This window comes from Antechinus flavipes, chromosome 4, assembly GCF_016432865.1.
Source record: "Antechinus flavipes isolate AdamAnt ecotype Samford, QLD, Australia chromosome 4, AdamAnt_v2, whole genome shotgun sequence".
Lineage (NCBI taxonomy): Eukaryota > Metazoa > Chordata > Mammalia > Dasyuromorphia > Dasyuridae > Antechinus > Antechinus flavipes.
In genome coordinates, this window is record NC_067401.1 from 337,737,857 (window position 1) to 337,981,649 (window position 243,793).

Genomic DNA, 243,793 nt, shown 5'->3' on the forward strand with positions numbered 1-243,793 from the left:
GATGATAGATTTATGTTTCTATTGTTTAATCCCAAAAAAATGAAACTTTTTATGTCACTTGTTCTAAATGCAATCATGTTTTATGTTTTCACTTGAATTATTTTGTTCCTATAGCATTAGAGCAGCTTCATAGGAAAGAATTGAAAGAGTTCTCTCCTCTCTTCTCTCTCTCTCTCTTTTTCTCTCCAGACACAGCTAACTAATCATCATTCTTCATCCCCGCCCCTTCACAGTACAATAAATTAAACCAATGCCTTCCTCAAATCTAGTTTTATAACAATTGAGAGAATCTCATATCTGATATCTTTAGTCAAAGATGGTGGGTAAAACATTCCCAAGTATCACAACTCTCAAAAAACAACTGGAATTCCTGTTCTAGATTCTGTACTAGTTGAATCTCACAACAGTAGAATTCTTGGGTTGCATCCAAATTTTTTATTTATTAAAGCTTTTTATTTTTCAATACATATGCATGGATAATTCTTCAACATTAACCCTTGCAAAACCTTGTGTTCCAATTCCTCCCCTTTCCCCCATTCCCTCCTCTAGATGGCAAGTAGTCTAATATATGTTAAACATGGTAAAAATGTATGTTAAATCCAATATTGCATCCAAATTTTCAGAACTGGCTGAATTAGTGTCTCTGACATAACTTTTGATCCAGAGCCGTCCTCAAACATTCTTTTTACAGGGGTAAGAAAGTGTCTTCAAAAGAATATCCTAACCACCTTAAAACCTATGGCAAGGAGGGAATCAAAAGCCTGTGGTTGTGATACTTACTCCTCTTTCTTGCTTTCCAAGCATATTGTCTAGATGTCTTGATGTCAACTGATCACTATGTGGTATGGCTTCTAAACTGCTGAATAAACAGATTCTAAGTCAAGTAAAAGAAAAGGGCAAAGACAGAGAGAGGAATAATTACATGGGAGCATTTTGAGTTGAAAACATTGCTCACCAGGAAAGACTTTAGAAAGGAAACTTTAAGCTCTTTCTCAATTTTCCCTTCAGAAATAACCTCATATAGGGCCAGTTACCAAAGCCATAACCAGAGATGTACTGAGTAAATGTTTAACTACCTGCTCTCAAAAAAATAGGCACGAGATACTTAAATTTAATTTATATTAACATTTCCTCCATTGCTTTTTTAAGTCTAGATAATCCACAAAATAAGAGATCAAGTTTTGATTGTAGAATTTGCCAATTTCTAGAGTATAAATGTTGATACTGAAATTTTTATAATTGTCCAGATATGAGCTGGCTCCAGTACACCACTGGCTATAACAAGGAACTTTTTGCTTAGAGCAAGAGGGCTTGAAAAGCACTATCAGCTGAAGTTAGGGAAAGAGGAGAAAAGCAGCTATCCCAGAACACCATAAGAGCAGACCATTCCATCAGGGTGAAAGAGTGTCATCTGGTAACTTTGTTTTAACTGATTATTCTTGATAACTAAGTGTTAAGATTAGCTATATATATCTATATCTATCTATATTTATATAGATATAGATATATAGATATATATATTCATACTGGCATACAAAAATATGATTTATATGTGGAATGGTATCCCTTAAGTAAAAAAGAGATGTTTTTTTTGATGGAAGAACTGATAAGATAATCATAGAATGTTACAGCTAGAAGGAAACTAGCCTAAAACTAGAAGCATTATCTAGCCCAGGGAGCAAATAGAAATATATCCCTATAGGTTACATATTGACTTAGAAAACCACAAATCAGCATTACTTATATTGTGTTGTATTTAAAAAAAAAAAACACTTCCCAATTACATTTTTATCTGATTCAGCCTGCTACAGAGTGTGGGGTCTGTGTATTGGATGTCCCTGATCTAGCCTATCCCCTTCATTCTTCAGATGAGGAAATCAGTGAGAATAATTTGTCCAAAGTCACAAAGGTGCATCAGCTCATTGAAAACTAAGATTCAGCTAAGAAGGTAAAAGGACTCCAAGTTGCATAGACTGTCAGATTCTTTTAGGCATAGTGGAGTGAGAGAGACTAGACCACCTTATCCAAATCCCTCTCATTTTGGAGGAAGACACAGAAGGCCAGAAATGGTGTTTGAGACAGAGTTTAAGCAAGAGTTTGAACTGCGGTCTCTTGACTTCCAATATAGTTTTCTTTTATATGAAATATTCTATGGTATAACCAAGATTCAGTGTGATTCAGTATGATCCAGTCCTTTCTGATCACTGATTTCTGACTTCATGACAATCAATTGAGGGATAAGACCCTCTTGGTCTTAGGCAGCTAAGTGGCAAAGTGGATAAGAGTGCTGAAACTGGAGTTAGGAAGACTTAAGTTAAGTGCTAGGTGTGTGACCTTAGGCTGAGTAAACCTCTTTCTGCCTTAGTTTCCTCATCTGTAAAATAATAAAATAAAAATAAACAAAATAGCACCTACCTCCCAATGTTGTTAGGATAAAATGAGATAGCAAAGTAATGTGAAGTGTAAATTGCCCCCTTTTCCCATCAACATAAGGTTCCCAATCTATAATCTCTCCCCAGTTATAAAATACTGCAAGAACTCACTCTCCCTCCACACTATCAACCTGGATTTCATTCCCGCCTTCTAGCTACTAATCTATAAAAGTTGAGAGAAGGAAAGAAAAGATTTCCAAAACTGGGGATTCAGAGGTTGGATCGCCCTTCTTCTCAAAGTAGACTGGGTTGCAGGCTATACTCTCTGGATCAAAGGGTCCTGTTCTCCTTAACTCTGCCTAAGCCCATGCTGTCAACTCCATCTATATCTTCTTCCTTAAAAATATACATGGGCTGTGCCCTCTAAATTCCCAAACCTTCAGACAAAGCTCCAATTTTCTCATCCTAGTTTTTATTTTAAATATGTACAACTGAAGCTATGATTGCATTGGCAACTCCCAATGAAAAAATTCTCTCTTATTATGGCAAATCAGCACCTGCATTACAAAATTGACGTTACCTAGAGAACTGGAAAGGAAAATGACTCACCAAGAATCAGAGTCCATAGATGTCAGAAGCTCATCTTGACTGTATCCAACAGCTCTATATTGCCTCTCACCGTAGTGATACAATAATACCAAGAAAAGAGACACTAATGGTAATTAATACATAAGTCACTAATGTAATTAAGACTGTTATATTCCAAAATATGCCCCTTAGATGGTGCAGTGATCAGGAAATACATGCTTGTCTTGGTTGTTGTGAACTGTATGACTGCGATGCCTAAAGTAAAATGGAGCCACATCTGGACCCTTAATGAATTCTAAATAAATCTTGCCTTTAAAAAAAAAAAATCTGAATGACAGCCCTCACTTCCTCTTTTAAAATCCTTTGTTTAAAATAGTCTTTTTTTTTCTTTTTGCCAAATTTCCCTATATAGCCAGCGACTCAACTGCTAATCTTTTTAAATCACAGCAAAGAACTTCCTCAACCCTCAGAGAAATGAAAGGCTTAGATATTTTTGAGTGGGATCCTGAACTCTGATCTGGAAATTTTCCATTATCAATCAATCAAATCTTAGAATTCCTTTTCTTGTTGTTGTTCAATTATGTCCAACTTTTGGGGGTTTTCTTGGCAAAGATACTAAAGTAATTTGCACTTTCTTTTTCAGCTAATTTGACAGATGAGGAAACTTAAGCAAACAGGGTTAAGTGACTTGACTGGGGTTACCTAGTTTTTAAGTATTTGAGATCAGATTTCAACTCAGGGAGTTGAGTCTTCCTTTGTTCTTTATCTACTTAACTACCTGCTGCTAATTCTATTAGCTTTTAAAAAGAATATTTACTTGAGAAGGCATAGCAAAAAGAGTTGTTGCAAAACATTCCTCCCTAAGACAGAGTGCACTCTCCACTTGTACACACAAAGTTCCATTAGAATATAAACTCCCTAAGAGCAGAAACAATCTGTATCCCTGTCATTTAACAAAGTAAGAGCTTAATAGATAACCAAAAAGTACTTATTAGGTGCCTAATAAATACTTGTTGACTGGTACACAAAAAGTGGACTGAGTGAGGCACAGACTCAGATCCTGGCCAGATCCTCTGGCAAGTTCTCAGTAGGTTCTCCTTCTAGGTGTTGCTTGCTGCGGTGCTTTAAGGATCAGCCCCTTCCTTGAATCCCCTAACTGGCTCTTCTCCCCAACAAGAGGGGTCATAAGCTCAGAAACCACCAGATATAACCATATCCTGCAACTGTCTTTTCCCATCTTCCTACAGAAGTGTCCTCTATTGTTGACTATAGTCTTTACTTCTGGTGACTTTGGCTACTAACTCCAAGTGTTTGTGAGATGGATCCTCTCACCATTTTGAAGTTTACAAGATTATCACTTGATTAATTAGATCTCTGGTTACTCGATTGCCCAAGATTAAAGAATAACTCCAGAGAAGATTTGGGATCCTTGTTGATGTTATTTGTTCTTCCTTCTGGAAGATGCTCATGACATCAGGGAAGTGACACCATGATAAGCAAGTGAGCTGGATTTAAGTGAGGGAGGGCTGTACAAAGGCACCCACCTCTCAGAGCTCTTTTTGGGGGTGCAAATGGAGCTTTGTATGAATATTTTGAATCCCAAGAAAAGGGGGTGAGCAAAAGTTATAAGTGATCAAAACATCAAGGAAAAGACAGTGAGCACGTCAGCTGCAATGCATTGGACAATGATGGTTGTGTTCAAGAAGAGATATAAGGAATATCATCCAAGAAATGGATAATTGAAAAACAAAAGAAGTGTTCTTCATGTAGGAGAGAAGGAGGGATGACAAAAAAATATATATCTAAAGACTTACTTTGTACCAATGAAGTAAAAACATCTAGAACAGTGTGTGTAACAAACCCCTTTGGCAGTCTGGTGAGGTCTATGGCTCTCTTCTCAGGAGGTTTTTAAATGTGCAAAATAAAATACATAGTGTTATAGAGAAAATCAATTATGTTACTATATAGTCAGAGGTGAACTAAAACCAGTTTTTGATTGTTTTGAGTATGAGTTTGAGCTTGAGTTAAGTATGAGTATAAGCAATTACATTTTGGAAATCAGATAATGCTATAAATCAAGACTTAGTTTATTGTTTTATTGATTTTCTAGACTTAAGATAGTGACTGAGAAAGTATTTATAATCCAAATTTAACTTTGAAGTATGCCCTATGTTTTCAGAAAGTCAGTTGTTAAACATTTCACAGCACACTCCTCTATACAATTATCAAAACAATAAAAGTACACAGAACAACCTAATCTAGATGAAGGCTGAGAACTTTATTGGATGAGAAGACGGGGTAGATTTCAATCTATATCCAGTGGAAGTTTTTGTCTTTCAAATCCCCAATATCTATTTCAGCAGAACAATAGCTTTGTGAAGGAACTATGAGGGTGAATGGTCTCTCCATTATGTACCCCATATTCATTTGGTCTTTCTCTTGAATGATTCCTATTCAAGTTTTTCCATGGATTCTCCACATCTATACAAAGAAGCCCTAGGCGGCTGACTTCTTTTGCTGAATTGTATTTTATTGCTAATTATAATTACAATTCACCATGGCTCTGTGTTTTAATTAGTGATGGATCCTTCCATTTCTCTCTTCCCACATATACAATGACTTAATTTCCAATTTTGTAGTTTGGTCTTTTAATTCATCATATTAATTCAGTTGTATGTAGTTGCATTTGTGGCTATAAACTTCAGAAGATATATCTTTTATTTTTCTTTTTTAATTGTAGCATTGTTTTACAAACTAAGAAATTTTTTCAAACAACAACCAAAAAAAAAAAAAAAAAAAAAAACACAACACAACAAAGAGATGCCTAGCATGGTGCTTTGCACATAGTAGGTGGAACATGCACACCAATGAGATGACAAATTCACTGAAATACTGAAGCTTCCCAGTAGCAAAAAGAGGTATTTTTATTATAACTTTTTATTTACAAGATATATGCATGGGTAATTTTTCAGCATTGATAACTGCAAAACCTTTAGTTCCAATTTTTCCCCTTCTTCCCCCCAACCCCTCCTCCAGATGGCAGATAGACCAATACATGTTAAATTATATGTTAAATACAATATATGTATATATATCCATATCCAGCAGTTATTTTGCTGCACAAGAAGAATCAGACTTTGAAATAATGTATAATTAACCTGTGAAGAAAATCAAAAATGCAGGCGGACAAAAATAGAGATTGGGAATGCTATGTAGTGGTTCACACTCATTTCCCAGAGTTCTTTCACTGGGTGTAGCTGGTTCTATTTATTACTGAACAATTGGAACTGATTTGGTTCATCTCATTGTTGAAGAGAGCTGTGTCCATCAGAACTGATCATCATATAGTATTGTTGCTGAAGTATATAATGACCTCCTGGTCCTGCTCATTTTATTCAGCATCAGTTTGTGTAATTTTCTCCAGGCCTTTCTGAAATCATCTGCTGGTCATTTCTTACAGAACAATAATATTCCATAACATACATACATCATAACTTATTCAGCCATTCTCCAACTGATGGGCATCCACTCAGTTTCCAGCTTCTGGACACTACAAAGAGACCTGCCCCAAACATTCTTGCACATACAGGTCCTTTTCTCTTCTTTATGATCTCTTTGGGATATAAGCCCAGTAGTAACACTGCTGGATCAAGGGTATGCACAATTTGATAACTCTGTGAGCATAGTTCTAAATTGCTCTCCAGAATGGCTGGATGTGTTCACAATTCCACCAACAATGTATCAGTGTCCCAGTTTTCCTACGTCCTCTCCAACATTCAGCATTATCTTTTTCTGTCATCCTAGCCAATCTGACAGGTGTGTAGTGGTATCTCAGAGTTGTCTTAATTTGCATTTCTCTGATTAATAATGACTTGGAGCATCTTTTCATGTGGCTAGAAATAGTTTCAATTTCTTCATCTGAAAATTGTCTGTTCATATCCTTTGACCATTTATCAATTGGAGAACAAAAAAGAGGTATTTGGAACCATTTCATTAACCTTAGAACTTTGTCCAAAGAGCTCAATTTTGTTACTAAGGACCATTATATAATAGAAACAGCATACAGTTTCAACATTTACTAGGCTAATCTTTTAGCCACCTGAAATCTCAATTATTCCATAGAGCTAGTTTTAAGATTTGCAAAGCATTTTAATAATATTTATTGATAGAAAACTTCTTGACTCAAAAAGAAAAAAATTAATGTCCAATACTTTATTCCATTAAAAAATTATCTTACCCTCACAAGAACCCTAGGAGGTAAGCACTATTACAATTATTACAATTTTATAGATGAGCTTAATTAATTCCAAGGTTTAGTGGAAGTTAAGGCTGTAGTCACACAGCTACAAATATCTGGGCTGGATTTCAATTCACATCATCCTGACTTCAGACCCTGCACTCTCTCTTCATCACCCCATAAGCTTCATATGTGAAATATACATAATAAAAACTTGACCTAACTCCTTTACAGGATCTTGAGAAGCAAAACTATTGTCTTCTTCAACTCCTCAGTTTGTTCAATGCGATTGGTTCAAGAAGAAACAGATACAATCAGGACTCCCATGAATCAGAAAGTTCCCTCATGTGGACAACTGGAGCCAATGTATGAAAAGTGTCCTTTGCCTGGAAAGTCCTGTATAGATGTATACTTTATTTGTTTGGTTGGTTTTTTGCAAAACAATAGGATTAAATGACTTGCCCAGCATTATACAATTAATAAGTGTCAAGTGGCTGAATATAGATTTGAACTCAGGTCCTTCCAATTTCAGAACAGGGTGCTCTATCCACTGCCTGTGTATGGCTATTGTCCAATCATGTGACAATTTATTTCTCTCTTCTAGTCAGCATAAATGCTCCAAATACATTGAGCTCCAGCAAGGACCTGTGACCTTGTTTTTATCTTGGAGGAGTTCCAAGTACTCCTGCTCTGTCCATCCAAGTCTATTTAACAAGGGTCCTGTTCTTAGCTTAAAATGGTTTATTTTTACATATCCACATAGGCAATTGTGGATTGCTCATACTACTGGAGAGAAGACATGACCTGGGCTAAGGGAACATAAATTTAAAATTAGAAGGGACTATTAGAAGCTGTTGAGATAAGGAAACTGAAATCCTAATATCAAAAGACTTGCTTAAGATCACACAGGTAGCAATCAGGATTTGAACTTTTATTCTTCAGTTCCAAAGCTAGGATGCCAATTATAAGAGTAATTAATATTTCACATTTACATCCCATTAAAATTTACAAAACACTTGTCTCACAACCTTTGTGGTAAGTAGAGAAGCACTAGAGATATTTTCTGATCTGCCTAGAGGTTCATTTATTTATTTGTTTGTTTGTTATTTTTTTTTTCCACACCATGGCATCTCTACCTTTTCCCCAGTGGAAGCTTCTCAAGCTTCTCAACTCAGAGTTTAGCTTTAACCTTATCTTGCATGGATCCAAGCATCCACTATGCTTCCAGGCCATTTTCATATCATGTATTTTCCTCCCATCCCCTTTCTAGTTCTCTCTTATGTGGTTTCCTCCTCCATAAGAATTTAAATTCTTTATGTGCAAAGACTTTCTTGCTTACTTTGTAAGTCTGTATCCTCAGCACTTACACTGACCAGGACAAACAAGAGATCGATAGATGCTTTCTCTATCATCTCTCTATATCCATTTACCTATTTATGTAAATATTATTTACACACAGTAGAATTAAGCTCCTTGAGGGCAGAGATTATTGTTGTTTTTTTATCATATGTTATGTTGTATGTATTATATGTACATGCATTATCTGTACATTCATATGTAATATGAATGTAATGAAATGTTATATTGTTATCAGAAATGAAAAAAGAAACTAATCCAGAGAAACTTGGGAAGACATAAGAAGTGATGCAGAATGATAGGAATTAAACTAAGAAAACAATCTATACAGTGGCTATAATATTGTAGAGAAACATAATTTTGAAAGACAGAAGAATGCTGATCGATGCAATGAGTAACTTCACCTCTAAGCAACCAAAACAAAGCATGTTACTCACCTGCTGGCAGAGAGGTGATAAGATGCAGAATAGGATATCCATTAAGACATGAGATGAAGAACTCTTGAACGTGGTTTTTATGTGATTTGTCTTACTTGACAAGTCTCTTGATTCCAGGAAAGGGATTTTTGGTTTTTAATTCTGAAGAGAGTTTTGGAGGAAACCGAGTTCAAGTAAGAATGATACAACATTTAAAAAAAAAAATCAATGACAACTACAGCAAAACCTGAGATTAGGAGTGGGACAAAACCAGCAGAATCACTGAAACCATCATGCTGAATGTATTCTATGCTTTAAAAAACAAAAAGCATCAAGATGTTCACAGCAGAGATTCCAAGTTTCACGGGAAATACTTTTGTTCTCAGTATTCAGAAATGCTCATGTTAATTGGTATATTATTTTTTTAAAACATAAAGAATCACTGCTTCCCTGAATAGGAATGGGGTCAGGAGTCAAACTATGTTAGTGAATGGTGAAAAGGAGTGTGTAAGGATGGCAGAGATGAAACATCATAGTAAAACATTTAAGTGCTAATCACTGTGCTGGGAATGCACATAGAAAAGTGAAAAAAATTGCTATCACTTTCTAAGTAATAGAAAATAAAAACATATGTACCAGAGTCCTATGAGGGCACAGAAAAATCCCAAATGTCTAGAAGACAAAATGATAAAGGAGCTAGCTTTGGCAAGATTAAAATCACCTTTTATTCTGAAGGGAAGAAAAGAATGGATGAAAATGAATGAGGGCATTGAGACATATAAAAGCATCAAGAACTCATGATGGCTGACCCCATCATCTCTGTCACTGATGGAGGGAATCCAGTATTCTAAGGTCTCAAAGAGGGAGGGAGATTTGGTACAGAGGTTAATATACAAAAAGACTTGTCTCTCTCCTGAGTCAGCAGCTTTACGCAAAATTGAAAAGTAAGCAATATTATTCTTTTCCCTAATTTTTCTCCCTTAATATGCTCCAGTGCTGCCACCTGGTGGGGAACATGATGGCTCACATCCACTGGGGGGGCATTCCGAGAAGGGATATTGGAACAATCCAGCTCATCAGTTCATGTAGAAGTGTATGATTAAGCTAAGTTCAGCAACAACAGTTCTTTGAGGTTAATATTCATCATGCAGCAGAGTGAAAAGGGCAATGAATTACCTTCCCAGGAGTATTTCACATGTTCGCCCTTCACAAGTTCTTCTCCCAACAAACAGACTTTCCTAGCTGTTCTCTAAATTTAGCATTCCAGCTGCCATCTCCACACAAGCTGTCTTCTGTACCCCAAGGTCCTTCTTGACCTGGACCCGAATGTCCAACTCTCCCCTTTGGGATTCATTTCTTCCTTCAAGGCTCACATCCTATCTTACCCCATCCCCTCATTATTAGTCTATAAATTGAACTTATTAAGCATTTATTAGGCACTATGTTCGGCTATTAGGGCTCTCTTTCCCCAAATAACTATATTATTTGCCTGTTTCCATATTCTATACCCCTAGGATATAATGTCTTTGAGGATAAGAACTGTTTTTCTGTCTCCCAATATGAAGGGAGTGCAAGTATTATCTCCATTTTATAGACAAAGAAAATGAGGTTCAGTGAGGTACTTTCAATTCAGTTTAAACATTGTTAAACAGTACAAAGCATTGTGTTTCTCTGTCTCTATATTCTGCCCCTAGTAGAATATAATGTCTTTGAGAATAAGAACATTTTTGTCTCCCAAACATGAAGGACAATGCTTTTGTCTTAAGTCATAATGGTTTTGTGAGGATTAATTGCAATTTGCCAATGATTTTCTAAACTTTGAAATCTTCAAGCTATTCTTGTCATCATAGAACTGGCATATTAGGTAATCACCCACCCTTTTACTTTTCTCCAACCCTGAATGTATAGAAAAAAAACATTTTTTAAAGATTCTCGCATATAAGAAGCTCCAAAGTTCTAGTCTGATATCTGTTCATATGTGGAAGGGAGTCCCAGTTTCCCAATGGCTATGCTAATAGAATTAAGTTCTGACAGGTCCTCCTCAATTAGAAAGAACTATGGGATAGTGATATCATCCCCAAACTAGCCTAATTAAAGTTAGAAAGCTCACCACTCTGTCATCTGCCTTGTCTCTCTAAACTGTGAGTTCCTCTGACAGTAGGGACTATCTTTAGCCTTTCTGTCCCCACCACTTAGCATATAATCTGGCACAAAGAAGGAGCTTAATAAATGCTTATTTATTCACTTGACCAAAAAACTGGGCCCTAAAATGATGACTTTTTTCTGACAATAGCAACTCACAAAATCAATCTACAAAGACATTTGGGTTGGCAATCAGAGTCTATTGCTACCCTCATAAACATCCATTCTTCCAATGACCTACAAGTGTTGAGTGAGTTGAGTTTCATGGGCTGAGTAAATTGGATGCCATGAGGGATCTTTGGCATTCAAGAATGTCACTGAACCTTTTTAATAATTATTGCTAGCATGAATAATAAAATTAATTACCCAGAAGAAAAAAAAATAACAGAGTTAACTAGATGGTCTCTGGGGTTCTTTCCAGCTCCAGATCTATGATGCCTTTGAGGAATGCAGAAGCTACAGCTAATATTACTACAAGAGGTTTCCCACAGAGTTGACATCATAGATCTTTTTTTCAAATATCAGTTTGTAAGAGCTTTGGGTTAGACTTTGTTTTCTAGGGCTAACCTGCAAAAATTAGAATGATTATATTTAATCTAAATTATTGCATGTATTTTCCCCCATTTTATTTTATTTTTCCCATTAACAAGCATTTTTTTTCTTCGATGGCTAGGCCATTAAAATGATCTTATAATCTCAGGTTACTGGGTTTAGGAAGGATCCACAATATTTGTAAGGTACAAGCCAAGCTGCAGAAATCACTACAACCATCAGTACAATATTCAATCTTTTGTTTTAAAGACTGACTTAGTACAGAATTATAGAATCCTACAGTTGAAAGGGATCTTAGAAATGATAAGATCATAACTCTGTTCCTGGAAGGGACCTCAGAGGCCATCTAATACCATCTCATTTTATATTTGGGCAACTTGAGTCCCAAGGTCATATGAGTAATAGCATAGATGAAGTTTGAATCCAAATCCCCTGACTCCAGAACTAGTGCTTTTTCCAATAGACCATAGTGCTTTAACCAGCTCAGACTATGAATCTTCTCTCCAGAACAGCTGATAATGATACCTAGTAAATACATGCATTGGTTCCATTTCACATCTGGCTACCCTTAGCTATATTGACAGACAAGGGAGCATAAGATAATTTGGATAAGGGGCAGCAGAGGGAATAATGAGAATTCCCAGAATGATCATTTTCTAGGAGCAAGAATAGTCTCTGTTGCAACAGCTGTGGTAAAAATGGCAGGGGCCAGCCAGCAATCCTCATTTGTGATTGGAAGCACATCATATAAGTCTTCTAAATTTCTGAAGCCCTTAGACATAAGCCAAGACAAACAACTAGAAATGAAAAATTGAGTCCAGCAACTGGTTGTTCAGCTTACACAATGGATATTGCTGGGGTGGGGAGGGGAGGGATGGGTTCCTCCATACTATTGTCTGAACTGAGTAACTGCCTCAGTTTTGGTATTGGATATTTCAACAGCCTACAGAAAAAAGACACAGAATCATAGATTTAAAGCCTGAGGGAGTGGGATCCAAATCACTCATTTTACAATTTAGGAAACTAAGGCCCAGAAAAGTTAAACGATCTGCCCAACATTACACAGAGATAGTAAATGGCAGAGCCAGGTTATAAAGCCCTTCAAAAGCAAAAGAGAATTTTTATTTGATCCTGGAAATAATAGGGAGCCATGGGAGTTTGAAGGGAAGAGTGTGAGATGGTCAGATCTGCACTTCTTCATGTGAGATAGGGGAAAAGAAGTAGACAGAAGAGAAAGATACCAATCAATGACAGATAAGAGAAAAGAACTCTCACTCTCAGCTAATGATCCTTTTTTTTTTCAGTCAAATATGGAACAAGGTCCTCTGGTTCCAGCTTCTCTGGACCTCAGTTTTCTCATCTATAAAATGGAAATAATAATATTTCACCAACCTCACATGGATATTATGAGGATCCAATGAGATAATGTATGCAGTGTTTTCTAAATTTTAAAACCTGTAAGGTATTTATCATCATTGTAGATCTGGTATGTATACTTCTTTTTCCATAACATTATACTTCTGGGCAGCTAGACAGCATAGTGGATAGAGTACCAGCCCTGAAGTCAGGAGGACCCGAGTTCAAATTGGCCTCAGACACTTAACACTTCCTGGCTATGTGATCCTGCGTGAGTCACTTAACTCCAGTTGCCTCAGCCAAAAAAAAAAAAAAAAAAATTTACATGTAATGGGGAAAAATAAAATATTAAATAAAAACATTATACTGCCTTGGACACATTCACATATTTGGAAAATAGATGTATGGAACATGCACTATATGGAAGGCAGTAGGTAAAAACCGTTCAGAAGGCTAGTTACCTCTACATGTTTCCTAAATTTAACGCTTACTTAAAATGCCTACTTAGCAAGATGCTAGATCCAAAAGCTCTTCATGGAGTCTCTTTATTAGTAAGGGAGATATAATACAGACAGCCAATAGAGAATGTGACATTAGAGGGCATTAGGAAGGTATAAAATAAAATGTTACACTCCATCTAAGGAGGTAGAGACTGCTGACCAGCCTGCAACTGGTTGTCGCTTCTATTTCAAAATGACCAGAAAAGGTAAGAACTACTCACTAAAGAGATACAAAAAGGCTTCCTAAAAGCCACTTTCCTTTGGAGGAAATCACCCAAGCTGAGCTTTGAAGGGAACTCAAAAAAGCCTTAGAGATGAAAGTTAGAAAGGGGCACATTCCAGGAATGAAGGATAGTCACCCGTGCATACGTATGAAAGTGGGAGATGAAATATAACATTCAGTAAACGGCAATTAGGTCAATTTGGTCAAAAGGGAGAGAAGACAAAGAGAAGAAATATAAAATGAGTCTAGAAACACAGGTTAGAGCTATACTGTCCTGGGCTTTGGATGCATAAGTGTGGAAGGAAAGGTAGGAGACTAAGAGGAAAGTAGCTAGATGAACGAGAAGAACCAAAGCAAGGTTGTAATGGTTGGTTAGTTGGTTATTTTGTTGGTGGTAGTAGCAATTTGTTATTTTGTGGTTCTCATTATTGTTTAAGATGGGAGAAATCAAAATGTATTTGTAAGTAGCTAAGGGAAAGTCAGAGAAGAAGAGTCTGCTATAGCAAGTTTCTGGAGAAGGTAAGAGGAGAAACAGACTTGAAAGTAGAAGGTAGCCTTAGGGAGAGGTAGGAATGTTTTTTTTTTCCCTATGCCCAGAGAAAAGGAGAAGGGAGAAAGAAGAAGAAATGAGAGCTGAATGTCTTTTGACCATATATGGAAAATTGAGTAAATAGGGAAAGACTGGGAATGGGGACCACATACAAAGAGAGGAGGAAGTAAGAAGAAAGAAGTATCAGAGGAGCAGGAGAGCCCAGCTGAGATTACAAGCCTTAACTTGATTGTGGGCAACTCTCTAGAAACCCTCAGAAGCCCAGGAATCAAGAGAGGAGAAACTGAGAGGATCTGAACAGGGTTACCAATGATGAGAATTAAGAATTGTGGAATACCATCAGGGAGGTGAGGAATTTTAGAGTAAGTAGTAAAACATTAAAATAACAAACTTTCTAGTCAAAAACAAATATAGAGATAGCAGATCTGGAGATTGCAAGATCAAATACAAAATTGCAGAGATAAGAAAATCCAAAATAAGAAACATTGATTGTAAAATGAGCCAAAGATTCCTGGGAGGCCAAGAAGTTATGATGAACCTCAGGGCTTAGCTCAGTGCCTGATATATAGCAAGAGCTTAATAAATGTTTATTGATTGATTGTTGGAGGAAAAATATTGAAGACTTCATTGTAGAGGAGGCATTAATGTTAGGGTTTAAAGGATAGACACAGATTCAACAGACAAATACCAAATATCCTCATGTTTAGATTTCCACCACCACCAAAATTGTAGAGCAAATATAGAGGAACAAAAAGGGGGGGAGAAAACTTTGTATAAATAAACAGATAGAAAGATAAATAAATGGATTAAAAATAAGTTTAAAAATTAAAAAATTAGTTTATAAAAAATTTTAAAAGGGATTTTGGTGACTGCATTAAAAAATTTTTTTACTAAAATTTCTCACTGAGCTCCTTCAAATATCATACCATTTCTGATAATGCAGTGTACTTTATCATTATTAGAATTTCAGATCAAAGTAAGAATTTATTGTTGTTCAATCATTTTCAGTTCTATCCCAATTCTTTGTGACCTCATTTGGGATTTATTTATTTATTTTTAAATTATAGTTTTTTTAAATTTTCAAAACATATGCATGGATAATTTTTCAACATTATTGCAAAACCTTGTTATCCAATCCCCCCCTTCTGCCACCCCCTCCCTTAGATGGCAAGTAATGCAATATATGTTAAACATGGTAAAAATATGTTAATCCAATATATGCATATATTTATATAATTATCTTGCTGTACAAGAAAAATCAAATCAAAAAGAAAAAAATGAGAAACAAAACAAAACAAAAATGCAAGCAAACAACAAAAAAAGTGAAAAAGCTGTGTTGTGATCCACACTCAGTCCCCATAGTCCTCTCTCTGGGTGTAGATGGCTGTCTTATCACAAGATCATTGGCACTGGCCTGAATCATCTCATTGTTGAAAAGAGCCATGTTTGTCAGAATTGATCATTGTATAGTCTTGCTGTTGCCATGTACAATAGTTCTGCTCATTTCACTTAGCATTAGTTCATGTAAATCTCTCCAGGCCTCTCTGAAATCATCTTGCTGGTCATTTCTTACAGCACAACAGTATTCCATAATATTCATATACCATAATTTATTCAGCCATTCTCCAACTGATGGGCATCCATTCAGTTTCCAGTTTTTTGCCACAACAGAGAGGGATTCCACAAACATTTTTGCACATGTGGATCCCTTTCCTTCTTTTAAGATCACTTCGGGATATAAACCCAGTAGAAATACCGCTAAGTCAAGAGATGTGCACAAAGTGATAGCCCTTTGGGCATAGTTCCAAACTGCTCTCCAGAATGGTTGGATCACTTCATAACTTCACCAACAATGTATTAGTGTCCCAGTTTTCCCACATCCCCTCCAACATTTGTCATTATCTTTTCCTGTCATCTTGGCCAATCTGAGAGATGTATAGTATCTTAATTTGCATTTCTGTGATCAATAGTGATTTGGAGCACCTTTTCATATGATTAGAAATGTTTTTAATTTCTTCATCTGAAAATTGTCTGTTCATATTCTTTGACCATTTATCAATTGGAGAATGGCTTGAATTCTTATAAATTTGAGTCAATTCTCTATATATTTTAGAAATGAGATCTTTATCAAAACCTTTCAACATAAAAATGTTTTCCCAATTTATTGCTTCCCTTCTAATCTTGTCTGCATTAGTTTTGTTTGTACAAAGCCTTTTTAATTTAATATAATCAAAATTATCTAATTTTTGTTCAATAATGAATTCCAGTTCTTCTTTGGCCAGAAATTCCTTCCTTCTCCACAAATCTGAAAAGTAAACTATCCTTTGTTCTTCTAACTTGCTTATAATATCACTATATCTAAATCATGAACCCATTTCTACCTTATCTTGGTATAGGGGTTAGGTATGGATCAATGCCTAGTTTCTGCCATACTAGTTTCCAATTTGACAAGTTTTTGTCAAATAGTAAGTTTTTATCCATTTGGGGTTTTTTTAAGCAAAGAAACTGAAGTAGCTTGTCATTCCTTTCTTCAACTTATTTTACAGATGAGGAAACTGAGGTAAACAGAATTTAGGTGACTGGTCACAAAGCTAATGTCTGAGACCAAATTTGAATTTAGATCTTCCTGAGTCTACACCCAACACTCTATCCATTGTGCCACCTAGTTAACCTTCTAATAATTAGAACTGCCCAAAAATGGAATGGGCTGCTTCATGAAGTAGTGAACCTTTTTTATTGGAAGTCTTTAGACAAAAGCCAAATGGCCATATGTTAGTGATATGGCACAAAGATGATAATCAATCATCCCATGGGAAGCATATGATCTACAACTCTCCTGAGTGAATCTGAACCAGATTAAAAGGTCAATGAGAAATATTTAACAAAATAAATACAAACACAACAAAACATAGGTAATGTTACATTTAAAACTAAGTCAATATAAAACCCTCAGGGATCCTTCTGAATGGATTAGTAGCATCTATTTCTATCTGAGAATGACTCCACTGATGAGAAGATATTGATGTATCAGTTAGTGAGTTGGAAAAAAAAAAGACCTCTGAGGAAAGTCACTGACAAATCCTAAGGGCCTGAGAAACTAATTGGATGAATAAAATTTTTATGTTAAGAAGTAACTGGCACATAAAACTAATAGTATATAATGTCATATATCCCAGAATCGGGATTAACATAGCACAGTGATAGGCTCAACAAATAGCAAGTAATAGAGCTAAAATAACTAAGGTTTAAAACCCGTGTCATGAAGTACTTAAACAAGACTAGTAAAAAAAATTGTTAATTGAATACTTATTGCTAATATAATTCAATTGATACTTGTATGGAATAGATTGCCTAGTAAGATGTTTAAGCAGTGGTTAAACGATTGTCTGTTAGGGAGGTCATGGAAGTGTTTCCTTCTAGAACAAAGGGGTTAGAGGAGATATTTTTTATATCTACTTATGTATATATAAACACATGAGTGACATTTATATTAGCACTTTAAAATTTCCAAGATATTTTACACATTTTCCTTTGATCTTCATAGTAGTAATCTCATATGATAGCTGCTATTATGCTATTATTTTACAAATAAGGAAACTGAGTCAGACTTGCTCTGGCTCGAATAATTTGTTATATATAGGCATTTGAAACCAGATTTTTCTAACTTCAAGTCTAGGCCTTTATCCATTGTGCTGTATCATCTCCCAGTTCTAGGACACTATGGCTTCATATACTATTAATTTTATGTGCCAGTTACTTCTTAACATAAATATTTTATTCAATCAATTAGATTCTTAGGCACTTTATATCTCAGAACCCTGGTTTTCTCTTTGGTAAAGGTCATGGGATTATTTGTTTCCAAAGACCCTTTTAACTCTAAATCCTATGACTTCAACAAGATTGAACACTAGACAGTTTTACTAATATCCACAACTACTCAAACCTCTCCAAAATAGAAATTATACACAAAAGATGTTCGATTTCAGCTATCTTCATGGTCTAGCAGGAATCTATAAGAAAGCTTAAAAAAATTATGAACTAATGCCTACTGTACTCAACACCCCACCATATACCATGCTATGAACAGCAAGATGGTACTAGCTGATCCAAGGTTCCAACACTTGGATGCAACACAACCTAAGTACTCAACATCCAAGCTTGAAACAAAATGCCATCCATCTTTTTTTTTTCCCAAAGCTATGGAGATTCTGGCTCTATGAATTTTTTTATGAAGAGTTCATTTGAACTATGACAGATTGCCAGTCCTAGAGTAGCAACACTTTGTGATGCAAAAGATCTCTGCAGGAGAAGAGAGGTACAGTAAAATAGTGCCCAACACATCCCACTCTCCTCAGAGCCTCAGAAAATTAAACTATAGAAATCAATCCTGTATCATTAGAATGGCAGATCTACCAGAACCAGGTCAGAAAACTGAAGGACAGAAGGAGCAGAACAGGATATTTTGTCAGGGGAAATTGGAGAGCACTCTCCTCCCTGAAGGAAAGAGTTCAGCATCCACCTAGACCCAGTTCTTTCCCTTCATAAGTCCTAGGCTGGTGAATTGTAATTTGTCCAATGTGGGAAAAGGCTGAAGGAAAACACTGAAAGGAAGTGAGTCAGGAAATAAGCAAAAGGGAAAACAAGAAGGAGAAAACTGAAATTACCAAACATCTTTGGAAGAGAACTTCAACACCTTAATAAGTAGACAAGCAAACACAACAGAAAGAATATAACCTCCAAACTTAATAAACAAATTTGGACATCTATGAATAAATACTGCAAAACAAAGAAAAAATGTTAAACACTTATTAGACCAAGGATTTTATGATATTTGAGAAGAACATGGAACCAGAACACATTGTTCCTGAGTGACTTAAGAAAAAAAAAAGGGGGGAATTATGAGAGCAGAATTTATGGCCTGCCCAATAAAAATAACAGGCAGAATAGAAAAACTAGTATCTGCAATGCAAGTTTCCTCAAAGAAACAAAGAAAAGAATAAAAGATTATTCAAATATATAGTAGTGAAGGACAATCTAAAAGAAAGTAAGTATAAATAATATTTATATTTATAGCATAAATATATATAGATAGATAGATAGCATATAGAAAATATGTTCTCTATTCAAGCAAAACATACTGATATTGAAGACAGGATGTGTAGCATGAGTATCATAGATTTCCCAGAAGAATATAATAAGATAAAAGACCTGAACACTATAATTCAAGAAATAACACAAGAGAACTACTTAGAAAATAAAATGCTATTTGAAAAAATTCATAGACCATCTACAGAAAAAACCCAAAGTTTAATTAATTAATTAATCATTGATTGATTGATAATCATTTAATAATGATTAAATTTATCAATTCATTTCAGAAAGTGAATTTTCTGTAATCAATCAGGAGAATGACCTTCAAATACAAAAGAAAGGAAATTAAAATCCCACAAGACTATTCTATACATACCAGAAAATACAGGAGGGAACAGACTATGTTCCAAAGAGCAAAAGATCTCAGGATGTCACCCAGGATGACCTCACCTGAAAATCTGAGTTTAACCATAAAGGAAATTCAATCACAAAAAAAAAAGTAATTTGAAACATTCCTAGAAAGAAAATTATACTTATGGAGATTGTTTGCGTCTCAGATACCATAAACAGCAGAAATTCAGAGTGAACAAATGTACTATTCAAGGAAAGCATAGAATGACAGAGAAACCAAGTAGTAATTTTTTTCTAAATGTATATAAGTATATAGGGGTAAGGCCAGAAATCAGGTGATGGCAAGAATGAAGAGGCAAGCCTGGAGCATTATGGACAAAACTGAGAAATACCCTGCCTACAGGGGAATTGATTTTTTTTTTTGTGAGATTACATTACAAATAGGAGGGTATATGAAAGAAGAAGAAGGGTACGAAGGAATAGAATGGCATATGTAATATGTCTGAGTCATATCAAGAGCTAACAATGAGCGGAAAGTGACCACTTTGGTCTCAGAAAGAGAAATTGTAGATGAATGGGTAAGGGGAAGATTTGAAAAGGAGGGGAAGGAGACAGACGTTGCTTTGGTGGAAGGAGGGGCTTCTGATGAAGAAAAGAGAGATGTGATGTGAAGAGAGATGGGGACTTTGTCCTAGGTGTGGTGGGGGAAAGAGGATGTGGATTTTGTGTTTGAAAAGATAATTCATCCTACTTTTGGCTCTGAAGAGGAGATTTATGAGCAAATGGGAGAAAGGAAGTAACCAAGAAAGTAGTAGATCAGTGGTGGGCTGTGTAAGCAGGAGGGAGGAAAGACTACTATGGGGCAGTGTCCACTTTGTCACATGTAGGAACTGGTTTTGTTCTGGGAATGAGGCAAAACCGGAGGTGAGGGATGGAATGGAGGGAGAATCGAAGAGACAACCTCTAAAGTTCTGATTCCCTGGCCAGAAATTAGAGACTAAATAATTATAGGATCCATGAACTAGAGAATGATGGTCTACAATAGAATTAAAGATAGATAATGAAGACAGTGAGAAATCTCTTAGGAAAGGGGAACAAAAAATGAAATTTAAAAACTGATGAACAGTAGTTTAAGAGGAGGAAAAGAAGAAACCTACATAACAAAGAGAAAAAGAAGGGAAGGATTACATTGTATAAAAGAAGAAAAGAAAAAGAAATTATCAAGCAAAACCCTAAAGGGAAAGAATAGCAAACAGGAAAGGGTTCGAGGATGAACTCCGAGGATGGAGAGAGGAAATCTAGTGGGAATAGGGCTGCCTTAAAAAAAGACTAAGGAACATACTACCATATAACAGAGGAGATGGGGAAATGATAAGGTGGGCTTTTGAAGTTTTTTTTTTTTGGTGAGGGGGCAATATTAGAGAGAAATGAAGAAAAATAGAAACCTAACTCAAATTAAAGAATCCAATAAAATGAATAGGTAACAGATTAGATAAGAAAACAAAATCCTACAATCTTTTGCTTATAAACAACAAAGGAAAAATAAAGATACACATACAATAAAATTGATGGGATGGAAAAAACCTTACTGTATAAAAAGTGAATCCAAAAAAGTAGGAGTTACAATCATGTTGAGAAAGTAAAATATATATATTCAAAAAAGTGCAAACAGATAAACAAGGAAACTACAATATATTGAAAGGAACCATAGACAACAAACTAATATCAGTAGTAAATAAACTTATATCCTCTAAATGTCTTAGCACCAAAATTCATTAAGGGAACATTAACTGAGTCACAAGAAGATAGATAGTAGTTTGATTTTGACAGGAGACTTCGTGATTTTTCTTAAGGTTCTGAATAGGTCTAACAGATAAAGCTAAACAAAAGGGAAAGTGTGGAACTAAACTGAACTAATTGCCAAAGAAATCATAGTTTAAAGACTTCTGGCATCTCCTAGATAGGACTGCCCAAGAATATACATATTCCTCACATATATAAAACTGTTACAAAAATTGTCCATTAATTAGAGTGCTAAGAAATAGCAAACAAATGGAAAAAGCCCAAAATTGTAAACCCATCCATTCCTGAACTCAAATCAAGAAAAATCATCATTGGTTCAGGAATCACAAACAGAAGACACAAACTCAAGTAGAGACTTGAAAATGAAATAAGTAATGAGTAGATCAAAGAAGATAATAATGAATCATACCAAAATTTCTGAGCTCAACTAAAGCAGTCCTGAGAAAATCATTTCCATTCAAATATACATTAACAAAATAAAAAAGAATTAATAAACTGAATACAATTTTTAAAAATTAGAAAGCCAAATAAACCTAAAATAAGTACCAAAAAGGAAATATCAAAAATTAGGAGAGAAATAGTAACTTAAAAACAAAAAACTCATAGAAATGATAAAGAAAACTAAAAGTTGGCTGTTTGAAAAGATTAATAAGATTGATAAACCTTTGTTTAATCTGGCTAAAAAGAAGAAGGCAGAAAAATCAATAAAATGGCAAATAACCAAGGGGGCATCACAACAAAACCAGAATAAAAAGAATAATCAAAAAATTATACATAATTATGTGCTACCAAATCTGAAAGCACAAAAGAAATAGAGGAATACTTTCAAAACTACAAAGTCTCAAACTATCAGAACACCAGATAAAGATTTTAAATAATCTGATATCAGAAAAGAAAGTAGATTTATCTTTAAAGGAACTATGAAAGAAAGAAAAAAACCTGGCCCTAATGGATTCAAAGAAAAATTCTGTCAACTTCTAAAGAACAATAGATGCCCATATTTTACAAAGTATTCTCAAAAACTGAGAAGGAAAAACAGACTACTTTATTAGACAAATATAGCCCTAATACCTAAAGCAGAGAACCATGGAAGGAAAACAACATCTAATATCATTAAAGAATATTGACTCAAAAATTTTAAACAAAATCCTGTCAAATTGATAATTTTGTGATTTGTCCAAGTCATTCATTATGACTATGTAGAATTTATACTAGGGATACAAGGATGATTCAACACTTTTAAAAATCAAATATTTAATCATATTAAAAACTAATAGTTTAAGCAAAAATTCAGGTTGAACAATAAACCCTCAAAAATCAACAGCATTTCTATATGATAAAACATAAGAAGCAAAAATAGAAAGGAAAATCCCATTCCAAATACCTATAGAATCCACAAAATAATATCTGGGAATCCATATATCAAAGCATACACAACTCTTATTTGGATTCAACTACCAAGGACTCCTTAAAGAAATAAACAACAATTGAAATAGTTGGAGTCATACTCAGTTCTCATGGCTACTGTGATAATATAATACAAATTACAACACTACCAAAGTTAAATTACATTTTTAAGGACATGACAAATTATCAAAGAGATATTTTAAAGAACTTAATAAAAATAACACAATTCATTTTTTTTCACAAAAAGGAAATATAAAGAAAAAATAGTGAAAAGAAATAGAAATGAAGGGAGAATATAGCATTTCCAGACATCAAGCTATATTATAAAGCAATAGTCATAAAAACCATATGGAACTGGTAAAAAAAAATCTTTTTTTGAGAAAGAGATCAATGGAATGACTGGAAAAAGGAGATTCAGAAATAATGAAACTTAATAATGTAATGTTTGATAAAGTAGAAAATATAAATTGTCCAGGAGGAAAAAACTTCTAATTTAGTTTTTTTTTTTTTTTTAAATGCTGGGAGAACTGAAAAGCAGTCTAGCAGAAACTAAGCATAGGCCAATATCTTATTAATAGTCTACAATCTATTCTAAATGGGTATGTAACCTTAATACTAAGGATCATACTATAAAAAAAAATTATTAGAAGAGAAATATATCATGACTATGGATAGGTGATAGGTTCTCTTTTTTCCCTCAATAGTATTTTATTTTTCCAAATATTTATATAGTTTTTAACATTCTTTTTTTATAAAATTTTGAGTTCCAAATTTTTTCTCCCTCCCTGCCTAACTTCTGCCCTCCTCAATACAAGCAATCTGATACAGCTTAAACATGTAAAATGCTTTTAAACATATTTCCATATTTGTACTGTTGTGCAAGAAAAAGAATCAGACCAAAACGGTGGAAAACCACAAGGAAAAAAAAGGTGAAATAAGTATCCTTTGATCCACAGTCTCCATAGTGTTCTCTCTGGATGAGGATGGCATTTGCCATCCCATATTTATTGGAATTGTTTTGGATCATCCCATTACTGAGAAGAGCTAAAATTGTCGTAGTTGATCATCACATAATCTTGCTTTTGCTGTGTACAGTGTTTTAGGAGATGTATTCTTAGCCAAACCAAAAAATAATAATAATAATAAAGAGAATTTTAAAACACAAAATATTTTACATATTTATTATGTAGTTTATTACATGAAACTGAAAAAGTTCTGCACAGACAAAATTAATGCACTTAGGATCAGGAAGAAAAAAAATTCTTTGAATCAAATTTCTCTGATAAGTGTTTGATATCCAAGAGGGTGTGTGTGGGTGTGTGGGTGTGTGTGTGTGTGTGTGTGTGTATAAAGGTATATGAGGTATATAAAATATATATCTCCAAGGTATATAAATTATACATACATAGATACATGTGTCTCTGTGTTTAAATATATAGATATAGCTAATCACCATTCCTCAATAGTTAAGTGACCAAAAAATGTAAACAAACAGTTCCCCCCAAAAAAATGGCAAAGTATTCACAATAGCATGAAAGAATGCTCAAATTCACTAATAATATAAATGCAAACCAAAAACCCTGAGGTTTCACTTCATAGCCTCCATATTGGAAAAGATGACCAAAAAATGGCAATACTTAATATTGAAAGGATTGTGAAACAATAATACACAATTGGTGGAGCTGTAAAATAGTATGATAATTTTGAAAAGCAATTTGTAATTATATTAAAAAGTGGCTATAATATTCATATTTTTGAACCAGGCATTCCTTTATTGTGTTTGTCCCAAAGATACCATTGATTTAGAGTCCCCACATATACCAAAATAACCATAGTAGCACTTTTAATGATAGTAAAAAAAAAAAAAAAAAAAAAAAGGAAACAAAGTAGACACCCATCAATTGGGTAATGATCAGAATTCATGTTAAATAAAGAAAATGGAAAACTACCATGCTATATGAAATGTTGTATGTGATGAATACAAAGGATGGAAAGAGCTACGTGAACTGACTCAAAGTGAACTAAGCAGAGTCAAGAAAACAATATAAATATAAATGGAAAAAGCAACTGCAGGCACAAACACAAATTAAAAGTGAATGTAACAAAATTATCAAGATCAAATAGGACTTAAATGAAGAGATATGAAAGCACATCTCTAATTCCCCTTTTCCTTGAGATAGGAAGTCCGTAAGTGTTACATCTGCACATATTTTTGGACTTTTTCAATATATTCAGTCTCACTCCACTCTCTATTGGCCTTTGTGGTTATTATTAAGTTATGTCCAATTTTTATGATCCTTTTGGGTGTTTTCTTGGCAAAATGCCAACAGATGAACCTGGACTCAGGAAGACTCATCACCATCAAATCTAGCCTTAGGTATTTACTAGCTGTGTGACTCTGGGTATGTTACTTAACCCTTTCTGAGTCATTCTCATTATCTATGAAATGAGCTGAAGAAGGAAATGGCAAACCATTCCAGTATCTTTGCCAAGAAAATCCCCAAAAGGGTCACAAAGAGTCAGGAACAACTGAAATCAACTAAACAACAAGACATGGTAAGAAATAAAGTGAGGAAGGTACCTATTTCAAGCATATAGTAGGGCTTATGAAAAAGGGTAAAGGAGGGAGAAAAAAGAGAGGAAAGTGGGAATTATCATTTATATATCACTGATTTACAATGTGCCACTAAATATTTTTTTTACAAATATCATCCCATTTGATCCTGATAACAATCTTGGTGGGGTAAGTATTATTATCATCTTCATTTTATAATTAAAGAAACCAAAAGTTAAGTGACTTGTTCAAGATCACACAGTTAACAATATCTAAGTCAAAATCTGAATTTAGGTCTTCTTGATTCCAAGTTCAATGCTCACGGCACCACTATCTGCCTCCACACATGCTCTCCAAGACATTCCCAATAGTTAATACTCTCTGCTGTCCCAAGCCAATTACTTTGCATATATTTAGTACTTTTTTATCAGTGCATTAAAAACTCATTTATGTGGGTCCCTACCCCAATCCTCACAAAGAAGAATGTAAGCCCCTTGGGTCCAGGGACAATTTTCATATTGCTTTGTATGGTTTCCTAATGCACAGCCCCTGACGCCTTTAGGTACCTAAGAAAAACTTAGGTAAATTTGGATTTGACAGGAAAGGGGAGAGAAGGAACAAAATATTGGCGTAGCCAAGAAGGGAAGGGGAAGATGGGGACTTAAATGCACTTCAGCTGGGAGGAGTCCCCAGGAAACAACCTCAGGAAGGTGACTTGCCAGTTGTTTTGCATAACAACTGAAAATCCAAGAAACAAAGGGAAGAAAGAGAAGCCTGAGGGAGGCTAAGGAGAGATCAGTTAAAAGCTGGTTTTGAGAGTTCTCCTTTTAACGGGTTTCTATTGCCCTCTGACACAGCTCTGGGATCAGGCAAGGTCAGTTCATAGTCAGAAGCTTCTACAATAGTGATGGTCATGTGAGTGGAAAAAAATATATAAATAAAAGAAAGGTAATAGTTGTAGAATCAGCTTTGTTTTTGTTCAGTCGTGTCCAGTTATGTCTGATTGTTGTGACCTGATTTGGGGTTTTCTTGGTAAAGATACAATGTGGTTTGCCTTTTTCTTCTCCAATTCATTTTATAAATGAGGAAAATAAGTCAAACAGAGTTAATTGGTTGGTCCGAGGTCACACAGCTAATAAGTGTCACAAACCCAAAGATAAAGATACTGAATAGTTGGTTATTTCCTTCTCCAGATCATTTTACAGATTAGGAAAATGAGTCAAATAGGGTTAAGTGGCTTTCCAGGGTCACACAGCTAGTAAGAGTCTGAGGCTGCATTTGAACTCAGACCTTCCTGATTTCAGGCTAGACACTCTAGCCACAGCGCCAAAATAGTTGCCCAGGAATCAACAAAATATAACAACTTTGGGAATAGGTGAATAAGAAAAGCTCAGGATCATTCCAAGGTCACAAGCCTGAGTAACTAGGATGCTCATTCCTCAGAATGGAAGTTTGATGGCGTATGAGGTGTTTTTTGAGGAGGGAATAGGGTTTATGAGTAGCGATGTCCAATTATTTTCAATTAAATATGCAAACAGGGTTCATTCTCAAAATGGTGTAATTTCAAAGGCCTAGATTATCACCTTGCTCCCAAAGTTCACTACTATGGCCCCATACCAGTTTTCCCTTAGAAGGAAAAAAGTTGAAGACAGAAGGGAAGTCATCTGAGTCACCCTTCTTCTTGTCTTCCACTCTTTCAGGAAGATTAAAAAAAAAAGTAAGGCAGCAGACTCTTTCAAGTGAGACTCTTTTTGTTGGGTCCTCAGGAAAGGAAGGTTCTAGTTCACTTGCAATCTTTCTCATAGGTTGAGGAGAGAAAATAAGACTTAAGAGTTAAGCAGAGCCATAAATCTACAATTAATGGGGATGAATAGCCTAGAAGAGGCGGAGTGACCTGTATGGAAGTAAGTTTTTAGTTGAAGAGAGAAAGCTTTAAAGAGAGACAAATATAGTCTCATGGTGCAGAGGGCAGGAAGCAAATTTCCCACCAGGAGATCCCAGCTCTGGGCTGGTACAGATTAAGTTCATATTCTGGGAGATTCTGAACCCAAAGCAAGAGGATTAGGTTCTTTAGGTCTCACTAGGAGCCCAAGGTAAGAATGTCTTAAAGCTTAAATTTGATTCTTGTCTAGAGTATTCTGAAAAGTTAATAAAGAGTGTATTCACAAAAAGTCATTGTTGGTATTTGTCACTCATTCTCAAAGAGAACCATGACATCACAGAGGTGATACTATGACATGGAAGTCAGTTGGATTTAAGTGAGGGAAGGCTGGGCAAGGGCACAGGCCCCACCTTCCCCTTCAGAGCCATCTGAGTCCAGTAGCAAGACACAGATCAGGACGACTGGAGATAGCCCTGGATGAAATAGGAGACTCTGGTCTTTTTGAGTGAATGTCTTCAACAACTCTCTAGAAAGCAACTCGATATTCAGAGTTAGGTGACAGGGGAGAAAACCTTGCCTGGACTCAGAAAGACCCAAATTCATATGTAGCAGACACTCTTTAGCTATGCGACCCTAGACAAGTCACTGAACCCTGTTTAGTTTCTTCATCTGTAAAATGAGCTGAAGAAGGAAATGGCAAACCATTCCAATATATGCTGCTCCATTTAATCAAACCATTTCTTTCACCATGATGTACCAGTGTGCAAACACTTTTTGGAATTGCTGAATAAGTATTTTACTTTCACCTTAGACCTGTGCTCTTAGAGCAATTCATTTTAAGTCCCCCTACCTTCTGATAATTCAGGGAATGGCTGGGATTCATCTAACAGTTATTATTTCTCCCAAGAAGTTATTTCCAAGATCATCACTCTATTAGGCAATCAGCACCCACTGCTAGGAGTTCCTGACCTCTTGTTCTTGAGGTTGCCACCAAGAATAGACATTCCCAATTTAGATTTTTATTTGGTTTTCTAGGTTCAGTAAAAGACATAGAAAACCAAAGAGGCAGCCAAAAGAATTATCCAGTCTCAGATTCTTCTAGCATGTTTGTTACATGCAGCACCATGGTCCAGTGAGAAGATGGAGGAAGGTAAAATGACTTTCTCAACTTCTATAGATTTATATTAAGGAGAAGTGAAATCTAGCAGTGATTGTAAATTTGGGGGCACCTGGAAGACAGCCCATGGGCAGCATGGCTGAATTCATGGAAATCAAGAAGCTAGTGATTAATCAATAAGATGAAAAACAATCAGGATTCCCCAAGAGCAACCAGAATCAGCAGGGAGACAAGACTGTCAAAGTAACAGCCTTGGAATAGAAGAAAGGTCAGATAAGTAATGGATCCTCACTTCAGTCCCATAATGCTGAAGAGTGTCTCCTTTCTCCTCCTCTCTATCTAGAAAACAACAACCAGATCCTATTTGCTCTCTATCCCCAGTGATGGTATATGGCAAATCTGATTGTCTTTTTATGAGTGTTTATCTTCCTTGTTGGCCATCTCTATGACTTGAGATCAGAGAGTATGTGAGAGACAGTCTTGAGGGGTTTTGTATTTTATAGGTTTTCTATTATACTAAGACACTGTGATTCTAACTGGGGAGTCAAAGCCCTTCCTGGAGGTGACAGAGTCACAGTTTAGTTTATTAATGATCTCACTCTCCCAGGCAGAATCCTAAACTTCCACCAGTGACTCACTTATATTTCTCCTAGAAGAATGAGCCATTACAGAATGGCTCATTTCCCAGGCTTGAAGTTTCTTTCAGAAGAAAAGGGAAAGTAATGAGAACACAGATCCTAGTGACCTGCAGCCACTATTTGTGGGTTCACTGTGTGAAGTGAGCTTTCATTGCCACAGTAGCCCATTGTCCTAGCTGCTAGGAGAGGAGAGAAGGAAAAAATACACAGATTTAAAAGAAAGGAAGAAAGAGTAAGAACAGAAGTCTCCCCTTTCAAAGTCTACTGCAAGTATTACTTCTTCCTCATAGTCTACCTTTCATAAGGACCACGGTCTCAAACAGGACCCCCAATTCATTATCCTCTTCAACATGTTATCTCAATAGGCTTTATATGGATCCACCAAAAGGGGCCAGGGCAAATGCTTAGCTCCACTGGAAGTACCCCATTCAGAGAAAACTGGGAGTCAGAATGGGAGAGTCCCCAGAGAGAAGAATATCCTCAGGCATAAGCACTAGAGTTATATTAAGAAGACTTATTACAATTCTTCTTTTCTGGGGAGTTTTTAGTTACTCATGTCAAAAGCGGTATTTAGGAACTTTAATTTTTGGTCTAGCTTCATTTGCTCTGCCCCTTCTCAGACACACAGCCTTCTGGGGACAGGGACTTGGACTGTACCAAGTATGTCCCTGGATGTGGAGTAATCTGTGCTGAGGACATAAGACACCATGGTAGGCTAGACTTTGAACTAGAAAAGAAACATGGTGGCAGTAGGGAACATCTCTTCTCATTCCTTGCTCTCCTACTCAGCAATAACTAATATAAAGGTCTAGTTCTTGGTGCAGGCAGCAAAGATGGATGGTCTGAAAATACCAGAGCCTAGGAGGTATAGACAGAGAAGAAAGCAGTTTGGGATAAATGACTAATAAAAACCAGCAATACTGGTTTTGCCCTTGCAGTAAGGAAGAGTGAAATATGGCATAGAGGGCAAACTTCAAACAGCATCACATCTTTATGAGTTAAATGGTTGAATGACTATGAAAAATCTCCCCACCCCATAGTGTGTGGAGGTGGGAGTTAATTAATTAAAAATAATTCCAGGTGGTGTTTCTCACATCTCAGAGAAAAAGGAAGAGAGAGGCTGATTTGAAATGCCCAGATAGAGCTGGGTAGCTTTGGCAAGTTATATGTTATGATACAAGTGGTTAATGATTCTTGACTTTATCTTGCATTTATTAATTTAGTCATCCTAATAAAAGCTGACATTTACATTACACTCTAAGGTTTACAAAGTATTTTGCAGACATGATCTCACTTAATCTTCTCCCAAATTCTATGCAGTGTTCTTATTATTCTCATGTTACAGATGAGGAAGCTGAGGGTCAGCGGCTTAATCATTGTCACACAACTAATAAGTGTAAGGGGAGACAAGATTTGAACCCAAGGTCTTCCTAACTTGAGTCCAGTACTCAATCCACTGTGCCATGCTGCTTCTCTTAATTAAACCATTTTTTTGCACTGCCATGTGATTGAGTGAGCATACTGGATTTAGAAAGAACAAGAAGGGCTTTGGGTAAGGGCTACAGCTGATGACTTAATAATTAATGACATACTGGTAACAAGAAAGGAAGGAAACATTTCTTAAACACCTACTATGTGCCAAGCATTGTGCTAAATACTTTATAAATATTATTTCATAATTCTCTTAATTTTTGCTGTTCTGTCATGTCTCCATAACCCCATTTGGAATTTTCTTAGCAAAGATATTAGAGTAGTTTGCCATTTCCTTCTCCAGCCCATCTTACAGATGAGGAAACTGAGGCAAACAGGGTTAAGTGACTTGCCAGGGATCACACATCTATTAAGTGCCTGAGGCCAGATTTGAACTCAAGATGTTCCTGACCAGCCCCAGCACTCTCCACAGAGCCACCTAGCTGCCCTACACTATTGATAATACTAGCATTTATATAGCACTTTAAGATTTGTTTGCAAACCACTTTACAAATATCGTCTCATTTGATTTTTACTTTGAGGGATATGCTATTATTATCCCCATTTTACAGGTGAGGCAGAGGCTAAGGGACTTGCCCAGAATCACACAGCAATATCCCAGCAGATGATTACATATGTCCCCATGAATCCCAGCCATCTGGGGAGAAAAAAAAAATCAGGAAATTGTGCTTTCAGACTGAGGTGATCAATATCAAGAGATCTTTCCCTTTCTATCTTCTCTTGGTGATCAATTAGTCAGTTAGCTCTCACCCAGTGGGATGCCCCAAAATAAATAAATGAGCAGATATGCAGATAAACAAATTAAGAGCTATTCCAGTTGAAAGCAAAATAATAATAATAGTTTTCAATTTGGCCATTGAATTAAGTTTTGGGATTGCTCAGGATATAGTTCCTGCCCAATCTAATTCAAGGGTTACCCACGGCAATCTTACTCTTGGATCTCATTTATCGTTTCTTCCTCATCCATGAAGAAGATTATGCTCTGGAAGATTCTTCTCCATCCTACTGTCTTAGAAACTGGAAAGGACTATGTAGAAGGGAGCCGAGCTCTAGCTTTGAATCACAGATGTTTATTTTGTGGTGTAATAATGAAGTCTTGGCTGCCGGCTCTGGGCCCCCAGCCAGTGACAAAGCTGTTTTTACAGCCCTTGGTGACACAACAATGCAGCACTCTAAACTTAGAACATCATCCTGGTGGCTGTATGGGCCAAGATAAATCACCATCCTGCTAAGTGCCCTAATCCGATTAATCTCACCAAACCATTACCCTTGCCAGGGCAGCCACCATCTTCCAAGAACTGCTCTGGGTGTGCCCTCTTGGCAGTGCCAGCTGATAGCCTGGACTTTTCCCAGCTCCGGGAATTCCCTCTGCTTTCTCCTCAGTAACCTGTTGCTCTCAAAGCAGCTCTCAATACATGTAGGCTAATTGAGTACAAAATGTCCCACATAATGCAATCATATCACAGCAGCTTTGAAATAGAATGCATGAGAGGAAAATAATTTCTGAACAATTAGAATTTATTCTCAAAGTACTTGTATAATGTTTTTAGCTTAATATTTACAGTTTTAATTTACCTTTAAGCAAGAGGCTGAATTAATACTAATATTGACACATCCTTGATCTTAAATTTGATTCATGACAGTGACTCTTTTAAAGTTTATATCCAATTTTAATGGCATTTTTATGGTTGTTTTTTTCAGACATTGCTACTTTATATACTCAAATCAATTATAGGCAAGCAATCATAAAACAGGTAATAGTACATTTTTAGATATGACCAATGAAAAAATTTCTTTTGCTTGACTATACATCTATTATAAGGGTTTTGTTTTTCTTTTCTTTTTTCCCCAATTGGAAGGGTAGGAGAGAAAATAAATGCCTGTTAATTGATTTTTTCTTTATCAATGTCATTAGGGGCAGCAAGGTGGCGCAGTGGATAGAGCACCAGTTCTGAAGTCAGGAGGACCTGAGTTCAAAATTGATCTCAGATATTTAACACTTCCTAGTTTTGTGACCCTGGGCAAGTCACATAACCCCAGTTGCCTCAGGGGGGAAAAAATGCCATTAGCCAAGAGCATATCCAGAAATGATAAAGCACCTCAAGCATTTCCCATAGGAGAATCAGTTAAAGGACTCAGAGCTGATTAGTCTGGAAAAGGGAAGATAGTGGGGATGGGAAAAATGAAACCTACTTTCATGTATTCGAGGATTGGAAGAGAGATTTTCCCCTTTGACCCCAGAGAACATGTCTAAGGAAAATGAAAGAATTGGCCCAGAAGGAAATGTAGACTTCACATAAGGAAAAAATTGCTAACAATTAGAGTTATCTATCCTCTGGAGATAGAAGTTTCCCTTGGAGGTCTTCAACTGCTAAAGTTGGATTGTATCTCTTAGGTCCATCCCACTTTTTCTTTCTTTGATTCTGTAACTTTTTTTTTCTTCTTAATTCATCAAATATTTCAGGACCAACTTTTTTAAGGCAGTGTGATAAAGTGAAAAATACAGTGATAGTAAGAGATACCAAGAACCTGAGTTCAAATCCCATTTTTTCAAGTTACTATTTGTGGCTCTCCCTTTGTGACACAACATCCCTGGCAACTCTTTCCACATCTGGCTGGATTTACACTTAGAATGCCCGCTCCTTTACTCACTGGTATGGGAAAGGAAAAATGTTCCTTCATCTCCTTTGACACTTCCAAACTCTCCTTCTATCACTACTCAGTGACCACATATTTTTGGAGGTTCATGCTATCTAAATCCAAACAACTCTGTTCCTAATGGTAACTATTTGATGACCCCAGGAAGTGTTCTCCTTCCTTCTTCAGTAAACTCAGTGTTCGGTTCACACTCGCTCCACCTCAGCTTCTGCCCTCCTATAAGGGACTCCAACATCCAACATATATAATAATGATGATCCTTAAATACCCTAACTTCCCAGTTCCTCAATCTATTCAATTCTCATGACCAATTTCTCCATTTCATCTCCTCTATACAGGGATGGTCATAAACTTCAACTTGCTATTACTCACTAGAGATGTTGTTTTTTTTTTTTTATGAACTCCAAAATTCCTTTATCTGATCATAATCTTGTCATTTCACCTTTCCCTGTGTTTTACCACTCTTAACTTGATTCTCCATCCTCACTGAACTTCAAACTCTCTACTCAGTTCTTTTCCAAATCATTACCCAATCTCTCCTTGGTGAATCAGCTGAATTCAATATTATTCTCTATACTCAATTCATCTGCCCCTTTGTTCTTTTTCATCAATCATATTTTGCCAAATTCCACTTTTGGATGATTGAACAAAGAAGCCAGCTCAAACCAGATCACAAGAGGTGATTGTTTAATGTTCAGTGTGAAATTTAATTCAGAAATCTCAAGGATATAAATCATGTCTTGGATGATAATCATTTTGTTGATTTCTAGACTTAAAGTGATGGGAAAATATTAATAATGCAAATTACCTTTTTTGAAAGGGAGAGAATTGCTGATTGGTTAGTTGTTGTCCTTCATTCTCAAAGAGGGCCAAAATGACATTACTGTTTTTTTTTTTTTTTGGATCATAACATAGTATTTTTTTATTTTTATTTAATAATTACTTTATATTGACAGAATCCATGCCAGGGTAATTTTTTTACAACATTATCCTTTGCACTCGTTTCTGTCGATTTTTCCCCTCCCTCCCTCCATCCCCTCCCCTAGATGGCAAGCAGTTTTATATATGTTAGATATGTTGCAGTGTATCCTAGATACAATATATGTTTGCAGAACCGAACAGTTCTCTTGTTGCATAGGGAGAATTGGATTCAGAAGGTATAAATAACCCGGGAAGAAAAACAAAAATTCAGATAGTTCACATTCGTTTCCCAATGTTCTTTCTTTGCGTGTAGCTGCTTCTGTCCATCATTTATCAATTGAAACTCAGTTAGGTCTCTTTGACATTACTATGTTAGAATCAAGTTAGTGTGCCTGACTATGGCTGATCAGACCTATACAAATTTGGAATGCTTTGCCATGAGTCAGGCACAAATAGTCTATATGAACATTTGGGGGTGGATTCTCTAACTTTGTACATCTCATATTTCTTCTGAGTTAATTCAATTCTGTTTTGTTCATAGAACTCAGTACTTTCTCTGATGAAGCAAACCACACTGGGTGATACCAATGTTTCTCATGTCATACAATCAATTACTAAACATTTAATAGCATATCTGGAGTGCTCCCACCATATGCTTCCTTTGTTCCCATTAACTGGAATGGGAGAGAAAAATAAATACAAAATTATGTGGCAATCGGACTCACTACAAAATCAAGTTTTCAATGGAGAAAAACAATCCTTTTCTATTTCTCTAACAACTCAGTATCTCACTCACCATAGCACTGGTCTAAATCATCTAGTCTCTGCTCATGTCTCCCAGGGGAGGAAAAAAGAAGGCAAAAACCAGTCAACAAGGAGATGTTAACATCTCTAGGATGTTAGCAGTTTTCTTGCTGACCTAATAAAAACTACTTCTATATTCTTGCCAAAAAGGTCCACAGGTCTGCCCCACTGCTTCCTTGATCACAATAGCCCCAGCTAATATTGTAGGACTATAGGAGATTAATTTTTGCCGGCCTAGTTCCACCAGTATGTTGAGTTACTATGACCTTTTCTACCCTCTCAGAAGAGAACTATTGCTTCATGCTTCACTAAAAAAATTAAGGGTATCAGTTTTAAATCTCCCTCTTCTCTCTTCTCTGATTCATATCACTCAGGCATCTTTCCCTATTGACTCCTTCATCTCTTTCGTAGAAATGATCTTCTTGAAGCAGTTAAATGGCTCAGTGACTACAGTGCCAACCCTGGAGTCAGGAGGACCTGAATTCAAATTTAGTCTTAGAAACATACTGTGTGACCCTGGGCAAGTCACCTAACCCCAATTACCTCCAAGGGGGGAAAAAGTGATCCCTCTCCATGCCAATGCTAAGCCCTCACCATATACCCTTGATCCCATTTCTGTCTATCTTCTCTAGCAGATTGCGCCCCATTACTATCTCCTCTCCCCCCATTTTAAATTTTTGTTTTCAGTCTCTATTTATTTTCTCCTTTCTTGCTGCCTACATATATTCTCATAATTCCTCACCCTTAAAAACCTTCTTATGAGCCAATTATTCCCTCTAGTGTAATCATTCAATTACTTTTATTACCCAACCAGGCTAAATTCCTTGAAAAAGCCATTTATTTATACTTCCATTTTTTCCCCTTTCTCACTAAATTCTGAACGTTCTTTAATCTGTTTCTGACTTCATCATTCAACCAAACCACTCTCTACAAAGTTACCATTGTTCATTTAATTGCCTAATTGAATGGCCAATCTGTATCTTTTTGCAGTACTGACCACACTGTCCTTCTAGATACTCTCTACGTTTTCATGGCTTGCTCTCTCCTGGCTCTCCTAACTAATGATTTACCCTTCTCAATCTCTTTTTGCTGGTCATATTAGGTCATGTCAACTAACCATGGGTGTATCTCAATGTTGGCTCCCTTCTTTATTCCCTTTATACTATTTCAGCTTTGTGATTTTTATCATGGTTTCCACTATCCTCTAAGCAGATGATTCCCAGATCTACATATCCAGCTCTATATATCAAGCTTCTGTCCTGAGCTCCAGCAGTCTAGAACCACCAGTTGCCTTAAATTAGATGTTCCGCTATGCCCAAAGGGCTATCAAAATGTGCATACCCTTTGATCCAGCAGTGTCTCTATTGGGTCTGTACCTCAAAGAGATCATAAAAAAGGGAAAAGGACTCACATGTACAAAAATGTTTGTGGCAGCCCTTTTTGTAGTGGCAAGAAACTGGAAACTGAGTGGATGTCCATCAATTGGAGAATGTCTGAATAAGTTATGGTATATGAATATTATTATGGAATATTATTGTTCTGTAAGAAGTGAGGAGCAGGATAATTTCAGAGAGGCCAAAAGACTTACATGAACTGATGCTAAGTGAAATGAGTAGAACTGGGAGATACAGCAACACAGCAACAAGAAGATTATGAGAAAATCAATTCTGATGGATGTGGCTCTTTTCAATAGAGAGGTGATTCAGGTCAGTTACAATTGATAATATATGGTGTAGGGTTTGTCACCAAATGATAATAGGCCCCAAATTTGGGGTTCAGTCACATGAAGCATTCACAATGATCATTCTCTTTGGAAAAGGTAGATTTATTTAGGGGAATAGATTATAGACAAAATGAAGGGATACGATAAACCTTGGAAAAGACAAGTTCAGTGGAATTCACAATTACCCAGTAGAAAGGGAGCACTCCACGACTTTGGGGCATATTCTTACCTGACAGGCTAAAATCTGAAAGGGACTTGGTACCCTAGAAGAGTTAGCTGTAATATGGAGGAGTTAGCTGTAAGGAGGAGAAGTGGGGAGATGCCACATGGCATAGGGGAAAGGAAAGGGGAAAGACATCATGAGATAGAGTGCCATGGCGGGCTGATCCAAAGGAAGGTGGAAGCAAAGTCATGGGCCACAAGTTGTTTTATAGGGAAAATTTAGCCTCAAGAACATGACTGGGATTCCTGACAGGACATGGCAAGTTGAGACTGCTTGAGACTCCTACAGAGGGTGAATCTCAGGAGTTTGGCATATCTTGAATTTCAGAATGGACCACCTCCCCAAAGGATCTAAACTGATCTCTATCAAAACCTTCTGCCTGCTTGCCTCAGGGAACAATTCTTTAGTTTTTCTTGGTCCAAAATAATATTCAGGGTCTCATCATAATGGTCTTGTGATGAAGAGAGCCATCTGCATTCAATGAAAGGACTGTGGGGACTGAGTATGGATCACAACATAATACTTTCACTTTTTTGTTGTTGTTTGCTTGCATTTCGTTTTCTTTCTCATTTTTCCCTTTTTGATCTGATTTTTCTTGTGCATGATAATTGTGAAAATGTGTATAGAAGATTGTACATATTTAACATATATTAGATTACTTGCTGTCTAGGGGAAGAGTGGAGAGGAAGGGAGGGAAAAAATCTGAAATACAAGGTTTTGCAAAGGTCAGTGATAAAAATTATCTATGCATTCTGTTTTCTCTCAATTTTTTTCCCTTCTTTTTCCGTTGAAAAATTATCCATGCATATGTTTTGAAAATAAAAAGCTTTATTTTAGAAAAATTAGATGTTCCATAGGCAAACTGAAACAAAGTGTCTAAAACAGAACTCAGTATCTTTCTCTCTAAATTGGCTTTCCCCCTTCCCAACTTTCCTCAGGTCACAAACATCTTCCCAAGTCACACAGGTTCACCATTTTGTGGTAAAACCAATTAGTACCAACCATCATTCCAATAATAACTACTTAGTAAATGTTTTTGTTGATTTGACTAATCTTTCATCCATTTATCTGCCAAATACATTTTACATTTCTTCTGAGCTAATTTAGTTCTGCTTTGCTCATAGATCACAGCATCTTCTTTCATCTACAGAGGAAACTCAGAGTATTTGGGGAATAGAGGGAAGCCACACATATCCTCAGATCCACTCAGACCTTAATAATTTGTTGAAAACAGTCTCCCCCAAAGAAACAGTTTGAGGAGGAATGCTGGTTGACAATCAGCCATTGATTGAAATTAAAAGGAACTTTCTAACCCCAAGTCAGACAGTAATTTGAAATACACACCTATCCAGTTAAGAGGAAAAAATAATTTCAAAGGGAAGACTATCTTCATGTTCTAAGTAGTGGGGTGAGAGGGATTGAATTACAAAAGAGCTTAGTGTCTGAGGCTAAAGACTCAAAAAATTGGAATCTCTCTCTTCTTATAAAAAACCTTTTTTTTTTTTGGTTGAACTAATGTGGGTGTGGGTGTAATGGCAATCATAAAAAAGGGATTGGTCGAGCCAACCCTTCCTCTTTTGGGAAAAGGTAACATTTTTGAGAATTGCTGGAGACAACAGCCAAAACAGGCAGGTAAGAGAAAATAGCAGAACTGTCCTGTGTCCTGTTCTGTCCAGTGGAAAGCCCTGAAGGTTCCAGTAGAGCACAACTTCAACAGAGCCCGTCAATAAACTCACCAGAAGATACTGATTTCTCTACAGTGTCTGACATTAGTTGCCCCTCTAATATATATAGTGGCCATGACAGTTTCCAGTACAAGTATCTCTCCATGTTACATGCCCTGGTTACATGTGTATCTTCTAGTGTAACATCACTATATGTGTTCCCTTATGGGTGGTATCTTCCAAATGTTTGCTAGATACATGATTCTTATGTCTCTATTTGCTCTTGTCAAATGTGTTCACTTTGTGTCCTCTATTCCCTACTTGTGTAGTTGTTTTTCAGTAGTGTCCTACTCTTTATGACCCCATTTAGGATTTTCTTGGCAAAGATACTAGAGTGGTTTTCCATTTCCTTCCCCAGTTCATTTTACAGATGAGGAAACTGAGGCAAACAGTGTTTGCCCTATTGCCTATATTACTTGCCTAAGGCTTCATAGCTACTAAATGTCTAGCTGTTCTATATGCCCCTGTGTATCATTCCTATGCATGTCCACTGCTTCCACACTTGTAGTTATGTATAGACCAGTATTTTCCAGGTATATAGGATGCTCTATTACTACTTTTCTTACTCTTTACCTTGAGTCTTTAATTTCTCCCTATCTACTGGCTCCATACTGACTTATTTTTAAAAATCAAGCTCCTCTCCCATCTCAAAAAAAAAAATCCCTTCATTTATTCTGCTAATCCCCTAAACCAGCCTCTGACACTCCTCTCCCTTTCATAGCCAAACTTTTGCAAAAAACTTATCTCCACTAGCTTCCTCTTATTCAGTTATCACCTGCAATCTATCCCATCTCATCATTTAACTGAAATTTCTCTCTTGATTTAGGATCTCTTGTCAACTTCAATAGCCTTTTCTCAGTCCTAATCTTTTTTAACTCCTCTATAGTATGTCACTATTGACTACCCCCTCTTCTTAAATATATAACTCTGTTCTTGTGAAAGAATGTTCCTATCTGGATTACTTGTGAACTGCTCCACGTTTGACTAAAAAATACTCTGACTGATTTCTGGGGATGATAAATGTTTAATTTGGGGGAGAATGTTAGAGAAAGATTTGATTCTTGACCTTGTCCTCCTTCCCTCAGTTCAGTTGAAGGAGTCAAAGGATGTAATCATAGATGATGACTTTTTAATCTGTTAACAAGATGAGTCAATTAGAGGAAGGCATTCATACTTCATAAAGGGATAACAGGGTGTTAATACCTTGCTAATATGTTAACACCTCATTATCTGTGATTATACCCTGTGACTACAACATATTTTGGTTCCTCTGTGGAACCAAATCCTTTATCCTCTCAACTCTCCACCAATTATATCAGCATGGCTGCTTGGTCACCTAAAGTTAAGGGGAAAATATACAAAGCAATAGGGGCTGGCAGAGACCTAAAGCCTAGACTTAGGCTTACTTAGGTGGCCTGTATTTGTTGGGGTAAAAGACAGAAAGAAAGAAATCTGCTTCCCTCCTCTCATCTCAAAGAAGAAACTCTCAGGCACCCCAAGAGAGAAGAGAGCTGAGTCATTCTTTGAAATTTGAATGAGTGGACATTTCAGTTCTCAGTAGATCCTATTCTGTTGTATTCATGAGAACAAGAGATTGCTGCAGCATTCCAAATCACCAAATCCTTTATAACTGAGTCAATACCTATGACCCAGAACTCTAAGATTAGGGACATTCCCTGTTTATACCAATTATACTTATATTAAGCCTGATCTTTCTATATCTTCTAAAATTGTTCATTTCTGGGACCAAGCCAGTCTAATCACCTTCCCCAAATTCCTCCTTTTACAAGTGAAGAATCAGAGAACCAGAGAAATTGGGATCATAACTGCATAATGAATTTAGTGGCAAAATTATTGGCTATGAGAGTCACGAGATCTCTTCCTCATAACATTCCCAAAATACATTTTGTCTGGAAAAATAAGCCTTTATTAACAAGAAAATTATGGCACAATAGGAATAAAATATAAATACATATATGTTTAATAGAAATTTGTTAATTTTCTGAAGGTAAGCTTTGGCTAATATGAAAAAAGCTGGGCTAAAAATGTTGTAGGGTAAGACCAGTTAGTTACCAATTCTCATCCATCCTCCCTTCATTCATTATCTGTCCTCTTTTATAACTCACATGAAAACCACTCTAGTTCAGATCCTCAAGATCTCTCACTCTATTACTGGGGTAACAGATTCCTCATGACCTTCTTTTCCCCGTCTCTCTCCTCCAATCTATCCTCCACACTGACACTGAAGGGATATTCCTCAAATACAGGTTTTATCAAACCATTCCTCTGCTCTAAAACCTATTACTTATTATCTCTTGGATTATAAACAAATTCATCTGTTTGAAATCTAAGGATTTTTTACAACCTGTGGCCAATCTTTCTTTCCAGATTTGTTAACAATTACTCCCATTCACATACCCTACATAGTCCCTCACAGACAACATCTTCTCCCCCAGACTCCCAGGATTTGGAATATACTTCCCCTTATTTTTACTAATAGTGATCTTCAATACTCAGGCTTAGGACTAACTTCTGTTTGAGGCTCTTCCTGATCTCCACTACCCACAACCCTGCTACAACAAGCTCACCTCTCCCTCTATCCCCAGCCCTAACCAATCACCTGGTTTTTATTTTGCATTTACTCATATATAAACATCATGCTTTCCCTGAAGGAGAATGTAAGCTCTCTGAGGTCAGGGATGGTTTAATTTTTGTCTCGGTGTGCCAAGTACCTATACATTGCTTTTCATAAAAGCAATGCTTGTTTTTTTATTGATCTTCAAGAGTCCTTTTCAGTTCTAGGGCTTGAGAGCTATTTTCCCAGGAGACTCACTTGGAAACAACTGATCTGTCAGTTTGCCAGTAAGTCTACTGGTTTCCAAATAGGCACATTTCCCATTATAAGCCTTGCACTATGTGTGAAACATACTTCATAGTTATAGCGTGTGTTTATTTAGTCCCTTAAAGGGATAGAAATTGTATCTTTCCACAGCTTCATAAAAAACATAATTTATTAAGGAACTCAGTAAAGTATAAATAGCCTATGCCCATCAATGCTTTTCTTTAGCCTTCTTTACTCAAAAAAAAGTAAGTACTGTGAAGAAGGACTGAGCTGAGCCTGCAGGCTGATAGGGAGTTAAGGATTTCTCTCTGGAATTCTTCAAAGGGTTCATAAGCCTGAGAAATAAAAGTAAAGTGCTCCCTGGCTAAGCAAGAGTGAATGCTATTTTCTTAAAAAGGATGAGAGAGAGCCCTCAGTGGGGTGTAAATCCCAAAGGGCAGCTACAACATGGCAAGGCCTTTGGGCGGAAGAAATAGGACAACCTTAATAGCAGTGGGACTCCTAAATCATTCTGCACAGTGCTGAGTAAACAAGGCAAGGGGAAAACATCTCTGAGCCTTGGGGAGAGCTGTGCCAACGTATTAAAGGTCAACAGAGTCATAAATCAACTGCATTTGCGCCCAACAGATTACGAGAAGTTATTTTAAAATGACTTGAGGGAAAAATGCCATAGAGGGGAACTTACTCAGAGCACACATGTGAACAGGGAAGTTTAGGTTTGTTCTTACCCTTTATCTGCCAAGGAAATGGGATGAATAGGAGGTTAAGGACTGAATCCCAGAAAGCTAATACAGCAGAGCTGCTCTTGCTTCCTGTTTTACTTTTAGTGTTATACAAGTGAATTGAATGCTGATGCAAAGTGGTTACAGCCAAGCAATAACAGCCTCAATCAGCTTCCAAGGTCTATGTAATAAACATAAAGACTTGCCTCTCAGGGTCAGAATTGGAGAAGAGTACACCTGGTAGAACAGCACCTAGCTTATCTCCAATAAAGCCTGAGGTTTGGACTCCGTTTTTTGACAGTAGAAACGTTACATCTTGGATTTTGGATGTCTAATTAGTTTGAGATCAATAGGTGTAAAGCCCTAGGACTGCCAAATAATGAATATTTGCAATAAGAATCCTGGTGAGAATTCTCAGGACTTCAGGTTTTCAATTAATAAACAATGAACATTATTTTCTTCTCTATTTTTTAATCATGTCTAAATCATTACCAGCCAATACTCATCGAGTATGTAGCACATGGAAAATGCTACAAAAGACAATTTTTTACCTCAAGAGCTTACATTTTGGGGGAGATAAAGGGCATCGATATATGGGAGGCTGCATAATGAGGATAGAGGAGTCTAGGTCTTGAACTCTAGCCAAGTACCACTATTACTTTGGGAAGAAAAATTACTTCCTTCTGACTGTTTTCTCATCCATAAAATGAAAGAAAGAGATTAAAATTATCTTTAAAGTCTTCTTAAACTCTAACATTAAGTATGGCTTATAAGGGGATGTGGGGAAAGTGGGACATTAATTCATTTTTGGTGGAGTTATGAAACAATCCAACCATTCTGGAGAACAATTTCGAACTATGTCCAAAGGGCTATAAAACTGTGCATATCCTTTGATCCAGCACTGCCACCACTGGATCTATATCCCAAGGAAATCATAAATGAGGGGAAAAGACCCACATGTGCAAAAATATTTATAGCAGCTCTTTTTGCTCATCACCCATAGTCATATATATGTATTCTTACTGAGGGGTCAGAGTCACACAGGATAAGATATGGATGGATTTCGATGTGCGTTGTTAGAGAAAGACCCACACTATAAGATGAAAGACAATTACAAGAAAAGAAGCATCCAATCTTTGGGGAATGCAATAGAAGCAAATTGATTAGAAGTTTGGCCACAGGTAGAAGGGGAAGGGAAAGGCTTGTCTGGGATTCATCACAGTAGGAGTTGGCAAGAAGTTAGTTTCTGGAAAGTAGACACTATGTTGAGGAGAATCTGAAGGTGATGGCCAGGAGAAGTTGATCTCTGCTATTAAAAGACCATAAGATTTGACCTGAAGACCACAGTCATCTCAGGGACAAAGTGAGATTATGAGACTACAGCTATCTCCACCCAAAGAAGTCAGTACCTCGGAACATGCTTTGTTCCACAAGAGTCAGGCTTACTGTGCTTTCTTATTTGTCCTACTTTATCAATGTTGGGGTTCCTTCCAATAGTGCAGACCAAATCCATCTATACCTTCTTATTCTTGTGGCTCTGACATGAACAAGAATCTGGTTATAATAATAAAACTAATTTTTTTTAAAGTTCTATAAAGACTAAAATGCTTTACTAAAATTTTCTCTTTTGATCCTTATAATATTACATTTTATTGGTATCCCTATTTTACAGATAAGGAAACTAAGACTCTGAAAAGCTAAGTAGGAAAGTTGACAAAAGGAATGAACTGCAGGGCTAAGGATTGAGCCATTATTACTTCCTCTTTTATTTACACTGTTATGAAGCTAAATTTAGTGCTGGCAAAAAGTGCCTTTGGCCAAGTGATAGATAATGCCTCCAATTAGTCTTAATGATGTATAACAGACATTAAGATTTGTCCCTCAGGACCAACCTGATGGAACATAGAATTTGAGCTCAGATCATCCTGACTCCAAAGTTAGTATTTTATCCACTATGCTAGACTGCCTCCTTCTTCTTAACCTCAACAATTAGTAGAGAGTTAATGAATAGATCAGTGAACTAGAGCCAGATTATAAAGAGCCTTAAGTAAAAGGCTTAAATTTGGGCTTAAACAAAGAAAGTTTGAAGTCTAGGCTAAGATAATGACCTGTTGGTACTCCCTGAGTATCCATGTGATAACAACAACCAATTAATACTAATCAAATCATGGAAGGTGGAAGAGACATTAGTGGTCATTTAGTCCTTTTCCCAGTTTATAGTTAAGGAAAGTGAGACTTGGAAACTTGAAGTAGCTTGCCCAGGGTCAAACTGCTACTAAACAGCAAAACTAAGACATTACTCTCAGTCCAGTATAATTTCCATTACATAACAAGGTTTCTTTGTAATGTAAGAACACAAATTAAAGTTTATGCTACTTACTTTCCAAACAGGTCATGTCTCTATTTGCCTATCCCAGGAACTGGTTCTGTGAAAAATAAATTTTAAGAGCTAAAACTGCTCATTTTAACCATATATATGTTATTTTAGGAAGCAGAATTTCATCCAGATAAAATCAAATTATTTTAACTTGTTCATTCTGATTAAGGAAACAGTCCATCCCCTGGTCCATCAGGAGAATTATAAAGAGATTCCTTTCCTATCCAAGTGGCCACAGTAGCTACCTAGGTGCCATCAGGGAACCCCATCCCACAATCGCAAGCCTTCCCAGATCATTTTGTAACTGCAGCAGAATCCCCTTTCAGAGGAGTCTATGTTCTATAACAATGAGTGGTAAGGAAGAACACTGTTTCTCTATTTTTATTTTGGATGCTTTAATGTGAACGGTGCAAGACAAGCAGGTATAAATGGGTTGTAAGAGAACAAAGCTTTCATTACATAATCTTTTTCCCAAAACTCATTCTTCTTCCAAACTTTTTTATGAATATCTAGAACACCATGAGTCCCACCTTCACAAACTTTCTGTCATTATCCCCTGCTCATCCTCCCTCACTCCATTTATTCAACCAGTTGTCACACTTTGTCTTTTCTACCCCTACAACATCTCCCTTTCTCCATTTACACAACCACACTCTAGTGTGTATCTCCTCTATCTAAACTTCTGCAATAACTTCCTCATAGACTCCTTGTCTCCTCTCTTGTTTTTCTCCAATTTGTCTTCTACACAATTGTCAAGTTAGTGATTTTCCTAAAATTCAGTAATATGTCACTTTCCTATTTAATAAAATTCAGTGGTTTCCCTGATGATTCTAAAAGCAGTTATCATTTCATTTTTCTCTTATCCTTTTAAAATGTTTGTCTTTATATAATAGGTATAATTATTAGTATAGTAGTACATCTATATAAAATTATAAATACATATTTGCATATGGAGCACATGTTTAAAATTTTTTTTACTGATAAGGATGCATGATCAAAAAAGTACAAACCAATTTACAAGAGACAAAAATTTGTTTTACATCTTCTGATCTTATAGATCTTCCTCCCATCAAAGGGATAGCTCAAGAGGCTGAATGGCTGTCCCCCTCCTTCTTTCCATCCCTTCTCCTCCCTGCCCAAGCAATTCCCTCTCAGGAACTTGCTTGAAGACTTCTAGATATTCGAATTCTCTATTCTAAATTGGCTTGCTGTTTTTATACAAGACCCACAGGGCACTTCCAAATACAATCAACCAAGCCAAACAGATTTCTTCTTACACCTAGTTGAAATATTTTGATTGAATCAAGATGTCCAGACAGACATATTTACTAGAGGATTAGCTAAATGGCATGAAATCTTAAGGGGAAACTACTTTAACAGACAAGTCAAAAGTAAAGAATTCTTACCCTCTGAGGACTGGAGGTGGAAGAGAAGGTAGTTTTGGGAAATGGATAATACAGCACCTGTTTCTTATTTTAATTTGTTGTCATAAGAGGCAGTATCATACTCAAATTGGAAGTGTTTGGTTTGGTAGGAAGACTTGGTTCAAATCATATATGTAGTCTATACTTATGAGGTATATGATTTCAGAGATAACTTTCCTCTTCTTCAGATCCTTTCTTTGTAAAATGAGTATAATGATATTTCCTATCTCACAGAGTTGTTGGATCATATGTGATAATATATGGTAAGCCTTTTACAAATTTTAAAGTATTAACTTTATAATTATTGTTGTTAACTTATTTTAAGTAAATATCATTTAATCTTACTATAACATCCTTAATTCTGGTTAGGTTAGAAAGCGTGAAAAACAGAAGCTGATGAGCAATGGTTTTGAAATATAGATCCAAGTAGGTTCTAGAAACCCAAATGTATCAGCAAGGAGTAATAATTATAATAGTAGCTAATATTTATATAGTGCCTTTTATATGTCAAGCACTGTGCTAAATGCTTTACAGCTATATCATTTGATCATTACAACCTACCTCTGGGAGGTTATCCCCATTTTACAGATGAGAGACCTGAGGCAAACAGAAATTAAGTGACTTTCTGGGGTCACACAGCTAGTGAATGTCCAAAGCTAAATTTGAAGTCGGGTTTTTCTGACTCTTGGCCCAGCATCTAGTCGCTACCTCACATTAGCTATGTCCCAGTATTATAAGGGAAGAGGGAGGACACCTAGATAACTATTGCTGTCTCATTTACTTACTTACCTTGCTTACCTACATCATTTACCTACATAATGTAAGATATAATCTTTTCTCAGGTGAGAAGATATATCAATGAAATCATTCAGAGGTATGAGCAAGGTGTAGACAAGACTTCATGGCTTGGTTAAATCTCTTTTCGACTTGGTTAATCTACTTGATCATACCTTTGGGGGCTTGTATAAAACCAAGAAGCTCAGAATCCAGGATTCAAACACCTAGAAACTTCTTTTGAGCCCCTAGGAAAGAACTGCTTGTGAATAGGAATGGGGAAGGACAATGTCTCAGCCTCCGTCTTCTCCCCATCTTGATGGGAACCTAAAGGACCAAAGGACTGGGACCTTTCATCAGATCCTAGCAGTATCTCCAGGACACAGTGCCTCTCAGTGCAGCAGGAATCAAGGATACGTGGATTCAGTGAGAAAAGATATATTAAAAATTCTACAAGGACTGTGCTGGAAATTCATGAGTATCCTATAAAAAGGGGAAAGAGTTTACAGTGAAGGGACTTCGAAGAGCTCTGAGTCACCCCTTTGCTATACACGTTCCCTCTAAACCTGAATCCACTTTGTATGGATCATCAAAGGATATGTTATAGACAAAGGCCGAGGTCTTCCCCAGCATCCCATTCCCAGTCATCCTGACCTAGGTCTTGCCATTGGATTCCAATGACCCTGGAGGAAAGAGTGAGATTCATGACTGCACAGTCCTGCCTCATTTAAGAGCAAATCACCCTTGTTATTCTGCTGGTCCTCTTCCAGAATAAAAGACCAACAACAATAATGAGGGCTTAATCAATGCTCTTTGATAGCCTTGCTAATTAACTAATAAATCACATGACACTGAGGTAAGGGTCAATTCCATTCATTGAAAAAATGATACTGCAAAACAAAACCCCAAATGGGATCACTGTGACTGAAAAACAATTGAACGACAATAACAATAGGAAAATGGTACTTTTTGCTGACCAGGGTCCTCTCTTTTCCTCACCACCCCTCCTCCCCCCCGCAAAAAAAAATCCCAAAACAACAAAGTCCTCCTCAAAAGAGACAGTTTCACTATTTCTAACACAAAGCAGCTGTGCAATAAGCAGGCCAGAAAGCTAAAAAGTCATGTAATGTGCACTGGATTTTAAATCAGAATATCAAATTCAAAGCCTGTTTCTGATCTATATTTACCTGTTATGATTAATTACCTATAGTCTGCAGCAGACTCCTATGGGCCACAGTTTTCTCCCATTTAAAATTAGGGGATTAGACTAGAATGCCTCTGAGGTCCCTCCCAACTCTAAATCTAAATCTAAATGGTAGGACCTAGCTTTGAGTTCTGACTCTGATTTACTACCTGTGTGAGCTTGCATGTGCCATTTGGTCTTGGTTTCCTAGCCTGTAAAATGGGGATGATCTCTGATTCTAGATTCTATAAATCTATGAATGGTTTCTTATTTAGTTCAAGAGGAAAAAAAAACAAACAAAATTAAATTTCCTTCACAGTATTTATCTCAGAAGAACAAATACACTCGTCCTGAAGTTGCCTAATTCTCTAATGGATTTATGAACTCAACATGTAGGTATTTCCTTCCACTATGATGCTGATCACAAACTCTTCATGCTTGCTTGCCCTATATGACTTTTGGCCTTATCTTCCTATAAATTCACCACAGGGGGACCACTCATCCTGCTGAGGGTCTTCCTAAATTTTCATAGTTTGATAATATTCCAGTAAAACACACAGGTTGGCTATCTACCTTCCACACAAGCAACCCCTCTTCTTTTTGACTCAAAAATATATTTGATAGCTTCCTTCACAGTACTTCTTCATAATGTCCTGTTTGTAATTTGTTGCAACTTGCAACCCACCATGCATCATTCCATTGCCCTTTGGAGGTAATCCTCAATTTCAGCTCTTTAAAAACCTTAGTGTCCCATAACTAGAGCATTGCCTGAAGAATGCTGGTATTAAAAAGATGAGCTTTTGTTCCAAAGAGAATCTTGGAATTATTTAAAGAACTTTGTCATTTCCCCAATGCAATCCAACTTGCTTCAGTTCTTCCTTAGTTTGGGGATTCAAATCATGGCATTATCTGTTTAGGATAAACATACTAAAAGATGAGTATTAGAGGTTGGGCATCCAATTATATCTCATAGTTCAAAGAATAGGCAGCCTTTGCTCATATGTTCCAGGACTTGATACAATCAGCAGGGTACCACCCACAAAAAAAGGAGCAGCTGAGGAACCTCACCATTTTTGGCAGGAATTCTTAAGAGGTTTGTTTCATGGACTTTTCTTGCAATCTGATAAATCCTATAGAGTTCTTCTCAGAAAAATGTTTTTAAATGAACAAAATAAATAAGATTGCAAAGAAAAAGTTATATTAAATAGTTATCCCTTTCACAGCGCTGAGGTTAGGGATGTAGTGTCCTTGTGATCTGGAAAATCCATGTAAAATTTTTTGGCATTCCCTTCAAACTAACATATATTTTATGCATTTTTGAGTTTCTAAACTTGTTCTGTGTCATCTGCTGGCCTTTACTTGTCTGCAGCTTTTGCAAAACTTCACCAGCATTTTCATTTAATTTTTTATGCTGACTTGCAGTTTATTAAAACTACACGGGGAAAAATCACAATGTGAAAGGGATAACTGTAAAGGTCTAATTTTTCCCATCCAAACTCATATGCCCCCTGACATCTATCCACAAGTCTCAGGATAAGAATCCCTGATCATATGGATCCCTTCTTTGGACTCAATGAGGAGCATCCTACCTTCCTGTTTAATAGTAATGGATCAGCAAGTTCTCTGTTGTTATAACTTTTAAGCAGTCTTGTATGATTTTGACATGTACATAAGGAAAGGAGGGCCTTTTGCTCTACTGAACTGATTTTTTTTACAGACAACATAAATACAATTTGTATATATGTCATATAAAATATACAATATAAAATACAAACAACCTTATATTCTCTTTCAGCCAGTTCCCAAATAACAATGTATACTGGATGTATGTCTACAAGTCAGATTTTTTTTTTATTTAGGTAGAATAGAAAGATGGGGGAGTCAATTCTGACTCAAACCAGACTCATAAAAATGATGTGCTTTTAAATACCAAGAGATCAGACTCAAAATTTTGCTAACAAGGTGATACAACATCACATCACAGTATTTTACAACTACTTATATTCACAGGATTCATAAAAGAGAAATAGATCTGGGAAACAGATTTTTTTGGAGTAAATACTGGACTGTTACCATGAACACCGGTCCCATAACAACAAATGCGAATGAACTGTCCTTTGTGCCTGCATATTACCCTAGAGCTAATCTCCTTAGGAAACTAGAACCTCCAAAGCTTCAAGTCTCAAGCAATGGGAAGGGAACTTACCTGTTGGTATGGATATACCCATCTTGTCAGGGCTGTGTCTTACCCAAGAAGCTTTGGACTGGATAGAACATCTGCTGAAAGCAAACTGTGGCCCCTACGAGGTTCCTTGGACGAAGGTGGTCCTTGCCTTGTGCTTATGGCCGCCTCTCCGGGCAGAAGTGGAGAATGCTGCTTTATTTTTTATGTGTGAGATCTGAGGTGGCCCTTTTTTTTCTCCCCAGTATAAAAGGTAATTGTAGGATGACAACAAAGAGTTCCAAAGGGCTTTATTCTAGAGCAGTTGCTTTAGTCTGATGTCCCTAACAGTTAGTGAGCAATCCTCTGGACCTCTGCTGTAAAATGGGGATTCATCTGCTTACTCATACTGTTTGGGTCTATTACAGGTGTGGGAAAGAACATAGAAGATGGGAAGAACTTTATACAGTACTCTAGCAAAAAGTGCTGTGAAAAATAAAAATCACTGGCTCTGATCTGATCTGAATGTGAAGCCAACTTTGAATAATATAGAAACATAGAAAGTCTGCAAATACAGGTTACCCTCCCACTGCACCAATCAATCAACCTCATATTTATTTAGAACAGATGTGCCTGGCACTATGCTAAGTTCAGGAGGGTCATGGAATCATGAAATCTTAAAGGCTACCCAATCCAATCTCCCCTCCCTCATTTTAGAGGCAAGGACACTGAAAGCCAGAGAGCTATGAAGTCATAGGGAAACAAAGTGAGTAACTGGCTAAAATGGAAAAAAGTGAAAGAACTTGGGATTTCACTCAGAGAGAAGGCTTAAAAGTCAGTCACCTGTTATAAGAAAATAACAAATAAAGTAGAATCTCAGTACAATTAAGATGCCATTTAATAAAAATAAGATTCCAGGGCAAGGAAAACATCTGGACCAACTCTTAATGTCTGTTGGAATGGGATTTGGCCTGTGTCAAATGGGTAGCAAAATCATTGTGGCCTGTGAATTCAATCATCCAATAGGTTGATGTAGTAGACAAAAAAGTAATGGTTACCCTTTGTACCGAATTTGAAGGTTTGTAAAGCACTTTAAACTTTTGATCACCTTTATTCTTCACAATAACCCCCGGGAGGTAGGTATTATCCCCATTATACAGATGAAAAGACTAAAGCTGAGAGAGATTAAATGACTTGCAGATTCACACAACCAGTTAAGGGTCTGAAGCCAAATTTGAACTCCGGTCTATGCAAAGTTTTATTTCACCTTTAGGTAAAGGGAGGTAGAATATCATTATCTCCTAATGATATGCTACTAAGGGTTAGAGTAAAAGAAAATGTTGCAAATGAGGAAGGGAATGACATTTCTGTCCCCTGCCCTGGCCAGATTTCATGTAGAAGGCTCTGTGTTCAGTGATGGGTGCCATATTTTAAGAAGAACATAAAAAAGGTGGAACTTGTCTGGAAAAAGGCAACCTGGATGATTAAAGTTTGAAAAGTCATGCCATAAGATTATAGGAATAAGGGAAAAGTCTTAGAGGGGGACATTGAGGCAGCATGGTTTAGTGGAGAGTGATGGTTCTGATGTCAGGTGCCTTGGATTGGAACTCTAGCACTTGCTGTTCTACAAATGTGAACTTGGGAAACTTTAACTGCTTTGTGCCACAGTTTCCTCATATGAAAAATGAGAAGGTGGGACTTGATAGACTCTAAAGTCCCTTCTAGCTCTGAACCTATGCTCTTATTCGATATCTGCCTTCATGTATTTAAGGGCTGTCATATGGAAGAGGGACTAGATCAAAGGTTCTTAATCTTTATTGTATCATGGACCCTTTTGACTGGCCAGTGAAGTATAGAAACATCCTCTCAAAACGATGTTTTTATTTAAATGCATAAAATTAAATAACGAAGATTGCAAAGGAAAACAATTGTATTTAAATAATTATCAAAAAAAAGTTAAGTTCACAGACCCCCAAGTAAAGAATCCTTGGATTAAATTTATTCTTTTTGGCCCTATGGGACCAAGAGAAGAGGGTAGAAATGATTTAAAAAAAAAAAAAAAAAGAAAGAAAACCCAACAACCACAAACTTCTTTACAAGAAAACCTATTCCAAATTTATTTCATTTCAAAGTGGAATGGGATGCTTTGAGAAATAGTGAGTTCCTTCCTCTTCCCCTCTACAATGGAAATCTTCAAGCAAAATCTGAATGCCTGTCTGTTGAGATTGCTTAATAGGAAATCCTGGGGGCAGCTGGGTGCACAGTAGAGTACCAGCCCTACAGTCACCCAAATGCAAATTCAGCCTCAGACAGTGACCCAAGGCACTTGACACTGATTGCCTCCTCCCCTCCCCCCAAAATAGTTTATCCCGTTTGGATTCTTGCTCAGGACCTTCCGGATTTTAGATTCTGTGACCGCCGTTCAGGAAACTGGCAAACGGGAACAGGAGGACTGCAAACTAAACAATGGGACGTCTTTCCTGGTCATCCCTGACCTGAGCTCCATGTGCAATGGGAACGCTTGGATGTCGCCCTGCCTAGAGCCAAGAGGCCCGGGCCTGTCATTACAATAGTTGCTTTCAGTGGGTTTGCAGTCTAGACTCCAGAATCGAAAGGATTCCAGGGATGTCACACGCAAAGGCTGTGACTTCTCACAGGTTTCCAGCTCACGGACAAAGCCGACGGTTTTTCTCAATGAGTAACATTAGACTGGTGATATCCACCAGGTCGGGAAACAAGGACATGACTCGGTCCACCTCAGCCTGGGGGAAGATGTTATAGAGGGCTGTCCGGACGCGGGCTCGCTCCGCACTGGCTGAGCCCAGGGCTGGGCATTTATATTCAGGGGAGTGTGGATAACTCTCCACTCTCCTAAAGGGCCGGTTCCTCCAGCTGGAGTCCCCCCTAAAAGAGGGAGCAGGTGGCGGTTTCTGAACTTGCTCTGTTCCCCAGGTCTCGGTGGTGTGGGTGGGATAGGGAAATGGGTCCCGAGTGGGAGGCTGGGGGCAGTGGACGGTCTGCTGTCGGGATTGCTGCAGATCTGCTGCCGATGGATGGTCACTAGGGACAAAAGTCCTCGGCAGGACCCGGTCCGGCCCCCTAGAAGCAGGACGATAAGCCCCTCTGCCTGTCAGGGGGCTGCCAGCATACGCAGTGGGCAGGGCCCCTTCCTGGAAACGGTGGCTGTGCCAGCAGCCGCAGTCCGCGCTGTGCTGAGGGGGCTGGAAGGGGTCGCGGCAGTCGGAATGACTGAGATTGCAGCCCGGGTATACGGTGTTCATCCCGCCCCGAATCCCCGCACTTCCGACGCCGCCGTGCGAGCCAGAACCGTAGGAATCCTCCCCAAACGCCAGTCTGGAGAGCTGGCTCTCCAGGAAGCGGATGTCTCCTGCTGGGGGGCCCCGCCGGCCCGGAGCACAGTCCTCCCAGCTCCGGGCCAGAGTTCCCCTGAGGCTCCTGTCCCCAGAAGGACCTCTCCCCTCCGTCCCACTGGAGCCCGGGCTGCTGTTACTAAAGCTACTGCAGCTGCTGACGCTGCCTGCGGGACTCCACAGGGCTTCCGGGCTCGGGCTGGGGGGAGGCAGGGAGGGAAGCGGCCCCGGCTTCCGCGGCTCCTCCTCGGAGCCCGGCAAGGCCCTGGTTTTGGCTCGAAGCTCATCCGCCACCGACAGCTGGATCTGGTGCAGTCTCTCCGGGTGGTAGAATTTGCACTTACTGCCGTAGGTACACTTCCTGCCTGCAAAGGGGAAGCACAAGAGTCAGCCCGCAAAAGGACAGTTGTAAGGTGCCTTCGGTTCTTTTACTGCTGCTCTGAGTTAGCCCCTTTCATTGCTTTTTCCCCTTGTTTGCTAATGCAGATCTTGAACCTTCCCACAGTGGGGCAAGTCCTGTGAACTGGGGCAGCAATTCCACTTCCCAAAGTCAGCCCAGCCCAGGGATGAGCCAATAATCACCGCGCTCTTCCCCTTGTACGCCACGGGCACTGTGGCTGTGACAGGGAGACCTGGACTTACTGGCAGTATGCGGGCGACGAGGCCTCCGAGGAGGAGGACTGTCTTAATGCACACCTGGACCAAAGAGACAGGTCCGTCAGTCATCCTGTTCTCGCTGCCTAAGGACTTGGGGTGGTCATAATCAAGTGAGTAAGGTGCCACGGAAAGGGCTATTTCCCCTGGGTCTGTGACCCCCAAAGACCTGACACACAGGGTCAAGCCTGATACTACAACCTGCCTACTGAAATTATCTTGTATTTAATTTGAATATATTTGATATATTCTTTTACAGGCACAAATTGCTTTCCCTACAGAATGTAAGCTCCTTGAGGGCAAAGAATATTTTTTATATTGTAATTTTTTTTCATCTTTGTATTCCTAGCATCTAGCATAGTGTCTGGCAACTGGAACTTTTCTTTAAATAGCATTTTATTTTTCCAGTTACATGTAAAGTAGTTTTCAATATTCATTTTTATAAGATTTTTGAATTCTAATTTTTTTTCTCCTTCCCTCCCTTGTCTACCCCCTTCCCCAAGACAGCAAGCAATCTAATAGAGGTTATACATGTACAATCATTTTAAACATAATTCCACATTAGTCATGTTGTGAAAGAAAAATCAGAACAAAAGGGAAAAACTACAGTAAAGAGAAAACAAACAAACAAACAAAAAAGGTCCAGATAGTATTCCTTGATATCCTTGTTTTCATAGTTCTCTCTTTGGGTGCAGATGTCATTTCCCAGCCCAAGTGTATTGGAATTGTTTTGATCACTATATTGTTGAGAAGAGCTAAGTACCATATTCATCATCACATAATCTTGCTGTTACTGTTCTGCTCACTTCACTCAGCTTCAGTTCATATAAGTCTTTTCCAGGCTTTTCTGAAATCAGCCTGCTCATCATTTCTTATTGAACAATAATTACATTCATAAACTCATAACTTTTCAGCTACTCCTTAATTAATGGGCATCCACTCTATTTTCAGTTTTTTGCCATCACAAAAAGAGCTGCTACAAACATTTTTATACATGTGGGTACTGACCCAATAGAGACACTGCTGGATCAAAGGGTATGCAGTTTTATAGGCTTTTGGACACAATTCCAAATTGCTCTCCAGAATGGCTAGATCAGTTCACAAGTCCACCCACAATGCATTAGTGTGGAACATTTCCCCCAATCACTTTCAGTCATGTCAAGGTCTTAATGACCCCTTTGGGAGGGTTTTCTGGGCAATGATACTGAAATGATTTGCTATATCCTTCTCCAACTCATTTTACATATGAGGAAATGGAGGCAAACCGGGTTAAGCGACTTGCTCAGGTTCACATAGCTAGTAAGTGTCTGAGACTGGATTTGAACCCCAGTTTTCCTTGCTAGGAGTGGAGCTCTATCAACTGTGTCCGGCCTAGCTCCCCTCAGGAACATAGAAGGTATCTAATACATGCTTGCTGACTTATTGACTGATTGAGTGGTAGTTGCTTCTGGGATATAATCTGAAGTTCAATGGAAAGGCCTCCCCTACAAACCCAATATGGTCAACATGGACCCTTCCTGGAAATGATCGCTCTGCAAGTAGCTACAGATACCAGAAATTCCCCCCATAATGAGTGCTAACCATTATCTTCTCCATGAAGCTTTCTTCACAAGTACCTATTTCTGAGGGACCCATTAAGACTCTGACACTTTTATAGGTAAAAGTTCATCAATATCTCTTTCCTCCATGACAAGAGACAACAAAAAGCAGTTGGGGAAAGATTGAGGGAGGAAAAGGAGAGGACAGTCTCAGTGCAAGATGATGAATAGGTAAAAGGAATACCAAAAGAAGAGCCTGGGAAGACAAACTTCATCCAAAATCTCATTTTTATTCATGAACTTCCTAGATACTTCACAAGCTCACTCAGCCCCCCCCCCAGTAGTCTCTGAACCAATCAGAGGGGGCAAGGGGCAAGACCTACCATAGGGGCAGTGCTGCCAGGAGGCCTGTGGAAGCTTTGGCTTTTTGCTAAGGAAGTTACTTAGAGTTGGTCCATGGCGGCCCAAAGGATCATCAGGAGGCATGAATCTGGAAAAAAAAAAGAGAGTGGTCATCCCCATAGAAACAGGGCTTATTCCTCGACAAAATTTTTCAAAGATTCTGAAGGACCACATTATTATTATTGAAAACAATCCCCATCTCTTTAGCCCTTTAAGGCTTTGTTTTTCTTTCCTTACAACAAACCTGTAAGGCAGGTATGTGTAAAGCATAGTATCAGGCACAATGGGGTAGACACAACTATGAACTGGTCTCAATCTCTGTTACTCTGTTGTGTTTGGACACAAATAACTATGATATATTTAATATAAATTGGATTACCTGCCATCTAGGGGAGGCAATGGGAGGAAGAAGGAGAAAATCTGGAACACAAGGTTTTGTAAGGATCACTATTAAAAAATTATCCATGCATATGTTTTGAAAATAAAAAAGCTTTAATTAAAACAACAACAAGAAGTAACTATGATATGGTGCAACAGGGAAGAAGAGTTCTAGGGAAAGAGGGAAGGGCTATAGAAAGACCAACAAGGGAAACATCACTTCCGGCTGGTGGAGGGAAAGAGGTGAGAAAATCAGGGAAAGCTTCATGGAAGAGGCAAAAGTGACTCTAGGCTCTGAAGGATAAGATAGAATGATGACAGGTAGAATAGGATGCAGAAGAACAATATAAGAGCACCAGCCCTGGAGAGAGGAGGACCTGAATTCAATCAGAATCTTAACACTTTCTAGCTGTATGACCCTGAATTTTCCCAATTGCCTTGCAAAAAAAAAGGGTGCAGGGAGAAAAATGAAAGAACATAAAGATCCAGAAATGGGAAAACAGATGGCCCATTTGGGAACCACTAATTAGTCTACTTTGGTGGAAGCATAAAGTGGAAGAAGGGATCATAAAAGGACAGGCTGGGACATAGAAGATGGGAATCTTGACCTAATTTTTGTGAAACAGTCTACAGTGGAACATCTACACTCATCAGAAAAACTGTGTCTAAGTCCAGTGCTAGCCATGTGATCATGGCCAAATCGCTACTTTTCTGAGCCTCATAGTTTACATTTTAGAAAATGAGGGGCTATTTTTGTGCTCTCTCTCTCTCACCGGTTGTGAGTTTTATGCATATTCCTGGAAGTATAATAGAACTGTGATCATTATTGTTGTGGTCTCTGTCGGACATCCCCAACCCTTCAGCACAGACAGAAGCAAACTAGGATAAATCCCTAAACAGCAGCCCTTGGGGAACCAGCTACCTTCCTTTTGCCACTTTTATTCATCTCAGACAAAGTGAGACTATGGGAAGAAGACATCTCCCTCACACCTCGAGTACTGAGGTCCCTAGGGGGGAGGTCCCTGCCTGCCATAGGGACAGATGTGGGTGTGTGGAGGGCCCTGGCCAGTAGGGTGACATATTGTCTCAGAAGGCGGGCGACAAGAGACCTTTCTAAAAGCAAATGAATTAGTGGTTTCAATAGACACCATCTGTGAGTAATGGAAAAAGTAAGTCAATTCTCCTCAGAGATTCTAAACCACATGAAAGCTCTGGGGCCTTGGTAATTCTGAGCTTGGGGCTAACAAAAGGTAGCTCCCCACCCAAAAGTCATTTGATTGGGTTATAGACTCATCAAATGTTAAAAACAGGAGGAGGGACCTTGAAAATCTAGTCTAAACTCCTTTTACAGATGACAGATGAGGAAACTGAGGTCCAACATTTAACTTGCCCAATTAGGAACAAGTCAGGCCCAGGACCCAGGTCTTTTGACTCTACCCAAGCATAATCTCCAAGGGCTTTGACAAGATTCACATTTCCAAACTCCTGTAATCAACCAAACACTGGGAGTTGGGTATTTTTTTTTTCTTATATTCCCTATAGTCCTGAGCACACAGCAGACACTCACATACTGACCCTGACTGAATCTCAGTTAATGAGTTGGAGGGGGGAGCAGAAAGGGGTGGCAGATGCAAGGAGGAACCTGAGGAAAGACCCAGAAACAGGAAAAATTCATGGCATATTTGGGGACCACTAAGTAAGAGATTTGGTTGAAATACAAAGTAGACAAAGGGGAAGACATGTCCACCATGACTGAATCTTCTGCCTGGAGGATGGCTTTACCTCCTCAATTTTTTTCAATCTGGTTTGAGCTTTTCATATTTACTGGCTCAGTAGCCCCTGATTTGAATGTTCACAGCTCATTTACACAACCAAATGGGGAAGTTGACTTCTCCCTCTCTGCACCCAGGCAATAACATATACTCTCAGCAATCACCTCTCAAAGGCAGAATGAATTACAACAGATGGGAACCTCTCCCTACTGTCCTGGTGAATGCAAATTTGTCCCCAGAGCACATTTCCTGTTTAGGAAAAGCTGAGTCAGGTGGGTTATGAATTCCAAATTAGTTTTTTAAAAACATAATACAGTTCAGATTGAAATTCCTCTCCAAGGAGTCCATGGGAACCAGTCTATAGATCATCCCAGGCCTGGAGGCCTATGTTGGACTCTAGTTGCTCAGGCTACCAACTGTACACAAAGCTTCTGGATGTTGAGCCCTAGCCAAGAATCTGGGAAGTGGCTTGCCACGGTTATTTTCAGTGACCAAAGGCTTTGCCTCCTGAACTCTCTTCTCTCCTGGGCCCTGGGGACGAGTGCCAAGAGCTTGCGAAGGCCGTGCCGAGGGCTCTGGGAGGCAGTTCCTTCTCGCCCAGGCAGGGAGGGCAGGCGGGCACCGCATCCTGGCAGCGAGGGAGATGACAGGTCCGGCACAGGGATCAGTTTTGTCAGACGGACTTGGACCCTCACCCAGATGCTGTCACCAGGCCAGAAGTCGTCATGGTTCGTTAGGCAACAGGGAGGATTTGCTGGCACGCGGAGCAGTGAGACGGGCCAGATCTCTCTGGGCTGAAACTGGGCAGTGGAAGCCTCTGGCTGCACACATGCGGACATGGAGAGAGCCCGAATCTGACTACCCCTGACAGCAACTGAATAGCTGCCCTCTGGCGAAGGGGGCGCCCAGGAGCAGGGGGGTAAGGAGAAGCGGGGAGAGCAGCCCGGTAGCTCCTTCCTCACTGACTCGGCCTCCCAGACTGTGCTTGCCCTGGCTTGTGGGAAGTAGCCCAACCCAAATAATGATGAGCCCTCTTCTCGCCACCCATGGGGAGAGCCTTCCCCTAAACCATAGATAAAATATTACAGGGTCAATGGCAGATAGATCCCTGAGGCACTCTCCCAGAGACCGCCAAGTTAACAATGACCCCGTTTATGACCATTCTTTGGGTTTGGTCATTTAATGAGCTCTGAATCTACCTAACTAGACTACCATTCAGGCCTCGTCTCTTAAACTGTGGGTCACGGCAATCCCATGTGGGTTCCCATAACTGAACTTGGGGGTCAGGAAATTAAGATTTGTCATCAGTAAATGTTTGAATTATATAGCTGTTTTATACACCTAGACATGTGGGGTCATGTAAAAATTTCTCAGAGAAAAATCATGAGCAAAAAAAGTTTTAAAAAGCCCCCATCTGGCCCTCATGTCTCCATCTTATCCTCAAGGACAACAAGAACGATTCTGTCAAATGCTTTACTGAAATCTAGGCTTTCTGGGAAATGGTTTTGAATTTGTTTCCAAATACTCCAGGATCACTGGAGAGCAGTTATACAGCATCTAGAGTGTTCTCCTAAACTCCTAATCCTAAGCATGAAATACAAGCCCAGGGTGGTGCAAAAGAAAGAGCTCTGCATTTGGTCTGAGAAGACCTGCCTCCAACCCGGCTGTAGCCACTACCTCACCATGTAACCCCTCTGCTCCTCTAGTTTCATGATATGTAAAATGGAGAGAATACTCCTTATCAGGTTGGAGAAGAAAGCACTTTGAATAGGCAACTGATGAATAATATGAAGCAACATGGAGTCACTGATAAAAAGCCAGGCTTGGAATTAGGAAGACATTCATTAGGGATGAAATCTAGCCTCTGCCTGTGGAACTTGGGACAAGAGGATCTAGGATGCTAAGTTGTAGAGTGGGGATAGATGCACATACACAGAGGGAGTTTTATCCCCCAAATTCCCAATACCTCTCTGAGGTCAGAGAGCCATTGCAAAAGGAGTAGCTCTCATTTCTCAAAATCCAGGCCATGCCTTCGAGTAGAAGTTCCTCATCTTATTTCATTTATTCATGTATTTATTTGTTAGTGTCATAGTTCCCTTCGGTGGTCTGATGACCTTTGCAAAATGACATTTTTAAATGCATACAACATATGCATTAAATATATAATAACATCATATTTAGTTAATTAAATAATATAACATTTGATATATAATATATTATATTTGTATGCAATATAATATAATATGACATATAGGATTATTACCAAAATAAAGTTATAGGGAAAAAATATTGGGGAGGCAAGCAGGATTAAGTGACTTGTCCAGGGTTTCACAGCTAGGAAGTGATCTGAGATCACATCAGAATTCAGGCCTTTTTGACTCTAGGCCCAGCACTCTATCCCCTCCTATGTGCCAGACTATGATAAGCACTTTGCAAATATTGTCTCATTTGATCCTTCCCAAGGCTGGGAAGTGGATGCTCTTGTTATCAGATTATTATGGATGAGGACATTGAGACCCCCAGGGAGTAAGTGTCCATGGCTGGATCTGACTTCAGGAACGAAGCCCCCCTCCCTGGGCTGCCCCACGCTGCTCACGTACTTGTCACTGACGAAGGAGAACATGAGCAGTCTCTGCTCAATGAACCACTTCCACTCTGGGTTCTCGCTCTGGAGGTCCCGATAGTTGTCATTGGACACGATGATGCCGTCCTTCTCATAGGCCACCTTCACAATGTAGCGGTCGTCGTAACAGACTACCCGCTTGCCATTGACCTTGCGGGATGGGGTGTACACCAGGACCGCCTGCTTTTCCAGCTCCTCTAGGATGTGCTGTTCTGCAAACGGAGGAAAAAATGGAACTCGAGACACTCCCCAGAAAAATATGTGCACTTTAAAATTCTACTTTTTCTCCGTAACTCATTCTCCCTGCAATTGCACCCCACCCCGATTCTTTAGCAATACCTGAGACAAACAAATCATTAGACACACAAACACTTAGAGATCGCCTTAAAAGTTCTTCAAAGCACTCTACCTATTCTAATTCATTTGATTCTCTCAATTACCCTAGGGAATACATACTACTACAATATTATGTCCCCATTTTACAGAGGAGAAAACTAAATTATCAGAAAGATTAAGTGATTGCCCAGGGTCACACTACTACTAAGTCCTGATTAATGAGAACAATGAACCCAGTGAAGTGCTCCCATTTATTTGCATTATTCTGTTATAATCTATATAATTAGGGCTATAATGATATGAATATATGATAATTCTATATTACTGTATATATAATATAATAATAAGCATAAATAAAATGATAATAAATGAAATAATATAATAAAATATATGTAATATCATATATAAATATGTAATTCTTTTTATAATTATACAAAAGTCATAATTACACAATTATATGAAATATACCATTAGTTTGCCCAATAGATATGTGTAATATGAATTTAAATGGGACCACAGGATATATAATATATTAATAAAATAAATATTTTTATATTTATAATATAATATATAATATAATAATATATATAATGTATTTATAATAAAATAAAATAAATAAATAAAAATATATAATTCTGGTTATAATTACATAATTATATTAAATATATAATTAGCTCAGCCCAATGATGTATAATATGAATTTAAGTGGGACTACAGGATATATTATAAGTAAAATGACATAATAAAATAACTTAATGAAATAATATCATAATAAAGTATATGTCATATAATATATAAATATATAATTCTGGTTATAAATATACAAAAGTCATAATTACATAATTATATGAAATATATGATTAGTTCAGCCCAATGATATATATAGTGTGGTTTTAAATGAGATCACAGGATTCATTATTCTTACATTATCAAAACCTGCCTGCAACCATCTAATGGGGTAAATAGAATTTACTATGGGATTGGCTCTTGGAAGAAATCTATTGGATTTATACTCATCTGCTTGGGAAGATTTAGAAACCACATAACATGGCATATGCTCCCTAACATTTGTGTAGCACCTGTCAGTTTTCAAAGCGCTGTTGAATATATTTTCTCATGTGATTGTCACCACAGGTAGGGCAGATATATTTTGCCTCTATTTCACATATGTTAAAAAACTAAGGCTGGCTTTTTGTACTGGTAAGGAATTAGAAATTGAGTGGATACCCATCAGTTGGGGAATGGCTAAATAAATTAAGGTATATGATTGTAATAGAATTTTATTGTTCTACAAGAAATGATGAGCAGGCCAATTTCAAAAACTCTAGGAAAGAAAAGCCTGAACTGATGCTGGCTGAAGGGAGCAGAGCCAAGAGAACATTGTACACAGTCACAAGATTATGTGATGATTAACTGTGATGGACTTGGCTCTTCTCAACAATGTGGTAATTCAAGGCAATTCCAAGAGACTAGGGATGGAAAATGCCCTTCATATCCAAAGAACTATGGAGACTGAATGTGGATCAAAGCATTGTACTACCTTTTTTTTTTTTTTTGTATGTTTGTTATGTTATTTTCTTTCTTATGGCTTTTTTCCCTTTTGGTCTTCTTTTTCTTGTATAACATGACAAATATGAAAATATGTTTAAAGAACTGCACATATTTAACCTATAACAGATTGTTTGTTGTCTTGAAGGGGGGAGGCAAGGGAGAGAGGGAGAAAAATCTGGAACACAAAATCTTACAAAAATGAATATTGAAAACTATCTTTACATATATTTGGAAAAATAAAATATTGTTGGGGGGGGGGAACTAAGCCTAGAGGAGGGTTCTTTGCCTAAAATCACGCAGCTAGAGAAGAAATAGAAATCTGTTTCTAGGTCTCTTGACTTCAAGTCTATCATTTCTTACATTACTCTTTTTCCTTGTGAAGTTATTGCAATAATTTCTATATGTGTATGCATGCACTACACCATAATGTATTGGATAGAGGATCATCTCTAGGAACATCAGATTCTAGTCCTATCTCTGACACTCTATAAGGCTATCATCAGCAGAGAGGGTTCCAACCTATACTGATAAAGAGTTTCTTCATATAGAAGCTCTATACACCAATGATATCACATCTAATTTCCTTCTCTCCCTTTTCTCTTATAATACAAATATACCTTGAGCTAAGAGGGATTAAACCAATATTCCAATGGCATCAGGAACTTCCTGATACACCTTCTCTACAGAGTATAGCTTTACAGAGTCAGTAAATAACGGGTACAGGGACATAGAATGCATCAAAGATGAAACTTGAACTCAGGTCTTCCTTGCCATGAAGGAAGGTCTCCCATTGTATCCAGGGCCATCTCCAGTCATCCTGATCTGTCTCTTGCTCCTGGACCCAGATGGCTCTGGAGGGGAAGGTGAAGCTGTGTCTTTGAACAACTTCCCTCACTTAAATCCAAGTCATAGCATTGCCTCCTGATATCATGGTTCTCTTCAAGAAGGGAAGGACAAACAGTTCTCTCTCTACTATTCCATGTGCCCCCCTCTTTCTTTCACTCTCTCTGCCCCTCTGTACATGTCTTTCTCCCTCTCTCTTTCTCCATATGTAATGCTGTATGAATGTGTATATGGGTGTGTGTATTTTAAATATATATATATGAATATACACACACATACACAAAGAGTATCATATATCCTAATGGGAGCTTCATCTCCCAAGGGAGTAGCTCTCCCTAAGTCACTATAAGAGATCAGAGAATTTAGCAGAAGAAAAAATGTAGAAAAAGCACAAAGAAAACTGAACTGGAAGACAAAGTTACCAACTGAATTGCTTCAACAAATGAAAGTACCCACCCACTCTTCCCTTTCTTCCCATAGGCCTCTGAATTTACCCACAGCTCCATTTCAAAAGAGCTCCTTTCCTGGCTGCCTGAAGCCAAAAGTCCAAAGTACAATATCTGATAAGATGGGGAAAAATCAGAACCTCAAAGTAGGAAAATGCATAGAACACGCTCAACCGTGAAGATCCCCTGCCTGATAGTCTGACAACTATATGGCCTCTGCTGGAGCCTTTCCAAGGACTTCATTGTCTTACAAGGCTCCCCATTAAACCAATCACCACAGGGGAGGCAGCCCTGGTCTGAGAGCCAGAAGACCTGGATCTAGTTCTGTCTTCATCCCTTAATTGTTTGACCTAAGAGAAGCCATATATAACCTTCCTCAACCTCAATTTTTTATATGTAAAACAGGAGTAAAAACACCTGCCCTGCCCTATGCCAGTTGCTGTGAATACCAAATGAAAAAGGATATGTGAAAGCTCTTTGAAAGTTCAAAAACATCATGCAAATGTAACATAATATTGCTAGCATTATCACCATTTTATTTTTTATTCAATGGTATTTTATTTTCCAATTGCATGTAAAGATGGTTTTCAACGTTGATTTTTGTAAGATTCTGAGTTCCAATTTTTTTCTCCATTTTTGCCTTTATTCTTCTCTGTCTCCAAGACCACAAACAATCTGTCATAAGTTATACATGTACAATAACTTGAAACATATTTCCATATTAGTCATATCATCATTATTAAGTTCTTTCTTGGGGGATGAACACTTCCTGCTTCCTTGTCACCTCCACCTGTTGGCTTTGGTTCCATCTTCTGAAACAACCCTGTTCCCTCTTCTATGTAACAGATCTTAAACTGTCTGAAGAAAAGGACTACATACTCCTAATCTTTCCTTCTTCAGAGAATAGCCTGCATTGCTCCTATGGTCACAAAACCCTTGAGCTATATTTATGTATAAATAGAATGTCTCTGCCCAGAGGCAGCTGTTCAGCTGTATAAACAATTAATAGGTTACTGGGATTAAAACCTTGAACTAACCATTTAATATCTCCCTAAATTCCTAATGTCTTGGCAAGGTCAGCGTGACCATAAGTTATACCATATTAATCTTAATTCTTTTCTTTGACAAATAGAACAGGGAAATGCTATAGACATTATATGGCTAGTTTTCAGCAAAGCATTTGACAGTCTCCCATGCAAATACTTTAAGTAGTTGGTATTAGCTGTGTTTCTCTAGACAAGTCACTTAACCCTATTTGCCTCAGTTTCCTCATCTGTAAAATAAGTTGTAGAAGGAAATGACAAACCAGTCTAGTGTCTCTGCCAAGAAAATCCCAAATACATATATTGTATTTAACTTATACTTCAACATATTTAACATGTATTGGTCAACCTGCCATCGGGGGGAGGGGATGGGGGAAGGAGGGGAAAAGTTGGAACAAAAGGTTTTGTAATTGTCAATGCTGAAAAAATACCCATGCATATATCTTATAAATAAAAAGCTATAATATAATTAAAAATAATAATAATAAAAGAAAATTCCAAATGCTATCATGAAGAGTATACTGCTGAAATGACTAAATGACAATAATATTCTCCTAATATGCCTAATTAGGTAGAATCAGAGCTGGCTAATTGATCAGACCCAAAAGATAATTATTAATGGGCATTTAGAGGTTTAATGGACACAGTACTGAGTCAGGAAGACTTGAGTTCAAGCTTATAAGCTATATGGCACTTAACTTCTGTCTGTTTCTTCAGTTGTAAACTGGGGTTGAATAACACCCATCTCCAGTGGTTGCTGTGAGCATATGATGATATTTGTAAAGCAAACCTTAAAGCACTATGTAAATGCTAGCTAATTTTTACTTTTCCAATAGAACTGAGCTCAATTTGGAAGGAGGTCCTTATGAAAATGCCTCAGACATTTTGGATCTATCTGCCTTTGACCCTGTGTCATTTTTGTCAGTGGCCTGAAAGAAGAAATGAAACAAATAAGAAAATATATTTATTTTACATATAAGCATGTATTTACATATGTTTGCTTTATATATTCTTTATACATAAGAAAGTATATTTGCCAAATTTGAAAATTATAAAAGCCAAGAGGAATAGCTTACATGATGTTTAGATATCTAGAAAGAACTTAGTAGACTACAATAAATATAATATAAGATATATATAAGAACCAAATATAAGAAGATAAAATTTGATGGGAAAGAAAAATTTTCACTTGGGTTAAAAAAAATTAACCGATACAAAATGGTTGAAATGTAATAAAATAATACTTCTGTTAAAAAAAAAAAAGATTTGGGGGTTTTAGTGGCCTACAAGTTCAATGAGTTAAAAGTATAGCAAGCCAGTCAAAAAGACTAAGTTAGGATCTCATGGATCCTAATAAGAAACAGGAAGCCATAAAAAGTGGCTGATAATTCCACTGTACAATTGTCTGATTAACATTTGGCATGTTTTATTCAGTTCTGGGCATCACATTTTAAGAAGACCTAGATAAGCTAGAATAAGGTCAGAAGAGGGCAATTGTGCTAGTGAAAGACTGGAAACCATATTTCCAGTTAACTAAGAATGGTTAAAAGAAGTGAGAATCTTCAATGTAGAAAAAAGCAGGCAGTTGAACCATGATACCTGCCATCAAACATTTGATAGAATAATACTTGGAAGAGGACCTAGACTTTCTCTTCTTGAAAACTAGGAACAAAAGAGTTTAGTTTCAGATAGAGATTTAATGCATGGTTAAGACTTCAGAATGATTAGAATTAACCTAAAGTGAACTGAGATGCCTCAGAATATGAGCTTCTTCCTTTAGAGAGTGAAGTAAAGGCTGGATGACTATTTGTCAGAGATGCTATAGGACATCGTCTGGATTAGATTGCTTCTAAGGCCATTTACAATCAGACATCTTGAACTGGATGTGCCATAGCATTCAAAATTGAATTCATCATTTCCCCCCAAACCCTCCCATTTTCCTAAATTCCCTAATTCTTGTATTTGTAAAGTTATTTTTGAGGGTACCCCAATTTTGAACCCTTGGTATCTCTCTCAAATCTTATTTTCTCACTCTCTGCATCTAAATCTGTTACCAAAACCTATAAATTTTACCTGCATAACATCTCGCTCTTTTTAAAGATTATTTATTTATTCTTAATTAAAGTGTTTTTTTAATTTACAAAACATATGCATGGACAATTTTTCAACATTGACCCTTGCAAAACCTTGTGTTCCAAATTTTCCCCTCCTTCTCCCCATCCCCTCCCCTAGATGGCAGGTCATTCAACATATGTTAAATATGTTAAAATATCCACAACATCTCTTGTATAACTCCTTAATCTCCTCTGACACCACCCTAATTGTAGGTGCTAATCACCATGCACAGACTATTATAATAGCCTCCCCATGCTAGCTCTTTCGCCTGTCAAATTGATTTTCCTAAAGCACATTACCTCCCTATTCAATGAACTCCAGTGGCACCTTATCAGTTCCGGAATCAATATAAAATCCTGTTTGATAATCAAAGTCCTTCACAACTTCCCTTGCCTCTCCAACTATCAGCCTTCTTAGACTTTACACCACTCCATATAGTTTACAGTCAATAACACTCATTGCCCTGCTGTTTCTTGAACACATTGCATCTCCAGTCTCTGGGCATTTTTATTCCCTATCTGAGACGCCTTCCCTTCTTTTCTGTACCTCTTGGCTTCCTTCAAGTTTTAGCTTAAATCTCATCTCCCATGGGAAGCCTTTACTGATCCCCTTAGTTTTATGCATTCTCTCTGTTGAAGATCTCCAATTTTTCCTGCATATAATTTTTTAAATAGCTTTTTATTTACAGGTTATATGCATGGGTAATTTTATAGCATTGACAATTGCCAAACCTTTGTTCCAATTTTTCTCCGCTTTCCCCTCACCCCCTCCCCAGATGGCAGGATGAATGTTATACATATTAAATATGTTAAAGTATAAATTAAATACAAAATAAGTATACATGTCCAAACTGTTATTTCTGCATATAAATTTGTATGAATTTGATTGTTTACATGTTAAATCCCCAAGAGAGAGATCCTTGAGATAAAAGAATGTCTTTTGTCTTTATTTCTTCAGTTTTTTATACAATTCTGGTGCTTAATGACTGCTTGTTTATTATTTAAACTTTGAGGTTCTATAATTATGTAATTATATTTCTCCATCTCTGCATTTTTTTCCTTCTGCAAAAGGTTGTGCTAGCTTTACTCTGAGTATTTTTTCACCTCTAATATTATCCTTCTATTTTCCTACAACAAAATATAGATTATATAGCAAGAGAGATGGAACAGTGACCTGATATTTTTTGTAGGCTGGAAAATTTACCTGCAAGGTATCAGCATGACTAGTTTTGAGGCCATTTTTGGTCCGTGGAAGATGGAGAAGCATCATTAGCAACATACCTGAAATAGGGGTATCAGATCTTGGTGGTTCCTTCCTCCAAGATGGCACAAAAACCTTGATGTAGTTGTGTCCTCTCTCCCTGAACCAGTCCACAGCCAATCGAATTCCCCGGCAGGAAAAGATTTCTTTATTTCCATGACTACAATTGGAAAATTTAAAAATAGAAAGGACTTTAGGATTAGCTTTTCCAGCTCCCTCATTTTACAGGAAAGGAAATCAGGCCTAGAGAGACATTAAATGACTTGTCTATGGTCCCATCTGTAGTAAGATTGAAACCCACCTCTTCAGAATCCAAATGCAGGGCTCTTTCTACTATATTATGTGTTGCAAACGTATAACCTCAGAATCTGAGAGTTGCTGTTTGGTTGAGCATCTCCAAGGAGGGAGTATCCAAAGCCTTCTCAGGTTGGCCTGTTCCAGTCTGGGACAACACAAATTTTTAGGGAAAAAAAATGAGGGCAGCTAGATGGCGAAGTGGATAGACCACCAGCCCTGAAATCAGGAGGACCTGAGTTCAAATCTGGCCTCAGATACATAACATTTCCTAGCTGTGTGACTCTGGGCAAGTCACTTAACCCCAATTGCTTCAGCAAAAAAAAAAAAAAAAAAAAAAACCCTGACATTCAACCCAAATCGGTCTTTTTGTAACTTAGCCTCTTATTCCTGGTTTTGTCCTCTAGGGACTATACAGAGCAAACCCATCCTTCCTCCCTACGCTGCCCTTCAAGTACTTGCAGACAACTGCGATGTCCCTCTTGAGCTCCCTGCAGATGAACCCACTTATTTCCTTTGGTTAATCCTCACAAGACGTGACTTTAAGGGCCTCTATCATCCTGGTCACCCTCCTCTGGACGCTGTCTTGTTTATCACTGTAACTATCACACTCAAAGCTAAACATCACCATGCTCCAGACGAGGGTCTTGGCTAGTCTGTATTTCTAGAAGCTGTGCTTATCCTGGGCAGCTAGGCGGTAAGATGTGTGAAGTGCAGAGATTGGAGTCAGGGAGGCTCCTCTTCCTGAGTTCAAGTCTGGCCTCCGACACTTCCTAGCTGTGTGACCCTGGGCAAAGGAAGGGCAAACCACCGCAGTATCTATCTCTGCCAAGAAAACCCCAAACAGGGTTACAGAGGGTCAGACACCACAAAGCGACTGCACAATAAAATGCCTGTCTTTATGATCCCAAGATCACATTAGTTATTTTAGCTGCCACATCACAATGCTGACTGGGGTCCACTAAATCCTCTAGATCTTTTTTCAAAACTTATCTCTGAGAAAGGATTGTCTTCTGACTTTCTTCATATCCCTAGCCTCAGTACAGGCCCGGCACATAGTATATATTTAACAAAATTTTATTGATTGATTGGCAAAAGAGTCTAGACAACGGTCTTCATTAGGATTAATCAGAAGGCCAAGTACATTAAGTAATTAAATGGGTATTTGAAATTTGTACATTATCTGTATATAATTGGTAGGTGCCTATGACCAGATAATTCAATCTATTCTTGGTCAGTGTTCAAGTTAAAATTTGACTCCTATTGCCATTAAAGTTCACGTTTCAGAGGCTTGAATCTGCCTTCTCAGGGAAGAGATAATTCCTTCTCACTCCCACTAGTGCCAGCATACTGGCTTGCATGGCTTGGCCCAGAGAAAAATGAGAGAGGATTTCAATAGAAGAGAAGCTGAAGAAAATCTTTCAGACCTCTCAAGAATCAATGCTGGCGCAGCTAGTTGGTGCAGTGGATAGAAACAGAAACTATATGTTATTTACCCCACAAGGAACATAGAAAAGACCTTGTTACCCAAACTGATAGTCAGGAGACCTTTTTCCTTGAGATCCCTTTCTTGGCCACATAAGAGGGATGTAGCTAGATGGCACAGTGGATAGAGCACCAGCCCTGAAGTCAGGAGGACCCGAGTTCAAATCTGGCCTCAGACACTTAACACTTCCTAGCTGTGTGACCCTGGGCAGGTCACTTAACTCCAATTGCCTCAAAATAAAAAATAAAAAAAATCAATGCTGATGGGGGAAGGGAGAAGGTATACAGCCTGTATGGTGTCAGAGGAAAGAGATAAATGGAACAAACTCACCTCTACTCAACCAGAAAGAGAAAATGCTTACTTGACTAATAAAAGTGAATAGTAGTGGAGGATTGAGTATCAAAGAACAATAACAATAAAAAAAACCTAGCCAGAGACACTGGCTCTTGACATGAAAGAACTTCCAAGAGCTAGAAGGACCTCAGGACAGCCTTTCCACACTCTAGAGTTGGTACCATTTATTAATGAGAAGGAACCGTAGTGAAAAAAGATCCCAAAGCAGGAAACTGCACCACAGCAAGATAAAGTAGTCAAGTCCTGCTGGAAACAGATCTCTCCCAGTGATATACACAGCAAACAACCTTCACTCTTCCATCAATAGAGGTACATGCAGCATGATACCATGTGGTACCTGCCTCTTATTTATTTTTTTTGAGGCAATTGGGGTTAAGTGACCTGCCCAGGGTCACACGGCTAGGAAGTGTTAAGTGTCTGAGAACAGATTTGAACTTAGGTCCTCCTGACTTCAAAGCTGGTGCTCCATCCACTGCGCCACTTAACTGCCCCCTATATAACTCTTATGTGGACAAGAAAGGGATCCAAGGGAAAAAGGTCTCCCAACTATCAGTTTGGGTACAAGGTCTTTTCTGTGTTCCTTGCAGGTAAATATATTCTATGTTTGATGCCTTTTGAGGGGTTGAAGATATTGCTGGGGGAACTGTCAGACCCTGATATTCTCCAGGTCTTTCTGCAAGCCAGAAAAATCTGAAGGCCTCCAGAATGACTCTAGACCCTGTGATCAGGAAAGATCTGCTGACGAGAATAGCACTTTATTCTTCTCTAGTATCCTATTCATCCACTAGCAGCAGTTTCGAGAAGCCTTTCAAAAGCAGTGAGCCAAAGTCCTGGTCCCTTTTCTTCTAGACTTCCAGAGAAGAGACATAATTGCCATAAGGTTATACAATTTATATAGGCAATGTATATAAGACTTTGTCTCTAGCAATCCCTTTCACTCCTTCGTATTTGCTTAAGATTGCAATTCCAATCTCTATCCCCTGATCCTCAGGAGATGACTTCAATCCCGACATTGCTCAGATTGGAGGAACTAATCCGAACCTGCTAACTTCTCTTCTTTCTCTCCCCTTTTCAATATTCTCACCTAACATCCCTTCCCTCCATTCTAAGAGGAAGAGCTGGCCTTCCTCTTTGCCAAAGAGAACCCTCCACTTACATTTTTGATCTTATCACCTTCCATCTCCTGGTGTCATTGTTCTACATTTTCAATAATAATGATAATCTTTCACATTTATATAATAAGAGCATTAAGAGTTTCACTTCTATCACTCTACTATCTCTTTTTCTGTCATTCTGACGATGAACATGCTAAGGTCTCCCTGATCCATCTGTCTATCCATCCTTCCTTTCTTTTTTTTTTTTTTTTCCTGAGGCAAGAGTTAAGTGACTTGCTTAGGATCACACAACTATAAAGTGTTAAGTGTCTGAGGCCAAATTTGAACTCAGGTCCTCCTGACATTAGGGCTGGTGCTCTATCCACTACCATTAGGCACCCCCTCCCCTTTTTGCTGAGGCAATTGGGATTAAATGACTTTTTTCAAATTTAGTTTTAATTGTTATCCTTGATTTTTTTTTACCCTAACTTCATTTCCCAATTTATATCTCTGCCAAACAATATGACAGAATAAAAAAAGAGAAAAAAACAGTTCAAAAAAGTAACCATGACATAAACTAAGTCCAACTTTGTGTGTATTTAATGTTCTATAACCATAGTCTCCCATCTCTGCAAAGGTTTCTGTTTATTTTTCAAGGTCTCTCTAGTTCTAAAAAACTCTTCATTTGCACACACAACTACCTCAAGCAATTATTCTTTCTAATTTCCCCTTCACTGCCAGCTTTTAAGAAAGAGTTGTTTATACTTACTACATTCATTTCCTTCTTCATTACTTAATTCCTTTGTAATCTCTGACTTCCATCTCTACTGCTTTAGTAAAACAGCTCTTTCCACGTCATAAATTACCACTAAATCCAAGGTCTTTATTATTTGTAATAATATTCCTTGACTTTTCCAAGACATTTCTTTTTTCTGGATAACTTGTGGTTCCTTGGCTTCCATGACTCACATGTCTCTGTTCCTCCTCTTGTTTCCTTTGTGGTTCTTTATCCTTTTCTCTGCCTCTTTACCATGAGGGTTTCTCAAGATTCTGTCATTAGCCTTCATCTCTCTCGACACTCTCTCTTGGAAACCTTATACCACTAATTGTTATCTCTATGTAGTAAGTGTGTGGAGAACAGATACATGAGAGAAAAAATCAGAAATACTGGAGGAAAAGATATAAACCCTTGAGGGGATCTCCAATGCCTGACACCTTACCTTTCACTTAATAGGTACTCAATAAATGTCTGTTGTGATTGATCATTGCTTCCATAATAACTCCAAAAAAAAGATGTCAACCAAATCTGAGACTTTCCTTCAGGGGTCTTAACGGGTACTATATGAATGGAATTTAAACTCTCACCCCAGAGTGATTCACTAAGTCACCTGACTTAGGGAAGAAACAAGAAAGTCTATTTATTATGCACAGGAAGAGCAAATAATCACTTATATTTTGGGAAGCACCTCACCATCATCCAGTCACCCTTGAAATCCTACCAAAAGTTCTCTAAAGAGCCACTGGACTGACCTGATCAAGAGTTACAATACAAACAAAGCCTTCCAAGTTAACTTCCAAGTTAGAAAGTGTCTGAGACCAGATTTGAACTCAGAAAGATAAGTCTTCCTGATTCCAAGCTCATTGCTCTATCCACTGGGCTACCTAGCTAGCTGCCCAGCTACCAGTCATTAATCCCTTATCAAAAATTAGTTTATCAAATCCTTTCCGACTAATTTTGGCCCTATTGGAGCAGATGAAAGAACAGGTTAAAGTGTTAGGGTGAGTTGATAGAAATATCCAGAGTGTGGGTCCCTACGCAGGAAGGGGGACCATAATTAGGGCAATCTCTATAGAACTTTGGGCAGCTAGGCAATATCTGGGGGTAGGGGAAAGGGAGAATGAGAAGGTGCCTACGATGAAGTTTCCCCTACTTTAAGTTCTGTGTATGACTGGCTCCAGTCACATTGTGTATTTGTATCATCTATTTGACAGACTTCAAAAACATTCAACGTATAACACCTGTCCCAAAAGTCCATGTAATGCTTGGGAGCTTTTCAAAGATACAGGTCTCCCGACTCCTCAGGTCCTCTTTGTTTTGACCCTCATAAAGTATTTAGCCAAATTAAGCTTCAAAAAACTGTTCATGCCCTGGAATCTCACTTATACCATTGTTTCTAATCAGTTTTTATATTGAGGAAATTTCACACAACTATAACACTGAAGTTGGATGCCCCATGCCCAAGAGCTCAAAATCATCTTGATGAGGTCCCGAGTAATTAGGTGGGACTGGCAGAGAAAGGCTGAAGTCCTGATAAGATTACTCCCTGAGGTAAGCAGGGAAGGGCACTGATGGGGGTCAGGTGAACCTTCTAGTCCTCCTCTGTGAAGATTGTGGGTAGCCCGGCTTTGCTGTGTGCACTCAGAAATCCAAGTTATATCAAACACCCGAGGTTAAATTTCCCATATAAACCAATCTGTGGCCCACGCCTTCTTTGCTGAATCTCTCTTGGGGTTATAGCCCACCGTGGCATTCTGCCCCATGATGTCCTTCTCCTCGCCCCTCCCTCACATCTCATCACCCCACCATGAATCATGATGTCTTTCTTCTTCTTATAAGTAACTAATTCTGTTAGGTGACAGAGCCTCTATGGATTAAGCCTACCAGTCAGTGGCTTACTCCCACCTCACGGCATATTAATGGATTCTTCCAAACTCCTTTTCTTGGTAAACTCTATTGCTCTCTATTTCATAAGTACCATTTCTGGTGTCTATTGCATTTCTTCATTCTGCCTGTAATCTCTTCTCACAAATAAACCTTCACAAATGAATTCTCCACATGACCAAACCCCAGCATTTGGTGCCTACATCAGTCACATTTCCAAAATATCATGGAGATAAGGAGCAGGTGATCCCTCAGTTTTTGGTGTCTACACCATCCACAACCATTTCACGTGGGGGAATCAGGGAGTGGGACAGTGGCAGGGACAACCAGGAGGTGTAACATCTGGGGGATCGGTAACAGCCTCATGTAGGAGATGTTACAACCTCAAGTGTCTCCAAAATATCATGGAGATGAGCTGGGAGAAAGACACAGGTGACTCCTCCATCTCATAAAAGCCAGAAAAATGGGTAAACACTAGTGGTCAAAAGTAACAAAACCAGGGTCCAGAAGACTACTTCTTGGAGATGTCTTTATTCCCAACCCATCAAAGTAACAAAGGATCATTAAACTAAAGCTACAAGAGACCTCAGAAGCACTTAGTCCAGCTCCTTCATTTTCTAGATGAGGAAGCTGAAGCTCAGAAAGGTTAAGAAATTTCCTGAAAGTTACACAGAAGGCAGAAGTAGGATTCAATTTTCTGACTCCCTTCAGAGGTGGTCCAGATTTTGCTATTAATAATGCTATTGAATGGGAGTTCTTAACTAATACTTTGGGGTGGCTCGGTTATTCCAAATAAACCTAATTCTGCTTGTCCTGCTGCAGTTACAGAAAATGGGGACTGGCACAGTCAAATGAAACTCTTGGGGGAGACTATAGGAGGATGTGAAATTATCATCTGTTTTCCCCCTACGCTAGACTTCAAATCACGCCTGCTGCAAATTTGCGTACTGAATGTAAAAAGAGCCACTTGCCTGAATTTGCCTACTCTGGAACAAGGAAATTGTACGCAACTATTAGCAAATGCTAAAAACCATTTGGATAAGATCTTATCAAATACCATAAGAAATACTCGAAAATACTTCAAGAAAAACCTCTTTTGTCCTTTCAGAGTCTGGGGGAAAGCCAGGCCCGTACAAGGTGACTACCTCATCTTCCTAAGTGCCCTCCCTGAGGACATATGATGACACATAAGTTGCCCACATTTGACATACGGCTGGGTATCCATGTACATACAGCACATATCCATCATTCATGGGTGGGTACTTCCTAACCCCCCCCCCACTATCCCCATGGCTGGCTGCTCAAGCAGATGACCCTTGCATCATATCTTACAAGCGTTCCAGCGTAGAACATCACATCTAGCTGAGAGCTCCCCCACACAATACAGATCCTCTCTGGTTGGGTGCCCACACACACAACACAACAACATCTGCCCAAGCACCCACACAGCCATGATACACATGACATACCTTGGGGGCCCATGAGCATGTGACACACAGACATCTCTTGATTTTCTCCGAACTGTATCATTAATTGGTGTGTGACATTATGCAAATAGAAATGACGTTCTCTGTTAGTTTAACATTTACAGATTGCCAACAATGCTGCTGTTCAGAATCTAGATTTCCCAGAACTTAAGAATCATTAAGGGAGCTTAGATATCCATCTGCCAAATCATAAACACTTCACAGTCAACTCTGGCTTCCTTTAAGTCCCTACTAAAATCCCATCTTCCACAGGAAGCCCTTCCCAACTCCTCTTAATTCTTTTTTTTTAAATTTTTTTATTATAGCTTTTTATTTACAAGATATATGTATGGATAATTTTTCAGCATTGACAACTGCAAAACCTTTTGTTCCAACTTTTCCCCTCCTTCCCCTCACCCTCTCCCCAAGATAGCAGGTTGACCAATACATGTTAAATATGTTAAAGTATAAATTAAATACAATATTAGTACACATGTCCAAATTTTGCAGTACAAAAAGAATCGGACTTTGAAATATTGTACAATTAGCCTGTGAAGGAAATCCAAAATGCAGATGGACAAAAATAGAGGGATTGGGAATTCTGTGTAGTGGTTCATAGTCATCTTCCAGAATTCTTTCCCTGAGTGTTGCTGGTTCAATTCATTACTGTTCTATTAGAGCTGATTTGTTTCATCTCATTGTTGAAGAGGGCCACATCCATCAAAATTGATCATCATATAGAATTCCAACTCCTCTTAATTCAATGCCTTCCCTCTCTTAGTTACTTCCTGTTTATTTTTTTGGGGGGAGTACATATCTGTTTATGTCATTACATATTATTTTATTGTCTTCCTCGTTAGATTGTGAGCTTAGGGAGGGAGAAAGAAAAATTCAGACCTCAAAATCTTATAAAGATAAGTGTTAAAAACTATCTTTACATATAATTAGAAAACAAATAAAATGCTATTAAGTTGAAGAAAAGCAGAACCAGGAGATCATAATATACCTCAACAATGATACTGTTTGAGGATGTATTCTGATGGAAGTGGATCTCTTCATTACAGAAAGCTTTAATTGATCAAGGATGGACAGAAGCAGCTACACCCAAAGAAAGAACACTGGGGAATGAATATAAACTGTTTGCATTTTTGTTTTTCTTCCTGGGTTATACCTTCTGAATCCAATTCTCCCTGTGCAACAAGAAAACTGTTCGGTTCTGCACACATATATTGTATCTAGGATATACTGTAACCTATTCAACATGTAAAGGACTGCTTGCCATCTGGGGGAGGGGGTGGAGGGAGGGAGGGGAAAAATCGGAACAGAAATGAATGCAAGGGATAATGCTGTAAAAAAATTACCCTGGCATGGGTTCTATCAATAAAAAGTTATTTTAAAAAGTTGAAGAAAAAACAATTTTGAAACAGAAAAAAAGTAGATTGTGAGCTCCTTGAAGAGAGGGATTCTCTCTTTGGCCTCTTTTTGTATCCACAGCACTTAGCACAATGTCTGGTACATAGCAGGCATTTAATAAATCTTTATTTATTAATAGACTAGTTAATAGAGTGATAGGAAACTCACTATGCCCTGAGTCAGCTCATTTCACTTTAAAAATCTCCAATTGTAGCAAGTCAACCAAACCTACCTCCTAAGGACAACAGGGCTCTGACCCCAGGTCTCATTTCTTCCCAAGAATATCTTGCTTTTGAAGGACATTAAGATACCTTTATTTACAAAAAGCAGAATGAGCCCTGTCCTGGAGGGTGCTGAAGAAGCCATAAGAATCACACTGGTTAGTGTGACAGCCAGAGAATTAAGACCTATAGGGAGCAGGTGAACACATGAGGGAGCTGGCAGTCCCCCTGGATGGAAGGCTCCCCATGGTGAGTCAGGAATTGCTTTCAAGATAATGGAAGGGCTGGGAGAAGCCCAGTGGGTCTTCTTCCCTATCTCCTAGTAAAGATCAGAGATGTGGGGATGACACATTGATTTCACTATTGCTCTGGGTGCAAAAACTACAGCTCTAGACCCAGCTTTTGTGACTATACACAGAAAAAAAGGAAAGTACAAACTGCCTCATACCCTTTGATCCAGCAGTGTTTTTACTGGGCTTATATAACCCAAAGGGATTTTTTTTTCTTTTTTTGCTGAGACAATTGGGGTTAAGTGACTTGCCCAGGGTCACACAGCTAGGAAGTATTAAGTGTCTGAGGCCACATTTGAACCAAAGAGATCTTAAAGGAGGGAAAGGGACCCACATGTGCAAAAATGTTTGTGGCAGCCCTGATTGTAAGGGCAAGAAACTGGAAACTGAGTGGATGCCCATCAATTGGAGAATGGCTGAATAAGTTATGGTATATGAATATTATGGTATATTACTGTTCTGTAAAAAATGACCAGCAGGATGAATGCAGAGAGGCTTGGAGAGACTTACATGAACTGATGCTAAGTGAAATGAGCAGTACACAGCAACAACAATATTATATGACAATCAATTCTGATAGACATGACTCTTTCCAAAAATGAGATGATTCAGGCCAATACCAATGATCTTGTGATGAAGAGAACCATCTACACCCAGAGAGAGGACTGTGGGGACTGAAGATGGATCACAACATTGCATTTTTACTCTTTTTGTTGTTGTTTGCTTGCATTTTATTTTCTTTTTCATTTTTTTTCCTTTTTGATCTGATTTTTCTTGTGCAGCAAGATTATTGTGTAAATATGTATACATATATTGGATTTAACATTATATATATGTTATATTTATATAAAAATATAATATTTTAACATGTTTCACATATTTTGGATTACTTGCTATCTAGAGGAGGGGGTGGGAGGAAGGAAGGGAAAATTTGGAACAAGATTTTGTAAGAGTCAATGTTGAAAAATTATCTGTGCACATTTTGAAAATAAAAAGCCTTAATTAAAAAAATAATAATTAAAAGAAAGAAAAAAGAAAAGTATAAAATGCAGGATCTCCATTAAATCCTTGTTTTCAAGCTTTCATCACTAGTACTGATAGTACAATAGAACTGATTTCTAAATAACAACAATGTATAAAAATTTAGGGCACATAGTTGTACTTAATATATCTCCTTTCAATTCTTGTGACAAATGAAAAATTGCTTTAAATAGTAAACATTTTTGCAATAAAATGGGGAACTTGTGTCTCCCAGTGAACAGAACTGAAATGTCTTAATCTATAGGAAAAAAGCTAATTTTGCCTTTAAATGCCATTTACAGATCATTTCTATCATACAATCTAAATTTCTAATGTTGAAATGTTTAAAAATTACAAAAGGACTTTATAATGATCTTTTGCTATTGTATCATCCCTGAAAAGAAATACAAACATCTTTTTTTGTTAAATTATAGAAATTGTTGAAAAAAGATTTTGTGTAATTGCTGACACAAAAATAATTCTACCATTAAGATCACTTCTTATGTCAAAGATCACTTAAGTCATATTCAGCTTTGGGCTCACCTTGTAAAATATAATCACACAATGTGAAGTGGACTCAGAGTCAAAAGACCCTCTTCTACTTATTAACTTATGTAATCCTACTATGGACAAGTCATATGAACTCTGTGAGTCTGTTTCCCCAACTATAAACCAAAGGGGCTGCACCTGATGAACTCTGAAGGCCCTTCCAGCAGTGATTCTATAATTTATCCCCTTCCAACTTTAAATCCTAAGAAACTTGAAGAGAAACTTTCTTAATCATTAACATTTTTAAATCACTAGAAAGATAAAAATCTGTCACGTATTTAGAGACTCACAAAAAAAGCCTGCAATCTTCCTAGGCAATCTAAGCTAAATTCTTCACGCTGTAGTTCTTTGTCTTTGGATATCAAAGAAGATTTTTACTCAAGAAAAAGATTTATTACAAACAATAAACCTAATAGTCTAGTGTTCAGTAAGCCCAAAGACCACAATTACTAGGGAAAAGACACACTATTTGACAAAAAGTTTTGGGAAAACTGATTGGTAATTAGTAGAAATTAAGTTTATACCAACATTTGATATCATATGCCAAATCAAACCCAAATGGTTATATGACCTTGACACAAATGGTCACATTATAAACAAATTAGAGAAACAGTGAAGAAATTCTATTTTAAATCTATAAATAGGAGAAGGGTCATGACTAAGCAAGGGACAAAGAAGGTCACAAAAGACAAAATTTCCATTTTATAAAGTTTAAAATTTTTTGTGTAAATGACACTAAAAAATTAGAAGAAAAATAATTCATTGTAGGGAAAGAAATCTTTGCTACTAGTTTCTCTACTAAAAGGTGTCATTTCCAAGATGTTTAAGGAATTGATCCAAATTGTAAGAAGTCAATCTTCACTTGATAAGAGCTCAAAGGATACAAATAGGAAGTTCCTAAAGGAAAGAAATTCAAGCTATCTATATCCATATTTTAAAAAAAGTTTCAACTCATTTCCAATCAGAAAAATGAAAATTAAAGCAAATGTGGTGTTCTATCTTGTCCTTATCAGAATGGCAAAGTTGACAAAAAAGCAAAATGACAAATATTGGAGAGGGTTGCATAAAAATTGGTGGAACTTTGAATTGGCACAGCCATTCTAGAAATCAATTTGGAACTATGCCCAAGAAATTACTAAGCTCTGTATGGCCTTGTCCCAACAATATCACTACTAGACCAATAACCAAAGAAATAAAAAAAAAAGTAAATAATTTTTATATGCATAAAAATACTGATAATAGTTTTTTTTTTCTCCATTGGCAAAGAACTGGGAGCTAAGGTGTCAATCAATTGGGGAATGGCTAAGTAAATTATGCCATGTGAATGTAATATAATATTATGGTGCTATAAATAATGAGGAAAGTTTATTTTAGAGAAACCTGGGAAGATCTCTATGAATTAATGCAGAGTGAAATGAACAAAACCTGGAGAAGAATTTATACCATAATATTAACACTATAAAAACGAATAGTTTTGAAAGATTTAAGAACCTTAACCAAATCAATAATCAGCCATGATTCTAAAGAATCATTGATGAAGAATGTTACCTACCTTGTAGCAAAGAGGTGATGGACCCATAGGCAGAATGAGACAGGAATCTTTGAACAGAGTCGTTGCGGATATTTGTTTTGTTTGATTATGCTTATTTGTTAAACACTTTTATATTTCTTTTCTTTCCAGGGAAAGGAAATAGAGGCACTTGAAAGTTGAAAAAATTTAATAAAAGAAAAATATTTGCTTTATTCTTTTTTATCTCTACTTAAGCCTTGCTTAAAAACCAGCACTGTGGCTTGGAGGCAAGTTGAGTGTTTACAATAGAAAGCAGGGGCTAGCAAACTGAAAATGATAATTAGCATTTATACAGCACTTGAAGATTTGTAAAGCACTTTACAAATATGATCTCATCTTATCCTCGCAACTACCTGGAAAGTAGGTACTATTATCAAAAAACTAAAGCAGATTTTCCCAGAATCAAAGTTTTGAACTCAGGTTTTCCTGACTCCAGATTCAGCTGGAGGGCACTCTGTAACTGCCACTAAAGATAGACCCATGTGTCTATCATCCACAAGGCAGCCAGACTAAGTATTGGGAAACTGGTCCCTGAGTGACGATCTTTTTGACCACAGCATTTTACAAACACCATCAGCAATTTATGTATGAAGTCATGGGTTTCTTTGTCAATAAATATCAACACTTACCTTTAAATTAATTACAGAACACACTGATCTCCTGACTTCTCTCCCCTACCCTTGCCTTCCAGGCAAATATGATAAATCCCCACTCCATAAAGAGGGAACAAGATGGAATATAAAAAACTTGTGATGATGGGAATTGAAGATGTTTTCCTACTTTGTTGTTTATTTAATACATTAAATTATATTGCTTTTCCTAAATCCTCATTACATGACCCATCACTTGTAATGAAGTCAATGTAGTATAGACAATAGAACACCAAAACTGGAGTTTCAGAAGAACTGAGTTCAAATCCTACTTACTGGATAGGAGACCTTTGGCAATAGACTTCCATTCCTCATTTATAAGGAGACAGAATTTGAACTCAATTAGACGGCCTTTAAGATCTATTCCAGTTTTAAGTTTAAATTCTGAACTTTCATTATACTTCTAAAACACAAATGTCTTCCTTTTCTTATGAAAACAACCAGATTGAAAATTTCGTTAGGTACAATGCAGAGTAACTCTAGACATAACTTTCTTGGTTTACATGGCTCATGGACAAATTATATTCTGAAAATGAGCCAACTCCTTCTTTAAGTACTCTGGGCAAACTAACTCTCATTTCTTTTAAGAGACTTTGGGCAGCAGCCTACACATGTCCAAAACACGCTGACGCTGCAGAGTGGTAAGCACAAGTCTATTAAAATCAATCTGTTAATACTGTAACTCTCCAGTAAAGAGGCTAAAACTGTCTTGTATGCAAAATATATACATATATGTGTGTGTGTGTGTGTGTGTGTATATATATATATATATATTCAGCTATATAGCTTCTCTTTAATAGAGAAGAGCATGGTAAAGCATCATGTGAAAAGCAAAGAAAAACAAGATATAGCTGATGTCTCAGAATACAATGCTTAATTATTGTTATCAGTTAACCTCTATCAAGAGTCATTTTTAACCTTCTGAGGAAGAATCGAGTTGTTTTGTAGTGTTTTCTTAAATGAGTAGCTTTTCCATAGATTGGAGGGTCCTGCCAGAAAAGGTCCTCAGTAAATGTTGATGACTAGCTGGTCTCTGGGACATATTTTTACCAGGGAGGGATTTTCTCCTACTCTTTGCATTTCATCCTGTAGCCTTAGAAATTGTGTTTTCCATCAATTAAATAGTAAAACTCGTGTGTGTGTGTGTGTGTGTGTGTGTGTGTGTGTGTGTGTGTGTGTGTGTAGAAAATGAAAACAAATTACTTCCAAGACTTGGTTCAAGTCCCTTTTCTAACATATACTGTATGACCTCAAGCAGGTCATTTAGCCTATAAGACCCAGGCAAGTCTCTAAGAGTTACAGAGAAGTTAAGGATCTCCATAAACAAAGCGAAATTTCCTCATTGGGGAGTTACTAATATGTATGAAATCATAGCTCTAGAACCAAAAAAAAGAAGAGGGTGGAGAAGAACAATGTATGTCCATTTCCCTATTTGGAAGAATGATAAGAGATCAAGTAAACACATAGACCAAGAGATCTTTGGGTTATAATACTTAGACTCATTAAAAAGACAGTACCTGGTCCAGAGAAAAACTTGCTTCAATAAAATCCAACTTAATTCACTAAGACTTTATTGAGTATAGCTCATCATAGGCAAACAAAAGAAGCATAAGACAAGAGTTCCTGCTATGGGAAGATCCAGCCCAGTTCATCCAGGAAACTTTAAAATGTGATTGAGTTATTGTATCCATTAAAGACTCCCACAGGTGACATATTAAAAAATTCGGTTAGACAGTGGTTCTTAGGAAAAAGACCTGGGGATTTTAGTAGATTCATTATGAGTCAAAGTGTGATGTTTCAGGCCAAAAAAAAAAAAAAAAAAAAACTAATGTGAAGATCTGAAGGTGTATTTAGAGATGTGTGGTATCTAGAACAAGGGATGTAATGGTTCAGCTGCAATCTGCCCTGATCAGTCACGTCTGGGACACTACATTCAGTTCTAGATAACATATTTTAGCAAGGTCACTGACAGCCTGAAAGACATCCAGAGGAAAGCAATCAGGATGCTGAGTACTCAAAACCATACCAAGTGAGGATTGGGTGAAGGAATTGGGGATTGTGGAACTGGGGACTGTTAGTCTCCCAAGATTTAGGTTGATTTCAAATATTTTAATAATTGTCTTGTCAAAAGGCATTAGATTTAATCTGCTTGGCACCGAAGGAAAGAACTAGGACCAATAGATAGAAATTACAGAAAAGAAGATATTACTTTAGGAAAAATTTCCTAACAATCAAGTTATCTGAAAATGGAATAGGTTGTCCTAATAGTGGATTCCCTATCACTGAAGATTTTCAAGTGGAAACTACTACTTGTCTGCAGTGTTGTAGAAAGGATACTTACTGGATGTAGGATCTGAGCTCGATGAGCTCCGAGATCCCCCTCATTCTCGAACTCTATGATTCTACAAAGAGATATGATGGTAAACAGGCAAACCCTCTCCAGACACTCTGATCATATCAAATAACACCATACTTCAATGTATGAATTCTAGCTATAATATCCATAATAGCATTATATAATATCTCTTGTTTTTTCCTTATAACAACCTTGGGAGGCAGGTGCTATTATCAGCCTCATTTTATAGATGAGTAAATGAGGCAGACAGGTTAATTGACTTGCCCATGATCACACAATTAGTAAACTTCTAAGGTGCTATATTTTTGCACTACGGGCAGAATGAGGACATTTAGTGGTATCATGGTGTTGATACTTTCAAACTGGGGACGATGTTATATGTAGTCATGTGCTCTAAAGGCTAAAAGACACTAATATGGCATGGGGGGGGGGGAAGACCTGAGTTTAAATTCTCCTCAGATACTGAGGCAAGTCATTTAACCTATCTACCATAATTTCCTCAACTGCAAGAAGGGAATAAAAATAACACTCATCTTCCAAGGTTGTGGTGAAGAGCAAATGAGATATTTGTAAAGTACTTTGGAAACCTTAAAGTGATCTTTAAATACTAGTTATTAACATTATTACCATTTCAGACCAGGAATATGAATGCAGTGACACATCTTCACTGAAATGACTAACCACCTCACACCTACCAAAGTGGACAATATGACCAAAAAGAAAAATGTTGGATGTTAGAGGGGATGTAGGAAAACTGGGACACTGATGTATTATTGGTGGGGTTGTTGTGAATTGACCCAATTATTCTGGAGAGCAATTTGAAACTATGCCCAAAGGGCTATAAAACTGTACATACTTTTTGATCCCAGAAATACCTCCATGAGGTCTATATTCTAAAGACATCAAAAAAAAAAAATGGAAAAGGGCTTATTTGTACAAAACTGTTTACAGCAGCTCTTATTTGTGGTGGCTAAGAAATATGCTCCATCAATTGGGAAATGGCTAAACAAGCTTAATATAGGATTGTAAAGGAATATTATTGTATTGTAAGAAATGACAAACAAGATAATTTCAAAAAACCTGGAAAGGTCATATGAACTAATGCATAGGGAAGTGAATAGAGCAGGAAAACGTTAAACATAGTAACAGTAATATTGTTCAATGAAGGAATGACTTAGCTCTTCTCATGTAAGACAATCCCAAAGGACTAATGATGAAATAAACTATCTGCCTCCAGAGAAAGAATTGATATTGATTGAATACAAACTAAAAGCATGCTATTTTCACTTTTATTTTTTTCTTATACATAAAATACAAAATTCATATGAAGGCAAAAAAATCAAAATTCCAAGGGAATAAAAAGGAGATAAAGACAGGGAAGTGGGAATAAAGGGGAGCTAAAGAAAGGTACCAGATTCCACACTATACTAAAAAGCAGTAATTCTCATAAGAATTTGGTACTGGTTAGAAAACAGTGACATCAATCAATGGACCAGATTCTATATACAATATACAGAAGCAAATGAACCTAGTAGCCCATTATTTGATAAACACAAAGTCTCCAGCTACTAGGATAATGGTTCATTATTTGATTTAAAAAAAATTGTTGGAAAAATTGGACAGTAGTAAGGAAGAAAATAGATTTAAACTAACACTCCCCTGCTTTATACCAGAATTAGTCCTAAATGGCTACATAGTCTTAAATATAAAAAGTGCCATGAAAACAAATTAGAGAAAACAGGTAGGGGAAAGTATCAGATCTATTGGATAGAAGAAAACTCATAACTAAAAAAAAAGGATAGAGAGGATCATAGAAGATAAAATGGATAACTTTGTACAAACAAATCAAATAATGCAAAGATTAAAAGAGAAGCAATTAATTAAGGAGAAAAAGTATTAAGTTTTTCTGATGATATAAAAAGAACTGATTTAAATTCGTAAGAACAAGAGCCATTTTTCAATTGATAAATGGTCTAAGGATATAAATGGGAAGTTTTCAAAAGAAGAATAATATATAATTGAATGATTTTGAAGGCTTGTATAAAGAATGAAATGGGTAGAATTGGAAAAACAATTTATCCAATAACAGTAAGGTGGAAAAAACACCCAACAACAGTAACACAAAATCATAAAAACAACTTTAAAAGCTATAAGAACTCTGATCAATACAATGACCTTCCATGATTCAAGAGTTCTAATTGACAAAGCATGCTATCTACCTTCTGACAGACAAGTGATATAGTCATTACATAGAATGAGACATATTTTCAAAAAGGAAATAAAAACAATTTGTTTTACTTGAATAAGTATTACAAGGAGTTTGTTTCCTTTTTGTTTTCCTAGTCAGATAGAGCATTAGAGGGAGAGAAGACAGATTTCTATTAACTCTTAAAAATTATTTTTTTAAAGTTTCTGAAAGGCAGAGATAGACAGAGTGCGCAGTGGAAAAGGTTTGGAGATAAAAGACGTGAGAGCAAACTTCAGTCTTACCACTCCTTTGTGCAACTGGGTCTTCCCCATAAGGCTGTTGGACTATACATAGCCTTTAAGATGATTCCACTTCTAAGTCTATGATCCTATGAATCCACTCCAAATATCTGAATCTTTAAGGACTTGGCCAGAAAACACAAAGCATTTCTCTAGTCCTTACTTCTTGATTTGGTTGACTGGGTCCACAAGCAACACTAATACACACTCAGGTTACATAGGGAAACTCGGAGAGGAAGTCAAATGGAGCTAGCCAAAGAGAGCCAACTTTACCTGCTTAATGATACATACAAGGGACATGAGAACGTCTGGTGTTACCAGGATATTTTGTCAAACTATTCTCGAGAAAGTGAGCCTAAATTAGAGATGTAAAGGGAAAAACTAAATCTGAATGGAAAGGAAGAGGAAAAGGTTTCCAGAAAGCAGGTGGACTAAACAGCATTTCCCTGCTACAAAGTGAGACAAATGCAAAGAACTGAAAATCAAAAAGGTGTACATCAAATAGGGAGTGGCTGAATATATTATGGTGTATGTATATAGTGGAATACTACTGTGCTATGAGAAATGACAAAAGAGGTAGTTTCAGAGAACATGGAAGGAATTATAGGAACTAAGGCAGAGTGAAGTGAAAGAACCAGGAAAACAATTTATACAAACATCACAATATTATAAAGACAAATGACTTTGAAAGACTTAGGATCTCTGATCAACATATTGACCAACAAAATCTCCAGACGACTTAAGATACAATGTGCAATAGAAAGGCAATGATAATAGAAAGGCAATAGCCTCAATATAGATTAATCCATATTTTTTAGATATGGCCAATGCCAGGATTTGCTTCACTTGACTACCATGTTCATAATAGGACTTTTGTTTTGGTTTTTGCTTTCTTGAGTGAGAAGGGAAGGAAAGAATATGAATCTGAAAACAGAATAAAATTTAATAAATAATAAATAATAATAAAAAACAGAATAAATTGATTTTCTTCTTTAAAAATTTTAAAGTGAGCCAAATGGAAAAGGAAATGTAGAGCCTAATATTTGTTCTGAAGCCAGAGAATCATTCCATTTCAGTAAAGTAGCAGCACCAATGAGCATGATCCTAAGCATCCTAATTTAGATGAAGTCATCCTAAATGGAAGATGGATTAGAAAAAGTAACCTTAACATTGTACATATCTGTCACTCAGCAAATAATTTATTAAACACATATTATGTTACAGGAACTGTACTAAGCACTGTAGAATAAGGTAAAGATTATCCCTGCCCTCAGGGAACTTACATTCTAATGAGAGAAAACATGGAAGTAAATAGTTATAGACAAGCTACATATGGAGTAGATGGAAGATAGCAGCTGGAGCTCCAGTAAAGCCTCCTGAACTGAGTTTTAAAGGAAGTCACAGATTCTAAACAGAGATGCATAGGAGGCAGCCAAGTGCAAAATATAGAGACATCGTAGCAAGTGGACCGATGTAGAAGAATCCCAGTTTGTAAAAGGGAGCCAAGAGGAAGAAGGCTGAAAAAGTAAGGACAGGTTTGGCTATGAAAAGCTTTAAATGCCAAAACCTAAACTAGACTCACCAGATTACTTAAATGTGTCAAACAGAAGGGTTAGTACTTTGGTTTGGTACTTATTTAAAAGTATAGCTATAAAGATCAATCAGTAAAACAGGTGAGATTTATATTTCAAGATAAACTTCAAATAGACTCACTTGGATATAAAAGGTGACATCATATCCAAATTAGAGGAACAAGGAATAAAATATCTTTTACAACTATAGATAGAAGAAATTTGCAACAAAAAAAGGGATGTGGACAAAGGTGTGCTGGAATCTGGACAAAGGTGGGCTGGAGTCAACACAAATTAGCAAATACTACAAATCAGGGATTGATCTTTGCAGCTAGTTATTCTGATAAAGAAAAAAAAAATACAACATCTATATGATTAATGTTAATTCACATTTACAAGATCAAGAGCCACTCTTCAATCAATAAGTGAACAAGAAGTTTTCAAAGGAAGACACCCAAGCTATCAACAAAGTCTCCCTTCTTCTATTTCTTAGCTATCCTAACTTGTTTCAAGACTCAACTTAAATACCATCAAAAGTAATAAGCTCAAAATGTCATAACATAAGAAATTAATGGAAATATTGGTATAAGTTAAAATTCCAGATCATAGAGCAATTTTGCAAAGTGACTTGTCTAGATCACTGCCAGAAGGAAAAGATATGCCCTCAAGGTAAATTCCAGAGGAAAGAGAGACAGAGAGAGACAAAGAGAAAGATCTACTTCATTGAGCTCTAAGCACCACATGATCTACTTGATCATTAGTTAAAAAAAAAAAAAAAAACAATTTAGAAGTCTATTGAAACAGATTATATATATATATATAATATGATGATCAAAACTATAACCAGAACCAGCCTAGGTAAAATATGTTAAAGGCATCCATTTCTGCTTTTATGTCCTTTTCTTCTCCTCAAATATCCTTGGTTGCCCAATTCAGTTCAATTCAATAAACATTTTTTTAAGAACTAGAAATACAGAGAGAATAATGATGTATTTCCTGACCTCAAGAAGGTTACTATCCAAAGTTCTAACCAGGGCCACTCTTCCCAGGCTATAGACAATTGCTTTTTACTCTCCCTTGTCAACCCTGAATCAATCCTATGACCTTTTCCAACAGTCCTTGGAAACTATCAGTTGAAAAACATTTGATAAATTAACTCATGATAAGGTGTTAATGATTGGTAAAAGCTAAATATGTTACCCCTCCCTAGCCTATTTGTATTTTAACCCGAGATGTTGCCTTGACTCAAAAGGAGTGGCTCTTATTACAGCCTTTCAAGGATGTTGAGGCAAAGGGGTTTTCCCAGCACACAGGTGACTGCTTGCTCCTGCTGTTTATGGCAGGCTCGGTCACTTCCCTAAGGCATGCAGAACAGGGAGCTCCCTGGTTGATTGTGGTAGGTCCAACGCCAATGATAGATGACAGTGGGACATCTAAATGTGAAAGTGGTGGCGATTTATTGCACAGGAACACGGAATCTCACTTATTATCATCCCCATTGTACAGAGAAGAAACTAAGGCTCCCAGTGATTTAATCATTTGCCCATGGCCATACAGTCTGTCAAAGAATCCAAACTCTGGTCTCTTGACCTCTCTGCCACTGGCCATTCAGCTGTATTTGAAGAGGGATCTCTAGAACTCATTGAGAGTACTGGGACACGTCCAATTTTTATTATATTTTCTGCTTGTCTTTCTGACTTCATGACTCCACCATTCAGTCAGTGTCTCACATCTGCAACCTGGAGTCCTATTGATTCTGTCCTCTCCTAGCTCATCAGCAGCCTGATGCCACAACTGAGTCCATCCCTGCAAAATCTTTTTTGCTTCTCCTCTGTTCCCTGAGGAATACCAGCTCAGATACCCGGGGACCAAATGATCCCATCAACGTTCCTACTGTCCCATGGTGTAGAGATGAAGAAGTGGTCAGACCATACCTAAGCTTAAAGTTTTAAAGCTTAAAAGGACCTTACAGGTCAGCTAAGTCCAATCTGCCATTTTATTCATGAGGACATTGGGATCCCAAGTGATAGGAAACTTCCCTGATGTTACACAGCTAGTTAGTAAGTGTCAGGGGTGGGATTTGAAGATAGATTCTCTTGATTCCAAACCCAACACTCTTTACTCTGTACTATGGTGATGAGAGGAGTGGAGTTTGTGTGCCTGGAGCAGAGACCCAGTGCCCCTTTTCTATTACTGTCCACTAGAGGAATAAAGCCCAAATAAAAATCTAACACATGCATCTTAAAATCATAAAATAAACACCTTTCTGCCAATGAAAGGAAAATTGTAAAAATATGCACTTGGAAAAAGTAAGATAAAGGTGTTATTCATTAACACTTCCACGTGTTAATACTCTAGGCAATGTCTAATTTATTTATTTCCAGTGCTGCTTCTGATTTTGACTTTATTTTTTCCATAAGAAGCTCAAGCAATAAAAATTAATCGTTAGGTTATTCGCTCAGACGATAGTTACTTTTTGCAAGAAAGGTAGAAGGGTGGATAGCAGAATGATTAAAGAGCTGGATTTAAGTTTTATTTTTGACATACATTGTCTGTGTCACCCTCACAATGACTCTGGGAAAATCACTTAATTTCTCAGGACCTCGAGTAGCTCTAAGGTTGTTCTGCATCCTTGGTGGGACTTCCATACCAGGAATCCTCTACCATGACAAAATCAGCGGCTATTTCAACCTCCTAACACCAAAGCACACACATCAGAAATGTGAAGCATGGGGAGCTAGGAACTATGACTTGATTCTGGGGCAGCTGGAACAGTTTGGTGACTCCGTGGTAACCTCATAGGGCAGATCAAATGAGATCATATCCACAAGGTGTACCTACTAGGAACATTTTTGTTGTTATTGTTAGACATATAGTAGGTACTTTTTTGTGCTATTGTTGTTAGGCAACTAGGTCAATGTAGCAGATAGAATATTGGACCTTGAGTGAGGAAAACCAGTTCAAATCCAGTCTCAGACAATGGCTGTGTGACCCTGTGCACCTCAGTTTCCTATCTGTAAAATGATCTGGAGAAGGAAATGGCCAACCACTCCGGTGTCTTCTCCAAGAAAACCCCAAATGGGGTCAAGCAGAGTCAGATGTGACTGAAAAATCAGTGGAAACAACAACAATCTCTCTGGGTCTGAATACATTTCTCTGCAAAATTAGATGACTTCTAAGGCTTTTTTTCTGGCCTCAAACTGAATACAATGACATGCAAAAGGGGTTCTACTCTCCTTCAATATTTTCCCAGCCCAAGGTAACCCTACTGAGTAAAAGGGGAAAAAAAGAGAACGAATAAATAAGCCAGACATGGATCTACAGTGGACTTGTCTGAACAAGAACTGTAAGAGACAAGTTTGTAGCTGAACTATTCTAAACTCTTGACCTCTCATTGACAAGTTAAAGTCAGTTCAGTGCAAACAATACAGCCCAGTCATATCAATAATCTATTAATAAATATGAAGTTTTTGATAAATATTGGTGAATTTGATTCTACCAGTGACTCAGCTTTCAAAAGGGAAGCATATCAACAGCTATGGTAAAGTTCTTTACTCCGGCTCTGACTCATTAAACTGAGTATCCCCTTGTTTGGACAAAGTGAATCCTATAAGTTACTGAGAAAACGCCTATAATTTACACTATATGGTGATAACTCCTGGAAATCAAGAAATATCTTGTTATTGCATTAGATGACTGAAAACTTTTTTTTAAACCCGTTTAGCTATATCTAAAATTAGGAAACTAGAATTAAATCTCACAGGGCTGACAAGTGAAACATTCCCAATAGAAGAGGCAGTGTGGAAAAGTGAGGTGGAAGTAAAGAAAGAGGACCTGCATTTAAACCCTGATTCTGCTATGGGCAACCTGTTTGCCACTGGATAAAGCAGTCCATTTTTCATGCCTCAGTTTCCTTATCTGTAAGATGAGAGCATTGACCTCTGAAATCATGTCCAAGTCTAGATTTATGGGTCTCTGATCCTTCCAGCTTAAAATGGATGTTTCTAAGATGCTTTAAAGAACATACACATACATATTTATGTATGTGTGTGTGTATAATATATAATTTTAATTAAGTCTTAAGACAAGCTTGTGAATGAAAAGTCTGACGTGGAGAGGTTTTGTAACTTGTCAAGCTAAATGGTGAGAGAACAAAAACCAGAACCCCAGATCTCCTGCACCCTAACTGTGCTTCCCCTACTACACCGTTCCACATCCTATGGGATGCCAGGCAATTGGGTAATAGAGTGAATGAGCTGGTACCTCATAGCCACGTTGCTGCCATCAATAACAATGGGTCTCAAATGATTGTCGGCGTCCTCCCCCTCATCCTCAGGATCCGCACCCAGAAGCCGAGTGGACAGGTCCGCAGTGCCACCGGAGCCCCGGGCAACGAGTTTTGGAGGGGGGTTCTCCCCATAGCTCTCCCCGGCCTGAGGGCGGCTGCCCATCTGGATCAGCTCCTGGAGGATGTCATTCACCAGTGCCCCCTGGCCGAGCTTTGCCAGCACTCTGACAACGTCCTCCCGGCTGTAGCCCAGCTTTCGGAAGAACTCCAGCTTCTCTGTGTGGGGCTCCATCGAAAGCACCCCGCCTGGCTGGGGGACAGGCGAGGCTCTGGCTCCCTGAGGAGTCAGCCCCTTCTGGCTCCTGGGCTTGGTCTTGGTCCTCACCACCAACATGCAGATGTATGAACTGAAAGAGAGGAAAAATCATCAGTCTTTTTTTTTTCCCAACCTGGCAGTGAAACTGTCAGTTTACTGAGGACAAATTATTTATACAGTTGCTCTTCTACACTTTATCTTTCAGGAAATCATGGTCCCTTTGGGGATTTTCAGTTGCTCGGTGTGGTTAGTGAGCCACAGATACCATCACCCTGCTTTTACTAGTGCAATCTCAAAATGTCAGCTCGGTACCCATGGGCAAACTTCATCAAACAAAGAGGAAAGAGTGAGGTAGGAAAATGAGGAAAGAAGTGGTTTTGGAGCATTGCTACAGATCACAAACCCATTGCAAAAGTCCTTCTTTTGGAAAAAAATATATTTTTTTAAATCTTAGAATTTTGGAAAGAAAAATCATTCCTATATGTTTTGCATAATTATACAAGTATAACCTATATCAGACTGTTTGCTGTCCTTAGGAAGGAAGGAGGTAAAGGAGGGAGTGAGAAAAAAATTGGAACTCAAAAATCTTTTTTTTAAATAGTTTTTTATTTTCAAAATACATGCAATAATAGTTTTCAGTATTCACCCTTACAAAAATGAATGTGGAAAATTATCTTTACCTGTGATTGGAAAAAAGGAATACTATTGAATTTTTTTTTTAATCTTCATAATTTGATGCAAAAAAAAGAAAAAAGAAAAATCATTCCAAAAATTTTTTTGGAAAAAAAATCAAAAACCTTTTGGAAAAATCTATATTCCTCTCTCCCCCTCACCCCTACATATACACACAGAGTCAGGTAAAATGTCCTTCCTGAAAAACTCGCCCTATCTACCTTCTACCATCCAGGTTTCATCATTCAATGCCATCAACCATGATCTCTGTCTTACAATTTAATTCTGGTTGACTTGAAGTTCTAAAACTCTGCAAAACAAACAAGACCAGTCCCTAGGAGATCTTGGGTTAGTTCTTTCTTAGAATAACATGGAAAATAAATTCTGAGCAGGAAGGGACTTGAGCAAACATCTAGTCCATCTTCCTTTGTCTTACAGATAAGCCAACTTAGATCTTGCAATGGGCTGTCTTTGCTCCGACCTCCCAGCCCCCTTTCCAATCCATGCTCTAACCAGGTATAAGTGGTATTCCCAAAGACCTGAGATTGATGTTCCCCTCCTCAAGATACTTCAGTCATTTTCTAGTGCCTCTACGATAAAGCACAGCCTGCACTGTTTGGCATTTAAAAACCCTTCACAATCTAATTCTAAGGTTCTATACACACTGTATTTCTGCCATCCTGGCTCACTTCCTACTTTCTGTATACCACAGTCCATCTCCTCCCTCCCTAACTTTGCAAAGACTTTCTCCAGTGCCTCCACTGTTTGGAATCCCTGACCACCTTCAAGATTCAGCTCAAATAGCACTTTCTACAAGAAGACTTTATCTCCTGGTTATTAGGGTTCTCTCTCAACCCTGAAATCATTTTGCATTTATTTTGAATTCAATTATCTGTATATATGTGTATGTGCTACTTCCTCCCTGCAGAATAGTCAGATTTTTTTTTATTATTATTATAGCTTTTTATTTACAAGATATATGCATGGGTAATTTTTCAGCATTGGCAATTGTAAATCCTTTTGTTAATGGCCAGACTTTTAAAAAATTGTTTGCATCCCAGGACTTTACATAGTACCTGACTTGTCCCAGGCAGGAAGGCAGTCAATGAACATGTATTAAAGAGCCTAACCTCTGTGGAACTGAAGCGACTTTTCTACGAACACTCAGGGAGTAGGTAGCTGGGCTGGGTTTCAGACCCAAGCCCTTTCATTCTGTGTCTGGAATTGTTAGCCTCCTAACACACTGCCTCTCCCTAGACAACCGAGCATTCAGAGGAACTCCAGAGGATTGTTGTGGACTCTGTCCGGCCCAACATAAAATGGGGAAAGCCCCAGGCTGATATGGTGGGGCTGGGGATTTTCTTAGTAAAGACACTGGAATGGGACTATGGCTCTAAAGACCCCTCTGGACCTCAGAACCATGTCCCTGAGCTGGCTACCTTTGTCCCTCCCCGTCCTTCCCGCTTTTAGCTTCTTTTTGGAGTGTGCCTTCTCCCATTGAAGGGCAGGGGCTTTCTTTTCGCCTCTATTTGCATCCTCAGCACTTTGGGCAGGGAGTAATCCTGCCAGTTTCCTTCCTCCCTTCTTTCCTAAAGTCCTGGCCAGTCAGACTCCAACCCCCTCATTTTGCAATTAAGAAAACTGAGGCTCAAAAAGGGTAACAGTCCCACAAAGAGAGCAAATAATGAATGCGGAGCTGGGACACCGACCCAGGACCCAAGACTCCAAGTCCTGGGCTCGTTCCAGAACGGGATCTGAACTCGGGTCTTCTTACTCTACAGCCAGTTTTGTTTCCATTACAGCACTAGGCGGCACAGGGCACTGGGCGTGGATTCAGGAAAATTTATCTTCATGAGTTCAAATTCAGTCTCAGATACCTACTAGCTGTGTGACTCCAGGCAAGTCCCTTTTTTTGTTTGCCTCAGTTTCCTTAACGGTAAAATGAGTCAGAGAAGGAAATGGCAAATCACCCCAGTATCTTTGCCAAGAAAGCACCAAATGGGATCACGAAAATTTGGATGTGAGAAATAATGCACTGCTCCTCTTCCCCATTTAGATTCCTCCTCCTAATGTTTACTATTCTTTACTATTCACTAAAATGCTCTCGCTGAGATAAAAATAACAATCATAAAGTTGGATACATTGAGGTCAGTAAAGGAGGCTATTTTTCCCTCAAGAAAATCTAAGAGTTTTGCAAACATTCAAACAAACCTATTTCCTAATTGCAGGTTAAAAATCTTGGGAAAAGTAGAGGTTCTCTGGATAGACTAAAAGAGAAATAGTGAAAATTTCTCAGACTCATTCACTTCCACATGTTGATTATGTTTTAAAAGGGAGAAAGGTATCATCCTGCCAATATAAATAAAGCAGCCAAAAACAAATGCAAGATGAGTTCTCCAAAATCACACATTTGTTAATAACAAACCAAAGAAAAGAACCAATATTTATTTCATCAAGGATAAAATTCTAAGACTCAAGAGTCATCATCATCAAGTACAGCTTAGTTGTCCTCCTAAACCTAAAGTGAATTCCATGTTCCAGCATCAAAAAAAAAAAAAAAAAAAAAAAAAAAAAAATCCTTCCAATAGGAGATAAATCGAAGGTTTTCTTTTTAAGGACTACATTTTCTTGTCAATAAACTGTACATTTAGTGATATAGTGCTATACATTCAAAATACTAGAGTATTTTGAGTTGTATATTAGTTATTAGAGTAATAGATTAGAATATTATAGTAAAAATACTTTTTGGCCTAAGATATTTAAAGATACACACACACACACACACACACACACACACACACACACATACATATTTGTATGTATATGTGTGTGTGTGTATATACACATAGACCTGGACCCATATATACATAAATATATATAATATATATTTTTGTTGTTCACTTGTTTCAGTCATGTCCTACTCCCTATTTGGGGTTTTCTCAGTAGAGATACTGGAGTGGTTTGCCATTTCCTCCTCCAGCTCATTTTATAAATGAATAAATAGAGGCAAACAAAGTTATGTGACTTGCTCAGGGTCATGCAGCTAGTATCTGAGGCCGGATTTGAACTTCCGGCTCCAGGACTGGTGTGCTCTATCCACTGTGCTACCTATAAGTATGTATGTACATATAATGTGTATGTGTGTACATACAGATATACGTACAGATCTGTGGTTTCATCAATGTAGGATAAAATTATCCCACTAGGGCAGCTGAATAATGTATATGTAACTTATATCTTACAGAGTTACCCAGGGACACTGAATTTAAGTGACCTGACTGGTGCACAATTTTATGCACCAGATGTCTCTCTCTCTTCTCTCTCTCTGTCTGTCTGTCTGTCTGTCTCTCTCTCTCTCTCTCTGTCTGTCTCTTTGTCTCTCTCTCTTCTCTCTCTGTGTCTGTCTGTCTGTCTGTCTCTCTCTCTGTCTGTCTCTCTGTCTGTCTCTCTTCTCTCTCTGTCTCTCTCTCTCTCTCTGTCTCTCTCTCTCTCTTTCTCTCTCTCTTCCTTTCTCTCTCTCTCTCTCTCTTTCTCTCTTCCTCTCTCTCTCTCTCTCTCTGTCTCTTTCTCTCTCTCTCTCTCTCTCTCTCTCTCTCTCTCTCTGTCTCTGTCTCCCTCTTCCTCTCTCTCTCTGTCTGTCTCTCTCTGTCTGTCTCTCTGTCTGTCTCTCTCTTTGTCTCTCTGTCTCTCTGTCTCTGTCTGTCTCTGTCTGTCTCTCTGTCTCTCTTTGTCTCTCTGTCTCTCTTGTCTCTCTGTCTCTTTCTATGTCTCTCTCTCTGTTTCTCTGTGTCTGTCTCTGTCTGTTTCTGTCTCTCTGTCTCTGAATGTCTGTCTGTGTGTCTGTCTGAGTCTCAATTAAAGAGGAGGGCTGTTTTAAGAGGCAAAGGAAACCAAATATTTCTAATAAAAGTAACCTATAAATACCATGAAGGCAGGAGTTGTCTCATTTAGTATTTATAATCAGAACCTAACAGTGACTAGCACATAGCAGATGTTTAATACGTGCTTGTTGACTGACTGAAATCTGCTACTTTAGAACTCTTTAAAATATTTTTTGGGATTTTAGAAATTCCTAAATGAAGGGAGATATTTCTGAAGAATGAAAAAAGTTTGTTCCCAAGAACTCCCAAATATCTACTTCCAATCCCACTCCCACCAGCTCTTGGGCTCCATGCTACATTTTGTTTAATAGCTTCCTTAAAAGCTACAGATTGGGACTTCAGCTCTATTTTGTCTAAGCAGTTTTTCCCCTCCTTAACCCTTCTTTCTTCCCATTTTTCAATCTTGAAAGAGTTAAACATTTCCCTGACGTTCTCTTCCTCTGCCCTGACTGGAAATGACAAGCAGTACTGCTGATTAATAATGCTTTGCAAAATCTGTACCTACTCCTTGCCAAAGCTTTGCAATACTTGTGAAATCTACAGCATCATAATTACCTTTCTGCAGCCTGTGAACCAAGGGGGCGATGGAAAGAGATGTAAATTGATCCCAAAAGCATTCAAAGACAAAGGAAACATAGGGATAAGAAGGATTTTCCACAGGAGGAACTACGTGAAATTCTCTTCAAAAAGTTTCCTTCTCCTGCTATAACTAGAATTGATTATATTCATTGAATGCCCCCAGTACAGGAGATCAGGCCTCAGAAATATTTTTGACCTTGAGTGTCACTGGCAGACCAAAGACCTGGTTAGGAAAGAAGAAAGGACAGAAGAAAATGTAAGGGGGAAAAAGATTGATAGGGAGAATGGGGAAAAGAAAATATAAAGAAATATAAAGAGATGAGGAGGGAGAGAAAGGTGGTGGTGGGAAATGATGTGAGGCAAAAGAAAGAGATTGCTCACCTCTATGGCTTACTGCATCGAGGCTACTCAGGAACAAAAATGGTGCTAGTACTGCCAGCAGAAGAAAACAAACTGACATTATTCCACTTAGTTCTATCTGTGGAACATTCTCCCCAATCCCTAAGAAGTGCAGAGTTACATCAATAATATCTTCAGAAGCATCTCGGTGGCACAGGTTGTTCCTGCCCAGCACTAGGTACAACAAAAGGAGCAAAGTTTCCCCCCATAAAAATACAGTTCTCACCATCCAGAGGTGGCTCTTCTGTGGCCACAGGCCAACTCAACTCAGTTCAATGGGCAATTATCAGGCAGCTGCTGTGTAGGAGGCACTCACTGCGCCTTGCTCAGCTTCTTGGACCATTAGCTGAACTCCAATCAGCATATCCTGTTAGGTCCATTCCCCAGTCTTCTAGAGAACTCTGATAAAATCCTTCTCACTATCAACTTTAAGTTCCTCAAGTGTTCACACATGAGGAAGAAAAGACTTATTTGACCTCCTGTTTCTAAACAGAGCTCTTACAACAAAAGAAAAAAATTCTGCCTTTGCCCAAAACCAACACTCTAACATATGATAGAATTCACCAGTTTACAGAGTGATTTACGAAAAACACAGAAGCCAAAGATTTCAAAGAATAGATCTTGAGGACATGTTCCTAATTTGCTTTGGCTTGATTTTTCACACTCTCCTAGATAGTTATGTCAATTGCCTCAAGCTTTAGTTATGGCAAAATCTGTACTCACCAGGATACTGATTTGTATTCATGTTCAAACGGAAGAAAGAAAAAGAGGGAACAGAATTTGTAAAAAATATACTAGTACCTACTTTTAGAGTCAGCCTCCTATCCTGAGTCACAGGGACCCACTAAAGTCATTATCTGCCTAATCCCCAGCTGGTTGACTACCACCAAGTAGCCAAATTGTTAACATCCTCTCACTCCTCAAATATTGTCTTTTCCCACTCTCCTGGAATCAGGTTCTAAAAACTCATTCTCATTTTTTAAACCCTTGTTTGTTTAGGAGGAATAACTTTGAGGAAGACACTAAACATTCCTAATTTGCATTTAATGAAGCTTACCCACAAACCAATCATTAAAAATAAGATGTTTTTAAGAAAAAGGAGCTTATATTCAAAAATATCCAGGGAATTGTACCATTCCTTATTGTACACAAGGAAAATAGCTTCTGAGATCACCGCCACATTCATTCATTCTCACAAACATTTACTGATAATCAACATAAGATCTTCCTTTGATTAACTTTTCCCCAGAAACCGCTACTTCAAATTAAGTATGATTTTACAAAAATGTGTGAGAATTTGGCCTGAAGAAATTTAAAGGCTGTTTAATTCTCCACTTGAGTCCATAATACAAAGACTGAAGCTATGAGAAATCAGATTGCTCAGACTAATTTTAAGGACACAAAAAGAAGAAAAATTTACATTCCTCTCTTCCCTTCATTTCATTGCCTTCCCCTTGGGGCCAGTTTCCCAGAAAAAGACTGATGCTTACCAACAGTGGCACCTGTTTCCTGCCTTGGCTTGTCGAATGTGAGCTTTGCCAGTGAACACCTGAGTCACCCAATGATGGAGCCAGTCTGAGCACGGACAGCCTCTGGAGGAAGTCAAAGCTGAATTCACAGGCTAGTGGAGTCAGCGGAGAGAGAGAAAAGCAAACAGACATGACATGACAACTGAGCTCCGAGGGCAGTTGTTAGCTATTCCATATCAGCACCTTACTTCCGTAACTGTTGGGCTTTTGAGTGAGCGCGTTTTGCTTTGAGTTTAAAAAAAAAAAAAAAAAGGATAGAAAGAAGACACACAGACTTATGCAAAAGGCTTGCTTAAAACTTTCACATGAGTCAGAGATTCAAAGTTCAATAACCACATGCAAAAACGACTGGCAAGAAAGTTTTAGACGGTGGGATATTTTACAAAATAGATTAAGGGCACAGTAAAGGGTGAGTCGGATGAGAAATTATTTTTAAATTCTGAGGATTTGGGTCTATTATTATTAAAAATAATAATAGTGAAGCCTTCTAATGCTTATTTTACATACGTTATCTCATCAGAGCCCCATGCTACTATTAGCCCCATTCTTCAGATAAGAAATTTGAGGCTCACAGAGATTAAGTCATTTGACTAGGCTCACACACTAGCAAATATCTCCGGTAGGATCTGAATCTCGGTCTTGGTGACCCCGAGTTCAGGACTCTCGACCACCGTATCACTGTATCTCTCTGGTGAGCAGAAAACCTCACTCGAGCTAAGGATCACACAGACTTGCACCAGAAGAGCCCTTGGGAGGTCCTCTGTGATTAAAAAATGAGGTTTTGAGAGTTTAATGTGATGTCCCCAAGATTACAATGCATCAGAGGGAGGACTGCAATTCAGGTTTTTCTAACAAAATCAGACTGCTAACTGGAATTCCATTCTTAGGGCTTGTGTTATTAAAGAAGGGTGGAAAATACTTTATGGTGGGGTAATTAGAGGGAAGACTGAAGTATACGGCAGGTGTATGAGAGATAAGGACGTGTATAAAAGCAAAGGACAAAAAAGAAGGAAAAGGCATCAGAGAATGGTCCCTCTCTGCTGCAGACTTTAGTTACAAAGCCAAAGCAAAATGGCATTTGGTCTCTCTCTGTCTCTGTCTCTCTCTGTGTGTATCTGTCTGTCTATCTGTCTCTCTCCTTTGTCTTTTTCTCTCTTTTTGTCTCTGTCACTCTCTCTCTCTCTCTCTCTTTGCCTGTCTATGACTGTGGGTGTATTCATATGTGTTTATGTGTATGTGTGTGTATCTGTCTGTCTCTGTCTTACTTTCAATAAAAAAACTTAAAGCATGGGTTCTTACATTTTTTGTGTGTATCATGGACTCCTGTGGCAATCTAGTGAAGTTTATAACCACTTCTCAGATAAATCTTAAATGTGTAAAGTTAAAATAGCAAGATTAGAAAGGAAAGCAATTGAAATAAAGATGTCTTTTTTTTTCCAAGTTCAAAAACTTTCTGAAATCTGTTAAGAATACGAGTCAGAAAGGAATATATTGCCCTTTAATTTCAGTATCCACATTATAATAGGTTTAATATCTTTGCAAAGAGCCAGATATCTAGCCTAGAGACAGGCACAAAAATAGAATAAATGGAAGGAAGTAAGGAGAGGGAAAAGGAAGGAAGGAAAGGAGAGATGAGGAAGAGAGGGAAGGAGGAGGAAGGAAAGGAAAGAAGAAGGATAAGGAGAGAGGGAGGATAGGAGGGAAGGAGAGAGGGAGGATAGGAGAGAGAGAAGGAGGGAAGAATGACAGAGAGGAGGGAGAGATACAGATACTATAATCTATTTCCTTGAATGCCCATCATCGGATTCAAAATAACTGCTCAATCTACCTATAAGTATAACAAGTCTTAATAGGTAGAAAAACCATCTTTGTGTTCCAGAAATGAGGCATGTTACTTAGTTACAAATATCTGGAAAAAGTTGTATTAATCAAATTCATATGAACAAAACCATTTATTGAAGGCTTCAAGGGAGCTAATTAATATCAAGAAGGCTATGAGGCATCTTCATATAAAATAAAGGTTTGGGTTAACTGCTACCCTGATTGGTTTATAGGTTTGGGTCTTTGTAAAACATGGGTGTTTTCTTAGTAGAGTTTGTTTGTTAATTCATTTCTTATGCTGAGCCTTTTGGGATCTGATTCAATACAAACTGCCTAAGTACTGCCCAGAAATTCTTCCAGTTGATTCTGAAGAGAGCCATCGATTATCACATTTATCGACCATTATCCATACTTCCACAAAGACTCTTAGGAAGAGGGAAAAAAGCAGCCTTAGATAATAAGAGAGCAGGAAAAAATGTCAGCTTTCAAGAATATGGCAACTAAATGACTCAATCTTATCACAAACAGAACTTACAAAAGTAGAGTAAAAAAGATCAGAGGAATGGGAAAACTTGGAAATGAAGGATAATTGAGCACAGCAAAAAAAAAAAAAATCCCTCAAGGAAAAAAATATTAAACTTAATTTAAAGCTTTCAGTATCTTGGTATTAACTACCTGAAAAAAATTTGATATCTTGAGACTAAATTTTAAAGTTATAAACCTATAAGACTTCTAAACAAAATGTTAGCGCAATAAGCAATCTTAGATACCCAGCCTCAGACATTTACTAGCTGTATGATCCATCTCAGCTACTAATTACCCTATAACTTTTAACAAGTCTCTTTATTTTTACAGGAAGTAAACTGTGTCTATGTAAATATATATGTAACTACATACAGACACATATATATACAGGTATATATTATCCTGAAATATAATATGTAAATATAATGTGTGAAATACTTTTTTAGCATTTCAGATTTAAAAAAAAGAAAATGACATATAATGATGACATAATAGCATTATTATATAATAATATAATTATAATGATTAGCTAAAATGAACTTCTTGGTTTTTGTTTATCCATGAAATCCTTCCTTCTCATCTCTCTTCTCCATCTGCACAACAAAGATGTGGCAAAGATTACAGATGTCTTTCTCTCTTTTAATTTGAAGCATCCTGTCTAATCATTCTGGCAAAGGTTTGAAAATGGAGAGATAGTTGGGGAAAAGGTAGAATGTTCTTCCTGAATCCTTGGACCCAGTGAAAATTATCAAATGTTTTTGTTATTGTTCAGTCACTTCAATTATGCCCAGTTCTTCACAACCCCATGGGGGTTTTCTTGACAAAGATATGGAATGTTTTGCCATTTTCTTCCCTAGCTCATTTTAGAGGGAGGAAACTAAAACCAGTAGAGTTAACTGACAGTTAAACAACAGCTAGGGTCCAAGTATGGATTTAAACTTAGAAAGATGAATCTTCCTGACTCCAGGCGCAGCACTCTGTACTGCTGCACCTAGCTTCCCTTACAAAGTGCTTACTATGTGCAAAGCACTATACTAAGTGTTGAGCAACGAACAAATAGAAGAGAAGCAATAACCCCTTTTCTCAAAGAGCTCACATTTGAATGGTGGGCACAGCACATATAGAAGGCTCCAGCTGCATTTCAGATGGAAAAGTCCATGGTCCTAAAAGTATGGTGGCAAATCAGGCAGCAATAAAGTTATCCCTTTCACATTGTGACTTTCCCTACTGAAGTTCTGATATACTGTGGGTCAGTGAAAGAAATTTTTTTTCAATTTTATTTTCTAATCACATGTAAAGAGAGTTTTCAACATTCATTTTTGTAAGATTTTGAGTTCCAATTTTTTTTTCTCCTTTCTTTACCTCCCTCCTCCCCAAGACAGCAAGCAATCTGACATAGGTTATACATTTATAAACATATTAAACACATTTCCATATTTGTTATGAAAGAAAAATCAGAAAAAAGGGGAAAACCATGAGAAAGAGAAAGCAAACCAAAAAACAAAAAAGATAAAAATACTATGTGTAATGTTCTTGGTGGGTTTCTAGGAGCAGCCTTTGTTTCAGTTCAGTAATCACCACGAGAACAGCCAGGTATTAAAGTCCAAATTCTTTATTATCTCCTTCCTGGGGCTGAACAGCTTTCTGGAGAGTCTTTCAGACCAGCCTTGGTCTTAGTGGGAGAAGTGCAGGAGGCCAGGCCAGCCACTAGGAGCCTGAATGAAGGTGAAATGAATTTCTGTCTCCTTGGCTCCAAGAGCTTCTACTGCACTTGTCCTCTGTGACTCTGAGTTTCTTCTTATATGCTCCACACTGAGTATAAACCAATCATTATATCACTAGGAAACCATTATTTGTTGTAAGATTAAATCAGTCACACTGAACCATGCTAAACTAGATAGCCATTGTCTCATCAATTCCACTTGGTACCATGTAAACATCCTTGTTTCAAGTTCAGAGTTCTGGTCCATAACATCTCCCGCTTTCTTTTGTTTTTAAAACATAAGGTGGTCATGACCTTCCTGACGTCTCAAGTAGGTGATCATGCTTTCCCTGACTCCTCAAAAAAAGAAGTGAAAACACCATTAAAGGAGGTAATCATGCCCTCCCTGATATCTCAGGAAGAGAGATGAAAACACCAAAGGAAATGGGGAATAAAATCAGATTAGTGGGTTTCTGAAGGGTCTCACTTGAAACAGGTACACATAAATCTATCAACGTGGGAGTTATTAACCATAATTACATAAATTACATAAGTACATAGAACATAACGCAGGCTAGTAGTGATGTGACAAATAATATGAATCAACATGAGGAATTATACATGTCCACAAGTCCTAGAAATAGTCCCAAACCAATCTATTCTCCATTACTTCATGTGCCAGGAATCCAATGTCTTACAAGTTTTGAAGTCCTGCATCAGTCTTATCATGTCTCAAAGAATTCAATGATTCCTGCTGGTTTTGAAATTCTGCAACAGTCTCATCAACAATTTTTCATCTCAGGGACTCCGATGATTCCTGCTGGTTTCAAAGTTCTGCAACAGTCTCATTAACGATTTTTCATCTCAGGGAATCCGATGATTCCTGCTGGTTTCAAAGTTCTGCAACAGTCTCATTAACGATTTTTCATCTCAGGGACTCCAATGATTCCTGCTGGTTTTGAAGTTCTGCAACAGTTTTATCAACAATTTTTCATCTCAGGGAATCCGATGATTCCTGCTGGTTTTAAAGTTCTCGTTGTCCAGCCATGGTCTTTCAGCATCAGATGTTTTTTAGGTCTTCTCCTTTGTTTCGAGGTTTTTCTCTTTTTTCTGTCTCTCTCCGATGGACAAGGAGAATATGGCTTGTCAGCACCCATCTGATTCCTTTTCCATTTGTAGAGATATAAGCAAGCCTTCTCCCCCAAGAAGTTAATCTATCTGGTCCCTTCTATTTACCACTTTCTAGATTTTTCCACATCACCTGGCGATTACATTAGAGCTGCTTGCACTGGACACTGTCCTTTTGTTGAGTTAAAAAAAACCTATATTCTATCCAATTGTAATCCCTTTCTTCCATCTGATTGCTTCTCTGCTGACTGATCATATCAGAATATTGAGCTTCTAAAGATTCTCTGGGTGTAAACTCAGCTGTCATGATGTTTTTTGTTTCAGGTTTTGGGGCTGGGCCCTGCCTCTCATTTCCCTGGGTCAAGCTACATTCTGAGGCCCAATGGAAACCTCAGTTGCATTTTGGACATAGGGTTTTGGATCTAATTCTCTCATTCTGTCCTCTCACTCTACCTCCATATCTACATCAAGCTTTCAGATGTCTAATTTTTCCACACTGAAAGTACTGACAAATTTCTCTGGGAGTCCTTTGCCAAGAGGGACCCTGTCTTCCCATGTTCATCACGGTCTGGGTATAATAAGCATTTGTGTCCACTGTGGCACAGCATCTTATGATCTCCTCTAAAAGAGCATCTTTGTCTAGTCCCCATATAATTCTTCTGCAAACCTCATTAGCATTTTCCTTAGCCAGTTGTCTTATCATAATTCTTGTAGCTGCATTTTCTCCAATGGTTCTTGTGACAGCTGTATGCAAACATCCCACAAAATCAGCAAAGTGTTCATTGGGACCTTGCTCTATTTTCATGAAGGCTTCCCCTCGATCTTTCCCTGGGAGGGAACCCCAAGCTTTTATAGCAGCAGTGGCAATTTGTTCATACACTCCGAAGAGGTAATTAATCTGTGCTGAATTCTCTGTATAATGACCTTCACCTGCTAGTTGGTCAAAGGCGATCTGTACATTAACTCCAGTTTGCTTATTGTATTGGACTTGAATCCTATATAATTCATGATACTCCGAAAGCTACAACAAGTTTTGTCCAGGTTCTAAACATGTCCTTGCTATAGATTTCCAGTCACTCCAGGTTAAGATTTCATAAGCCAAATTCTCTAGTAATATCTTAACAGCCCCATAAAGAGTGCAATCCTTTTTCAAATCCTAATTTTTTTTTCCAGATCAAAAGGAGTGTATCTTCTCCTTTGTTGACCTGAAGAATCAAATTCTTCAATCACAAGGTATGGATTTATTAAATCAGAAATATCCTGTCCTTTTTTTACTTTAACTATTGCCTTTTGTAATTTTGTCATAGGCTGCTTCTGTGATGCTGATTATGTCACTGCCCCTTCCCCTCCTCCTTCTCCCTCCACCCAGGAAGGGTTAATTGAGGGAGGTAGGTCAGGGGATGGGGAATGCCCTAATTGCTCCAGCTTCGAAGCACCACACTCCTTAATTTCATCAGCTTCATACTTAACTCCTTTCTTGTCTAATTCTTCATGCTTTTCACTTAGTTTGTTGGAATCTTCCCCTCCTGCCCTTTCTTCTTTTTCCTTATTCTATCATCAATTCTACTTAGAACCTTGTAAACATCCTTGTTTCAAGTTCAGAATTCTGGCCCATAACAAGTATGCTTCACTTCATATTCAGTCTCCATAGTTCTCTCTCTAGATGTAGATGACATTTTCCATCTCAACTCTATTGGAATTATCTTGAATTACTACATTGCTAAGAGTTAAGTCCATTACAGGTTATCATCACATAGTCTTGCTGTTACTGTGTACAATGTTTTTCTTGGTTCTGCTCACCTCACTCAGTATTAATTCATGCAAATCTTTCCAGGCTTTTCTGAAATCATCCTGCTCAACATTTCTTACGGAACGATAGTATACCATTACATTCCTATACTGTAACTTATTCAACCATTCCACAGGTGACAGCCACTCAATTTTTAGTTCTTTCCCACTACAAAGAGGTCCTACAAACATTTTTGTACATGTGGGTCCTTTTCCCCTCTTTTATGATCTCTTTAGAATACAGACCTAGTAGAAACACTGCTGGATCAAAAGGTATGCACAGACTGGTGGCCCTTTGGGCATAATCCAGATTGCTCTCCAGAATGGTTGGATTCATTTACAACTCCACCAACAATGTACCAGAGTCCCAGTTTTTCTACATCCCCTCCAATATCTTTCATTATAGCATAAGAAATTAAGTGGGAATTTTAGAAGAGTTTTGCAGAAGCCACAGATGACAGTGGCTCCTCCATCTTAATATTTAAATTCCTCTCCCTCAACCTATATGAGGACCAATATCTACCAGGATTTCCTCTTGATCCAGCAATAGGGATTTGTTTCTAGAACCTGATTAACCCCTGCTTCTTCCTGGCCTTCTAGTAGCACAAGAATTTTCATTTACTTGGAATTGGGAACATCTCCCTTTTAGTGACTGTCTGAAGACCAGGTCAGCTTCCACACCCTGCCTGTTGATTCAATGGTAGTATCTATAGAGTTAGAGATTCCTTATTACATATACTTGCTATGTTTGAGCAAAGTGGGCATCCTTTTGTTAACCATTCAATGACTAGGCCAATATCTCATTTTGTCTCAAAATGGAACTGGATTTGAGTCTGGGATCAGGCCCACCCCTAGCAGTTCTCACTTCCATAACTTCTCTTTCTTACAATTAACAAGTGTTTAAATGCACGTGGGAAGCTTTTATTTAATGGAATCCTGCCATGAATTGTTTTGTATTATTTTATGAGTGCAACTTATCATCATCTCTAATTTAACCAGTTCTGCTGGGCACATTGGGAATTATGGTAATGCCCTCAATTCATTACTGGACTGTTAGCTCTTTAAAGACAAGAGTCTCTTATCTTATAGATCCTTCCCACTACTCCATACTCCTTAACCTCTACCACTAACACAGCATTTCATCCATAAACATGGTTTGACAGTTTTTAAAAATTGCCCCTTACCAGATTATCTAATCTGGAAACCAAGAGCCCGGGCAATGGCAGTTCTCCCCAGGCCTTCGGGCCACCATCCTAGAAACCAGCCCTGTAAAGATGCTACCTGCAAACTGCTTCCTTCCTGACTAGCCACAGCATCGGAGACTCAAAAAGTAGCATTTTTGAAACCAGCGTGCTGGGCACTGCCCAATTGCGCAACATTAGAAACTGATTTAGCCTGCATCCTTAGAAATGACATTCAAGGGGCAGCTAGGTGGCGCAGTCATAGAGCACCAGCCCTGAAGTCAGGAGGACCAGAGTTCAAATCTGGCCTCAGACATTTAACACTTCCTGACTGTGTGACCCTGGGCAAGTCACTTAACCCCAATTACCTCAGCAAAAAAAGAAAAAAAAGAAAAGAAAGAAAGAAAAGAAAAACTAAAGAAAAAAGAAATAATACCTTAAAAAGAAGTGAGAGTTATTCCTTCCACATTGCGAGGGGTTAGGGGAATGATGGCCCTATAATCTAAGAAAGTCTGGGTAAAATTTTTGCCCCTCCCTTTGTAACAGGTCAGAAGTCTGAATTTTTTTCTTTTTCTTCTAGGGGGTGTTTATAATACCTTATTAAATTATTTTAATAATTTATTATTAACTTATTAATAATAAATTAAATTATTAAAATTTGGGTTAAGTATTTGAACTGAGCTGTGCCTTGAAAGGACTGAGGGATTCTAAGAAACAAAAGAATGAAGCAAAGGGATTCCTGATGCTCACAAAGAAAAGGAATGGAATATCATGCATAGGAAAACAGCTAAGCAGTCCATTGAATGAAATGGATGAAGGAAAATAATAGGAAATAAAACTGGGAAGGTAGGTGGGGAACCAGACTGTGAAGGGTCTGAAGGCAGAGGATTTGGTATTTTATGTTATAAGCAATAGGGAGTCATTGAAGACTGGGCAATGATATAATCATAGCTGTGAATTTAGATTAGCTATCTTCTCATTTTTAATTTATTTTTATATTATGAACTTTACAAATACCAAACAAATATGTATCATATACATAGATACAACAAAAAAAGGATTGTACATGAAACTTCAGACTTCTATTATCTACAACTTTCTTTTCTTTTATATATGTTCTTTTTATATATAATAACATATCTTTTATATATAATAAATTAAACCAGTAGCTTTCAAAGCTGTCCTATTTATCTGTCACACACATGTTCTCTAATAGATAAAAACCTTTTGCTAAAGTTCCTAATTCCCAAGCAACCTTTAATTCCAGGAAATATTACTGAGAAAACAAGATCAATTTTATTTGGGGAAGTTGATTGGTCTTTTATAATGCTTAGTAACAAGTAGAGTTTCATCAGCTCCTGAAGAAATGAAAATCGAATAAGCACTGAACAAAACTTCTGATCACTTCCCCAAGTATTTGGAAGGAAGATATAATCCACCATGGAGGTCCCTAGTTGAACATACAACCACATCAACTTTCTTTATTCACCACCACTAAATTCATTTGCCCTATAGCTACTCTTGTCTCACCAAAGATAAAGGCAGTTTGGGATAATGAAAAGAATAATAGATTTGTAGTCTCAGTCCCTCAGCTAAAATCCCAGCTCTGCCACTTACTAGTGGCATTTAATCAATCTGAGCCTCAATTCTTCTTCTGTAAAATGGGAATAATAATACCTACTTCTCAAAATTATTGCAAGGAAAGGGCTTTTTGCCAATTTAAAAATACTGTTTAAATACATTATCTGCACATGATAAAGCCTTTATTCACTGTCTGTATTGGCTGGTGAAGTGTTTATTCCTATACCCATTTATGAGGCCATCATCTGCACAAGATGGTAAGCTCCCAGAATAACAATAAACTCATAGATTGAGGACTCAGAGTTCTTAGAAAACATCTTTGTTCATAAATCCACAATTGAAAGGGAACTCGGAGGCCATCTGCTCCAAATGCTACACATTTGTCAGAGCTGACTGATAAATCTTTAATAGGGTCATAATAACACAATTATAAATTGTGACTGCATATATGGAGATAACTAGGAGGTTCAGTGGATATAGAGAGCCCTGGGCCTGAAGTCTGGAAAATTCAGCCTCCTGAGTTCAGATCTGACCTCAGACACTTACAAGCTGGTTAAGTCACATAACTCTGTTTGTCTCAGTTTCCGCATCTGTAAAATGAGCTAAAAAAGGAAATGGCAAACCAGTCTAGTCTCTCTGTCAAGAAAATCCCAAATAAGGTCACAAGAATCAGACACAGAAGAAATAGCTCGACAACATGAAAGTGTATTTTCCCAAAAAAGCAGAAAAGCACTACTGTGGCTTCTCATTCCATAAATTAGAAATCTGTTGTGGATAAATAACTAACATCTATGTGGATGTGGTTCTCATCAACAAGGAGATGATTCAGGCCAGTTCCAGTGGTCTTGTGATGAAGAGAGCCATCTATACCCAGAGAGAGAATAGTGGGGACTGAGGGTGGATCACAACATAGTATTTTCATGCTTTTTGTTATCGTTTGCTTGCATTTTGTTTTCTTTCTCATATTTTTTCATTTTTGATCTGATTGTTTTTGTGCAGCAAGATATTTCTGAGGAGGGCAGTTGGAAGGTGCAGTGGATAGAGCACTGGTCCTGGATCCAGGAGGACCTGAGTTCAAATGTAACCTCAGACACTTGGGCAAGCAAGTTGATGGGAATTACAGTAAAGTATATTTTTGGTTATTCCATCATTTTCAGTCATGTCAGACTTTCATGACCCCATCTGGAGTTTTCTTAGCAGAAATACTGGAGTGGTTTGCCATTTCCTTCTCCAGCCCAATTTACAGATAAGGAAACTGAGGCAGTTAAACGACTTAACTAGGTAGGATCACACAGCCAGTGAGCATCTGAGCCAGATTTGAACCCAGAAAGATGAGTCTTTTTGACGCCATGATCCATTGTGCTGCTCCATAGAATGAGGAGATAGTGCTTAATGACCTACAAAGTCCAAATCTCTCCCCTGATGCTCTGCAAGCATTTTTTCTCATACTAACAAAGTGTTATTATTTTTTATTCCGGCTTAGCAAGACCTCCCAGTCTCTGAACTTTACGAACCTATCACCTCCTTCCTATAGGAATCCCTCATCCCTGGATCTTCCACCTCAGACTTATCACAACATTCAGGGCCCCCTTGTCCTGCCCTGTCAATCCTTCCAGCACCTCCCTCCCTGAACCTCTCTGTCTTCCCATTTTGCTTCATTTCCTGGGTATTTCACTGATCAAGATAACCAACCTTTCTTCAGCCCCTAGTAAGAAATAATTATGAACAAAAGTAGGTCATTTTCCCCAGTCTTTCCCCTCTTCTCTGGTCTGTGCATTGGGTTGCAGGATCATAGTTCTAGAACTGGAAGGAACTTGGGGGGCCATCTGGCCCAATCTCTTCATTTGACAAATAGGGAAACTGAGGCTAGTGAGAGGTCAGTGACTTGAAAAAGATCCTAACAAGTGGTGTTAGTTGAAAAATGTTAACCCAGGTCCACAAACTGCAGAACCGACTCTCTTTCCACTCTAACACATTAAATAACTAGGTAACCAAGGATGGTTCAGTGGATAGAGAGTTAGGTCTGGAGTCCAGAAGACCTGACTTTAAGTCCAGCCTCAGACACTCTAGTTGTATGGTCCTGGGCAAGTCAATTGACCTGTCTGCCTAATTCCTAGAGAAGTAAATGTCAAATCACTGCAATAAGTTTGCCAAGAAAACCCAAGGGCCCCTAGGGCAGCAAAGAATAGCACATGAGTGAACAACTGCATAACAAGTATGAATGGGCTGCTGGAGTCAAATCCAGACTCAGACACTCACTAGCTGTGTGATCCTGGGCAAGTCATTTATTCTCCTAGCCCGTAAAATAGGTATATTTGTACACAGCAACAGTGAGACTATACAAAAATCAATTCTGATGGACATGGCTTTTCTCCACAGATTCAGGTCAATTCCAATGGTCTTGTGATGAAGAGAGCCATCTACACGCAGAGAGAGCACTGAGGAAACTGAGTGTAAATCACAACATAGCATTTTCACTTCTTTTGTTGCTGCTTGCTTGAATTTTATTTTTTTTCTCATTCTTTTTCCTTTTTGATCTGATTTTTATTGTGCAACAAGATAACTGTATAAATACGTATGCCTATATTGGATTTGCATGTATTTTTACCATGTTTAACATATATTGGATTACTTGCTATCTAGAGGAAAGGGGGGGGGGAAAGGGTGAGGGAAAAAGGTGGGGGGAATTGGAACACAAGGTTTTGCAAGGGTCTAATAGTGAAAAATTGCATGTTTTGAAAATAAAAAACTTCAATTAAAAAAGAAAAAGAAAAAACTAGGTATATTCCCAAGGTTATTGTGAGAATCAAATGAAATAATATAAATAAGGTTTTTAATGAACTTTGAAGTGCTACATTATTCACCTTTCAAAGAGGAGATGTTCCTGAGGGATATCAATCAACTTGGATTGGTTAACACAATGGGGGATGTGGGCTATATTAAAATGGAGGTCTCAGAGTGACTTGGTCACTCAAATTTTGATAAAGGGAACATCAATTTCCATATCATCTATCTTGATAATAAAAATCAAACCTCTCCCCTGATCTGTCTAAGCAAACACAATGAGCAGGAATACACCCATTAGTCCAAACTTAGAATTTCTTTTACTGTCTGATTAGATCTTGGCTTGGGTAAATCTTTAAAAGAGATTTCCCACACTGGTTGATTTCTGGATGAGCAAGTAGAAAAGGGGAAAAACCTTGGTCCTCACATAATAATTAGTTATTAAATATAAGAGAACTATTCATTTCTACCAGACATAACTAAGGCTCTTTACACTGAATGGCATTAGAGCTACTCACTGATGTTCAGAATGGTAGACTAGACATGATAGCAAATACAACGCGGCTGGGGGGTGAGGGGAAAAGTGGATGAAGGTCATTCACTTCCTAAATCCAGACTTTTTTCAGTCTAGTTCCTGAATTGATTTGCATGGTAACCAAGGGGATTAAAGAGATTGAAATGATTCTTCTCTACCCAGCTCTACTGAAGTGTTTGAAAATCTTTCTAAGTGAAAACTCTGGAATGAATTAAAAAGGGACCCTGGGATTCTGAGAATCTATAAAAATGGAATTTTAGACCAGAGTTTCCCTAGTTAGATGGCTAGAAAACAGCAAAAGATAATCTGGAGGGAGGAACACAGTCTAAAAGGAAGAACTGGAAAACATCTCCCCCAAGGGGAAAAAAAAGTGTTTTACAACTAAATTATTTTGACAGAATTTATAGGTTACAAGGAGGTGATCAGACTCACTTTTCCATATTTCCTACTATCTAGCAACAAATGCTTTCTTAATAAATGTTTTTAAGGCAATTTGAACTCAGGTCCTCCAGAATTTAAGGCTAGTGCTCTATCCACTGCACCATCTAGCTGCCAACATTGTTATAACAAATGGTTGCTTTTCCCTCTTTTTGTGTGTGAGGCAATTGGGGTTAAGTGACCTGCCCAGGGTCACACAGTTAGGAAGTGTTAAGTGTCTGAGATCAAATTTGAACTCAGTTCCTGACTTCAGGGCTGGTGCTGTATCCACTGTGCTACCTAGCTGCCCCAATAAGTGTTTTTGTAATAAGCTGGTAGTCTATACCAGAGAAATTAGGTAATTCACACTATATATTAAAAAAAAAAAAAAAAAAAGCCCCATTTCCCAATGGATAAGCAGCAAACGGATACAAACATACACAAAAGAATTGCAAACTACAAACTATCGTATGAAACAAGCAAATCATTAATAAGAAAAAGGAAAATCAAAATAATTTGGGGAAAATGACAAAGGATGGGAATGTTTAATGTTAAGAAGTTGTGGAAAGATGGACATATAAATGCAATATTGGTGAACTATGAAATCAGAACCATTCTGGAAAGAAGCTTAGAATTATGCTTTTAAAAAGGAACTATCTTATTCTTTGACCCAGATGTCCTACTGACAGGCATATACCCCACAAAGTAAAAGATAGAAAGAAAAGTCACCTACTCACCAAAATAACTGTAAGACACAAAATATCTCATCAAGAACTCCACTGACTCACTGATGAATGCAGGAAAGATTTATTTTCCATTCTTGTGAGAATGAGTGCCTAGGTGAGTAGACACACCTTTGAGATCCCAAAGGCAGCATTTTATTTCCTGTCCTGAAGCACAAGTCCCTCCCCTGATTCCTCATTAATTGGATGTTACAGAATCTCCACCCCTAACATTACCAGCCAGTCCTGGCTTCCCCAAAAGAGCTTCCATTCTAGAAGGAGGAAGGGTAACTGAGGAGAACTAAGGGAAGTGAACAAAAAATTATTTTCAACTCTCTGGCCATCACTCTCCATTACAAAAGTCGGTCCCTGCCCCAAGGAGCTTACCTTCTTTTGGGGGAAGGTAATCTCCATCCTTGATTATTCCTTGATGTCCTTGTGGGTTTCAGTTTTCTAATTTGTTTCATTTCTCCAATTTAATTTTCATAAATGGAAAAGAAATGTCCATCCATTTCTCAAAATTTCTCCCTTTTTAATAATTTGGTTTTCACACGCTTTTCTTTTTTTTCTATAGGCAAAAATTTTTTTTTGTTTTTTTATTGAAGTTTTTATTTTCAAAATATATGTAAGGATAATTTTTCAACACTGACCGTTACAAAACCTTGTGTTCCAATTTTTCCCCTCCTTCCCATCCCCCCATGACAAGTAATTCAATATATATTAAACATGGTAAAAAGATATGTAAATCAAATATAGGCATACATATTTATACAATTGTCTTACTGCATAAGAAAAATCTGATCAAAAGGGAAGAAAAATGAGAAAAAATAAAATTGAAGCAAACAAGAACAAAAAAGTGAAATGCTATGTTCTTTCACATTTTTTTCAAACCCCTCATATTTGGCTAATTTTTACATCACACTTCATAATAAAAGTCTATTAACCCCTGCACAGATCTCCTTACATTAATTTTTTAATTAATTCCTGAATTCTCTGTTAATTCTTCTATAGAGCTATACTAGTGTTGGTCCCCAGGTCAGTGTCTCAGAACTGATAAAAGAATTTGCAAACTCAGTTTGTCTCCAAGTTAAGGGCAAAGATTTCGCAACAACAGGTTAAACCTGGAGAATGACTGAATCAGTACATGAATGTTATGGAAGATTATTGTTCTTGAAACAATATATTGAACCGATCAGCAGGATGACTTCAGAGAGGCCCAGAGAGACTTACATGAACTGATGCTGAGTGAAGTGAGCAGGACCAGGAGATCGTTGAAAGCAGCAACAAGAAGATTTTATGATAATAAATTCTGATAGATGTGGCTCTCTTCAAAAATGAGACAATTCAGGCCAGTTCCAATGTTCTTGTGATGAAAAAAGCCATATACACTCAGAGACTGTGGGAACTGAATATGAACCACAACATAATATTTTCACTTTTTTTGTTGTTGTTTGCTTGAATTTTGTCTTCTTTCTTATTTTTTTTCTTTTTGATCTGATCTTTCTTGTACAGCAAGATAATTGTGGAAATATGTATATAAGAATTGCACATGTTTAATCTAGATTGTATTACTTGCTGTCTAAGAGAAGGGATGGGGAGGGTGGGAGGGGGAGAGAGAAAAAAATTAGAACACAAGGTTTTATAAGGGTAAATGTTGAAAATTATCCATGTATATATTCTGAAAGTAAAAAGCTTTAATTAAAAAAATAATGATAATTCCTTAGGCAAACAAGAAGGCTCTGATAATAGAGATCAGTTTAGTTCTGTGGTCCCACCCTCTAAAGATAATTTAGTCAGAAATCCAAGTTATGTCAAGACCCTGAAGCTAAATTTTCCGTAACAAACAACTTAAGGCCCTTAACTTTCCTGTTGCTTTCTTTTGGGTCAGCCATGGCACTTTATTTCATGGTGTCTTTCCCCTTCCCCTTCCCTCATGTCATGGTATCTCCCCTAACTCCACTATGTAACCTCACTTTTTCTCTTTACAACTAACTCTTTTAGGGTACTAAATGCCTTTCAGGATTTAGCTTGACAGCTAAGGGCATGCCCCAACTTCATGGGGTGCTCCCTTTCTACTGGGTAATTATGAGTTCCATTGGGGAACTTGTCTTTCATACTCTCTCCAACTCTATTTCATATTTTTCATTCCCTGCATCTATTGTATCCCTTTATTTTGTCTATAACCTATTCCCAAAAATAAATCAAGCTTTTCAAAAAATCTTTTTATTTATTTTTTTAAATTAAAGCTTTTTTTTTCAAAACATATGCATGAATTGTTTTTCAACATTGACCCTTGCAAAATTTTGTGTTACCCTTTTAGAGGGTTTAAAAATTCAAAAATAGTTTTTATTTCCAATATGGTAAATGTCTATAAATGTAATCCAGATAAACAAAAACGCTTTGGAGAGATCCTCAATAATTTTTAATAGAATAAAGATACTTAAAACTAAAGTTTGAGAACCACTGTGTTAAAATATAAGTTAAATCCAATATATGTATACATATTTATACAATTATCATGCTGCACAAGAAAAATCAGATCAAAATGAAAGAAAATAAGTAAGAAAACAAAATGTAAGCAAACAACAACGGAAAGAGTGAGAATGCTATGTTAGGGTTCACCCTCTGTTCCCATGGCTCACTCTCTGGGTGTAGATGGCTCTCTTCATCACTGAACAATTGGAACTGGTTGAAATCATCTCATTATTGAAAAGAGCCACTTCCATCAGAATTGATCATCATATAATATTGTTGTTGAAGTATATAATGATCTCCTAGTTCTACTTATTTCACTCAGCATCAGTTCATGTAGGCCCTTCCAGGCCTTTCTGAAATTATTCTGCTGGTCGTTTCTTACAGAACAATAATATTCCATCACATTCATATACTATAACTTATTCAACTATTCCCAGCTGATGGGCATCCACTCAGTTCCCAGTTTCTTGCTACTACAAAGAGGTCTGCTACAAACATTCTTGCACATGTGGGTCCCTTTCCTTCCTTTAAGATCTCTTTGGGATATAGGCCCATAGAAACATTTATGCATATGTTTTGAAAATAAAACACTATAATAAAAAAATAAGATATTCTCCTTCTTTTGCCTGTTGTACGATGGACTAGGAAAGGCCAATGTAGATTGGTCAGCAGCTTTTAAATATAAATTATTCAAAAGGAAACACTATACACACTATACAACACTATACAAATGTTATACAAACTAATAAAAGCAACTTTCTCATTAATATAACAAAATATTCCTTAAGTTACATCCTTCTAAGAAAACTTAAGTACACTAAAAATCCTCTTCTTTAAACCATAAGAAAGAGATTTTTGCTTCAGTTTCAATAGTCAATAAAAATATTCCATAGATAGTTGTATCAATTGTTTTTTTCCTTTTGTAAATGTTAACATACATCTAGCAACAGATAGATTACCAGGCCAAATACTCATTCACCTAATTATAAGATACATTGACTAGTCACATATACATAAAATATACTACTTATGGTCAGATTGAAAACAGCAAAATATTACATATTTGAACTGTGCTTATGGTTTCTATGGAGCAATTACTTTGACTGCAGAAATTCTATGGCTAGCAATCATACCTTATAGCCAATTCAGCAATCCATTTGAGTAACTTAATGGTATTTCAAATTTTGGATTACTACCTTAATTCAAATAATCATTCCCAAATTCAAAACTCAAAACCATAATAGTTATAATGACAAGATTTCATTTCAATTGCAAGTTTCACTAATCAGATTTTAAATCCTAAACTATCTATCCCATGTGTCTGTAGAATAAGAAAGCTAAAGATCATATTCATTCAACAATGAAACCATAATGTACTTAATAAATTAGATAATGTGCTGAATGGGTTTGAAATAACCACTTTCAGAGAAATTTGCAGTTAACCAGAAATCTAACAAACTTCTCTTAGAAGTTCCTTGCATTGCTAAGCAGAACCTTTGAGATTGCACTCACAAATGACTTCGTTTTAAAACAACCACAAACTTGAAAAATAAAAACAAATATTCAGTTATTAACTCCGTGTAAACATAAGCTATTCCTTTAAGCAACAGAAGCAATTAATGTTAAAATAATTTCATAGCTGGCAGGGGGTGGCAGAAGTTGGGGGGTGAGCTCCAGTGAGTGGGTTTGTTTTCTCACTTCTAAGGAGCAGTCACATCCAGTGAGGGAGGGGGTGGACTAAGCCTTCACCTTCCCAAACCAACAGATCATGCAAATAAATTTAATCCTAAATTTCAGATTAACTAACAAAAACCCCAATCAAAAACCTTCAGAAACCTAACAGGGGTCCTCAAACTACAGCCCTCCGGCCAGATGCGGCAGCTGAGGACATTTATCCCCCTCACCCAGGGCTATGAAGTTTCTTTATTTAAAGGCCCACAAAAAAGTTTTTGTTTTTACTATAGTCCCGCTCTCCAACAGTCTGAGGGACAGTAAACTGGCCCCCTATTTAAAAAGTTTGAGGACCCTTTCAAGATGAAGAGCCTGGAACTCTACCCCCAGAATCAAGCTTTTTCTAAACCAGGCAAGTTCATAAAGCAGGGGAACGGATCCCAGAGCAGGGGCCAAAGTTCACCTCCCCTGCCTGTGCAACCCCACCTCAGAGTTCCCAAGGCAGGAGGGAGAAGACATAGAGAGAGATCAGTTCAGCTCCATGGTCCCACCCTCTGGGGGGGAAATCCAGTCTGAAATCCAAGCCATGCAAGATAACTCTATAAATATGTATGCATATATTGGATTTAACATATATTTCTACCATGTTTAACATATATTGGACTATCTAGGGGAGGGGATGGGGGAAGGAGGGGAAATTGGAACACAAGATTTTGCAAGGGTTAATGTTGAAGAACTGTCCATGTATATGATTTGAAAAATAAAAAGCAAAATAGCTATGGCTCCTATTCCCCCCCTCCTAAATTTTGTACTCTTCTCTAAACCATGTGGCTGCTCATATAGAGAAGGGGGGGGGGAGAGACATTTTAAAGTGTAAAATGGATTTCCCTAGATTAGTTCCCTAGTTTAATTTAAAAAAAAAAGAAAGAAAGAAAGAAAGAAAGAAATCCAAGCCATGTCAAAATCCCAAGACCCACCCTCTGTTAGAGAAGCAGTCTCACCCCACCATACCCTGCCAGGAATCCTAGTCACGTCTCTGAGGTTAAATCCTCCTGATAAAATCTAGCCATGGCTGCCACCATCCCCCCTTAGTCAGCCTACCAAGGCACTTTGCCTAGTGGTGTCTTTCCCCTTCTCTTCCCCTTCTCCCCTGCCACATGGTATCTTCCCTAATTCTATTATGCTTTCCAACCTCATTCCTCCTCCTTAGAACCAGCTCTTGTAGGGGGCTAAGTCCTTTTCAAGATTTAGCCTGCCAGCTTAGGGCATGCCCCAACCTCATGGGGTATTTCCTTTCTCCTGGCAAATGGCAAATTGCACTAAATAACTTGCCCTTTCCATCATTAATAATTAAAAGCTCTTTCTATACTCTCCCACTTAATTTCATATTTACCAGTCCTGGTGTCTATTCTATCCCTTCATTTTGGGATCCTGAAACCACATTTTTTGGTACCAAACAAAACATCTTGCTCTTCTCCGTGCCCTCCAACATCTTCTCCCTCTCCCTCCCTCTCTCTCTCTCTCTCTCTCCCTCTCTCTCTCTCAAATGGCCCAAAATTCACACACTGTAGTCCTGGTCATTCCTAGGGCTCTATGGAGAGAAGCTTGAAAGCTTATGAAAATTTAGGTTTGCAAGTGCTTTCAAACTCTACAATGGTCACATTTTTTCCTTTGTAACTCAACCGACTACTCCTGGGATCTTGGGACAGTCCAGGATGGGGAAGCTGGAGTCAAGCCTCGAGGCCTTTGAGACCAACAGGATATGTCTCCTCGAGCTTCCCTACAGGGTACCTCAAACTCATATGTCGGTATCCTGGACAAGCCCCCGTTTGTAAGAAAAATATCTCACCAAGAACTCCACTACTCACTGATGAATGCAGGAAAGACTTATTTTCCATTCTTGCAAGAATGAGTGCCCAGGTGAGTAGACACGCCTTTGAGAATCCAAAAGCAGCATTTTATTTCTTATCCTGAAGCATAAATCCTTCCCGTTTTTCTATTAATTGGATGTTGCAGAAGTTACAAGACATGAATTACATTACATAGCCAGTCCTTGCTCCCAAAGGAGCTTCGATGAAGGGAAAAGGGTAACAAACTTATCATTACAAAATGCCCCCAAAGAGTTTACTTTCTTCTGGGGGAAGATACCCTCCACTCTTGATTATTCCTTGATGTCCTTGTGGGTTTCAGTTTTCTAATTTAAGTTCCATTTCTCCAACTTAATTTTCATAACAAACGTGGAAAACAAATGTCCATCCATTTTTCACATAATTTATAGCAGTCTTTTTGTGCCAGCAAAAATGTAGACGCAAAGTAGACAGTCATAGCAGGGGAATGGCTAACAAAAGTGTAGTCTACGAATATAACAAAATACTATTGCATCTTAAGAAATGATAAATATGAAGAATACAGTAATGCATAGGAAGACATGTGAATCAATGCAAAATGAAGTAACAGAACCAGGAAAATAATGGACTATATCAATGTAAATAGAAAGAGCAACAAAAGAAAACCAAAACTATAATTGTATGATTAAAGTAATCAAGTCTGCCCCTCTCCAAGAAAAGAGAAAATGTACTTCCCTCTCTTTTTGGAAGAATCTGGAAGCTATGGATATGGAACATTACATATACTATCAGATCGGTTAACATGTTGGCTAGTTTTGTTGAACTAGCTTTTTCTCCCCTATTTTTTTTTAAAGGCTTTGTTATAAGGCGTCTTTTAGAAAGATGGGAGAAAGATATCTATTTGGAAATTAAAGTAGCACAAAGCCAAAATATACAATTAAAAAAAAAAAAAGATAGCAGGGGCAGCTAGATGGCACAGGGGATAGAACACCAGCCCTGAAGTCAGGAGTTCAAATCCAGCCTCAGACACTTAATACTTCCTGGCTGTGTGACTCTGGGCAAGTCACTTAACCCCAATTGCCTCACGAAAAAAAAAGATAGATAACCTATATAAAAAACTCATTTATCCTAATGTTTCAATGCAGGATATATAAAGTTACAAACCCAAGTCTAGTGAAATATGAGACAAAAACTTACAGTAATTATAAACTCAGATTCTTAACATCTTTCTAAATAGAGAGGAAAATCTTTTTATGGTGCTATATATTTTTAATAAGAATATAAATATAAATATATATATATAATTTTATACTTGGGTTAAAAAATCAATTTCAGAAGTATAAGAAAAATTCTGGAGTTTTAGTGGATGAAAAACTTAATGAAGCCAAAAAAGCTAATGCAATCTTGGGCTATATTAAAAATAATACAGTATCAGGATTAGGATGAGGTCACATAAAGAATAATCTCTTCAGTTCTGAATGCTACATTTTTTGACGATACTGAAATCCTGAAGAACATGGATCTTTATAGTATGAAATCTTTATTCTTCAGCTCACAACTGAAGGCATTCCTACCCTAGTGCTTCAAACAATTACTTCTTGTGTTTCCAACTTAAAAGTCTAATTACTTCCCCCCAACAGAGGTTCTGAAATTGGTAGGCCATTTTTCACAGAAAGATCATGTCTATATCACAATTATTCTAATATCTGCCTTTCTTTGCTCCTTCCAGAAATAAATTCCTTCTTTACTCATCTTCATCAATTCTTTTGTCCATTACTTTTTTCAAGTTCAAAATTCACCACTTCTAAGGAGGTTGGATACATTAGATGCTTAAGAAAATGTTTGCCTCTTTCTAACCTAATCTTTCTTTAATTCCATACCCTTTAAATTATGCTGACACTATATTATCTGACACTTTTTTATTTGTAAATCAGGAGACATAAGTTCTATTCCTGACTGCCACTAAAACTAGATGTAAAATCTTGAGTAAGATTAAAAAAAGTTGTCCCTTCAGTTTGCTTATCTGTAAAATCAGAAAATTGGAATGGAAGTTTTCTTTAAAGAGGCTTCAAGCTTCTTTTCTCTCCTTAATTTTACTCTAATGTTTCTGGGGAAAGATCATATCTTTTCTTTAATTTTCTCACTTCAATAACACTCTGGATGGTGCTGTGCATACACTAATTGCTACTGAATGATGGGATAAATGAAAAGTCCCAACATTGCTGAGATAGAATAGGGTCTTTATTGAATTTACAATGAGACATTGTGCCTTTGTCAACTATTTACAACTTTCAGAGTAAAAAATTGGTAGAACTGGTGGTTTCAGAGAAACCTGGGGAGACTTTTATGAACTGATGCAAAGTAAAGAGAGCAAAACAAAGAGAACAATTTATATAATAAAACAACAATGTAAAGACAACTTCAAAGACTTAAGATGTCTGATCAACAAAACAGCCAATCATGATTTCAAAGAATTAATGATAAAGCATGCTGTACAAATCCTGATAGGAGCTTAAATGGATTCCAGATACAGAATGATGCATATATTTTTGGTTCCAGATGACATGAGAAATTGTTTTATTTGACTATGCTTATTTGTCATAAAGCTTTTATTTTTGCTTTTTTTGTTTTATTTCAAATTGGGAGAAAAGAAAACAAAAGCTTCTTAATTGAAAAATAAATTAATATTTAAGACAATATGCAAATTATAACTTGTATTTAAATTGTGTGTTAAGTTCTGCATAGCATTTTCCTTACAAGTATTGTCCTTATTTTATGAGTAGATAGAAGCTGAGATGACAAATAAGAGTTTGAATAATTCTCATTCTGGTCTCCTCTCTCCAGATCTCAGGGTCTCTTTGTGTCATAAGGAATAAGCTCTTTCTAAATTCTGGGGATCACAAAGCTAACAACTTTCTAGAAGTAATCTTGTTTCTAGTTTCTGGCCCATTTCCTTGATACTGAAAAAGCTAAAGAACACAAAGGGAGTTTTCTCCCTTTTTAGAAGCTGTAGAAACTTCTGTTCTCTTCCAAAAGCATCATCAAATGATCAAGTATAATAGACATCTCTTCTCAGAATTACACTGATGCAAGATAATTCCGATAGGTTTGGGATGGAAAATGCCATCTGCATCCAAAGAGAGAACTATGAAGACTGAATGCAGATTGAAGCATACTCTTTACACCTTTTTTTTTTTTTTTTTTTTTTGGTTTGCTTTTCTTTGTCATGGTTTTTCCCTTTTGCTCTGATTTTTCTTTCATAACATGACTAATATATGTTTAATATGTTTAAATTATCATATAAAATATGTTTAAACTTTCAGATTGCTTGCTGTCTTGATAAGGGAAGGAAGAGAAAGAAGAAAAAATTGGAACTCAAAATCTAATGAAAATGAATGTTGAAAACGATCTTAACATGTAATTGGAAAAATAAAATACTGTTGAGGAAAAAAAGCACTATCAGACTAATGGAAGTAAATTAGACATAAAATTCTTCCAAACTTCATTTTTATTTTTTTTAGATTTCTATCACAATGCTAAGGGATCTGTAGTTTTGGTGAGGGTAATGAGGGGAAGAAGGGGTTGAATGATGGTAATTTTCCTTAACACAGTCCCTAAGCAAAATTAATATCAGCAACAGAAAAACCTATGGTTGCATAAAGCAAGCTCTTGCTAACCCATATCTGTATCAGAAACAAGGGATTAGAGGCAAAACCATGTCATCTGTCAAATAAGAGCAATCCTCTCAAATAGGTTTTTGATCAGAAAAGTTGAGTCAGAGGCAGCTAATTGGAGCAGTGAAGATAATACTAGACCTAAATTCACCAAGACCCAAATTCATAATCCTGTTTCAGAAATTTTGTAGCTGTGTAATTCTGGATTTATCTAAGCCCCAGTTTCCACATTCGTAAAATAAGATAATAACACCTATCCCAAGATTGTTTTTGAAGACCAGATGAGATAACAATATGTTAAAAGTCTATACATTCTTTTATCAAAAGTTGAGATTCTTAGCTAAAAAGATAACATTTATCTATATCAACTAACTAGATAGTTCAGTGGATAGAACATAAGGCCTGAAGTGAGATCTGTTCTTTCTGAGTTCATTTTTTTAAATCCAATCTGGCCTTAGGCACTATTAGCTGTGTGATCCTGGACAAGTCACCTAACCCTGTTTGCCTCAGTTTCCTCCTCTGTAAAGTGAGCTGGAGAAGAAAATGGTAAACCACTCCAGTGCCTTTGCCAAGAAAACTCCAAATGGGTCATGGGAAGTTGGCCGTGACTGAATAAAAAATACCAATCCTAAGCTTCATTGATAATAAAAGCAACTCACTTTAATGAAGTTTTTCATAGGCATTTTATAAAATAGCCACATTAGTTATTTATTAGGGATTACTGAGAGCAGCTGTTTTGGAAGAAAACAAATTGTAAGAGAAATTAAGGGAATCCCCACATTCAAATGTTTAATAACAGGAAGGAGCAAATGTTTCTACTGTTTCCCATCAAAACAAAGTTTCATAGCAACATCAAAGAGAAGATAAAGACATTGAGGCTTTTGCTCTGAAGATTTAAATTTTAGTAATCAACTGTACACCTTTTGTGTTCAAGTTTTGTGACTCAAGTGTATAAACTAAACCTAAGGTTGGAACTTTCACAAAAAATTGCTTTCAAATTTTCATTCTTTTAAGCATGTCCTTCAGGAACTAAGAGCAGCTGGAGTAGTTAATCTAGTCCTGCAAAGGCATAGTTATTGATCTACTTAAAATGAAAGGTTTGTTCCTTACTTTTTTCAAAAAATACAACTGACTCAAGTTTTCAAAAATGCACCAACTTTAGTGGCAGGAGGAAAATTTGAAGGTAAAGGTGACTTTTAGTGACTAATTCTATTTTTCAAGCAAGAAAGGTCTGGGTGAGGTTTTTTGTTTATTTCAAATTCTGAATGGAAAATATTGCAATTCACACAAAGGCCCTTACCTACTTCCTGAAGTATTTGTGGGCAGTTGATGGTTAGGAGTTATATCGTCAGACTCGAGATATTGCCATTTGCTATATATGATGATGAAAACAGAGACTTGGAAAGAACTATTCACTTTCCCTTCTACCTTAGTCACCATGACCTACTCATAATCTGAAGCAAGACTGGACTGTACCCAAAAGCCTCTTTACATTAGAATTCAAGATCAATATCATTCCACGCCTATTTTGTTCTATACCATGCCTGTTCTATATTATTCAATGCTTATTTTTCCTAAGTATATATGCATTTGTTTCTGAATTTTAATAGCAGAATTTACGATAAAAAAAAACTTTTTAAAAAAAATTTGTATTTATCACCTGCCTAATTGAGAACAGCTACTCTTATTTAGAAAAAATAATGGAGAAGCTGGATAGAGCACCAGCCCTGAAGTAAGGAGGACTTGAGTTCAAATTTGGCCTCAGACACTTAACACTTCCTAACTGTGTGACCCTGGGTAAAGTCATTTAATCCCAATTGCCTCAGAAAAAAAAAAATGAATGAATGAATGAATGAATAATTCACTAGTCTCATAGAAGATGCAAAGTTGAAATGGAATGATTTCTTATCTTTGGAAGTGTTCCCCAGATGTTTCTATTTGCAGATAACATGTAGTTCAGATGCTCTACTATTTGAGATCAACATACCAAGCCACAAAGAAAAAATGGATAAAGAATATCTATTATTCAGATTATGGCATGCAATTTTGATGGGTAGCCCACTAAATTAGTCCAACTGTGCATACATCTTAATCTGATGCTGGATCTGAGCTGAGTACTAAGGGTTCCCCAGTCCTCTCTTCCACAGCCACACTCTATACCAATATCAGGATTCCTAGTTTAGTATCCTGCTCCTTTGTTTCCAGCTGAATCTGATCCCCCTCTGGAGAAAAAAGCATAAGAACCGGTGACCTAAACTAATTGAAGAAGTGGGAGGGAAGTTGATTGGGATCAAATAGGACAATTCTAACAATAGATTATTACTGTAGATTTCATTCTCTCTCATTCCTTGTCTTTTTCCTTTTGTAAAGGGAGAGGAAGGAGGGAGGGGATGGACAATGAGGACCCAGTATTAAGAGCATACACATGCTTACCCCTCCTGGTGGGTTATATAATCAATATTTACTCTTTCTCTCTCTCTCTCTCTCTCTCTCTCTCTCTGTGTGTGTGTGTGTGTGTGTCTGTCTGTCTCTGTCTTTCTCTCTATAATCTATATTCTCTACCCACTAACAATCCACCATATGGAACCAGTTCCCAGTCAAATGACAGTGATTATGCAATAAGGAAACTATGACAGACAAAAATAAAGAATCAGAGAGACAGAGAGAAGAGTATAGTTCATTATAATTGGTTTCCTTTACACTCTTGTTTAATTCATTTTATTTTACACCTTAAAAAACATTATTCTGGGAATCCATAGACTCACCCAACTGCCTAAAAGGACCATGATACCAAAAATTCTTGCAATAGAGTCTAAGCTAGAACCAAGCATGAATATAAAAATTCAATTTCTTGCTCTGTACTTTGGCAGTTTTCTTGTGAGGAGATAAAAGATCTATAAATGTCCAGATGGGAAAAGAGGCAATAGTTAAGCTCCATTACTTCCCCATCTGGCTGCTCTGTAACTATGAAGGAATGATACCCAAGTCTTTTTTTCTCTTGTGTTTATTTTTTCTTGAACTAAAATGAATGACTAGCTGGAGAGCTAACAGACTAGGTTGGACTTGTGAGTATGAGGAGGCATCAAAGGCCCAACATTGAGTTGTAAAAGTCTGCTGCTCACTCCAAGAAACAAGTCCGGTAAGAAGCCAGCTCCAAGGGGCTTCCTACTTGAGCCAGAGCAGCGGTGAATCCACCCAGCAGCCTAGAAAAACTCTCCTGCCACCAAGGGAGCAACTTGTCCACTGGCTGGGTCTTACCCCAGAGTGGACTGGGTGGGGGACTCCTTAAAGGGAGAAAAGGCTTCCCTTTGCTACATATTTACTTCATCTATTTTATTATCTTTGTACTTCAAATTTGAGCCCTTTCACAAGTGCAAAGGATAGGGGATGTCCTCAGTTTTTTTAAACATTGGTCATTCCAATGTTTAAATTGTTTAAATTTAAATTTTAAAGGAGGCAGCTCAATGGCATAATGGATAGAGTCAAATCCAACTTTTAGACACTTACTGGCTGAGTGATCTTGGGCAAGTCACTTAACCATTTTTACTGCAGTTTCCTCATCTGTAAAATGAACTGGAGAAGGAAATGATAAATCTCCAAGAAAATCCCAAATAGGGTCACAAAAAGTCAGACATGACAAAAATGACTAAACAATGTTTTCAATAAATAACTTTTAGAAAAAGTTGCTAACATAAATAAAAACCAGGGACTGAAGAAGGATCAAAAAATTTTGGGGAAGGCAATCATGTTCTCAAAAATAGCAAAAGTAAAAATATTCAAGTGGATTAATGATCTAACTGCTTTGGAAGTTGCCTATGATGATGCATGATAACCTACCCATGATACAGGAGTTCCACCTAATATGCTCGAGGATTTCCTCACTTCCTCCTGACATTTTAAGGGTACCTATAGAGTTGTCTAGCTTTCCACTACTTTTCATCTTTACTATAAAACCTGCCTTGCTTCTCTTCTTAAGATACAATCTTTTTTTTTTGGGGGGGGGAATTTTTTAATTAAAGCTTTTTAATTTCCAAAAAATATGCATGGATAATTTTTTAACATTAATCCTTGCAAAACCCTGTGTTCCAATTTTTCTTCCCCTTTCCCCCACCCCCTCCCCTAGGTAGCAAGTAATCCATGTTAAACATGTTAGAAATGTTAAATCCAATATATGCATACATATTTATAATTATTTTGCTGCCCAAGAAAAATCAAATCAAATGGAAAAAAATAAGAAAATAAAATGCAAGCAAACAGCAAAGAATGAAAATGCTATGTTGTGATCCACCCTCAGTTCCCACAGTCCTCTCTCTGGATGTAGATAGCTCTCTCCATCATAAGATCATTGGAACTGGCCTGAATTGTCTCATTGTTGAAAAAAAGCTATATGATTTGGGGTTTTCTTGGCAGAGATAATGGAATGTTTGTCATTTCCTTCTCTAGCTCATTTTACAGATGAGCAAACTGAGTCAAGCAGAGTTAAGTAATTTGTCCAGGTCATACATCTAGTGTGTCTGAAGTCCAATTAGAACTCAGGACTTCCTTACTCAAGGTCTGCCACTCCATCCACTGTGCCACCTAGTTCCCCTATTACTGTTGTTTCTGTGTGATATTCATTTTTCTTTGAAAACTGTAGCATTCCATGTTTCACTGAGATGGAGAATTATTGCTAGAATGCTGGTTAGAAGGATGGGCCCTTGTCTTCATGGGAAACTTGAAGTTTTTAAAGGAACATGGCAATTTCCCTAAGGCAATCCAGCCCTCTCTTCTCTTGTTCATCTCCAGGTCCACAAATGATGGAACACTGATGAAACAAGGGCAACTGGTTGTCCACAAAAACACATGTGGTGATCTGTGCAATGGACATCCTTCAATCTTTTGGAAGATCAGGAAAAATTTTGACTGATGGAAGAACAGGTCTCTTTCAAGAAACTGCAGTGTTCTAGGGATAAATGTCATCAAAACCGTTACAAAAGAAACATCTTAGAGAAATTCACCATCCACAAGGAATTCCTCGTGAATCTGGATTTTTAACCCGGGTTTTGTGCCAATTCTTACCCATCACAACAAGAAACAACTTTTACAGCAGACAAGTCCCTGTTTTATGCTATGTCTATATTATATAATATTTGTGAACAAGGTTATTTCTGTATTATTTCAAGGAATCTTGAATGATTGTAAGAGATCACTTGTAGAAAGAGTCTATGACATTTTAATCCATTACTTTTTCATGTTCCAATAAAACATAAGCATAGAGGGATCTGATATTCTCTTCCAGTCAATTGTGAAATAAGGAAAATTGTGGAAAATGGTCCATTATCAGCTATCACTTGGGAGAAAGCCTGATACTTCCCTACTAACATGTTCTCCTTCATGTTTGTTGACTTTTTAAATTAGTAGATGAATAGGCATATAGATCAGTACTTACCAATATTGTCTTCATTGTCCTTTCTGGCAATTATTATTGAAAGAGGAAATAAACAGAAGCCAAATTAGAAAAGGTTTGTAAAAAAAAATGTTTTTCCATAAAAACTAGTGAAACTTCCACTTGAATGTCATAAGCTCTGTTATTGTTCATAGAACAACAAAAAAAAAAATGGCACTGAAGATAAAAAAATGGGGAAAGCAACCCCTTGGACCAACTTTACATGTAAGAGCTATGTTGCAGATAGTAAAATTTAAGGACATCAAGGGATTGCTATGCAAGAAACTGAAGGAGGGGAAGATGATAAACTATGGGGAAAAAAAGGGAAGAGTTAAATGATTTACCCAAGATCACAAAGCTAGTAAGTAAAGGCTAGATTTGAAGTAGTGAAGATAAGTTTTCTTGACTCCAGGCCTGGCAAGCTACCCACTGTGCCACCTGGATGCCCCTAGGTATTCAAGAGATGCATCTAAAACCATTCTCATGAATTATAGCACCCCATCTGCAATAGCTCACTAGCAGTGGGACTGAGGCTCTTCTGAGGCAAGCAAGCTTAAGAAAAGATTCAGCAGACCAGAAACTTTCTGAGGTTCCACAGCAAGGGCTTTCACAACATACATACTCTGTGCTCAGGAAAAGTGTCTGGGATTTCTTTCTCAAATGGTCTTCTATTAGTTTGTGTCTTTCTCTAGATCAGTTCCTTCAAACTGATATAAGGCAAACGTAATGTTGGCACTTCAAGCTCTTCAGAGCCTACCTCCTTTCTGTTCTTCAGAAACAACACTGCAAAGCCTTTATCTAGGCTGTTGCCACCTCCAAGCTCACAGTGCACTCTCTCTTCCCTTCATTCTTAGCATTCCTAGTTTGCTATATTAGGACCTCCTATATTAGGTCCTTTCTGATTTTCCCCCTAAATAAATTAAATAAACTCAATTCCACCAAAATTATTTTACATATATTTATATGTGTACGTGTTCATTTTTATAAGACTAAGATTCCTGAGGAGAGAGATTATTTCACTTTTGTCTTTATATCCCCATTTATGTGGACAGAAGATAGAGCTCTGAGTTTGACGTCAGAAGCCCTAGATTCAAATGTGAACTTAGACACTTAGTAGTTGTGTAATTCTGGAAAATCATTTTATCCTGTCTGGCTCAGTTTCCTCATGTGTAAAAATGGAGATAATAAGAGTTCTGAAGATAATTAGAAAGCACTTAGTACAGTGCTTGACAAGTATGCACCATGTGAATGTCAGCTATTTTATTATTACTACTATTTAGAACTAAATTAACATACCAAAGAAAATCTTAAAAATCTTTTATTGAGTCTTTCACTATCCTGTATACTTTTCATTCACTGAAAATGTCTAGATAGTTCCAGTGAAAGATTTAAGCAGATAAAAGATAAGAATAGTCTCTGATTCTTGTGACTGGATAAGTCCTTAATTAGCATGATAAGTCACACTAGAGAAAATTTAAAAGCCATTTTCTGCTGGGTCTTCCTTCACCTGTGCTTAGATCTTTCTTTGTCTCTGACTTTCTTTGGACTTCTGCTTCGGTCTCTCTTTCTATCCCTTTCTCTTTCACGGTGTTCTGTTCGGTGTTTAGATCTACTGTTGCCAGAGTAGACATCTTTATCCCGGCTGCGGCTGCGGCTGCGGCTGCGGCTCTGAGGCCGTTCCCTTTTTTCACTTTTCCGCTTCTCTTTACAATACTCTTCTTCATGTCTCCTATGATGCCATTCCCAGCTGGAAGCCTGCCAAGGGAAAATTGAAAAATTTACAGGAGCCACAAAGGCTTTTTAGGGAGACATTTTGCATAGTACCCAATATTCAAATAGAGAAAGGACTGCCTGTGGTGGGAAATTCCCTCCACTGATGTATACTCAACCTACCAATTCCTGCCCATCCTATGTGACTCCAGATCCTCCCATCAATTTCCCAAGGAGGGTCCACTGAACAGGCTAGAGCTTTCCTCTTTCTTCTGAAGTCACAAAGACACCAGTTGGCATCTTTTCCTGCTGTCATATATTCTTCTGGTGACATCTTTTAGTCTTGTTCTTCATAAGCACTGATTACATGTTGTAGTCTGTTCCTACCCACTATCTGCCTTCTGTGTAATATTCATTTTAAATTCTTCAGAGACTGAAGTGTTCTATGTCTCACAGAAATACAAATACACCATAAAATAGTGGTATTTTTCAAATAGGCTTTGTTAATAGGAACTCAACAAGAATTAGCACAGAATGGCTCTGATGTAGGTATTAACATTGTTAAAGAGGTTCTATCAATACCAATAATAATAATAATAATAATAATGATAATAATAATAGTCACAACCAGCATTTATATAACTTTGGTTTTACAAAGTGTTCACACACATTATTTCACATGATCCTCACAATAACACTGAAAGGTAGGTGCTACTAATATCTTCAAGTTACAGATGTGAAAACCAAGACACAAAGCAATTAAGTGTCTTGCCTACAACCACACAACTAGTAAATATCTGAGGTCAGGTTACAATTAAGTTTTTAGATATATATTAACCAAGAGAAATCCTAGGGATAAATTTAGTCTTTATTTCTAACTAATTTAAATAAAGAATCAGTACCTCAAATTAAGAACTAGACTAATACAAATAATAAAGAACCTTCTCCTCCCTAGTCTTTTTCCAACTTCCATCCCTAATTAAAATTTAAAATCTCAGCAAAATGACTAAGAATTGAAAAGGTTATGGTTCTCTCTTCTTCCTCTAAATTTCTGAAATGCCAACTCCAGTCAAGACTGCCTTCCCCCTTGATTCAGTCTGACCATGGGAATTCTATTGATTATGGGTCCATGAGGATACTTGTTCTTGAAATATATTAGTAGAAACAAAACGTCAAAGCTTAAAATCAAAAATGCTATGGTGATCTAAGCCATCTAGACAATACTGAATGGTTTCACACAAACGCTGAAATTTTGCCATAATCCTGCTGCTGTGCTCTATAAAACACTCAGAAAGAATATAGCAAGGATCATAAAAGTTGACGAGGATACAGCAATTTAAAGTTTAACATACAGACTGCATGGTGTAGTGGAAAGAGGGATATATGGCCTTATGGCCAAGAAAACAATACATACTCTAGCTGTGTGTCCCCTAGGAAATCTGCAGTTAAGACAGTAAGTCAGAATCCCATTTAAGTGATTTCTTTTTTCAGTGTGATGTAGTGAAAGGAGAATTTGAAGTAGGAGACTTTACATTTGAGTGTTCGCTCCCAATTTACCAATTACGGTGAGCTCCTGGAAGAAGAGCCTTTCTTCTTTATATCTACAATCCTAGTTTTCTCTTCCATCAAAACAAATTCTAGCATTTGAGAGAACTTCTAGGTATAACACACATGCTCACATAAATTTTCTTCTCCTCTGATATGACAATCTGGCAAATATCCAAAAATATATAGAAGTCATAGAGGAAATTGTGTATTTTACTTAGAATATATACTGTGAAAATAGTAATTCTTTGTAAAAAGAATGATTTCTAGCCTTTTTTTTTTTTTGCTGAGGCAATTGGGGTTAAGTAACTTGCCTAGGGTCACACAGCCAAGGAAGTGTTAAGTGTCTGAGGCCAAATTTGAACTCAGGTCCTCCTGACTTCAGGGCTGGTACTCTATCCACTGCTTCACCTAGCTGCCCCTCTAGCCTATTTTTAATGCACTTTAAAATGTATCTTCAACTTGGCAAACATCAGGAAGTATTCAAATATATAAATAAATATAATCATAAATTAAACCATAAACTATATTAGGTTTGTGTAAAAAGTATCTATTTAGTTATATTGATGACTTTTATTTTTTAAATGATAGTCTTTTGTGGAGATTCTCTCTCATAGACCCCTCCTCTCAAAACTTAACACTTAATCAAAACTAAGCTACTTTATGACCACACCTGAATAGTAGATTCCACATTAGTGATTGAACAGAAAGTATGTTACAGCATCTGTCTCTGGGACTATATTTGCTTATCAGGATTTAGTCTTTTAGTCTTGTTTTCTTTTATGGTATTGCAGTCACTGAATACTTTGATTACTTATCTTAATCAATGTATCTTGTATATTCCTGTATCTTTAAAAATGAAAATTTTATCAGAGATATTTGGTACAAAGATTTATTCTCATTTAGATTATCTCTACTAATTCTAGTGTATTGGTTTTTTGAGAGAAAGAAGACTTTTGAGGTTGAAGAAATTTTACACACAGATACACACACAGCCAAAGAAATGGTCATTAGAATGGAGTGTGTGTATGTGTGCACATTATGTCTTATATACTATATGTTTCCTATCTTCTCTAGGGTTCTGAATATAGGCATTCAGTGTTTATTGAAGTGGAATAAAAAGTCCGCCTTGGAGAACACTGAGGGGAAAGGGGTGATAATATGATAATAGAGTGATTATAGATTTAAAAAAAGATCTATAACCTAAAAAATCTAGAAGATCTATAATCTTAAAAACCAAAAAAAAATAATAACAATAAATCTAAAAATAAATTTAAAAGATCTAAAAGATTATAGATCTAAAAGAAGGCATCAAAGTTATAGCTGTGTGAAATTTCCTCAATATAAAAATTGATAAGGGCAGCTAGGTGGTAAAGTGGATAGAGTACTAGCCCTGAAATCTGGAGGATCTGAGTTAAAATCTGGCCTCAGACACTTAACACTTCCTAGCTGTGTGACCCTGAGCTAGTCATTAATTCCAATTGCCTCAGTTAAAAAAAAAAAAAGAATTAGAAAGAAAAAAAGAAAAAATTGTTGATACTATAGCATACAATAAATGGAAAGAATAATACCAAAATAAAAGTATTATAAGAGATGTCTCTCTGTACATGTGAGGCAAAAAGATTGAGAAATAAATGTGACAAAAACAAAAGATATCAACTTTTTTTTTTTTAACATTATGGATATCACAGATGTTGAAAAAATAAAGCCTTACTCCAAAATCCAAATTTCAATTCAGTTCAACAAGTATCTGAATACTTAGTATATGCCTAGCACTTTTTGTTCCCATTGTTGAGACAGTTTCCCACATAAAAACAAGTGAATATTCTTTAGTTTTTTAAAGGTCTTTATACATCTCTTTAGACATTTTCCTGTGATAGGCTATATATTGACTAAAATGGATATTATATATTTGATGGCAACAGAGAAATAGTTTAGAAAAAGAAAACAGCAAATAACATTAAGAAAAGTACTTACAGCTAATGATCACATAAAAGCAGAGTATTTAAAATACATAACAAACTGTTGACATTTTACAAAGATGAAACTCAGGATGCCATGGATAGATACATAGTTAAAGAGTATTATGACAGAGAATCTTCTTTTTTAATACTGTTTCTAAATTGATAGAAATTGCTGAAGATAATTTTTTAGCAAACCTTAAGTTTTAATTAGCCTAACCATTCTCAAGACCTCATGTGAAGTCTTCGCACTTCCAGAAATTGTTAGAATAATTGTTTCCCTTTTTTGCCTAATTTTCCTGAAACTAGCTGTCACTTAAAAAAAAAAAACAACTTGTAAAAGCAAAATAGGAAATACCAATACAATTAATTTAACTTGGTAAGTAGCTGTTTAATTAATTTCATAATTAATGAAGTACATAAAGTAGCACTACAATTTTTCAGTCACTTCTTTAGTCTTCTCCTCTCTCTTAAGCATTTATTATTTTTTCCCCAAAAAAACATAATATATATATATTATGTTTTTTGGGGGAAGAAATATATATATGAAATATATATATATATATATATATATATATATGAGTCCAGAAAAACAAATTCATTAGTGGCCCAGATATATAACAAAGCTTAAAAAAAATACAAAAAGATTATTAAATATGAAGTGGCAAAATCAAACTGGTCTATCTAAGATACTCTATAAATTTTAAACAAAAGCAAAATTTGGCATACAGTCTGGAATCAGTGTAGAGAAAGCCCACTTAAAAGTATAACTATAAGCTATTAACAGCTACTCTACACTTCAGGATTCTATAGAGATAAAAATGGAGTCCCAAACAAAAAGAAAATCAAACCCCTATAAATGCAGGCAAAACAATGAAAACCACAACAGGGAATTGTAACTCATTACTGTATCATCACCCTATCCTGCCATGTGACTGTACTACAAAAGACTCATTTCCTGTAACATAGGTAAAAATAATTTTAATATCTTAGTCATCTTCAGACCAAAGACATGAGATGGAAAAATTAAATTTATATGAGTTTTCAAACTCAATGTTAAGTTCAGAAAACAACAAAAAAAAGAAAATATGAAAATATGAGTCAAAACATTCTTACAAAATTACTCAACAATTAAAATAAAAGGAATAGGAAAATATGAATTACATGTAGCTATCAGTCAATAAACATTTAATAAGTGCTGACTATGTAGGAGCACTAAGGATACCAAGAAAGGCAAAGGACAGTTTCCACTGTCAAGAAGTTCAGTCTAATAAGGGAGTCAATATGCAAAGAACTTATACAAACAAAATATATGCTAAAAAAAAAAAAAAAACAAACCAGGAACAGAGGGAAGGAACTAGAATAAAGGGGGGACTCATGGAAGATGAGATATGAGCTGGAATATTAAGGAAGCCAAAGGTGAAAAGGAGGAGGGAGAGAATGACAGCATGGGGGACAGCCAAGGAAAATGCCTGGAGTCAGGATATGCAGGATCTTATTCAAGGAAAACCAAAGAGGCCATGCCACTAGAGTGCAGAGTATGGGGGGAAAAGAAGAAAGGGAAGCGGGGATGAATATAAGAAGTTTGGGATTGTCTGGTTATTAAAGTTCTGAATGCCAAACAAGATTTTACATCTGACCATGGACCAACTGGAGTTTACTGACTAGGAAGAAGTGACACGGTCAGATGGGAGCTTTAGGAAAATTCCTAACAACTGAGTGAAGGATGAACTGGAGCGGGGAAAGACTTCTGCCAGAAGACCAAGCACTGAGCCAGTGTAATAGTCTAGGTAGAAGGTGTCAGGGGATGGGCTAGGTCTGCAGCCCTGTCAGAGGAGAGAAAGGGGCACACAGAGAAAGTAACCTCAGGGGCTGAGGACAGCCTAAACATGTCAGGGGAGAGGTGAGGGGCTGGAAGGAGTTAAGGATAACACCAGGGAAGAAATAATCCAAGAAAATTATCCTGGAGTGATATATTAAGAAGAAAAAATGATACATAATGAGGTAGAAAAATCTACCAATCACCACCTCAAAGAGATCTTTTGTGGAAAATAATATAAGAATATCATTGCCAAATTTCTAAATCCCCATATCAAAGAGAACATTTTACAAGAAACAAGAAAAAAACAATACAAGTACACTGGAGATGAAAGGGGAGGGAAATTGTTCCCTTTACTGAAGTTGTCTTCCCTTTAAGAAACTGTATTTCCTTTTGATTTGCGATCCTTTTGGAGTCTCAGCCCTTCTTGGGGAAGGCATATCCCCCCAGATAAGTATTCCAGAGCCTTTGACTCAATTAGAAATCCTGGTCAAAAAGCATCCCTTTGAAGTGTTATTAATTCCAATAGGAGATCCAGGCTGAAAACTGATAAGCATCTAAGCTGGCTTCCTGAAGTCTCAAGATCCCTTTTAAAGGGCAGTATCTGAACTTGTTCCTCGAAGGGGCCCAAACAATTTTCTAGAACCTGTCCGCTGAGAAGGCATTCTCTCAGCGCAAGATTCCATTTCCCAAATAGGACTCTGCCACTATAGAAGTCAGTCTCTTAGCAAATTGATTTCTATCCAACAATAAATTTTCATTTTGCAATTAATAATTCGGAAATAAGTGAATTCTTTCATTTTAAACCTGCAGCTGACCAAAAAGGGGATTTTAACAACTCTCTTATTGCCACTAACTTCATCACCACTGGGAATTGAGCTCTCATCAGAACTACTATTAGAATTATATAAGATTTATCAGCAGCCATAATAAAAGACCATAGGTCCTGGAATCATATCTATGGACAATCAAAAGAACTAGGCCTGTGAACAAAAATATTATATCCAGCAAAATTAGCCATAATATTGAATAAGAAAAAATAAATGGACATTCAATTTGCAGATTTTCAAGACTTTCTATCAACTAAACCTGAATTCAACAGAAAATTTGACATATAAGGGCCAATATTAAAGATCAATTCCAAGGAACTTAACATAGACAAATTTATGGTTTTTACATGGATATGTATTTAACATGCTTAAGATTGATATCAGCAATAAGGTAGCTCAAAAAAAAAAAAAAAGATTGGGGCAGTTAAGATAAAAATAGTCATTGTTATGTAAATGAGGTGAAGAGGAAGAATAGACACAAAGGCATTAGAGGGAGAAGGCTTGTTCTGAAAACCTACTCACATAGGGAATGGGTTAAATAGGTATAGCACCCTCCAAAATGTGTAGATGGGGAAGCAAAAGTGAAAGAAAAAAACAAGGGAGGTATCCTTGGGTAGGAAGAGATTAAGTAATAACAAAGCAAGTTAAGGAGCAGGATTAAAGCAGAGTTCTCAGAGATAGGAAAGATATGTGTATATATATGTATATGCATAGGGAAGGGGGTTTGGTGTGTGTGTGTGTGTGTGTGTGTGTATGTGTGTATTTATATATGTATACATAAATATATCCTTGCTTAACTATAGCCTGTTACAAATGGAAGGGATGAAAGCGGGGAAAAAAGAATAAAGCAAATAGAGTGCACAGTAGAAAACAAAAGAACAACCTACGAGGAAGTAAAGAAAAGATGGACAGTCATGAATATAATTTCTTCTACTACTGCATATTTTCTTCAACTGATAATTTTGAATCCACCCTGATGTTCTGATGGGCATGTGACAATGTTTTGTTTTGTATTCCTTTTGTTTTTTCAATAACATAAATTAAAAAAAAAACAACCTTCAATGAATCTCTATAAAATGAAGTATAAACTTGAAACACTGGTGCATACTTCTTAGTCTCATCTCCTAACATTCCCAACTATACATTTTGTATTTCAGATCAAGTGGTTTATTCATTGTTCCCTAACCATACTTAGCAAGGACTTTCCCACATTGGATAGAGTAGCAGCAGTAAGATAAATTTGGTGTTGGAGAACTTAGTTTCAAATCCTGGCTCTAATAATACATAGATATATGATCTTGGACAAATCGCAACTCCAATTCTTATTTGGAAAATAAGGAAGTTAGACAAGATCTCCAAGACCTCTCCAGCTCTAAATCCTAAATCCCAAACTCATTCTTTCTTTGACTAAAAGGCCCACCTCTTCCATTTCTGAGGGACATAAGTCCCTCAAATATAATCTTTCATAAAATTCCCAGAGCATTTTTATACCATTTTTATTCACCTACCACAAACAACTTTGTCATTATTCATTTACATTTTATTTTTCCTACTCACTCACATAGGGAATGGTAGTAACCTGCCTTGAGGACAGAGACCTTGAGGACAGAGATACCATCTCTATATTCAAAAGCCTAATATATTCTCTGTGCATAGTAGGTGCTCAAAATATCTTTCTTAAATACTGCCATGCATACAGTATTTGAAACAGTTTTGAACTGTGATGAAAAAAAGTATCACAGATTTCCATTTCTAATGTACCATTTTCAAGTGTGGATTATTATGCCATTTGTTACTGAGTGCTATATATAACAAGGTTAAATGAAAACAATAAATATAAACTATTTCCTTTCATGAACCTTTTACTGTCCTAAGGAGAGGAAGTAAAAAGGGGATTTGACGATGGGTGAAATAGGTTCTGTTAGTATGTTAGTGATAGCAATTATTAGTCCAGTGATTTCTTTGGTATACACAACAAATACCTAGGGGAGGATTATCCCTTAAACAATGAAAATTGTTATCTTTCCTGTAATGAGTGAATAATTGGGTTGCTCAAAGTTACATAGTCCAAGTGTTAGAAGCAGAATTATTTGTTTTTTTTTAAGACCTGCTCTCTACCACAATACTATATCACATTTCATGAATGTTACATTTGTTTTAAATATAGGTGATACAGTTAAATATAATTTTCTGGGCCCATCTTTCTCTAAATATGTGAATGCTTTATATGTGGAGAGGAATTTAAAATTACAAATGCAAACTTTTTCAGCATGTTGTAAATGTTTCTGATGAAGGAAAATGAAGGAAAATGTCAACCTGTATGTAGCTCAAGTCACTTTGGCTTCTATTAAAGACTATTAAGGGGTCCTGTGAACTTATCTTTTGGGATTGCCATACTTTCCGCCAACACTGGACCCAGAATAGGCAGGAGACCCTGAATGGCAAGGAGAAAGCCCCCACTCCCTACTCCACTACCCACCTTCCCCTCTACACCATAAGTGTTGTTTGCATTCCAAGCCAGACTCCCTACATGTCCTTGGGAGTCAAGACAGGCCCCAGACAGTCTAAACTTATGCAGCTTGGACCCTTGTAAATAAGCAGACCATCACATCTTCATAGTGTGAGAAAAGAATGTGGCTTTTGCTGTTGCCTGGCTCCTCCCTTTGAGGGGGATGGGAAAAAGAGGAAGGAGAGTTGTCCTTTTCCCACTTTACTGCACCTTTTTCCTCCTCCATGCAGACAACCGCCTTTATGTAGAGATTTCTGCTATCTCTCCACTCTGTCCTGCTGTTATTAAAATGCAAACTTCTATAGAATTATGCCATCTTTGGGTTCCACATGCATGTTCACTTCTCTTTTAATAAATCTAGTTTTCACATAAGTTTCGTGAAGCTGTGATTGCCCGTTGACACTTCCTAGGTGAAGTATCAAGTGAAAAACATCCATTTATAATTAATGATAGTAGCTCACAGAGTAACCACCCATATCCATCCATGAACACATAGATTACCAGTAAGACTGCTTATGATTACCAAACATCTCTCCATTGACTTTTAGGTCAACTGAACCTTTAATTTCTTAGGCACTGGTATTCCAAGATTTGTAATCAAAGAATACTACCAAGAGAATATGTATTGAAAAGACTGGCCTTTATATCACAGAGTAAGCTTGCTATCATTAAAAGCACTAGGTAATTTCCTCAATTCAATTCAGTATTTGTAAGCTTGAGGTGTAAAATGATGAGATTAAGTATTCAATTCTCTGTAAGCTAAGCACAAACAAAAATTGAAGTACCTTAGAATTTTTCACTGTGGAATAATCCTCTTCAGAACAATGACGACTTTTCTTCTTATGTTTTTTACTTGAGTGTGAGTGACTTGATTTAGAGTCTTCTGTTTCTTCATCCAGCACAAGATCATATTTTGCACTAAAGTGCAGAGTTAAGGGTATTTTTGAGAGTTGATTATGTGTTAAATAAAACACAAGGTTTCTAAGACCAAATTTTGAGACTCCTAAAGCAACTAAATTTTCAAGATAACAAGTCAAAAAATTTCTACAGAACAGCAAATTTAATTTGTAAAAGAAGTTCAGTAAACTGATGCTGAATGAAATGAGCAGGACTAGGAGATCATTATATACTTCAGCAACAATACTATAAGATGATCAATTCTGACGGGCACAGCCCTCTTTGGCGATGAGATGAACCAAATCAGTTCCAATAGAGCAGTAAAGAATTGAACCAGTTACACCCAGAGAAAGAACTCTGAGAGATGACTATGAACCACTACATAGAATTCCCAATTCCTCTATTTTTGACCACCTGCATTTTTTATTTCCTTCACAGGTTAATTGTACACTATTTCAAAGTCCAATTCTTTTTGTACAGCAAAATAACTGTATGGACATGTATACATATATTGTATTTAACTTATGTTTTAACATGTTTAACATGTATTGGTCAACCTGCCATTGGGGGAGGGGATGGGGGGAAGGAAGGGAAAAATTGAACAAAGGGTTTTGCAATTGTCAATGCTGAAAAATTACCCCTGCATATATCTTGTAAATAAAAAGCTATCAGAATAAATAAATAAATGTGAACACACACACACACACACACACACACACACACACACACACACACACACAAGCTCAGCCAGCATTTTCTCTTCTTACATCATCAGTGGACAAGGAGGTTGCTGTATTCCTTAATGAACCCTCTAGGAAGGGAGTCAGCACTTCCTGTTGAGAACTACCAAGTTCCAAGTCCAAAGGGCTATCAAACTGTGCATACCCTTTGTCTGTATCCCAAAGAGATCATAAAAAAGAGAAAAGAACTCACACGTGCAAAATGTTTATGGAATCCCTTTTCATACTGGCAAGGAAGTGGAAACTGAGTGGATGTCCATCAGTTGAGATATGATTGAATAAATTATGTTATATGACTGTAATGAAATATTATTGCTCTGTAAGAAATATTGAGCAAACTGATTTGAGGAAAGCTTGGAAAAACTTATATGAACTGATGCTGAGTAAAGTGAGAATCAGGAAAACATTGTACATAGTAACAACATTTTGTGATGATCAGTTATGATAGACTTAGTTCTCAGCAATACATTGATACAAGACAATTCCAATAGACTTGGCATGGAAAATGTACTCAGCATTCAGAGAGAGAACTGTGGAGACTGAATGCAGATTGAAACATACTATTTTCACTTTCTTTTCTGGGTTTGCTTTTTCTTTCTCATAGTTTTCCCCTTTTGTTCTCATTTTTCTTTCACTAAATGACTAATAAAGAAATATGTTTAAAATGATTATACATAAATAACCTATATCAGGTTACTTGCTGTCTCAGGCACGGGGGAAGTAAGGGAGACAGGGAAAAAAAATTTGGAAACCAAATCTTACAAAAATAAATTTTAAAAAACTATTTTTACATGTAACTGAAAAAATAAAATACAACTAAAATTTTAAAAAAGAATTACAAGTTCTTAGAATAATGCTAAATCCAATTAGCTATGAAAAATGTTATTCTGAATATGTCTTCTGATATTACAGATCACCTTTAAAAAACCAGAGTTCTAGCTTTCTCCAAACACCTCGAAACTGCTCATTCTTCTATAATAAGCTCTTCTTATCACTACTTAGGAGCAAATATAACAGAGATACCTATTTCCCTCTCCAATATTTCCCTTGAGTATGAGACAATACTTGGCCACAAATACTTCAGGCTGATGTTAACATTCTAAGGGCCTCCGACTTCTAGGCTTTTTCACATTTCACCATACAAGCAAAGCACAAAGGCTTCACTGTGACCACCCCACCTTTTCCAATCATATCCATCTATGAACACATAGATTACCAATAAGACTGCTTATGATTACCAAACATCTCTCCATTGACTTTTAGGTCAACTGAACCTTTGATTTCTTAGGAACCAGTGTTCCAAAATTTGTAATCAAAGAACACTACACCAAGAGAATATGTATTGAAAAGACTGGCCTTTACATCACAAAGTAAGCTTGCTATTATTAAAAGCACTAGGTAATTTCCTCAATTCAATTCAGAACATATTCTTTTTCCTTTTCAGTTTTGGGATCATTTCATTGTCCATCTACGGTACTTTAAACCCCTCCCTCTCCTCCCCCCACACAGATGTATGACCACAAAAGACTGCCCTTCAACACTTATGTCATAGTCATTTTGTTTTCTCATCTCTTTTGATAAATCCTGAAACTCAGTAAAAAGGTCCTGAAAACTTGTTGTAATCAACATATGATCATCTGCAAGCAAAACAAATATTAGAGCATCCAATCACCTTTAGGAAATCATTCTTCTATTTGGATTCTGCAAAGAACAGAGCTCTTGGTTTTTTGACAAATATGTCTCCCTATTTTATGCCTCAATTGACAATAATAATCAAAAGAATATTGAACAAAATTCCCTCTCTGCCTGTATTTATCAAAAAATTTTGTATGGTCTTAACATATTAAGAGAATAACTGGAGGATAGCTACTTGGCTATGTCTATGCTTCCAAGTCAAATGCTTTTTGTAATCAGCAAAGGATAAACACAATTGTAAGGTTGTAAAAACATGGCTGCTTGAAGAGAATTGTTTGTGAAAGTCTGCCTCTTCCTTTCTCATGTTTTCAATTAAGGGTGCTTTCAAAATTGTATATATCAATTTCGTAATGAATGTATAAAGATGAAAAAGTAGGTACATGGGTTAAAAGTTACAGATGTTCTCAACAATACATTCAAATAAGTTAGAATTTATTTGTCCTAACCTAAATTTGTATTCAAAAATCTGGGCATGTTCACTCTATGTCAGGAATGCCTAGTGTTGGGTCCATGGAGAGAATTCAGGGGCCATGAACTTGGATGAAAAGAAAAAAGCAGCTACATATTTATTTCAATATTAATTGGCTTCTTTTAAAATTCTCTGTATTTCACTTTACTGCAATTAAAAACATTATTCTAGAAAGGCTCCACAGGCTTTAACAGACTGCCACAAGAAGCTATGTACACAATGAAAGTGAAGGATCTCTGATCTATACCCTTGGCAATTTATCCTGATGTCCCTATCAATCTTTTGTACCTTCTAGAGTATAAAAGACTATTTTAGCCAATCTTAATATAACAGCATTTCCATCCTGATTTTTTAATTGCCCTTTTTTCCTACAATCAATCAACAAGAACTTACTAATTTCTAACTAGCTACTAACTACTATGACACCTCATACTGCCTTACACATGCAAAAAATTCAATAAATGCTTTTCACAAAAAGCAAATCAAGATAAAAATCTTCCCTTAAAAAATACTGGGTAGAAAAAGATTTAGATGATGTAGAGGAAAATGATCCTTTTTTGCCAATAAGAAGCTGGAAAGAAAAAGACCATTCACAGGAGGATGCAAAAAAACAAACTGTGTAGTGTGTGAAATGATGGATTCATAATGAATCTATCAAGGAATAAGTGCACCAAAAATGACATAATATGAATAACATGTTTAATTGCTTCCTGCTTGTCTCAACCCAAAACTTGGAAGAATTTCAATTTTTTATTTTTTTCAATTTCTTTTAATTCTATTATGTTGACTGACTTGCTCAATAAAAAAGTGTTAGTTATCGCAATAATAATGATGATAATTACTGGATGACAATGAGTTAAGGGGATGAGAAAATTTAGGAATGGAGTTCAACTACATAAAGAATTCTTATTCAGATGATGATGACCATGTAATAATTATCTCCAATAAAGACAGGACAGAAGGAAATGTGTTTTAAAAAAAAGTTTTAAGGTTAGATAGAAGAATTTGGTGACTATGAAAGTTACAATCAATACCTAAAGAAGAAAAAAGTCTACTCTAAAGGTTCCCATCTATCTAGGATCAAATATGATTCTAACTAAGGATAAAGGAATAAACTCAAAGTAACTTTCAACCTTTTCTTAGGATACCACTGATAATAATGGCTATTAGTCTAAAAAAAAAAATCTAAGTATTAAAAGATTTTTAACAAAGAATAATTTTGAATATAATTATGATTTTATAAATAATCTTGTAGCCAAATAAAAAAGTTTCCTATTTCTTTTGCAATTTTCACAACACCTAGAATTCTGTATATAGAGAGTACTCAGTAAGTGTTAATTAACCAGCTATAGTAAAGGATACTCCTGTTTGGGTTTTGCTTTATCTTTGAGAGCAAATTTAGATTTTTCCTGGTCCTTTTCATATTCCTTGAAGTCACTTTTGGTATATTTCCCACCTGTTTATTAGGAAAAGAAAAAAAAAATGGTTGGATTAGTTCACAAATATAGAATTTAGTAAAAAAGAATGAATTGCTAATGTTCCATGAAAGAACCCTCAAAAGTCTAAACTATAAGCTTCTTTTATTAATTTCATTTGTTAAACATAGAACTTGAGAGCTAAAAGAGACTGTAAAAATAATCCAGCTCAACTAACTCATTTTCCACATGAGGAAAAAGCCCAAGGAAATTAAGTGGCTTGCTCAACATGGTGGCAGAGCCAGGACTAGCACCCAGATTCCCCAGCTCTGGCAGATCATTCTTTGGACTGGAAAAGGTCACATAGTAAAGCATCTATCACTGACTGAAATCAGGTAGCTTGAGTGACATAAGCAGATGCTGCCACCTAATGATTTAAGAGAATATTGCAACACAAAACAAAAGGGGATTCAGTACATGTCTTCCTTCAAAAGAGTTGGTATAACTTGGTAAGATAACTTTAAAAATATAAGTCTTCTAAGTAATTTATAAAGAAATGGATTCACGAAAAAGTAGCCTGCAAAAGATTACTATCGTTCTCTATCATACTATAATTCTTTATCAGGAAAAGACCTTATTAAATTCTAGACAATAAACTGTGTGTGAATGAAAAATTGATTCTTTTCCTTAATAATAGCCCAAATTCTAAGAACCTCATACATATTTTCATTTTTCAAAGTAGAGAAGAAAAGGAATAGAAACAACATACCTTTCCCTCTCCATTTAACTTTTGCAACAGACTGGCTAAAATCTACATGTATTCTTCGGTCATCTATAAGCACATTATCCATTTTGAAAAAGGCTTTTTCACAATCTTCTTCCTTAAACAATGTTATTTTCAAAAGTTAATGCGTTAGTATATTTCTACAGCTGAGTAAATTTGATTACAAAAAAGTTAACAAACCCACCAGTAATTATTGATGCACATAAATTATTAAAATATGAATGATTTACAAAAAGAATGTTCATATTCTTTAGAAGAGTATAATGCTTGAATACGCCAATACTCCATTAAATACTTCTGCTGAAGAGGCAAGGCAGTATCAAAGGCTGAAGATCAGGAGACCAGGATTCAACTCTTGTATCCATTATTATATACTCTTCTCTCATTGCCATAATGCAAAAGTTCAATGCGTTACAAGTATCATCCTCCCATGTAGGAATGTAAACAGATAAACCTTATTAAGTCCCTTTTGAAATCACTTTCCTGATTATCACCTCATGCTTCTCCTGAGACCTGTTTTTTAATATGAAATTTTCCATTCAGTTATGATCTTTTCATCACAAAAGCTTGAAAGTCCTCTTTTTAATTGAATGAGCACCTTTTCCTCTGAAGAATTGATTCCTGGGTAGTTTTCCTGGATAGATGATTCTTGGTTGCAATCCTAGCTCCATTGCTCTCCAGAATATCATATCACAAGCCCTCAGGTCCTTTAGTATAGAAGAATCTAAATCTTCTGTTACACTATGGCTCTTCTATACTTGAATTGTTTCTTTCTGGATGCTTACAATATTTTCTCTTTGACCTGGGAGCTGCCAAATTGGGTTATAATATTCCTAGGAATTTTCATTTTAGGATCTCTTTCAGGAGGTGAGCAGTGGATTCTTTCAATTTCTATTTTACCCTCTGGTTCTAGAATGTTAAAACATTCTTGATAATTTTTTTTAATTATTAAAGCTTTTTATTTACAAAACATATGCATGAGTAATTTTTCAACATTGACCCTTGTAAAACTTTCTGTTCCAAATTTTTCCCTCCTTCCCTCTATCCTCTCCCCTAGATGGCAGGTAGTCCAATACATGTTAAATATGTTAAAATATATGCTAAATCCAATATATGTATACATATTTATACAGTTATCTTGCTGCACAAGAAAAATCGGATCTAGAAAGGAAAAAAACCTAAGATGGAAAACGAAATGCAAGCAAACATCAACAGAAAGCACAGTCCTCTCTGGATGTAGATGGCTCTTTTGATCACAAGACCATTATAATTGTTCTGAATCATCTCATTGTTGAAGAGAGCCACATCCATCAGAATTGATCATTTATAGTCTTGTTCGTGTAAGTCTCCCCAGGCCTCTCTGAAATCATCCTGCTGGTCATTTCTTATAAAGCAATAATATTTTATAACATTCATATACCATAATTTATTCAGCCATTCTCCAACTGATGGGCATCCACTCAATTTCCAGTTTCTTGCCACTATAAAAAGGACTGCCACAAACATTTTTGCACATGTGGGTGTCCCTTTCCCTCCTTTATGATCTCTCTGGGAATCAGGGCTAGTAGAGACACTGTTGGATCAAAGGGTATGCACAGTTTGATAGTCCTTTGGGCATAGTTGCATATTGCTCTCCAGAATGGTTGGATCCGTTCACAATTCCACGAACACTATTCGATAATTTCTTGAAAGATGATGTCCAACCATTGTTGGTGGAGTTGTAAACGGATTCAATCATTATGAAGAAAAATTTGGAACTATGCTTTAAAGGGCTATCAAGCTGTGCATACTCTTTGATCCAACAGTGCAAAAATGTTTGTGGCAGCCCTTTTTGTAGTGGCAAGAAACTGGAAACTGAGTGGATGCTCATAAGTTGAAGAATGGCTGAATAAGTTATGACATATTATTATGGAATATTATTGTTCTGTAAGAAACGGCCAACAGGATGATTTCAGAAAGGCCTGGAGGCATGAACTGATGCTGAGTGAAATGAGCAGAATCAGGAGATCATTGTACATGGCAACAACAAGATTATATGATGATCAATTCTGATGGATGCGGCTCTCTTCAACAATGAGATGACTGATGCTAGTTCCAATGATCTTGTGATGAAGAGAGCCATCTATACCCAGAGAGAGGACTCTGGAAACTGAGTGTGGATCACAACAAAGTGTTTTCATTCTTCTTATTGTTGTTAGCTTGTGTTTTGTTTTCTCTGTCTTTTTTTTCCTTTTTGATTTTTCTTATGCAGCAAGATAATTGTAGAAATATGGATAAAAGAATTGCACATATTTAACATATTGGATTATTTGCCATCTAGGGGAGGGGTGGGAGGAAGAGGAGGGAAATTTGGAATACAAGGTTTTTGCAAGGGTCAATGCTGAAAAATTATCCATGCATATGTTTTAAAAACAAAAAACTTTAATTTAAAAAAGAAAGGAAGGAAGGAAGGAAGGAAGGAAGGAAGGAAGAAGGAAGGAAGGAAGATAGATGATATCTGTACTCTTTTTTTATTCGTGATTTTCAGGAAACTAGTAATTTTTGTATCTCCTTTCCCAATTGGCCAATTATGCTTTTTTTCTCCCCAATTATGCTTTTTAAGATATTTTCAGTAGCTTTTTGTATTTCCTTTTGCGCCACTCTCAATTCTTTTCCTAATTTTTTCTCTATCTCTCTTACTTGATTTTCAAACTCCCTTTTGAGCTCTTCCATGACCTGAGCTCAATTCTTATATTTCTTAGGGACTTTGGATATAGGAGCTTTGACCTTGTTATCTTCTGAGTCTATGTTTTGATCCTCCTTATCATTATAGTAACTTTCAATGGCCAGAAACTTTTTCTGTTATCTGCTCATTTCCCTAGCCTATTACTTGGCCTTCAATTCTTTGTTAAAGTAGGGCTCTGTTTCCAGAGTGGGGGGTGCCCTGTCTCAAGCTTCAGGGGTTTTGTGCAGCTGTTTTTAGATTTCCTTCTAGGGATCTGACCACAAGCTCTTTTTTTTTTGGCCCTGGAGCTACTGGGAAGTATTCCTTCCCCACTATGGCTGTAAGATCTAGCCTGCTAAAGCAATAGAATCCTGCTTTGCTAGACTAGGCTGGGGCTGCAGCCTACATTGGAACTATATGCTGACTCCCACCTTGGTGCCACAGACCCTCTCCCGTTGATCTTTTAAGTCCTCCCTGATGTCCCCATGCCAGGCAGAGATTCGCCTCGCTGATGCTGGGGTCCTGGCCGGGTTTGGGGCCAGGACTGGGCTGGCATGGCCTGTGCTGGGATTGTGCACTGAGCTCCCAGACTGGTTCCACAGACCTTTCTAATGACCTTCCCAGTCCTCTTTGATGTCCCTACTAGGCTGAGAGGCCTAGAAGCCACCAGGTCTGTTGCTGATTCCAAGGTAGGGCTGGGGCTATCCTGACATGGCCTACACTGAGATTGCCTATTAAGTGGACTCCCACCCTAGTGTCACAGACCTGTTCTGCTGAGCTTCTAAGTTGCCTTCAGTTGGAAGATGCTCTACTCTATCTTTTAGGATATTTGGATGCTCTAAAATTTGTTTAGAATTATTACTTAAAGGAAATTGTAGTAGTATGGGGGAGAGGTTGGGCAAATTCCTGTCCATCTTGGCTCTGTCTCTCTCTTTTCTCCATTAATAAATTAGCTAACCTGAGCAAATTCCAACTCTGGGAGCTTCTGATTCCTCACTTATAAAAATGGATAATATTGGCATTACAGGGTTATTATGAAGAAAGCACTATGAAAATCATCACAGTGCTCCATTAGTTGGTATTATCATTCATAAATAATCAGCACCCAAATTTGCTAACTATTCTCTACTTCTCAAAGGAAGAATGAGCTAAAAATCCTTAAAACGTATTTTTCTGCTTTCTTTGTTCACTTAATATTTTTAAAATAAGTTAATAGGAAAAGAGGAATTATTCTACATAAGAAACAACTTTCACAAAAATCCTACTCTGATGCCTCAGGGAAGAATAAGGATGATCTGGAAGACAAACTGACAGACTCTACCTAAAGTTTGGAAGGCTTAGTTTAATTCTAGAAACAGAATACTAGTCAAGGATCAACCCAACTAAATTAAGGGAAGCTGAAATGGTGCTCATTTTGTCTAATAAATGACAGATTCTCTGTTTTCAACAGACCATTAAAAAAGACAAATTTGCTCTCAGTCTGAATGAACCTTTCTACTTCCATAGTGACCACTGAAATGTAGAAAAAGAAGCTAATAGTACTAGAAATCATAGTTCTCAGACTTTTTCTAAACATTTAGAGAGGGGCAGAAGAAAGGAGGAAAGGGAAAACTAGGGAGGTATAGGAAAGGCTTCTTACAGAAGGTGGGGCTTGAGCTGAATCTTGAAAGAAACCAAGCAAGCTAGGAGGAAGGAGGAGTAGATAACCAAAAGAAAGACATAGAGATGAGAAGCAAAATCATGGATGAGAAAGTCAGTGTAACTAAATCAGAGTTTACAGAAATGAGTCAAGTATCAGAAGATTGAAAACATAGAAGGGACTAAGCTGTAAAGGCCAAAAAAAGATGATTTTATATTTGATTCTTGAGGCAACTAGAAACCCCTAGAATTTACTGGCTAGAGGACCTGCTCCTTATGAAAATCATTCATTTAGGCCACTACTTTCCTTAAGATAGTTTAATATCCAGAAAAAGGTCTTTAGCTTATTGAATTCATTTTCCTATAGAAGATTTACAGAAGGACATGGACAAGGATGGAATGTATAGTATTAGAAGGAAAGGACGAACATTAAGGAGTACCACCATCAACACTTCTATCAAAACATTAAAAAATAATGTTTTTGACAATACCAACTGGTACTGAAAGTTCAAAGAAGTTAAAATCTATTGACATTCAATGTACAAAAAATTTTGTAAAGAAGGCAGCAACTTTTACAAGTCATTAACATCACTTCATCTATTATAGTAAAGCTTTCAAAATCATAAAGAATTTGCCTATGCTCAGTTTAAAATAAGTCAATAACACTGTGAGAATTATGAAATTGAGAAATAAGGAAATAAAAGATTGGCAATGGTTTTCTTTAAAATATGGAGTGCTGGGGAAATCTGATCAAATTAACAGATAGCCACAAAAACTGACTGGAGCCAAGTCACTCTGTCCGACATGACCCTTACCCTTGAGCCTGCTACACTATTACTGGGCTTACCTGAGTTCTAAGACCAGTCCCTGGGAGCTCCTGGAAGTATGTCCCCAATATCTTCCAGAGCAGTCTCCTCCAGGGGTTGGTCAATATTCAAGTGGCCTTACTAGAAAATCCAAAATGCACTAATCATTCTAAGCAGCATGAACCAGTCTAACCTGTAAGAGGTGAAAATTTCCCAGTCTTGCAGTACTACTATGACAACAAACATACTATCCAGCAGATTTAGCCCTAATGAAGGAGTACTAACGATAGGAAGTTATAGACTCTGATACAATCAGCCCAAGACCTGATACTGACAGCCTTGGTAAAAAAACAAAAAACAACAACAACAACAACAACAACAACAAAAAAAAAAAAAAAAAAAAAAAACTGTGAAGTAAAACAAAACCAAAAAAATAATATATAACAATGACTACAACAATATAAATGGAGAGAATAACCACAAAACAGTCAAAGGTAAATGTTGCAAAATTACAAAAAACAAGCAAGGTCTCAAAAAAGCTGAGAAGACATCCCCACCCCACTTCTTTTGCAAAGGTGGAAGCTTTATGGCTTCCATATATTACATATATTTCTAGACTCCTTTTTAAAAATACTAATCCATTTTGCTGATTTGTCTGTTCAGGGTTTTTTCCAAATCTTCAAAAAATATTATTTGTTATGGGAATGGTTCTCCAGAAAAAAAGAGGGAAAGGGATACTGAGAAAAATTCTGGCAATGTTACACCACCCCCACCCCACCCACAAGTCTCTCCCAACTCCAAGGTCCTATGATTCTAGAAAGTCAATTGTCCACTGGCTACAATTTAACTTTAGAATCACAAAACATTAGGGATGGAGTTGATCCTTAAAGATCATCCACTCTAATTCCATTATTTTCAAGAAAAGCAAAGTGAAGATCAGAGAAAGTTTTGACTACTACTTAAGAGTTTGACCTAAGATCTAGAACCAAGCCTCCAAAATTCTGGCTCAATTACATCACAATATACTAACTCTCTCTGATAAAAAAAAAATATATATATATATTTATATATTAAAATATATTAAAATTATGGTTAAATATGGCTCTTGGATTATGAAATACATTATGGAAGACATTTAGGGTTCTAAATGCAAACTAATGTATACTAGTTTGACCCCAGGAACTAAAATGTAAGAAACTAACAAAAAATAAACATCCTAATCTTTTAAAAACAGTCACTTTTTCTTTTTCTTAGTTGGCTAAATATGAAATTATTTATAAGATATTAAATGGAGATCATACTAATGCAGTATCAAAAAAATTTCATATCATTTCAAAAGATAACAAAACAGAAATAAATCTGAATGTTTCTGCAATACAGCATACCTTTTCAAATTCAATAAATGCATAACAAAGGGATTCTCCTGTCTTCCAGTCACGAATAACTTCACAACTGAAAAAATAAGGAGAAAGGGATTAAAATTAAAACTTAACATAGTGGGGGAAATATCAGTGACAAATGAACATAAATGTTGAGTTCTTGGAGATTGAATTCTTCCTATTTTGGCTAAATAATGCCTCTTTTGCAAATGATAGAAATGGAGAGACTTTATTTAGAATAGTGCCCAATACCCTTAGGTCCCATGTATTTAAGAAAGAAGATGGCAGAAAAATATTCTCATTTTTTCCCCTCTGATCATACTAAGCTTTATACTTAACCTTATACTTAAATTATTAAATTTTTTATTATTAGATCATGTATCTACATTGAAACATTTTAAATGACCATAACCAAGACTGTATAAATAAGTGTTTTTAACCATAGCACTACATTTAAAATACTTTACTGAATATTTATAATAGGTTCTATATAACTAATAACAATAACTTAGAAAATCTCTACATTGTGTTTTAAAGTTTGTAAAGCCCTTTAAGTATACTAGCTCACTATTACTAAGAGTAGCAAAAATGTACAATTCAAAATTGTACATACATACTTGGCCTTGAAAGGCAGTGTTATATTTTTTCCTATTAAACTTTCTTTATCTCTGAGCACAAACCAACTATCTGATAAACAAAAGACTGCTATATAAAATTACATAAAGATTAATATTTTCTTTGAGTAGTTTACAAAATGGAAAATAAAGAGCTGACTACATTTTGTTTGATAGCTGAGATAAACTCAGCACTTATTAAAATTTTTGTTCTATAAAGAGTCATAAAAGCATCTTTTTTTTTTTTTTTTTTTTTTTGCTGAGATAATTAGGGTTAAATGACTTGCCCAGGGTCACACAGATAGGAAGTGTTAAGTGTCTTGAGACCAAATTTGAACTCAGGTCCTCCTGACTTCAGGGCTGGTCTATCCACTAGCTGCCCCTAAAGCATCTTTTCTTATAAAATTCATTTCTAAAAACTGTACGTTCTAAAAAACAGAAGTATGTTTTGATGGTAATCAATTACCATCTCCTTTGTATGAGTTATATAGGAATCACATCTTCTTTGATGAGTAAGAAATTACAAGTAATGATCCTCCACAGAATATAAAGTACAAGAAGGATTTCTGCCCTAACATCTAAATTCTAAATGAGGATTGTTTCAAAGGAAAGAAATTAAAGGACTGTGGATTCTTGATGACACACTGCATTCAACTTCACCACAAGAATACACAACAGATAGGGCTCAAAGTGAATATTCAATTCAGGAAAACTTGAAGCTTAACACCAGTTCCAACTCAACCAAGTAAATGTAAACTTAGGAGGAATTAGCAGATAATGAAGTATGAATAAGGCTTAACCAAAAAAAAAAAAAAAAACAAAGACCCAAAACAAAACAATCTAATCAGAACACGGAAAGGAGTTACTAACTGAATTAGAAAGAAAACAGAGGATAAATTCTGATTGGTTAAATATTGGAAAAATGACTAGAGGATTATAGGAATTATAGAATTCTCTTCCATTCAACTAATATGAAAAGAAGAAAAGTGAGTTCAAAATTAAATTATGAAGAAAAATAGATTTGAAACAGGCCTGTATATAGAATATATAAATTAGAATATTATAGTAACAACTTATTTATCCAAGATTATCAGAGAACAAATTAATCCAAACAAGTAAATCTTCCATATAAACTTTACTCTCTCTAAAATACCAAAAAGATTTTAAATTTCAATATTTTTCTGAGAGAATTTTGAAATGAATTCCACATTTCCCTGGTTTCTTAAACAAAACATTTTTTAAAAAAGAAAACTGCACTGGCCCTCCATAACCCATGCCTGGAATGAATTCAATTTAATTACTTGAACAACTATCAAACTTCTATTACATGGAAGATGCTATAGACCTATTTCCTCCTTCTTTCTTTTAAAATCTGTATCTTCCTTTAAGGTCTGGATTCAGTGCCAATGACTTCCTAAACCTCCCAGGTATAACTGTTCTAAAATTCCTCCAATATTCCTAGAGCACTTGGTCTGCATCCATCCTTTTCCCCATCACTCCCTACCTCAAATTATATTTACCTGTTAACATGTCACAACCTCTTCACAGAAGGTAAGTTCCTAGAACTCTTCCTTCTTGTATTTCTAGCACTAGTAGCCTAGAGTGTTGCCCAGAGTAAACTTACCCACCTGTAAACGTCTCTTGAATTAAATATGATTCAACCTTTTCTCAAAAGACTGAGTCACCACAATGACTACTCGCAATACTCTAAAAGTTGTTCTTTATCTTTTCTATGTGGCCGACTGTCAACTACATCTAGTTCTTTTTCACCAGGCCTCAAACACCTTTATAATTTGCTGCTTCTAACATTCCATGGTTTGAGAAGTAGAAAACCAAGGTGGTAAGAACAGATTATTGTCAACATTCTCACAGGACATCTCAAATTCAAGCCAGGCCCAGGAACTAAGAACAAAAACATGGGCAGAAGGACTTAGTGGCAATTAATTTGCAAGGAGAGGTCCTTCTATTCATTTCCCAGCTTAAGCTCTAGTTTAGACAGTTAAGTTTCCAGTCTGACATTTGGGTAAGTGTGACTACTGCATTTATAGCTTTGAGATTAGACAGATATGGACAAGAATGAGATTAGAACAAGCACAAAGTTGGCTTTGTTTCTTTTTCTGTTAATTCTTCATTCAATAGGAGGTTACAAACATATAGCACTGTAAGTTACTTTTCCTGTTTTTGTCCATTCTTATGCTTCCCATGCTCTACCTAGAATTACTGCTTAGATAATGCATAAGTTAAGAATTTAACAATAAGAAATCAACAGTAAGAGAATCACTAAACTCTTGCTTTACTATTACTTAAATAAACAATTATGGATTTGAGAAAATGTGCTTTGAAGAAGGTCAGATAATAAGGGAGGGTTCTCTCTGCAAGGAGCCTTGGTCTGGGAAGAGCAGAAGGCCTGACTCCAAATCTCGGCTCTGCCACTTCCCAACTCTCCGAATAACTGATCTTCTCTGAGCCTCAGCTTCCTCTGAGTGGAAGGTGGAGTTGGTCCTGGCGCTAGGCAGGCAAAGCTCTATGCCAACGATACAATGCTGCCTTGACAGAAGTTACCATTACTGATTCTACTCCTCAGCATGTTTGGTAATTCTGCCGGTAACTGCCATGTTCTCTTGCATTTCTTCTCCCTCCATAACTCCCTCTCTCCTCCCCTTCCCCATTCCTGCCTGGGCACTCTGGTCCTGATGTTAAATTAAGAGCCCCTTCAGGATAGGGAAAGAAGTGAGAGAACAGCATAGCTTTGTCTAATCTGAGCTTCCGGTCTCTCCTCCTATGTCTCCCACACTGAAGGTACAAAGCTATGGAAGCTGTTGAAGTAGCCACCCTACCCTGAGACCAAAGCTCCAAACCAAATCCAACAAACAGAAAGGAAATCCTAAAAGTATAATTGCAAATTATTTTCTTCTTTCCCATTTTTATAGATTCTTTCGCTTTAAGGGAAAGTTTTTGAAGAAAGTGAGAAGTGGGAGGAAATTCAGGTTCAAATTAGCTTTACTACTAACTGTTCTTTAACTCTAGAAATGTTATTGGTTCTTAATAAACAGAGATAAATGCCTAAAGATTGGTGGTGACATGGAAAGAGCTCTACACTTGGACAAAAGGACCTAGGTCTAGTCTTTCACCGCCAGTGGGCCCTTGGAAAAGTCACTTAATTTCCCTCAGCATCAATTTCTTCCTTTGTAAAATGAAGATAATATCTGTACTAAACATTTCATAGGGATGTCAGGAAAGGCAAAAGGAGACAGTGTATATAAGGCACATTAGTCAGAAAAAAATCCACATAAATGTAAGCTACTGTTAACATTAATGAAAGTTCAGAACTTTAAAAACATTAATTCATTACTTTAGAGATGAAATATTAGGAATAAAATATATCTTCCAAATGCTATAAATATTTACCAATGAAAGTAAAACTAAGAATCAGTTTATGTACTGATTAATATTAATATATAATTAATACATAAATGTATACTCTTTTTTTTCTTTTTTCTCCCCTCAAATGAGTAAGAACTACCTTTTTATGGGTCCAAATCTTGAGAATATTATTTCTAGATCCTCATCTGTGGTCACTGGATTCAATTTGCATACAAACAGGACATTTTCTGGAGGTTTGATATCTGCATCAGGTAAATCTCCCACCTGAATTAAAAGTAAAAAGAATAATGCCATTTTCTTTAGTAAGACTAATTAGTCTTAAGAAAATTTGCTAATCTATATGGAAATTAATCATTAATAAATATTTTAATATGCAGAATAATACAAAATTCTCCTGGTGAGAACAAAAAGTAACAAAGGACCCTGATATATTTCTTGCTTCAAATGCTCACCTCCACCACCCTCCTTAATCACTTGCTTCTAAGGAGTTCTACAAAAACAACAGAATATTGAGAATTCCACTTCCTTACAGTTTTTGATGATGACAGCAGTTATTGTGGGAGAAAATTATATTTCCCTAAAGCTGCAAGTGGACCGAAAGAATAATGTGTATCAATAAATAGTTTATGATAAATGTTGTTTAGACCAAAAGACACACAGGACAGGAAACCATTACTCTACTTACTGCTTTGTCATGAGTGGTCAATAATAAAGGTATTTAAATTTTATATTCTTTTAAATGAAGAAGAAAAGAGTATCTTTTACCAAAGGTATTTATCATTTAAAAAGTATGGATTTAAAATAATGGATTCCTTTCCAAATGAATAAAAAAAAGGCAATTCAATAAACCAATAACTAACCCCAATTAACATTGCCAGTTAATTAACAAAGCAATAGCAAACAATGAAGTTGGCAGTAAATGTAATTCAGTGAAAAGGAAACAGCATGATAGAAGTTATGGTGATATATAAGTATAAGTAACATTATTATGAAATGAGAGGTAGCACAATATTGTAAATTAGAAATAGGGGGAAAAAAGATTTATTTGGTCAATTAAGAGTTAACTACAATCACTTAGTCTCCACTATGACTGATGGCATACACAAAGAGAACCCCTCTTAGAATCCTCAGTTTTCTTTACACTCATTTAGTTATGTAAGTTTGTTTTATGATTTAATATAAAGAAGTAAATTTACTCTGTAATAAATGTTAAATTCCTCAACTACTCTTTATAATCAGAGGAGTTAGAACTAGTTGGGATTCTAGAGGTTAACTAAACCAGGATCCTCATTTTACAATTGAGGAAACTGATGCCTTTTTTTTTCTTTTTCTTTTTGATCTAATTTTTCTTGTGCAGTATGACAGATATAGAAAAAAGTATAGAAGAATTGCACATGTTTAACATATATTGGATTATTTGCTGTCTAGGGGATAAAGTAGGGGGAAAGGAGGGAGAAAAAGCACAAGGTTTTGCAAGAATGAATGTTGAAAACTATCTTGCATATATTTTGAGAATAAAATGCTATTAAAAAAAAAAAAATGAGGAAGCTGAACTTCAGAGAAGAGGTGACTTCCCAAGTTACACATGAAAGAAACAAAGTGAAAGACCCAAATCTTGTCACTTTAGATCCAGTGTTCTCTCCTCTTTGCTTTATAACCTTTTTACAAGTTCAACAATTCATTTTTCAAGAAATGAAATCTAGTACACCCAAATAGTCACTTAACTTTTGCGTAAAGACCTTTGCCAGGTTTGGGAACCCTATTACCTGGCAAGGAACTTGTTTCCATTTTTGGAAAGTTCTAATTATTCCTCCCCTATATGTCATGTATTTTCTTCTCAAATTACAATTTTGTCACAGAAGACTAAAAACACACATGGAAGAGGTTTATTTAATTATATATTGTCCTGAAAACAAAAAATCTATCTTGGGATGATTTTTTTTTTTTTAAAGCAATCTTTTAACAAGTTCTCTATTCTATGCTGGACTTTGCAGCAAATCCATTTTGTATTTTTTCAAATTGTTCTAGCTCTACAGCGAGACTGGAATACAGATGCATTTGAGCACATGAAAAATTCATGTCCATGGAAAATTTATGCAAAACAGCAGTATATGTAGGATAATATCAATCTTATTAGAAAATAAATATATCCTGGCCAGAAAAGTTGCTAGCTGTTATCAACATTTTGTATCTCTGCCCTTAGCATAGTGCTTTACACAGTAATTAATAAATGTTTTAATGGCTTCAATACAAATATATAGCACAGTCACATAAAAGTACTGTCAGGAAGGCCAAAACTCAGAATAGGCTAAGTAAGGATGGCTAGAAAAGATAAAGAAAACAAAAATGAGTTTTTAAAAACTATATCAAGGAAAGAGAATGATCAAAAAAGGGTTGACTGCTGCTCAAAACCCATGGGACAATTAGCACATTTTAGAACCGAAGGGATCAAAAGCCATTCAACTTTTGCCTGAAGACCTCTGGCAGGTTTGGGGGTCCCACTACTTCCTTCGGACTCTTCCATTTTTAGAAACTTCCAATTGCTCCTCTCCTCCATGCCACATGATTCCTCCAATAATTTCCCTTCTCCCCTTTGTTCCTACCACCATTCTGGTACAAAGCCTCATCTCTTCCTGCTTCAAGTATCCCCTCCCTTCAACAATTAAAGTGTAGGTCCAAACATGTCACCCCCCAACTCCACCCAATAAATTGCAGGCACTCCCTGTAACCTCCAAGATCAAATACAAAACCCTCTGTTTGCCATTCAAAGCCCCACTCCTATCTTCCCAGTTTTCCCACCTCACTCCACATCACCTCCTTAATGAGACTGGCCTCCAGGGAATTCCCTCAACAAGAGCCTCCATCTCTCACTTCTCAGGGCATTTTCACTGGCTCTCCCCTCCACCTCTGGCATACTCTCACCCCGTTCTCTGACTGACTTTCCTGACTTTCTTAAATCCTAACTAAAATCCCACCTACAGAAAGCCTTCCCCAACCTCTCAATTCTAGTGCTTTTCTTCTGCTAAGGCTAACTTATATATATTTGCTACAGATAATCTTCACCCTTAGACTTGTGATCTCCTTGATGTCTGAGACTGGGGTTTTGTCTCTTTCTGGATCTCCAGCACTTAGCATCATGTCTAATACATAGTAGGTATTTTATAAATATTTAGTGACTGGCCAAAATTATCAAAACAAGAGTTGCTTTGTAGTCAGACACATACCACTTAAAAAATACATGCAAGAATATATTTAAGCAGAAAGATATCTCACCATTTCTAAAAGAATAGCCTGAGTTTTTGCCTCCTTTTCAGCCATTATTTCTTCAATTTCTTCAGCTGATCTCCCTTTGAAATCGTCAATTTCTTCATCTGCTCCTATTCGGCCACTCTACATGGGGAAAAGGCAAAACAAAAATTATTGATCCCTGCATTTCAGAAACAAAAACCCAACACAGATTAAAGACAAAGTACCTTTTCATAATTTGTTCAATATAGCTTGAAAAAAATCAATGAAGAGGAGGCTTTTAGAAATTAAACCTATGCCAACCAAAATAACAAAGAATCCTGTAGAAATTAGTGTCCAACAAATCAATGAATGACAAAAACTGAATAATGCCACAAATAGTATCCAAACCCTTTCATTCACAAAATTGGATTTTAGGCCACATGTCACAAATAACAGTTTAAGGGACAGAATTAGGAATAAGATGTGATTTCATAGGTATAAAAAACAGCTACTACATTTTGAAGCTTCTCAAATTATAACTGTTTTAATAAAAACAAAAAGGACAAAGAAAACCAATGCCTTGTAGTTAAATCCTGCATTTCACTAGTTGGACAGAAAAAGAGCTAGGAGAGAGACTATTAGAAATGCAGCAATAAAGGGATTCTAGTGTGCCTTTAAGAGAGCAAGTTACATGAAAGTAATGGGGGGTGGCCAGGCCAGTGTTTGTACCACTCCTAACTATGTGGAGAATAGTAGGAAAAAGAGGACTACAGTTTCTCTAGTTAATACCTAAGTAAGCCTTACAGAAACATAATTCTAAGGAAATGAATATCCACCAATGACAATGTTCACTCCCAGGTTCAGAAAAATCAAAGAACTTCTTAGCTAGAAAAGACTACTGATGCTATCTAATCATATCTCCTCATTTCACAAATAAGAAAAATGACACCAAAATGTGAAGCCACAGCCAAAAAAAGTGCCAAATAATCAGTAAACTTACATCTAGTTGTTCCTTGGTTGGCTCTGGTGATCGATCAGGAATTGATAAGCCAGCTGGATCATCAAATGGATCATCTAAAATCACTGTATGATTTATCCTTAAAAATGAAAAGTTATATGTGTAGATTAAAGTGTTTCAAAATCTACAAATTAACCATGAATTTTTTTAATTAAAAAAAATCAACAAACTTTTATTTACTGCTCAAGTCAAAATAAAATCTATATCACGTTCTTAAAATCTATTACTTCTAAAGAAATTATTTTAGTTTGTTACTTATGACGATCTGATATAATCGGCATATGCAATGACATCTAAAGCAGAGAATTACGCAAATGTTGATTGAAATCCTAAAACTTTTGCCCTATTTCTTCATTATCTATACTACCCTCTTAAGTTTAGCATTTTAGTTTCCTAAAAAAATAGTACTATTAGTACTATTATTAACATCAAGCTAATTATTTTAAACATTTTTTTCAAAACAAATAACTAACATGTGTAGTACAATAACAATTATTTAAAAAGAAATGCAAATAGTCATGAAAGTATTCTATTAAAATCGCTTTCATTTCTCTTAAAAATAATTCCTACATATTACAATACCATATTTATTTACTAAGTGCCCAAATAAATATAAATATACTAAAATACTAAAGTATAATATCTACAGGAGTCAACACTAAAATACTAATCTGATACTAATTCAGCTCAAATTTGTAAATGGCCATGACAGATGTTCTTATAACCTTCATTAAACTACTTTCATTTCTCTTAAAAAAAAAAAAACTAATCTGATACTAACTTAGCTCAAGTTCTAACCTCCTCAAAAGAACTATAATTCACTTAATCATCTTACCACATATCAGGCACTATATCTGATAGCAACTTCTGCACATACATTCCTGAGTGAACACTCCCAAACCCCCACCACTTAATTATAAGTGCCTACATAGTAACTACACATTTATTCTGTATATATTTTGTATTTATCTATCTATACCACACTTTATCTGTTCCCATTCTACCTGTCTGATACCAAAGTAAAATGTTAAAGGTCCTTGAAAGAAAGAATTATTCTCCCTCTACATTTTTATCAGAGTTCCTGGCACATACTAATAAATATTATTGATTGAGAGAATGATTATGATGAACCTAAGTTCTAAAAGCAGGCTCGGGCAAGTCCTATCAAGTTGAAAAGACTTCAGCTACAGACCCAATGGCAGACTGAGTCTGTTGCCCAGGGCAGAGCCTAGGTAATTTCACAGTGGCTCATCACAGACAGCTGACAATAATGGATTTTTCTAGACAGTACCAGTCATGAAGTCTTCTAAGGTATCAAGAAGTTGCAGTTTGTTATCAAAAAGGGAAGTCAACACACTAATGAAATCATAGAACCTTAGTACAGTGAAAAGGAAAATCAAACCTGATATCTTGATAAGGTACAAAGTCTTTGTCAACAAAGGTTTCATTAATTTTCTTGATTACATCCATTCCTTCTGTTACTTCACCAAATACTGTATGAACACCATCAAGATAATCTAGATTTTCTCCTGTGGTAATAAGAAACTAAATGTGAAAAAGAGAAGATGTATATTATTACATAATAAATGCAAACACATTTAGAAAGCATGTAGCCGAAATTAGTCATGAATACAACTCACACAGAAATAAACAAAATGGAAAATATCTAAAGAGAAATGTTTTGCAAAACTTCAAAACAATATGGTGACAAGTAATACTAGAATAATTTTTGAAAACTCCTAATTTAAAAAAGATTATGATTGGGATTTTTAAGTTCTTTCCAGTCTTAAAAAGTTTAAGTCATTTAAAACCAAGAATCCCATCTAAAATGCAAATACCTTTATTGGAATTCCTTCTTCCCTAATTAGGTCAGAACTGCAGTTTAAATATGTGGGGTTAAAAATCACTCTACTACATTTAATATATAAACATATGTAAATATTTTATTTCCTGGAAAGTTCAAATCTGGCCTCAGACAAAGCTGTATGGTCCTGAGGAAGTCACTTAATCCTATTTGCCTCAGTTTCCTTATCTATAAAGGGAGACAGAAAAGGAAATGGCAAGTCATTTCAGGATCTTTACCAAGAAAACCCCAAATAGGCTCACAGAGTCAGACACAACTTAAACAAATGAACAATGACAACAAAATATTCTAAGTGGTAAATAGTGAGTGAAAAGTGGAAAGCATATGTAATTTGAACATTATTATTCATAATAAATAATAAAGTATTATTCAGTACACAAATCATTAGCCTACTTTTAAAACACAATCGTGTATATTGAAATTGAGTACTGTTAAAATGGGTTACTGAGGGGAAAAGAATGAATTTTGTTAAAGTGAAAGTCTCACCTTTCTAGAATTATTGCAATAGATCTATTTGCAAAGGTTTCTCCCCATTCCTCTGATTTTAGAAGGGTTATTTGTTCAATTATGAGCTCACCTGAGATCCATGCTGATCACTGCCATTATTCACCATAGATACTGTGCCTTTTTTCTTATGCTTAATTCTTGGCATTTTTTCTGCTTCAAAAAACCTTGCTTGATCACCATACAATTGTCTGAAAATATATGGCAATATTTTTACTAAGCATGCAAAGAGGAAATTTTTAAAAAGAAGACACTTCAATTTTTCAAATAAAAATTATGACGAAAAGTTCAACTGTTGACAATTGTTTCTGAATTTTAAAATGGAAATTACAAGTGAAAAACTGCTTCTGTTAGGTGTTGAATTTAAAGACTTCCATTACTTCACTGATATATGCTTTAATTCAACATCAGTGAAGAAAACTCCTGATCACTTTTGTATAACTGAAACCTAAAGTGACATCCTAGCCATATTGAAAGATGACATAAAAGTATCCATAAGTTTCTACTGAGCATCAAGACATTAGCACAGTCTTTTCCTTCCCTCCAAACTCCCCCCTCTCAAAATCAGGAGGTATGCACAAAGTTGTACAAAATAAATTTGAAACTTAAGACCTAAAATAAGGGTATTGGTTGTGTTGTGAACAAGGTAAAAGAAAGCATTATTCTCCTTATGAAAAAAATCACATAGCTTTTCATATTATAGACAGCCATCCACTGGATGCTCAGAGATGCCCCATCATGAACTATCATTCCCAAAAAAAAAAAATTAAATTTAGTTTTGTAACTAGGTCTCAATCAAATGCCCTGAACCTGCCATCTTTAGTCTCATTAGCATCTTACTTGAACATACTTTATTAGCCAATCCCAAATCATTCACAATATTTTGAGAATGTAATCATGATTCCAAATATTACTTTCCACTATTTCTCGCCCCTTCTCATTTCCTCTTCAAAATTCCCTTAGAAAATCAGACTCACTTGAAAGTTTTTAGAAATCATAAAATTGTGGTATAAAAGTAATCTACTACTACTGTAATAAAGATATAAATATATATATACACACACAGAGAGAGAAAGAGAGAGAGAGCGAGAAAGACAGAGAGAGCGAGAGAGAGCAAGAGAGAGAGAGAGAAAGAGAGAGAGAGCGCCAAATGAAGCATATTAATAAATACTCAAACAGAAAATTTAATTTTTGGTATATAAATAAAATGTACTTACACAAAGACTGATTCTCCTCCTCGGCCAGTTCCCATAGGATCACCAGTTTGTATAATAAAATCTCTCTAGAACATAACAAGAAACTGATCAATTGATGTTCTGAGTTGACAAACTTAAGCAATGAAAAAATAAGTAATGATCATCAACTCACCTGTACATTATGAATGAGACAATAATTGTAGTACTTTATTTTGCACAACTTCAGAAAATTTAAGCAAGCTGAAAGAAATTAAAGTATTATAATTAATCAAATCAACCAATGAGGAATTTTTTAAATAGGCAAACAAGAAGTTCTGAATTTACTTCAATTATGAAAGTTAATAGTGAACTATATATATATATATATATATTGGTGATTGTTAGAATGTAAGTTCAAGAACAGAATTGTTTCTTTTTTCTTGTTTTCGTATTTCTATCCCTGGCACTTAGCTCAAGTACTAGAACACAGCAGATAATAATGGTGGTGGTGGTTGTCATTTCTTCTCAAAGAGGACCAAAATAACATCATTATGTTAGAGTCGAGTTACAGTATATCTGACTAATGCTGATCAGATTATTACAAACTTAGAATGCTCTGCTACAGGTTGAATACAAACAGCCCATATGAATATTTGAGGTAGCTTCTCTAATTTTGTATAACTTGCATTTCTTTTGGGCTAATTCAATACTGCTTTATTCACAGAGCACAGCTCCTTCTCTGAATGTAGGCATGCCATGTTGGGCAGTTCTATGCTAGTGTCTCCCTTGACTGAGTAAAGGCCCGAAAAAAAAAGTCTGACAGGACTGAAAACTAATTTAATAAAAAATCTTCTTATTTGCTCTTTTTTGTTTATTTTAAAAGGAATATGTCAATTGCAGACCACCAATAAAAAAGTCTTGTAAATTTTAAATTGCTATACAAATGTGAAAATTATTATTTTTTATTAATATTGAACATATGTAATACAGGCAATCTTTATTTTACTGATCTGGAACAAAATATAAATTCAGCAGACAACTATGTAAGTCTGTAAATGTTGTTTTTAAGTAACTGAAATTGTGAAATTTATTCAATAAACACAAATTCAACATTTACTAAACACTAAATTCCAATTACATACATAGTACTGTCTTTCAATGGCAAAATAACTGTCTTGATGAGTTTGCAATTTAGTAGGTGAATGAAATATACAACTTAGAATATGAGAAATGTATGGGAGAAGTCACAGCAGCACAAAAAGATTAGGAACCAATGCTTCCTTCTTAAGTTGAGAGTATGAAAGAAGCATTCATGGCAGAGACAGAATCTGGACCATAACTTAAACATTTCTTAACTTGCTATCTATGAACTTATTTCTTATGTGTTTTGATAACTATATTTTAACATGTCTGTAATCCAATTTATTTTATTTTGTGCATTTAAAAACATTATTTTAAGAAGGAGTATGTAGGTTTCACAAGACTGCAAAGTCTGATGCCATGATACAAAAAAAAATCAAAAATCCCAGCCATGAATAGTAAGATTTCAAGAGATATTTGGTAAACAGCATTTACCTTTGTATCCTACCAAGACTTAAGTAACTAAATATATCACTTTATCTAAATCTCAAATTTCTGATTTGTTAAATGGGAATCATAATAAAGCTTATATTACATGCCTCACAGGATTATGAACATTAAATGAGATTATACATAGAAGACATATTGTATAAATGTCAGTTATTATTAAACACCAGATGCGTAAGGGAGTGCACTCCAAAGATGGACAAAGATATGCACAAATGCAGAGGCTAAAATAGGTAGGATGAGTACAAAAAGCTAATATTCAAGTGTAGCTGGAAATTAAAATGCAATAAAAGTATGCAATATGAAATTGTGATCTGAGAGTCAAGGAGGATGGCAGGAGAAAGTTTGTATTGTCTGCCTCGGTGAGATTTATTCTGGTAGTTGTGCTTGGAAAGATAAGATAAGGATACTAATGAAACAGCTATTATGAGAGATAGAGGCAGGTTTTCTCAGAATATCCCAGGGCCTACCCCTACCTCTGTTCAGTCCTTTAGACTTCCCTTTATTTATCAGGGATATACCTAGGAAGAAACTCCATCAAACACAAGTTGCCTCTTCTTTAGAACTTACAGTGGAAGAGACAAGTTGCTTCTCCTTTGCAACTTATTGTGGAAGAGACTAATAAATGACTCCGAGAGGTGAAATAAGAAATCCAGGATCACACAGCAAGACTCGAACCCCAGTTTTCCTGGCTCAGCACCCCACTCTCTATCCTTAGCTGCTTTTCTTTTAGCACATCCACCCTCTGCCTTGTTCCTTGTTTTGGGATCAAATAGAACCAACCTCCTGCCACAAGACTAGACCATAGCTAACTGCGTCCCGGCGCATTTCACAAGCCCAGCAGCGAACACGATGTCCTATTAAAAGGAGAATTATCTCAGAAGTTCCAGCGTGAGAGCCACCTGCAGCCGTGCAGATTGCAACCCACTTCTGATTTCGCTCGTCATCTCCTGAAGAGTTGCCGGAATTTTAGAGGCCACAGCCACAAAACTACAACCGGATGCAAGATCTTCCGGACCCCAAACTCAACACCCGCCCCAAGGCTATCTCCAAAACACACTCCCGGAGTAAGATACCAACGTCCTCCTCCTCCTCCTCTGCTGTGCTCCCTGAAACTTTCTTGAACAAGATGCTCCTGGACGAAAAGGGGTTGCGGAGAGACGACCGTCGGCTCCAAATCCTGATCCCGTTCTACTTCCCATCATCCAGGTACCAGTCAGGGACAGAGAGCTAGGACAGGCAGCTAAAGGGCGGGGGACCATCGACGCAACTACGTACCCCGCGGTCGCTCCTCAGTGTACAGATCGATAACAATGTCGCCCAGAGTGGTCTCCAACAACACCGCCATGACGTTCACAACGCCTCCGCGTCCGAGACCCTCTCAAACACCAGCAGCTCTTCCGCTCTGGCGATTCTTCAGCGCGGCGCCTCGATGTGACGTCACCGCCAGAGCGACGCCGTAGCAGAGAGTCATGGCTTTGGCCAGGACGTGACGGAGGAGCGTCACTATAGTGACGCCTCGGCTTCACTCCCAAGACCACGCCTCCTTTCTTCCCGCCCTATTGGTTTTGACTACCATGAAAAGAAGGACTGCAATCCCTTTCCTCCTTTTTCTTTGGGATGTAGGCTTAGTGGGGGAGAGGGATAGTAGTTGGATAACAGTTGCTATGTCTAGTTTGATCATTTTCTAGATATCGTCCCAAACGGTTTTCCGTAAAGATTGACCGTATCCACAACTCCACCCATAGGGCATTAGTGTTTCCCACAGTCCCTTCAACATTTGTCATTTTCCTCTTTTGTCATATTTGCCAGTCTGAAAGGTGTGAGTTGTTTTAATGGTTATTTTTTCTAATTATGGTGCATTTTTTAATGTGAATTTTTTTTTTTTGATAGCTTGGGTTTCTTCTTTTAAAAACTCATCAGTTGGAGCAGCTAGGAGGCGCAGTGGATAGAGCACCAGTCCTGAAATCAGAAGGACCTGAGTTCCAATGTGATCTCAGACACATTTCCTAGCTGTGTGACCCTGGGCAAGTCACTTAACCCCAATTGCCTCTGGGGAAAAAAAAACCTCATCAATTCATATCCTTTGACCATTTTTAGATTGGAGAATGGCAAAGGAGAAGTGTTGGGTGTAGAAGTTATTGATATACATATTTATCTCTCACCTCAAGACCCTCTCTTCCCAATTTATCAATTTCTTCTACCATTGTATAGTAGAAGGTATCTTGGCAAATTGTTACCATTGTCTCAGTCCCTTCAAGCTTCCCTTTATCAGGCCTATAAAACTAAGAAGAAACTCCATCAAACACAAATTACCTCTCCTTTGCAACTTTTAGGGGAAGAGAGTTATAAAGGACTCTTGAGAGGTGAAATGAAAAACTCAGGGTCACACAGTAAGACTTAAAAACTTGGGTTTTCCTAGCTCTGCACCCCACTCTCGATCGTTTAACTGCTTTTCTTTGAGCACACCCACCCTCTGTCTTGTTTCTTGTTCTGGGGCCAAATAGAACCTCCTGCCATAAGACATCTGGTTTCCAGATAAACCCATGCATTTCACAAGCCTAGCAGCAAACATGACATCCTATTAACAGGAGGACCATTATCTGCCCATTATCACTTGACCTTAGTCACACAGGAGAATGGTCATACCCTTGATCTTGCCATCATTATCACGACCTCCATAATCCAGAAGTCTGAAATTCCTCATTCCATAATCTCCTATCCTTCCAACTCTCCCTTTGCCTTACTCCTAAACTCCTCCTAAACTCATTCTGTCATCATCATGATACCCAGAAATTATTTTCCCCACTTTTCTTCTGGCTTCACATTATTCTTTCTCTTCCAAAACTTAACCCTAAGATCAAGTCGTTTAACCTTACCTAACCTGTTTTTCTTCTAATTTTAGTTGCACTGGTTTTCTTTGAGAAAAAAAACTTTAAATCAGAATTGTCGATTTTATTTTCTGTAATCCTCTCCCTTATTTGGCCATAAACTAACTCTTCCCTTATCCATATATCTGAAAGGTAATTTTTTCCCCGGCTTTCTTAATTTGTTTATGATGTTACCCTTTATATCCAATTAGAATTTACCTTGATATATGATATGAATTGTTAGTTTACCCTTAGTTTGTTCCAGACTTCACTCCAGTTTTTTTAGTCATTAGTAATGATGCAATAATATTATATTCATAAAACACAATTTATTCAGCCTCTTCCCAATTGTCTGTTACTCTAAGACATCTCTTTGAATTCTAGGTTTTTTTCTCTTTTCCCTTTACTCTTCTACCCTCCTTTCCCCTTCAGAATCAGGAAATTTGTTTTTCTTGTAGTTATTCTCCCTCTAAGGTAATCACATCCTATCCCTCAAAGCAGCAAAGTGATGAAGTGAAGAGTGTTAATAAGATCTGAGTTCAGATTCTGTGCCTCAAACATTAGCTAGATGACCCTAAACAATCTCTTCCAGCTTCAGTTTCCTTTTATTTAAAATCAAGAATGATTTTACATTGTAAAGTTGAGTATAATCCTACAGGGGAAAGGGAAACCTTTTTACCAATAGAGGACATTAAGAAACTCTTGATTAAAAACAGCACAAAACTTATATTGGCACTATGACTATGAAACTTGTGTTGGCACTAGGACTATAGAACCCTGTGAAAGAGCTATGATTTATCAGAATGTCAAGGTATGCCCTTTGGCAACTCCAGCCATACTCAATTCTCTTCTAAGGGAATCTAAACCACAAAGTACTGATTAGTCAGAAAAACTGGGAGAAAAAGTAGAATCTAACATAAAAGAATTGTAATGATTCCTTATATGCTATTGTACAAGTTTGAGTATTTTCTTTATAAGTCCATATGTAATATGCACATTCTACCTCTTTGTCTCATAATTCAAGCTCATAATTCAACCTCTTTTGTCTAATAATTCAAACTAGCTAGTTTTTCCCTCACCGGGGTCAGTAACTAGTAGTCCCAGTTCCACTTAACTAATATCAATTAGCTTTTACAAAGGGATATATACTTCAAAGATAAAAGGACAAATATACAAATATTCTCTATCACCACCACTTTAGAGATACTTTCTCCCTTTTTACTCTCTGGTCTATGGGGGAAGTAGGTTAATGACTTAGTTTGGTTCCTTCATAGCTTTGGTTCTACCACGGTCATAACCAAAAGCAAGTTCTCTGCAGGATGAGCACTTGCCTCAGTTAACACTAGGCTGGTGTCCTGAAGGTCACTCAGGGCTGCAATGCTCTGGCATTAACACACTGGAACAGTGGAATGCCTAGAGTACCTTCTGGATCTTTTGAATTCACAATGTCAAAGGATCCAAATGTCCTTCACCTCAAAGGGAAAAGAACGATTTCAGATGATAAGGAATAAGGATTTTTCACTAAGTTTTATGGCCTTAAAGGGGGAAAGGCTCCATAGTGTTCCCTCTAAAAGTATTATCTCTTTCCAGCTATGTGAAGGAAGTTGCTGATTGAAGAGAAGAGATCTTGCTGAAATGATTCAAGCCTTTTTCAAGATGCCTTCAGTTCAGCTACATAGACATTGGAAAAAAAAATCATCTCCCAACTATGTGATTACAGATAAGAACCAGGTACAGAATCTCTGTGCATGTTCTAGCCTCTTTAAGGAACTTCCTTTCCAGCCATCATAACTCTCCCAGAAGCAGATCTTCCAACTTCTCTAGATAGGTACATTGGCTAACTAAGCTGATGGGGTCAACACATGTGCCAAGCCCAGTTACATATATTTTTTGTGGACTGCAGTAAAGATTATTCTGTACCTTATATACTTTTGTCACCTTAGATTTCCCAGAGTTAGCTGTAGCTTGGAATAATAAGCTAAAAGCAAATTTATCTTTAATGATCATCTTTGAGTCTAAATGTGACTTATATGAGCTCTTGTTACACATTTGCAGTTTGTTTCAAATTTGAAATTGCAAAGATTCTTCTTCAATAGAGCAATAACTTATTTTTAAGCTAAAAAAAGAAATTAAAGATAGACCTCAATCCTTCAATTAGTTCATTAAGCACAAAGTACTTATTATATGACATGTACTTTAGTAGACACTGAAGATAGCAAGACCAAAAAGGAAAGAGGTCCTTACTTCAAAGAGTTTATCTACTATTTAGGGTTAAATAATACATATATTCGAAATACATACAAAGCAAATACAAAGTAATTTATAAAGACATGGAAAGGACACAACAACTAGGGGGACCAGGAGAGACCTTCAATGGAAGACATAAGCTGACCTTGAAGGGATTCTAAGAGATATAGAGGAGAATTAGTTTGTGCAGAGACACAAAGATAGGAGGTAAGAAGTGGAATGTATATGAGGAGCAAACAAATAAACCAGTTTGAATAGAGCTGCAGAGGGCATGAGTAATGAGAAGTCCATCTAGAAAGAGGCTGGAATCAGATTCTTCTCTTGTTGTTGTTGGATTCTTTTTTAAAAATAGTATTTTATTTTTCCAAACACATACAAACATAGTTTTCAACATTAACCTTTGCAAAAACCTTGTATTCCAAATTTTTCTCCCTTTCTCCTTATCATCTCCCTAGACAGCAAGCAATCTGATATAAATTAAACATGTGCAATTCTTCTAAACACATTTCCGTATTCATCATGCTACACAAGAAAAATCTAATCAAAAGGGGAAAAAAACTCAAAAAATTAAAATAAATAAATAAACAACAAAAAGATTAAAATACTATACTTTGATCCATATTCAATCTCCATAAATCTCTCTCTCTCTCTCTCTCTCTCTCTCTCTCTCTCTCTCTCTCTCTCTCTCTCTCTCTCTCTCTTTCCATTACAAATCTATTGTAATTTCTTTGAATCACCTCATTGTAGAAAAAAACCAAGTCCATCACAGTTGATCATCACATAATCTTATTGTGGCTGTATACAATGATTCTATGGAATCACATTTTTAACAACTAACTTTGTTCACCTAGGTGCTTCTCAGTAATCCACTCTGAAAAATAATCAAATTTTGAAGCAGGTGGTTTTTTAAAAGTTAACTTCTATTTTCATAATGATTCATCTTCTCTTACTCCTACCTTCCAATGAAAAAGCAAGAAAAATAAAATCCTTGTTTATATGTATAGTCAAGCAAAACATTCCTGCATTGGTCATGTCCAAAATAAACAAACACATACACACAAACACCCACCCACATGCACACACACATATCTCAAACTGCACTCTGAATCCATCACCTATTTCATGATGAGTGCTCTGGATTTGTAGTTGGTCACTGCATTGATCAAAGCTCTTTTAAGTCACTATTGTTACTTTACATTAGTTCATTTGTCTTCTGAGGTTTCTCATCTGGATATCCCCTCAGTTTCCAATTCTTTGATATCACAAAAGAGTTGCTTTTTGTACTTATTTATCCTTTTTCTCTTTTTTTGATCTCTTTGAAATATTATTGCTGGGTCAGAGACTTTAATAGCCCCCAGAGTTCCAAATTGCTTTTTAGACCTGATCACAAATCCACCAACAGTGAATTAATATACCTGTTATAATCTGTTATAACATTCACATCTCTACCAATAGTAAATTCTTGTACCTATGTCCCACTGTCTGAAGATCAGAGGTGTAACATTTTAGAACTCCCCCAGGGTTCTCTCATGCCTTTAAGGGTATTAGAGTATCTGCCAGGGATCCTCAAACATTTTAAATAGGGAGCCAGTTCACTATCCCTCAGATTGTTGGAGGGCCAGAATATAATAAAAACAAAAACTTTTGTTTTGTGGGCCTTTAAATAAAGAAACTTCATAGCCCTCTGGGTGAGGGGGATAATCATCCCGTGGGCTGTAGTTTGAGGACCCCTGACAGACTGTCTGCAAATGGTTCCAGTCCTCACCAATGGGATGTAGTCCCCTGCATCCCAATTTCTTAACCACTAGTAGTCTAATTATTTTACTCAGAAATATTTACTTCAGAAGGTATTATCACAAATATACAAACTTATACTCCCCACCATGGCGGAGGGGGGGCATAATTCCCAATCCTTCTGTTACTTCACTCTGGAAAGGATATGGGAATTAGATTCATAGCTTAGCTTGGTTCCTATACGGCACAGTTCTATTCCAAGTCTAAAACCCTTGAAGATCCCTGATTTCTCTGGGCTAGACTTCCTTGCTAGGCTGGCTGCACTGTTTCACCCAGAATCCTCACTTCAAGGTCAACCGTGGATCCTGTTCCTGGATCTTGTGGGACCAAGGCTACCTAGAAATATTTTGGATCATAGGGATGAGATCCTGGATGTGGTTGGCAGAGAAAGAGTGAAATATGCATGGAACTGCTCACTGGGGCGGGCAGGGAAAGGCACTGATAGGAATCATGATCCCACTCTCTGGGAAAGTCGTGGGTCTTGTGTCCAGCCAAGAAATTAAATTATGCTGAACCAATGAGGTTAAATTTCCCCTATAAATCTGTCCACAGCTCATGCTATCTTTGCCGAATCCCTCTTGGAATTATGGCTCCACAAAGCACTTTGCCTCAGTGTCTTTCCCTTCACCTATCCCCTGTGTCACTTCGTGTTTCTCCTCTCACCCTACCTTTCCTTAAGGTGTCTCTCCTCGGATTCTCCCCCACCATGCCTCCCTACTATGGCTCACGGTGTCTTTCTTCTTATAGCTAACTAATTCTTTTGGGGTGCTAAATTCCTGTAGGGATTTAGTCTGCCAGCTAAGCATGCTCCAACCTCATGGGGTATTCCCTTTCTCCAGGTTAATTGTGGGTTCCACTAGGGAGCTTGTCTTTTCCATCAACAATTTTTAACCCCCTTTCCTAGTTAACTATATGCTCTCCCAACTCTATTTCATATTTGCCATTCCTGGCATCTATTGTATTTCTTTATTTTGTCTGTAACCTCTTCTTCTAAATAAACCTACCTTTTGCCAAAAAGAATGGCCATTGTGAATTCTTCACATGACCAAATCCCAACATTTGGTGCTCTCCTGAATCACATCATTTGGTCTCCTAAACCACCATATCAATAGTACCTGCACTGTGAATGAACTGCAATCTTTACATTCTCAATACAGCCCTGTCATGAACAACATTTCTCCAGGTATTTAGATCTGTATTTGTGTAAGAATGTTCTATGAATGTTGCATTCATAGAATTCCTAAGAGTGTTTTAACAGATTCAAAGTATTTTATACTATTTGTGGTAATTTTAAATATTTTAAATTAAAATTTCTTTTCTCTGTCTCTTCCTGATGGGTTTTGTTATACTGTATATACTGATATACACTGATGGTTTCTGTAGATTTATTTTATGCAATTGTGTTGACATTTTTGTTTCAATTAATTTTTTAGTTGATTGCATAAGGATCTCTAATATCTGCAACTACAAAAAATAAAAAGTGATCATTTTGATTCCTCATTGCTTATGCTGATTCTCTCAATTTTTTCCTTGTCTTATTTTCATAGCTAGCATTTCTAGTCTATATTAAATAGTAATGGTGATAAAGATCTCTAGTTGGTCTACCTTAAAAAGAGTGACTGAGTTTTAGATAAAACTCTACTTATCAAAAGAAAAGTCCACTTATTCTCTAGTTGGTCCACCTTAAATACAGTGACTGAGTTTTAGATAAACTACTTATCAAAAGAAAAGTCCACTTATTCTCTAGTTGGTCCACCTTAAACACAGTGACTGAGTTATAGATAAACTCTACTTATCAAAAGAAAAATCTACTTATTCCGATGTTTTCTAAGGTTTTATTTTTTTTAACAGAAATAATAGATCGTATCAAAAGTTTTTAATCAAAATCAAATTCTATTAAACAATTTTGGTTGATGAGTTATGTTTATAGTTTTCCTAATAACCAACAAGCTCTGAATTCCTTGCATAAATCCAACGTGGTCATAGTATGTCATAATCATTTCTGACATAATGTTGCAGTCTCTGCTTTTTAAGATTTTCAAAGTTTAAAAAAGTTTTATTTAAAATTTTTAATCAACACTCATTAGGGATACTGTTCTATAGTTTTCTTTCTGTTATGACTTTATGGCTGAGATTTCAAGACTATATTTGAATCATAAAGAGAATTTGGTTGTATTTCATATTTCCTGTTGTTGGGTTTCTCTTTTCGTTTGTGTAGTATTAGAATTAATATTTCTTTCTAAGTTTAATAGAATTTATGAAGCCGTTTTTAAAGGTAGTGCCACCAATAAACACCTTCTCAATGACTTAGAAGAGAACATCTTTTAAGTCAGTTTTCTCGGTGAAATCTTGCACTCAGCATTAACCAGCAACACTTAATTCTTGTCAATGGAAAATCGTATTCTCACAAAGTATTTCTAATTTTTTCTATTAGTATTTCACCTCAATTTTGGAACACTCATTTCAAATAAACATATCCTTGCTACGTGGAGGTCTCTATTTCCGAAGGCTGGAAATATTTATTATTTCACAAAATCTCTTGGTAAAGGGTGCAAGTAGCAAGAGCCAGGGTCTTCCTCCCGCTGGCTCGGCGGGGCCGCTCCTCTCCGCCCAGCTCCTAAGGCTGCCTGGCTCCTCCTCCCTCCTTCACTGCTGCCTGCTCCGTCTACCAAGATGGAGCCGCCGTCCGCTCCTCTGCCCCTGCTTCTGCTCCTGTTCCCCTTGCTCCAAGTTCCCGGGCGGCCGTTCGTCGGCGCGACGGAGACGCAGCCGGCCGCTTCTCTCAGCCAGGTAGCGAGCGGGAGCGGCCCTGGGGCTGGAGTCCCGGTGCGGGGAAGCGCGGGGGACATTCCGGGAGCCATCCTCCGGGCACACCGGGAGGTGACGGGCTCCACCGGGGCTCCTGAGTGAGGAGCCCGTGCCCTGAGTGCTGGGGGGAGGCGGGGCAGGAGAGGAGGAGGAGCGGAGTCCGAGGCTTCCGAGCAGCCCCTGCTTGGGGGAGGGGGTAAGTGGGCAAAAGCAAGGGCAAGGGCGAGGGCAAGGGCAAGAGGTGAAGGGTGTAGGGAGCTAGAGCAATCGAGGAAGCGAGAAGGAAGATATGCAAAAAAGGGACTATTTCCGTTTGGCTAAGTTTTGCACTGTTAACCTGTTGCGCTCTGGTTTCCTTTCACTTCATACTCCAGAAGGGATTTCCTACCTTTGAGCGTAAAATAAATCTCCAGTCACTGTATTTCATAATGGTGCTTCCTGTGGGCAGGGCTGAGATGTTTGTTTTTGGAGGGTTGAGTGTTTATCAAGTTAGGAAAGCCAGAAGTTGCCTTATTAGAGCATTCCGCCACTTGGCAATTTCTTTTCTAGCTAGGGAAAGAGATAAAATTATAAAGGATCTCACCCATATTGCATTCCCACTTCAGGAAAACAGTTGGAAAATGATGAAAATCCCAACTTATGCTTTCCCTAACAAGGTTTGCTTACTTCCTTTTGCCAAATCAGATTTTTAAAAAACATTAAGTCATGAAGCTTAAGCCCACTTTCTAATGCCTGATTGGAATGAGGATGGTCGGGATAAGAAAGGAAGATTTTGAAATGGAAAACATCATCCTAATGAACTTTTTTAGGGCAGGTCTTGCCAGCAGGCAAAACCTAAAGAAATAGGTGTGTCTGAAACTGGTAAACATAAATTTAGTAGTTGACATAGTACAGAGTACCTGCTCTTAATCATTTTGACTTTTATGTTAGTGATATGACATTATTTATCAATCTGTGGTATGAAGAAAACAATAGAGACAGTCTTGTTTCAGTTGTGCTGGGACATTCCAGGAAGTCACCATACAGAATGATTAGAAACATTTGTGTCTGCTAACATCATTTGAGATAATTTCATTTTGACTGCTGGTTTTAAGTCCACAATGCTCGGAGCTCTTGAGATTTCATCATTTCTGGTTATTGCAAGATCTCCACACCTCCCTCTCTTCCCCTTCCTGCCTTTCTCCCCCCCTCATTTTAGAAAAGTTCAGATATAGACTTGAAATTACATTTCTTGATGCCCAGATGGTGAATCAGACTGCTGGGAACTAAGTAATTTGTATGCTCTAGGATTTGTGATGTCACTATAATTAAATCTTTTGAAATTGAAAAGGGGAGGGGAAGGTATCACATTTTTAAAGAGTACATGGTGGTGTTCACAGATATATTGGATTGTCCATGAACTCTGGCTGTAGTCATAGAAGTTATGGGGCAGTGTTCTATTTGCTTAGAGATGGCACTTAAAGAAATGTACCTTTAACTTTAAAAATAATTAGATCATTAGAGGGGAGACAGTTGAAAGAAATCTAACTTCATTTACACATGTTCCTCATAATTTGTGTAATTGTAATGCCATTTTTCCTTTGAAGTATTCTTGCATTTGGTCTGGATTCATTGCATTGAGAAAATAGAGAACAGCACTGAAAATAAATAAGGAAGAACAGCATGTAAGAGATCACGTAGTCCCATATTTTCATTTTATGAAGAAAATGAAGGCGGCAGAATTAAATAGCTTAGCCAAAGCTAAAAGACAATGAAAGAATAAAACAATATTCAATTTCAAATCTCCAAACTCCACATCCAGTGTTTTCCACCATGCCCATTGCCAAGAGAACAAGAATGCAGAGGAAAGGATTTCTGCTGAGGTGACCCCAAATGTGGGCTCCCACCAGATTTCTAATCATTCAGGCCTAAGGCTCTAATGAGAGCAAGTGGTTTTAGAAGGGAAAAGGGCAGACACTGGGTAGCTAAAAGAGATGGGAAACAACTCAAGGTGAGAACAGGTCCAAAAGGTGAGCACTGGGAGTTACCAAGTAGGTCCTAAGGAAGTTACAATCTAGTGGCAGAAGCAACATGCAAACAACTATGTACCAAGTAAACTTTATACTGGAGAAGGAAATGGCAAACTAGTCCACTATCTTTGCCAAGGAAATCCCATGAACAGTACGGTCCACAGAGACATGAAAAATTGAACTCAACTAAACAGACTGTAAAGAAGATGAAAAGGAAATAATGGAGGGAATGTTATTGAATTAAAAGGGTTTGGGAAAGGCTTCTATAGAAGATGGGATTTTAGTTGAGGCTTGAAGCCAAGGAGATCATAGTAATCAAAGTGGAGAGTGTTCTTGACAGAGTAAAGAGGCAGAGAAGATGCCAGAAACTGAGAGATATAGAATTTGTTGGTGAAATAGGCTTGTGTCACTTTTTAAAAATATTTTTATTGAGGTTTTTTATTTTCAAAAGATATGCAAGGATAATTTTTTTTCAATATTGACCCTTGAAAAACCTTGTATTCCAATTTTTCTCTCCACCCTCTCCCCCAGATGGCATGCAATCCAATATATGTTAAACATGATAAAAAAAAAATGTTAAATCCAATATAGGCATACATATATGTACAATTATCTTGCCGCTATGTCACTTACTTACAGAATTACATGGTGTGGAGTAAGGTGTAGGAAGACTGGAAAGGTAGAAAAGAGCTAGGTCATGAATGGTTTTGAATTTCAGGCAGAGAATTTATTATTTTGTCCTGGATGTGATAGGGAACCACTGACGTTCATTGAATCAAGGGAGGATAACATGGTTGGGGAAATTGAAAACAAATGAAAAGGTATGGATAACAGAGGTAATGATATATTAGCATGGAATGGGACCTCTTAATTGAAGAGGACTTAGCTTTGATGAGGAGTAAGGTTGCTTCGAAGTAAATCCTAAGAGATGATGAATTAGGAGAAAGCAGCAGAAGGCATTTTAATTATAAAAGATGAGGAAGAGGGAAGAAAAAGAAATTCTCATAGAATAACTTTAATTTTTAAATTTTGGGGGGGTAAAATATGAGACAAAATTCTCAGCTGAGAGACTTTGGGGAAGGAGAACCATGAGAGCCACTGTGGAGAGTGGAATAGTGAGTTGATAAAGAAGTGCAGCAATTGTTTTTTGCCTTTTTTTTTTTTTAATCCCTAAGGCTTAGCACAGTACTTGGCACATAGTAGGTACTTAATAAATATTTACTGATTGGTTGATTGGATCTAAGAGGCAGAGTAGTGTAGTTAACAAGAAGTCTAGAAATTTGATTCTGATCTGCTTTGCCACTAACTTCTATGCCAATTTAACCTTTCTGGGTTTCAGTTTCCCTATCTGTAAAATCAGAGTTTGAGCTAGCTGATCAGGTTAAAAGGTGGGAAGAATTTTGGATTAGGACCTGAGTTCCCATCCTGGCTCTTCTGATTAACGACTTGTGTAACTTTAGATGCTTTGTAAGCCTTAAAGTACTATATCAGTACCAGCTATAAATACTAGTTATCTTTTTGTATCTCAGTTTCCTCAACTGCAAAATGAGGTGAGTTAGACTAGATGATCTAGAAAGTCCATTACATCTCCAAATTTATGACTCAGTGCTTCCTAAAAGGTCTCTTCTGGTCCTAAAAACTGTGATACTGGAGGTGAGCTTCTAATTCCTGGCTCACATTTCTGAGCTTTCAGTTAACACTGAAAAATACTTAACATAAAAACTTGATTTTAGCATAAGCACAAAGCTATGGGAAAAAAATGAATTCTTTTTGCCTTTGTTTTCTTTTACAGCACGACTATACTTATATTTTGCATGATTGTACATGTATAACCTATATCAAATTGCTCACCTCATGAAGAGGGACAAGGAAGGAGAGAGTGAATTGAGAACTCAAAATTTAAAAAAAAAAATTAAAATTGTTTTTCCATGTAATTGGGGGAAAATAATAAAATGTTATTTTTTAAAAGGAGGTTCAAACTATAACTTGCCAAAGTTAGTTATATTGGGTAAAGTTACTAGTCCCCAGGGCAGAAGTGCAGGGAGGGGAAGGGATACACAATTTATGGTTCGTACCTAGATTCATTTAAGAGGCTTAAGTTTGGGTAAGTAGATGAACAGCTGGCTTCAGGTTTTAATAATCAAAGATCACATTCCACCATTATTATGTGCTGTGTGCCCCTAGACAAATCACTTAACCTATCCATGTCCCTGGACAAATCATTTGATCTTTCCCTGATCCAGGCATCTCTCTTAAAGTTACTGATCTGCACTACTTATTAATGAGGGAAATTCTTCACTTTGAATTCCTTATACTCATTAAATTGTAGGTCCCCTTGGAAAAAAGTTTAAGAAAAAGCAATTCTGATTAAAAGCCTGACATGGAAATAAACATATCCAAATCTGACATCCAAGTGAATTATTATTACTTTCCTTCTTAGAGAGAGCAGTCTGGTTCTAACCTGCAAGTCATCAAGTAATCATTACAAACATTCTTTTTAAAAACATTTTTTAAAATAATAGCTTTTTATTTTCAAAATACATGCAAAGATTGTTTTCAACATTCACCTTGCAAAACTTTGTGTTTTCTGTCTCTTCCCCCTCCCATTCTTCCCTAGACAGCAAGTAATCCAATATAGGTTAAACATATATAATTCTTCTAAACACATTTCCACATTTTTGCTGCATAAGAAAAATTAGATCAAAAAGGAAAAAAGATGAGAAAAAAAAGCAAGCAAGGCCTTCTCTAAAATACAGCCTAAATTTGAACTAGTTCTGGGACTGACCAGGCTTATTTCTGAAATCCCTTTCAGAAATCCCCTGTTCATCAAGGCAAAAATAAAAGGGAAGAGTTTGGGGAAGAAATGCTGCTTCTGTTTTGGCAAGAAAACTGACGATTTGTTGCAGAAAATAGCCTTTCTATATAGTCATTCTGTACATTCTGTACATTCAATCTGTACACTATTTTTCCTACTACAATGTTTGCTGCTATTAAAAAATAATTAAGAAAATGTCAGTGCTGCAGACAGTTCTTCAGAACTTTAAATTACAGACCAAAGCCTGTTAAACAATGAATTGCAACCCCATATGGGGTCACCTAACTGAATGTGAGAATCATGAAATTATGATTTATTATCAGTAAATGTTTGATTTATACACTTATTTTATATGCCTATATACCCAGAATCATGTAAAAATCTCTCAGGCAAAAAGGGGTTGCAGGTAAAAAAAAGTTTAAGAAGCCCTGTTATAGGTAACTAGTAAATCAATCAATTTGCCAACAAATATTTTTTAAGGCTTTCTAAGTGCCAGTCAATATATTTACTAAGTGCCAGTCAGCCAGTTAGTATGTATTTATGAAGTTCCTACAATATACCAAGCAGTGTGCTAATCAGTGGGAATGCAAAGAAGGGCAATCAATCCCTGCTTTCAAAGTTCTCAGTCTAATTGGGAGACAACATGGCAAACAACTATGATCAAACAAGAGAGACACAAGACAAATTGGAGCTAATCATCAGAGGGAAGGCACAAAAATTAAGAGGGGTCAGAAAAGGCTTCCTTTCCAGAAGGTGGGATTTTAGATGACATTTGAAGGAGGCCAGGAGATAGAGGTAAGAAGGAGTAAAATTCTAGGCATGGGGTCAGCCAGTTAAAGTGAAAAGTTAAAAACTGTTCATAGAACAGTAAGGGGATCAGTGATGCTGCATTAGAGTATAAAATATAACAAAACTGGAAAGGTAAGCAGGAGCCAGATGTGAAGAGCTTTGAACATCTAACAAGATTTTATATTTGATACATTGTTGGTAGAACTGTAAATGGATCCAGCTATTCTGAAGAGCAATGTGGAACTATGCACAAAAAGTTATCAAACTGTGCATACCCTTTGATGCAGCAGTTTTACTACTGGGCTTATATCCCAAAGAGATCTTAAAGAAGGGAAAGGGACCCACATGTGCCAAAATGTTTGTGGCAGCCCTGTTTGTAGTGGCTAGAAACTGGAAAATGAATAGATGCCCATCAATTGGAGAATGGTTGGGTAAATTGTGGAATATGAATATTATGGAATATTATTGTTCAATAAAAAACAGTCAGCAGGATGATTTCAAAGAGGCCTGGAGAGACTTACATGAATTGATGCTAAGTGAAATGAGCAGAACCAGGAGATCATTGTACACAGCAACAAGATTATGTGATGCTCTGATGGACATGGCTCTGTTTAACAATGCAATGATTGATGCCAGTTCCAGTACATTTGTGATGGAGAGAGCCATCTGCACCCAGAGAGAGGACTGGGAACTGAGTGTGGATCACAACAAAGTATTTTCACTCTTTTTGTTGTTGTTTGCTTGCTTTTTGTTTTCTTATTTACTTTCCTTTTTGATCTGATTTTTCTTGTGCAGCAAGAGAATTGTATAATTATGTTAACACATATTGGATTTAATGTATTTTAACATGTATAACATAAAAAAAAAGACTTTATATTTGATCCTGAGAGTGATAGGAAATGATTGGAGCCTATTGGGTACCGATTGATATAATCAGATCTTTTCTTTAAGAAGATCACTTTGGCAACTGAATAGAAGACGGCCTGGAGTAAGGAGAGACCTGTGGCAGCCAAACCTACCATCAGGCTATATTTTAAAAGTCCAAATATGAGATAATGAGGGTCTGTATCAGAGTGATGTCAGTGTCACAGTAGAGAAAGAGACATATATGAGAACTATTACTAAGGAAATTGACAGGCCTTTAGCAATAGATTGGATATGAAGGGAGTGGGGATGGGGTGATACTGAAATATCCAGAATGTCATCTAGGTTTTAAGTCTGAGTGACTGGGAAATCATTTGCATAGAAATGTCAGCTGAACCCAGGAAAGCTGATGACATCACAGAGTGAGATGTTATAGTTGAGAGAGAGAAAAAAAAAGAGAGTCCAGGACAGGATGTTGGGAGCTATCCACTTTTAGTGGATTGGATGAAGATCCAACAAAGGAGCCTAAAATGGAGTAGCCAGATAGATTGGAGGAAGACCAAGAAAAAGTCAGAAATTATATTTAGATTTTTAAAAGTGAGTGAGAAGAAAGGATTTGCAGGAACCTTGTATAGACAGCTTTCTTAAGGAGTTTAGCTGAGAAAGGGAAGATACAGAATGGTATCTAGTGGAGTAGGAAGATTACAAGAGGGCTTTTTAAGGATATAAAGGGATATAGATCTGTTTGAAAGTATTTACAAACTATATCTAAAGACAAATACAGAATCAGGGTTTCCCATACCTGGAGAGTTATAGGTCCAAATTTGGGGCAGATTTTTCCAAACTCTCTTTTACCTGTCACTATAATAATGTCATTGTAATTTGCAGGACAATATCAAAATTAATGTAACTACCCTGGAAGATGATGGGGAACTCCATGAGAAACAGGTTTGTCCTCCTTTTTATATTTTTTAATATAATTTTCTATTTGTCTGACTTAAATATACTTGTTTCTCTGTAATTTAGTCTTTTGATCTCAATTTATACTTAGTTCTCGTTTTTTTAAATAAAATTTTTGACATCAATAAACCATTGGCATTCATGCAAACTTTGTTTTATTTTAAGGTTTTTCTTAATATTATTTATGAGAATGGGCAAATATATGTAACTGACTTCCCCCTAAAGAATGGAGTAACCCGAATAAGGGGTGAGGCCTTCATAGGTGAGTACCACTAGATTATTTCCACAGTGGTTCTGTTTTAATAATTCAAAAGAAAGAAAGTACTCCTGGATTTATGTTTTTCAGTGCAAATTAATATGTTATTATAGGGATTAATAGTATCTATAGTTGTTTTCAGCTTTAGTTCTTCATCTTTGGTGCTGGTCTCTTGACATGAGGGTCTTGCATTTGAAGTTGGATTTTTTGGAGCTATATCTAAGGTAATATATATAACATCACTGTAACGACCGCACTCGTACTCAGGACACCCCAGAATCAGCCGGAGTCAGGATAAGCAATCTTTATTCTTGGTCCCCAGACTCAGGATTGAACAGGATGGAAGCAGAATCTCCACGACCATCTTCCCTTGTCTACTGCCGAGAGTGTGTCTCTGGCTAGCTTTACTCCACTCCCTAGTCCCTCCTATAATCCTCTATACACTAATCATTGAGCCAGTACAGATAGTGGAAAGGACCATTTTCCAAGCATATGCCCATAGAGTATTGTCCAATCAGAAGTTAGCCTCAAGCGTTCGCAGTCTGGGCAGTCCTGGCAGTCCCGGCAGTCCCAGCAATCCCAATTTCAATGCCGATTTCAATGCATCTTTCCAGCCCTCTACACATCACTTTAGTGATATTACTACTAGTAATAAAATAGCAATATCCTCATATCACTTGAAAAAGTAGAAGGAATTACCTATTTCCCAAGTCTTTAATAGCTTCCATTCTTATCCACAGTATTTTTCTTTTTAGCCTCTTTCATTTTCTTTTTTTATAGTATTTTATTTTAGCAAATACATACAAAGCTATTTTTCACCATTCACCTTTGCAAAACCTAATGTTTCAAAATTTTCTCCCTCATTTCCCCTCTTCTTCCTCCCTTATACAACAAGCAATCTAATGGAGATTAAACATATGCAATTCTCTAAACATATTTCTATATTCATTATATTGTGTATTATATCAAAATGGGGAAAAAATACAACAAAAAACAACAAAAAAACAAATAACAAAAAAAGATGAAAACACTATGCTTTGATCTACATTCCATCTCCATAATTCTCTCTCTGGATGTGAAGGGCACTTTCCATCACAAGTCTATTGAAATTACCTTGAATCACCTCATTGTTGAAGAGAGCTAAGTTCATCACAGTTGATCATTGCATAATCTTTTTGTTGATGTGTCCAGTGTTCTCTTGGTTCTGCTTACTTCACTTAGCATCAATTCATATAAGTCTTTCTATAGCCTCTTTCAATTTTTACACAGCTAGTACAAATCTTAGAATTTAGACTCGGGTCTAACTAACCCTGAAGTCATTCTCTATCCATTAAGCTACTACAATATCTAATTACCAAAAGCAATCATATGCCTTGTAATACTAATAATTTTTTTAAAAAATCATTACTCCTATCATAAAATTTCAGAAAGAGATTTGTTTTTCATGACACTACTTAATTAGGGAAACATCTTTAATTTAGAGTAGAAGTCAGATTTCCTGACTAGATAGAAATTAAAATTGGAGTCTTGAAAATCATTACTTGCTTATACCACAGTTTAAGCAAAATAATATACCTTGTGAATTCTTTCAGATATTGACTATGGGAAAAAGAATGCTTTCTACTCCTTTCTCACTTCTGTACTAAAAATAATAATAATATAATTTACCTGTGACACCATGAAATTACTTTGTATTATTTCACATATATTAACATATTGATTACATGTTACAAAGATTCTTTTTTCCTCAATTTTTTTTCCTGATACATATAAAGATGATTTCAATATTGATTTTTTAGTAAGACTTTATCTTCCAAATTTTTCTCCTTCCCCTCCCCTGATTTCCTCATTCCCCAAGTTAGCAAGTAATCATTACAGACATTCTTTTTAAAAACATTTTTTAAATAATAGCTTTTTATTTTCAAAATATATGCAAAAATAGTTTTCAACATTCACCCTTGCAAAACCTTGTGTTCTCTCTCCTTTCCCTTTCCCATCCTCCCCTAGACAGCAAGTAATCCAATATAGGTTAAACATACATAATTCTTCTAAACATATTTCCACATTTTTATTGCACAAGAAAAATTATATCAAAAAGGGGAAAAATGAAAAAGGGAAAGAAAAACAAGCAAACAACAACAAAAATAGTGAAAATACTATGTTGTGATTCATATTCAATATCCATAGTTTTCTCTCTGGACTCTCTATCACAAGTCTGTTGGAATTAGCCCATCACATAGATTCTTAACCTGGGATCCATGAACTTATTTTTAAAACTATTTTGATAATTGCATTTTAAAATAATTGAGTTCATTTATAATCTCCTGTATTTTATTTGGTATATTTTAAAACTTTATTTGGAGGAGGGCTTAGTAGGCTTTGCCAGAAGGCCAAAGAGTGACCAAAAAAAGCTTTAAGAACTCCTACCCTAGTACACTAAAAGTTGGTTGAAGGTTTTTGATTCATCTTTAGTATCTACTACAGTCTTATACAAAGTAGGTATTTCATAATTTTTTAAAAAACTTGAATCAATTGGCTGACCTTGCATAGGATAGTACGTTAGATTTGCAAACCAGAACACCTGAGTTCAAATACTGACTCTTCCATTTACTACCTTTCCGACCTTGGGCAATCATTTTAACCTCTGAAACTTATTAAAACATCTGTAAAATGAATTGGACCAAATGATATCTGGTCCCTCAAGCTCTAAATTTGCAATGTGATTCATTAATAATGTAGAAAAAGTTTACATACCTTATCTTCCTATCTTGAATGTAGACCTCCATTTGGCAACAAACTGTTAACCAAACTTTAAAGGTTTTTTTTTTAATTATTATTTTTGTTCAGTATCACACTTCCTTTGGGAGTCTGTTGTTTTCATTATGGATAATTTCTAAGACTAAAAATTTTCCTCCAGCTATAAACTACAAACTCATGTCACCTCGATTCTTTAAAAAAAATTTTTTTCTTAATTGGAAAGTAGTATAGCAGAAATTAGGCAATTACCCACATCTAACACCCACACCAAACTAAGGTCAAAATGGGTTCATGATTTGGACATAAAGAGTGATATTATAAGAAAATTAGAAGAACAAAAGAAAGATAGTCCACCTCTCAGATTTGTGGAGAAGGAAGGAATTTATGGCCAAAGAATAAGAATACATAATGAAATGCAAAATAGATTATTTTGATTATATTAAATTTAAAAATTTTTTGTCCAAACAAAACCATTGCACACAGGATTAGAAGGGAAGCAGAAAACTGGGGGAAAATTTACATTCAAGGATTCTGATAAAGACCTCATTTCTAAAATATATGAGAATTGATTCAAATTTATAAGAATTCAATCCATTCTCCAAATGATAAATGGTCAAAGAATATGAATAGACAATTTTCAGATGAAATTGAAACTATTTGTAATCATGTGAAAAGATGCTCCAAATCACTATTGATCAGAGAAATGCAAATTAAGACAATTCTGAGATACCACTACACACCTGTCAGATTGGCTAGAGTGACAGGGAAAGATAATGGAGGGGATGTGGGAAAACTGGGACATTGATGCATTGTTGGTAGAATTGTGAACAGATCCAACCATTCTGGAGAACAATTTGGAATTATGTTCAAAAAGTTATCAAACTGTGCATACCCTTTGATCCAGCAGCGTTTCTATTGGGCTTATATCCCAAAGAGATCCTAAAGGAGGGAAAGGGACCTGTATGTGCAAAAATGTTTGTGGCAGGTCTCTTTGTAGTGGCCAGAAACTGAAAACTGAGTGGGTGCCCATCAATTGGAGAATGGCTGAATAAGTTATGGTATATGAACGTTATGGAATATTATTGTTCTGTAAGAAACAATCAGCAGGATGATTTCAGAGAGGCCTGGAGAGACTTACATGAACTGATACTGAGTGAAATGAACAGAACCAGGAGAACATCATAGACAGCAACAGCAAGATTATACAATAATCAATTCTGATAAACATGACTCTTTTCGACAATGAGATGATTCAGGCCAGTTCCAATAGTCTTGTGATGAAGAGAGCCATCTACACCTAGAGAGAGAGGACAGTGGAAACTGAGGGTAGATCACAACATAGTATTTTCACTCTTTCTGTTGTTGTTTGCTTGCATTTTGTTTTCTTTCTCCTTATTTTTCCTTTTTGATCTGATTTTTCTTGTGCAGCAAGATAATTGTGAAAATATGTATAGAAGAATTGCATATGTTTAACCTATATTGGATTACTTGCTATCTAGGGGACGGGAGTGGGGAAAAGGGAGAGAGAAAAAATTTGTAACACAAGGTTTTGCAAGAGTGAATGCTGAACAGGAGAACTGTTCGGTTCTGCAAATATGTATTGTATCTAGGATATACTGCAACATATTTAACATATATAGGACTGCTTGCCATCTTGGGGGGGGGTAGAGGTAGGGAGGGGAAAAAACGAAACATAAACGAGTGCAAGGGATAATGTTGTAAAAAAATTACCCTGGCATGGATTCTGTCAATACAAAGTTATTAAATAAAATTAAATTAAAATTAAAAGTTGTAAAAAAAAAAAAAAAAAAAAGAGTGAATGCTGAGGGGCAGCTAGGTAGTGCAGTGGATAGAACACCAGCCCTGAAGTCAGGATGACCTGAGTTCAAATCTGGTCTCAGACACATAATACTTCCTAGCTATGTGACCCTGGGCAAGTCACTTGACCCCAGTTACCTCAGCAAAAAGAGAGAGAGAGAGAGAGAGAGAGAGAGAAGAGAGAGAGAGAGAGAGAGAGAGAGAAAGAGAGAGTGAATGTTGAAAACCATCTTTGTGTATATTTTGAAAATAAAAAGATTATTCAATTTTTTTTCCTTTTTACCATTACCTTTTTGTACTGCCATCTTTTCTCCTCTAATCTTTATTCCCTGCTTTTTATCATTCCCTTATTCTTTAGTTACCTGCAATGTGGTTTCTTTCTAGACCACACTGTATTGGAACTGATTTCTGGAAAGTTATTAATACTCTCCTAATGGCCTGATCCAATTACCTTTTCCTCTTCAATTACTACATTTCACACTCCTGACCTTGCATTCTCTTTCCTTCTTGGCTTCTATAACACTGTTTTCTTCTGGTTGTTCTAGCTCTTTGGCCACTCCTTCATTGACTTACCTGTTCCTTTACCCTTCCCCTCCAATTTGGATATCTTCCAAGGTAATGTCATTGACTTTCTTTCTCCCCTCACTATTTTCTCCTTTGGAAACCTTATGCACATTCATGACTTCCATTATTGCCTCTATGTATTCTTTATTTCTTTCCATGTACTCTATTATCCAATGGCATTTTGTCCCTCTTGCTGTTCTTTGCACATGACACACCATCTCTATCTCTTGAATCTGTGCCTTTTCAGTGAATTTTTTCCTGCCTGCAATGTTTTCCTTCCTCATCTCTGCTTCTTGGCTTCTATCAATACTCATTTAAAATCCTACTTTCTCCAAGAAAGCTTTCCCAGTCTCTCTTAATGCTAGTGTCTTCCTCTGAGATCACCTTCCCTCTACTTTGTATGACTCTTATATGCATAATTATTTGCCTGTTATCTCCCTTGTTAGAATGTAAGCTCCTTGAAGGCAAGCATTGTCAATACCTTTTTAGGTATCCCCAGTGCTTACTTAGCACAGTTTTTGGAACATATTCAGCACTTATTAAATACAGGTTGACTTGACTTGGTACAATCAACTATCAAGTCTTTTCTATTTTTTCCCTTAAAGTCTTTCATTGCTAATTACCCATTCAATATTTCCATCTAGATTTTGTTTTAAACTCTATGTATTCAAAGTTGAACTTACCTTCTTTCTGCTAAAACTTGCTTTTCTCAATTTCCCTATTTCTTTTGATAACACTATCATTCTACTAGTCATCCAACCTTGAAACATCAGTATAATCTTTGATACCTTCTTCAGTTCAGTACCCACATCCAATCAATTGGTAAGTCTTGCCCCTTCTACTCTTCATGATCTCTATGATTTTTTTTTTCCTTTTTTCTACTTTTAATGCTGTGACCCAGCTCAAGTCTTCTTTACCTCTCAATTGTTCTGTTATAATAAGTATCTAATTGATTGCTGTGAAACCATTCTTTTTCTATTTCCGGTCCAGTTTTTACATGGCTGCCTCAGTAATTTTTCTTATGGCCAGGTCTGATCTATAGCTTCTCTTCTAAAAACCCATGGTTACCCAGTATTGTCTATAGAATAAAACATGTATTCCTTAAACTCATATTTAAGGTTCTCTATATTTTGGCTTCAATTTAGCTTGCCATTCATATTTCATATTGCTTTCCTCTATATACATTATATTCCATTCAAACTGGTTACCACAGTTTTATCCTGCCCCTTTAAAACTCACACATGCTATATTCTTCACCTGAAGGTTGGTGATGCTAACTATCACATTTCTTGGCTACTGAAATAGAAACTTCACTTTTTTATAATCTAATTTAGAGGTCTCCTCCTTCTCAATTCCATCTTCCAAGCAAAAGTAGTTCCTCTGTCTTGAAATTATTTATAGCTCTCTGTGTAAACTTCTCTTAGGGACTTAATCTTATTCTATCACATTATACTTATTTTTATGCATGTACTTTCCATCCTAGTTTATAAGTTCTGTCAGGAAAAAGGCCAGTCTGTTTTTTGTCCTATATGGAAGGCACTTAATAAATATTGGATTGGGGAAAAAGAGGAATGTTATAAAGTTTAGTCTAATACATATGTAGCATAAACTTTTACTTTTTCTCTTTCAACCCATACTCACACTGGTAGTTTTGTGGTTCCTTGGGAAGGCTATACCACATGTCTACAGTTCAAAACTCTCAGGGCTCTATGAGTAACTTTGGTGTATGTTTGTGATGGGGGGGAGAGGGAGGAGCAGGGATCAGAGGGAAGATTCTTGTCACTAGTTTCTGAGCTTCCACAGATGCTTTCTTTTTATATAAAATCATCCTCATGACACTTTTAAGTTTTAAATTTACTAAAAGCAAGACAAAAGCAATAATGACATTTATTCATTATGAGGGAAGGGCAAAAATATTTTCATTATTTACTCAGTAGGAGGCAAAAATAGGGATAAATATAATATTCAATAAAAGACAAGAACAAAAATCATTTTATATAATAGTATGCCCTTGAACCTTGGTCATAGTCTTTCTCTACTATACAGTATCCATGGAGTAGTGGGAACATATCTGTAGAAACCTAGTAGGGAGTTACATGAATAGAGCAACTTATATTCTCTTAGGGAACTCACAGCCTTAACATTTTTGGTACTTCTGTACTAACTGTTTCCCTTCTGGTTTTCATTTTTTTCTACTTTTAATGCTGTGACCCAGCTCAAATCTTCTTTACCTCTCAGTTGTTCTGTTATAATAAGTCTCTAATTGATTGCTGTGAAACCATTCTTTTTCTATTTCCGATCCAGCTTTTACATGGCTGCCAAAGTAATTTTTCTTATGGCCAGGTCTTTTCCTTTTTCCTTTGCTTTCTTTTCCAATTCTTCAAGATTAGCTCTTGCAAAATCTTGTGTTCCAATTTCCCCCCGTTCCCCCACTCCCTACCCTAGGTGCAAGTAGTCCAATATATGGGTAACAAGCTCTTTTAGCTCACAGCCACCACTGATAAGACTTTTTTTTAGCAAAATACATTTCAACATTATACGTATTTGGTGACAAGCAGTTTCCTTAAGTTAGAGACCTGCAGAGTTCCTCAGACCATCAAATAATAGGGGATCCTACTTTGCTCTACCCAGAGCCAATATTCTCACGGCAAAACAGAGGCAGAACTTATGGCACCAATAAGAGGTTCCCCTGTAGATGGCACCAAAGAACAGCAAAGCTCACATTGCCCTGAGCCTCTGGAAGCTGCTCCAGCCTCTAAGGCAGCTGGAAGCTTTCCTGTCTTCTTTGCCTTGCACCTTATCTGCCACCTCCAACAGCTTCTTCTCCAATTGTGTATACTCTTCATTGCGTCAAGTCAGCGTCTCCTGGGTGGGGAGGGAGGGGGCGGTCCATTGACTTGTTTTTACTCTATGAGATTCCCCTTTAGGTAAGATTTCTTTATATAATCTTCTCAGTGTCCCCAAATCTTATTTGATTTACAATTTCTTAGCTATAAACTGTGATGACTGCGTTGGCACCCTGGATACTTTAGAATCAGCTGGAGTCAGAATAAGAAAAAGTCCTTGATCTTTATTCTTTGTGGATGTGAGAGGAATGGCCACACGAATCTGGCCAGGAGTCACTCTGCTTTCTTACTCCACCCTCCAATCCCTCCTCCCAATCTATACACCAACAGATGGAGCCTGCACAGAATGGTGGGGCGGGCCATTTTCCAAGCAAATGCTAATAGAGTATCGTCCAATTGGTAATTAGCCTTAAGTGCTTGGTTATCCAAGTGCATCTGCTCAGAGATTTAGCCCTTTACAATAAACTTCAAAGCCCTAAAAATTAGTCACATGCAAAGATCTAGTAGACCATAATGCCCTCTCCTTATTATTATCTCAACCACTGTTATCTCTGCCTTCCAAAAAGTCCTTTTACTATATTTATCTGAAAGACAGTTCAATCCAGCTCAGCATATTCTCTGGTGGAATCAGTTTCTTCACATGATTTTTTTTTTTTTTTTAATCACTTTTCTTTCCACAAATGGTTTGTTTATTGTGGGTTTGTTCTGTCCCAGTCTGCTAACAAACTTCCCATGTTTTTGAAAAGGGTGGTACCTAACATCAGTCTTACACTGATTTATAAATCTAGAGCTGAGAGGAATCCAAGGTAAGAGCTTTTTCTTTTAGAGATCAGGCATCTCAGACCCAGAAAGGGAGTGAATTAGCCTAACTCACACATTATGGAATAAAGCCATGAATCTAAATCAGATACTTTGACTCAAAATTAAGTTCTATTTTGTACCATCCAACCATACTTTTTTTTTTTTTAATCAAAGCTTTTTATTTTTCAAAACATATGCCTGGACAATTCTTCAACATTAGCCCTTACAAAACCTTGTGTTTCAATTTCCCCTCTCCCTTCCCTCATGCCCTCCCCTAAATGGCAAGTAGCTCATTATATGTAAAACATGGTAGAAATATATGTTAAATCCAATATATGCTTATATATTTATACAATTATCATGCTGTACAAGAAAAATCAAATCAAACCAGTAAAAAAATAAAAAAAGAAACAAAGTAAAATACAAGTAAACAACAACAAAAAAGAGTGAAAATGCTAATTTAGGGGTCTCTTACGTATTCATGTCTAAAAAAGTACTCAGTTCCCACAGTCCTCTCTCTGGATGTAGATGGCTCGCTTCATCACAGAACAATTGGAACTGGTTTGAATCATCTCATTGTTGAAGAGAGCCACATCCATCAGAATTGATCATCTTGTTGTTGCCATGTATAATGATCTCCTGGTTCTGCTCATTTCACTTAGCATCAGTTCATGTAAGTCTCTCCAGGCCTCTCTGAAATCATCCTGCTGGTCGTTTCTTACAGAACAATAATATTCCATAACATTCACATACCACAATTTATTCAGCCATTCCCCAATTGATGGGCATCCACTCAGTTTCTGTTTTTTTGCTACTATGAAAAGGGCTGCCACAAACATTTTTGCACATGTGGGTCCCTTTCTCTCCATTAAGATCTCTTTGGGCCTCAGACACTTAATACTTCCTAGCTGTGTGACCCTAAGCAAGTCACTTAACCCCAATTGCCTTAGCATTAAAAAAAAAGAGAGAGAGAGAGATCTCTTTGGGATATAAGTCTAGTAGAAACACTGCTTTATCAAAGGGTATGCAAGTTTGATAGCCCTTTGGGCATAGTTCCAAATTGCTCTCTAGAATGGAGGGATCTGTTCATAGTTCCACCAACAATGTATTCATGTCCCAGTTTTCCCACATCCTCTCCAACATTTGTTGTTCTACCGGGAGCTGTTGAAATACACAAGAGCCACCTGATAGTGGCTGCGGGAGATCCAACCCAGACCTGCAGAATGGATCTCCTTGTGTGAGAGGATGATACAAGGAGACTGAGAGGCTCTTGCATTTTCTGACCTCTCTCCTCTTCCCTCTGCCTCCAATTTATCTCATTCCCAGTCCACAACACTTATGTCAGCAAAGGCTGCCCTACAACTCCTTCAGATGCTATGATCCACAACTGTGGAAGGTCTCAGAGAATTGTCTATCCCTTAACAAACATTCATCATCATCTTTTCCTGAGAAGTGTGTAGTAATATCTCAGAATTGTCTTAATTTGCATTTCTCTGATCAATAGTGATTTAGAGCATCTTTTCATATGACTAGAGATAGTTTCAATTTCATCTGAAAATTTGACCATTTATCAATTGGAGAATGGCTTGAATTCTTACAAATTTGGGTCAATTCTCTATATATTTTAGAAATTAGGCCTTTATCAGGACTTTTGAAAGTAAAAATGTTTTCCCAGTTTATTGCTTTCCTTCTAATCTTATCTGCATTAGTTTTGTTTGTACAAAAACTTTTTAACAATACAATCAAAATTATCTATTTTGTGATAGATAATGATGTCCAGTTCTTCTTTGGTGACAAATTCCTACTTCCTCTACAGATATGAGAGGTAAACTATCCTATGTTGTTCTTATAGGTTTATAACATTATTCTTTATATCTAGATCATGAACCAATTAACCTTATCTTGGTATATGGTATTATGTGTGAGTCAGTGCCTAATTTCTGCCATACTAGTTTCCAATTTTCCCAACATTTTTTGTCAAATAGTAAATTCTTATCTCAAAAGCTGGGGTCTTTCTTTCATCCACCATACTTTTTTTTTTTTAATTAGCAGCTAGAATTTGTATAGTACTTTAATACTTGCAAATACTTTGTAAATATTTTATTTCAAGTGTCCTCATGACAATTCTGAAAAGTAAGTATTATTATTTTCCCCATATTACAGAAGAGGAAATTGAAGCATAGAAAGATTATGAATTGTCTAGGGTCACACAGCAAGTGAGTATCTGAGATTTGAATTTATGTCTTCCTTCTTCCAGTAAGTGCTGTTCTAATACTGAGCTACCTATCTGCCTATTTTATATTGTTAGAAATGTCAAAGGTAAGAAACTATTTAAATAAATGAAAGATTCTGTGAATAAAGTATTAGGAATCATGACTATCCTCTCAGTTGCATAGGGTAAGTTTCCAATTTTTAGCCAGGTTACAGGCTGCCTTTTAATATTAGTTAATGAATTCAAAATTTAGTAGTTCAGCAAATAGCCATTGACCACTCACCTTGTATAAACCAAAGGTGCTGTGGAGGATACAAAAATGAATCAGACATAATTCATGACTTCAGTGAGCTCATAATAGAGGGAATAAGACATGTATAAGTAATTATAAGACTGGCTGTGATTAAGCATTAAGTATTATGGATTAGCATTAAGGATTGTGATTATTTAGGAAAGGAAGAGAACTTTTCTGGATCAGGACCCTGGATTAGAAGTACTTCATGGTTGGTCAATAAGCTAGAATTTAGTAAGCATGAGCTAGATATTATGCTAAATTTTGGAGATACAAAGAAAGATGACCCCTCTAAAAAATCCTGACAAAACCCAACAACCCAGCTCCTGCTTTCAAAAGTACTTTAGATGTCTGAGGCTGAGGAGACTGTATGAAGGGCAGACCTGTGTGGGACATGTCTATAGGGTCCTCTGCCCTCAGTGATCACTTCTGGGTCACATGTTGTCTCTGAGACTGGGAAAAGTGCCCATTGCTCTGTGCTAACACGGGGGCAGGGCACTCACATCAAGGACGGAGGCTGACTCTCAGTCCAGTTCTTAAACATTAGAATTGAAAGCCCCAGTGGAGCAAGGATCCTCCACATAGTTGCAGGGCAGGAAATATGGCCACTCCCAGACTAGAGTACAGGCTGGAATCATACTATCTTGGAAGAACTGAAAACTTCCAGGTTCCCTAAAATGTCCTTTGAAAAGAGCTGTACAAAACTGCTGAAACTTGGAACATTGCATCCTCCATCCTAGAAATAGAGCTCTACTTTAACAAAGCATTTAAAAGTCAAGTGACACTGACGCATTGTTGGTGGAGTTGTGAACATATCCAACCATTCTGGAAAGCAATCTGGAACTATGCTCAAAAAGTTATCAAACTGTGCATACCCTTTGATCCAGCAGTGTTACTTCTGGGCTTATACCCTAAAGAGATATGAAAGAAGGGAAAGGAAATGTTTGTGGCAGCCCTTTTGTAGTGGCTAGAAACTGGAAAATGAACAGATGCCCATCAATTGGAGAATGGCTGGGTAAATTGTGGTATATGAATGTTATGGAATATTATTGTTCGGTAAGGAATGACCAGCAGGAGGAATACAGAGAGGCTTGGCGAGACTTACATGAACTGATGCTGAGAGAAATGAGCAGAACCAGGAGATCATTATACACTTCGACAACGATATTGTATGAGGATCTATTCTGATGGAAGTGGATTTCTTTGACAAAGAGACCTAACTCAGTTTCAATTGATCAAGGATGGACAGAAGCAGCTACACCCAAAGAAAGAATACTGGGAAATGAATGTAAACTGCTTGTGTTTTTGTTTTTCTTCCCAGGTTATTTCTACCTTCTGTATCTAAGATATACTGTGACATATTTAACATGTATAGGACTGCTTGCCATCTGGGGGTGGGGGTGGAGGGAAGCAGGGGAAAAATTGGAACAGAAGTGAGTGCAAGGAATAATGTTATAAAAGATTACCCTGGCATGGATTCTGTCAATAAAAAGTTATTTAAAAGAAAAAAAAAAAGAATGATGAAAAAAGATGAAAAAAAAAATAAATAAAAGTCAAGTGATTGGCTGAGAAAATGAGCCAATAACAGAAAAAGATTCTGACCATGGAAAGCTATTATAGTGACAAAGATCATAATGTACCTTAGAAGAAAATAACAGAGACCCTACGTCCTAAACCTCCAAGAAGAATTTGTCTCAGGCCGTGTAAAAGCTCAGAAAGGATTTTGAAAATCAAGTAAGAGAAGTAAAGGAAAGACACTGTCTTATTAATTTTTTTGGACAGAAAAATACCAGAGGGCTTATTTTCAGGGGAGGGCTTATTTTAATGAACATTGACAGCAATTTTAATAAACAGGTAAATGTGAATTTTAAAAAGTACCTTTATTCAATAATGATCATGTCATTTTCTTCAACAATATCGTCATAAGTGTCCATACCCTGAATTTCATCCTGGATGTCTTGCGCTTCTATTTCCTTCAGAAGAAGTGGACCCTATCTGTCATGTCCAGCAATATAGCTCTCTTTAAATGAACATGTCTTGTCCAGGTAACCTGCTCGTAGTGCCGTGGCGACACAGCTGTCAGTAATTTTATCCCATGACTTCTTCACCCAAGTCACGACTTCTTGCAGACAGGGCTTCACAAAGTTTCCACGCTGATTTCTTTCCATTCTATTTTCAATGTAGTCATTGACTTCCATGCGCAAATGGTCCTTGAATGGCTTGTTTATTGCAATATCAAGGGTCTGGAGATGGGCAGTCATTCCTGCAGGAATCATTACTTGATCTATTCTTCTCTCTGCAAGGAAGTTCTTCATTTCTTTAGCATGGTGAGTGCTGGCTGAGTTCTGCTTTTATCCTCCATCATGCCCCCTGAATTCTTCTTTTATCCTCCATCATGCCCCTTTTATCCTCTATCATTCCCCCTTCACTCCCACTTACATACTGGGTTTTTATGTTGTCCTGCCTCAGCTCTCCTCCGCGGCACTGCTCTCAATGGCGCCAGCAAGCAAATCACTGGGGAAGAACAGGATGACGCGCTCACTGCTGCAGCTCTGATTGGATGCAGCTTGGAGCGGAGCGTGCGTTTCACCCGGTGGAGGGGAGGAGGGTGGACGGTGCATACAGAGGGTATCGTAATATAGCATGTAGCACAAGGGATCACCTTCATTCACTACAATAGCAATCTCAATAGGGCTTATTTTTGGGGGAGGGCTTATTTTAGAGGAATCTTACACAGTAAGGGGAGGGCTTATTTTCGGGATAGGTCTTATTATCGGGGAAACATGGTACTGGTGAGAGAAATGAGTGACATAAAAGGAAGTGCAAAAAGTCAGTGAGGAGAAGAATATCTTAAAAAATAAAATTGGCCACATGGAAAAGAAGATACAAAAGCTCACTTAAGAAAATAATTCCTTAAAAATTAGAATTGATGCCCATATTTAACCATTGTTGAATTGTGTAGTGATAAGGGAGCCACCTGCCAATGGCTGCTGGTGGTCTAACTCAGACCTGTAGAACGGATCTCTTCATGTGAGAGGATGATGATGATACAAGGAGACTAAGTTGCTGTTCTCTGATCTCTCTCCTGAGAGGCAGTTGCTGTTCTCTGAACTCTCTCTTCTTCCCTCCAATTTATTTCATTCCCAATCCAGCCTTTGCTTTGCCACTCCTTCAACTGTTATGATTCACAGCTGTGGAAGATCTTTGAGAATTGACCTGCCCCTTCACCTAGGTGTGGTCCTTAACAGAATTGTTTGCTATCTGAGGAAACGGAGGGGAAGAAGGAGGGAGAAAGTTTTGGACCACAGGGTTTTTACAGGAGTGAATGTTGAAAACTGTCTTCGCATATATTTTGAAAAATAAAAAGCTATTATAAAAAAATTAGAATTGAGCAAATGGAAGCTAATGACTTTATGGGAAATCAAGAAGCAATAAAACAAAACCAAACAATGAAATAATAGAAAACAATGCGAAATATCTCATTGGAAAAACAACTGACCTAGAGAATAGGTGCAGGAAAGATAATTTTAAAATTATTGGACTACCTCAAAGCCATCATCAAAAAAAGAGCCTTAGATATCAGCTTTCAAGAAATTATCAGAGAGTTTTCAGTCCTGATATCTTAGAACAAGATAAAACAGAAAAGAATTTTACCAATCACCTGAAAGAGATCCAAATTCTATAACTCCCAGGTCAAGGAGAAAATATTGCGAGTGTCCAAAAAGAAATAGTTCAAGTATGGTAGAGTCACAATCAGGATAACACAAGATTTAGCAGCTTAAGAATCAGAGAACTTGGAATATGATATTCCGGAAAGCAAAGGATCAAGGATTACTGTAATGGGCTGAGGCTTGAGTTGATGCACTGAGGTCCCAAGCATACTCTATTAATATATAAGCTTGGAGAAAGAATAGCCCCCGCCCACTCTTTGTGCAAGTCCTGATGTGTTGTATAGGAAATGACGATTTTGGTGGGTGGAGGCAGGGGAGTGGAAAAGGAAGGGAAAGGAGAGACTGCTTGTTTTTGCCATTGCGACGACCTTTCTCACTCAGATCTCCCTCTGTTAGCTGGCTTCCTGTCACAGCTGCCCATATTGCTATCACAATCTTTCTTGCCCATATTGCTATTGCAATCCTTATTCATCTCTTCACTTCAATAAAGATTGAAGATTTTTCCCTTAACCTGAATTCCTGACTCCGGCTGATTTTAAATACGCGGCCATTACAAATTACAACTAAGAATCATCTACCCAGTAGAAGTGAATATAATCCTTCAGAGGAAAAGGTGGATATTCAATGTAAGAGAATACTTGCAAGCATTTATGATGAAAAGACTAGAGTTGCTGAATAGAAAATTTAACCTTCAAATTACAAGAAGGAAATCATAAGAGATTTAATAAGGGTAATCTGTTTACATTCTTACATGGGAGGAGGATACCTGAAACTCATTAGAACTTTCTCATTATTATGACAGAAGGAGTATATGTAGAGGGCACAGATGGTAGTTGAATATAAAGGGGATAATATCTAAATGGGAGAAGGAAGTACTGGAAGAAAGGGAAAGTGTAGAGTATGGGCTAGCTCCCTGGACGGCTTCGGAGTCAGCCAGAATCAGGATAAATCATAGTCCTTAGTCTTTAGGGGGAGAAGTGCCCTCCAATCCTTGTCTATGATTATCTTAACACCAAACATTCAGCAAGTACCAATGGTGAGAAGAGCCATTGGAATAGGTAAATAGCCTTAAGTGCTCGATTGTCTAATTCAAGCATAGCTTTTTGGAGTTTCAGCCCTCTACGTCTCCTGCTTTCTTTTGTTTTAGAACACAGGTGGTCACACCCTCCTTGACTTCTCAAGGAGGCGAGAACCCCAAAAAGGATGTGATCAAATCCCCCCCCCAACTTCTCAGGAAGGGAGATGAAAAGCACCAAAGGGAAGTGGGGAGTCAAACCAGATATTGTTAGTGAGTTTCTGGGCTGAAAGGTCTTACTAGAAACAGGAATGCACAAACCCATCAGCATAGGAGATATTACACAAGCACATAGCAATAAAGCACAGGCTATTAGTGATGACTTTTTCCACAGCAGGTGCAGGCTCAATGTAGTGTAAACAAACATGAATTATACATGCAAATAGTGATATAACAAACAATATAAATCAGCATGGGGTTGTAAAAGATTTCCAGAAGTCCTAGAAGGAGGTTATGTCAGCAACAGTCACACATACGCCTTCTTCAGCAGCCAAGAGATAGTCCAAAACCAATCTATTGTTCATTATTTCACATGTCAGGAGCATCCTCGCGCAGTCCTAGTATAATTCTTCTACAAACCTCATTAGCATTTTCTTTAGCAAGTTGCCTTCTCATAATTTCTGTTACTGCATTTTCACCATTAGTTCGTATGACAGTTGTCTGCAAATGTCCCACGAAATCAGCAAAAGGTTCATTTAGCCCTTGTGTTATTTTTGTGAAGGCCTCTTCTCTGTCCTGTTTACATGGGATAAAATCCCATGCTTTGATAGCAGCAGCAGCAATTTGCCCATATGCTGCTAAGGGGTAATTAATCTGTGCTGAAGTGTCTGCCTAGGAACCTACACCTGTTAGTTGGTCACAGGTGATTGGAGTATTAACTCCAGCTTGCCTATTTCTTTGGGCTTGTATCCTACAGAGCTCACTATCTATAGAAAGCCACAACAAGTTTTGTCCAGGTTCTAAGCATGTCCTTGCTATATAGATTTCCAATTACGAGGGGTTAAAATTTCATAAGCCAAATTCTGTAACAACATCTTACATGAGGTAGCCCCATAAAGAGTGCCAGCCTTTTTCAGGTCTTTAATAATTTCTAGATTAAAAAGAGTATATCTTTTTTCTTGACCTGAAGAGTTAAACTAAGTTCAATCACAGGATACATTTCTATTATCAAATCATCTGTATTCTGCCCTTCCTCTTTGGCTTTAAGTAGTGCCTTTTGCAGTGGAATCATAGGAGGGGGTGATTGCTGGGGTGGGGAGGTGCTGGTGATATCACTTCCCCTCCCACTCCTCCTCCTCCCTCCACCCAGGAAGGTGAAGTTGATGAGGGAGGATCAATAGCCTGCTCGGGTGTAGGCGGAGTTGAAGTGGACTGTGAGAGTGAGAATCAGTACGCCCTTCAAGTTCACTTAAATCCTCATGCCTTCCATCGAGATTTCCATTATCCTCTCCAGTCTTTTCCTCTTTCTCTTCACACTTCCTTATGTGAGTGTTCTTAAAACTTTTTTTTTCTAGAACTTGCGGGATTCTTTAAGGCTAATTGTATTAAGTTGTACATATAGACTGTTTCCTTAGAAATTGAATCAGGACCTTTATCATTGTAATATTCACATAGTTGATCTACTAGTTTCTAATTATCTGCCTCTATTTCTTCTTCCTTGGAGAACCAAGGGGATGTGCATTTTAATATATCCACGAGTCCATCAATTTGCTCCCAAATTACAAGCAACCTTGCCTCTTAATTAGTCTGAGTATGCTTCCTAAAGAGCTCCCAGGGAGTGGAGGTGGGGGAGAATCTTTTCCTAATATCTACCCCATTTCTGCTAGAAAACGAGAGTTATTAGTTTAGCTCTTAACAAAGTAAGTTCCCTGTTTGTCTATTAAGATTCCCTATTTCCTGGTCACAGGGACTTCTTCAGTGAAATTAAGGTCCTTGGTCCACTTTAGATGCCAATTGTAGAGTACGTGCTAGCTTCCTGGAGGGCTTCAGGGTCAGCCAGAGTCAGGATAAATCAAAGTCCTTGGTCTTTAGGGGGAGAAGTGAAGGAGGTAGGCAAACTGCCATGAGTTTTGCCAAAGATGTCTCCTGGATCCTGGAATCCAGAGTCACCAACTTCTCTCCTCCTCCTCCTGCCTCCAAATGCCTGTCTAGCCCCTCTTTCTGCCCTCCAATCCTTGCCTATGATTATCTTAACACCAAATATTCAGCAAGCACTAGTGGTGAGAAGAGCCATTTATCCAAACATATGCTAATAGAGGCATTGTCTCACATGGAATAAGTAATTAGCTTTAAGTGCTCAGTTGTCTGATTCAAGCATACCTTTTTGGAGCTTCAGCCCTCTACAGAATTATCTGCCATAAGAGGCAAAAGCGAGCTTTAATAATAGAGGGAAAAGGGCAAAAGGAAAGAGAGTGAGTAAACTTTAGAATTGTCTCAAAGAGTGAATAACATATACATTCAGTTGGCTATAGAAATCTATATTACCCTGCAGGAAAATAGGACAAGAAAGGGATATGAAAAGGGAGAAAGGTGATAGAATGGAGGGCATCTTGGGGAAGAGGTAATCAAAAGCAAAACACTTTTGAGGAGGGACAGGGTGAAAGAAGAGAGAATAAATGGGGAGTAAGTTAGCAGAACTTAGTTTTGCTTAGCAATTACTAAGTTAGTAATTGTGAAAATAATTTTGAAGTAAATTTCTCTGATAAAAGCCTCATATATCAAACATATAGGGAACTGAATCAAATTAATGAAAAATAAGAGCCATTCCCCAATTGATAAATGATCAAAAGATAGGAACAGTTTTCAGATAAACAAATCAAGCTATTTTTGGCCAGAAGAAAAAATACTCTTAATTCACCATTGATTGGAGAAATGCAAATTAAAACAATTCTGAGGTACTACCTCATACTTATTAGATTGGCTAATAGTCTAGAAAAGGAAAATGACAATGTTAGAGGGAATATGAAAAAAAAATGAGACATTAATGCATTACTGATGGAATTGTGAACAGATTCAACTATTCTGTGGAGCAATTTAGAACTATGCTCAAAGAGGTATACCCTGTATACCCTTTGACCTAACAATACCTCTATCAGGCATGTATTCCAAAAGAGATTTAAAGAAACAAATAAACAGGAAAAGGACCTATAAGTACCAAAAACATTTATAGTATCTCATCTCAGAGCAAACAATCTGAAATTGAGGGAATGCCCATCAATTGGGGAATGGGTGATTATTAATGTATGTGATTATGATGGAATACTGTTGTGCTATAAGAAATGATGAGCAGGATGTTTTTAGAAAAACCTGAAAAGACTTCCATGAGCTCATTCAAAGTGAAACATATTATGTGCAAAATTAACAGCAATATTGTTAAGATGATCAGCTGTGAATGATTTACAGGTTTACAGAATGATAATGGGGAGAGGAGAGGGAGGGAGAGAATCTGGTTTTAAAAAACAAATGGTAATATTGTTTTACATGTATATGGGGAAAGATGAAATAATAAATAATGAACTGGATCAGGTTGGACCACATCGCATCTCTGTTACATTAACAAATATACATCTTTATTCCTGTTTGACAAATAATCCCTTAATTGACATCAGGCACAAAAAGGCAATATAGTACAGGGAATAGAGTGCTGGTTTTGCACAAAAGACATGGATTCAAATTCTGTCTTAAACATTAAAAGCTATGTGATAATCCTGGACGACCTCTTTGAGCCAGCTGCCATTTAGAAGGAAAAATAAAAAGAACAGCTCTTATGTCAAAGGTTTATTGTAAGGATTAAGTTAAATATGGTGTGTAAAGTGCTTTGCAAATCTTAAAAATGCTACAAAAATTTCTCCAATTAGCACTGTGATCATTATTTAAGGAACAGTAACTAAATGGACTTATTTTGTAAGTCCTTTAATGTGCATTGCTTTAGGGTATCTTTTAGGATATTCTAGCTGTTAATTATTTTCTACCAGTAGATGTCAGAGCCTTCCCGGGTTGACTTCCAAGACATTTGGTGCTATTTTGTTCCATCTTTGCAGCTGGTGGGCATTATTATTAGGAGTTTGTGGGTAGTAATTTTACATTACTGCTGTGAGTGATTAAAAGATATAAGACAATTTAAAAGTTCTTTTTCAGGAAAAAATTGGGGACACATATATGCCATTACTATGTTGGGGCTCCCTTATATCATTGGGATGCATTTATCTTCTTTGGAAGCAAGAAATATTCAGGGTTCCTTCTTGGTTGCTCTATAGACATGCCTTACCATGGTTGACACTTTTAAAAAATTTTCTAAAACATTTTTTAAAGCTTTTTATTTTCAAAACATATGAAAAGATAGTTTTTAACATTCACCCTTGCAAACCTTGTGTTCCAAAATTTTTTCCCTCCTTTCCTCCCAATACTTCCTCTAGATAGCAAGTAATCCAATATAGGTTAAACACGTGCAATTCTTCTATACATATTTCCACAACTATCTTGCTGCACAAGAAAAATCAGATCAAAAGTGGAAAAAAAAAAAAAAAGAAAAAAAGCAACATCAAAAAGAATGAAAATGCTATGTTGTGATCTACACTCAGTTCCCACAATCCTATCCATGTAGATGGTTCTCTTCATCACAAGCTCTTTGGAACTGGTCTGAATCATCTCAACGTTGAAGAGAGCCACATCTAATAGAATTGATCATCATATAGTCTTCTTGTTGCTGTGTACAATGATCTCATGGTTCTACACATTTCACTTAGTATCAGTTCATGTAAGTTATTCCAGGCCGCTCTGAAATCATCCTGTTGATCATTTCTTACAATAATATTCCATAACATTCATATACTATAATTTACTCAGCCATTCTCTAATTGATGGGCATCCATTCAGTTTCCAGTTTCTTGCCCTTACAAACAGGGCTACCATAAACATTTTTGCACATGTGGGTCCCTTTCCCTCCTTTAAGATCTCTTTGGGATATAAACCCAGTAGTAACACTGCTGGGTCAAAGGGTATACAGTTTAATAGCCCTAGGGGCACAGTTCCAAATTTCTCTTCATAATGGTTGGATCCATTTATAACTCCACCAACAATGTATTAGTGTCTCAGTTTTCCCACATCCCCTACAACATTCATTGTTATTTTTTCTTGTCATTTTAGCCAATCTGAGTGATACATTTTTTAAACTTTTTTACACCTTAATAATGATCATGAAAATTTGAAGATATTCCTAAAGTGACATCATTTCTTTTTAGAAAGTCCAGACCATACAGTATTTACTCATTTCAGAAATACATAAATAATTACAAGGTTTGATAACAATTTTTCTTATGCTATTCTCGTACATTTGCAACAGCACAGAGCATGGGGGTAAAGGGATAAAGCCATTAGAGGGGGTATAATATTGGCTACTTTATTCTTTATAAATAATTATTTCAGATTACTTTTGTTTAACAACTTTATTTCTTTTTGATAGTGGAAGGTGAAAATTCAGAAAATCTGAAGGTCGAGGGATATTTTGGAACTGTCATTGTGCGGATATTAGTTCATCAGTGGCCTCTGGCATCTAGTTCCAATGTGCAAATGATTGCCATCCAAGAAGAAGTAGTAGAGATTGATGGGAAGCAAGTAAGAGAACATACTTATTTAAAACTTAGCAATTGCTTTACAAATTGTAAATAGGTATGCTTTGAGTTTTGTGGATTTTAGATTGTTTTCTTCTATTACATTTCTAACTTGGTTTAGAAAGAAGTATTTAAGAGTTGATGTTCAGTAGTTATAAAAGAACCTTCTAAATTCCAAATCCCCTAATTTTTTAAAGTTTTCTTTTATATTTTTTATTGTCATATTTAGCATAAAAATTATCAACTATATCCCTCTATATTCATTTATCAATACTCTTGGAGGAGGGAATTGAAGCAATTAGATTTGGTCTTCATCTCTGCAACATGGCTATAGATTAAATTAAATGGAACTGAAAGTAGTGCCTGCAAAAGAGTGTGCCAAAGCAGACATAAATATAATTGCAAAATTTTCCCCAAAATGGAAAAAAGTAATTATTCTGAGTTGCTATAGTTGGCAACCTACAGAAAAAGATCAAACAGGAAAATGGAATTTCAGTTTGTATATGATCTAGTGCCATTATTTCATCTTTCATAGGCTCAACAAAAGGATGTGATTGAAATTGGCATTTTAGTTAAGAACCAGAGAATCCAGAGACGTTCAAATTATACCATTCCTTTGGAGGAAAGCATACTGTATTCTATTCCTAGAGATAATGACGTCTTATTTACACTTCCTAATCTCTCAAGAAAAGGTAACTATTTATTTGTTTGTTTGTTCATTTATCACTTATGTGAGCTAAGTACATACTGAGTTAAAAAACAATACCTTCCTTGATGAATATTTGTTTAACACTTGAATATTAAAATGTTTTATGGAATGGTATAGATAACCTTTCCATTAATCAGTTAACCTTTATAGATGGTATGGATTACAAACCTTTTTTCCAATGTAATGCTCCTCCTGTCTACATCTTTCTATAAATTCTCTGAATAATTTATTCTGTGTGCTGGAGGTACTCCTCTTCTTAGTTTTATTTTTTCAATAACACAGTAATTTCCCAATAGATCCTTCCTTCCATCTACCTTATAATAACAAAGAAAAAGTTAAGCAAAACTAACTGATGAAACACCCATAAATGTTAGCATATCCAGTATTTATAATCTATATGTTCTCCAGGGTCCCAGAAAAAGGAAGATAGGTTTAATTTGTTTTCTCTGTTTTGTTTTTTTTTTTTAAATAATTCTTGGCTCTCACTGCAATACTTTCATTTTTTCGTTCTTGACTCTTTAATAAAGTGACTAACCCAGCAGCTTTTTTCAGTAAAATATGTTCTCAATGATTTGTCATGCCAGCACAAATTTGGTTGTAAATTGATATGACCTATCCACTGTGTATCTTTTCCATTATCCTTAGGGTTACTTAGAACATGTTTTTCATAGTGATAAATAAAAAGAATGGACTTCCATATCTTTAAACAGTTTGAGATCATTGGAAGTATAGTGCACTTTCCTAGATGTGATCCAGCTTGAGCTTTGTCCTACATCCATATAGCATTACTAATTATAATTGTTGATGCATGTTTTTAATCACAATGATGTTATTAGGAAATGTGCTTATTTCAGAAAGCCCTTTGTTGCTTTGGATTTATATTCAAGGATTTATAGCAGTGTCTCTTTTGAGATATAAGCAGTATAAGGTAGGGGATGGATTGCTAACTAGTATCAAGAAGCTGAGTTTAAATCCTCTCCCTGGTACTTATGAACCTGGGCATCATTTAACTTTCATAAGCAGCAATTTCTTTTCTGTAAAATTGGAAGGCAAGGGAAAGGTTGACTAAATGATCTCTAAGGTCCCTTGCAACTTTCAATCCCATGGCCTGTTTTGGTAAATCTCTTCTGCCATAATTGTCTATTCTTAAATAGAATATTAAGGATGTTTGTTTTTAAAATTCATCTTTGAAAAACAGAAACCTTTTTGTTACTTCAATTAAAATTTTTTTTCTTGAATTAAGTTTTCTTGTAGTTTTTTTTTAATATGTAAAATTCACTTTCTATTCAGTGAGAGATATAATCTAATTTTAATTTTTTTTTCTTTTAAAAATGCTAGTTATAGGAACAGCCAGGTGGTGCAGTGGATAGAACACCAGCTCTGAAGTCAGGAGGACTTGAGTTCAAATTTGGTCTCAGACACTTAATAGTTATAGAAAATATAATTAAGCTTTTGATCAATTCTGATTTTTTATTTCCATACATAGTATGAATTTTATGACCTTAATTTTATTTACTGACCTTAAAGTTAGTAGTAGAGAGTACTATTTTAAAGAAAGCTAGAAGCATTCAGTTAACTTCCCATCTTGTTATTTCTGTAGATAGTCCTAGTCTATTGCAGACAACCAGTCAGTACCTTATCAGGAACATGGAAACGACCATAAATGAAGACCCATTGCCTGGCAAGTTACCAGAGACTCCACTTAGAGCAGAGCCTCCATCTTCATGTAAGGTGAATATCACTATTTCTTATTGTTTTTAAAATTATAGGCCAACATGAGAAAAAAGAATGGACAACACATAAAAACTAATCGAAAGCTTAAGGGTTGGAGCCTTGCAAATCCTTTAAAGTAGAAATCATTATATGAGTTATATGTGATTTTCTTTTATTTTGTAACTGGACCTGTGAGAACATCACAGATTATTGTTACATTAATATAACAAGCTCCTGGGGAAGACTGGGCAGCTAAGTGATGCCATAGTGTACAGAGTGCTGGGCCTAGTAAGAAGATTCCTCTTCCTGAATTCAAATTCAAAAGTGGCCTCAGACACTTAAAAGCTATGTGACCCTGGACATGTCACTCATCCCTGTTTGTCTCAGTTCTCCATCTGTGAAAATAATCTGGAGAAAGAAATGGCAATACCTCGGCCGAGAAAATCTTAAATAAGGTCATGAAAAATCAGATATGTGTGACTGAAAAAGGACTGGACTGCTTGGGGAAGAATTTCCTTATCAATAAGGCAGTTAGGTGACACTGTGAATACAGTGCTGAGTCTGAGGTCAGGAAGAGCTGAGTCCAAGTTCCTTTTCAAATACTAGTTGCATGACTCTGGACAGCCACTTAACCTCTGCCTGTTTCCTTATTTGTGAAGTAGGGATAATGATAATAATAGCATTTGCCTTCCAGGGTAGTCATAAAGATCAAGTGATTAAATTTGTAAGTCCTTAGCACAGTGCTGTTATGGGCCAGAACTCTGAACTTGAAACAAAGGATTGAAATAAGGTGCTAAGTCAGTGGAATTGATAGAGACAATGATTATTTAGCATGGTATTTAACAGTTCTCTAGTTTAGTACATGTATTTAGTACTTACTATAGTTCTACGAGATTCACACCTATGATAAGAGAGCATATAAGCTCAGACAAGCTCAGCCAGAATCAGAACTAAGGAAGACAGAGACCATAGTGGCAGTCCTCCTGCCTCCCCAACAGAAGCCAAGACACAATCAGGAGGACCTGAAGAAGCTGGGAGAAGCAGAGAAGACAGGAGCTTAAGCTTTCGGAACCAAGGAAAAAGATAGGCCTCTAAGAAAGCTAACTGAGCCCTAGGAAAGGAGACAAGACTTTGAAAGAGATAATAAAGGATTTGGATTTTAATACCTGGCTGTATTTGGAGTGATTATTGAACTGAAACAAAGGCTGCTCCCAGAAGCCTCCCAAGAAACCTGCTTCCAGAGAACATTACATTTTAGAGACAATATTACACAGTGCCTGACACATAGCAGGTGCTTATTAATGGCATATTTCCTTCCTACCTTCGTGAATCTGATTATAGTACAGACAAGTCCCACAACTGTCATAGTACCAGTTTTTCAACTATTCACTAATTGACGGGTACGCCCTTAAATTACAGTTTTCTTTTTCATTCTCTCCCACTAAGATCAGATTTGTTTTGCTTGTGCTCATTCTTTCTTTGGTATTATCTTTCTTAACCTTCTACCTATCCCCCAACAGTTTCCCTGTTGTTTGATTATTTTTATACCAACTGTGTGTTCAACCTTACTTTGTCCATTTCAGAAAATGGGGTTCATCATATATTTTTACCATGTTTAATATTTATTGAATTATTTGTCATCTAGAGGAGAGGGTGGAAAAAAAAGGGGGGAAATTGGAACACAAGGTTTTTCAAGGGTCAATGTTGAAAAATTATCCTTGCATGTGTTTTGAAAATAAAAAACTTTAATTAAAAAAATAAGGTTCATCTAATGCCTTCTCCTCCCCTTTTTATGTTGGTATATTCTTACACACTCCACTTAAGAAAAATGGCAAGTTCCACTCCCTTCTTCCTCCTCTGCAGTATATTTATCATTTTACCCTCTCTTAAAACCCTTAATACAGATTCATTCCATTCCTGTGACTTTTTTTTTAATCTAATTCCTTCAATAACCCCATGAAAAACATTAGGTTCTGAATGGATTGTTTCTCTTTCTCCATTATATGTTAGCACTACACTCTCACAGAGCCTCTTCCTGTAGTTCACATATTTACCTTTCTAGATAACTTTTTGCTCTTGTGTTCGTATTTCAACTTCCTGCTTAAATGCTTGAGAATATCTTACATCTTTTTTTTTTTTTACTCTTACAGGATTTTATTACTAAATATATTTCACTGTATTTTTGATTGTAAGCAAATATTTTTACCTTTTGTAAATAAATAATAATAAACCAAGATCTCCCCTGGTTTGTGAAGTTATTAGTTCTTATGACTATAAATCCTTGGTATTTGAAGTACTTTCTCCTGGATGCTGGCAGTAATTTTTTTTTCTTAGATGTAGGCATTTTGGATTTTGGCTCACATTACTTTTTTGTGGTTCCTTTAAAAGAGGATTTTATCTTTGTCTTCCAGATTTAATATAGAGCCTTTTCATTTTTTCCCCCTTTTGCTTCATTTCTTCTAGGTAATTCATGTTCCTTGTGAAAAACCTATTTTTTCTTTGAAATGTATATATATGCAGTTATTCTGGATTTTCTTCTTCCTTTGGGAGAGCCCTAAATTTGCACTAATTATTGGTACAGTGGGAGTTTGATTTATTTTCTGGCTTTCAATTCTTAAATTGGGGCTGTCTGTTGGAATCACGTTCCACCCCTTACTGCTCTTTTCATGAGCTCAGCTGTCAAGTTTGATTTTGTCCTAGGTTTCCTGGGTTCTTTTGCTGACCTTCATTACAACTGGTTAACTTCCATTCTCACCCCTTAAGCTATTTACTGCCTTCTTTGGCATCTCATGACCAAGTTTGAGACCTCAGAGCACCTAGCTTGGGCTGTTTGGATCTGGGCATTATTCTGGTTACTGTCTGCTCTTAAAAGAGGACTTTTAAGGTCCTCTGGGGCTTTCTAACCATCATAAAACCTTCTCAGGAGAGCATCATACTCTTGTTTCCTCTGGACACAGAGCTTTGAAGACTATGTTTACTGTTGCTAGTTTTGTTTGAGTCCCAGCCTGATGTGGCACTGGCTTTACTGAAAAGTCACCCTTTTCTATCATCTTCAGAATTTTGGCTCTTTTTGCAGTTCCTAGATGGAGGAAGTTGCTTTATTGTACTTTCTGACTGGATTTTTTTGATCGTTATTTGGTCTTCTGCGAACTTCAAGGTTTTGCTAAAGTTGGTATGTGGGTGCTGGATAATGTTTCTGTTGTTCAGGTGATCATGTGGCAGGAAGTCTAAATATGCTGAATTTTAATTCATTGAAGGAAAGAGAGTCAGGAAAGTTATGATCAAAATAGGAGAATCAGGAGAATATAAGGTCATGATAGAAAAAGGAAGTAAGAATATCAAGGTGTAATCAGCAACATTAAATGTTGCACAGAGAGGTGAAGGAAGGTAATGACTGAGATGATGAAAGTACATTTGGAAATAAGGTCTTTAAGAGAGCGGTTTCAGTGATGAATTCAGAAGCCAAATTGCAAGAGAATAAAGGTTCATTAGAGAATAAGAAAGAGGAAAATTATCTGTAAATGTTTTTAAGTTTAGTAGTGGAGAAGGGAGTTGAAATGTTAACTAGAAGTGATAGGAGTCCCATGAGGAAAATTCTCAAGAAAGATTAAGGAAAAAGGTTTTAGTTTTTAATCAACATATATCTATGGATACTTTGTTAGAAAGCTAGGGGAGAGAAAAATTGAAAGTCCTAAAGAATCAGAATCTAGGATTACAAGTGGAAGAATCAATCAATCTTTACAAAGAGAAGTACTTTTTTCTGGGAGATGGGCAAAGGTACAGAACTTTTGAGATATTTCAAGGGAAGCAGAGTAGGTGCAGTGATGGGGGATGAGTAGATACTTATTAAAGTTTTAGTAGTATCCCAGTTACAGTTTACAGAGAAATTTTTTTGATTGGTGTGAGGATTTTGGAGTTCTTAGACTAGTTTCATAATGAATTTATACTAAATAAAATCAATATGTACTGTGACCTTTTCCTTCAGTGGTCAAGCAAAGCAGGGAATAGAAATATAAGGTGAAGAGTCTTAATTTTGTTTCACTATCTTTAAACTAACTCCTCATATATCTTAACTTTTTTTTCTTTTTAGATCATTTGCCAATTGATGGAGGATTTCAGAAAATATATGTGTAAATTCTGGACCAACATTTTCCCAGTACTTTTTATGTTTATGAACATCACAATGCTTGGAATTATAGGAGCAGCTATAGTAATAGCCATCTTAAAGGTGCTTTTTCCTAATTCTGAATCCAAGTAAGTAATTTATTTTTAAATAATTCTCATTTTTAATGGAAACTACCACTCTAGTTTTCCTTTCTTCCTGCCCCTCCACTTTGTCATTTAGGTACATGAATAGACTCAGTAAATGTTTCCCACTGTACCTCCCACAATGGCAGCACCTTCCTCAAAACAGGCTATATTCCAAGACTATGGCTGACAGACACTGCTGTGTTAATAGTGTGATTATCTGTGTAAAGATCCACTTTCATTAGTCTTCCTTCAGTTATTTTAGTGCTTAGATGCTTTTATTTTGTTGTAGTCCAAGAAGGAAATTATTATGATAGCCTACAGTATTATTTTGATATGCTTCATTCATTTATATACTAATATACTATTAACAGTATGTGGTAATAGTATAGTCTAATAATATGCTAACCTAATAGGTACACAGGACTATTAGTAAACTATATATTGATTTACAGTATATTAAAATACGTTATTAGCAAAGAGTATTTAAAACAAAACACCTTATTTTCAGTCTCTATGACCAGAAAGTAGGAATAGCATTTATTTTTTCTAGATTAGATAATCTTCTTAGCTTTTGAGGTGGAGATGCCCACTTCCCTTGACCATTCTCTAGCAAGTGATCTGGAAACTCGAGTGATACTTCTATCACAACCATCCCACATTCCCTCTTCCATTTCCTGAGAATGCATTATTATTACAGGTCCCAGCTCCCTTCTTTTGTGAAACTGTTATTTTAGAATCTGTTACTGTAGATCAGAAGATAAACTGATGAAAAATTTTTGTCCTTATCTAGTAGGAAAACGTACTGTCTTCTGTATTACAATAAGACATATTCTTTTGAATTTCAGGGGAATTCTTCACTTGGATAAAGTGGGCTACCATAGGTACTATCCTCTTAATTTCTTAGAGACTACAGAGAAATCAAAGGACAGTCTTGAAGAGAACATATGTATTTAACACATTCTTATCCCATTTTTTCACTGTGGAATTTGTTACTTGGTTCATAATTTCCAGTCATTTAATGAAAAAGTGTAATTCAAATAAGAAATGAAAATATTTTGAAAACTAATGCCACAACTTAGCTTGGCCTTCTAAAAGACATTGGAGAATAAGGATATAATATATGAAATTGCCTCACTGGTAATGTCAGATATGACTTCCTAAGGAATGAGAAAATGGTAAAATTAGCCAAACTGAAATAGGATATATAAAGACTTGCAGTACATTTTGTTTTGTATACCAAAAAAAAGACTAAGCCATGGGGCAGCTAGGTGGCACAGTGGATAGAGCACCATCTCTGAAGTCAGGAGGACCTGAGTTCAAATATGGTGTCATACACTTAACACTTCCTAGCTGGGCAAATCACTTAACCCCAATTGCCTCAGCAAAAAAAAAAAAAAAAAGACTTAAGCCAGTAATTCCAGGTGCCTTAAGAAAATTATATCAACTTTTTTTTATTGTAATGAGGTCTTACTTTAAGCACTTTATGAAAAGCTAAACTTAAGTCCCAGAATTAAACACTTTTAACTATTTAACTTGTATTTTGTACAATTATGATTTTGATAAAGAATCTTCATTATTACTTCATTATACCTGTACCAAATTCACAGCAGGATCCAAATGGAATTGTCAAGTGACATTCTTGTTGCAAAATAAATCTCTTGGGGAGGGGAGTTGGATATATACAACTTATTGGATTGTGAGAGGTCAAAACTTATGTTGATTACTCATATATCAGTGACAATATTACTAAATTTCAGTGAGAAAACAATACAAAGTTTTTAAAGAATCTAGTAGTGAACTACTTTGTTTTACTTAGCTATTATGACTTTGCTTTTTGTTACAATTACCATTTTGAATGGACTTTTAAGTATATTTACCAACACTGGCATTTCATTGGAATACCTGAAAAAGGAACAGGTCATTTTGAGCTATGAGAAAGTTTACTTAAGCTTTACAGAGTAATAAATAAAAAAGCAATGTTTTAATGAAATCTCCAGAAGATAACATTTCTGCTTATGCTCAAATATCTAGTTCTAGTGTTGTGGGACCTTGGGTATGTTTTTACAAGGTGAACAGCATTTGATTTGTCAATTCTGTACCTATCATTTATAAAATACCTTAGAGTCAGCTCCAAAAATAAGCTATAATTAGTGTATGGATAAAACTTTGGAAAATAAGTTTATCTGTCCCTACAGCAACATTCTACTGCTCAGGGACATGAAAGTAGAACCAGGAGTCTCCAAATGCTTAGTGAAATAGGTAAAGAAAAGAAAACCTTCTCCAGCCTTGCAGAGTCCAACAAGTAGGAGGAAGGGCAGTGTAGGTCCTTGTTTCAATTTAGTCCCCTTTTGTTTACTTAAACTAACAAAACAGTTCTTAAAAGTTATATCCATGAGACATGAAACTAAGGTCAGAACTGGCTTCATTACTACCTAGATTGAAGAATGGTTTTTCAGCTTTCTTCCTCTATTAATAGAAGAAACAATGTTTAAAAAAGGCATCATCTCAAAGTGTATATAAAAGCATGACCTAAAAAAGTGTTAATTATGAAAACTTTTAAAGTTCAATGCAAAAGTAACAAATTGAGTCAAATGTTCCTGCAGCTTAAAAAAATTACATTTATTCAGAATCATGAATTCCTTTTATAATTATCATTATGAAAGTTTAAAAAAATATAGCACTCAGTGCAATGAAATACTACTTTTCATTACTATTGAAACAACATAAGGCAGGTTTCTCACAGTTTACTTTAAAAAAGAACTTAGCATGATCCAAATTCAAATATCCATTTTTCATATCTTTCAATGTCCGCAGCAGATACTGACTTAGAAACCTTTTTTAAAGCCATTCCAAAGTCTTCCATAGTTGTAGGCATATGCATTTCATCTCTGGAAAGATTTCTGATTTCTTCAGGTGTCAAACCTTCAATGCGCCTCCTCATGGCCATCAGGGATGCATCTCTTTGAAAGAAAAAGAATTAAAAGTTAAAATTTTCACATATACCAAGGGTCTGGTTACACTAAACTGAGAATAAACTTTTTATTGCTACAAAAGAGTATTACAATGTTTATAAGTATAATCTTGCTACCTGTCAATAAGTAGTATTGTATGATATACATTTAATGTTTCTCACATTTGAAATACCTCTCTAATATGCCAAATGACAATTCCTATCTTTCCATGCCCAAGTCAAATAACACCTCCTGTCCCTCATCTTTCCTAAGATGGAAATTCTCTCCTAATTCTTGAAGCACTTTTTTGGGCATGTATTTCTTAAGCACTTGTGTTCTATTTTGTATTATAATTATTGGTATATGTGTCATTTACACCTTACTAGACTGTAAGCTCCTGGAGGGCAAGGACCTTGTTTTGTTTTAATCTTTATCTCCCCTTTGGCCCACCAAATAGCCCCTTAATAAATGTTTGCTTGAAAAATGATTATCTGTGTATTTTAAAAGTTAATCACAACAACTGTGAACAGTATATCCCAACATATAATTACCATACACTATAGATAAATGGATGCTACATACACGAAAATATTTATAGCTGCACTTTTTATGATAACAAAACTGGAAAGAAAGTAGAAGCCCACTGATTGGGGAATGGCTAAACAAAATGTGGTACATGGATATAACTGGGTATTATTATTGTGTTATAAGAATTAAAGAACATGAGGAATTACAGAGAAGCAGCAAGACTGATGTAAAGTGAAATAAACAGAGACAACAAAGAACAATAAAAAATAATCAAAAACTGAATGCTGCAAAATTATATTGAATAAGGTTGGCCCAGGCAAATGAACACACACCTTCCTTTCCTACTTCTCTTTGCAGAAGTAGAGGACAAAAGTGTGAAACACTATAGATCTCTTCTATCAAACGTTCTCTTTATATATATTAAAAAAAAAAAAAGGAAAAGAAAATTCATTATTATGAAAGATGGCATTTAGAAGGGAAATGTATAGAATAACAAAAGATAACAAAATTTTATTTAAAAAAATAATTGACTCCAAAAATAAATAATGTGAGAAAACACAATTTCACAGAAAAAAGAGGCTGGTAATTGGCAACTTTTTATTAACCAATGAGGCCAATGAGTGCTCCAACCCCCAAAAAAAGTCTCGATCCCATTGGGGATAGAATGGTTATTTTCATTATATTATATGCTATTACAAACTGTATACTAAGAAGCTAATTTTTTCCTTTTTTTTTTCTTATATAGCAGTAAGCCTTTAAAAAAGGATTAAATCTTAACACACAGATATGCTGGACAGGATGTCTAGGCCGAATATAATCAAATAAAATTTAACAGGTAAAAGAATAAAATTTAAATGTGAGTTCAAAAAACCATCTTCAGACGTATATGAGATGGGCAAGCCATCAGTAAATACATCATCTGATATTTATTTCTGAAAGATCATTACTGAAAATTATTGAAAACATATTCATACCACATTCCACATTTATACTCTCTAACCTCTCTGAGAAAAGGAAAATTTGTATCATCATCAATTTTCAGGCACCAAGAACATTTACTTAGATTTTAGTATAATATATATCAAATTCTTTCAATTATTCTTTTAGATATGAGAGAAGAGTTAGGTTTATTAGCTGCATTAGATTACATTCAGAACTGGTTGAATGGTCAGACCCCAAAATTATCAGTAATAGTTCCATGTTCACTTAGAAGGCCCCAGAAATTGGTTCTTGTTCTTGTGTAGTTCAATATTTTACTTATAGGTTTGGGAAAAGACAAAAGTTTTGATAAAGGTTTTTCAATTACAGATGACACAAACCTGAAAGGGATAGCTAAAACTCTGGAATACAGAATCAGGATTCTGTATCCATGGGCTGAATCTAATCAAATAAAATCTAACAGGTATAAGGATAAAGTTTTAAACCTGAGTTCAAAAAGCCATCTTCACAAGTATAAGAGATAAGACAAGCCATCAATATCAGATCATGTGAAAGAGATCCAAGCATTTTCATAGACAATCTTCTAAATTAAGATACGCAACCTACACCTCCTTCCTCAACTTCTTACCAAAAGGGATTATCATCTTAGGCTATATTAATCGAGGCACAGTATACAGAGAAGAGACAGATGATAGTACTATGCTATTTTTCATAGGTCCGACCACAATGAATGCTTATTAAATTAAGCTTACTAAATACTAAGTACTATACTAAATAATGGACACATGCACCTATACACATACTCCTCTGCATTTTGGGAGCTGTTCTAATATAGGTATATATGTATAGTGTGTGTACGTTTGTGCGTGTGTGTGTACGTGCGTGCATGTGTGTGTGTGTCTTTATATCTTTATATGCATATATGTCACATGAATTTAACAAAACACAAAGAAAGGAGATAACCAGAGAAGGAAAAGACTTAACAGCTGTTGGAGGATGGGGGGTTGGAAGAGGGATCAAGAAAAGCTTCTTTAAACTCAGTGTCTGAAAAGGAATATTGAAAGGAATGAAGAATATGCCTTTTGTGGGCTAGCTGAATGAAATAAGAATGAAATGAATGAGATAATGGTAGGTTTGGAAGTATGGAGAGACACTTGTCTAAAAACATTCAAAGTTCTATCACCCAAAAAGAGATTTAGATATTTTTATACTTGAATCAACACCACTAAAAGAAATAGGTAAAAAGGGAAGGTAACAGGCATTTATTAAGTGCCTATTATGTGCCGGGTTTTGTGCTTTACAAATACTGCATTTGATTGTGATAACAAACCACTGAGATAAGAAGTTATCTTCATTTAAAGGAAAATGAAAAAATCAAGGCTGTGATTTATCCAAGGTTTTTACTCACCTGTTAATCAAAATCAAACCAAATTTAAACTCTCATTTTCTCATTTTCAGACCTAGCTGGACCACCTAGCTACCTAAAATAGAAGCTGTAAAGATTTGTTTCACATAAATAAAACTCCTTACAGGTAGTTTGATTAAATAACAAATGGGTTCCCTATAATTACAAGTTTTCAAGTAAACATTAAGATGACCACCAGTTATGTGATGGAGAAAAGTTTTGTTCACTTATAGGTTGGACTTAGGTCCTTTTCAATTCTCAGTTTTTGTGACTGTGTCATTTACAATATTTGTTTAAAAAAAAAAAAAAGGTTCAGCAGCACAAGTTCAAAGGACAAATCCCTAAGACACTCAAATAAACACCTTCCCCTCTTGGGGTCTGGTCATTCAACCATTAACATATTTCAAATTAATTTTTTCCATATATTTTTCTCCATACAAAGGGATAACAAGGGATAACATAAGAAATGTTGCTTCACTGAAGTTATAGAAGGCCTAGTTGTCAAATCCAGATACATTAAATCATACTTACACACACATATACAAAATATAGCTTAAATTTTCAACTGAGAACATGATACAATATTTTGCCTCTTCAAAACAAATTTATAACTTATGGTCCAAAATGACTTGAGGCTTCATATAACTTAAAAAAATTAAGAATGCTAAGGAAACCAAAACCCAAAAAGTCCTTCCATCCAAAAGAATTCCTACCTGCATACATTGGTAATATCTGCCCCTGAGTAACCTTCCATATTTTCTGCTATACTGCAAGGTCAACATCATCAGCCAATTCCAGTTCACGTAGACTTATTCGCAAGAGCTCTTCTCTGCCCTTTGCTAGACAAACATCAGAAATGGAAAAAAAAAAAGTAATTCCTCAGTATATAAGTTAAATCATTTATCAAATCCTCACACCTATTTTCTAGAGGAACTCCTCTGTGATACTTAACTCTTTTATGTAATTGTTCAGTGCAAATAAGTATGCTTACCTACAAGTATCTGCTAATGTTGTGCCTTAGAGAGCCTTCAAAAAACCCTTTCTCCCAAATGACAGTCAAATGATTTATGACCAACTTTCTAAAAATGAAATCCAAAATATCAATAACCAAATGAAAAAAATGCCCCAATTAACTAATAACCAGAGAAATGAAAATTAAACTAATTCCTAGATTCCATACATGGTCTTGAGTGATAAAGCTGACAGAAAAAGAAAAAGAAAAATGATGAAAGGGCTGTAGAAAATAAGCACATCAATATGGAGATTTGTTTTGCTTTAACCATGTATAACTTTTAAAATAGGGTTTTATTTTTTCAAAGATGGGGAGGAACTAGGAGGGAGAGAGAACTACATTTTTTTAGCTGAAGGTACACTCAAATGGTTAAGATGACTAAACATGAAGATATTAATAATAGGATTATTTTTTCATAGTTTATTAAGGCCCAATTTAAATTTTAAAAAGATCTGTTACAATTTAAGTAACAATACCTGATGGTAATGGAATGTAAATTCTTTTTTCTAATCGTCTTCTTAAAGCCTCATCAATATCCCAAGGAAAATTAGTAGCTGCAAGTACCATAACCATTTTGGAAGGATCATCATTTTCAGAAGCTCCACCAACACCTAAAAGAAGAGAGAAGAAAAGAGTCTGGTCCCATAAGTCATGTTGGAAAATCATAATAGTAATGTTACTGCAATAATAATCACTGTTAAAATAATGATTTTAAAGTATTTGGCAGAACAACAGGATATTACTTCCTATATTTTGTTCATAGTTTCTTAAGACTTCACTAGCAAACAATTAGAACTCAGCAACAAACAAAAATACAATATGACAGTTTAGTTTCTGTTAAATGAAAAAAAAAAGGCTCAAATAATTATCAACAATATTAACTTATGAAATCTGTTCCATTATAAATTGTCCCATTAAAAAAACCTCACTACTATATTAATCCTATTAGCACTGAGAAACATGATATAGTGAAAATTTTATTTTCTAATGAATTTCATTTAACATCAGTTTGATCATCTGTAAGATATAGTTAATATTGCATGAATTAACTAAAATTCAAGATTATTCTATTCAATTCAACCAACATCTACTATTTTCTAGTACTGCATCTAGCACAAGAAACAGGCGGGAATTAAGTATAGGGAATGTTTCAGATGCTTATCTCTACTCCTCCCAAAGTAAATTGATTTACCGTCCATCTGAACAAGTAGTTCTGCTTTTACCCTTCGACTTGCTTCATGTTCCTCAGAAGTTCCTCTGCGACTACAAATAGAATCTATTTCATCAATAAATATTGTTGTTGGAGAATAAAATCGAGCCTAAAGAAAAACAGAAAACATGATACCAGATTAAGATAAAACAAATCAGCAAATAGGTGACAAATTACAGAAGAGCCAAGTACCTTTCTTTCCATTAGAAAAATTTTTTTCATCTAGATATGTAAATTTCATTGGTTATAAGGACTTTTTACCAAAAAAAATTCCCTTTACTAATGCAAATGCAATTTCTGGTCTTAAGAGTATTGTAAGGCATTAAGGAGATTAAGTGATTAGACCCCACAGGTAGTTAGTGTATGTATCAGAATTCAGATCTTCCCCAATTTTGAGGCCAGTTTTTTATCCACACTATACTACATTACATCTTCAAGAAAAAGTAAGAAAAGTTAAATAATAAAGTCTCTACACATCATATTCATAAATTCTAATTTTACATGTACAAGACTAATATTACAGATCACTTCTACTGAAAGGTATTTAAGCTAGCTATATTCATTCATTCATTCATTTATTTATTTTAAGGCGCATATACAAATGTATCACAGATTGCAATGCCAAAAAAGGGGCAAAAGAAGAACAATTAAACACAGTTGTAATATTTATATACATATATTCTAGAAAAGTCATAGGATTACAGATTAGATGTCATCTTCTCCAATTTCTGTATTTTATAGTTAAGGAAAATGATATCTAGAGAGGTTAAATCATTTTTCCACAGTCACAAAGATAGTAACAAAGCCAACATATGAATTTAAGCCCTCTGAAACTAAATCCTACATTTTTTCCATTGCTTCCATTCCATTCCATTCCATTAACTACCTAGTTAGAATGAGTCGTATGATAGATTAATTTTGTTGTTAAGAAACTTTCTCCAAGGAACATAAAGAATAAAATAATGAAACTACCATTCTTTTTTAATTTAATGAAAGAAATAGATTTTCCTCTTATATGTGAAGGCAATGGAAAGGGTAGATAAAACAAATATTTAATAAAATACACATAATTTCTAGGGGCACTTTAAACATATTCCATTCTGCAAACTGATCATGTCCCCAAAATATTTTAATAAATAATATTAATCATTAAAGTAATGTTTTAGGCTAGATAGTTAACAAAACCTAATTAGTAAAGTTCAACAAGGTTATATATTACCACTCAACTTTTAAGAAAAAAATGTTAAGATAAAAAACATAGAATACAGTAATTTCTATCAATCAAATCATGAAAAACTTTGCAGACTACAACTATTATTTTTTAAATAGGCTTAAAATTTTTTAAAATACTCATCAATTATTAGGTTTAAGTCTGAATAATAACTGGGATTATAAAGGGATGAATTAATATTTAAATTATGTATGTTATGGTTACTTTAAAGTAAAAGGCAATTTATTTAACCATCCTCCTTTCTAGAAAGGAAGTCAGGTCTAAAAGGTAATTATAATAGATATATATTACCTGGCACATTTTAGTGGGGGGTAAATTTTAGAAACTTAGAATATGATTTGAATATACTATAAGAAAGCTTCATAGCTTATTAGAATGTAATTTGACTCCACATTCACCCTTATCCAATCAATTGTCAGATCTTGTCATTTTTACCTCTACAATAATTTTTACATGTTCTCTTTTCTCTACTTAATATAACTATCACCTTTGGGTTTCATTACCTCTTACTGTCTGTCTCCTAGGTTTCAGACTTCAAATGAGCACATCCTCTGGGAATCCAATCCTTAGTCTCCTTCAAGATCAATTAAGTATTACCTTACACAAGAAATTGTTTTTGACTGCTATAACTATTAATTCCTCTCTTTAAAAACTACCTGGTATTCATTTTAAACACACACACACACACACACACACACACACACACACACACACACACACATTTTCTCTCTCTCTCTCTCTGTTAATTAAGACAAAGTGTCTGCCATAAAGTGGGTATCTAATAAATTGTTTATTGATTTAGGGATACTATCTAATAATTCTTAATCTTCAAGGTTTATGGTGTTCAAATTTGATGCTTTTCTTACCAAATATTTCACAAGGGTTAAAAAGTAATCCCTTCTACCATAACACAAAATGTCCTCTCTATACTCGACTAGACTTGAACACTACTTGAGATTTAAAGACTATGATATTATTCAGTATTTTCCCAGAAAAGAAACTTTTATTGTCTCCCTCAATTCCAAAAGTGTTTTTATTAAACACCTACATTGTCCAAGGCACTGAGAATAAAAAACAAAATAAGAAATAGTCCTTGCTCTAAAGGAACTTTTATTTTGCTAGGTGAATACAGTATGTAAAAAAGTAAATACAATTTGAAGAGAGAGAAAGCAACCAAAAAAAGAAGGGAGAGAAGAGGGGTGAGTCAGAAAGGACAGCTCTTAAGGAGAAAGGAAGCTAAGGTTTCTAAGAGGCAAAAGTGAGAGAGAAGGAATTCTAGGCATAAATGACAGGCTGAGTAAAAACATGGGAGATTTTTAAAATTAGTTGGTTGGTTAAATTATATCGGCAATCTGTATTGGTCTCCCCGTTGCTCAGCATGTAAGATTTACACATTGTTTAAGGTATGGCCTTGTTCCCTCAACCAAATTTGTCTCTTCCTAACTCAAAAGTCTCTCTGAGTGTGATTCTAGACCCCCTCCACTTCACCAGCAATCCCAAGTTGATAGACACAAACTAGAATCCATAGGCAAAGATTTAATGCTTTTTATCTTTGTATTTTTACCACCTGGTACTGTCCCAGCACCTCTTCGATACCTAATAAACATCTGAATGATTACTTTAATATTTTATATATATATATATTTCAATTACTGGTTCTAATCATTTTCCTATCTCAAGTTGCTAAATCACTGGGCTTATATTCGGACCCTCCCCCTTCCCTGGAAAGGTCAAATCTCATAAACTGTATGCCATAAACTTTATACCATATTTCAAAAGAAAAGTAATATCTAACAAGATAGCAAATTATAATTATTCTCCCTAATTAGACAAGCTAAATCCACTAACATGCCCAAATAATCATGATCACATATGCAATATAGTACCTTAAAAACAGCTACATTACTTCCTAAGGCAAAGACAATATTGGGGTTTTTCATTGTTGTTTGTTTTTCAGTTATGTCTGATTCTTCATGACTCCTTTTAGCGTTTTCTTGGCAAAAATACAGGATTGGTGTGCCATTTCCAATACAGATAAATAATGAAATTTATGTTCAAAATACTATGTCAGAATTTGAGGAATTATGGTTTTTTTCCTTACTCAGATTTTTAAAGGGTAGAAGAATGAAAAATAAAATCCCAGTAATAAAGGGCAAACAACTTAAGCCAGTAATCGGGTCATTAAACACAAAGTATTTGATTAACATGTCCAGTTAATAAAAAAGTGAAATAATTTAATCTCCTCAATGTTCAAGATTTTCACCAACTAGAATGACTGTAATTATGTTCTTGAGATTTGGAATCATTGAAATTACACATTTGTTCAAAAGGCAGACCAGGAAATACTTCAAATTCCAATTTCAAATCACACACACACAAATCAAATCACACACTACAATCATGCAGGTAGGGCAGGGAACAAGTGAGGAATTATGTTACAAAAACAAGCCTTGGTTGACAATTTTCAACTGTTTACATCATTGGACTTTAGGCAAATGCTATACCAGCTAGTCATTCTAGGTTTTCCTCAGTACTGAATACAATGGACAGTTACAATTCACTTTATAATCCCTAAAAGAAGTACAGGAAAAAAACACAGGGCAAAAAATTGGTATGGAATCATTGGGCTCTCTCAAACATTTACCATTTCAAACAAGAGACGAACAAGCTTCTCAGACTCTCCTCTGTACTTGGAGGTAAGGGTTGATGAAGAAACATTGAAAAATGTGGTTTTGCATTCAGTAGCTACTGCTTTAGCAAGCAGAGTCTTTCCAGTGCCAGGTGGACCAACCATCAATACCCCCTGTTGGAAATATAGTAATATAAGTAAAGAATTAACATGAATCTATACAATTGTGATTGGTTCTGTTTAATACATTCATTTCTGCCAACTCCAAAACAATTCATACTTATACTAAAATGATTAAAAAGGCAAAGGGGCTATTTCATCAGTTTTATGGAACATGTTTCTATTTCCATATTTGTCCCTTGACCAAGAAAGACAAATTTTAAAGAGGACACATTATAGCTACATAACATTTAACAATTAACACACATGCTCAGACAAACTCAGTTATCTGAAAAGTAGATAGCCAACTCCTCTAGCCCAGAAGACCTATATTTTTTGAGGCCCTGAATTAAGGATCAAATGAGATAAAATTTGTAAAAAGTGCCTAGCACATTATCTAGCACATAACAAGTACTATATAAAGGCTTATTATTTTCTTCTCCTTCCCCCTTAAGATCCTATTCCACATTACTTTTTCTTTTCTTTTTTCTTTTTGCTGAGGCAATTGGGGTTAAGTGACTTGCCCAGGGTCACACAGCTAATACATGTTATGTGTGTGAGGCCAGATTTGAACTTAGGTCCTCCTAACTTCAGGGCTGGTGCTCTATCCAATGTGCCACCTAGCTGTCCCCACATTACTTTTTTTTTTTAATTAAAGATTTTTATTTACAAAAAATATGCATGGGTATTTTTTCCAACATTGATTCTTGCAAAACCTTTTTTTGCAAATTTTCCCCTCCTTCCCCCCACCCTACTCCCCTAGCTGGCAGACAGTCCAATACATGTTAAATATGTTAAAATACATGTTAAACTCAATATATATATACACATACATACATACACATATATATATACATATTTATACAATTACCTTGCTACACAAGAAAAATCAGATCAAGAAGAAAAAGAAAAGCTGAGAAGGAAAACAAAATGCAAACAAACAAAAACAGAAAGAGTGAGAATGCCATGCTGTGATCCACACTCAGCTCCCACAGTCCTCTCTCTGGGTGTAGATGGCTCTCTTCATCACTGACTAACTGGAACTGGTTTGAATCATCTCATTGTTGAAGAGAGCCACGTCCATCAGAACTGATCATATAGTCTTGTTCTGTTCATTTCACTTAGCACCAGTTCATGTAAGTCTCTCCAGACCTCTCTGAAACCATCCTGCTGGTCATTTTTACAAAACAATAATATTCCATAACATTCATATACCATAATTTATTCAGCCATTCTCCAACTGATAGGCATCCACTCAGTTTCCAGTTTCTTGCCACTACAAAGAGGGATGCCACAAACATTTTGCACATGCCCCACATTACTTTTTAACTTATGTTTGGAACCATATTATTAGTCTTTTGGATTTCTTGAAATAATTCTGATATTCAATTTGCGTGAAACTCAACAATCACACCATCATTTTTATTCATATTTTTATATGAACTGCCTTAAAATCAAAACCAGTTATTTTAGATTCTGTAATAAAAAATCTTCATGTACTTAATTGATAATTACCTGCATATTATTTCTGATATGCTTCATGTTATATTCAAACTCATTCAACACAGAACTAATCTAGAAATTACCTAAACATCACATTTTGTACTTGTTTTTGGAGTCTATAATTTGCAAGGCCATTTGACTCATCAGCATAAAACTTTTTATAAATTTTTTTTAATTAAAAAAATAAACAAACCTTGATCTATATTAGAACATAGGCCATAACTACTTTGATGATGCATAATACTTGGGGGAGGAGAAGAGGGAAGGGGAAGACTTACTTTCCATGGTCTCCTAATTCCTTTAAAGAATTCTGGCATCCACATAGGTAAAACCACTGCTTCCTTGAGTAATTTTTTAGCTTCCACTAAGTCAGCTATGTCATCCCTAAAAGAAAAGAGAAAATCAGCAGTTCCTTAAAATATTTAAAATTTCATAATCAGAAGTCTATTTCTGTGGATATATATATATATGCCAAATTCATGTTTTTGTGTTATAGACAATAGTGAAGTCTCTAATAAAGAACTCAAATTTATTTCTTGATTCATAAAACAAGGAAATGCCATCATATTTAATTAAAAAGGACCGAGTCTAATTACATACTTGGAAGCACTGCCACTACCTTGCACAAAGAATAAGCATTTCTTGACTTACATAATCATAACATCATATAAGCTAAATTCCTAAAGAACTGATTCTAGTAACATCACATGCTATATAAAATAAGCATAACACAGGTTGAGATACTGAAGTTCCACACTCAATCTAAAAAGACGGTCACGAAAGAACAACAGACAATATAAAAACTTTTAACTTCCATTAGGGTACTGTTGGAGACAAAAAAATCAAAAGATCCACAAGAATTAGTTATGTTCTTTCTCTATAAGTGATACTAGAAACATGCGTCAAATCTATCCCTTCTAGAAGCAAAGGTCAAATAAATAGAAGTTTTAAATAAGTAGATGTCTCAGACAAAACGCAAAAGAACTACTATCCAATTTACTTTTTTTTTTTAAATCCAATTTACTTTTTCAAATGTGTTGCAATGTCAGTGTATTGATCCCAATACAATCTCTCAGACAGGCTGGTTGTGAAGACTAAAGACTGAATCCCACCTCAGACACTAACTAACTGTGGAACACTAAGCAAAATCACTGAACTTGTCTAAGATCCAGTAAAATAAGGATCAGAGCACCACCTCATTGGGGAGCATATCTCAAATGAGATATGAAGAACCTCTGAAATTTTCAGTGTACTAATACTTATCAGGTATTATCATGATTATCTTTTAACAAATTATCCACCACTCCATTTTAACTTCAAAAATGTTAAGCTAACAAGTCTCAGTAATGTTTTTCTACATCTTCATTGTGTTGCAAGTTTGTAACTTACCATCGAATATTTGGATTCTGAGAAATTATATCTCTTTCCAAAGCTTCTACTAAGTCTTTATCGTATCCTGTGCCATCAAATTTATTTGTCTCTGGTTCGGTAATTGCAGCAGGTGATTTGTTCTACACACACACACACACACACACACATACACACACACAAGAAAAATTTTCCAAGAATTAAATCTACAACAATATTGACTTAATGGAAATTACATTCACTATAAGTGAGTCAGCTACAAAATTTATGTTATAAACATAAAGCTGTTATTTAAAATGCTAACATGTTACTAAGATTAGTAAAACTATAAAGACTACGAAACATCCTTCTGCCATACTCAGTATCTCCTGAGTTTTACATTCAGTTTTGATTTTCACATTAAAAGAATATGACAACATTAAAGATAAGCAAAAAAAAAAGGTTAAAAACAATTAAAAGATTAAAAAATAGAATTGTACATAAATACAACATATTAATGTGTGTAATGACAAATTTGTAAACCTTGCAACAGAGTACCCTCCACTCTGGAAACAGAGCCCTACCTCAACAAAAAGTGAAAAGGTGAATAATAGACTAGGAAAATGAGCAGACAGCAGAAAGTTTCTGATCACTGAAAGTTAGTATGATGATAAGGAGGTTCAAAACATACATTCAGAAAAAGATAAAGTTAAAACTCCTACATCCAAAGCCTCGAATTGGGCTCAGGCCATGGAAGAGCTTAAAAAGGATTCTGAAAATACAAAAATACAAAATCACATTATGTCTTATTCCTTTATAATTTCTGTCCAATCTTGTATACAGTCAGTACTAGAAGAAATATTTCCAATGCAAAAGACTTTCTACTCTGTATCTCACAGATGTGTTATCTTTTTTTCAGCTGGATAATAAACAAGGCAGAAACCACTTCTTATACTTTTCTGTAACTCACATCACTTAGCAGTCTTTTACATGATATAATAAAAAAAGTAATTTGAATAAAAAATATTCAGATGCTTATTTACAGCAAAGTTCCCTCTCTGTTATCACTTTTTAAAAAGATGAAATGCATCCAATATATTTTCTATTAGTCACTTTTAATGTCAAACAACTGGCTTAAAATTTGAAAAATAAGATGATCTTATATATTAAATCTAGAAATAGCTACTGATACTGAGAGTAATGGCTAAGGTCAGAAACGCTATTCAATGGGAAGAATGGAGATAAGGATAATATCCCTAAAAAAGGTCAAGTGAAATAGGCAGATAATGACCCTAAGTCAATGAAGGCCAAAAACCATCATTAATTTTGAATGAGTACATAAAGAACCTAGATACCTTGGTTTAATAGGTGATAGGGGTGTCAAAATATCTATGGTCAACATTTTGCATTCCAAAAATCATATCTCTTTGAAAGAAAAATTCTAGGTTTACATTGAAAAAGAAATGTTAATTATTTGAGGGAATACCATATGGCCTATATCTGGATCAATCTATTATTTGTTGCTTGTGTGATCTAGGGAAAAAACATACTCTTTCTCTTTGGTTCTTATTCAAAATGTCTCATTCAATCCCCTCTCTCAGAAATTCAGAGGCTGAAGAGAATTATTATGTAACAAACAGTCTAGGAAATTAAATGTATTCATCTATAAACAGGACTACAATTTTAATTCTGTGGGCTTCTGTGAAGAAACACCTTTCCTCTATTAGAAAAAAATTTGTTTCTACAACTACATGAATAGAACTTCTTATCTGTAAGACAAAAATTCTACTTAGTATCCATTTGTAAAATATATATTTCATTTAAAAAGCTAAATAATAAAGGGCTATATTTTAAAATAGAAAAAAAAAGTGGTATTAGTGTATGGTTTAAGTGCTAATTCATTTCTTATTTAGAGCTGCTTCATCAATGTGTTCCAACTTATACTATTTTATCCTACTCTTCCAAACTCATATTCCTTTATTAGCAATTAAATAAGGGAATTTTAAAAAATGCAGTGGGAACTGCACCAAATGGAAACTCACATGAAAAATCATAAGCAATGCTTCCTTGCATGTTTGTTTGGCCTGAACTTGTGATTTACATCAATATAGAGGAGCTCCCAGTAAAAAAAAAACAAAAAAACACAAGCAACTTCAGCAATAACTTTTCATCTCGTCTCTCACAACTTCAGTTTCTATATACCACCTCTATTACTTGAAATATATGGAAAACAGGACATTCTACAATGATTTTCAAAAACTCATCATCCTTATATTAGTATTTTTTTTTGGCCTGCCAACCTTTGGCAGTTGACTTGTATTCAAAGTGTCAATTCTCATTTTGTATGTGTATAGAGTGTATATATGCCTATATGTGGATACATATACACATATAAATATAGTGGATATGGAATATAAAGTATTGGAGTCAGCAAAATAGAGAAAAAGGAGGAATGAACTAAGAAAATTAAATGAAGTCCTATTTAGGCTCTACACTGTGTGACTTGGGTAATTTTCTAACTTTGGGCTTGTAACTTAAACCTCTTGGGGCCTTGGGTACCTTGGCTATAAAGATATTGAACTGGATTAGCAAATTATTAAGGCCTCTTGCAGCTGCTGATTTCATGTGTGATTCTAGAAGTTAGACAGGTATGTGTGTTTAAAAAAAATGTATTTCCAGTATACTAAGTTTCCCTTCATGTGTTTCTCTTCTAGAAATAGTGGGAACTAAGTATTTGTTGAATGATTTACAGAAAAACTAATAATCTTGGGCTATGCATAGTAGGCTTGAGGTTATCTTAAATTTGTACTGTAGCTTACTTTGAAAAATAAATTGTTGGGGGGCACAACTAGACAACATCTCAAACTTTTACTATCTAAATGTGCAATTTAAAATTTTATGTTTTCTTGAGGGAAAAAAATAATTTTTACCTTTTCTTCTCTTCCTTTATTCTGTTGATCTTTCTTTTCTCGACAACGGACTGCTTTTCCTTTGTCATTATTAGGATTTTGTGATGATGGACGATGAGGAACTTTGACTGCTGCACTTGGACGGTTACCATGGAATCTAGAGTCACTATACTGAGGAGACTGACGTTTTCTGGGTCCTGGTGATGGTCTGATTAGTGAAAACAGATCATATTATACAAATAGGTGAGCATGGTGGCAGAGAACAAGTTATTTTGATTGAAGAAAGCAAGGATTAAAAAAAAAAGGCTATCAAAGACATGAGGTAAGAAGGAACAAATAGGAGATCTTGATATTGTAATCTAAGATTGGTGTAAAGGCTAATTCAAAGTAAGAAGAAAAGTAGTATCAAAAGCAGTAACTATGGAAAAGGATCTTTGTGAAATTATATGGACATATCAATATTTATTAACCTATTATTGTTATTCTTAATATTATGCTAAAAACAGAGAATGCAAAAAATCCAAAATCTTTGTTTTCAATTTAACTTAAATGAATTCATAATTTAATTAAAATATAAAAGAAAAATACATAAATATAAAACTGGATGGCAATACTGTATATAATCTAGTGCTAGCAACTATGACACCCAAATGAAGTATAACAGCAATTCAAAGACCAAGATCCTTGTGGGCTTAGATAGTTAGAAGTAGCTTTATGAAAGATCTGAACTAAGTTAAAAAGGAACTACAAGAGCTGGATTGCAAAAAAAAAGAGTAAAAGCAAAACAGCCAATAAGAAAAATCAATACTAATGGTGATCTGAAATTTACACAAAGCTTTATATACACATATCTGTCAACATAGCAAGGACCTATAAGTATTATTAATTCCCATTACACGGATTTTAAAAAGTGAAGCCAGAAGAAGTTAAATTACATGTCTATGGTCAAAGAGTTAATAGATATCAGACCCAGTATTCAAATCCAGGTCTCCTAGTTCCAAATCTAGCAGGAGTGATAACAAGAAAACTTCCTAACTGAAATAAAGGATTCATATTAGATAGCAGTACAAAGAAAATGTAATGTTAGATAAGTAAGATAGGGGTTAGTGATGGAAGACTTTCAATGCTAAATTGGAAATTTTGACAACAAATTCCATAGTAGAGCTTAATCAGGAAAATATGAAGTGGAGATTAATTTGGTGGCAATATGTACATGATCAATTAAGGAGGGAGAAAATAAAGGCAGGAATATCAGTTAAATAGCTTTTACAGCAATTTAGGCATAAATTTAATAGGGAACTGACCTAAAGTGCTAACAACAAAATGGAAGTCAATAAACATTTATTAAATATCTATTATGTGCCAGGTATTCTGCTAAGTCCTAGGGATATAAATCTTAAAAAATAAATAAATAAAAAGACAGTCCCTACTCTCAAAGAGGTTATAATCTAACGGTAAAATACACAAAAGAAAACTAAACAGAAAGTGGGGAAAATGGAAAGGTGATCATTTTAAAGTCAAAGAAGAAAAAATAAAGTGATTAAAACAAAAAAGCAGCTCAACTCAATTGCAATGAAAAATCTTGGTTCTGGAGAATTCGTCATCTCAAGAGAACAACAGGAAACTACAAATAAGGAATGCTATAATAAGTTGCTTTGTCAATCAGTTGTGCTTAACTGTTTTTCTTCATTACTTGAAGGATTCAATGAAGGACAGAACTACATAAAAAAATAACCAGTGTTAATTTTTTTTAAAGCATCAATTACAAAAAAACAGTTAATTTGGAAGGGGATCAATTCAAACAATATTGTGAAGTGAGTCACTGATTTACAACTGGATAGGGGAGTCTCAAAAATAACTAAACTAAGGCAAAATATCTAAGCTTATCAACTAGACAAAAAAAGGGCAAAATAAAAAGATAAAGGACCATATAAAAATTTTTGAGATTGAAGTGATAAAAAGATAGTAAAACAAAAATGTTCTTTGGGTAAATGGAATTTAAGTGATAACAAGGCTGAAGTTAAGTTGTTTTTGCAATATAAAATTTTAAAGCTCTCTGAAAAAAGCAAGCATAAAGTAAGAAGAGCTAGAAGATTAGGAATTAGATCTTAAGGGAAACTAGGTTAAAGAGCAGGAAGAAGAAATAGATGAATGAAAATGGAAAGAAACAATAAATGACCCCAGTGTTGTAGACTTTACAGTATTAATCTAGGAATGAAAAAACACATTCCAGTAGAGGTATTTAATATAATAATAAAAGTTCAGTCATATTGAATTTAATTTGTAAAGTACTTTACAAAATTTAATTTAACTTAAAGATATTGTGAATAAAACATTAATAAATGATTGACTATGGAGAAGACAATGACAAATAACTGAAAAAACAAACAAGTGTAAGTAATATTAGGTTACCTGCATTATTCAGGAATGAACATTACTGAATTTTAGAATCAAAAAGAACCTAAAAACACATAATCAATGAGGAATATCTTTCAAAAGATTACCAGAAAGCAGATTTCTTTCTGATTTAACACTAGTATAGGGGAGTGTGCTCTCTTTCCCCCAAGGACAAGTTATTTGGATAATAGATAACACTAATTATTAGAAAATTCTTATCAACAAGTATTTACTGTAAGTGCTTATTATATATGTCAAGCACTAAGTGCTGAAGACAAAAAAAAAAAAGTTAAAAACAGCTCCTGCTCAAAAAGAACATACAATCTAATAGGTTAAGAACCTCTAATGGAAAAACAAGTTATATATATAAATCAAGGAAGGAGCAACATTATCAAAGATGTCTTGAGAGATGTCTTAAGAGGAGAAAGGAATCTATATGTTTAAGAAACAAAATGGAATTAAGATGGCTGGTGAAAAACTAGGAGTTCAGAATCAGGAAAGAAAGGTGAAATGAAAAAATTATAGCAATGAAGGGATTCATCTCTGTTCAATCAATAAATCAATAAGCATTTATTAAACATCTATACTATGTCAGATACATTCTCTTGTATGACAGTGTTAGACTAAGACTTACTTCTCTTTTAAAGATGAGATACAGTCAGAAGCCATAGGGCAAAATTTTTATAAAGCATCAAAAGTTATCAAGAATGCAGTAAAGAAAGCTAAGAAAGCTAAGAAAGCAACATTACTAGATATTTCATGAATTGTGATTAGAGAATTATTTTAAAGTAGATAAATTTAACAAAACCTTTATTCCTGATATTTTTTGAGAAGTCAAGAGACACTTTAGGCACCAAGTTAAACTCGGTATTCATTTATTCCTAATATATCCCTTAAAAGATTCCCAATTACCTTCGTTCAACAGGGACTGGCAAGGACCAAACTTCTCCCTCTGAGGCCGGAAGTTCCTGATGAGCAGCTTTCAAAGGAGTGCTATCTAATTTAAAGCTTTCTAGTGTTTTCATGATATCCTTAACATGTTTAGCTTCCACGCTTATCTCTTGCCAAACCTGTTTACAAAGGAAAAACAACTTTAAATTTAAAACTTTTTTTTTTTTTAAACTGAGGCAATCGGGGTTAAGTGACTTGTCCAGGGTCACATAGCTAGGAAGTGTTAAGTGTCTGAGAGCACATTTGAACTCAGATCCTCCTCTAGTGCCAGCACTCTATCTACTGCATCATCTAGCACATTTTTATTTTAATTCAAATGACATAACAAAATCAGTATCATAAAAGTTACAAATATGCACTCAGAGAACAATTGTTAACTAGATGAAACTGTTCAATGAAACTTTAAAAATTTCATGTTATATATATCCATCCACAACAGTAATTGTAGCATATCAGCAGAATGGTTTCATGCTTTTTTCTTGAATTAGATTATAGACTGCTGATTCTAAGTCAAGAATCTTATAATAAAAATAAAGCTACTTAACAAAGCAAAAATAACTCAAATATATTCTTTAAAAAATATGCTTAAAATAATTGTACATGTAAAACATATATAAGATTGTTTTCTGTCTTAGGAAGGGGGGAGGTAAGAGACAGGGAAAAAAAAATTTGGAACTCAAAATCTTATAAAAATGAATGCTGAAAACTATTTTTACATGTAATTGGAAAAACAAAAGACTATTAAGTAAATATAATTTTATATTTTCTTAATATTCCCTTTGTAATAGTTCCATATATGCCATAAGGAGGGATGTGGAAAAGAAGTGGTTCTGACAAAATCTACAACCGGCAGAACTAAAAGTTATGAATAGAAGATTATACATCAAAACAACAAATTAACTAAATGAAGGTTTCACAATTTATTCCTCAGCAAAAAAAACAACATGACCAAAAAAATCCAACCCTTTTCCTATACTTCAGTAAGAGAAGCTTCATTTAATGACAGCAGGTAAGTATGAAAGATACTAGAAATGGGTTCAAAATTTTCTTGCTATTGTTAAAACTGAGTTAGTATATATAAACATTATCACAAACAGGAAGAGATAAAGGTCTGAAATGATGCCTGGAAGAAGATAAAAATTTAAGATTCCTTATGAAACAGAACTGCTGAAGACCAAAAGACAAGGACCTGGAAGGAAGATGCTAAGATTAAACAAACAAATAAATATGAGATTGATATTTTTTTCTTCTTAGTAAGAAATAATAAACCAACACTCAATACCAAAGAAATAGATCATATGGCTATCCTGGTGAAATACAAAAGATGAAATAAATTATTTATAAAGATCTTTGTAATTTCTTCACTATTACTACATAATTGAGCCCTGTAATGACATCATCCTTGATATTTGTCACTCTACAAGATTATCTAATGAGTGATGATAAAGTTTCAAAAGGTTTTCCAAAAATGCCCTAATTCTGTATCAAATTTGGTTCTAAAGAAAAGGCTAGATTCGTTGCCAATGTATTTTGTAAAACAATGTTGTTTTATAATTAGATTATCAAAATGATACAGAGTAAACTATTCTTTATCAAAGTGTAGTTGAGATAAATCTTAGTGAGATTTATAATGGGATTTTTACCATAGATAGCATTTCTATTTAAATGCCAAAACTCACATAACCATGCTTCATCTATATATAACTCTGAATCTTTAAAATTCTCAAGTTTTCTATTCTGAGTAATTAAACCATTAAAGTAAAAGTACATATCAACCAATTAATAAGGATTTATTAAGTACCCACTAAGTTCTAGGTACTTTACTAGGCATAGCTATATAAAGACAGAAATAAAACAATCCCTTTCCCTGAGAAGTTTGCATTCTACAATGAGAAACCATGTATATATGAGCATAAACAATGAGATGACAATTTTTAGGGAGAAGAGATCTTGGGTAGTGTGGTGAGGAAATCAGGAAAAATTTCATGTAAAAAGTGGTGCCTGAACTGAATTTTGAAGAAAACTAGAAATTCTAAAGTCAGAGGTAAAAAAGTACATTCCCAAATAGAAGACTAAGAAGAAAGTCAGTGAAAAGGCTCAGAAAAGGAAGAAGAAAAGCTGTATATAAGGAACAGCAAGACAACCAGTTTGGCTGGACTTTAGAATGAAGAAAAATAAGGTATAAGTTGAGAAAAGTAGTTTGGAGCCAGATTGTGAAGGCCTTTAAATGCCAAATAGAAGAGTTTATACATCTACAGGCAAGTGAGTCACTGTAGTTTACTAAAATATGTCAGATATGTGCTGTAGAAAAAACACTTTGACTACATGTGTAGGATGGAGAAGGGAGAAATTTGAGATATGATTCTCACCTGTTGCCATTTTTGCTGAAGATATGTATCTTTGACTGAGTACAGATATTTGTTCATTTGATCAAGTACTCCCTGATAATAAACCATCGCAGAGTCATAGTTTCCCAGCAAAGCATATTCACGAGCCAATTTTACATTTTCACTAATCATAAGAAGACTCATGCTCAAATGCAAGCTGAAAAAAAAAAAAGAAATATTTTTCATGTTCCATTTCTATTAACAGTAAGTATCCCAAAAAGGACTGCAGCACAGAGACAAAAGGGAACATTATCTAAGGCCCAGAATTTCAGGAAAACTCATTTCAGACTATATTATTATTATAATGAAGGAAAAAAACTGTGGATGAATTTTAAGATTTTGAAAAGATATTATTCAAAGTTATATATTTAATAGGATTTGTGAACCTAGAATTAATCAAAAGCTATTCTAATATTTCTGACTAGAGAAATGCAAGGTTGTGATCTGGGATAACTGGAAGATGGTAATGCCTTTAATGGAAACAGCAAAGTTAGAAAAGGAAATGTTTAAGGGCAAAAAAGGGATCTCAGCTGATTTCTACTGGGTTATAATAACAATCAAAGAAAAATATAGACAGTGGATATGAGAAACACTAACTTACAAATATAGATTGAGAAGACTCAAAGTTATAAATTTGTATTTGACATAGAAAAATAGTGATTGAGTATAAATCATCTCATTGACAATCTAAAGTAGGACTATATATAAAGTAGGACCATTTATTTCAGCAAATTTTATTTGGGAATTTGAGAATAAATAAAACAGGCTTTTTAAAAAAAGACATCTGACTCTCTTCAACAATGAGATGAGCCCAATCAGTTCCATTTGTTTAATAATGAAGAGAACTACACCCAGTGAAAGAACTATGGGAAATGAATATGAACCACAACATAGCATTTCCACTTCCTCTGTTTTTGTCCACTTGTATTTTTTATTTCCTTGTCAGGTTATTTTTATCTTATTTCTAAGTCCGATTTTTCTTGCGCAACAAAATAACTGTATAGATATGTATATATATATTGTATTTAACATATATTTTAACATATTTAACATGTATTGGTCTAACTGCTATCTAGGGGAAGAAGAGAAAAGTTGGAATACAAGGTTTTGCAAGGGTCAATGCTGAAAAATTACCCATGCAAATATCTCGTAAATAAAAAGCTATTAAAAAAAGACAGAGATCTAAATATGAAAACAGAAATAAATTCAAATCATGTCTTTCAGTAAGTTACAATTTTACTATTATGAATGACTATGAAAGAGTTTTTAAACAAATCAAAGGTGGAAGTTTTTTCTTTCAAAGACCCTATCATAAATTTCCTGTTTAACTATTTAACTTTTTTACAATTAGCTTCCATTTTATTATAAAATTATCAAGTTCTCTGAGATATAGAATGTACAGAATAAAGAAAAGCAAAATGTCATATTATGTTACATTTCAGGACCTTTATATATAACTAAATTTATATTAAATATGCTATATATTATAATATATATTAAATATATAATATAATAAAAATAAATGTATAATATATATTAAATAATATAACATATATTTAAATTTACATATATATAAATACTTTTTGAGAGGATCAGATGTACGCTACAGGGTATATTAAAAGACTACACTGATTTTATTTTTAAATAATTTTATTTTATCTTTATAATATTAGTTAATATTAATATTAATATAATCAGATTTTATCTTTATAACAAAAAAAACAAAGTGGAAATTTGTTTTCCTTCATTATGCATATTTATTATATAAATTTTGTTTTCTTCTGCTTTTCTAATTGTAGGAGAGAGGTACAAGAAAGGATTCTAAATGGGGGGGGAAGAGAGGGGAGAGGGAAGAGTTTAGGAGAAAGACAGAACAGAAAGCTAGAAGGAATAACACAGATTTGAAAATTACATATTAAATTTATTATATAGTTATCCTTTCCACATAGATAAGCATCTTTCCCATTGTGGTTTTGATATATTGGGGGCTGGTATAAAAAATTAAATGGGAATTTTGGGGGAGTTCTGAGAAAGTCACAGACAACATAAAAAGGCTAACAGACAACAACACAGAGACTATGACCAAATACTTAACCGAAATCTTATAATAAGGTACTGTAATCACCCCATAAAAGAGAAAGAAAAAATTCACACTTCTCCATTATGGAGAGGGCCAAAACATTTAAAGCAGATTTTCCAGACTGTGGGAGTACAGCACCCCTAACTTTCCATGATGTGAAAGGAATAATTATACTTTTAAAAGGATTTCATGTTTTATAATGTATAGAAATGCTCATTCTTGTTTAAGTTCAAATTTAAAACAAATTTAATTTTTTAAAAATTAAACAATTTAAAAGTAGCTAGCAACTTAAATTGGTAATACTCCAAATACTCAAAATCCTGCCTCAAACACTTCAGTTACACAACTACAGGTAACAGTCATCCTTTTATTTCCCATGCCATGAAACTCTCTAAAGCTCTAAGTTATGAATGAGTTGTTGATTCTTTATCAGCAAAATCATAGTTGCAGAGCCTATTCATCATTTAGTAAGTCAATAAACATTTATTAAGGCTCTAATATATGATAGATACTGTGTGGGGAAGACAAGTACCATATAAATATACTCTGAATAAATATAGAAATATGAGATAGTTAAAATTATGGCACAAAGCAGCTGGATGTGGGGATAGAGAAAAAGAAAGGGAATAAGCATTTATATAGAATCTATTACATATAGGCACTGTGCTTAGTATTTTACAAATATTTCATTTGATCCTCACAACAATCCTGAGAGAAAAGAACTTGTATTATCCCCATTTTACAGATGAAATTGTGGAAGATAAAAGTTAAATGATTTACCCTGGTCTTACAAAACTGACAATTGACTGGATATGTGAACTGAGAAGGAGTGAGGATCCTAGGATAAAGAAAAAGTTAACAAACTCCAGAGACTGTGAAAGGATATTATTATCTTCAAAAGAAATATGTAAATTCTGAAGAAGGAAGCATTTAGGGGAAAAGTTATTAAGTTTAGTTTGACAGGTTTCCAATCTGAAATAGCCAATAAGGAATCAAGTGTTCTGGAACTAGAGTTAAGGTAAACACTAGGGATGAATAGACACATATAGGAGTCTTTTGTAGAGACATTAATAGTTAGGCCAAAGAGAACTAATGGGATTAACAAGAAAACAGCTGAGGAAGAAGAGGAAGCAAGGAATGAACTTTGGTGCATAAGCACAGTTAAAAGGTATGATTATGGATGAGCTGGCCAAAGAGATGGAATACTCAGAAGGCAGGAGAACATGGAGAGAACAGTCACAAATAACCAGAAAGGAAAGGATATACAAGAGGAAAAAGTGTTCAACAGCATCAAAAAAAAAAAAAAAAAAAAAAAAAAAGAAATGAACATGGTATGTGTTGATTTCCATTCAGTCTGCTTAGTTCTTTTATCTAGTTACAGATGGCATTTTCTGTCCAAAGTCTATTGGAATTGCTCTGGATCACTGAACTACAGAGAAGAACCAAGCCTATCACAGTTGATCATTGCATTCTTTATTGCAATTATTCTTATTAAATTATCTCACTTTGTTTTATAGATTAGATGTTTTTGCTATGAAATAACAATTTCTTCCTTTTTAAAATCTTTTCACTTTGTTTTAGCATTTTTTGTTATCTCAAGGAGTCTTTAGCTTTAGTTTTTATTCCATTCATTCTGATTTTCAGGGAATTTATTGTTAGGGTCAGGCTTTCCATCTTTTCTATCAAGTTATTAATTCTTTCTTCCATAGTTGTAATTTATTTTCTATTTTTTTCCCTAAGTGCCTTAATTACATTTTTAAAAGTTATTTTTAAGCCCTTGTTCTATCTTTCAGAAATTTTGGCTAAATTTATGTCCAATTTTCGTTTTACTTTGAAGCTTTGCTTGAGTTATGGAATCATTCTCTTTGACCAGATTTTTATCTTGACCTTCCCAGTCAAGACACTAAGTCTTATGGTGGGATTCCTTTTTTATTGCATACTCTTCTAAGCTACTTCTTGATTTTGAGCTTTATGTTAGGTTTTGTACACTCCTGATTGAAATGTCTAAACTGGTCCTTCTGTTCCTTTCTTAGAGGTATTGTTTGTTGTGTTATTTTAGGATTTCAGAGACAATCAAGATGAAATCTTCAGTGCTCCCAAAATGATATGAATTAAGGCAAAATCTGATCATTGCCCTCTTGATTTGAACTCTGCAAAAGTTTCTGAATTGGCTTTTGATCTGAGCTACCTGTGGATTTGCCTCCTTTGGAACTTCAATAGCTGCTGCAGACCTAAGCTATCAGCCAGAAGGACAGCTCTGCTGGTTCAGAACAGAACAGCCGGCTCCTTTTTAGTCTGAAACTGCTGCCTTGATTATTCGTCTGTAAGTTTCAGTCTGGTTCAGAGGCTGAAACTAAGACCCCAAGCCACACAGATGCTGCTGGCTTCTAAATTTGCTCCTTGTTTGGTAACCAGCTAAAGAACCCCTGACCAATCCTCACCTTAGAATACCATTTCTCAGCACAGGTCCCCTCCTCAGTCTGCCCTGGATCTGGACTCAGAACTGGATAGTGACAGAGCTGCCAATTGGTACCTTTTCCAGAACAAGTTTAGGCACCTCTATGATGGATGTGGGACCTCTTCTTGCTTCTTTCCCAATGAAATGCTCCCATCAGCATGCTCCTCACCAGACCCTGTTCCCCAATGTGTGGGCTGGAAAAAAATGACTCATTTTCACTTTTTTTCCCTTGGATTTCCTGATCAAGAATAAGTCTAATACATTTTCTAAACCTGTTTGAAAGACGTAGGATACAGGGGAAGGGAAGTCTTAGAGGAATATGGAAGTAATGTACGTTTTTTGACTCCTCCACTAATTTAGCTCGCTACCACCCTTCAATTTTATTTGTAATGGGAATCAAAAGAACAAAAGAGTTTTTGGCAGTTGGTAAGGTATTTTTCCTACAAGCTTAGGCAGTGTATCATTCAGTGTATATTCTTTGAAAGCATAAGTAAAACAATGTCTTTTGTGATCTAGAATTAATTAAAAATGCAATGATCAAAACAGATTCACCTTAATCTTTATTAATATACTAAACAAGACAAAACATCAGACATTAAACTTTCTAACACAAATAAGAAAGTTTTTTTGGCTAATCATTAAAAAAAAAAACAACCAATGAAGGCATTTTGAGAAATATCATGTCATGAAAAGTGGCATAATAGGCATAGTAGAAAAGAGCATTAAATTGGAAGTGAGAAGACTTGAGTTTAAATCCTGGATCAAATACTAATAATTTACATGATTTGGAGTTTTATCTCTCAGGCCAATAAAATGAAGGAATTGGATTAGATAATAGCTTCTAAGATTCATTCTAATTCTAAATCTCAATAAGTGCAGTTAGTATTGCTAGTTCCCATGTTATGTAACCCCCCAGATTATTAACCATGATAATCAATATTTTTTGAGCTACTACTATATATACAAAATCAAGTAGAATAAATACTTAATAACTTTTTGATTAGCTACTTGATTGCAAAAAACACTATGCCACAATCAGAGGTGATGTAGTACAGTGAAGAAAGTTAGAAAATTCTATTCAAATACTGTCTTTTATTTTATCTGCATGACCTTTAGCAGGTTGCTTTACCTCTTTGGGCCTTGATTTTCTCACATATAAATCAGGGATAGATAATGGCAGACTAGCCACTTCCAAGGTTTTATCTCTAAAACTATGATCCAAAGGGGCTTGAGACTTACAATAAAATTAGGGATGCATGTTGTATACACAAACAAGTAAACATTTTTATCTCTTTGTGAAGAGAAAAGGGAATAAGGGGCTTAAGGCGAGGGGGAGTTTCTGCCACCTCTGCTTTAAAAGGTACAGTTTATAGTAAATTTCATCTTCTGGTTAGGTATTTCTTAGGGGCAATAAATTGTTGTATAACTGTCTTGTATACTTGTTTTATTGTTTAAAAAAAATCTAATTCAAGATCCAGTCTTCTAAAAAAACAGCTAATTGATTATATGGCACAATCACCCTATACCTTCAAGCACTAAGAGAACATTTTCTTTACTTTTAGATAGTTTTGTAATCCTAAACACATCTTTCTCCCCAATTTAAATACAGTATAATTCTACTAATCCTGAACACTCTCCCTAAATTTCCACTAAGGAATACACCTAATTTTGACTATAATTTTTGATCAGATGTTAATTTAACATGAAATGCAATCAAACAAAAAACAATTTTTAAATAATTTAAATAAAATTCCTCTAAAATTTCATTTGTTCAAAATTTTTCAAAGAATATTAACTTCACATACTACTTTTCAAAATTATCACAGGATGCACCTACATTATTTCAGAACAAGCTTTTCCACTTACTCTATCCATAAGAGTCACCCTTTGTTTACTCGCCTAGTAAAGGATTAATGACTTAACTGATGACTAAACTCATTAAAATTAATTAAGATGCTAATAAAATAAGCAGCAAGATCAGATTTTTAAATGAAATGTGATGACATCCATGTAGTGAGTCTAAGTACAGTTTTTCATACAATTAGGAAATAATATGAAAGGGGGGGAGTCTTCTTCAAACAGATGGGGAAATGGCAATAAATTTTTTAAAAAACTGTATCTTTGGCCTTTTTATCTCCTTTTCTCAAAGCTCTTTAAAAAAAATTCCTCTAAATGTATTTATTTGAAGTGCTAAGCTTTTGGAGCATCCAAGTATGGAATCATTGTTAAAATATGGACAAAATAAATGGAAAATTTTCTGTTCCTTTCTGCAAAGCTTGTTTACTCAAATACATAAAAAAGATAAACTACACGTCAAATCAAAAAGTGTTTTAAAAAGGCAATAAAATTCAGTAAATCACACTTCAAAAAAGAGCAAAGTATCATACTGATAAATAATTTTGAGCTAACATGCACGGTTTGTAATTATACTATGCAGGTATTATAAATTAGTCACGGGTAATGTTGAATAATCACTAATGAATGATCCATAACCATTTAGAACAAGGTAGATTTTTTTTTCTCATTTTAAAGCTTGAGAAAAGTTAGTTTTGTGGTACAAGAATACTTTAGAGTAATTCATGTTCAGAAAACATTTAAAAAATTAAACATTTTAAAGGTGGGGATTTATCATTGTTAATAAATATAACTTCACTGTAATAAAATTTTTGTAAAAGAAAAATCATATGCATACTAATTTAGTGATAAGATATAAAGCTCAATTATCCCAGACAAAAGTGGGAAAAGAAGAATAAAGAAATTAATGGGCTTCCACAAATCAACAAAAACAATATAGCTAAAAAGCCACATTTAAGTTAGCTATCAAACAAGCACAATGATGACTACATGTACTTAGAATTTTATCAGTAAGCAACATACTTTGACTTCTGGTAAAAAATAGTATCTTCGTGAAACAGACAATATAGTTAAAAGTTAAAATAAAATATTTTATAAAAGGAAAATATTTAGCCCTATACTGGAAAAACTGAAAATTCAATAATGTACTTCATATTAAATTTCTTTAGTATATTATATGACTGGTGGGAAAATAATCAATATTGTCTTTTAAAGTTTTAACATATGATATAAAGCAGAAATATGGAATAATGTAGAATTATCAATATTTCCCGAAAGGGTTGCTATCATTTCTTTATACAAGAATGGCCATTATACAAATTATTCTTTTTTTTTTTTTAAATCTAATTCAAGGAACCATCTTTAAATACTGTTAACTTCCAAAATAATTTTCATCCTGCCATGGAAAAGTTGTAGATTATATTCCACATTATACACTGAGAACTTTTCAGCCTGTATGAACAGTAGATAAATCACATCAGAAATCTTAAGTGTTCTATCATTGTGACTAAGAAGCAAAGATCTTTACACACATTCTAAAACACTTAGGAATGTTTTTTCACAAAGAAAGACGCAAGTCTAAAAGCTGAACTGTTTTAAAAATGATGACTAGGCTATCAAAGCACTACTGGGAGTAGGCTGCTTATAAACCAGGCAGTTCACAATTTAAACAGAAAACATGATTTGTTTTTAACAAAGTGCTGGCATGAAACCATAAAACATTTCTAGTTAAGGAAAATTACATTCCCCTACCGTAACTCTGCCATAATTAAGCAGGGAATAACATTAGGAAAAAACAATCTTCAATAAGAAACTTCCCCCCAAAAGCGATCTAACTACTTTTTAAAAAAAAGGGATGGAGGGGAGAGGGGGCAGTTAGAATCTGACAGTGCTACGGAAAAACTAAAATGATAATTACATCAAGATGACAAATCAACCTAAAAGCAAAAATAAAGAGAAACACACTGGTTCTGAATACAAGGAGGTAATGGGAGTGGGGGTGGGGATGGGAATAAGAAAGTCTTTATGAATAAAGAATGTGGGGGAGGGGGTTCAAATACCGAGGCTGCTAGCCCGGCTTCGGGATTTCTTGGGTCACACGAGGCAGGGGGTAGGGTTAAGATCTGCCCCTGTATCGGCCCCAGGCCCCGTTGAAGAGGGTGAAGAGATAAGCTCGGAGGAGCAGGTGTGTCGAGCAGCACGCCGGGGACTGGGGGACTGGGGCGCAGACCCGAAGAAAACTGATCACCACGGAATGCGGGGCGGGACCACCGGACTCCCCGTTCCCTCTTCGCCTTATTACCCATGGCTTTCATATGGGGGTTGGGAGTGGAGAGGAAGAGGAGAAAAGCTCACCTAAGTCCGCCGCGGCGACGGGGGTTCGAGGGAAGAAACCGCCCACCGCGGCTGGGGGGCTGGGGGCGGGACGAGCCCCTCGATCCACCCCCAGCAGCAAAGAAGAGAGGCTCTGGAGACCCTACCCAAAACTTCCCCGCCCAACCGCCACCCCTCCGGCGCCGCCGCACCTCCTCACTGAGAATTTGAAGTCAAACCCGCCAGGGTCACTTCCGGCGGTGGCCCCGACGGCCCAGGTGACATCCGCGCATGCGTGGGGAAAAGGGCCCGCCCCGGGAGCGAGGACGAGTGGGGCGTGCGCGCGTCTGGTCTAGCTCCCCAGGGTGGAGCGTAGAAGTCCGCAAGGGGGTGGGGCTGGCGGCGAGGACCGCAGTTTACTTACCTGTCGCGAGCGTTCTAAGCATCCCTGGCGTCCTCTCTCATCCCTGCCCACTCCGCCAGGGGACAGTGAATGTGAGCCCAAACCTTGGCGGCACTTTGTGGGGCATAGGGGTGCCTCTGGGTTAGCGAACTCTCCCTCACTTTCCCTGCCCTCATTGAAAGGGGTCTTATGCTCTTTAACATTT

The 243,793-nt window shown here is 36.2% G+C and overlaps 4 protein-coding genes across 4 annotated transcripts; 1 reads left to right on the top strand and 3 right to left on the bottom strand.

Annotated features, from left to right (window-relative positions):
- Window positions 1-52,251: 52,251 nt before the first annotated feature.
- Window positions 52,252-92,689, bottom strand: ZC3H12D (zinc finger CCCH-type containing 12D). The gene is made up of 5 exons (XM_051997921.1): window positions 92,241-92,689; window positions 68,515-68,654; window positions 60,878-61,112; window positions 56,109-56,215; window positions 52,252-53,898 (listed from the first exon to the last, which is right to left on the bottom strand). Exons 1-5 carry the CDS (start codon window positions 92,657-92,659, stop codon window positions 52,829-52,831), a joined length of 1,971 nt encoding a protein of 656 aa, XP_051853881.1. The 5' UTR covers window positions 92,660-92,689; the 3' UTR covers window positions 52,252-52,828.
- Window positions 92,690-130,219: 37,530 nt separating this feature from the next.
- On the bottom strand, window positions 130,220-166,625 carry PPIL4 (peptidylprolyl isomerase like 4). The gene is made up of 13 exons (XM_051997922.1): window positions 166,471-166,625; window positions 163,799-163,866; window positions 163,648-163,712; window positions 162,504-162,621; window positions 161,465-161,607; window positions 160,045-160,141; window positions 159,090-159,206; window positions 155,956-156,080; window positions 151,825-151,891; window positions 145,277-145,388; window positions 144,455-144,548; window positions 140,077-140,209; window positions 130,220-130,672 (listed from the first exon to the last, which is right to left on the bottom strand). Exons 1-13 carry the CDS (start codon window positions 166,538-166,540, stop codon window positions 130,421-130,423), a joined length of 1,461 nt encoding a protein of 486 aa, XP_051853882.1. The 5' UTR covers window positions 166,541-166,625; the 3' UTR covers window positions 130,220-130,420.
- Window positions 166,626-173,925: 7,300 nt separating this feature from the next.
- On the top strand, window positions 173,926-212,611 carry GINM1 (glycosylated integral membrane protein 1). The gene is made up of 8 exons (XM_051997924.1): window positions 173,926-174,893; window positions 182,277-182,336; window positions 182,514-182,610; window positions 204,102-204,253; window positions 204,785-204,941; window positions 206,559-206,689; window positions 210,762-210,925; window positions 211,768-212,611. Exons 1-8 carry the CDS (start codon window positions 174,777-174,779, stop codon window positions 211,874-211,876), a joined length of 987 nt encoding a protein of 328 aa, XP_051853884.1. The 5' UTR covers window positions 173,926-174,776; the 3' UTR covers window positions 211,877-212,611.
- Window positions 212,612-213,516: 905 nt separating this feature from the next.
- KATNA1 (katanin catalytic subunit A1) lies at window positions 213,517-243,389 on the bottom strand. Its single transcript, XM_051997923.1, is given in 12 exon segments — window positions 213,517-213,882; window positions 217,459-217,516; window positions 217,519-217,584; window positions 218,234-218,368; window positions 218,950-219,076; window positions 222,843-223,001; window positions 224,768-224,873; window positions 225,879-226,000; window positions 228,767-228,953; window positions 232,055-232,212; window positions 234,463-234,637; window positions 243,228-243,389. Coding segments are annotated over 11 exon segments (1,479 nt in total). The 5' UTR covers window positions 234,625-234,637; window positions 243,228-243,389; the 3' UTR covers window positions 213,517-213,683.
- Between the last annotated feature and the right edge of the window lie 404 nt (window positions 243,390-243,793).

Coding starts and splice junctions, on each gene's coding strand:
- ZC3H12D (XM_051997921.1), bottom strand. CDS start 92,659: ATGTTGGTGGTGAGGACCAAGACCAAGCCCAGGAGCCAGAAGGGGCTG. Junction 61,113..68,514: donor ATCTGATACCCCTATTTCAG/GTATGTTGCTAA, acceptor CTCCGTTTGCAG/AACAGCACATCCTAGAGGAG. Junction 53,899..56,108: donor CTGGCAGCACTGCCCCTATG/GTAGGTCTTGCC, acceptor TCCCCTTTGCAG/GCAGGAAGTGTACCTACGGC.
- PPIL4 (XM_051997922.1), bottom strand. CDS start 166,540: ATGGCGGTGTTGTTGGAGACCACTCTGGGCGACATTGTTATCGATCTG. Junction 151,892..155,955: donor AGATTTGGACCCATAAAAAG/GTAGTTCTTACT, acceptor TTATTTTTTCAG/TTGTGAAGTTATTCGTGACT. Junction 140,210..144,454: donor AAAGCAAAACCCAAACAGGA/GTATCCTTTACT, acceptor TCTGCACTTTAG/TGCAAAATATGATCTTGTGC.
- GINM1 (XM_051997924.1), top strand. CDS start 174,777: ATGGAGCCGCCGTCCGCTCCTCTGCCCCTGCTTCTGCTCCTGTTCCCC. Junction 182,611..204,101: donor AAGGGGTGAGGCCTTCATAG/GTGAGTACCACT, acceptor TCTTTTTGATAG/TGGAAGGTGAAAATTCAGAA. Junction 204,254..204,784: donor TAGAGATTGATGGGAAGCAA/GTAAGAGAACAT, acceptor CATCTTTCATAG/GCTCAACAAAAGGATGTGAT.